This window comes from Furipterus horrens, unplaced genomic scaffold, assembly GCF_987537825.1.
Source record: "Furipterus horrens unplaced genomic scaffold, mFurHor1.1.pri manual_scaffold_4, whole genome shotgun sequence".
NCBI lineage: Eukaryota > Metazoa > Chordata > Mammalia > Chiroptera > Furipteridae > Furipterus > Furipterus horrens.
In genome coordinates this window covers 55,875,546-56,148,632 of record NW_028327174.1, presented here as the reverse complement: position 1 = coordinate 56,148,632, position 273,087 = coordinate 55,875,546, and the positions used below count along the sequence as shown (strand labels likewise).

General features: G+C 40.5%; 6 protein-coding genes, 3 non-coding genes and 2 pseudogenes across 22 annotated transcripts; 9 read left to right on the top strand and 2 right to left on the bottom strand.

Annotated features, from left to right (window-relative positions):
* Positions 1 to 11,206: 11,206 nt before the first annotated feature.
* LOC150011985 (small ribosomal subunit protein uS9-like) lies at positions 11,207 to 48,848 on the top strand (annotated as a pseudogene). Its single transcript, XR_016510617.1, has 4 exons — positions 11,207 to 11,226; positions 11,922 to 12,010; positions 21,931 to 21,971; positions 47,885 to 48,848. The product of XR_016510617.1 is annotated as a small ribosomal subunit protein uS9-like (transcript).
* A 17,457-nt stretch (positions 48,849 to 66,305) lies between these two features.
* Positions 66,306 to 79,328, top strand: PRIM1 (DNA primase subunit 1). Its single transcript, XM_090273435.1, has 13 exons — positions 66,306 to 66,455; positions 67,139 to 67,296; positions 69,709 to 69,815; positions 69,887 to 69,960; positions 70,774 to 70,910; positions 71,316 to 71,374; positions 73,185 to 73,294; positions 73,814 to 73,911; positions 74,082 to 74,223; positions 75,705 to 75,774; positions 76,426 to 76,517; positions 77,196 to 77,294; positions 79,210 to 79,328. The coding sequence occupies exons 1-13, from the start codon at positions 66,353 to 66,355 to the stop codon at positions 79,227 to 79,229; spliced, it is 1,269 nt and encodes a 422-aa protein (XP_090129561.1). The 5' UTR covers positions 66,306 to 66,352; the 3' UTR covers positions 79,230 to 79,328.
* Positions 79,329 to 82,085: 2,757 nt separating this feature from the next.
* Positions 82,086 to 95,046, top strand: NACA (nascent polypeptide associated complex subunit alpha). The gene is made up of 9 exons (XM_090275140.1): positions 82,086 to 82,198; positions 83,039 to 83,110; positions 85,614 to 91,598; positions 92,769 to 92,854; positions 93,026 to 93,103; positions 93,716 to 93,862; positions 94,262 to 94,390; positions 94,609 to 94,731; positions 94,914 to 95,046. Exons 2-9 carry the CDS (start codon positions 83,041 to 83,043, stop codon positions 94,926 to 94,928), a joined length of 6,633 nt encoding a protein of 2,210 aa, XP_090131266.1. The 5' UTR covers positions 82,086 to 82,198; positions 83,039 to 83,040; the 3' UTR covers positions 94,929 to 95,046.
* Positions 95,047 to 125,909: 30,863 nt separating this feature from the next.
* Positions 125,910 to 126,433, bottom strand: LOC150011982 (small ribosomal subunit protein uS15 pseudogene; annotated as a pseudogene).
* A 14,237-nt stretch (positions 126,434 to 140,670) lies between these two features.
* PTGES3 (prostaglandin E synthase 3) lies at positions 140,671 to 154,636 on the top strand. Of its 2 annotated transcripts, XM_090273432.1 has the most exons (8): positions 140,671 to 140,720; positions 148,275 to 148,388; positions 148,539 to 148,608; positions 149,123 to 149,221; positions 149,787 to 149,876; positions 152,501 to 152,563; positions 153,435 to 153,459; positions 153,742 to 154,636. In XM_090273432.1, the coding sequence occupies exons 1-8, from the start codon at positions 140,686 to 140,688 to the stop codon at positions 153,759 to 153,761; spliced, it is 516 nt and encodes a 171-aa protein (XP_090129558.1). In that variant the 5' UTR covers positions 140,671 to 140,685; the 3' UTR covers positions 153,762 to 154,636. The 2 variants fall into 2 exon arrangements, with proteins under 2 accessions (XP_090129558.1, XP_090129560.1); XM_090273434.1 differs by lacking the exon at positions 152,501 to 152,563.
* Positions 154,637 to 165,010: 10,374 nt separating this feature from the next.
* ATP5F1B (ATP synthase F1 subunit beta) lies at positions 165,011 to 171,409 on the top strand. Its single transcript, XM_090273431.1, has 10 exons — positions 165,011 to 165,167; positions 165,625 to 165,807; positions 166,057 to 166,231; positions 166,751 to 166,872; positions 167,116 to 167,300; positions 167,996 to 168,154; positions 168,277 to 168,399; positions 169,477 to 169,689; positions 170,128 to 170,329; positions 171,155 to 171,409. The coding sequence occupies exons 1-10, from the start codon at positions 165,041 to 165,043 to the stop codon at positions 171,250 to 171,252; spliced, it is 1,587 nt and encodes a 528-aa protein (XP_090129557.1). The 5' UTR covers positions 165,011 to 165,040; the 3' UTR covers positions 171,253 to 171,409.
* On the top strand, positions 165,873 to 165,947 carry LOC150011980 (small nucleolar RNA SNORD59). The gene has a single exon (XR_016510974.1). It is a non-coding gene; the product is annotated as a small nucleolar RNA SNORD59 (small nucleolar RNA).
* On the top strand, positions 166,953 to 167,023 carry LOC150011979 (small nucleolar RNA SNORD59). The gene has a single exon (XR_016510973.1). It is a non-coding gene; the product is annotated as a small nucleolar RNA SNORD59 (small nucleolar RNA).
* A 1,474-nt stretch (positions 171,410 to 172,883) lies between the features above and the next one.
* On the top strand, positions 172,884 to 205,568 carry BAZ2A (bromodomain adjacent to zinc finger domain 2A). 4 transcript variants are annotated; one of them, XM_090273420.1, is made up of 30 exons: positions 172,884 to 173,046; positions 177,994 to 178,078; positions 187,688 to 187,825; positions 189,313 to 189,906; positions 190,786 to 190,971; positions 191,564 to 191,782; positions 192,257 to 192,721; positions 192,866 to 192,926; positions 193,993 to 194,101; positions 194,267 to 194,368; positions 194,534 to 194,744; positions 196,891 to 196,991; positions 197,291 to 197,356; positions 197,552 to 197,779; positions 197,923 to 198,177; positions 198,559 to 198,773; positions 199,040 to 199,114; positions 199,327 to 199,507; positions 199,983 to 200,042; positions 200,251 to 200,395; positions 201,009 to 201,661; positions 201,798 to 201,954; positions 202,136 to 202,291; positions 202,403 to 202,554; positions 202,742 to 203,031; positions 203,125 to 203,257; positions 203,346 to 203,492; positions 203,888 to 204,114; positions 204,206 to 204,349; positions 204,435 to 205,568. In XM_090273420.1, the coding sequence occupies exons 3-30, from the start codon at positions 187,690 to 187,692 to the stop codon at positions 204,598 to 204,600; spliced, it is 5,634 nt and encodes a 1,877-aa protein (XP_090129546.1). In that variant the 5' UTR covers positions 172,884 to 173,046; positions 177,994 to 178,078; positions 187,688 to 187,689; the 3' UTR covers positions 204,601 to 205,568. The 4 variants fall into 4 exon arrangements, with proteins under 4 accessions (XP_090129546.1, XP_090129544.1, XP_090129547.1 ...); XM_090273418.1 differs by having other exon boundaries at positions 201,798 to 202,020; XM_090273421.1 differs by lacking the exon at positions 172,884 to 173,046 and adding an exon at positions 174,238 to 174,297 and having other exon boundaries at positions 201,798 to 202,020.
* Positions 205,569 to 210,581: 5,013 nt separating this feature from the next.
* On the bottom strand, positions 210,582 to 249,990 carry RBMS2 (RNA binding motif single stranded interacting protein 2). 9 transcript variants are annotated; one of them, XM_090273429.1, is made up of 15 exons: positions 249,709 to 249,990; positions 249,522 to 249,589; positions 233,278 to 233,444; positions 229,307 to 229,365; positions 228,339 to 228,430; positions 226,764 to 226,921; positions 222,136 to 222,215; positions 221,891 to 222,000; positions 221,524 to 221,570; positions 221,012 to 221,105; positions 214,382 to 214,459; positions 213,781 to 213,891; positions 213,071 to 213,151; positions 212,558 to 212,643; positions 210,582 to 211,711 (listed from the first exon to the last, which is right to left on the bottom strand). In XM_090273429.1, exons 3-14 carry the CDS (start codon positions 233,418 to 233,420, stop codon positions 212,563 to 212,565), a joined length of 1,134 nt encoding a protein of 377 aa, XP_090129555.1. In that variant the 5' UTR covers positions 233,421 to 233,444; positions 249,522 to 249,589; positions 249,709 to 249,990; the 3' UTR covers positions 210,582 to 211,711; positions 212,558 to 212,562. The 9 variants fall into 9 exon arrangements, with proteins under 9 accessions (XP_090129555.1, XP_090129549.1, XP_090129556.1 ...); XM_090273423.1 differs by lacking the exons at positions 249,522 to 249,589; positions 249,709 to 249,990 and adding exons at positions 248,476 to 248,562; positions 249,194 to 249,357; XM_090273430.1 differs by lacking the exon at positions 249,522 to 249,589.
* Positions 235,585 to 235,748, top strand: LOC150011976 (U1 spliceosomal RNA). Its single transcript, XR_016511068.1, has one exon. It is a non-coding gene; the product is annotated as a U1 spliceosomal RNA (small nuclear RNA).
* Positions 249,991 to 273,087: the final 23,097 nt, after the last annotated feature.

Below are 273,087 nucleotides of genomic sequence, written 5' to 3'. Positions count from 1 at the left end.
ACTTCTGTTTATCTCTAGTTTGGAGGTAGTTATATTCCTTCTTAGTTGTGGAGGGAGACACAGTGTGTCTCTAGGCCTCCATCTTGGCCGGAAGTCCGAGGCTACTTACTTTTAAAGAAGATCACTTTTGCTGATATTGGGGAGTGAATTGGGATGAACTGGTTTGAAAGGGTACTAGAAGAGCAAGTCTAGAGATGATGAGAGAAATGTAACAATAAAGAAATAGAAATAATACTTTTTAGCACTTATTGGACATTTACTCTGTCCCAAGCACTGTACTTAGTGTTTTCCTTGCCAAGCCTGGCTAGGGCCTCTCTTCCAGCTCTTTCCTCGTGAACACAGAGGAGCCTCTGTCCTTCAGGGATCTCCTTTCCTCCCATGGAACATGCCTCCCTTTCCCCTGAGCCTCAGCAAGCTTTCTGATCTCCAGTGAACCTCAACCCAAAATGAGGGGAGTTGGGAGAAGAGAGCATCATCCAAAGTAGTAAGACTAGTCACTGAACTATTGCCTAGCCAGACTGTTTGAGACATTCTTGAACAATAACAGATTAATCAATGGGGGCTGAGAATAGGTGAGATCTTTAAGATGATAGCATCTTCTCTTTAAACTATGTAATAAGAGCATTTCCCAGAAAGGAAGGTAGATAGGTACATGGATGCTATTTTATTTTTTAAAAGATTTTACTTATTGATTTTAGAGAGAGGGGAAGTGAGGGAGAAAAGAGGGAGAGAAACGTTGATGGGCGAGAGAAACATGGATCTGCCACCCCTTGCATGCCCCCAACCAGGGACCTGCCCCACAGCCCAAGGATGTGTCCCAACTGGGAATTGAACCTGCGACCTTTTGGTTCACAGGCCAATGCACAATCCACTGAGTCACACTAGTCAAGGTTATATTGGTATATTTTTTAATAAATGAAAAGGCAATGTTCATGTTCATCAATGTTATGGGCCTCTCCAAGTCTGAGGCTCTTCAAATTCTTGGAGGGAGTGACTGTTTTCTATAGGATCTAATTTTGTAGTAGTTGCATGCCTTTCCAGCTAAGACGTCTGCTCAAGCAAGAGTAGAGGTTTCTTTTCTTTTGCTACTGGCAGCATCCTCATCTTTGACTTATGACACTTTTTGATAGCTTAGTTGGTGGTCTTTGTCTTAGAACACTAACGTGTTCTGCTAGATCCTTGTTTCTGGTGAAAAATATCTTTCTGCCTGTTTGGTTCTCTGCAAGCCTGAGGAAATGCCTGGTTCCTTATCTCCCCATTTCCAAGCCCTGCTTCAATCTTGCACTGTTTTCACAGGGCAGAGGTTTGTCTGAGTCCCACAGGCCACTCACCACAACCCCTGTCTCTGTTCATTTCATTGTGTCCGTCTACGTTTATGCCCTTCCTTCTCCAGCATTGGCATAGTTTGGGGCAAAATAATTTCAAAATGATTTCCTGCCTTTTGTAATCTTTCTTCCCTAAAAAAGTTTCTTCCTCTCTTCTTCCCCAGACAGCCTCCTGTGGTTGTCCTTTGACTCTCCAATGCCTTGTCCTGTAATTGTCCACAGCCTCTTCATGGGGGCTGCTCATGACCTCTGGGCTCAGACCTGGAACCAGGGCCATGAAAGAGCCTCCCTTCACAAGGCAGAATGGCTTCAGCAGTTTCTAACATTTCTCATATTGGCTTCTGTTCTCCTTTACATGAAGAAAGAGAGGTTTGCCAATCAGCCACACTTCCTAGGTATATACTGGTCTCACTGCTCAGCAGGAAAATGCTTCAGATATCAGGGTTGGGTTCTCTCTCTTCTCTCTCTCTCTCCACCCTTCCATCCTTCCCTTCTACAGTATGTTTCCTCCCTCCATCCTTTCCCTCCTTCCTTCTTTTCTGAATGGTTAATGAATACATTTGGAAATAACTGCCCCACTCTCCAGCCTCTAGATTGTATACAACAGTTGGTATTCTCACTGTAGGATACAATTTCAGCTACATGTCACAGACACCAAAATTAACAGTAGATTATACAAGACAGACCTTTCTTTCTTCGTGGAAAAACCTGGAATGGTATAATCTCTGCCTTCTATTAATTTGTAACAGACTAGATAAAGACAAATTGTATAATTTGTAATAGGCCCATCCTTCCTTGCCCCATTCCATTTACAGTAATATAATCATTGATGTTATTAGATTTATATCTGTCATTTTGCTATTTATTTTCTTTAGATCTTATGTCATTTTTGTTGTTCCTCATCCACTGTCATCTTTTGTGTTAAAATTTTTAGTGTACCATTTCAATTCCTTTCCTGATTTTTAAAAACTTTTTTAAATGTTATTTTCTGAATACTTGCTCTAGAGCAGTGTTCCCAACTGTGGGCACTATTGCTCCCCCACTCCCACTAGAGAACATTTGGAAATGTCTGGAGACGTTCTTGCTTGTGACAGCCTGGGAGGGCATTCAGAGTTCAGCTAGTCTCAGATCAGCCTTGGCTTCTAGCTTGGCTCCCATGCACGTAAGTAGTATTCCAGTCAGGGACTATGTATGGAGAGCTTTTTCCAGCCTTTGGATGGCTCTCTCAGTCCCAGGACCTCACTACTAAATTTCTGATGGTCTGCTGCTTGCCCCAACCAGGGCCATAGCTCAGACTAAAAGAGCTGTGGGTTTTCCCTGTTAATGTCCTAGCAAGTTTGCTACTTTTACGGATAATGCTGCTGTGTGTTTTCCACCTTCTCCCTCAAGTGAAGCTTGCCTCCTCTGGTGCAAAGCTGCTGATTTTCTGGCCAGCTCTGCCATTCCTGCCTACTGTGCTCAAGAGGAGATAGGGGAACGGCCCCAGGCAAGAAGATCACAGATTCCTGCTGAAGAGCTAGAGGTTTTTTCATGAGTAAATGATTCTCAATTTATTATTCACCTTTGGTTGATTTCCAGGGAATTTAAACCATTGTTTTTAACAGTTCTGTCCAGTTTTATAATTGTTTCTGGAGGAAAGGATTTGTCAACCTCTTCACTCAGAGTTGGAAGTCCCCCCTTTACTTTGGAGTTAAAGTTTGTGTCATAAAACCTGGCAACTTTAAGGCAGCTATTTTCACCTCTGAAAGGATAAACAGCACCCTTGAGGAAATCTGGGTCCATGTTTCTCTGTTAAGCAAAGAAAACTAAAGGTAGAAGTTATTTGAAAACTATTGGCCCTCCCTCTCCTACCAGAGTCAAGCAAGTATTTTTGCCCTTTAGTTCAGAACAACTGATTCTGAGATCCAAACAGAGCTCTGATCCATGGGGAACAAGCCTCTCAAAGCTGGCCAGTTTAATCCCAAGAAACTAGCTTCCTAAGGTCTTACACTGTGATATTTGCTCTCCTGCGCATGTTAGTCTCTCCCATTCTTTCATCTCCTGCACTGCACATGTGAGCATGCTCATGCGTGCATGCTCATGCACGCATGAGCACACACACACACTTGCATGTGTACGTAGATATACTGGCAGTTAACTCCATAGCGCAATTCAACTCTGATTTCAGTGAGACCAGTGACCTATATCTGAAGTGCCCCAACGTAGGCCCTGGATGGGGCAGCTGAAGACTTCCTTCAAATGCCGAAAAATCCAAGGCCACACCTTCATTCAATTCATTTGTGGAAGTACCTACTGTGGAGTGCGGCTCTGTGCTAGGGGCTGGGAACATGATGATGAACGTGCCACAGTTTCCGCGCTAAAGGAACTTTCAATATCAAGGAGCAGATGCAAATAAGTAACCATCTATGATAAAGTGTGATGAGCATGGTGGAAGGAGAGGTACAGGAACTGCTAATAGAAACTCATGTAAGGCAGGAGCGCTGAGTCTCTAGACTTGGGAGATCAAAGAATGCTTGTTGGAAGAAATAACGTCTTAACTAAGACTAAGGAAGGAGTCAGAGTTGAGCAAGCAGCTAGTTTATGTTGCATATTATTCACAAATGCTCAAAGCAAGGCAAATTTATCTCAACCTCCCACCCTCTCATCTTGTTATAGAACCCCTGGGCTGCTCCAATTGAAAACAAACCCACAGGCTCTTTAGTTAGGGGCCCGATTGCCCGCCGCCAAAATTATAACTCTCAATACCAGAGTTTAGTGAAAAGAAAAAGAATAGTTTATTTAAGTTATGTAGATTTAGTTGTTTGCGGATTTCTGTTGTTAAGCCTTATGTTCTTTAAGATACCCACAAACACATAGTTCTGCCTCCCCCTACCAAACCAGGCTAGTTTTAGAAAAGTCAGAGAAACCCTTTCCCTACTTTCCAAACACAGTTCAGCTTTACCAGTAGCTGCCAATCATTCAATCCTGATTTGGGAGACCTTGTCTGTGTTATGGGGTCCACCAGCTTTTAATCGAGAACCTCGTGGATTCTCAGCCTCCTTGTGAACTGTATAGTTAGTCCTTTTGTAATCCTCACAGTCAGCCTCAGCCTCAGTCAAATTGTTACAGAACCTCTGGGCTGCTCCAATTGAAAACAAACCCACGGGCTTTTTAGTTAGGGGCCCGATTGCCCGCCGCCAAAATTATAACTTTCAATACCAGAGTTTAGTGAAAAGAAAAAGAATAGTTTATTTAACAGTTATATAGATTTAGTTATTTGCGGATTTCTGTTGTTAAGTCTTATGTTCTTTAAAACACCCATAAACACATATCCTTGCCTCCCCACTACCAAACCAGGCTAGTTTTAGAAAAGTTAGAGGAACCCTTTCTCTACTTTCCAAACATAGTTCAGCTTTACCAGTAGGTGCCAATCACTCAGTTCTGATTGGGGAGACCTCGTCTGTGTTATGGGGTCCACCAGCTTTTAATCCAGAACCTCGTGGATTCTTGGCCTCTTTGTAAACTGCATAGTTAGTCCTTTTGTAATTCACATGGTCAGTCTGTCCCCAGTCAAATCCACACAGTCGGCCTCAGCCCCAGTTAAATGCACATAGCCAGCCTCAGCCTTAGTTAAATCTGCACAGTCAGCCTGGCTAAAATGTCTGCCACTTATTTTTAAATCCCTGACTGCGTCCTCTGATGCAGTGGGTGCGGTAACCAGTTCTGACCATTCACAGAACCCTACGAAGGATCTGTGTGCCTTTTCCATACCATCCCCTGGTCCAAGTCCCCTCCCATCCACCTGAGGCTTTGGATGCATTAAAGCCATTTTGCATAAAAAAGACACTAGCCACCAGCCTCAGGCATGTGGAGGCATTCTAAAAGCTGCTTCCTTTTCCCCATCCCCCAGCCGCTAACTGGGGATTTTTGGAACACCCCTGTTTCTGTAACAATCTTACTTCTACAGCACCCTCTCTAAGTTTGGGTCCTTGCCTCATCCTTCCTATGTAATTTGCTTTGTGATCTTCTAGGAACTCCAACTTATTTTAATATTTATTTGAGCCAGGTGAATTTAAAAATATAAGTATGCAGCAATAAAATGAATCCTTGACCTGATATTTGAGAAACAAAATCGTAAATTTCCTGGTAGCTTCTGAGCATGATATGACAGGGCGACTCTAGAAGAGAGTCATGACCCTGATGGGGGTTGAACTAGAAAACTTTGAAATTCTAGTCTTGGTCTACTATAGAGTAACTGGGTGATGCTGGGGAGGTTTCTTAATGCTATCTGTAAGTTCTCTCTCTCTCTCTGTAGTAAAAAGAGAGAAGTAAGTCTCCAGTTGCTGTCCTCTAATATAAAGTGAATCAAATATTTTGCAAAGCTAAATAGAAATTATCTAGAATGGGTAATATCACAGAAAGCAAGCTGAGGTCTCTACTAAATGAGAAAGATTCAGCTCTGGCTGGGTAGCTCACTTGGTTAGAGTATCCTCCCAATATGCTACGGTTGCAGGTTTGATCCCCAGTCAAGGCACACACAAGAATCAACCAACAAATATATGATGTTTAGCTCTCTCTAAAACCAATAAATAAAAAAATAACAGTAAAACGAGAAAGATTCTATCTACAGTGCCAGCGCAGACTTCAGGAATAGAACTAGAGGGCTTGCTCTCTACCACAGCGGCTCTCTCAGGCCTACCCTGCATTTCTCTGATAGGTCTCTTTCCTACTTGTGGTTGAAGGAAGCTTCCATTGTGTCCCTATAGATTGTACCTATTTATAAATGTTATTGAAGCAAATCGATCTATCTCTATGAACAGACAGCAAGGGGTACACACTGACTGTTTCATATTCCCACACTTACTACTCTGCCAGTTACATTACATTCCTCAATCTTATTATCTTTCCTAGAAGAACCCCTGCTTCTAACTGGTGCTAAGTAAAATCCTGTATACTAAGTGAGGTAGACCCTACTCTTGGGCCCAGTCCAGGAGTCTAGGTGCTATGAAATTTAAACCAACTACACTGGTGACCACTAACTCCCATATACTGTGGGACAAAAGTAGGTTTACAGTTGCTCATATGGAAAATAGTACAGTAATTAATAAATAAAAATAACAAGAAAAAACTATGTTTTGCATACTCACAACTGTAAACCTACTTTTCCTGCACACTGTATAATGCCAAGTCCTGACAAATCCCATAACAAATATAATTCAGAAGACTTGGCTAAATATGAAGGTCTTGAGTATGCTTGAAGAGTCAACCCAATGTTTCCGGTTTCCAATTTCCAGGTTTAGAATAAATGACACCCCTTTTAACACTACTGCTGGGAGTGGAAAATGGTAAACAACATTTTCATTCAATGTAAGCCCAAGGTTCTTGTTGGGGTGGCCCAAGGGTTTGAGACATTCACAGCCAGTAGTGTGTGTGGGAGGGCACAAGGGATGTCTGCTAGGTTTTCATAGCATTTGCAGAAAATTAATGTGAATGACTGAGCTGTCCATAGGTGACAAAGGTGCAAGGGAAATGTTTACCAGAACCATTCTAACCAGCAAACAAATGGTAGTGTCTTTTCGACTCTCCAGCAGAAGAGAAGGACACCTTAAAGTACGTTTCAGGTCACTAGCCCTTTCAAAGTAGGAGTTTCCTACTGTCCTAGGTCTGAAAGCCTGCAAATAAGATAGGAGAAAAAATAAAATAATACTAGCAGCCAACACTTATTGAGCTCTTTCTATGTGTCAAGTCTTGGACTAAGCATTTATACACATATGTTTATATACATTAACACCTTTAAAATTTATAAAGTGTTATTTCTCTTGTTTTATATAAGAGGAAACAGACTCAGAGAGGTTAAATAACTTGTTCAAGGTCGCACAGCCAATAGCCCTGATCTGAGCCAAATTTGCCTCAAACAGGTCATTGAACTTTTGCTCTGAATGACATTCTGTACTTTGATCATGAACAAATTAATACAAGGCGGTCACTGCCCTGACTCTAGGAGGGTTGGTCCCTCCACATTGGACACGTCCCTGCTCATGCTTCAACTAAGCCGCCACTTGTACCATTTCATGAGGGCTCATGATACCTCCTTTTCTCAGATTGTTGCCCTGATACCACTGCATGTAATGGTAGGATGAGGATAATTATATCTTGCCTTTCAGGGTCATTTCGAGAGTTGAGAGATAATGTCCATGAAGAGTTTTCCTCAGAGCAGGATGCCATGATAAGCTTGGGACAAATGGCAGCTTTAAACATGATCAGTCTTATTACAGAGTCCTTGTGTCCTCCAGTATTTATATTCCTATCTCTACTTCTTTCCTCTAAGCCAACTCCCCATCAAAGTTGAAATCCCATATATTTTTAATTTGGTGTTTGGAGTACACTTAAAAATTCAGGTAATTTTATGTACTCGATTATTACACATACGCATTGTCTAACCACTGCACTACTATTATTCCAGTTAAGCCAGGGTGGTTTGCAAATCCATAAACATGATTTGATCTTTGTGGCCCTTGTATTATTATTATTATTTTTTTAAAGATTGTAAATGAGGCGCTGGGGAGACTAGAGTCTTATTTCCATCACAGGGATCTGCAGCTTAGGTTAGAATCAACCTCACCTTTCAGTCTCTATTCTATCCCAGACTTTTCTAGAAGGGGAAAGCACATCCTGGAATGTCCTCCCCATTTTCTCCCCACAAGCAATTACTACTAGTTATTCAAGGCTCTCTTTAAGCATCATCTCCTCCAGGAAACCTTCCCTGAATCCCTCCCATAGGAGGTGACTCAACTCCCACAGCCTGCATGCTTACCATCATTGAATGTCATTGTGCCTGGTGATCTTTCTCCATAGACTGTGCTCCTTGAAGGCAGGGACACTGTTTTCATTTCTGTACCCCACCCACATCACCATACCCTGCTCATAGGAAGTGCGCAATGTTTGTGGGATGAGTGTCACATAGTTATTTGCTTCCTAAAGGAAAGGTACATATGTCAGACATATTTGCCCCTTATAGCAATGTTGTTTATGTTGTTCCTGCGTGGATATCAAAGGGAGTGCTTGATTATACATTTAGTAAACTTTACCTGCTAGGTCAGATCCTGACGACTCATCTTTTTTTCCTAGTTTACCTTAGGTTTGTACATGTCTTAAAACAAATGAACAAACAAGCAAAACACACACATACACATACACAAACACATGAGCATGCCCTTTTATTGTTGTTCTTTATTATATAAGCAAAATATGCTCATTGTAAGACATTAGAACACATGAATAACAAAAAAGAGGAAATAATAATAAGCATAATTTTACCAACTCAAAGATAACCACTATTAATATTTTTCTGACCATACATGCAGACTTTTTTTTATGCCTATATGTATTTTAAAAATGGGTCACAGTGTTTATATCATACTTTTTCCTTTTTATACATATTTCAGTACTAAATGTCTTTCATGTCATATTTAGGTCACATAGTTTTTATTGTATTAATATGCCATATTTTATTTATTCTTGGATGGTTGCATTCTTTCCAAATTTTATCAGTTATCCACAGCACTGCAAGATGGTTAAATGCTTAAGTTGTTATTTTATTATTACCTTAGGAAAAAATTTTGAGAATAAAGCTGGTCCAGTGGGCATGCATAATTTATGTGGGTCTTTAATACTTTTCATAAGCTAACAAATTACCCTTATTCACCACTGTCAGTGTATGACTACCCAGGTCTTTGTGATCTTGTTAACCCTGGACACTTGTATTAAAACAAAACCAAGCAGTTCTGACTGGTGTGGCTCAGTAGGTTGGGCACTGTCCCACAAACTGAAGGGTTGCTGGTTTGATTCCCAGTCAGGGCACATGCCTGGGTTGCAGGCCAGGTCCCCAATGATGTTTCTCTCCCTCTCTTTCTCCCTCCCATCACCTCTCTCTAAAAATAAATTTTAAAAATCTTAAAACAAAAAAACAAGCAAACAAAACACTGGGCCATTGCAAGGTCATTTTTGTTTTACTTTGCATTTATTTAACCACAGTAAGGTTAAATGTCTTTGCATATGTTTATTGATGCTTTTTCTCTTTTGTAAAGTGAGTATTCTCATCTTTTGCTTATTTTTTATTGAGTGATTTGAATGTTTTGTTTCACGTGGGAGTTAAATCAGTACCCAGGATCTCTTGGCTCAGGGCTCATTTCTTAATGATGGATGTTAAATGAAATTTGCATGTGTGCATGTGAGTATGTGTGTGTCCTTGAGCAAGACACTTATGAGTAGGAAAGACTTCTTGGGCTACTTTGATTATTAAAATTAACGCTTGATTTACTAAAGTTGTAATTAAAACATATTTTCTTTAATAATTTGTTTATTTTATAGATCTTATTTTAGCCATAAAATGTATCAAATTTTATCAGTTTTTGAGGGGAAGTTTGATTAGTATTTGCTTCTGCTAATTAAACTCCCTTGAAAAATTTAAGCTGCATTAGAAATTTAACATATTTAACTTCTTTTGAAAGTACATTAACTGTGTGATTGATAAATCTTAAATAAGCTTTATAAATCAAATAACAACATATAAATATAGCAAAGTCAAGTTACCCTAAACTTCCTAATACAGTTTGTGAATTTAGAAGTCTTTTTTAATCATAAAATCACAAATCTAATAATCATCATACATTTAAAATTGGGATTATAAGGCAAAACTGTTAGTCTGTCATGCTAAATTGTTCCTTAATATGCCAAATTCTCTTATGTGTTTTAAGTACTTAAAATACTGTATAGTTATAGAGTATTCCCAAATTTAATAACTCAGGGTTTGGTTTACTTGGCCACCTGTATAGTTAATTCTAAATTTCTCCAGACCTTTACCCACAAAGGAGGAAATTATTTCCTCCCGAGTAATTTGACATTGACCTTTTGGGTTGGTGAGGTTGCTTATAGACCTGAGACTTTGATTAGGGTAAGAATATAGCTGTAGAAATTGTCAAATGACAAAAATAAATCAATTTAGTAATGAGTTTGATGTCCTTTATTCATGGAAAACAATCCATGGATTGGGGGAGTACAGTGCCTCTCAAGCAGTGGAGCACTCTTTCTGAGATTTTGCTCACGAGCAAGTTTTTGTAGAGCATTAGATGTTCCAACACCAAATCAGGGCATGGTTGGCTGGGGTTCCATATATGACCTGAGTTAAAACAATCAAGGAACAAGGAAATAAATGTAAAGTCCAGAGCTGGTCTAGCATTTGAGGACTAGCTTACTGGATATACTGCATTTCTGTTCGAGCAAAGCATTTATAGGAATTCAAAAGTTCGGTTTGCTGACATGGCACCCTATGCAGAAATGGCTCCATCTTAGGCCTAGAAGTTTATTTCGGCAACATCTAGAATGAATTTTCTCACAATGATAAAGGACAAGTATTACTTACTAGAAGGCTCTTTTAATATCCTATTCCTATTCACACAATCCCTTGACCCTGCATTTGAGTATGTGGTCTCTAATTTTTATGTCTGATTTAAGTCTGCAACCCCCTTACACATTGTCTCACCAACCGATTAGATCCAACAGGTCATTTCCAGTTATATTCTAGGCTGAATTATTTTCATACTGTTTCTGTCTATGGTGCTGCAAGTCTTAGACCTTTAAATGACATCTGTTTGGATTCTGTCAAATCTACGTGTGTCTGATTCAAGGGTCACAGTCCTAAGGTCATCATTTTGACAACAGATGACACTTTTTTTTCTTTGCCACGGTAAATAAAACAAGATATAAAAGTTTTAAAGCTGGAAAATTAGCACACTCACATATTATCACTTCACTCATAAATGTTGAATCCCTAGTTGATGCATAAGGCAGCTATCAGCTCTTAGTGAGGAGATGATCTCAATTCAGAAATAAATTTAGAAATCATGTCACTCTCTGAATGGCGGTGAGTCATCTTAGAAGTAAACTTACCCAAGAGATGGTTTGCCAGTGTCCTGCTAAAGTGGCTTGAGAAATTCCTGAGTTTCATCAGGGCAAGAAAGCAGGCCTGGAATGTGATGTGCGTACATTACTTGCATGTACTTGACACACTGAGACAAGTATGAGTATGGAAGGTAGCTAAAGAGGAGGCAGCCTAGGGCCAGCCTGTCTAGGATTGGATCCTGGCTCCACCACTTACCAACTATGTAAGCTTGGGCAAATTCCTTAGCTTCTCTGTACCTTGGTTTCCTTAACTGTAAAATAGGTTATTATGAATATTAAATGAGATGATGTTCATAAAATGGTTAAAACTGTGTCTGACATATAAGATATATTATTATCATCTAATAATAATTGTGGAGTATTTTACTTCTCATGAGTTAGGAAATAAAAACTAACTGGCAGCTTGTTAAGAAGATGGCACAAAGAAAAGAAGAAATGGTTAGCTAACACTTAAGTCTGTAATCTTTTGTGAGTAAAGGGCACAGGTTTTTATTTAAGCCCATGCAGACAGGATTTACTTATATTAATCAGGAAATGCTTACATAGCACCAGACATTGGTCTATATGCATTACAAATACCAACTCATTTAATCTTTCTTAACAACACTTTGCTGTTATTAACATGCCCATTCTACAGATGAGGAACTGAGTGAGAAGCGAGCTGAGGTGGGAACACCAGGGACATGTGCTGAACCGCTGTGGAAGGAGGACCATCTCTTGGCTTCAGACAGGACTGCAAGTGCAGAGTAAGTAGACTAAAGAGGCTGAAGCCCAACACCAACAAACAGTTCTGGTACAAAACATTTTCTTACCTGTTTACCTTAATTATTTCCTTCATCAGATTAGTATAAGAGAAGTTATGCCTTTCTTGACCCAAATTGGTTTAAAGTGTGTAGAATTTAATTTTCTTATTAAGATTATAAAACTGGGAGAAATAAACTATCTGGGGTCACCAAGCCACTGTACTTCCCCAGCTTTACACTGAAGCCACACCGAGGATGACTAGGTCACTCTTCATCATGTCATCCAAAGTGAGGTCTGGCAGCTCTTACTATACTTGACATTTTTTGCTGGTAGGAAGTATATAATAAGAATTAAATTTGGTAAATTCCTGATTTGCTTATAGCATGTTTCATTTTGAATGTATATAACTGGCTTTGGCAAAGTTTCTTCTCTTTCTAAAATTGATGGAGCTACAAAGATCAAGTTTCATAACTGCAGTGTTGGCTTGTTAATAAGAAATGAAGGAGGAGGTTTCTCTAGGCAATTAAAACTCCATGTTGCTTTATGTCTGTTAGAGTAAGTCTAGTTTGGAACAGAATTAAAGGACAGAAACTGAGTCTTTGCCTCTATATTCTTAGCACCTAACACATTACCTGGCACATGGAAGGTGTAAGCTCATGCTTATCCCATCCAATTGAATCTTGGGGTGCAGCAGAAATGTGCTAGGTTAAATGCTCAACTGGGAGGAAATACTGAATCTTAACAGCTGAAATCTTTTTTTAAAAAAGATTTTATTTATTTATTCTTAGAGAGAGGAGAAGGGAGGGAGAAAAAGAGGGAGAGAAACAACTTGCATGTCCCCAACGGAGAGACCTGGCCCTCAACCCAGGCATGTGCCCTGACTGGGAATCAAACCAGCGACCTTTCGCTTCACAGGCCAGCACTCAATCCACCGAACAACTGAAATCTTAGTAGCAATTGTCTTTGGGTAGTACAATTCTTGTGCCTTTTATTTCCTCCTTTATACTTTGATATGTCCCCCAAACCACAGCTTTAGTCTTTCCAATGAATGATTGCCTATAGAAATAAGAGAACCCTTCTCTTTCATTCTTCTTTAAATTGTTTTTTTTATTTTAAAAAAGCTGACATTTAAAAGTTATATGGTCACACTGACAATACTTTCACAGTTGCTATGAAAACCAACAGATCCCCTTCCCCCTCTCTCTTCTTCCATTTCCCAATCCATAGAGGACACCACTTTGGATTCATTCAGTGATTATTTTGGTATTTACCTTCATGAGTATAAATAACACACTTATATTGTTTGATTTTGATTTGGGTATTTTCTATTTATTCTCACTATGGGGGGGTGGTGGATTTTTAACCTGTTTTGCCACCACTCCCATGTATATTCCAATTACTACCCCCTTCCAGCTTAGTTATGCAGAAATTTAGCCAGATTGATGCTCAGCGTTTAATTATATTTTGTAAATAATTATTTTTCGTTCCCTGCAGAACATGTTATTTACTCTAGAGTTAATTATTCTTTTTTAAATTTGTTCAGTTTTTCATGTCCTTAACACTAAGTTGACCATTCCCTCTTCTCCCTTGCAATTTTATAAATCACCTCTCAACATGTTTAAACACCTTAGGTATTCTATAATTTCATCTTTTAGAACAGCAGTTTTCAACCTTTTTCATCTCATGGAACACATAAACTAATTACTAAAACTCTGCAGCACACCAAAAAATATATTCATTTTTTTTGCCGATCTGACAAAAAGAGGTATAATTTTGATTCATTCACACAGGACGGCTATTGTTATACGTATTGGCTGTTGTGATTTTTTAATTTCACAACCTAAGAGAAAAGAGGTCAGAGCCCCTGACTAAATAGTCAAGTATTGCATGTTTTAAAAATTCTTGCAGCACACTGGTTGGAAACTGCTGTTCTAGAATGATTTCTTGGAGCCTTTGGGCTTGGTCCAATCTGGACTGATTTCTAGGCCTGCTATACAGCCGTTGGCTTGGGATTCACTGTCATCCTAGAGATTCCTTTTGTTTTTTTCCTGTGTTGGAGCCACTGCTGCCTGGATCCTCATGTCTTCCTCTTTATTAGTTAATTCATTCATTTTGGAGTAGCTTCCTAAAAAAGTGTGCATGGGGATAATATTTTTGAGAATTTCCACATCTGAACATGTCTTTATGTTCATATTTAATTGATATTGACTGGATGTAGAACACCAGGATGGAAAGCCCTTTTATTTTAAAATTGTAAGGCACAGATACCTCCTTTCTCTTCTAGCTTCAATCATTGCTGTTGAGAAATCTGATGTCATTCTGACTCTTGACCATTTGTGAGAATCATGTTTTCCTCTGGAATTCTGTAGAATCTTCTCTTTGTCCCCGCTGGTCTCTACTTTCACTCTAATACGCCCCAGTGCCACAGCGAGGGTCTGCTTTCACCCATTGTGCTGGGTGCTCGATGTGGAAATTCATGTCCTTCATTTCTAGAAAATTTTACCAAAAATTTTTTTTATAATCTTATCCCCCAGCTATTTTTGTGCCTTCTTTCTAGAATTCTTACTATTTGGAGGTTATGCTTCTCATATTTTTCTCTTCTTCATTTCATGTCTTTGCTTTAAGAGAGATGTCCTGCCCTGCCAGGTTGCCCAATTGGTTGGAGTATCATCTGCACACCCACAGATTGTGGGTTTGATTCCTGGTCAGGGCACATACCTAGGTTGCGGGTTCAATCCCAGGTTGGGGTGCACATGGAGGCAGCAAATCGATGTTTCTCTTTCATCAATATCTCTCTCTCACCCTCTCTCGAGTAAGGATTAAAGAAAAAAATACTGAGCGAGACAGGGGGATCATCACATCCCTTGTTTCATTTAATCCTCATAATTCTGGAAGGTAAAAATTATTTCTTTAAAAAAGAGAAGACCCCTGACTGGTGTGGCTCAGTGGATTGAGTGCCAACTTGTGAACTAAAGGGTCGCTGGTTGGATTCCCTGTTGGGGCAGAGCTTGGGTTGTGGGTCAGGTCTCCAGTTGGGGCATACGAGAGTCAACTACCCATTAATATTTCTCTCCCTCTCTTTCTCCCTCCCTTTCCCTCTCTCTAAAAATTAATAAATAATATCTTTTTTAAGTATATTTTATTGATTATGTTGCTACAGTAGTTGCAATTTTTTTCCCTTTGCTCCCCTCCACTCAGTACCCTCCTTCCCTCCAGCAATCCCACCCCCCTTAGTTCATGTCCATGGGTTGTGCATATAAGTTCTTTGGCTTCACCCTTTCCTATATTATTCTTAACTTTCCCCTGCCTATTTCGTACCAACAGATTATGCTTCTTAATCCCTGAACCATATCCCCATTTCTCCCCCTCCCTCCTCCCAGCTGATAACCCTCCAAATGATCCCCATACCTATGATTCTGTTCCTATTTTGGTTTGCTTAGTTGAATTTTTTTATTTTTTAGATTTAGTTGTTGATAGTTGTGAGTTTGTTGTCATTTTAGTGTTCATAGTTTTGATCTTCTTTTTCTTAAGTAAGTACCTTTGACATTTCATATAATAATGGCTTGGTGGTGATGAGCTCCTTTAGCTTTACCTTGTCTGGAAAGCATTTCATCTGCTCTTCCATTCCAAATGATAGCTTTGCTGGATAGAGTAGTCCTGGTTGCAGGTTGCCTTTCATTATATTGCTTGCCAGTCCCTTCCTGCCTGCAAAGTGTCCCCTGAGAAATCAGCTGATAGTCCTATAGGCACCCCACTATAGGCAACTTTCCGCCTCTCTCTTGCTGCCCCCAGGACTCTCTTTATCTTTCATCTTTAGTATCTCAATCATGATGCGTCCGTCCTGATGTGGTCCCCTCTGGGTCCAGCTCGCCAGGGACCCTCCGTGTTTCCTGGACCTGTATGTCCATCTCTTTTGCAAAATTTGGGAAGTTTTCCTCACTTTATTCAATTCTTGCTTCCTCATTCTGCATTGGTTGACTATTTTTTCTTCCTTATGTCCCAAATCATTGATTTGAACCCTGATTTCCTTCCCTTCACCATTGGTTTTGTGTGGATTTTCCTTCATTTCACTTAGCATAGCCTTCACTTCTTCTCTTATGCCTTTGCCATACTCAAGCATATCTGTCAAACCTGAGCATCTTTATCACCAGTGTTTTGAATTCTGCATCTGTTAGGCTGTCTATATCCTCATCTGTGAGGTTGGCTATCTCCTCATTGCTTGGTTCTTCTACTGGAACCTTGATCTGTTTCTCCTTTTGGGCCATACTTCTCTGTCTCCTCATTCTGACAGGCTCCTGTGTTTGTTTGCCTCCGCATCCCAGGTAGAGCTGTCACTCCTGTTATGTTGTAAAGGGAAGAGCCTTAGGGATTTGTCAGTACAGGGTGACCTGTTTCACCACGTTGTGGTGCTGTATGTGGGGGAGGGATCTGAGAGGGAACAATGCCTCCTGCCCCGCACTCACCCCTATTCCAGGCACCTCTCCCACTTCCTCTAGCTGCTGCCCTGGCCGTCGTTCCCAGAGCGGTGAGTCTGTGAATGTTCTAGGACCATGGGGGCCCTTTAAACAAGTGGACTTTGCTGAGAGACTGGCAGTTTCTGCCTCCTCCCCAACCCCCCCCTGGTCTGCACCGTCAGAAGCAATGAGGCTTGATTTTCCCTGGAGCTGAAACCGTGAGCTTCGAGGTCCAGTGAGGAGCTGGGAATGCTCCCCAGGTGTCCCTCCTGACTTTTCGAAATGTGTTACTGTGCTTTCTGTTGGCCCGCTGCCGCCGCCATTGCTGCTGCCGCCACCACACCGTGTCCTCTCCCCCTTGGCTCCGCCCCTTCTACCTGTCTTTATGAGTATTTCTTCTTTATATCTTTGTTTGTTGGACTTCCATGTATTTTGATTTTCTGGAATTTCTGGTTGTTTCTAGTCTTAAGGTAGTTGTATTCCTTCTTAGTTGTGGAGGGAAACGCAGTGTGTCTGTCTATTCCTCCATCTTGGCCAGAAGTCCTAAATAAAATCTTTTTTAAAAATAAAAATAGAAAAGGGAAGAGAGAAAGAGATTTCCTCGCACTGAATATTCTAGCCCTTCCATTGAGTTTTCACTTGTGCTATTCGGTTTTCCAAGAGCTCTTTTTTGTTTCTTGAATGTTCCTTTTTTAATAGTATCCTGTTCTTGATTCATGTGTGCTGTGTTCTCTCTCATTTCTCTGAAGATATTGAGAATTATTTGTGTATTCTTCCCCCCTTGTATTTTCTGCTTCCTCCAGGTGGTTTTATTCTGTCAGCACATTTTGGTCTTGGAATTTCATACCTGAGGTTTTCTTCTAATGTCTGTTGATCCTGAGCTATCTGCTCATACTTAACAGTGAGGAACTAAAGAACTGCAAGTTCCTGTTGCTTGTTATTTATGATCTTCACCATTTTGTTCTGACTGGGCTGTTTCAGTGAACCCCTGATATCAGTGTCCTAGACCCTTATTTTTCTCTTGGATTTGTCAGCTTCCTCAGAGAAGCTTTGTAGTCTCCCACCTGGGGGCTGTCTGGCTACCAGCATCATGGGTGTCAAATATAGGGATGTGACTGCACCCAGGGCTTCATCACTCACTATGTACATTTTCATTCCATCTTATTTTCAGTACAATAGCCATGCCCTCAGTTCTGCCAAATGCTCCCCGCCCACCTAGTTACCACTATTTTACATACCTCTTCCCAGGGACAGTTGCTGTATGTATTTGGGAGGGGGGTCTCATGGTCTGTTTCTTAAGAGGCTTTCAAACAATTCTCCTTTCCTCAGTCTCTCCTTTACCCCCATTTCCAGAGATATCTAGTACCCCAATTCTTGAGCCTTTTAGGAGTTCTTCAATTAAATTGAGTTGCTTCTTAGGTTTCCCATTGATGGCTTGTTATTCAATATTCTCAGTTCTGCTAAATCATTTACCACTTGTCCATTTGCTTCCTAGTTCCTAAAATTTCATTGTTGTGAATCTTCTCTTTTTCCCTGGGGATTATTGTCTTATTTTTAAAAGTATTTACTGTCATATTCATGGATTTTCACTAGAGAGCAGACAAAAATTATGTACTAAAGTGGCCATTACTTATTACTTTTCTTACTAGCCAATCTCAAAAGTCACTACATGTGCACAATCAGGTTCTGGAAATCTGCCTTTAAAAGTGTTCATGACACCTACCCTGAGCATGCTGAAAAGCATGAAGATGCTACCTATACAGCCTTGAACCTTGCTATTCAAAATATGTTCTATAGACTAGTATTGCTGTAGTTAGTTGGGAATTTATTTTTAAATGCAGAATCTCTGGCTCTGCACCAAACTTACTGAATCAGAATCCACATTTTAACAAGATCGACAGCTAATTCATAGCCAAATGCAAAGTTGAGAAGCACTGGCTCATAACAATAGCCCTAATGTTCTATTCAACAGTATCAAATTATGTTTGTAAATTAATTGGCCAGGATCTTTCATCTTAAATGTGCACAACTGTTCACAGGGATATGACCTAAGGGAAACAAAGTTAGTCACACAAGTTGAGTGATGATTCAGAACAGGTCCTGGGATTTCAAGCTCTGTACATAATTGTGACAATTATCAGGGTAAAGACTGTCTAAGTGATTCAGTGGAATGCCAAATACAGACACAGTTTATTCTAGTGGAAGGAGTGTATGTGATGCATGTCTTACCCATTATTGGGAACCAAATCTTAAAAACTATAATTGGCTTGTATAAGTGATATTGACAAAGATTAGAACAATCAATACACCTTTGCCATTGTCAATACTTTGACTTCAAAGAATTAGAAAGAAGCACCTGCTGCCTTGAAAATAAGGTCATTTATTCTCTCAAATCTAGGTCCCTTCTAGATCCAAGATATTAAACCTCAGAAGAAAAGCTTACAGATTGAAAGTTGTTTTTTTGGTAGCAGGGAGTATGCTCCAGGAAATCTCCTAGGCCTGGAAGAAGCAACTATTAGCTTTATGCCATTTAGGATTAAGGGATTATAGCTACCAATTCAGTGAATTGCCCTTAAATAAATAAGCCTGGCACCAGTGGACCAAAGGCTAGTAAGATTAGCCAATTGTCTGGGATAAAGGAGTTTGTCAGGTGTGCAAAACAAGTTACAGCCACAGGGGCAGAATTCTTAAGAGTCAAGAAGATCAGGTGAATTACTGTAAATCATAGCTGTAAGAGAGAGCAGAGTCGGCCTGGAAAATACAAGCAGGGAGAGTGTGTGAGCAGAAGTGTCATTGCACAACTACACAGGGACATTGTCAGTGCCCAATCCTGCTAGGTCCGTTGGATAAATCCCGGGCTGAGCTTGGCAAGAGGAGTTTTTACGTGAGAGGGCAGAGGTTGCATAAACAAGAAAAGAATCATGTCCTTTGTAGAAGAGTCCTAGGCTGGTGCTAGTGCCAAGTATAAAGTTAAAAAAGTAATGCAAGGGTGCAAATGAGTAAATGAGACAAAGATGAGCAGAATAATGCAGTGTCCAAGGGATGTCAGGAAGAGTGTTGGAACAGGTGTGAGGAGCAGACTGAGGAGAGATGTACAGAACAAAGGCCAGGAATGATTTCCTTTGATTCCTGTATAACCTGCAGTAGCCTCTTCAAAGAGCTACATGGGGTCAGATAGTTAGCTGATGGGGATTTCAACCGGACAAGTTCCAGAGAAGGCAGGAACACCTTCTTAGACAAGGTATCTAATTGGAATAAACAGAAGTCTGGTAACCGGCTATATAGTTTTATACTGCTATAATAATTAATAATACTAACCCAGATAGCAGAAGAAATTGGCAGCCTTGTCATTATAGAAATAATAATGGGAACTAACAATTACTAACAGCAGGTATTCAGTGTTCCAGGGAACTAGCCATTTTCAGTTCCCGTCCCAGCTAAGAATAGAACGGACTAACCACAATAAGTCAGTTGACACAAATTGACCTCTACTTGCTGACTCTAATGTGTAACTTATAGATAAACAGCATAATTGTATAAGAATTCTAGTCACTAACTCAAAAGCAGGCTCTGACCTTCAGACATTTCAGCTTTGGGAGGTTTGCTAACCTTCTACTGTAAAACTGGTATGACGCAAAACTAGGATGACGCAAAACTAGGATGACACAAAACCAGATGATGCACACCAGACCATGGCTTGACCAGTTTCAAGATCCTTATCAGAATAGAGTGTGCTGGTCTGCAGATAAAGAACTTTTCAATCCACTTCCTTTGATCTCTTTGTTCCCTCTCCCTCCTTATAAAAATCTCTGCCTGCACTGAGATGTTAATATGGTCTTTGGGACAAGGGTTCCCCATATTCTCAGGCTGCTGGCTCTTGAATAAACCATTTTTCCTTATACCAGCATCTGTCTCTGGAGTATTGGCTTTCAAAGCAGCTGAACCTGGGTCCAGTAGCAACCGCATTATGAGTGGAATAATCACTCTGAGGTAACACCTGAAGTTTAATAAAGCTATTTTTCAGAGATACAAAACTGTTCAAAATGGAATCCTTTTCTCTCTTGGAAAATGAAAAATATGTTGAGTTCCCACTCTAATGAGACAGGATAGGGTGAAAGGGTGCTTAAGGACACTGTGCTTATTACTCAGGAATGGATACAATGAGTGTTAAGACTTTGTGTCCTCTCATCATGGGGAGAACATGAGAATGTCTATCTGTACAAAGTAAAGTTGCATCTTGTCATCAAAGGCATAAAGTTGTTTTGTTCTTTTGTGGAAGTTAAATATATGTAGAAGAATTAAGTGACCCTGGCTGGTGTGGCTCAGTGAATTGAGTGCCGGCCTGTGAACCAAAGGGTCACTGGTTCGATTCCCAGTCAGGACACATGTCTGCATTGCAGGCCAGATCCCCAGTTACGCAAGAGGTAATCACACATTGATGTTTCTCTCCCTCTCTTTCTCCCTCCCTTCCCCTCTCTCTAAAATCAAATAAATAAATTTAGAAAAAAAAAGAATTCAGTGAATGATGAGTAGCCAAACAGATGAAATGTGATAATTATGAAGCTATTTTCTTTTAAGTTTCTATCTTTCTTTGCTCTCTTCTATGCTGCTGTGTCCGGGACTCTGCAAATCATATTTCTCTTCTGACACCTCTTCTCATTAGGATCCTCTAACAGGCTGTACAGGGAAACTAGGAAGCTGAAGAGGTAGGGATTTTATCCTTCCTGTTTGCTGTGTGTTCCTGTCCGTGTCCCTGTAGCAATCGTCCTTCATTGTGTTATCAACATTCATTAGTAGCATCACTTGATTGCAGGCCACAGGTCTTTTCTACACTCTCCAAACTGGCCTCATTATGCCTCCTCAGAGATACCATCACCAGCTAGCTGGCACCTCTTCCCCACAGGTGACTTCCAGCTCTGCAGAGACTTCCTCCAAGTTCCCATGGCACCAGCACCATTCAGCCAGTGCCCCATGCTCAGGGATCTGAGTTCCAGCTCCTTGGGGCGGGTTAGGACGGTTCTCTTCTTGGAGCACCATGATTCAGATAATCCCCACATCTTTTCTTTCCAGCCTTAGGAGTGGTAGTTGCTTCCTGAAGTGCTACTTCCACAAAATTTCAGTGTTCCCTTCTTGTCTTTCAGTTCTCTCAAGCACTGGTTCACAAGTCTTTATGTGAAATTCTGTCTTTTAAAATAGCTGCTGTGATTTCTGCTTTTCTACATAGGCCTTAATTGATATCTATTGCCCTGGCTATTCTGACATACTTATACACTCTTTTAGAGATTAAGCCCTTTCCCCATTTGAAAATCACTGCTGTAATTATGGCGCCCATATGTCCCAGTTTGCCTGGAATAATACTGACTTATGCCTGTTGTCCTGGCATAAACTGTTAATAGTGTAATGAAATATAAAATTCCCTCAGACATAAGGACCCACTGTTACTCAAGGGGATGTTTTCTATCTCTCAGGTATATTGTGGAGCAAGAAAATCAGAACCACTGCTATAAAGGTATAGTAATCAAAACAATAAGGTACTGACGTAAAAACAGACACATAGATCAGCAGGATAGCACTGAGAGCCCAGAAATAAATCACACATATATCGTCAACTAATATTTGACAAGGGAGCCAAAAATACTCAATAAGTGGTCTTGGGAAAACTAGATATTCATATTGAAAAGAATGAAATTAGACCCCTATCTTACAGAACTCATAAAAGTTAACTTAAAAAGGATTAAAGACAAATTTAAGACCTTATATTGAAGTCTTAAAACTCTTAGACAAAAACATAGGGAAAAAGCTCCTTCACATCAGTCTTGGCAACCATTTTTTGGGTATGATACCAAAAGAAACAAAAGCAAAAGCAAAAGCAAAAAAGCAAAAAGAAACAAATTGAAACACCAAACTAAAAAGCTTCTACATAGCAAAAGAAACCATCAACAAAATGAAAACGCAACCTACAAAATGGGAGAAAAATCTTTGAAAACCATATATCTAACAAGGGGTTAATATCAAAAATATATAAAGAATTCATAAAATTCAGTAGCAGAAACAACAATCTAATTTAAAAGTGGGCAGAGGACCTGACTAGACATTCTTCCAAAGAGGATATACAAATGGCCAAAGGAATATACAAATGAAAAGGTGTTCAACATCATTAGTCATCAGGGAAATGCAAATCAAAATCACAACAAACTATCACCTTACATGTCTTAACATGGCTATTATCAAAAAGACAAGAGACAACAAGTATTAGTGAAGATATGGAGAAAATGGGACACTTGTACATTGGTAGTGAGAAGGTTAATTGGTGCAGCTGCTATAGAAAACAGTACAGAATTTCCTCAACAAATTAAAAATAAAACTATCATAGGATCCCACAATATCACATCTAGGTATATATCTGAAGAAAATAAAATCACTGTCTTGCAGAGACACACACACCCCCATATTCACTGCAGCATTATTCACAGTGACCAACACATGGAAACAACCTACGTGTCCATCAGTGAATGAATGGATAAAGAAAATGTGAGATTATATACATATATATATAATATATCATATATAATATAGATAGAGACATACACATGCATATACAACATGGAATATCAAGGAGCCCTGGCTGGTGTGGCTCAGTTGGCTGGAGTGTCATCCCATAGACCGAAAGGCAGCAGGTTCAGTTCTGGTTAGGGCACATACCCAGGTTGCAGGTTCAATCCCTGGTTGGGTCACCTACGAGAAGGTAGCCAAGTCAACGTTTCTCTTTCATGTTGGTGCTCCCCCCCCCCCCCTAAAAGCATGAAAAAATGTATCTGGGTGAAGATTTAAAAAAAAGGAAGGAAATCCTGCCATTTATGACAACATGGATGGACTTTCAGGACATGATGCTAAGTGAAATAAATAAGACAAAAAATGCTGTATGATCTCATTTATATGTGGAATCTAAAAAAGCCAAACTCATAAAAACAGAGAGTAGAATGGTGGCTGCCACGGGGTGGAGGATGGGGCAAACACAGAGCTGTTGGTCAAAGGATACAAACTTACCTTGCTTTCCTTACTTTCACATTATACATTTCACATCAACACATCATACACCTTAAATATACACAATGTTATATGTCAATTATATCTCAATAAAGCTGGGAAAATATTTCAAACCCAGAACTACTGCTTAATGATAAATGACAGAATTGATTAAAAATAAAAGATCGCTCAACACCAACAGCTAAAAGACTAAGAGATTATAAAATTTATAAAGTAAATCAGAGTCAAACATTAAAATAGCAAATACCCTAAAAAATAAAGGTGAAACAAAGTAAAACTGAAAGATAATTAAAATGATAAAATTATTTTTAAAATTAGAGGGAAAACAAAATATAAAGATTATATAAAATTCAAAGATTAGTTAGCCCTGGCTGATTAGCTCAGTTGGTTAGGGCGTCATCCCAATATGCCAATGTTGTGGGTTGGATCTACAGTCAGAACACATACAAGAATCAACTAATGAATGAATAAATATGTGGAACAACAAATGAATGTTTCTCTCTCTCTCCCTTCTCTCTCTCTAAAACCAATAAATAAATTAATTAAGTCAAAGTTTAGCATATAATAGCTATAATAAAATAAAAACATAAACATAAGATTATTAAATTCAGACCACAAAAAATTTAAATAGGAAAATAAAAGTTAAAATGAAAAAATGATGCATAAGAAGAAAATTCCAGCTGATTAGACCCAAAATATGCAATACAATCAGAAATGTAAAAATTCAGTACACAAAAAAACAAAATATGCTTAAACAATGCAAAAAACAGATAAACAATTTTAGAGTCTAAGGAATGTAAAATGTAAAATTTCATTGAATTAAAAGAGATAGCGGCTTAAGTGCTTTAAGGTTAACACCTTGTTTCAGGGCAAGCCAGGCTCCTTGGTTGGAGCTGAGCAAAGCAGTCTTGACCATTCATCTTCCCCTCAAGGGCAGCTTACAATGCCTGAACTTCAAAAATATTAGAATACCTGCAGGAGTGGGATGAGTATTCACTGTCAAAGCTCTTGGTAGAGAAGTTGCAACCAGAGGTGAGCCTGGCTGAGCAGCCCAAACACGGTATCTGCCAGGCTGTAATTGATAGGTGAGGTGCCAGACTGCCTGGGTGACCGGCTTGCAGAAATATCTCTGCCCTTTATCACCTCCAGAAATAACTTCAAAGGTTGCTAAGGTAATAATCAGTTGCCAAAAATATTATGATTATTATTTTTAAATGTTTGATGTTGACATGGAAGAATACAGGTTTAGACAGACTATTTTATAATCACAGTAAAAGAAAAATGAGTTTAAAGTTCCTTATAGAAACTGCATAACTGAATGGAGGAGCAAACAGCCATAAAAATGGAGGGCAGTAAAAATCTCTCTCAAAGAGAGCATTAAATGCAAATGGGTTAACTCACGGAAAAAGAGTTGCCAGGGATATTTGCTAGCAACAAGACTCACTTAAAAAGACATTACAATAATTAGGAGATCTAAGATCTATTATATCAGTATAGTTTAAGAAAGTCAAGTGTTATCACCATAATATCAAAATTCAAAGCAAAATCATTAAGGAGAAAAACAGGATCACTCAATAATGATAAAAATAACCTAACAAAAAGTTAATGATTCTGAACAACTAGATGCAAAACACAATTTATGAAGAGGAGAGGAATGAGGAGAAAGCAGGGATAGATAGAAATATAATTAAAGATTTCAATGTTTGATTATCAAAACATGTTAATTAGTATGCAAAAATTAAAATGGAGAATCTATTATACACTATATGATTCTTTTTTGTTTTATGTCCACAAGTTATACATTACAATAAATAACTGACAAATAAGATAAAGAAATGTTGTTTCTTTTCAAGAAGATACGATCACAAGTTTGATCACATACTGGAACATGAAGATGCACTCCAAAAAATTTAAAGGCAATTTATTTCACTTATATAATGTGTCAAAATAAACAACAGTGTTACCAAGCAAGGGCCCACTGCTTGATGCTTGTAGAAGCCAATACTATGACATGAGCTTTTGAGAAAAGAAAAAGCTTTGTTTGTGAATCTACAGGCAAGGAGACAAGAGGCAGGCTCAAATCCCTCTCTCTAATCCAGGGTTCGAGGCAGGATTTTAAGGGGTTTCAGCCCTAGATCTTCCTGGACAAGAGACCCTTTGCTTCTGAAAGGGTTCTGGCACTCAGGTCCTGATTATGTTCCAGTCCTTTGGTTCCATGGTGGGAAGCAGTTAAGGGTTCACAACTGTTACTCATAAAGTGGTGTAAACTTTGGTTCTGGGTTTTGTTAAAAATAGGAGAGGACCAGTTTGAGCTGGTTCTGTGGTTACAAAAGCAGAATAGAAAAATGCCCAACCACAGAATATATATTAAAATATTCTGTTTTTTAAGTCCTCACCCAAGGACATGCTTATTGATTTTAGAGAGAGGAGAAGGGAGGAAAAGAGAAAAGGAGAGAAACACCAATGTGAGAAGGAGACATCGATTGTATGCACTTGGACCTGGGGACTGAATCCGCAACCTAGGTATGTGCTCTGACTGGGGATCAAACCTGTGACCTTCCAGTTTATAGACTGATGCTCCAACTAACTGAGCCACACTGACCAGGGCTAAAATATTCTTTTTTGTTTTTATGAGGATAGAACTCTTTTTAATTCTTTTTAGAAAGAGAAGAAAAAAGAGAGATTGACCAACTTGTTGTTCCACTTAGTTAAGCACCCACTGGTTAATTCTTGAATGTGCCCTGACTAGGGATTGTACCCGCAATCCTGGTGTATCAGGACGATGCGCCAACCAACCGAGCTATCTACCGAGGACTAAAACATCCCCTTAACTATTATCTAGATCAAGGATGAAATATAAAGCCAAATAATGCTTAACTTCCAAGAAAATTAAATACCACAAATATATGCAAATTTAGATTGCACCAAATGGTGTGACTGCTTTAGAAACCAGTTGGGCAGTTCCCAAAAAAGTTAAATATAAAGTTACTATATGACCCAGCAATTCCACTTCTAGGTATATATCCAAGAGAACTGAAATATGTTCACACAACAACTTGTACACAAATGTTTATATCAGCATTACATAACAGCTAAAAAGTAGAAACAACTTAAAAGTCCATCAACTAATGGATGAAAATTTTAAATATGGTATAGCTATACAACCAAATATTATTCAGCCATAAAAAGAAATGAAATACTGATTTATGCTGTAACATGGATAAACCTTGAAAATATGCTAAGTCAAAGAAGCCAGACAAAAAATGTCACACACTGTATGATCCATTTATATGAAATGTTCACAACAGACAAATCGATAGTGACAGAAAATCTATGCCTATAAGAGAATCCAAAATTGCAGGAGGAAGCCTTCTCAACTGTACAAATAAATTGGATGATCAAATAGAGAGGGTCAATTATCTACCCTAACCAATACTTATAGGTTGCATAGTTCAAAACTAAACTAAGTTACAAAACAGGTATCTCAGGTTTGTAGTTTCATCAGGATAGTTATTCTTCTCTCTGCAGTAGTTTAAGCATGAACAGTCCAGGGTGGTATGGCAGCTCCAAGATATCAGGAATCCTGGCTCCTTAGACACGGTCGCTTTACCGTCTCTACATGTACCCTTGTTCTCATGGTCCAGTATGACTCATCATAAAGCCTTCATTTCAATCAACAGAAAGGGAAAAATTGGGCAAAAAAGGGCAAACTCCTTTCTTTTAGGGCTGTGAATTTTAAGTTGCACAATTACTTCAGGCAACATACCATTAAGCCAGAATTTAGTCATAGGCCACACATAGATTGAAGGGAATCTAGAAAATGATTCCTTTAGCTAAGCAGTAATATAACTAATGCTGATAAATATTTTCACTATGAAAAAAGGAGAAATGGTTTTTAATTTCTACCACTTGTTCACATGCTTTGTCCAGGAATGGGCTCATAACCAATGAGTCAATCCTGGGACTTACGTTAAAACTATTGGGAAACTTGCAATGCTAGTAAAATGTAGGCCTAATTATTGACTATCCTGCCCATCTAAAGGGGAGAGCTTGACTGAGAATGACGACACAGAGAGAGTAGAACCAAGACAGAGAGTGACAGCGTCCTAATGACACGGGCTTAGGCCCTGAATCCACCTGGGCATTTTCTTCCTTAAATGTTTTCTCTTTGAACAGAATATTATCTGCCAAGATGGTAAATGTTAGAGTTTCATTTGTGGTTTCTCCATTCTATTTGCACTGGAATGCTTCTGGACAAAACTGGAAACCCAGCCCTTCAATTTGCCAGCTAGATTTGCATAATGCGGTAGCCTTACTCAGCAAACCAAAAACTTGTTCTGTAGGATACTAGCTAGAATTTGCAAAATCTCTTCTTGGTAGATGTTTACCACATCCTCCTTTCATATGATTGTATATTGTCAATATGTGGATATCCTGCTACTATTGCTGTTTTTACTCCCACTTCTCTGGGTGGAGTTACACTATTGCCGACCTAGATGTACACGATTACATGTTTTGTGTCCTTGTTGTATGCCCATTGCCCTTTACCTTGAACTTCCCAATTATACGAGTTAATACATTTTCCTTTTGCCTAAGGCACTTTGAGTTGGATTTCTGTCATTGGCAAACTTGAGTCCTGACTAATGCTCCCAGTAAGCCTCATTCAAGGAAGAGGAGACTTTCCACCAAGCTCTAAGTGTTCTTGTCTCAGTGGCTTTTCTTAAAGTGGAGAGTAAAATTTAAAACATTAATGTGTATGTTTTGGGAGGAGGAACATATGTATGAATGTAAAATTATTTTTTTTAAGTTTAGAAGGATACACATCAAACTTGTAACATTTAGTTACTTCTGGAGATAGTGTAAGCAGAGGAGAATTGGGGATAACAATCAAAAGAGCCTTTAATTTTATCTGTAATATTTCACTTTTAAAAATAAGGATGTATACATAATTGTGATTTTAAAGTTAGTAACAAAATAACAATTTTTAAGTATATTTTATTAATTATATTGTTACAATAGTTCCAATTTTTTCCCCTTTACTCCCCTCCACCCAGCACCCCCCTCCCCCACCATTCCCCCCCCAAACAATAACAATTTTTAAGGCAAAGTTAATCTTTCCTCTTTTCTACCAGCCCATTCTTGAATCTTCAGGCTTAAAGCAAGGTAAATATGCATGCTGGATAGAAGTAGTGGTATGTGGCAGGAGACACAATGGCCAGAAAGAAATGTCAGAACCAAAGAAGGTTGAAGAGGGAGTCCATGAAAGAAGGCTGCCTGCTGTGGGGTGTTAAGAGCTCAAGTGGAGTATGGAGAGGATACGCACAGATAAAAAAGCAAGGGTAAACTTATTATATACAGGCATTTTGCTCAAATGAGTGTCTTTTTAACAAATGGTGTTGGGAAAACTAAATAACCATATGCAAAAGAATAAAGTTACTTACTTTATATATACCATATACAAAAATTAACTCAAAATGAATCCAAGACCTAAAAAGCTAAAAGTTCAAAACTCTTATTATAAAATATAGGGGGAAAGCTTCACAACATTAGATTTGGCAATATTTCTTGGATATGACACCAAAAGTACAGGCAACAAAAGAAAAAATAAATACATCAAAATTTGGACTACATCAAAATTAAAAGCTTTTGTGCATTCCCGCCTTTTTGATTATATATATTTGCCACCAAAGTAAGGATCTGAGGTTTTAGTGTATCTTTTGATGGTGGGGTCATGTTGGCAACTGCTAAGTCCCTCACAAATACATGCCTTCCTCTGCAAAAGAAGGGTACTTGTGTAGCCAATTATCAAAAAGTGACTTGAACTTCCTCAACATTTCTCCCTCAGATTTTCAGGGAAGCTTTTTATTTATTTATTTATTATTTATTTATTTATTTAAGTGTGCGCACGTGCGTGTTTGTATGTATACACAAACGCACGCACACACACACACACACACATATATCTGTATTTGTATGTTTTACTGATTATGCTGTTACAGTTGTCCCGGTTTCTTTTCCTTTTGCTCCACTCCACCCAGCAACCCCCCTCCCTCCAGCAGTCCCCCACCCTTAGTCCATGTCCATGGGTTGTGCATAAAGCTCTTCTCAACATCCTCCTGTCCATTCCCCATCCTCCTACCATGCTTCTTAATTCCTGCACCATTTCCCTCCCTCTTCCCCTTCCCCCTCCCAGCTGCCCTCCCACCACATGCTCCCCATTCCTATGATTCTGTTCCCATTCTAGTTGTCTGCTTAGTTTACCTTTGTTCCATTCCCTAGCTTCTGTTGTTGATAGTTGTGATACCGTTTTCATTTTAATGTTCGTAGTTTTTATATCCTTTTTCTTAAATAAGTTCCTTTAACATTTCATATAATAATGGCTTGGTGATGATGAACTCCTTCAGCTTTACTTTGTCTAGGAAGCCCTTCCATTCTGAATGACAGCTTTGCTGGATAGAGTAATCTTGGTTGTAGGGCCTTGCTTTTCATCACTTTAAATATTTCCTGCCAGTTCCTTCTTGCCTGTAAAGTTTCTTTTGAAAAATCAGCTGACAGTCTTATAGGGACCCCTTTGTAATTAATTCTCCTCTTCTCTCTTGGTGCTTTTAAGATTCTCTCTTTATCCTTAACCTTTGGCATTTTGATTATGGTGTGTCTTGGTGTGGTCCTCCCTGGGTCTAGTTTGTTTGGGATTCTCTGTGCTTCCTGGACCTGTATGTCCATTTCCTTCCCCAAATTAGGGAAGTTTTCCTTCATTATTTTTTTGCATAATTTTTCAATTTCTTGCTCTCCCTCTTCATCTTCTGGCAGCCCTATGATTTGGATGTTGGCATGTTTATAGCTGTCCCAGAGGTTTCTAAGCCTCTCCTCATTTTTTTAAATCCTCATTTCCTCCTTCTGTACTGGTTGACTGTTTCTTCATTATGTTCCAATTTGTTGATTTGAACCCTGGTTTCCTTTCCTTCACCACTTGTTCATATGGATTTTCCTTCATTTCAGCCAGGATAGCCTTCATTCTTTCCCCATCCTGTTTAATCTTTGTTGTCAGATCTGTGAACATCCTAATCACCAATGCCTTAAACTGTGCATCTATTAAGTTGTCTGTCTCCTCATCCATTAGGCGTGCTATCTGCTCATTGCTTAGTTGTGCCACTAGGACCTTGATCTGCCCCCTCTTCTGGGTTGTACTTCTCTGTCTCCTCATCTTTCTGTGTTTGCCTCTGTGATTTGGCAAGGGCTGTCACATCTTTTACGTTATAGGGGGCGGAGCCTTAGGTATTCGTTAGTGCTGGCGACCAGTTCACCACGTTTCGCGCTGTATGTGGGGGAGGGGTCTGAAAGGGAAAAGTGCTGGTTGCCACAGCTTTTCCAGGCACTTCTTTCCTTTTCTGTACTAAGTAAGCTGCCTCCTTTTGAGACTGGCAGCTTCTTCCTGCGTCCCCGCCACCACTTGTTTTCACAGTGAGAAGTAATGAGGCTCTATTTTCCCAGACTCTGGAACTACAAGCTGTGTGATTTAGTTTGGGGCTGGAATCATTTCTCAGGTTTAATCAGTTTGTCAGGGCTGCAGCTAGCTGCACCCACCCGCTGCTCTCCTGCAGCTGCATTGCCTCTAGACCTGCTGCTGAGAAGCACCACCCCCGCAGCCACTGCTCTGCTTCTCTTTCTCTCCATCCTGGCTCCGCCCCTCCTACCTTTCTGGTTGATTATTTCTTCTTTATTTCTTGCTGAACTTCCTTGTAGTTTTGATTTTTTGGATTTTCTGGGTGGTTTTTTTAGTTTTGAAGTGGTTGTAAATTTCTTCTTAGTTGTGAGGAGAAGCAGAGCATGTATTTACATCTCCATCTTGGCCAGAAGTCCTTTTTAAGTATATTTTATTGATTATGTTGTTACAGTAGTTTCAATTTTTTTCCCCCTTTGCTTTCCTCTGCCCAGTAGCCCCACTTCCCTCCAGCAATCCCACCCCCCCTTAGTTCATGTCCATCGGTCGTGCATATACATTCTTTGGCTTCACCCTTTCCTATATTATTCTTAACTTCCCTCTGTCTATTTTGTATTTACCAATTATGCTTCTTTTCTTTAAAGTATATTTTATTGATTATATTGTTACTATAGTTCCAATTTTTCCCCTTTGCTCCCCTCTGCCCAGCACCTCCCCTCCCCCAGCAATTCCACCCCCCTAATTATGCTTCTTAACCCCTGCACCATTTCCCCATTTCTCTCCCTACCCCCTCCCAGCTGATAACCTTCCAAATGATCCCCGTATCTATTATTCTATCCCTATTCTGGTTTACTTAGTTGGATTTTGTTCTTATATTTTAGATTCAGTTGTTGATAGTTGTGAGTTTGTTGTAAATTTAATGTTCATAATTTTGATCTTCTTTTTCTTTTTTTTTTTTTTAATGTCTTTTATTGATTATAATGTTACATTTGTCCCAATTTCCCTTCCCTCTGCTCCCCTCCACCCGGTGGCCCCCCTCCCTCCAGTTGTCCCCTTCTTTTAGACCATGTCCATTAGTTGTGCATATAGTTCTTTTCAAGCTCTCTCTGTCTATTCCATTCCCTCCTACCATGATCCTTAATTCCTATATCATCTCCCTCCCTCTCCCCGTTCCCCCTCCCTGTTGACCTCCCCCCAATATGTTCCCCATACCTATAGTTCTTTTTCCACTCTTGTTGCCTACTTAGTTTGCCTTTGTTTCAATTCCCTAGCTTCTGTTGTTGTTTCTTGTGATGCAGTTTTCATTTTAGATTTCATAGTTTTGATCCTCCTTTTTCTAAACCAGTCCCTTTAACATCTCATATAACAGTGGTTTGGATCTAATGAACTCTTTCAGTTTTGTTTTGTCCTGGAAACACTTTCTCTGCCCTTCTATTCTGAATGACAATTTCGCTGGATAGAGTACTCGTGGTTGTAGGTTTTTGCTTTTCATTACTTTGAATATTTCTTGCCAGTCCCTTCTTGCCTGCAGGGTCTCCCTTGAGAAGTCAGCTGATAGTCTAATTGGGACCCCTTTGTACCTGATTCTTTTCTTCTCTCTTGCCGCTTTTAAGATTCTCTCTTTATCTTTAACTTTTGACATTTTGATTATAATGTGTCTTGGAGTGGTTCTCCCTGGGTCCAGTTGTTTTGGAACTCTCTGTGCTTCCTGGACCTGTAAGTCTATTTCCTTCCCCAAGTTTGGGAAGTTCTGCTTTATTATGTTTTCACTTAATTTTTCAATTTCTAGTTCTTCTTCTTTGCCCTCTGGCAATCCAATCACCCATATGTTGGATCTCTTATAGCTGTCCCAGAGGTTTCTGATCCTCTCATCATTTTCCTTGCTTCCTGTTTCCTCTCTCTGCACTGGATGACTGTTTGTTCCTTCTCTATGTTCTGGTTTGTTGATTTGAACTCTGGATTTTATTTCCTCACCATCTGTCTCGTATGTGGTTTTGTTCCTTTCATTATGAGTGTTTTTCGATTCTTTCTCATCTTTTTCCAGAACTTTTGTTAATTCTGTAAGCCACCTGATAACAATGGCCCTGAACTGAGGCTCTGACAGGTTTCTTATTTGTTCATCTGTCAGATTCTTCATCTGTTGCCTGGTGAGCTGCGCCACCGGGATTTCTATAGTTGTCTGTCTCATTTTGACAGATGCGTTTTGTTTTCTTGGGCAGGCTATAGGGAGCAGTGCCTGTGTACTCGTCATGACCCAGCGACCGGCGGCAATCCGCTACCTTTTTTGCTGCACTGTGGCCCTTTGTCGTCACAACCCAGCGACCAGCGCCGTTCTGCAACCTTTCTCGCTGCGCTGTGGTGCCTTGTCGTCACAACCCAGCGACTGGCGGCGATCCGCAACCTACTTTGCAGTGCTGTGGCGCTTTGTGTGGGGGCGGGGGTCCAAGATGGATTCACACAGTTATTCTGCTAGGAGACCGGGATCCGTCCTCCTGCCCTCTGGGCCTCACTGTTCAAGGCGATGTGGTGGCTGCTTTCCCCAGCGTTGGGGTTGCAAGCTGCCGGGATTTGACTGCAGCCGGGATTGTTCTCCCTGCCGCTGGGACTGTTCTCCCTGCTGCTGGGATTGTTCTCCCTGCCGCTGTCCCTGGTGCGACCGCAAACAGCACCACCCACTTTCGCTCTTCCTACCTGCCCAAAGGGTGCCGCTGGTTTATAACTTCATATGTTGGGCTTCCGTGTAGTTTTATTTTCTGGAATTTCTAGTTATCTTTTGTTTTGAAGTAGTTGTATTCCTCTTTAGTTGTAGAGGGAGACCAAGCGTGTCCGTCTAAGCCTCCATCTTGGCCGGAAGTCTGAGCTTCTTTTTCTTAAGTAAGTCCCTTTGACATTTCATATAATAATGACTTGGTGATAATGAACTCCTTTAGCTTTACCTTGTCTGGGAAGCACTTTTTCTGCCCTTCCATTCTAAATAATAGCTTTGCTGGATAGAGTAATCTTGGTTGTACGTCCTTGCTTTTCATCACCTTGAATACTTCTTGCCAGTCCCTTCTTGCCTGCAAAGTTTCTTTTGAGAAATCAGCTGACAGTCTTATAGGCACCCCCTTGTAGTTAACTCTCTGCTTTTCTCTTGGTACTTTTAAGATTCTCTGTATCTTTAAGCTTTGGCATTTTAATTATGATGTGTCTTGGTGTGGTCCTTTTTGGTTCTAGCTTGTTTGGGACTCCCTGTGCTTCCAGAACTTGTATATCTATTTCCTTTACCAAATATGAAGAGTTTTGCTTCAATATTTTCTCACATAAGTTTTCAATTTCTTGCTCTTCCTCTTCCCCTACTGGCACCCCTATGGTTTGGATGTTGGCACGTTTAAAGTTGTCCCAGAGGTTCCTAAGCCTATCCTCATGTTTTTCAATTCTTGTTTCTTCATTCTGTACTGGTTGACTGTTGTTCTCCTCCCTATGCTCCAAATCATTGATTTGAACCCAGTTTCTTTCCCTTCACCATTGATTTTGTGTGGGTTTTCCTTCATTTCATTTAGCATGGCCTTCACTTCTTCCCTTATATGTTTGCCATACTTAAGCATATCTGTCAAGCCTGTGGGCACCTTTATCACCAATGTTTTGAACTCTGTGTCTGTTAGGTTGGCTGTCTCCTCATTGCTTAGTTCTCCCACTGGAACCTTGATCCATTCCTCCTTTTGGGCCATACTTCTCTTTCTCTTCATTCTGACAGGCTCCTGTGTTTGTTTGCCTCTGTGTCTTAGGCAGAGCTGTCACTACTGTTATGTTGTAAGGGGCGGAGCTTTACATTTTCTCATCAGTAGAGGACGACCTGTTTCACCACGTTGTGGCGCTGTATGTGGGGGAGGGGTCTGAGAGGGAACAATGTCGCTTGCTCAGCACTCACCCCTTTTCCAGGCACTTCTCCCACTTTGTATGGGACTGGCACCTCTCTAATTGTTGCCCTGGCTGTCGTTCTCAGAGTGAATGGGTCTGCAGACGTTCTAGGACCATGGGGGCCCTTTAAACAAGCAGAATCTGCTGAGAGACTGGCTGCTTCTTCCTCTGCCCCAACCCCCACTGGTTAGCACAGTCAGAAGTTATGAGGCTTTATTTTCCCCGGCGCTGGGACCTTGAGCTGTGTGGCCTGGTCTTGTGCTGGGAGTGCTTCCCAGGTGTCCCTCCTGACTTTTTAAAATGTGTGACTGCACTCTCTGGCAGCCACTGCTGCCATCACTGCTGCTGCCACCACACCGCATCCTCTCTGCCCCGGCTCCGCCCCTCCTACCTATCTGGATGAATATTTCTTCTTTATATCTTTGTTTAATGGACTTCCATGCAGCTCAATTTTCTGGAACTCTGGTTGCCTTTAGTTTTGAGGTAGTTATATTCTTTCTTAGTTGTGGAGGGAGACACAGTGTGTCTGCCTAGGCCTTCATCTTGGCCAGAAGTTGAATTATCCAGGGAAGCTTTTGATTAGTTTACTCAACAATAAGCCAGTCTTATAATTAACACAATGACAAAAGGCAAATACCTTAAACCAATACTGCAATATATTAGACAAATTGCATTTTCTCAAAAGCATAATAGAAGTTGATGATCAAAAGCCTTCATGTGGGGAAATTATGTTATCCAGAGGTTATCCAGTCGTCTAAACAAAATTCTATTTCCCTAAAAAGCAGTCAACTTACAAGATATAGTTAAAATAGTGATGATCAGTATTATATTGTTGTTTCTAATTGACATGTACAATTCCCAATGTTCAAATACAGAGCTCCAGGTTCTCCCAATTCACTCTCATTCTACCCCCCATCTCTTTTACACAAGAAAAAGAGTATGACTTTGTTTTTACTACCTAGGGTATGCAAAATGTTCCCCTGGATTTCCATCAAGTTTAATTTTGTTCCCTGAGTTTCCATCAAGTTTTGATTTTATCAAAGAAACATAATCACATTTTACTCTTAAAAGCCTGTCCCAAGTTGTAATTTTCTATCTCGGATTTATTGACTATCCATCCAGTCATTTTAAGGTTTAACCAGCACAAGCCTCTTTACTCATCCTTATTTGCAATTTAATGAAAAGTCATGCTGTTTAGTTTCTGGAAATTGATATCAGCTGGGACTAGTTTCCACTGAAGGTCATGGATAGCAGAGCTTGCTGGCCCTGAAAGACCTCTGAGCTCCAATGGGAAGGCAGATGGAAGCAGGCTCAAAGCTAACCCAGGAAAACAGCCTGTACCTTGGAGCAGGCAAGTCAATAGTTTGTGTGCAAATGGCTCTGTACTAAAGTACAGCCACTTCCCCAGGGGAGATTTTTCTTCCTCTGACCCTTTCAGTTTAGGTCCCAAAGCCTCAAATGGAATGTGAGATTTAAGTAAACAAAATGGGTCAACCATCACATGGATTCAAAAACACAAGAAAGGACTTGAACTTGAGAAGCCCTAGGTGTAAACAGCTGAACATCCAAAGAGGACATGCAGATGGCCAACAGACAAATGAAAAGTTGCTCAAATCAAACATCATCAGGAAAATGCAAATCAAAACTACAGTGAAATATCATCTTACAACTGTCAGAATGGCAATCATCAAAAAATTAACATATAACAAAGGTTGGCAAGGATGTGGAGAAAAGAAGATCCTTGTGCACTGTTTATGGGGTTGCAAATTGGCACAGCCACTGTGGAAAACAGTGTGGAAGTTCCTCAAAAAATTAAAAATAGAACTTATGACCCAGCAATTTCACCTTTGAGTATTTATTTTTTTTAAATGAAAACATTAATTCAAAAACATATATGCACCCCTATGTTCAATGCAGCATTATTTACAATTGTTCAGATATGGAAGCAATACACACTTCACAGGGATGTTTAGACTTAAAATTAGACAATGTTTTTACCAGCATTTTGGAAACTGCTCAATATTAGGCAACTGTAAAGTCACATTAAAAAGCTAGTGAGATGTGTTACATCATCACAATGTACACTTTAAATATCTTACTATTTTAGATGTCAATTATACCTCAATAAGGCTGAAAAAAAGCTAGTGAGATATAAATATGAGAGGATGAAACTAACATTCACTGATTACCTACAACATGTGACTGTACTAAGATCTCTCCATGTCCATGTACACGGGAACATGCAACATATACACAGCCTCATTGAATCTTCATGCAGCTCCTGCCCTTTGCAGGCCCTACCTTTTTCATTCAACTTGATCTCCCACCAGGGTTCCCCAGCATGAACATCCTGCACACACACACACACACACGGGCTTGCTCATACACTTTGACTCATGTCATCCAATTTAACAAGTACCTATTGAGCAGCTACCAAGAAAAATGGCACAAACAGCCCTGACCAGTGTGACTCAGTTGGTTGGGTGTCATTCTGAAAAGCAAAAGATTGCTGGTTCAATTCTTGGTCAGGGTACATGCCTGGGTTGTGAGTTTGGTCCCCAGTCAGAACATGTACTAGAGGAAACCGATCCATGCTTCTCCTGTACATCAATGCTTTTCTCCCTCTCTTCCTCCTTTACTCTCCCTCTAAATAAATAAATAAATAAATAAATAAATAAATAGATAGATAGATACAAAGATATAGAACATTGGGTCCCTTATCTAAAAGAACCCTCAGTCTCATTTGAGAAGCCAAGTAGAGTCTAAAGAACTAGATACTTAAGGAAGAAAAGTAATCTACCACTTAGAACATATAATTTATGGTCAAAATTAATTCATTGAGAGTATAAAGTGGAGTATTAATAATTATGCTGAGGCAATAGCAGTAAACTATGCAAAAATAGGACATATGACTTCATAAGGAGATCAGATCTGGGTAACTGAAGGACCCTTTGTTTGCTCAGCACCAGAAGGACATACTCAGCCTGTACCTTGGAGATGGCAAGTCAATAGTTTGTGTGCAAATGGCTCAGTACTAAAGTACAGTCACTTCCCCTGAGGAGACGTCTCTTTCTTTGCACAGCTGGGACAGGAAATGGGGCCAAGCATGATGGAGAATTTGATGTTCCCAAGGGAAAATCCAGAGCAAGGGAAAGTTGAGACTGGGTGCACATAGAAAAACATTCAGGAGAGAAGCCCCTGTGACACAGGTGGCAGAGAAGAGCTTTGGGGATCAAACCAGTCAAATATGGACTTTAAAGTCCTTGCTTTAAGGCATGTCAACACCTTCTGGTTTCTCCCCCACAAAAAAGTAAAAGCTATGCTACTCGCCACTACTGTTTTGCAAGTCGATTCTTTAGAGGATATTGCAGAGATTCTGAGTTCTGCTTTTGGGTTTATATGGGGCAAAATCAGACATGGCTACCAGAGCTAATGTATAAGAGAGAACACTTCATCTGGGTTATTCAACACAGGCAAATTTTTTAGTATATCCTATATGTATGCATTTTCATTCATTTTTAAATAAACTTCAGTCCTTGCACAATACCAAAGTATATGGTAAAGACTGAGTACCACAGTAAGCAAACTAGGAAGGGAGGAGCTTCGGTCATAAAGAGTTAGAAAAGGCTTCAGAGGCCAATGACAAAAAAAGGAAGGGACGACTTTCCAGAGGGAATGGCATGAGCAAAGGTCAGTAGTAAGCATGAACTGGCACTTACAGGGGAGGCAAGGAAACAGGTCTGTACTGAGAAGTGGGGACCCATGTGAGGAAAGCTGGATAGAGGTGTCAGGATCTTTGGTCAGCAGGGTTAGAGAAAGACAAACTACCTGCTACAGCCGGTTCCCAAAAAGCCACAGTGCCTCCATTCATGGCCAGGACTCAGCTCCTCGGTTCCCAGATGTCCCAGAACTCCTGAGATTCCCTGGAGGCTCTCAGCACTTGTTTCTAATCTTGGTTTGACAGCTTGACTCTGTCTTCACCTCACCCTGTCCATGCTCTGTAGCTTGACATCAGCACTCTTCTTTTTTAAGTATATTTTATTGATTATGTTGTTACAGTGGATCCAATTTTTTTGCCCTTTGCTCCCCTCCACCCAGTACCCACCTTCCCTCCAGCAATCCCACCCCCCTTAGTTCATGTCTATGAGTCATGCATATAAGTTCTTTGGCTTCACCCTTTCCTATATTATTCTTAACTTCCTCTATTTTGTACCAACCAATTATGCTTCTTAATCCCTGCACCATTTCCCATTTTCTCCCCCTCCTTCCTCCCAGCTGATAACCCTCCAAATGATCCCCATACCTATGATTCTGTTCCTATTGTGGTTTGCTTAGTTAGATTTTGTTTTTATTTTTTAGATTCAGTTGTCAATAGTTGTGAATTTGTTGTCTTTTTAGTGTTCACAGTTTTGATCTTCTTTTTCTTAGGTAAGTCCCTTTAACATTTCATATAATAATGGCTTGGTGATAATGAACTCCTTTAGCTTTACCTTGTCTGGGAAACACTTCATTTGCCCTTCCATTCCAAATGATAGCTTTGCTGGATAGAGTAGTCCTGGTTGCAGGTTGCCTTTCATCACATTGAATACTGCTTGCCAATCCCTTCCTGCCTGCAAAGTGTCCTCTGAGAAATCAACTGATAGTCCTATAGGCAACCCCCTGTAGGCAACTTTCCACCTCTCTCTTGCTGCCCCCAGGACTCTCTTTTTATCTTTCACCTTTGGCATCTCAATCATGATGCGTCCTCATGTGGTCCCCTCTGGGTCCAGCTTGCCCAGGACCATCCGTGCTTCCCAGACCTGTATGTCCATCTCCTTCACAAAATTTGGGAAGTTTTCCTCACTTTATTCAATTCTTGCTTCCTCATTCTGCACTGGTTGACTGTTTTTTTCTTCCTTATGTTCCAAATCATTGATTTGAACCCCAGTTTCTGTCCCTTTGCCATTGGTTTTGAGTGGATTTTCCTTCATTTCACTTAGCATAGCCTTCACTTCTTCTCTTATGCCTTTGCCATACTCAAGCATATCTGTCAAGCCTTGAGCATCTTTATCACCAGTGTTTTGAATTCTGCATCTCTTAGGCTGTCTATATCCTCATCTGTGAGGTTGGCTATCTCCTCATTGCTTGGTTCTTCTACTGGAACCTTGATCTGTTTCCCCTTTTGGGCCATACTTCTCTGTCTCCTCATTCTGACAGGCTCCTGTGTTTGTTTGCCTCTGCATCCCAGGTAGAGCTGTCGCTCTTGTTACATTGTAAGGGGTGGAACCTTAGGGATTTGTCAGTACAGGGTGACCTGTTTCACCACGTTGTGGCGCTGTATGTGGGGGAGGGATCTGAGAGGGAACAATGCTGCTTGCAAAGCACTCACCCCTTTTCCAAGCACCTCTCCCACTTCTGCACCAGACTGGCTCCCCTCTAGCAGCTGCCCTGGCCATCGTTTCCAGAGTGGGTGGGTCTGCAGACATTCTAGCATCATGGGGGCCCTTTAAACAAGTGGACTGCTGAGAGACTGGCAGTTCCTGACTCCACCCCCCTCCCTCCCCCCATTCTGCACAGTCAGAAGCAATGAGGCTTGATTTTCCATGGTGCTGGAACCATGAGCTGCTAGGTCCAGTGAGAAGCTGGAAATGCTCCCAAGGTGTCCCTCCCAGCTTTTTAAAACACGTGACTGCACTTTATCCCCGGCCTGCCGCTACCGCTGCTACTGCCACCACCACACCACGTCCTCTCCACCCTGGCTCCACCCCTCCTACCTGTCTGTATGAGTATTTCTTCTTTATATCTTTGTTTGCTATACTTCCATGCAGTTTGTTTTCCTGGAACTTCTGGTTGTTTCTAGTTTTAAGGTAGTTGTATTCCTTCTTAGTTGTGGAGGGAGATGCAGAGTGTCTGTCTACACCTCCATCTTGCCCAGAAGTCAGCATCAGCACTCTTAAGCCTCACTCTCCTGGCTGCTGATGGTGCCGCCATGACAGCTCAGAGGAAAGTCTCAAACAGACAGGAGCAGCAGGTCATCATCTTTCAAGCAATGCAATCCCTCATACTTTTAATTATAATTACTTGTATACATAAAAAAATATGTATAGTATGAATAGGTAAGTTATGAAGTAAAATAACTAAACAGCCAGGAGCCCTCTGCCAACCTGAGAACTAGAATATCACCAATATTATTGATATTCCTTGTGAGTCCTTCCCCGCGCAAGGTCTCACCATCCCCGACAGGTAACTACCATCCTGAACTTTATCTTTTTTCCTTCCTCTTTTTTTATTTATAATTTTTTAAATGTATGTATCCCTAAACAGCACATTGCTTAGTTTTCCTTGTTTTCGAACTTTATAAAAGCCCTAAATAGGCTACTGTCACTTAACCTTATATTTCTAAGATTGGTCCATGTTGATGATAATGTAGTTCATTAATTTTCACTACTAAGCAATTTTCCATTATACTACTATGTATACCACAATTTATTTCTCCATTCTTCTAATGAAGAATAGTTTTTGTCTTTTAAAAATTTATTGTGGGATCCTTGAAAATGCAAAAGTAAGAATTTTACCTCCTCCCTTCTATCATCTATTATTCATAATTTTCTGTTCTTTCAAATGAAAATAGAAATTTCTCTTCCCACTCCCCTTTCCATGTGGAGATTCCATTCTCTGACTCCCTCAGAAAAAGACCAGCCTGAAGAACCTCTGGCCCCGGGGAGAGTGAATCAGCATAACTTTCACCTGATTTCAAATCCTTGAAAACAATCTTCAACAACATCATGTTTGATTCACTGCTCACTTTATGCTTTGTCAGTTACTACTTATAAGGCCTTTCTCTTTAAAACTCACACATAAACACTAATTCTTCAGCAGCAAATTTCTGCTTCATTTTCATGGCATAGCTCATCTCTTAAATTCTCTGAGAAACCTTCTCTCAAATTCTTTCCTATCCTCCCATCCTCCAACTAATGGCTCCTTTCTCTGAGCCCACTGTCCCAATACCAGCCATTGTCACACCACATAGGGTAGTAGTTGCTTGCTGTAATCTAAACAATGTGTTCTCCAAAAGCAGGGATCCTCCCTCCTTATCTCTGTAGTCCAGTGTCTGGGTCAGATGAGCTCAATTGTGTTAAATGGACACCAATTTCAAAAAATAAAAGCAAAAGGAATATGAGAAAAGTTTAAACCCTGGCTGCTGTGGCTTAGTGGATTGGGTGTCGGCCTGTGAGCCAAGTGTCACTGGTTCAATTCCCAGTCAGGACACATGACTAGGCTGTACGTCAGGTCCCCAGTTGGGGGCACAAGTGAGAGGCAACCACACAGTGATGTTTCTCTCCCTCTCTTTCTCCTTTCCCCTCTCTCTAAAAATAAACAAATTAATAAATAAATAAATTATTTTTTTTAAAAAGAAAAAAGTTTAGAGGACATAGATTTTCTTCGGTCTAGACTAAAGAGATGTCAGCTCTAGGTAACTTTGTGACATAATCATATCAGAAATTTTTCATGGCATTATTTTCCATCCAGCTGCCTCTGTGCCCTGCTTGTTTGGTATAAAACCACCATCTCATTACCACTTCCACCCACACCAAAAACCTGCAGCACATCTCCAAGAACAACTCCTCATTTCTGAAAACCTCAAGTACCTGCCTCTGCTTTCTCATTCAATGAATATTTATTAAGCAACTATTGTGTTAAAATCTCTTTTAACATTCCCTTCAGCCCCCTTGAGATCCATTGCAAGAGATAAACAAAGGCGCTATTATACAATGTACACCCAGATACTGAGTAATCACAGGCAAGGGTGCATCCAGCTTTGCTTCTGCAACTACTGCTTTCAAATTCATGACACCCTGTACTTCCTGTGTCCCAGCTTTCCCTGTGTCTTTTAAACTTTTATAACTTAGGCTGTCAGCATAATACAAGCTATCTAGAAACAAGTTTTAAAAGTAAGGATATTAAAGTTTAGGAGAACTGTTGAACATAATATATTCTCATTTTAGCTCCTATGGCTAATGAGAATGCACAACAATACATGAGAAATAAAGTGTGTCCTCAGACAAGCAGAACTGAAGAATGTTGCTATAACAAAATACATCACTCTTTCCCATAAAACTAAGTTGCCTAGAAATAAAAGTTCTGTTTCTAATTCTATTGAAGTTTACAAATTTGATTCTATGCAGAGAACAGGGCTGTGAGATGGGGGGAGCCTGGGAACACACAGAGAAAGGAACTCTCCTCAAAGGTAACTTAGGAAGGTGTGGTATTAAGGAGAAGTCTCAAGAAAGAGGGACTGGTCAAGAGGCAAATACCATAGTGAAGTCTATTGAGTTTAAAACTGACTAGCATCCTTGAATTTTTTAATCTGGAGGTTACAAAAGGCGTTGTAGTGCTGACAAAGGAAAGAGCTAAATTGTACTAGGTTGAGGAGGGCATGATGGTAAAGAAGTGAGAAGGAGGGTGTAAACTACTCTTTTTGAAGAACTTAAACTCAAAGGGAAGAGCAAGACAAGACCACATCTAGAAAGAGATACTAGGGTACAAAGGAAGTCTTTTCAATATAGAAGATGGAAGTATGTATCTAGGCATGGGGAAAAGCCAGTGGACAAGAAAGGTTGAGGATACGGGCTAGGTAAGAAATAATTGTTGGAGTATGGACACAGGAAGGGATTGGATTTAGAACATGGGAAGGAGTTAGCTTTACATAGGAGGAGGGACACTTCTTCCATAAAACTGCAGGGGAGGAAATTATGTTGATCAATGGGGAGCACAGGAAATAAAGGGATTTCTCCTTTGGCCCCCACAATATTCTCTCAGTATGACAAGCAGATTGTGGAATTAGAGCATAGAGAACAAGGTGAATGTTTAAAATAACTCTTGGGAGGAAAAATTTTTAAAATAAAATAACTCCCGGGGAAATGGGAGAGAGCTAATTAGGGACACACAGGCTGCTGCAATAAGCTCAGTATTAGACTGCAAGTTCAATGTCATAGTAGCAAGAGATTGACTGAGACATGACCATGTGTCTGTTCTCTCCTGGGAAAAAAGTGAAGGCAGGAGCAGGTTGAAAGATTCCAGGAAATGGAGGAAAGTGTCAAGGGACCTGTAGTCTACGTGAGGCCAAAGAACGGGAATGTGGGAGGATGGAAGTGAGTGACCTGGAAAGACAAGACTCTGTGATTCGAAAGTAGGTACTGGAGCTTAAGACTTCAGAGGAAAAAAGAAATGGTTCTGGGTGTTAAAAGTTCATACTAAGGTTATGCATGACCTGCAGCTGCCTGAAAGAAAAATGACCACTAAAGTTGGGAGATCAAGTGTGAAACTAAGATACTATATCATCTTCATGAGCACTGATGATGGCAGAACTGTGACGGAAAAGACTCTAAGTCAGCAGAAAGAATATAATAAGTATGGTAGGCATTTGGCTTTTGACTGCCCAAATTCTATTTCTTCCTCTTTTAATATAGCATCTTGATTTTGTTTGGGGGAATCACCTCTCTCATGGTCTGCAGGCCAGGTGGGTGTATGTATCCCAGCATCCTGCCTGCCCTCCTCTAGCCAAGGGGTGGGCACAGGTACACAGTTAGACCAGCTGAAATTTTCTCTCTCCTCTCCTTATGTTTGTTTTCTTTTTTTCTTTCTTTCTTCCTTCCTTCCTTTCTTTCCTTCTTTCCTCCTTCCTTTCTTCCTGCCTTCTTTCCTTCCTTTCTTTCTTCTTTCTTCCCTCCCCCCTTCCCCCCCCTTTTGTTTTTCTTTTCTCTCTCCCCCCACTTTGAGCAGTACAGAGCAGTACAATAGCCAAGGGTGGTTGAGACACATTTCAGAATGGTGCCCTGACAATGAGTTCTTGCTACTGAGAATCTTTCTCCAAGCCTAGCTCTTTAGCCTTCAATTCTGCACCCTGCCCCCCCAAATCTCCCCATAAACTCTTTCTGTCTTAGTTAATGAGTTCATTTCTATTTGTTGCTTTTATCTAGAAAGCCCTAATTAATACAGTTGTAAGGTGATGATACATCCTGGTTTGTCTGGGGCAGTCCTAGCATATGCCTGTTGTTCCCAAGTTACATCTGATTTAAAATTTATCCTGGATTTTTGCTTTCTTAATGGAGTTTCATTAATAATTATTAAAATGACCAGGGTGGGTTTGGAAGACTTCCACTTTGTACTTATACCTTTTGTCCAGTAGCACTGAAGAGAATTCTCACTTTACCAAATAATTAAGTCTACAAAAGAAAAAAACAGCATTAATGCACTTCTCTTTTCCTAATCCTTTACAAGGAGTTCAATGATAAAATAAAATGTAAAGGCCCCGGTTGTTGTGGCTCAGTTGGTTGGAGCATTTCATAGACTGAAAGGTCAGGGATTTGATCCCCAGGCAGGGCACCTACAAGAAGGTAGCCAATTAATGTTTCTGTCTCACATCAATGTCTGTCTGTCTGTCTCTCTCTCTCCCCCCTTCCTCTCTCTAAAAGCAAAGAAAAAAAAATGTCCTCAGGTGAGGATATAAAAAAATGCAAAGTGTTTTGACACTTGGTCAGGGAAAAAAGTATTCCATATTGTTACCCCTACTGGTCACTGGGTGAATGAACCAGCCAGTTGTCCCACAGGTATATGCCAGTGATTTTTAACCTATTTCATCTCATGGCACACATAAACTAATTGGTAAATTCTGTGGCACATCAAAAAAAAAAATTTTTTTTTGTCAATATGACAAAAAAAATAGGTATAATTTTGATTCATTCACACTGAACAGCTATTGTGTTGGCTGTTATCATTTTTTTATTTGACAACCTAAGGGAAAAGAGGTCAGCACCCCTAACTAATAGTCAGGTAGTGTGCTTTAAAAATTCTTGCGGCACATTGGTTGAAAATTGCTGGTCTATGCTGTAATCTGTGAGATACACAAAATCCTGAGCTAAAAGTCTACAGGGTCAGTGAGAAATTACAGGTTACAGTTACATGTACATGAAGTATGTATAGAAAACAGACTAAGTAATACTGCCAGATTCTGAATGTTCTTGCTCACAGTGATTTTATATGGTATAAATTTACAACTATTTATTTATTTTATTGTTTGAGGATTTTTTTTATTTTACAATAAACCCTTAGCAGCAAAGAGTTTAAAAACTACATATTTAATTTAAAGTCAAGTAAAGAATTTTCACTTCTTTTAAAAGTTAATGTAACTTGCAAATACTTGTTGACACCTGGGAACCATACTAATACTGATGACCAACCCCAGGAAAGCTGAAAAAGCATCTACATCTACTTCAAAAGTTGGTCATTATTTTAAGAAGACTATACCCAAAGACAAAGAATTAATACCTGCAATTGCAGATGATACATTTATCTATCACTCTGTGAAGAGTCACTTTTCATCTTGAGTAAATGACAGTTTCGATTCCAAGTCTGTTTGTGCATATATAAATGAAGCCAAAGCTGTCGATGTGTCCATTTCATTAACAGAAGAACTTTGCAAACAGTTAAATAATGTCATTTTATGTCAGTATTACTATGTAGTTCAAGTAGATGAATTAATTCCAATAATGCTTTGGTTTTTTTCATCCAATAATTAAAGTGAAAGTTGTTGAAGTTAATTCTGTCAAAGATGAAAACATGTAACATTGTAAATATAACTGTATATTCAGTTTAAAAGTTCAACATTTAAGATAAAGCTGTTTGGTTTTCACAGTAATAATTAACAAATACAAAAGTCAGTAGAGCCTAGTGTCATAAGAACAATATTCTCACTAAATTAAAAATCTGTGAGGAAAAGTATACTTGGCCCTGGATGTGCTGTACATATCATTAATGACTTCCAAATAAGCTGTGATTTAACAATCAAATTATAAGTTGTTTCTGTCAAAATTTTAATTTATATATTTTAATTTATATACAGAGTAAATCATTGTTGCAAAACTGATGTTAAAAATAAATACTTTGGCCCTGGCTGGTGTAGCTCTGTGGGTTGAGTGCCGGCCTGTGAACTGGAAGGTCACAGGTTCATGTCCCAGTCAGGGCATATGCCTGGGTTGTGGGCCAGGTCAATGTTTCTCTCCCTTTCTCAATCCCTTCCCTTCTCTCTAAAAAAGTAAATAAATAAATAAATAAATAAATAATTTAAAAAAAGATTTCTCCCATTAAATAAAATAAATAAATAAATACTTTGGCCCTGGCTGGTGTGGCTCAGTGGATTGATTCCCAGTCAGGGCACATTACCTGGGTTACAAGCCAGGTCCCTGGTTGGGGGAGTGCAAGAGACAACCAATGGATGCACCTCTCGTACATCATGTTTCTCTCCCTCTCCTCTCTCTCTTCCCCTCTGGAAATAAAAAAAATCTTTAAAATAAATAAATAACTCCTTTGTATAAAAATTAATCACGTACTAGGCCATAAAGCAATTCTCAACAAATATCAAAGTCCTCTGCTAAGATTCTCTGATGCAAAAGATAATTATTCTACAAATCAATAACTAAATGGTTGCTAGAAAATCTTTATGTGTTTGAACACACAGTAATGAAAATGGACAAACTACTTTCAGGTACGATAGTACAGACAAATGTAAGCAAAAAAGCTGATCAAAAGAAGCAAGATATGGAAGAATTGAAATAGGCAAAACAAGGCCATTTTTTTAGGAATACAATCATAGGTAATTCAGTATGATTTTACTTACATGTGGAATCTTAAACAAAAACAAAAAACTGAACTCATAAAGAGAACAGATTGGTGGTTGCCAAAGGTAGGGGACAGGGAGTGGGCAGAACGGATGAAGGTGATCCAAAGGTACAAACTTTTAGTTATAAAATAAATAAATCATGGGGATATAATGTACAGCATGGTGACAATAGTTAACAATACTGTGTTGTATATTTGAAAGTTGCTAGGAGAGTAGATCTTAAAAAGTTCTCATCACAAGAAAAAAAATTTAACTATGCATGGTGATGGATGTTAACTAGACCTATTGTGGTGATATTTTGTAATATATACAAGTATCAAATCATATTATGCATCTGAAACTAATATATACTGATTTTATCTCATTTTTTTAAAAGGGAAGAGCTTTTTTCTGGTGTAGGTGCCTACCTGCAGCCACTCCATCTAAGGGTCCTCTACAGTCCGTGCAGGTCTTCGGACCTAAGAAAATGGCCACAGCCCTGGTGCACTGCAAACGGAACAATGGCCTCATCAGGTGACTAGCGGCCCCTGGAGAAGATGAAGCTGCTATACTGAAATACAAGCTACTGGAACCTGCTCTGCTTCCAAGGAAGGAGCCCTTCACCAGCGTGGATACGAGAGTCCACCTGAAGGGTGGTGGTCATCTGGCCCAGATTTAACGCAATCCGTTAGTCCATCTCCAAAGCCCTGGTAGCCTATTACCAGAAATACGTGGGTGAGGCTTCCAAGGAGGTCAAAGACGTCCTCATCCAGTATGACTGGACCCTGCTTGTAGCTGATCCCAGTTGCTACGAATCCAAAAAGTACAGAGGTCCTGGTTCCCATGCTTGCTACCAGAAATCCTACTGATAAGCCCATCAGGGTTTCACTTTTATAATAAACAATGGTCATGGGATTTAAGGTTTAAAACAAATAAATAAATGGAAAGAAAATTATAGGTAAAATGAAATAATTTTAACAAAAATCTGGGTATTGGTTACCTCTAGACCGTCAAATTGAGGAAGGTGTACTTTGGAGTGTCAATGTTCCATATGTTGACCAAAATGGAAGTTACAAGGGCATTCATTTTATAATTATTTATTAAATTCTACATATATGTTTATGAATTTCTTTATATGTACATTGTATTTCACAGTAAATGTAATGTTAAAATTAAAGGAAATAAATAAATACTTTGAATGGCTACACGGTTCCTTTTTAGGGTGATAAAAATGCTCTGAAATTAGACAGTGGTGATGGTTATACAGCTCTGTAAATATACTAAACATCAAAATTGTACACTGTATATGAATGAGTTTTATGGAATGTAAATTATATTTCAATAAAGTAGTTTCACAAATACTTCAGCACAGCAGAACACCCTTCTACCCTTTCCTGCCTGTCATTAATTAGATGTTAGAAATGCGTGAGCCTTTGTAAATCAATCTGTGCCCTACATTTTTAGTGTTTTGTAAATAAGCCTTCTAAGTTTGTATTGGATTTTATCCAAAATCAGTTACAAATCTTTACTCAATATTCAACAAATGGAACACAATGTTGAAGCTTTTAGCAAATTGCAATTATTGAAAACATTGTAAACAGCAAAAGATTTAAATTCATCCCTACAAGAGAGAAACAGAACAAATTAACAATGCAAACTCAAAAGTGAATAAGGTTTAATTTTGAAATTCTAAATTTCAAACTACATTTTAGACTCTGTGGATTTATAGAATGAATCTTTCATGAAACTCCTATTTTTATTTTTATAATCATTTTTATTAACATTATTTAAAGGTTTTTATTTTCTAATAGGCTAATAGCAATGATATGTATGTATGTATATATATATATATATTTTTTTAAACAAGCCAATCTCTCCATCTTTATTGTTAAATGTCATCACTTATAGGGAATTCTTTTATTTTCTCAGTTATCAAATATGTCACTTACATATAATGATAATTTTGACACTACCTCATAATCACTTCACCACTAATTCCTTTTTCTTTTCTTATATTTTGTATTTGTCAGCTATTTTATTTATTGAAGTAACATTGGTTTATAATATTATGTAAGTTGCAGGTGTACAACATTATAATTCGTTATCTGTATACATTAATGTACTCATCACCAAAAGTCTAGTTCCATTCATCAGTACACATTTGACCCCCTTTAGCCATTTCACCCTCCCTCCCACCCCCCTTCCTCTCTGATAAGCACCAATCCATTGTCTGTGTCTAGAGTTTGTTTTTCTTTTTTTGTCTGCTTTTGTTTTGTATTCCACATGAAAGTAAAACCATACAATTATTGTCCTTTTCTGTCTGAATTATCTCACTTAGCATAATACCCTCAAGGTCCACCCATGTTGTTGCAAATTGCAATATTTCATCTTTTTTATGGCTAAGTCGTATTCCACTGTGTATGTACACATCTTTTTATTTTTATTTTTAATTTTTTTAAATTTTATTTATTAAAAAAATTTATTAACGTATCTAGTTGGCATACAATATTATATTAGTTTCAGGTGTACAAAATAGTGACTCAACACTTATATACCTTACAATGTGACCACACTAAGTCTAGTAACCATCTATCACTGTGTTTACCATATCTTTTTTAAAATATTTTTTAAATTTATTTTTAGAGAGAGAGAAGGAAAGGAGAGAGGGAGGGAAACATTGGCTGCCTCTTGCACATGCCCCAACCAGGGACTGGGCCTGCAACCCAGGCATGTGCCCTGACCCAGAATTGAACCAATGACTCTTTGCTTTGTGGGACAACACCCAACCACTGAGCCACACTGGTCAGGGCACCACATCTTTATCCATTCATTGGTCCATAGACACTTGGATTTGGAACTCTTATTTTTAAGGGATAAACTTACATTCTGTACTGAAACAGGGTAAAATAGAGAAAGTCTATGATTATGTACTATCTAAATTTGGTGAAATCATAGAGGCAAGTATTTTGTCAAAAATATTTTTTGAATGTAGCCCATTAAGGTACTTATGAAAATTATTTGAGCTGAAATACATATGCTTTTCAATTTAAAAAAACGAAAATGGCTCTATTTAGTAGAATTTTCCCTAAAGTTACTAGGTGCTCAGTACCTATAGAGTAAATATTTTCTCAGTGAAAAGTATTGTGAACTACAGAAAAGTCAATGTTTTTAACAATTTCAAATTTATTAATCAATTAAATGTAACTTTACAAAAAGTTTAAAATAAGACCATATTGAATAAATACATTTATCAAAAAATTTTAATGACATAGTATAGACACATACAGCTGTATACTAATTTAAAAATATGAATAAGTATAAAAAATAAGAATTCTGGTTAGGCTATTTTAATGTTGAAATAATCAATATAAAGAAGATTTTATGATTTAATACTCAGATCTGTGAATTTCTTTGTTGTATATGTGTGAGTGTGTGAGTAGATGTGTGTATCCTTTTTTAAAATCAAAATTAGAGGACTTCCAGGCAAGATGGCAGTGTAGGTAAACAAAGCTCGCCTCCTCACAAAACCACATCAAAGTTACACCTAAACTATAGAACAACCATCATTCAAAACCATCATAAATCAAGCTGAACAGAAATCCTACAGCTACAGATTTAAAGAAGAAACCACATCAAAAATGGTAAGAGATAAGGAGACACGGAACGGGCTGGTCTTACACCCATGTGTGGCAGACAAAAATCAGAAAGGGTATCTCAGGAGCGAAGGGTCCCAGCCTCACACCAGGCCCCCCAGCCCAAGTGCCAGGAAGAGAAGTCGCCATAACTTCTGGCTGTAAAAACCAGTGGGGATTGGGGCTATGGAAGACAGAAACTGATGGACTTCCAGACAGGTCCTCTTAAAGGGCCCAGGTACAGACTTACTCAGTCTGGCTCCCTCAGAGCTCCAGTGCGGGGGCAGCATATTGAAAAGCACCAGAGACATATGGGGAGAAACTGAATTGTCCAGCATCGGGGTGAGAGCTGGGGGGCAACTTTCTCCCAGACAGAAGTGTTGGCATAGGCCACTGTTCCTTTTCTGAGCCCTTGCCCCACAGAGCCAGCAAGCATGCACTATATGTGAGACTCCATCAATCTGTCTCACACTGTTTTCCCCACCCTTGTGATTCCCCAGTGTACTGCCCCACACAGATTTTGGGTCTACCCAAACTGTCTCCAGTGGCTTTTCCATATGAATGGCTTGTCTTGGACCATGCTTCAGATTTGCCTAAGTTCTTTCAAACAAGCAGCATCTGGCTTCAGTAATCCCTGTACCTCTCCCTAAGTAGCCACAGGCCCAGCACTAGCAACAGCTGACCATGGTTCACAACTTGGCCTTACCTAGAAACCTCCAAGCCCAACATAAGTAGCAGCCATATACATATCGCTTTGTAGCTTATGCTGTGTGACCCCAGACAGAACACAAGCAGTGGCTCACCTTGGACATGCCAACAGCAATCAAGGCTCAACTACAACAGAAGTGTGTACACAGTCCATGCAATGGGTGCACCTCAAGTACCCAGCTTTGATAATAGAGGAGCCTGTGGCACTGGAACCTACAGGACACCTACTACATTAAGCCATTCTGCCAAACCTGGGAGACATAGCAACTTTACCTAATACGTATAAACAAGCACAAAGAGGCTGCCAATATGGAGACATAAAGAAACATGGCCCAAATGAAAGAACAGAACAAAACTCCAGAAAAAAGAACTAAACAAAATGGAGAAAAGCAAGCTACTAGATACAGAGTTCGAAACACTGGTTATAAGGATGCTCAAGGAACTTAGTGAGAACATCAAGAGCATAAAAAAGATACAGTCAGAAACAAAGGATACACTAAAATAAAAAACAATTTACAGGCAATCAACAGTAGAATCGATGAAGCCAAAAATCAAATCAGCAATTTGGAATATAAGGAAGCAAAAAAACAACCAATCAGAACAGCAAGAATTAAAAAGAATCCAAAAATATGAGAACAATGTAAAGAGTCTCTGAGACAACTTCAAGCATACCAATATTCACATCATGGGGGTGATGGAAGGAGAAAATAGCAAGAAATTGGAAACCTATTTGAAAAAATAATGACAGAAAACTTCCCTAACCTGGTGAAAGAAATAGACATACAAGTCTCAGGAAGCACAAAGAGCCCCAAACAAGATGGATGCAAAGAGGCCCATTCAAAGACACATTATAATAAAAATGTCAACTGTTAAAGACTAAGAGAGAATATTAAAAGGAGCAAGAGAAAAGCAGTTAGTTACCTACATGGGAGCTCTCATAAGACTGTTAGATAATTTCTCAAAAGAAACTTTGTAGGCTAGAAGGGATTGGCAAGAAATATTCAAAGTGATGAAAAGCAAGGATCTACAACCAAGACTACTCTACCCAGAAAAGCTATCATTTAGAATCAAAGAACAGATAAGGGGCTTCCCAGACAAAAAAAAAAATCTAAGGAAGTACATCACCACCAAACCAGCATTATATGAAATCTTAAAGGGTCTTCTTTAAGAAGAAAAAGATGATTAAAAATATGAAAAGCACTTCCGGCCAAAATGGAGGCCTAGACAAACATGCTGCATCTCCCTCCACAACACAGAAGGAATACAATCACCTCAAAACTAGAGACAACCGGAAGTTTCAGAAAATCAAGCTGCATGGAAGTCCAACAAACAAAGATATAAAAAAGATATACTCATCCAGAGGGGCAGAGCTGGGGCGGAGAGACCATGGTGTGGTGGCAGCGGCAGCAGCGGCAGCAGCAGCAGCAGCGGTGGAAGCAGCAGGTCGGCAGAAAGCACAGTCACATGTTTTAAAAACTAGGGAGGGACACCTGGGGAGCACTCCCAGCACCAGACCAGACCACACAGCTCACAGTCCCAGCACCAGGAAAAATAAAGCCCCATTGCTTCTGACTGTGCAAACCAGTGGGGATTGGGGTGGAGGAAGAAACTGCCCATCTCTCAGGAGAGTCTGCTCATTTAAAGAGCCCCCATGGTCCTAGAATGTCTGCAGACCCACTCCCTCTGGGAACGACGACCAGAGAAACAGCTAGAGAGGCGCCAGTACCATACGAAAGTGGGAGAAGTGCCTGGAAAAGGGGTGGGCTGAGCAAGCAGCACTGTTCCTCTCGGGCCCCTCCTGCACATACAGAGCCACAACATGGTGAAACGGGTCACCCATACTGACGAATACCTAAGGCTGTGCCCCTTATAACATAACACGTGCGACAGCTCTACCTAAGACACAGAGGGAAACAAACACAGGAGCCTGTCAAGATGAGGAGACAAGGTATGGCCCAAAAGACGGGATGAATCACGGTACCAGTGGGAGAACTGACGAGGAGATAGCCAACTTAAAGGACATAGATTTCAAAACACTGGTGATAAAGATGTTCACAGGCTTGACAGATGAGCTTAAGTACAGCAAACACATAAGGGAAGAATTGAAGGCTATGCTAAATGAAACAAAGGAAAAGCCACACAAAACCAATGGCGAAGGGAAAGAAACCAGGGTTCAAATCAATGATTTGGAACATAAGTCAACCAGTCAAACAGTACAGAATGAGAAAACAAGAATTGAAAAAAATGAGGATAGGCTTGGGAACCCCTGGGACAACTTTAAACATGCCAACATCTAAATCATAGGGGTGCCAGAGGGAGAAGAGGAAGAGCAAGATATAGAAAGCTTATTTGAAAAAACAATGAAGGAAAACTTCCCAAATTTGGTGAAGGAAATACACATACAAGTTCAGGAAGCACAGAGTCCCAAACAGGCTAGACCCAAAGAGGACCACACCAAGACACATCATAATTAAAATGCCAAAGGTTAAAGATAAAGAGAGAATCTTAAAAGCAGCAAGAGAAAAGCAGAGAGTTAGCTACAAAGGGGTGCTTGTAAGACTCTCAGCTGATTTCTCAAAAGAAAATTTGCAGGCAAGAAGGGACTGGTAGAAAGTATTCAAAGTGATTAAAAGCAAGGACGTACAACCAAGATTACTCTATCCAGCAAAGCTATTATTTAGAATGGAAGGGCAGAAAAAGTGCTTCCCAGACAAGGTAAAGCTAAAGGAGTGCATCATCACCAAGCCATTATTGTATGAAATGTTTAAGGGACTTATTTAAGAAAAAGAAGATCAAAACTATGAACATTTAAATGACAACATATGCACAACTATCAACAACTGAATCTAAAAATAAAAACAAAATCCAACTAACTAAACCAGAATAGGAACAGAATCACAGGTATGGGGATCATTTGGAGGGTTACCAGCTGGGAGGGGAAATGGTGCAGGATTAAGAAGCATAATTGGCTGGTACAAAATAGACGGGGGGGGGGTTAACAATAATATAGGAAAGGGTGTGGAATTTTTGGATGAATGGGTGGTACTGGGTGGAGAGGAGCAAAGGGGAAAAAAAATTAGGACTATTCTAACAACATAATCGATAAAATATACTTTTTAAACAAGAAAAGTAGATTCAAATTATTACACCTTACTGAAAAAAAATGTGGTTTATTTTTTATATTCAGCAAATGCTTTTTGACTGCTTGCTATACACAAAGCACAGTAATAAGTGTTTAAAGGAAACAGTTTCTGCCCTAGCTGGTATGGCTGAGTGGGTTGAGCGCCAGCCTATGAATCAAGGGTCACCAGTTTGATTCCCAGTCAGGGCATGTGCGTGAGTTGTGAGACAGGTCTCCTGTTTGGAGGCCTGTGAGAGGCAACCAATCTATGTTTCTCTCCCTCTCTTCCTCTCTAGAAATGAATAAATAAAAATCTTTTTTTTAATTAAAAAAAGAAAAAGAAAATAGTTCCTATAGCTTGACATTAGAGGCAACCAATCTATGTTTCTCTCCCTCTCTTCCCCTCTAGAAATGAATAAATAAAATCTTTTTTTAATTAAAAAAAGAAAAAGAAAATAGTTCCTATAGCTTGACATTACAGACTATGACACTTTTTAAATTTTTATTTTTGTTAGGAAATATTGAGTGCTACAAAATAGTATAGAGAATATTAATTAATACCTACACCTATGTATCTAACACTCAGCTTAAAAAATGCAACACTACTCTTCAACTGACATCTCCAATATACTTTTCCTCAAATCCCCAAAGGTAACTACCATCAGAAATTCAGTGCTTACCACTTTATAAATACTTTAGTACTTTTACTATATGCAAATATATTCATAAACAAATTATAGTACTTTCTGCAAGTTTTAACACTATAAACAAAAGATATAACACCATTCATATCCTCTGCAACTTTTTTCATTCATCATGTTCTTAAAACTTACCCACTTTGATACATGCAGTTTAAAACCCCATTCATATTAATGATCATATAAATAGAAGGAGTACTAGAAATGTATTGTACAACATGATGACTACAGTTAACACTGCTGTATGATATACAGGAAATGTGCTGAGAGTAGACCTTCAGAGTTCTTATCACAGAAAGAATTTTTTTTCTTTTCTTTTTATTGTTTCTATTTGAAATGATGGGTGTTAACTAAACCTGTGGTTATCATAACAGATGTAAATCAAACCATCAGGCTGTACACCTTACACTTAAACAGAAATGTACGTCAATTATTTCTCAATAAAACTGAGAAAATAAGAACAATTTTAACTTAAAAAAAAACTTTGTGGCCCTGGCCAGGTAGCTCAGTTGGTTAGCACATCATCAAGATACGCCAAAGTTGTGGGTTTGATCCCTGGTCAGGGCACATGCAAAAATCAACAACAAAAAAAATGCATAAATAAATGGAACAACAAATCAGTGTCTCTCTCTAAAAAAAAAACAAACTTTGTGGTTACCTATGATAAAAGTATCTCCCAATTGGTGGCTTCTCTTCTGACCTATGTAGAGAAGTCCTTAATTTTATTGTAGTTACACTAAATACTCTTCCTATATGATTGTACTTTTGTGTATCTTGTTTAAAGAGTCTTCCCTATCCTAAAGACATAAATATGTTCTCAATGTTTTATTTTGACAGTTTACAAGTTTTGCTTTTCAAAGTATTTGTTCCTCTGGAATTCATTTTTGTGTATGGGATGAGGTGGATATCTAATTTTATTATTCTCCATAAGAAAAAAACAATGTTTTCTTTTTTCACCATTATTGAATCATTTCCCCACAACTTGTTTTTAAATACCTCTCTCATATCAAGTTTCCATATGTCTCAGCTCCCTACTCTGTTCTTCACATCTATTTGTCTGTCTTTGCTTTGCATCTATTTGTTTGTATTATAACGATTTTACAGTAAGTCTTAATGCTCAGGGATGCAAGTTTTCCTCACCTTGTTCTCCAAAATTCTCTTGACTCTGTATGTCCTTTGCTCTTCCAGTTGAATCTGAAAACCAGCTCCTCAGTTTGAGTAAAATACTGTTGGGATCTTGATTGGATTAGAATCACACTGAATTTGTAAGTTATTTGGGGGAAAATAGATATATCTTTTTATAATATTGATATGCTCTGTTCATGAATATTGTGTTTTTACATTTACTTGCAATAAAATTTTATAATTCTCTTATGTGAAGATATTCTGCATCTTTTGTTAGATTTAGGCCTAGATACCTTAATTTTTGTTGTTGCTATTGCAAATAGTAATTTTTATTTTTGTTTTTTGTTTGTTTTATAAATTTTATTACCCATGGAGCCCTGCCCTACTGGGTCCTCACACAGCAGCAGAGCAATAACTCTGCCCCAATGCAAATAGTAACTATTTTCTATGTTCTGGATACAAGTCATTTATCAATTTTTTTTTTTTTTATACAGGAGGCAGCAAGCAGGGTTTTTTTTTTTAAGTATATTTTATCCATTATGCTATTCCAATTGTCCCAATTTTTTCCCTTTTGCTCCCCTCCACCCAATACCCCACTTCATTCCATCAATCACCTCCTTAGTTCATGTCCATGGGTCATGCATTTAAGATCTTTGGCTCCTCCATTTCCTTTACTATTCTTAACATTCCGCTGTCTATTTTGTACCTACCAGTTATGCTTCTTAATCCTTGTGCCTTTTCCCCCATTCACCCTCTCCCCCCCTCCCTGCTTATAACCCTCCATATGGTCTCCATATCTATGATTCTACTCCTGTTCTAGTTGTTTCCTTAGTTTTTGTTTTTTAGTCAGTTGTTGATAGTTATGAGTTTGCTGTCATTTTACTGTTTATAGTTTTGATCTTCTTTTTCTTAAATAACTCCCTTTAACATTTCATATAATAATGCTTGGTGATGATGGACTACTTTAGCTTCACCTTGTCTGGGAAGCACTTTTTCTGTCCTTCCATTCTTTTTTTTTTTAATGGGGAATTTTTTTTTTCATTTTATTGATTATGCTGTTACAGTTGTCCCAATTTCTTTTCCCTCTGCTCCCCTCCACCCTGTGATACCCCTCAGTTGTTCCCCCTTTTTAGTCCATGTGCATTGGTTGTGCATATAGTTCTTCTCAACATCTTCCTGTCTACTCCACTCCCTCCTACTATGCTTCTTAATTCCTGTACCATCTCCCTCCCTCTCACCCTCCCCCCTCTCAACTGATCTCACCCCAATATGTTCCCCATACCTGTATTTCTTTTTCCCCTCTCATTGCCTACTTAGTTTGCATTTGTTTCGATTCCTTGGCTTCTGCTGTTGGTTGTTGTGATACAGTTTTCATTTTAATGTTTGTAGTTTTGATCCTCCTTCTTCTAAACGAGTCCCTTTAACATCTCACATAACAGTGATTTGGATCTAACAAACTCCTTCAGTTTCACTTTGTCCTGAAAGCACTTTCTCTGCCCTTCTATCCTGAAATGACAGCTTCACTGGATAGAGTAATCATGGTTATAGGTTTTTGATTTTCATTATTTTGAATATTTCTTGCCAGTCAGTCCCTTCTTGCCTGTAAAGTCTCCTTTGAGAAATCAGCTGATAGTCTAATTGGGACCCCTTTGTACATAATTCTTCTCTCTTGCTGCTTTTAAGATTCTCTCTTTATCCTTAATTTTTGACATTTTGATTATAATGTGTCTTGGTGTGGTCCTCCCTGGGTCCAGTCTATCTGGAACTCTCTGTGCTTCCTGAACCTGTAAGTCTATTTTCTTCTCCAAGCTAGGGAAGTTCTGCTTCATTATTTTTTCACATAATTTTTCAATTTCTAGTTCTTCTTCTTCACCCTCTGGCAATCTTATAATTTGAATATCCGTTCGCTTATAGCTGTCCCAAAGGTTTCTGAGCCTCCTCATATTCCTCACTTTTTGTTTCCTCTTTCTGCACTGGTTGACTGTTTGTTCCCTCCCTATGTTCTGATTTGTCGATTTGATCCCTGGCTTTCCTTCCTCACCATTTGTCTTGTATGTATTTTTGTTCATTTCAGCAGAACTAGCCTTCATTCCTTCCCTGTCTTGATTAAGTCCTGCTATTAGGTCTGTAAGCCGCCTTATAACTATAGCTCTGAACTGAGCCTCAGAAAGATTCTTTATTTGTTCATCAGTCAAGTCCTTTATTTGCTTTTTGGTTAGCTGCATGATTGGTATTTCAATCATTAATTCTGCCATTCTGACCATTTTGTTTATCTTTCCTTTTTGGGCGGGGCACTGTCACACCTCCTATGCTATGTTGGGCAGAGCCCCGTGTACTCGTCACAACCTGGTGACCTTACTCACCACACTGTGGCGTTTTGTGTGGGGGCAGCGGTCCAAGATGGATTCCTGCTGTTACTCTCCGCTGAGAGACCAGGAGTCTCCTCCTCTGTCCCCATGCTCTCTGGGCCTCACAGTCTGAGACAATGGGGGCCGCCTTCCCTGGCGTTGGAATCGCGAGCCAATGTGTCTGGTCTGCAGCCAGGGCCAGCTCGCAGGCACTTCTCTCCTCCCCCCAAATACGGGTGTCTGTGCTTACCAGGTCCCGCTGTCCGCTGCTGCAGCTGCCACCTCCAGCACAGCTCGATCTTTCAGCCGCGGGTTCGCCCCTCCTACCTGTCCGGATGAGCACCACTTTACAACTTCATACCTTGGACTTCCATGTAGCTTAATTTTCTGGAACTTCTGGTTATTTTTGGTTTTGCGGTAGTTGTAGTCCTTCTCAGTTGTGGAGGGAGACAGAGCATATTGGTCTATGCCTCCATCTTGGCTGGTCCTTAATCTGTCCTTCCATTCTAAATGATCGCTTTGCTGGATAGAGTAATCTTGGTTGTAGGTCCTTGCTTTTCATCACTTTAAGTACTTCTTGCCAGTCCCTCTTCCCTGCAAAGTTTCTTTTGAAAATCAGCTGATAGTCTTATGGGAACTCCTTTGTAGGCACCTCTCTTCTTGTCTCTTGCTGCTTTTAAGATTCTCTCATCATCTTTAACCTTTGACATTTTAATTATGATGTGTCTTGGTGTGGTCCCCTTTGGGTCTAGCTTGTTTGGGACTCTCTGTGCTTCCTGGACTTGTATGTCTATTTCCGTTGCCAAACTGGGAAAGTTTTCTTTCATTATTTTCTCAAATAAGCCTTCAGTTTCTTGCTCTTCATCTTCTCCTTCTGGCATCCCTATGATTTGGATGTTGGCAATTTTGGAGATGTCCTAGAGTCTTCTTATTCACTCCTAATTTTTTTAAATTCTTGTTTCTGCATTCTGTACTGGCTGACTGTTTATTTCTTCCTTATGTTCCAGTTCATTTATTTGAACCCTGCTTCCTTCCCTTCTCTGTTGATTTTCTGTGGCTTTTTTATTTCACTCAGTGTAGCTTTCACTTATTCCCTTATGTGTTTGCCATACTCAGGGAGTTCTCTGAGCATCCTTATCACCAGTGTTTTGAACACTGCATCTAATAGGTTGGCTAAATCCATTTCACTTATTCTTTTTCTGAGCCTTGATCTGTTCTTTCATCTGTTCTTCCATATTTCTTTGTCTCCTCAATTTGGCAGCCTCCCTGTGTTTATTTCTGTGTATTAGGTAGAGCTGCTTTGACTCTGTGTCTTGGCACACCTATTGCATTGTAAGGGACAGAGCCTTAGGTATTCACCAGGGCAGGGCAACCAGTCTCATCGCTTTGTGGCACTATATGTGAGGAAGGGGTCAGAAAGGGAATAATGTCACTTGCTTAGCACTTGCCCCCATTTGCAGTTACTTCATACACTTCCCGTATGTGATTGGCACCCTTCTAGCTGCTGCCCTGGTGGTAGTTCCCAGAGTCAGTGGGTTTGCATGTGTTCTAAGACCATGGGGACCCTCTAAATGGACTCTCCTGAGAGACAGGCGGTTTCTTCTGCTACTCCAAATCCCACCAGTTCGCACAGCCAGAAGCTATGAGGCTTTATTTTCCTGGCACTGCAACCTTGGGCTATATGATCTGAACTGGGGCTAGGATCACTCCCCAGGTGTCCCTCCCAGCTTTTATCCCTGCCACATGTGAATGTGGGACCACCTGTTCTGCTGGCTACCACTGCTACCTTGCCACTGCCACCTCATTACCACCACACCATGTCCTCTCCACCCCAGCTCCCTGGCTCTGCTCCTCCTACTTGTCTGGATATTTCTTTTTTAAATCCTTGGTTGTCGAACTTCCATACAGTTCGATCTTCTGGCAGTTCTGGTTGTTTTTTGTTTTGAGGTTAGTTGTGATCCTTCTTATGGTTGTGTGAAGGGGAAAAGCGTGTCTACCTATGCCTTCATCTTGGCTGGAAGTCTTATCAAACATTTTTAGATGAAAATATTAATAAAGAAAAAAACTATAAAACTGATCAAGCAGATTTAGAAAAGAACCAAATAGAATGCCTAGAGAGAGGCAAGCAAGATGAAGAAAAAAGGAATATGTTATAAATGAGAGAACAAGATAAAACCTCAAAATGTTTCAGATAAAATGAAGACAAACTCTGGAAAGAAAGTAGTAAGTTTTTAAGTAAGTTATTGAATTCCACTTGAGCTGAGACTACAAGTGTGTAGTTAAAATGTTAGGTGGTGACTAGGAATAAGTAGCCAGAGGGGAAATAAAGGCAGGGCTCTCACCATTATAATTGAACAAAGAACTTTATAATACAGGAGGCTAGAAACAAAAGGAAGACATGTCTCACCAACTAACTCAGCAGTCCTGAGGTCAGTTTGATAAGATTGCCACGTGCCCTGAGCATCACAAGCAAAATAGGGCAGAAGAAGGGGAGAGTTCTTGAGATTGTGCTGAGAAAAGGGGCTTCTGTAACAATCTTAATAAGATTGCCAGGTGTTCTGAACATCACAGGAGAAAGAGGAGGGCCTATGCTGGGAAAGGGGCCTCTGTAACAATTTCACTAAGACAAAGAACCTTTAATAACTGAGAAAGAAAGCCTTCATAGCTGTACATTATTCCCAAGAAGAAGAAGTGGAGAACCTAGAAGCCAGCTAATGTATATAACCCCCAAACCTCAATAGTCAGAGTACTTAGATTAGCTAAGTACCCACTTGTAGCCTCAGCTCAAGTGTATAAAACAAACTTACTAACAACTTTATTTCCTCTATATGTGGGGCATTTGGATTAGCTGGGTACCTGCTTGCAGCCTTGTGCTTGTACGTATTTCATAAATAAACTTGTTATCGCATTTCCATTATACGTGTTTGTCTCTCGCTTGAACTTGTTTTTGTGAGCGAGACAAGAACCAAGGCAGGAGAGAGAGCCTCTTGACTCCGATCTCTCTCCCCATTTGTAACAATTCCAAAGGAGTGAATGTCAAAAAACCAGAAAACAATGGTGGTGAAATTTCTTTCAGGAATCAAAGTTGAAGGATCTTTTAAGAAAATAACCATAAAAAAATAAAAAATAAAAAATAAATAAATAAAAAGTAAAAAATTAAAAAAAGAAAATAACCATAATTACGACCTCTTCCCAAACAGACCTTATCTCCTACTTGATCTCACACACACTTTTCTCAGGAAAATTCCAGTCTGGAGACTTGATAGGACTTAATGAATCTCTGTTAGTCAGCATCCTCCTCCTTTGTCCCATGCTACCCACGCCCACATCCCCATAACTCCCCCAACCCACCACCTTCTGCACTGCTTTCAAAACACCCCCCTCTTGTGTAAGAGTGTGGGCTTCTCCCTCTCTTGGGCCAAGCTGGCAGGTCTCACCAGTGTTGTCCTTGCTCATCTGGAGAATCAGATGTTATAGTCAAAATAAAAAGCAAATGTTTGATAAACAAATGTTTGCTGCGCCATGCAGAGACAATGGGACACAAAGCAGACACTGATCTCTAAGCCCTTCAGTCTCCCCCACCACATCTACCCACATTTTTTGTAGATATCTCTGGTAGTAGCTCTAGTCCAGGAATAAGCCCTTTATCTCAATTATTTTAGGCAGTTAAGGGGAAGCTTTAAAATACTTACTGAGTCTTCTGTTTCTTAAAAATAATCATCCTAAATTGATCCTCATGCCAAAGAGACATATTTGGGGGTGGTGATTTTTGCTCCCCTACACTACTATTGGCTAGGTCTTATACTAGTTACTGTAGATAATAGAGGTGAGTGAAGTAGGCATGGTTTGGGAAATCTTAGCATTTAAGTTTTTAGCAGGGAAAATAGACATTAAATATATATACTCACAAATAAATATATAATTACACACTATGATGAGGGCTATGGGAGAAAAGCAAAAGGTAGTTAGGGGGTATTACAGCAGTAATACAAACTCAATTTTTCAAAACTGAAATAATGATGATTCACTGCAATCTGATCCTCCTCCTTATTTCCATGTTATTTCCTGTCCCTACATGTATTCAACAGATACTCAACAAATTTAATGAGTATCCACTAGTGACAGACAAAGCCCCTTCTACCCAATTGCTCAAACCTAAAACCCGGGAAATCATCTTAGACCACTTCCTCATTCCCTAACATCCAGCTGATATTAATTCCACCTCAATTCAAGTCAGTTATGTCCACCCAATCCACCCAGTCCCCTCCATCTCCACTTTACTGCCTTAGTTCAGGCCACAAGTATTTGTCACCTGAGTTCCAGCAACAATTTCCTGCGATTACTCTACCTCTGGTTGCTCTCCCGCTTTCTAAAACAGAACTTTGATTATTTTCTCCCCTACTTAAAAGCCTTCCAAGCTCCCCACTTTCTTCAGACAAATCCAGATTCCTGAGGAGGGGCAATGTTTAATGTTATGTTTTGATGTGAAATTTGCTGTCCTTTATTTTAAGCAGTCTGCAAGGAGAAAGCTAGACCCAAAGAGTATGTCGTCACTTTATGACTAACAAGAGAACCTATACAATATGTATATTGGCAGGTTACTTATTAAAAATATGGTCAGTTAATTGATAGCTTAGGTGTAAAAATTTAGTTTCATATATCAAATTCATTATATAGATTAAAGAACAATTTCTATGTACTATAATACACGTTCTATCAGCTTTATGGTGATGATTTACTTTGTAGTTAAAAGAAATATTCCTATGAGATCAAACTAAAACTTCGGTGTTAAACAAATATGATGGTGCTCTTTATCACTTTTTCAGTACTTTATGATAACATGACACAAAACCTAACATAATTTAACTTAAATATGCCATGGGCTACCTAGTCTCCATGTTAATTATGCTCTTGTGTCAACAGAACTTATTCTCTAATTTTCTCTTTCTTATCTTATTGAGGAGGAAAATAACTAACACAGGAGTACTACAAAATTTCAATTTACTTGTTTCAACAAGATTATTTATTCCCAAGGTTTCTCATCAAATATTAATATGATCAATGTTTTATTTTAATTTTAACCAAAGCTGAATAAAAGTGAAAAATGAATAATTTTATTTCCATACTCATTGGAAATGAAATCTTTGGCATGAAATGCTCTGGTCATGGTTTGACTCTTAGCTCCATCTCTCACTATGCCTTCCGTTAAAGTCTGAGCTCTGTCCATGTGAAACTACTGGCATTTTCCTGAAAGTGCCATGCCATTTGCACTTCTGTGACTGTGTTCCCTGTACCAGTTTTATCCAAGTCTTAAGGAAAATGATGATGTGAATAGACAATTGGTTTATAAATGCATCTATAATATTACATTACACTTTTTGATTGTTTATTGTCCCTACCAGAGTATAACTTCCTTGGAAGAAGAAAGCATGCCATTAATTTTTTTCTCTCCAGAGCCTAGCTAAGTGCTCAACACAAATGTTCATTAATTGTGAAATAAATGCTTGAGTTAAAGAATGACTGAATGAACCATATGTTTAGAGAATAGATCATCCTTTTATATGCTAAAAACATCCAGAATAACATAGGAGTTGAACTGGAAGGAAAGTCCATAAGGTGGGTGTCCAAGTCTGCAAAGAACTTGTGGAGAGAGATCTAGGGCTGATAGATTACCCAAAGAGGATGATAGTAGATATAAGTAGTAAATGTAAAGAAGATGGTAGAAAGTGTAAAGCTTGAAGGACAAAGGGGTTTTGTACCTCTGTAAAAGCACAAAGGAAAACCAACTGAATGGCAATACTGCCTCTCAGTGGCACTTGGGATGAAAGCCTCTATACCAGAGCGCTTTTACAGAATAATAGTTTTCTTACACTGAGTAGTTCTGGACCATGAACTGTGCCAGGCACCTTCATCTCATTTAACCCTCACAACAACGCCTTGTGGAGGAGGCACATCATGTAGCTTAGGGGTTAAATACACAGACTCTAGAGCCAAGCTGTCTGACTCCCACTTATTAGCTGTGTGACCCGGGACAAATTATTTAAGTTCTCTGTGTATTTCCCCATCTGTAAAATGGGAATATTTGTACATACCACATAAGGTTCTTATGAGGATAAATTCTTAAAATAGTACTTGACAGCATAGCAAGTCTCACCAGGTAAGACTGACAAATCTGCACATCAATAGCACACAGGCTCCTTTCATACTTGTAAAGTTCTCCATGATTCTGGAAGCTTCCTCTAATTCAGGTTTTCGTATTCCTGGGTGTTCTATTTGAAAGCCTGAATATACAAACAAACTATAGCCAGATCATATATAAAAACAGGACTCTGCCCCACAACCTGCAGAAGCCTACCCAGGAAACCAATACTCTTATTTATAATAAATGCCCCAGGAAGCCAGCCTGCTTTAAATCAGACCCCCTGTCTCTAGTGATAGTCCAAGAGGCCAGACGGTAACCCCTATACCATTTGGCCCAAAATGGCCAGAACCTGATTAATAACTATCAGCTTCCCTAATTTTTGTTACCACTTCTAACTTAGGACCAACCTGAGAGGGCCAATTGGCACCCCTAACCAAATCACATAGGCTGCCCCACTCCTAGTTAACCTACCTACAACTTCCCCATGCAAACAGCCTGGAATCAGGGCACACCTGAAACCTCCTTTTTCCACCCTAAAGTTTTCCCACTCCTCTGCCTGCCTTGAGTCTCTGCCAAACTGCAAGGGACGGTCGCTGACTCCCTAGCTATATAGCAAACACTGAATAAATAGCCTTTGCTTTTCGCATTTGGTTGAGAAATATTTCCTAATATTGGACCTAGTAATTCTATAAAGAATTAATTTCTAAACCCTTTTAAAAAGGTATTGGTTTACATTGTTTAAACGTGTTATTTCTATACTATTCATAAATTAGCAAACATCTTTTTAAATTCATCATTATAACCTAATTCAATATGCTCAAGGGCTAACCTTTCCGCAGCCGACCTTCCCGGAATTGGAGCGGCTTCCTTGCGCCCACCTGAGCAGAGGACCCTTGCCCCAGCCGGTGGGCGAAGGAGATAGCAGAAGTGTCTCCCACGCCCAAGCCACACCCCCAAGTGGCAACTACAATTCCCAGCGACCTCTGCAGACGGCAGGCCGTGGCCATGATGCGCCTGTGCAGTGGCTGAGGCTCCTGTGAGGTTCCCGCCAATTCTTGCTGTAATTCTGCCGGGGCTGAGTACCTCGTACCATGGAGGCGTTTGACCCCGCCGAGCTGCCCGAGCTACTTAAGCTTTATTACCGGAGGCTCTTTCCCTACGCTCAGTACTATCGCTGGCTCAACTACGGCGGAGGTGATAGCGGCGGGGAGCAGGGTGGGTTGTGGGTTGGGAAGGGAATGTCAAGAGGTTCAGGGAGCGTTCTAAGGCATGACAACATGAACTTCCCTCTGCGCGCCATTGTTGCGATAGGGGCCTTCACGCATTCTGTCGAGCCCTCCCTACCACCACCTCTGAAATGTAAATAGGCCGAGAGAGGGTATAATGACCAGCCTGCGGCCGCACAATGAAAAGCAGAACCGCTGCTCCTACCACTAAGTAGCAGGACTCGCATTCGGTGCCGGTTTACCTGCCGCGGTTCCTGAGCCAAAGGGTTACTGGATCGTAGTATGAAGCTGCAGAGGCTTGATCTGCGTCAGGAACAGAGGGACATCTCCCGGAAGAGAAGTACTTAACTCGTCGCAGTTGACTTGACCACCGAAGAGAGAGAGGTGGCCGACCAGAGTGATAGAGGTGGCATTATATACGTATTTAAACTATTTCTGCATATTTTTTCTCACTTTAACTATTCCCTATGAAATGTCGTGTGGTAAGCACCTTCAAATTAGGGACTAGGTCTTGCCTTTTTTTGTTGTTGTTTACATCTAGCACAGTGTTGGGCACAAAGGGCTTATTAAGAATCTTACTGGTTAATGTTATAAGGCCCAGAGCTGGATAAAGTACCAAATTAACTTTAAAATGTACATTTATTTTTGCAGTGATAAAGAATTACTTTCAACACCGTGAATTTTCATTCACATTGAAAGATGATATTTACATTCGCTACCAATCTTTCAACAACCAGAGTGATCTGGAAAAGGAGATGCAGAAAATGAATCCATACAAGATTGATATAGGCGCGGTATATTCCCACAGAGTAAGAAATCAGGTTTTTATGTATTTTGTTGGTTTTTTACACTAAGAATCCCCAGAGTTTCGAGATAAAATTTTTAAAGTTTATTTTAGTTGAAGATCCACACTTAATTGTTTTTGCAAGTAGATTGTAATTTGTTGTTGTTGTTCTTTGATACTCTACATTACTGACTGGAAATCATTTATAAGTGAATTGGTTGTATTCTCATGAAGACAGAAAATTGAATATCTGGCTAAAAGACTAAGTGAGGAAGTCAGCATGGTTTAAGGAGGGAATTAAGAAAATTACACTCTCTCCCAGCATTGGAGTCATTCTTCATTCCTATCACACACCTATATCCCTTCGATTAGGAGGTCTCTACCGTAATATATATGAAATCCAACTAGTGCTCTCAATGCTACTACTATCATCATTATCTTTCATCTGAATGACTAAATCTTTCCTAACAATTTTCTCTTGTAGACCCTATCATAGTACAGCACCCAGAGTGATCCTTTTATGATAAAACATGTCAGATCCTGTGATTCCTTTGCTCAAAACCATTCTCCAACAGCTACTTCAGAGTAAAAGCCCTCCTCTCTCGCTCACTCATCCCTCCCCTGCCACACTGCCCTTATTCAAGCAATTCCACTGTCTAGAACCCATTTCCCCAAGTATCTTGGTTCATTCCCTCATTTCTTTCACGTCCTTACTCAGTAAGGCCTACTGCAACCTGCCATCTGTTGTATTCCCCTGGCACTGCTATATTCTAAGTACCTAGAATAGTGCCTGGCTGAGAAAGTACACCGTATATACTTGCTCAATGAATGAACATACCAAAATTGCCCTTCTTCCTCTCCTTAAAAATGCACACATAGGATAATAGCATTTGTATGGAGGTGTTTTATGTGTTGTATAACTTGTTTTTCATATCAATTCTCACTTTTATACGTAGGAGAAAACAGGTCTGGAGAACTTAAATAATTTTTCCCTAGGTCACACAATTTCTAATTGATAGTCAAGTTTTATGACTCTTAAGTCCCAGGGGAAGAAGAGAAGATGGGGTAAGAAAAAGCAGGCAGGAAAAATGCTTTGGAGCAGTAAACTATGAGGGCCTTTTACTTTAAAGTTTTTTTTAAAAGGTGTCTTACTTCACCTGTTTTATGCTCCCGAGATGCAGCCACTCTTTTAGCTGATTCTTAAGGTATTTGCCTCCTAATCTCTAAATAACATGCTTATATTTCTTCCTTTTTCTTTTTATTTAAAGCATTATCTAGTGGTTTTCTGCTCTGGCAGGTTAGGATTTAGGTGGTGTTGTTTTTTTAACCTTACCTGTATTCTCACTACATGTAGAACATTCCCATTCCCCATGTTCCTAATATGTTTGTTGGATTAAAAATTAGGGTTAGCCCTGGCTGGTGTGGCTCAGTGGATTGAGCACTGGCCTGCGAACCAAAGGGTTCGATTCCCAATCAGGACACATGCCTGATTTGTGGGCCAGGTCCCCAGTTGTGTGCACACAAGAGGCAACCATACATTGACATTTCTCTCCCTCTCTTTTCCCTCCCTTCACCTCTCCAAATAAATAAGTTAAAATAAAATATCCCCATCATCAAGGAAAGTTCTAAAAAAAAAAAAAAAAAATTAGCGTTAGACACAAATTCAACCTGAAACTCTTTGCCAATTGTCTAACTCTCCTGATGTATTCAGACCCATCAGATAGTTTGTTCATCTCAGTTCTGAAGAAATTTGTCCTGCAGCCTTCTGACCTCCAAACTGGACTGATTGCTCACTAAGCTTGGTGGATAAGCGTGATCTTATAATCGCCTTAGTTTCTTTTCACCTCTCTCACATATTGGATCCCCTGTTGCCCAGATCCCATGTTCTCTTTTTTGGTTTACTCCCTTGTTTTAATGGAGCACATCATCCAGGAGCTTCCTGAGAAAAAGCACATGGAAGACAAAATATTTCACACCTTCTGTATCTGGAAAATGTCTTTATTCTACCTTTATGCTTAACTAATGATTGAGTAAATCATTTTTCCTGAGAATTTTGAAAACATTGTTTCTTTAAGGACACCTTGCAATAGGGCATTAATTATATGTATTTTTCCTTATCAGAAATCTAAAACGCTTTATTATTTCTATTGATCAATAAATATTTATTATATAGTGTTTTATGTCAATTTTCTCAGAAGAACTGGAAAAAAAAATGGTGATAATATGTATTTACCAAATCCTGTTTCATTTAAGTAGATGAAAGTTACACTGTCATCAATTCTGGATGTATAGGATCTGAATTAATGAACTGACATCAACTTCACATTATATGGTTTCTTCACTTATCTTTGGCCACTTTTTTTGTGTGGGTAGAAAATGAGCATATTTGGCAGCATGGCAGCTCTTAGAGAAATTGATTGATATTTTATACTTGTAGCCCAATCAGCATAATACAGTGAAGCTGGGAGCTTTCCAGGCTCAGGAAAAAGAACTGGTGTTTGACATTGACATGACAGACTATGATGATGTGAGGAGATGTTGTAGGTAATAACCGGGTGCTTTATTGGTAGGGTGGGTAATATCATTGACTGTGAGTAATGATGGCTCTACTCCAGTTCTGCAGACATATGTTCTAAGTGCTGGACCCTCATGACCATGGCCATCCACATCATCGACCGAGCATTGAAGGGCAAGTATCAGCAGTGTCTGAGTGGGGTCAAATGCAAGAATCTGTTTTCCTCTGAATATTAGCCTATCTATACTATTTTATAATCAAATCCTATAAATTTCTAACATGTTTCCTTAAAGCATATAAGAAAGTAAAAGATTACAATAAAGTTATAGTTGAAACTAATAAAGCTGTGATCAAACCATGCATTTTTCCCCAATTCAATCATCTATTGAGCAACTCTATTGTGCCAGATACTGTCTTAGATGAGGGAAATATGAAAGAGAACAATTCTTACCTCAAGTAGGTTACACAGTCTAGGGAGACAGATTTAAAAATTAAGGATTACCTTTGTGTTACATAATATGCACAGGGTGCTATGAGAATATAGAACAGCAGGAGTGCATACAGGAATGGGAAGAGATTGGATCAGAAAAGGCTTCCTTTAAGAGGTGGTGATAAGGATGATAATAAAATAGATGATATAATATGGGGGGGGGGGGCTTGTGTGCCAGGTACTGTTTTAAGCACTTTAAATGTCTTAACTCCATTAGTATCTCCTAGACTGGGTCTTTAAGCATAAATGGCATTTGGGTAGGAAAAGAAATGGAAGTGCTAGGGCAGGAGGAAGTTCTTGGCAGAGAGACCAGGATAGATAAAGTAATGAAGACAAGAACATGGCAAGGGAGGGTGCACAGGAAATTACAACTAGTTTAATAGAGTTCAGGTGAGTACATGTGGATAAGAGATTTTTAAAAATTGAAGCTAAGGAAGTAAGCAAGAACCAGGAGTTTATAGATTTGTTTTAAAATTTACTATGTCTCCCCTCCTCAGAGGACTTTGGATTTAAGCACCGCCTTTGGGTATATTCTGGAAGAAGAGGTGTTCATTGTTGGGTCTGTGATGAATCAGTTAGAAAATTGTCCTCCTCAGTACGATCTGGGATAGTTGAGTATTTGAGTCTTGTAAAGGTAAGCTCTTAATGATAATTTTTTGCTAGATGTATCAAGCCTGGTATGTTTAGTAACAAAATTACACTGTCTTTTATAGCATCACTTTCCAGAGTAGGTGATCTTACCAGTAGAGCAATTAAAATCATAGTAGCTCTGTTTTTAAAAGATATTTCATATTATGTTGTAAGTATCCTCTTTTGTGGCAAAAGGAAGATTAGTAGTTTACTTTTCTGGTTCAATTAAATCAAGTAAAGTTAACCCAAAAAGTTACAGGTATTGAGACTATAAAAAAGCATATGAGCTTTTATACTTTGACAGAGTTTAATCAATATCTTTAGAACACACTGTAGAAATTTTTTAATTACTTCATTTATGTTATATAATATGCATGAAGGTCTTTTTTTTTTATTATTTATTTTTCAGGGTGGTCAAGATGTTAAAAAGAAAGTTCACCTAAGTGAAAAAATTCACCCTTTTGTCAGGTCTGTTGGAAAAGACTTCATGTAGCTTGTATCTCCTATACTTGCACATTCTTGTATTACCTTGCGTCGTGAGCAAGGAAGTGTCCCCTAAAGGAGTCACTCACACAACGTCTTTCCACAGTGCCAGGTTTATTAGGGGAGACCTCCCCAATAAGCCAATAATCACATGCGGGTTACCCGCAGAGATGGGGAGCTTATGTGATAGAAGCAGAGTGAGTGTTTGGTGCAAAGTCCCAGTCACTAGTGGCATCTACAGGTGGAGAGGCGGGTGTCAGTGTTAAGCCAGGTGGCTGTGCATCCAGTGGATTGGAAGTTCAGCAGGGCTCTGAGTGTGACCTGTGGCATAGCCAAGCTTGAGCATTGGGAGATTGGAGCTCTGAGTTTTTAATAGTCCACCAGAGGTGGAGGTCCCATTCATCTGTATCCAGATGGATTCCTTATCCAAGTATTTAAACTCCAAGGATTTGGGTGTTCCAGGCCCCTAATAGGGACGTTCCTGTTACACCTCATTTACCTCAGTCTTGACATAGCCCTTGACGTAACTGTCGTGGCTGACAGCGACTCCATATTGGATTGTGAAAGATGTTCGCTTTGCTCTTGCTCTATGCACCTTGTTATCTATCTTCTCTGCTGGGGTAGCATTTTACAATAATAATAGCTAGAGTTAATTGAACGTCTCTTATATGATCCAGCTTTACAAATGTCCTTGGTCTTCCCAACAACCTCATGAGGGATATGAGGATGGTATCTCCACTTACAGATGAACAAAGTGAGATTTGGAGGAATTGTTATAATTTGCTTGGCATCACACAAGTAATTGTTAAATTCATATTTATGTCCTCGTCTGCCTTATACCAGAGCTCACATTTTTTCCATTGAATTCACTACTTCTCTAGGATAGTGGAAAGAGCATAACATTAGGAGTATGATCCATATTCTGCCACTTACTATGATCTTGATGAAATATTAGAGCCTCTATTTCCTTATCTTTATAATGGGGAGAACATCTCCTCCATATATCAGAGTTGTGACAAAGATTGAATAAAACAGCCCTGGCTTGAGTGCCGGCTTGCGAGCCAAAAAGTCGCAGGTTCAATTCCCAGTCAGGCCACGTGCATGGGTGGCAGGCCAGGTCCACAGTTGGGGGCCTGCTAGAGGCAACCAGTTGTTTCTCTCGCATATCAATGTTTCTCTCTCTCTCTTTCTCCCTCTCCCTCTTTCTAAGAATAAATAAAATCTTTTTTAAAAAAATTAAATGAAACAGTAGATATGAAGTCTATTTGCAAATTGCTAAGTACTATATAATAGTTGAGATGTTAAAGCAAGTAATTTAGAGTAGAAGCAGTACACTGTGTCCCATATTCTACTACTGATGTATGATATTATGTTGTCCTGAATTGGTTGCTTTCTACCCTTGTTATATACAGGGGTGGGCAAAAGTAGGTTTACGGTTGTTCTTATGGAAAAAAATATAAGAATAAATAATGATACAAGAATAAGCTCTTTTATGTACTTGTAATTGTAAACCTGTTTTTGCCCAGCTCTGTATTAATGATGTTATTAACCTTCTAAGTTGTGAAGTTTTAGAAGTAAACATTTCTTGAATATCTGTTATAAGCCAGACACTGTGCTAGGTTCTTTCCCTTAGAGTTTACTCTCATAACCCTGCAAAGGGGTATTATTCCCATTTTACCTACTTAAGTTCTAGAAATTCAGTGAAAATAAGCACTAACCTCCCAAAGACCAACAAAAGCTATGTGGGGGATGTGTTGCTAATTGTATTGGGACTTTGTTATTGTTATTCCCACAGAAAATCTATTAACATAATAAATAAATACTTTGAAGAATATGCCTTGGTTGAGCAAGATATTCTTGGAAATAAAGAAAGCTGTGATAAGATTTTAGCTCTTGCTCCTGAAAATATCCTTTTCCAAGACCCTTTCTATGTGAGCTACTTGTATTTATATATTATATACATGTATTCTGCCTCCATATATTTATTCTCCTTTTTTGACAATCTTTTCAAATACTTTTTTCTCATATATTTATAAGTTTAATATTTTTTATACAAAACATCTGTATTTCTACATTTTTGTATATCTAGTCTGGAATACAATAAGACATGAGATCATTTCATAAATAAATTTCCTCTTTATGGTAGTTGATCATCCCAGAATTAATGGCTATTTAAAGAACGATGAATTATTTTGTCAAAATATATACAGACCAGGGAAAAATTTTACATGAAACTGTATAGTTATTTTGGCATTCTTTCTGTCATATCACCACTATATTTTTACAGGGTTATTTTTTAGTGTTTATTTTACTTATATTTTAGAAAACAATATTTACTTTCTATATAAACTAGATATTCTATATATACAGATAAGTTGTTTGTTGATGTGCCCTAAATGAGTATGTTCCTTAATGATCCATCACTAATTCATGATGACCTTCAAAAAATCTTCCAAAGGTATCACACTTCACTTCAGCGTTGGGAACATTTGAAGGAGCATTTGAAGAAAGCCAAATATCTGGTATATTCCATTGACATCTGTATTACAAATAAAATAATATAATTCTTAGTTAAATTCTGATTGTTTTGCTTTTTAAGTTAAAGATGGTTGAAGATTATTTTATAACCACTTTGAAAGAAATCCTCAAAAGTTCCTACCGATCCTCATGCTGGACTTGCATCTGCTTTTAGAACGACACCAAAAATGACAAATGTGGACCCTGGCTTGAGTGGGAGATCATGCTCCAGTACTGTTTTCCACGGTTGGATATCAATGTTAGCAAAGGAATCAATCATTTGCTGAAGAGCCCTTTTAGTGTTCATCCTAAAACGGGTATGTAAAGAAAATAAGGAAAACTAAAAGAAAAATTAAAGTTATTTTTTGTTTCAGCAAGCATGTTACTGGGTGTGAATACATATAATGTCTGACATATTTAAGGTTAAAGAATTGTTCTGTCAGCTAATACGTACTTAATTTGTTTTTAAATCGTTGATTAGTAGCTACAGGTGAGTTTCCACTATGTAAATAATTTTCAGTTGGGTTTCTGAGGTTCAGTGTTAGAAATTACAGGACAGTCACTCTCATTGTACAGATGAGGAAACAGAGCCTATGAAGTTAAAGTGACTTGTCCACAGTCTTAAAACAAATTGTGCCACTGGGTGTAAGATGTTAGGGAAACTACTCTGTTGCCTTGGTTTTCTCATCTGTAAAATGGAGATAATAATAGTACCTACCTCAGTGGGTTATTGTGCTTAGAAAATTGTTATACATTCACTTTTCCCAAATTGCCTAGTTTCCCTTAATAATCTATAACGACTGTAGCCCATACATTTATGTATCCCTTTTTCAAACCTGTTGACTGTTTTTAGCTCCTTTTGGTAATAAGCTTAATATTTATGTTAAGATTCATTCTAAAGCTTCACTGGATAGTCCCTTATTCTAATATTCAAGGTTTGGGTAATTATGTTCATTCATAAATACATGTTTTGATTATATCCTTTTCCCATTGATTAGCTGCAGTCTTTTTACTAACTTTCTTAATTATTTTACTTGTTAATCACCTGGCATTCTTTAGATTGTCCCAGGTGTGGATATTATAAAAGGGTAGTATTTATAATGTTGTCTTATTTTATTTCCAAAATGCTTTCTCAAGGTGCCCAACATAGAGGTGTTGTTTCTTTTTTTTTTTTTAATCCTCTCCTAAGGATATGTCTATTGATTTTAGAGGTGGGGGAGAAGGGAGAGAGAGATACATCCATGTGAGAGAGAGACATCAATTGGTTGCCTCCCATACACACTCCAACCTGGGATCCAACCGCAACCTAAGTATGTGCCCAGACCGGGGGTGGCACCCACAACCTTTTGGTATATGGGACAACGCTCCAACCAACTGAGCTGCCTGACCAGGGCCATATAGGTGTCTGTTTTGATTTCAGCAAATAAGCCAAGGTAATGAATGAACTATTTCTATTTCCTTCAGTTTTCAAGACTCACTCAATTTGAGAGTGTTCTGTATTTAAATATAGAAGGATATTAGAAAGAGGAAGAAAGAAATAAAAGTAGAGATAAGACCAGCCAGGTAATAGCTTAACAGTCTTTCACACTTATGTTTCGGTGGTGTTTTTTTTAAGAGAAAGAAAAGGCACAGCTAATGTGAAAGTACTTTTAATTTATAGTTCTATTGCTCTTAATAGATAAGTCTAACCCTTTTTCTAAACCTTAGGTTAAAATTTTAGCCACAAATAACTTCTAGGAGACAGCCTGTAATGATTTCTATTTCACAATCATTTGTTTATAACTTTTGGTTCTTACAGGTCGAATTTCAGTGCCTATTGATTTACAGAAAGTGGATCAGTTTGATCCATTTACTGTTCCAACCATAAGGTATGTTCCACATTGATCACTCCTTTTCTGTTTGTGATTGTTCTGCATTTGAAGTAGATTGGATTAGATCCCTTCCAGAGAGACAGCCACTCTGAGGCTATACGATGATGCCCTAGTAGAGGAACATTTCGTAGTGAGTTCCAGAGCACAAGTGTTTCAGCTGCTATTATGCAAGAAAAAGATTTTTAAGTCCAGGCACACTCTCCCTCTTGAGCGCACACCTGCACCTTTCCGTTCTCCCTCTTCCCCCCAGGTGAATTATCTTTGCCTTTCTCTCTCCTAAGCTCCAAGGGCCCTTTTTCTGCTTCTGTAACTTGTTTCCTGAGCCTACAGATCACAGCTGACTCCCTTCTACTACCTCTGAAACTTTAAATAATCTTTCTCTTATAATTTGAAAAAAATATTTTTTAAGTTCAAATGAGTTTGGGACATGCCTGCTTAAATAAATTAAAAGTTCTTTACTGCAAGATTTCTCAGTGTTTAATATGCATGAAAAACTCTTAAGAAGAGATTATGGTTTTTAGAATATCCCAAATTTAATTGGCCACATAATTTTTTCACAGATAATCTTAAGGGATTCATGTGCTGTGATATACTGGGTAATGCTGACCAAGAACCAACTTTAAAATTCTCTTATTCTATTATTTGTAGCTCCATCTGCCATGAATTAGATGCCATTACCACTAATGAAGTTGAAAAAGAGGAGAACAAAGCTGAATCCAATATCAAACAGAGAACCAGAGGTAGGTTAATATATTGAAGTTTATTTTTTTCTTTTAAGTTTCATTTTAACATAAGCTTTTAATATAAACATCTTCCCATTCTTTTAGTAATTAATTCTTCTAAGATTTAGCCCAGAGTGAATTATTATTTATCCTGAAACCAACTAAGTAGCAAATAATGTTACAGCAGTGGTGTCCTCCTTTCTTCAGCAATTGCCTGCCCAAATGGTGCTGTTAAATCCAATTTGCATCGTCAGATACTTACCAGGCAATACCTAAATGCCAGGATCTATATTGTAAGATTAAGTTGTCAGCTGGTATTGATAATTGTTTGAATCTCAGTCTTAGATTCAACATTCATTTATTAAACAACTACTATGTATACAGTACTTTTTTTCTTTACTTTGTTTTTGATATATCCAAATGAGTTTTATGGTAAATATATGTCTAAAATGTAATTGAATTGTATATTCAAGAATTTGAGCCCTGATTGGTGTGGCTCAGTTGGCTGGGTGTCATCCTGCAAAAGGAAAGGTTGCCAGTTCAAATCCTGGTCAGGGCACATGCCTGGGTATGTGTTTCTCATATTTCTATAGAACAATATTGTTCTAGAATTCTTACTAGAAACTTAAAAGTTATACTTTCATGTTATTCTTGCTGCTAAAATGCTAATTATAATACATGGTGTTTTTAATTTAGATTATAAGAAGACCAGTCTAGGTCCTTACATAAAAGTTTTTGAAAAATTTCTTGAAAACCTGGATAAATCCCGAAAAGGAGAACTTCTCAAGAAGAGTGGTAAGACTGCATACTTTTACCTTTCAGCTATTTAGATCTTAGTGTGCTAGTTTAAAGCATCCAGTAAGTGAGCAATTTTAGAACTCTAGTCTTTGCCCTCCCAAAAAATGTTATTGATTTATCTTACTATCCTTAGTGTTTTTGAAAATTAAGGTCCCTTAATTCAGTTCAACAAATATTCATTAAAAACCTTCCAAGTGTCAGGTACTATGAGGGAAACAAAGATGAATTATAGAAAGATGAATTCCACACCATGCCTCCCTGCCCTTAGGCAGTGCTAACTGGTACAAAACAAAAAAATACAAAATGCTAAGAAACAGATCTCATCTGATTGAAATAACCTGAGAAGATCTCATATGTATTTTTTTATTTATATATTTATATATTTATATTTATATATTTATTTATATATTTAAAATATATATATATATATATTTTTAGGTGTTATTGGAACTCTTTTCAGTAAGGTGCTGTATGAAGTCTAATCCCCAGAGCCAATATACCATGACTTGAAGTATGAGTAGGATTTCCACAAGCAGAGATTTGATGAGGTCAGGGTACAGGAGTGGGAAAAGGAGACAGGTTGTTCATTCTTGAAGGAATATCAGCAACAAAAGTATAGAGGCAACAAAGCATTGGATCACTCTAGAGGCCATCAAGTAGTACAGTTAATCAGGAAAAAGCTGTGTCAGGAAGTGATGAGATAGAAATCCGAAGAAGTAGACTAAGGAAGAAGTGTGATGATTTGTAGTTTTATCTAGAAAGATAAATATAGCAACAGTTTATATCTGGAGAGAGATAGAGGATAGAAAGAACCCAAGAGACCAGTGAGGCTATTACCATTAGGACAGTAGCATTGGAGATCTCCAAAAGATGCAATCCTTGGGACTCGGTAATGATTTGGAAGTGGCAAGATGAAAGATGGAGGTAAAAGTACCATAGAAGACAGGGGAAAGGACAGTTTCAAGATTATCAAGTGTCAAATGCAGTAGGTAATTGATAAAATCTTGTTGCATATAGGAACTAGAGGGAGCTGCTAAAAGGATAGCAATGTCAAAGAAAGAGTTCTTTGGATAGGAGAGATCTGAGTATCTGTGTAAGCCAAAAGGAAAAAAACCAGCAATGAATATTATTTAAGAAATTGATGAATACCATAGAAAACTGTGGCAACATTATGGAAATACAAATTCCCTTTCCACTTCATTTTTATTTTTTATAAATATATTTTATGATTAGGCTGTTACAGTTATCCCTGTTTTTTTCCCTTTGCCCACCTTCCCTCCAGCAATCCTCCCCCCCTTTAGTTCCTGTCCATGGGTTGTGCATTTAAGTTCTTTGGCTACATCCTTTCCTATACTATTCTTAACATCCCCCTATTTTGTTCCTACCAAGTGTGCTTCGTGATCCCTGCACCATTTCTCCCTTTTTCCTCCTTCCTCCCTCTTCCCTCTCTCAGCTGATAACCCTACAAATGATCTCCATACCTATGAGTCTGTTCCTGTTCTGGTTGTTTGCTTATTTGTTTTTGTTTTTATTTTTTAGATTTAGTTGTTGAGTTTTGAGTTTGTTGTCATTCCACTTCATTTTAAAATAAAATGTGTGATGGCTAAAGAGCAGTGCCTAAGATAATGTTCTACTCATAGCAGATACTCAAATATGTGCTAATTGAATGAACAATGATGACTGAACTTGGAAAACCTTGTTGAAGCTGCCTTTCCAACTGACCATATTAAGTCCTTTGTATTCTAGTTCTGTACTAGCCCAGTCTATAATGTGGACTTCAATAAATATGAAAGCAAATCTTTATGCATGATGTGAATTTAATGGATGCATTAGGCAAATCAGAATGTGACGATAAATGGGCTTTATTTTGTTTTCCTTTACTATCCTTTGATAAAAATCTATTCTATTTCAGATTTACAGAAAGACTTCTGAAGATAAGAACTCTCCAACCAATACGGATAACTTCTACCTTCAACCAAGAAACAAATACTTAAAGAGCCATTTAATAAATGTGGCAGAACCATGTATGCATTTTAATGCTCAAAGCAGAATTTTCTTTTCTTAAATAATTATGTTGAAAAGATTCCTAAGACCACCAAAGGAGAATGTCCAGGTTCCTGGAAGGAGCAATAATGGGAGGAAGAAATGAAGATAAATTTGTAACTTTTAATATTATACAAAGATAATTCTAAGATTTCTTATTTAATACTTTTACCACTTCTCAAATATAGAGGCAACTGAGCAGTAATATGCCCAAGACTTTAATTTCAGCTCACTGGGTACAGCCTCCATATTTCTGGAGTGAACATTCTAGGTGAATGAGGGCTTTGTCCTTAAGTCTTGAGACGCAAGTTAATTATACCTGTAGTATGTATTCAGTCATTTCTTTGCTTACTGATATTTTTATAGGTCAGGCCAGCACCCCACTGCCCATCTTTTAAAAATCATCTTAAACTGAGCATCTAAACCTACCAAAACTTTTAATTCAAAAGATGTGAGTTACTAGATTATAATATGGCCTACTAGAGTATTGTTTACAACTGTTGCAGTTGTAGCTCCTTCCCTTAGAGAGCAATTGAAACCATTAGGTTAGTCTACATTGTAAAGAAGCAGCTTAGAAAAAATAACCAACTTCATCAACATAAAACCTGTTATACTTGTCAAAACACTTGGATTTCCTATGTATCCAGATACTTAAATTATAAAGTTTTCATTTCTCCCATATTTATTTTGTGATAGATATTCAAGTGTCATACTTCTTTTGTCTGATTTTACAAACCAATCTAAACAAAATCTGGTTTGCATTCTGTCTTCTGAGAAACACTGGGAAGGAAACTTATCAGGCTGGTACTTTCTGTGATTTATGAAAATTTTCCTTCCTTTGCATTTGCTTGAACATTGTTTTTTCTCTATACTCACACAGATTTTTGTTTATTTATTTTTTCTCTTGGTTTATATAAAACATTTTAATGTAGTCAACATACTGAAATGCCTTGCATTTTTTTCTGTTTTCTAATTTTTAAAGAAAAATATTTAAAATTATTGTGCAAAATTCCTCATAATTTGAGTTTCTGTGTACTACATATTATTCAGTCTTCAGGTTTGGGAAACAGTCAATTGAAATTCCTGAATACAAAATTACTAAAGACTCATTGGTCCACCTTATGAACTCAGAATGAGAGTGGAAAGACTGGTGTTATGCTTTCAATGAGATCTTTTTAAGCTTCCAATGAGTCTAGCATTGAAATATTTCAGTGCTTTAATATTAAAGCCCTGGGATATAAGTAGATATACTAGCCCATAAAATTAGTTATAGAACACATTGTGCTCATGTAAAGGAGTAAATGTTTGATTCCTGAAGATAGCAGAAAAATGCTAAAAGACTATTGACTTCCCTATTGTCTGATTTGCCAACTTCTCCATATATATACAAATTGTAGAAACAAGTCCACAGAACTGGTCCCATCTCCAAACGTACCCAATTTATAAAGAAACCCAAAGAAAGAAAATACATCCTTCCTTAGTGAGTCATTAACAACAGAGTTTGAAAAGTCAATGGCCTTGCTGGGAAAGAAAGAATGGTCAACGTGAAGGTAGTTTTATTTGTCTACCGAGATGTTTGGCAATTACTGGCCTTTTCTTCTGAAGGTAAATGGACTACATTGACAAAGCTTCCAGATCACTTATTAGGTAGAAATTCTATCTATAATTTTAATAGTAATAATAAATACTTTTTAAATAATGTACACATTTTACCTAATTTAATCTTACTAACAATCCTATTAAGTAGCTACCATAATCATTTCATAGGTGAGGAAACTGGCACAAACTGGTTAGTTAAATTGCCTAAAATCACTCACTGCTAGGTAACCAAGCTGAGATTCAAAGTAGTTTGGCTTCAGAGTCCATGTTCTTAATCACTCCATAATATTGCTTCTCCTATCTGAAGATGATTTCAGAATTTCTCATTCCTGGTAAACTCCACTACTTCATTTAATCCTAATTGACTAATCGTAATCCTCACTTCATTATGGTACAGATCTTGGAAATTATAAAGTAGCTTTCAGAGTATTTTAAATGTTCACTGCTTAAAAGGCAGCCACAATTTTACTAAAGCCATAGCTTAAGTGTTAGCTGGTTTTGGTAATATATTTGTTGAGTCCTGTAGGGCTGAGAGAATACGGTAGTCAGGGCCTTTTCATAGACAAAACACTGACTACATTCTACTTTTCAAGACTACTGTATGGATACTTAATGTGGGATGCTGGACCCGAATGGATACGTTTCAGGATATCTAAGAAGTGCCCAAAATATCAGGCAAAAAGAATTGTGTATGTGCCTAAGTCCTTTTTTCTGTAAAGTTAATCTATACCTTTATAATTTCAACATCAATCTAAATTGTGTATTCCAAAAATACACCTTACAATGCGTGAATAAAATCTCTGTGGCATTCCCTGTTACTTAAAACTTCATCTTTCCCTGCGTTACTTAAGAAAACCAAAAGTCGAAAGAATAAATGCTGTGGCTATTTTGCTGACCAGGGTGCAGAGGTTGGTTTCTTCTTTTATTGCATTTACCCTTTGCGCATCAAAATGTTCCGACCTGGGAGATGGGAAGGGGTAGGCTATCTAACGACCGCGTGGCTCGGGAAGAGATTTCCCGTCAGGCCAGCACAGCGAGTTTTGAATTCTTATCCTTATTTAGACCTCTTCACCACCCCCGCTTGGGTACAGCCCACCGGACGCGGATGGGTCACTATTCAAAGGAAGTGGTTGCCTGCAGCTCCTGACCCGGAAGCAGATTCTAGCCCCTCCTTCTCCACCAGGCTGCTGTCTGCAACAGGCGTGGGTCACGATCTCGCTCTTTTTCTGCCGCCATCTTGGTTCCGCGTTCCCTTTACAGTAAGTTGTGTTTTCGCCGCTACTTTTTATCCACAACCATCCGCCTTTCGTGCAGATTAAGATACCCCGGGGACTGACATCTAAGGAGAGTTGGAGGCTTTATGTGGCCACCGGGCTCCTACTCGACCCTGGGAATTGTGGCTTTGGGTGCCTCCGGACAAAATGGGGTCTGGGATTGGTGTCCTGGCAAAAGGGCCGCGGATCGGACCAGCAGTCCGGGGCTGGCGTGATGGGAGCCGTTGCGGTGTTGAGGGCAGAAGCGGAGTGCGTTTGCTATTGGGAACGGCTTCGTGGGTATCCCTAGGAGGTTAAGGGGTCACGGCCTTGGAAATTCGTCCCCCTAAAATCGTTCTTACTGTGACAAACGAGTGTTTGGGATTTAAGGCACCCTCTTAACCCCTCTTGATTCCCGAAAGTCGGCAGATGGGATTCCTGGAGGTCCCACCCCAGGCAGCGTGAACGTAGGAGAAGAGATGGTTCAAGGTAATGTCTTAAATCTCCCATGGTCGGGAGCCAAACCAGGATCCTCTCTCAGATTGAGAACGCAGTGCTGATTGCTGCCTTTGTGCGATTTTAAGTGTGGAATAAAACGAACCCCTGGGAACTAGTAAGTTCACTCTGCGGAGTGAAGAGGAGCGGTGAAAGAAGGTTATTTGCTTGATTAAAGATATGAGGGTCGCGTCACATTTCTCACCTATTGCCAGCTGCTCCGGGGAGGTTGTCCCCAAACACCCTCATTTTTTTCCTTCGTCCTTCGCGGAGTTTTTAAGAATATCTGACTCTGGGTTGGGCAGCAGAACGGATCCCACCCAATTCAGGCCTCCTTTTTATTCCCTTCAGAAATGCCCGGTGAAGCCACAGAAACCGTCCCTGCTACAGAGCAGGAGCTGCCACAGCCCCAAGCTGAGACAGGTAGGTTCCCCTAACCCTGTTGCCGTTAATTAAGATCGGGAGGTTGACCCTAAGACCATCTTGTGGGTAAAGTGACAAAGGGAATGCACTTACGTCGTTCAGAGTTAACTTACTAAATATGATGAGCTGTAGCTCTGTCAGGGAGTAATATTAACTGCTGTCCTGGAGGTACTCATTAAGGAGTGGGATTTTTTTTCTTTTTCTTTCTTTTTTTTTTTTTTTTAAGTATATTTAAGATTCAAAACTCCCTGGCCTGTTTTGTGGGTGTGGCAGCTGCCTCAAAGGGAGCTCTGTTGTGGAACCCACCTCACAAAGGAAGACTGGGCAGAGCGAGGGAGGGGCTCAGCGATTCTTACCTATTAGAACTGGATGGCACACTGGCAGGCCAAGGAGACCTGAGCATTTGTGAAGTTCCAGCCAGCAAGTGGCAGCAAGGTTTTAGATAGCAGAGCTTGGCAGTGTGCCGTCGTCACATGTCTGAGATGTGTGCTGTGGTAGATGTGTCCTACTGGGACCCGGGGCCCTTTTAGGTCGGTTTACTTGTTTTATGTTGGTGATGAGATGTTTTTAGTGTGCTGAATAGTGCCTGCATCAAGAGCTTGTCTGGGGTCCAGGACTGAAGTAAAGCTTTTCTTTGACTGCTATTCTGGTTAAAATACATCTCTGTAAAACTTGAAAGGGGTAGTGAAAAAATTTTTGTAACGATCTTGCTAAGTTGTACAAAACTAAATGAAGGCAATTGTTAGGCTGTAATCTCTTTTTTTTTTCCTTATGGTAAATTTTTTTTTTTCTTTTTTAACTGCATCTGTCACTTAAGGGCAATTTCTGTCTCCCGGAATTAAAGTGGAGTTGTTTATAGTTGAAAGCTGTAAGGTTCTCCTCCACCTGTCTAATTTCAGCAGCTGAAGGGATTAATACAGCTGCTAGAAAAGAACGAGGAGGGGGGTCCTTGAGCTGGTGAATGAGCTATATGAAATCCTTGAACTACAAAGGGGTTAAGGGAAAACAAAGGACTGCTAGCACTCAAGATCATGTAATTTTAGTGCTAAATAAAACTGTAGACTCTCATTGAACAACTTGCTTTTATAAATATGAAGACTGAAATTCAGATGAATTTAGAATAATCTGGTTTCAAGCTTCAAAAATAACATTGTTTCTTGAGCAGTTCTTCAGCGATGGTATTAAACTCATTCCTGAATAGTTTGAGCTAGCACAGTAGGTTTAATAATATTAAGGGAGTACCAGTGGTAAGCACTCAGATATTTTTCTGAAAATATAATTAAAGAATTATAATACATGAGAAGACTAGTTTAGGAATTGGTGATAGTGTCTAAACCAAGTAATTTGGCCCTTATCCCATCTTGGGGTCCAGTCAGAGGAAAACATTTTAAGTTTCGGATTCTGATTATATTTGAAAGCATTTGCATTTTAATCATAAGACTTTGATCTACCAACTCTCCAGGGAAAGAGCTGCCTGTCTTTTCTGTGGTAGAATATACTTAAGAAAATTGTGGATTTGAATGCTATAAGGCTTTTTGTTTTGTTTTAAATACTCCCTTCAAGGTGTTGAGCATTTGTTGCTCTTTTCTGTCTGTTGAATAGTAAGTGTGGAATTTTCAATCATTCAGAAAATCTTGCTTAGCTAGCTTTAATGCCAGATATTGGTCTATTTTGACAGAATGACATACTTACCCAGATTAAGGGGTCGGGATTTAATGTAACCTCTCCACTGCAATTCTTCTTCCAAAATAGAACCACAGTCTGGTTTAACAAGTTGGGTTACAGTTTCACAATGCAGTCCCTACCCTTGTGACTAAGCTTTCTCCCTGGCAGTCTTAATTCATCTGAGATTGATGTCGGAAGAGCTAACATTACCTGGGAAGGTCTGTAGAAACTATGGAATACAACTCATTTGCAATTGTTTTTTGTTTGTTTGTTTTGGGTAAGTTAACTAGGCTCAGGGAGACTTAAGTGGCTTGATTTAATAGTTTAATATTAAATTCTGAAGAATTTCAACTTTAGGAAAAATTGAATTGTGCCAGACACCCCTTTCCTAAAACTTCATTCTAACATTCTAAGAGTTAGGTTTTTCCTGAGCATATGAAGACCTGTTTTTTCTCATTCAGTTCTGATTCCCCATCATCACCACTCCCTGCCTTCCTTGTTCCAGTTGTCAGTATCTCTTTTAGTTAGTTTATGGTCCTTGGATGAACAGGTTGGAACAGCTGTTCTTCTGGTGGTGATTCTGTGGCCTTTGAAAAAGACTTAGAGTTCACTTGAGGAAGGGAGGGAGGGGTATATTCGTAATAGACTACTAAAGTCATATTTTGGAACGATTGCTATTGCCTGTCACCTTTTCTAATCCTGTATGGTGACTCTCCTCAGATTAAAAATTCCAGTGTTCCTTATGAAATGTGTCATGCCAAATTGGGCTGCATAACTCACCTTTTATTTTTTTTCCTTCCCTTTCCTTTTTATTCCCTTTTTTGCTTTTCTCCTCCAGCTGTGCTTCCTGTGTCTTCAGCCTTAAGTGTCACTGCTGCCTTAGGGCAGCCTGGACCTTCCCTTCCCCCTCCTTGCTCTCTGCCTCCCCAACAGTGTTCTCTGGCAACCCCTAACCAGCCTACCCCATTCCTTTCTCCCTCTACTATTGCCTCAACCCCTTTGGAAGCTCCTTTTCCCCAGTTATCCTCTGGGACAGTCCTGCCTTTGGAAGCAGCCCCTTCCCCCCATGATACCCCAGCTTTCCTACCAAACTTAATAGGGCCTCCCATCTCCCCAGCTGCCTTAGCTCTGGCTTCTCCCATGATAACTACAACTCTGCAAGGTGCCCATTCCTCCTCAGCTCCCTTGACTCTGGTGGCATTGGCTTCCCCCTCAGTTCAGAAGAGCTCTGCTTATCCACCTAACCCCCTTAGTTCCCCTCCCTCAGGTGCTTTGGCTGAGTCAGGATCATTGACACTTCTGTCAGCTCCCATTGCTTCCTCAGAACCAAAGACCTCTCCTGTTCAAGCACCCTCTCAAGTAGTCCCTAATCCAAAAGATACCCCCATTCCTCCATATACAGGCAGTGTTGTTCCTTCCCATCTCGTAACTCCCTTGGCCTCTGTTCAATCTGGAGTAGCCTCATGTGCTCAGACACCACCCACTGCTCCCCTAGCCATCAGTTCCCCTCAGGTCAAAGGCATCCCTATTTCCTCAGCTCTGACTTCTCAAAACTCTGTAAGCCTCAGCCTAAAGGGACCCATTAGTCCACCTGCTGCCTTACCTATTTCAACCCAATCTGTTTCTGTGGCTCCCGATGTCCTCCCAGTTTTCCTCACTTCTCTGGGCTCTCATCTTGTACCTTTACATCAGAGTTGTCTTGGCTCTTCTGTCCAGCCTGTGGGTCAAACAGGCCCTAATGTCCTTTCAGATCCTATAGTGGATACCATTTCTGTAGATCATTCTTCTGTGGGGGCCTCTTACCCTTCTCAGCAATCTCTAGTTTCTCCCCTTCCTTCTAAAAATGAGGTGGTTCCTGCTGCTGTGGCTGCTTTTCCAGTGGGGGCTCCAACTTCCCCTCTGGCTCTATCCGTTGACAGAGGACCCTCTACCACCACTAGTGTGTCCTCCTACAGCCCTTCTGATTCCTCAAATGCAGTTACCTCTTCTTCCTTATCTCCTACAGCATCTCTCAGTCTCAAAGGCTCTTTTAATGCCACTCAGCAGCAGCAGCCTTTGGTGGCCCAGATTCTTCCTGCTTCTTCGGGAAGTCCAGGCTTAAAAGAAGCCCCTGTTTCTTCTGTTGGAATCACCTCACTTGTGACAACTAACCCCTCTACAATTTCTGCAACACCTACCACCTTTGAGGTAGTAAGTGCTACTTGTGTATCTCCTCCAATTTCATCAGGTCCCGTAAGTAGTAAGAACTCAGTTTCTCATACTGCCTTGGCTATGGCAGCTATGGCTCCCAAAGAGCTTCCTACTCCTCACATAACAACCACTCCTGTGTCAGCCCCTGAAGACCCCAAAAGTCTCTCTGCTTCATTATTGGTAAAGGTCCCAACCCCAAAAGATCTCCAGACTGTACCTGGTTCTCCTGGAGGAGCTTCTATTTCACCAGTCCAGGCAGGACTCCCTACCAAGAACGACCCTACTCTATTGTCATTGACCCTGGCAGCCCCGCAAAATACCCCCTCTGCCGAAAGTACATCATCTTTTCTAGAGGCATCTCTTTGTCCTGAAGCCACCTTAGCAAACAAAAGCCTAGCAAAGCCTCTGCCGGTAGTTAGGCCAGCTGCTGCTACTACCACTCATCCTCTGGGTGTTACTTCCCCAGCCTCTATAATCAAGACAGATCCTTATGGAAGCCCAGACCATACTAGTCTGCTTCTCAAAAGTTCTCTTACTACCCCAACTGTAGCTACATTTCCTTTGGAAAGTGCTACCACTTCTGGGGTGGCTCCTACAACTGCCAAAGAAATCTCCCCTCCTGCAACTACAGCCAGCTCTTTTCTAGAAGGAGCTTTTTCCTTAGCTCCTAAAAGCCACCCAGCCAAGAAGGGTACTTCCTCTCTTACTACTTTACCTTTGGTTTCTCCCACCTCTAAAATTTGCTCTGTCGCTCCAGCTATGACTTTACCCCCACAGAATGTTTCTGTTTCTGTTTCTCCAGCTACTGTGGCACTGGCTTCTGAAATTTCCAAATCAGAAAACTTTCCCTCTCTTCCCCCAGCTGGTACTACCCAAGTTGCAAAGACTGTTCACGGTATTTCTCAGATCTCAGTATTGGCACCCATGGCTTCCGTGGCTTCCTCTCCTGAAGGGTGCCCAACTGAGGACTCGAGTGCTTCTCTTACTTCATCTTCCAAAGGAACTTACCTCACTGATTCCCCATCTCCTTTAGGGACTAATGTGTCGCCTCAGACTAAAAGACCTCCAACCAAGAAGGGATCAGCTACTGCTACCTTAACTCTTGCTCCTTCTGTTTCTAAAAGTGTACCTACTATCTCTGATACTCCTGCTGGAAATCGGTCATCTCCTGTTTCTCTAATTGAAGCTTCCTTTCTTCCAGAGGCCAATTTTTCTTTTCAAGTCCCTGAAGGCTTGCTAGCCGAGAAGCATTCCCCCACTCCTCCATCCCCCAAAGGGGCCCCCACTTCCCCAGCTCTGGCCTCTTCCTCCCTTAAAGTGGGGCCAGCAACCCCATCCCCTAAAGAGACTCCTATGCCTCCAGCTATGATTCCTTCCTCCCCAAAAGGACCCCCAGCTACCCCACCTACCAAAGGGACCTCTACTCCCTCAGCTGTGGCTCCTCCATCCCCAAAAGGAGGCCCAGCAACCTCATCCCCTAAAGAGATCCCCAAACCCCCAGCTATGGTTCCATCCTCACCCAAAGGGGCCCCTACTTCCCCAGCTCTGGCCCTTCCTTCCCCCAAAGGAGCCTCAGCAATTTCATCCCCCAAAGAATCCCCAGCTCCCCTACTCACCCAAGGGACCTCAGCAGCTCCATCTCCCAAAGTGGCCCCCACTCCCTCATTAGCTCCTCCCTCTCCCAAAGAGCCCCCGGCAACGCCATTCCCTAAACACACTCTAGCAACCCCAGCCCTCAAAGGGACCCCAGAAATGCCATCTCCCCCCAAAAGAGCCCCAGGAACTCCATCCTCCAAAGGGGTCCCTACTGTCTCAGCTGTGGTTTCTCCTTCCCCCAAAGAATCTTCAATCCCTAAAGAGGCCTCAGAAACTTCATCTCCCAAAAAAGCCCTAGCTACCCCAGGCCCCAAAGGGACCTCTACTCCATCAGCTGTGAGTCCTCCCACCTGTAAAGAGTCCTCAACAACTTCATCCCCCAAAAGAGCCCCAGCAACTCCATCTCCCAAAGAGCCCTCAGCTACCGCAGTCCCCAAAAGAGCCCCAGCAACTCTTTCTCCCGGAGAGCCCTCAGCTACCGCAGCCCCCAAAGGGGCTTCAGCAACCCCATCCCCCAAGGAGTCCTCAGCTACCGCATCCCCCCAAAGAGCCCCAGCAACTCTTTCTCCTGAAGACCCCTCAGCTACCCCAGCCCCCAAAGGGGCTCCAGCCACTCCATCCCCTAAAAGAGCCCCAGCAACTCCTTCCCCCAAAGAGCCCTCAGCTACCCCATCCCCCAAAGGGGTTCCAGCAACCCCATATCCCAAAGGGGCTCCAGCAACCCCAGCCCCCAAAGAGCCCTCAGCTCCCCCGGCCCCCAAAGGGGCTCCAGCAATGCCAGCCCCCAAAGAGCCCTCAGCTACCCCATCCCCCAAAGGGGCTCCAGCAACCCCAGCCCCCAAAAGAGCCCCAGCAACTCCTTCCCCCAAAGAGCCCTCAGCAACGCCAGCCCCCAAAGAGCCCTCAGCTACCCCAGGCCCCAAAGGGGCCCCAGCAACTCCAGCCCCCAAAGAGCCCTCAGCTACCCCATCCCCCAAAGGGGTTCCAGCAACCCCATCCCCCAAAGAGCCCTCAGCTACCCCAGCCCCCAAAGGGGTTCCAGCAACCCCAGCCCCCAAAGGGGCTCCAGCAACCCCAGCCCCCAAAGAGCCCTCAGCTACTCCAGCCCCCAAAGGGGTTCCAGCAACCCCAGTCCCCAAAGGGGCTCCAGCAACCCCAGCCCCCAAAGAGGTTCCAGCAACCCCAGCCCCCAAAGAGCCCTCAGCTACCCCAGCCCCCAAAGGGGCTCCAGCAACCCCAGCCCCCAAAGAGCCCTCAGCTACCCCAGCCCCCAAAGGGGCTCCAGCAACCTCATCCCCCAAAAGAGCCCCAGCAACCCCTTCCCCCAAAGAGCCCTCAGCAACGCCAGCCCCCAAAGAGCCCTCAGCTACCCCAGTCCCCAAAGGGGCCCCAGCAATTCCAGCCCCCAAAGAGCCGTCAGCTACCCCAGTCCCCAAAGGGACTCCAACAACTCCATCCCCCAAAGAGTCCTCAGCTACCCCAGCCCCCAGAGGAGCTCAAGCAACTCTGTCCCCCAAAAGAGCCCCAGCAACCCCATCCACCAAAAAGCCCTTGGCTACGCCAGCCCCCAAAGGGGTCCCAGCAACTCCATCCTCCAAAGAACCCTCAGCTACCCTAGCCCCCAAAGAGCCCTTAGCTACGCCAGACCCCAAAGGGGCCCCAGCAACTCCAGCCCCCAAAGAGCCCTCAGCTACCCCAGTCCCCAAAGGGACTCCAGCCACTCCATCCCCCAAAGAGCCCTCAGCTACCCCAGCCCCCAGAGAAGCTCAAGCAATTCCGTCCCCCAAAAGAGCCCCAGCAACCCCATCCACCAAAGAGCCCTTGGCTACGCCAGCCCCCAAAGGGGTCCCAGCAACTCCATCCCCCAAAGAGCCCTCAGCTACCCCAGCCCCCAAAGGGACTCCAGCAACTCCATCCTCCAAAAAGCTCTCAGCTACCCCAGCTGCCAAAGGGGCCCCAGCAATTCCATCCCCCAAAGAGCCCTCAGCTACCCCAGCCCCCAAAGGGGCTCAAGCAACACCATCCCCCAGAGAGTCCTCAGCTACCCCAGCCCCCAAAGGGACTCCAGCAACTCCATCCCCCAAAAAGCCCTCAGCTACCCCAGCCGCCAAAGGAGCCCCAGCAACTCCATCCCCCAAAGAGCCCTCAGCTACCCCAGCCGCCAAAGGGGCCCCAGCAACTCCATCCCCCAAAGAGCCCTCAGCTACCCCAGCCCCCAAAAGGGCCCCAACAACTTCATCTCCCCCAAAGGTCCCAGGAACCCCATCCTCCAAAGAGGACTCAGCCATCCCATCCCCCAAAGATTCCCCTACTTGTCCAGTTTCCATCACATATCCCTTAGGATCCATTGTCCCTCAAGCATCCAGAGTGCTCCCAATAAAGGAAGGCTCCACGGCCTTTAAAGCAGCACATGTTGCCCCAGCTTCAGAAAGTGCACCAGTCATCTCAGCTCCTGCTCAGAAAGGTCCACCAGCCAAGAAGAGTTCACCACCTGTGTGCCCTGATCCCTCAGCTAAGAATAGTGCTAAAGGACCAATTTCTACTCCAATCCCTCAACTGACAGTCTCCACTCAGAAAAGCACTTCTCCAAAGACTCCAAAAGCCCTCCCTATTTCTCCCTTAAAGGGCAAAGATTCTTTGCATTCTCCGAAGGGTCCCTTGACTCCTCAGCCTAAGTCGGAGACATCTACAAATCTAGCAATAGCTATGTCTGAGAAGGTCCTTCCTAAAGCTGGGTCAGCATCTGTCTGTCCAGAACCCGCCCCATCAGTCTCTCTGCCTCTTGCTTCTTCCCCAGTTCCCCCTCTGCTTCCTAAACAGCAACCTCTGCCGTCCTCACCTGGGCTGGTGCTGGAATCACCCTGTAAGCCCTCAGCCCCTGCTGATGAGGATGAGCTGCCGCCTCTGATTCCCCCGGAACCAATCTCGGGGGGAGTACCTTTCCAGTCGGTCCTCGTCAACATGCCCACCCCCAAACCTGCCGGGGTCCCTGCCCCAACCCCCTCTGCCAAGCAGCCTGTTCTGAAGAACAACAAGGGTATTTGCCTTGGTTTGCCGTGTGCATGGTGTGTCGCCCACACCCCTCCTGGGGGCTACCCACCAATACTAACACTAGGTTGCGCCACTTTCTCCAGAATATCTGCTTGTGTTTGGACATAGAACATAGAATGATAATTTTAAATGCAAAAGCTGTAGGAATCTGGAATGGAATCTTGGTTTTCAACACTTCAGATAGTCCAGTGTATACCATCTTGTATAATGGGATCCAGACTAACCCTGAGTTTGCCATCGTTTACCTAACTGATGTGACTGAAAACCAAGACCTACTAGATCTTAAATTAGCTCTAATTTTTAGCACATCACTAACCTTGTCCCTGGGCCTGGGATTTGCTAAAATATTGGGAAACTATTGAATATTAGAACTATTTAAATTCCTTTAGTAATAACCAGTGCCCAGGGACTTCTTTTCCTAAAAGAGCTATTTTTCCTAGTCTGAAAATGGTGCAGGTGTATGCTTTTTCCCCTCAGTAGTCTATTGGTGCTTGGCCTTTCAATAGAGGAAAACTTAAAATATGTTTGAAAGAAATGGTAGAGGTCACAGGACAATAACTAGTAGAGGTGACTATTGGGACTGTAGGTTGGCATCATTGAGAATCTTTGAGCTATTGATAAGATCAAATTGATAGGGTGAGTGGCTTGAAAATAAGGCTAACTGTGTGTACATAACTGCTTCTGGCCTCCCCCAACCTAGTTTAAAGAATATGGGGAAGTGCCCTTCCTGGTCTGCTGCCTCAGTATGATGTTGTTTTTCATTTCAGTGTACCTGCAGATACCTTGTCTGCCAGAACCTTTCTGGGATGGTTGGACTATTGGATAGGATTTGGCGTTACATAGGTCATTGGTGTTTGCCCATGCCAAGAAGTGAAGACCTTGAGGGAAAGGAAGCAGTTATAGTATATAAACTATTTGGCTGTATCTAGTAATTACCTCTCATTTCTGGGGCTGAGTGTTTAATGGATGTATACACACAAATTCCTGAGTAAGTGGGGGGGCTGTCAAGCTGACGCTATACAAGTCAGTTGATATTACATTTAATTTTGCAAAGTTTAGCATAAGCCAGTGACCTCTAGTCCAGGTAGGCTGTGGTGAAGTGCCTCCTTTTTATAATCTCTGCTGTAAAATAATAAAAATTATTTTTTCATCTTAGGGTCTGGAACAGAATCTGACAGTGATGAATCTGTACCAGAGCTTGAAGAACAAGATTCCACACAGGCAACCACACAACAAGCCCAGGTGGGTGTTCTGTTACACATTGGTATAAGTACTTGGGCCAAAGAAACGATGGAGAGCCAGGGTTGATCAGAAAAGATGGCTTATCTATTTGGAGCAATAAACCTTCATAAAGGGAAACTACGGGGAGATTGTGGAATCCAAGTCTTACATTCCAGCTTACTGTTATTTTAGCTGGCGGCAGCAGCTGAAATTGATGAAGAACCAGTCAGTAAAGCAAAACAGAGCCGGAGTGAAAAGAAGGCACGGAAGGTAAGATTTTAGGATTAAAGCTTCTGAAGAAGGGAGGAACTGTAGTGGAACTCTTGGTGGTAGTAGAATCATGTTTAGTTAAAATAACAGAAATTACTATGGCAAAAAAAACACAGAAGTCCTTGAAACCAGTTGTATATTCCTTTTTTAAAAAAAAAATTTTTTGTTTATTTGTTTACTTAGGAAAGGAGAAAGAGAGGGAGAGAAACATCACTGTGTGGTTGCCTCTCACTCGCGCCCCCAACTGGGGACCTAACGTGCAACCTAGTCGTGTGCCCTGACTGGTGTATATTCTTATATAACCTTTTCTTAACCTAGAAAACTGCTTTGTTTTGGATGTGGTATTATTAAGGTCCTTAACTTCCTGAAGCAGCTTCTAAAAATGCTGAAACTGCCTTGACTGGTGTGACTCAGTTCGGCATTGTCCTACTTATAAAACATACATATCTGGTGTGGGTGCAGCCCCCAGTCATGGCACGTACAAGAGGCAACCAGTTGATGTTTCTCTCTGTCTTTTTCTCCCTTTCTTCCCCTCTTTCTAAAAATAAATAAATAAAATCTTTTAAAAAATAAAATAAAGTTGAAAAGCTGATGTTCTTTTCTGTTCTTTAGGCTATGTCCAAACTGGGTCTTCGACAGGTTACAGGGGTTACTAGGGTCACTATCCGGAAATCTAAGAATATCCTCTTTGTCATCACAAAACCAGATGTCTACAAGAGCCCAGCTTCAGATACCTACATAGTGTTTGGGGAAGCCAAGGTAAGGAAAGTTTTCACAGGAGTTGCTCTAGAACAGGGTTTGTCAATCTCAGCACAGTTGACATTTGGGGTCAGTAATTCCTTGCTGTGGGAGGGCTGCCCTGTACATTATAGATGTTTAGCAGTATCATCTCTAGTTGTAATAACCCCAAAAATCACCAAATATTTGATAGATATCCCCTGGGAGACAAAGTAACCCCCCTCCCCCAAGGTGAGAATCACTGCTTTAAACCTAAGATACTTCTACCGTGATAATATAATTTGAGTGAGGGCAAGCAATTTAAACTATATAGTATGTTAATCTGAAGTGAGCTTAGAGTAAAAGTTTGGAAAAGATATAAATTATTTATTTCATTTACTACTGACAGATCTACTCACATGAAACTCTTCTGCTCTACAGATCGAGGATTTATCTCAGCAAGCACAGCTAGCAGCTGCTGAGAAATTCAAAGTCCAAGGTGAAGCTGTCTCAAACATTCAAGAAAACACACAGACTCCAACTGTACAAGAGGAAAGTGAAGAGGAAGAGGTACACAAGGAAATCTTTTGTACTTTTAATCTTCAGATAGTATTATGTTTGTATTGATGGGTAGATTCTATATTGTTTTAGTTTCATGAATCTCACTGATTGAAATAGTTTTTGAGTTAGATTAAGAACTAGATTCAAAGGACTACTGACTCCAACAAACTATAGTGAAGTTGTTCTGTCTTTACTTTATTACATGGACAATATTTTCCCTCTCTTAGGTTGATGAAACTGGTGTGGAAGTTAAGGACATAGAATTAGTCATGTCACAAGCAAATGTGTCAAGAGCAAAGGCAGTCCGAGCCCTGAAGAATAACAGTAATGATATTGTAAATGCTATTATGGTAAGTGCCCAGTCTTTTATTCCTCGGTTCTCTGTGACCTGACCAGGTGACTTTATTTTCTATGCTTATTAGCAGTCAATTATGAAGCCTCATTCCAAACCCTATTCTGAGTTACCTTAAGTTTTAGTGACCTGAATTCTCTCAGTTTGCCTGTACCTCTGATTATCTCTTTTCTCTTACAGGAATTAACAATGTAACCATCTAAAAAGAAGGACTCTTTTTTTTTGGTGTTTCAAAAGAGTTACTGCAGCTTTGTTTGAAATTTGTACTGTTTCTATCATTAATAAAGTTATGGCTTCTTGTGGAATGAACTCAGTTGGTACTTGATCTCTCTCTCTCCTCCCTCTGCCCCCCAAAAGCATGAACACTAGAAATGAGATTACATTTATTACTCTTAAGACCTCAGTTTCAGTTAAAAAGATTCAATGCCACAGGTTGATTACCCCTTAAAATCCCAGCCTTTTCTTATAAGAAGGAAGATATTATACTAGGCTATCTGTTAGGACCTTCTTGTTTTCAGAAAATACAATTTCATTGTAAAGTTTCATGTTTCCAGTTTCTTTCCCAGGTATTAACTGTTAGCAAAGGCTGATTTTTTATTTAATAATTAGCCCCTTCTCTAATTTACAATCTTTCTGAATACATTGGGCCTCATCTTTCCTCTGTGAGAGGTAGTTCACATTGGTTACATTTTGACTGCAGGAGCTTGGTAGAGGGTTGGAGAGTACATAATGGGTGTAAACGAAAAGACAGCACTCTGTATAACGTGAAGAAGACTATTTTGAACTATTACAATGCAAAAGCTCTGCTCTTAGAAATTTTAATTTACAAGGTAAATTATGATTAGGGTAGTCATAATTGTGCTAGGGCAATGAATGTAAACCAGAACTGTACCAGGCAAATGGGTACGTACAATTAGCCAGTTTATGATAAATACACATAGTGCTATAGAAATCCTAAGAAGAGTAGTTTCTGAGTTTGGGTTGTTAGAATATAGTCTGGAGGAAAGCAGAGGACTAAAATTTGGTAATAGGGAGGCTACAAGTAACTTAGAAGCAAGAATTCTAAAATGAGTGAGTGATACTATGCCTAAAAGGAATGTTAGAATGAAAATAAGTAAAATTAACATCATGGAAGTCTCTTGGAAATAAAGTTTATAGACATTTTTATTACTGAATTCAGTCCTCTGTTCCTATGAAAGAGTATTGTTTTAGCAGTGTGAGTAAAAGCTGAGAACCAAAGAGATTAAATGACTTTCCCAAAGACAGTTACTAAAGAGCAGGGCCTTTTTTTTGTGGCAGGCTATCCTGGAGAAGCACAAAAAGAAATTTATGGATGTTAAGTCATAATTCCTCACCCTCTGTACAGTTACCAGACTGCCAATTCTTGGTTACTTTTTTAGAGAAATAAATTGTTCAAGGCTGTTACATCCACCAGTGCTATAGTTCTGTTTTCTTCCCACCTCAAGGACCTTGCTATTGCTTCTCCTAATTTCCTTTTATTATTATTTTTTTTGTAATCCTCACTTGAGGATGTATATTGATTTTGGGGAGAGGGGGAAGAAAGGGAAAGCGGAACAGATATGAGAGAACATCGATCAGCTGCCTCCTGTACGTGCCCCAACTGAGGATGGAACCTACGACCTTTTATTGATATATGGTATGACACTCCAACCAACTAAGCCACCCAGCCAGGGCATATTCCTTTTCTACCATTCCTTTCCCTCAACTGTTGTTCCCACCATCCTTGAAATGTACAACTAACTTCCTCTGTCAAAGAATGATTAGGGAGTGTATAGTTTTAAACACTGAAAAATTAATGCCTGTCTTCAAATAATCAGTAGACCATTTAACAATATCTTAACCTCTGGCTTCATCTGTAAAAAGAGACCTACTACAAAACAGGATTGTTAAAAACATTTTCTAAGAATCTGAAACTGGGGTGGGTTATTTACTAATTGACCCTTATTTCTAAAGGGAAAAAGAAATCTAGTGCACCATTTTTGTTAACTATACTCTCACCATGGTTCTACCATTCACTTAAAAATGGATTTTTTAAAATTGTAAAATACTTAAAGCATATAGATAAAAGGCTGTATACCCAGTTTTTAAGAAAATAAACATAGATACAGTTGGGGACTCCTGTATACCCTCCTTCAAAGATAACCACTATCATGAGTTAGTTTATCATTTCTGTACAAGTTGATGTTCTTAATACCTACTTATGTACCCAAATAAGTTAGTGTTCTGCAAGTCTGAAAATAAAATTGTATTGTAATTACGTTATCCTCTTGCAAATTGCTTTTTACTTCAGCTTTATCTCCAAGATTTATCATTGGTGATAGATACAGCAATCTTCATTCCCTATCCAGTCCACCATAGTCTGGCTTTTACCTCTACCTCTCCACCAAATAGCTCTCATCGAGGTCACCTAGTTGCTAATTCCAGGGGCCATTGTTCATGCATAGCTGCATTTCCCTTTCCTTCCTCAAATTAGTTTCCTTAATATCATTCTTGGTTTCTCTCAAATATGATTCGTCTTCAGTTTCGAGATCCCCAATATTAGTTCTGTTATCTACTCCATTAAAATTTGGTCATACAAAAAGGAAACCTGACATTTGCAACTAATGATGTTGGGAAAACAGCCACGTACAGAAGAATGAAGTCAGACCCTTACCTTACACCATATACCAAAATTAACTACAAATGAATCAAAAACCTAAAACCATAAAACTCAAGAAAATGGGAAAAGATTCAAGTCATTGGATTTAGCAATGATTTTATTTCTGTGACAGCACAAACAGGCAACAAAAGAAAACAGTAAATTATATTTCACCAGTATTTCTCTGCATTAAAGGAAACAAAACAAAAAAGATTGGGAGAAAATATTTGCAAATGACATTATATATATATATATATATATATATATATATATATATACACACACACACACACAGAATGTATAAAGAACAAGAAATGGGTAGAAGACATTTTTCCAAAGTTTTACAAATGGCCGATAAGCACATGAAAAGATGCTCAAGATCGCTAATCGGAAAACTGAAAATCCAAATTAAAGCCAAGTACTACTCACATGTATTAAAATGGCTACCATCAAAGAATGAGTGTTGTCAAGGATGTGAAGAAATTAGAACCCCTGCAGTGTTCATGGCAATGTAAAGTGGTGCATCTGCTATGGAAAACAGTAAGGCATTCTCAAAAAACAATTGCTATTATGATCTAGCAATTCCATTTCTGGGTATTTAATCGAAAGCCTCAGAGATGCGTAGACCCAATCAGCATTATTCAAAATAGCCAAGAGGCAGAAGCAACCTAAGTGTCCCTCACAAATGAATGAATTAATGTACTTTCAGCCTTAAAAGGAAGGAAATTCTGGCACATACTCTAATGTCGGTGAACCTTGAGGACATTAAGCTAAGTGAAATAAGCCAATCACAAAAAGACAAATATATGATTCTACTTAGATTAGTCAAATTCATAGAGACAAAGTAGAATGGTGGTTACAGGGAGAAGGGGACTGGGGAGGAAGGGAAGACAAAATTATTGTTTGATAAAGAATTTCAGTTGGGGAAGATAAAAGTTCTGGAGATAGATGGTAATGGTTGCAAAACTATGAACATGTTTAAGTAATCCCACTGAACTGTATATTTGGTGTCGTGTATTTTTATTATTATTTTTAGGGAAAGGGTCAGAAAGGGAGAAGCAGAGGGGAAGAAACATTGATTCGTGAGAGGAACATTGATCGGTTGCCTCTTGCACGCCCCCAACTGGGGACCTGGCCCACAGTCCAGGCATGTGCCCCGACTGGGAACCAAACTGGCCAGCTTTCAGTTTGTAAGCTGGCACACAATCCACTTAGCCACACCAGTCAGGGCAAACTGTTTTTAAATTTATTTTTAAACAGTTTATTGATATATAATTGACATACGAAAAATGGCCCATATTTAAATAGTACAATTTGATGTTTTGACATTTATATACCCATTAACCATCACCAAAATCAAAATAATAAACATTTTATTTTTTAAGTATATTTTATTACAGTAGTTCCAATTTTTTCCTCCTTTGCTCCCCTTCGCCCAGTAACCCCCTTCCCTCCAGCAATATCACCCCCCCCTTAGTTCATGTCCGTGGGTCGTGCATATACGTTCTTTGGCTTCACCCTTTCCTATATTATTCTTAACTTCCCCCTATTTTGTACCAACCAATTATGCTTCTTAATTCCTGCACCATTTCCCCATTTCTTCCCCTCCCCCCTCCCAGCTGAAAACCCTCCAAATGATCCCCATACCTATGATTCTGTTCCTATTCTGGTTTGCTTAGTTGGACATCTTTTTTTTTTTTTTTAGATTCACTTGTTGATACTTCTGAGTTTGTTGTCTTTTTAGTGTTCATAGGTTTGATCTTTTTCTCTAGGTAAGTCCCTTTGACATTTCATATAATAATGTCTTGGTGATGATGAACTCCTTTAGCTTTACCTTGTCTGGGAAGCACTTCATCTGCCTTTCTATTCCAAATGATAGCCTTGCTGGATAGAGTAATCGTGGTTGTAGGTTGCCTTTCATCACATTGAATACTGTTTGCCAGTCCCTTCCTGCCTGCAAAGTGTCCTCTGAGAAATCAGCTGAGAGTCCTATAGGCACCCCCTGTACGCAACTCTCCACCTCTCTCTTTATCTTTCACCTTTGGCATCTCAATCATGATGCATCCTGGTGTGGTCCCCTCTGGGTCCAGCTCGCCCGGGACCCTCCGTCCTTCCCAGACCTGTAAGTCTATCTCCTTCGCAAAATTTGGAAAGTTTTCCTCCATTATTTTTTCACACAAGTTTTCAATATCTTGCTCTTCCTCTTCTGGCACCCCCATGATTCGGATGTTGGCAGGTTTAAAGTTGTCCCAGAAGTTCCCAAGCCCCTCCTCATTTTTTTCAATTCCTGCTTCCTCATTCTGCACTGGTTGACTTTTTTTCTTCCTTATGTTCCAAATCATTGATTTGAACCCTGGTTTCCTTCCCTTCACCATTGGTTTTGTGTGGATTTTCCTTTGTTTCACTTAGCATAGCCTTCACTTCTTTTCTTATGTGTTTGCCGTCCTCAAGCATATCTGTCAAGCCTGTGAGCATCTTTATCACCAGTGTTTTGAATTCTGCATTTGTTAGGTTGTCTATCTCCTCATCTGTGAAGTTGGCTCTCTCCTCATCGCTTAGTTCTCCCACTGGAACCTTGATCTGTTCTCCCTTTAGGGCCATACTTCTCTGTCTTCTCATTCTGACAGGCTCCTGTGTTTGTTTGCCTCCATGTCCCAGGTAGAGCTGTCACTCCTGTTACGTTGTAAGGGGCGGAGCCTTAGGAATTCATCAGTACAAGGTGACCTGTTTCACCACGTTGTGGCGCTGTGTGTGGGGGAGGGGTTCAAAAGGGAATAATACCGCTTGCCCAGCACTCACCCCTTTTCCAGGCGCCTCTTCCACTTCCGCACCAGACTGGCTCCCCTCTAGCTGCTGCGTTGGCCGTTGTTCCCAGAGTGGGTGGGTCTGTGGACGTTCTAGGATCATGGGGTCCCTTTAAACAAGCGGACTCTGCTGAGAGACCCGCAGTTTCTGCCTCTACCCCAACCCCCACTGGTTTGCACAATAAGAAACAATGAGGCTTGATTTTCCCCAGTGCTGGGACCGTGAGCTGCAAGGTCCAATGAGGAGCTGGGAACGCTCCCCAGGTGTCCCTCCTGACTTTTTAAAATGTGTGACTCCGCTTTCTGCCGACCTGCCACTACCGCTGCTGCTGCTGCTGCCACCACCACACCGGGTCCTCTCTGCCCCCCTACCTGTCTGTATGAGTATTTCTTCTTTATAGCTTTGTTTGCTGTACTTCCATGCAGTTTGATTTTCTGGAACTTCTGGTTGTTTCTAGTTTTGAGGTATGTAGTTGTATTCCTTCTTAGTTGTGGAGGGAGATGCATGTCTGTCTATGCCTCCATCTTGGCCGGAAGTCCAATAATAAACTTATTAATTGCCTCAAAAAGTTTCCTTTATAATCCCTTCCCTTTTCCCCTCCCAAACCTTGGCACCAGGCAATCACTGATCTATTTTGCCACTAGAAATAAGTTTGCATTTTCCAGAATTTTTAAAAATCAAAACTGGGGTCATAAAAGATATACATTTTTATCAGGCTTCTTTCACTCAGAATAACTGAGATTTATTTATGTGCTGTGTAAATCAATGGTCTGTTCCTGTTAAATGTTGAGTAGTTAGTAAGTTTAGTACTAACGTCCCAAAATGTACTACTTTACTGAATTCCACAAGTTTTTATATTTTCATTCAATTCAAACATTTTAAAATTTTCTTTCTGATATCTTCCTTGACTCATGAGTTATTTAGAATTGTTTTATTTAGTTTAAAATATTTGAGGATTTCCTAGATACCTTCTTACTATTGGTTTCTAATTTAGTTCCATTGTATGACTGGAATTTTTGTGAATTTATTGAGACTTGTATTATAGCCCAGAATATGGTATATCTTGGTAAAAGTTCTGTTTGCACCTGAAAGGAGTATGTATGTATTCAGGTGTAGTTAGATGGAGTGTTCTAAAAGGTGAATTAGGCCCTGGCTAGTGTGGCTCAGTGGATTGAGTGCTGGCCTGTGAACCAAAGGGTCAGAGGCTCAATTCCCCATCAGGGCACATACCTTGAGTTTGTAGGCCAAGTCCCCAGTTAAGGGGTGTGAGAGGCAACCACACATTGATGTTTCTCTCCCTCTCTTTCTCCCTTCCCCTCTCTCTAAAAATCATAAATAAAATCTTTAAAAAGAAAAAAAGTGAGTTAGGTTAAGTAAATTGGTAATGTATTCAAGTCTTCCTTATCCATACTAATTTTTTTATCTACTTCTATCAGTTATCTTAATTCTGGGTTTTTCTATTTCTCATCACAACTATAAATTTTTGATTTATGTATTTTGAAACTCTGTTATTTCTATAAATATTTAGAATTATTATGTCTTTTTGCTGAATTGATCCCTTTACCATTGTTTAGTGACTCTTTATCCCTGGCAGTAATTTTTGCTCTGAAATCTACTTCACTAATATAACCACTTGAAACTGTCTTAATTCATTTTAGCATTGTATACCTTTTCTCCATCTATTTATTTTTTTTGACTATAGACTCAGAAAATTGCAAAAACAATACAGTGAAGTAACATCTAGTTTCTCCCAATGACTACATTCTACTTTACTATAGTATAATATAAAAACAAGGAAATTCACATTGGTAGAATCAATAGACATTATTCAGACTTCACCAGTTTTTATAAGTACTCATTGTGTGTATGTATTTTATGCAATTTTATCACATGTATAGATTCATGTAACCACCCCATTTACTTCTTTTTTAAAGATTTTACTTGTTTTTAGAGAGGGGAAGGGAGGGAGAAAGAGAGGGAAACATCGATGTGTGAGAGATGCTTTGACTGGTTGCCTCTTGCACGCCCCCAACTGGGGAGCTAGCCTGAAACCCAGGCATTTGCCCTGACTGGGACTGGAACTGGTGACCCTTTGGTTCGCAGGCCAGCACTCAATCCAGTGAGCCTCACCAGTAAGGGCCAATTTTAGAATTTTTAAAAAGATTTTATTCATTTATTTTTAGAGAGGGGGAAGTGAGGGAGAAAGAGAGGGAGAGAAACATCGATTTGTTGCCTCTCACACACCCCCAACTGGGGACTTGGCCTACAACCCAGACATGTGCCCTCACTTGGAACCAAACCAGCAACTTTTTGGTTCACAGGCGAGTGCTCACTCCACCAAGCCACACCAGTCAGGGCAATTTTAGAATTTTTTATTAGCCCAAAAAGAGACCCAATTCCCATTAACAGTTACTCCCCATATTCACCCCAGCTTTCCCACTCCAACCATAGGCATTCATGAATCTGCTTTCTGTCTCTATAAATTTGTCTATCTTGGACATTTAATGTAAATAAAATCACACAATATGTGGCCATTTGGGTCTGGCTGTTTTCAATTAGCAATGTTTTTAATTTTCATCTACATATGTTGTAGTATGTATCAGTATGCGACTTATGTTTATGGCCAAATAATATTCAATTATATGGATATACCAAATTTTATTTATCCATTGATCAGTTGATGAACATTTGGTTTGTTTCTACTTTTTTGGCTATTATGAATAGTGCTGCTGTGGTATTCATGTATGGATTTTTGTGTGAATATATGTTTTCATTTCTCTTCAGTATTGTATGTATATACCTAGGAATGGAATTGCTGGGTCATATGGTGACTATGTTTAACATTTCACGAAAATGTTTTCCAAAGTGGCTCCACTAATTTACACTCATACCAGCAAGGTATGAGGATTCTGATGTCTCCACATCCTCACCAAGATCTGTTGTCTCTATTTTAGCCATCCTAGTGGGTGTGAATTTGTATCTAATTATAGTTTTAATTTGTATTTCCCTAATGACTGATGTTGAGCATATTTTCATATGCTTATTGACCATTTTCCCATCTTCTTTGGATAAATGTCTCTTCAAACCCTGTCCCCATTTTTAAATTAAATTATTTGTGTGTATTTTTTTTGTTTTTTGTTTCTTTTTTGTTTGTTTGTTTTAAATAATTTATTTCTTTGTTTATTTTATTAATTTATTTTTTAGAGAGAGGGGAAAGGAGAAAGAGGGAGAGAAACATCACTGTGTGGTTGCCTCTTAATTGCACCCCCAACTGGGGACCTGACGTGCAACCTAGTAATGTGCCCTGACTGGGAATCAAACCTGCGACACTTGGCTCACAGGCCAATGCTCAATCCACTGAGCCACAGCAGCCAAGGCAAACAATAGTTCTTTATATATTCTGGATGCTAGCAGGTATATACTTTGCAAGTATGTTTTCCATTCTGTGAGTTATCTTTTCACTTTCTGGATAGTATCCTTTGAAACACAGATTTTTAAACTTTACTGAAGTCCAGTTTATGTATTTTTTTCTTTGGTTGTGCATGTGGTGTCTAATATAAGAAATAATTATAGCATAAGAATCTTGCAACAGTATGTTTTCTATTGCTCCCTTCTTGGTCTTTGAATTTTTTTATCATATATTTTACTTCTATATGTGATTTAGTACTACAGTTCATTGTTATTGCTTTGTTTAAACAGTAAATGAGCATTGGCTGGTGTGGCTCAGTGGTTTGAGCACTGACCTGCAAACCAAAGGGTTGCCGGTTTGATTCCCAGTCAGGCCACATGCCTGGATTGTGAGCCAGGTCCCCAGCTGGGGGTGTGCAAGAGGCAACCACGCATTCATGTTTCTCTCCCTTTCTTTCTCCCTCCCCATCTCTCTAAAAATAAATAAGTAAAATGGGTTTTTTTTTTTAACCCACCTTTAAAAAAAGAAAGAAAAAACAGCCAATTATCTTTTTTTCAAAATTTTTATTGTGGTAAAATATACCACCTTAACTATTTTTAAGTGTACAGTTCAATGGTATTAAATACATTCATAATGATGTGCAACTATTACCATTATCCATCTCTACAACTTTTTTCATTTTGCAAAACTGAAACTCTATGCCTATTAAAGAAAAATTTATTCCCCCCTCACTCAGCCCCTGGAAGCTACCATTCTACTTTTCTGACTCTATGATCTGACTCCTCTAAGTACCTCATATGGGTGGAGTCATATAGTGTTTGTCTTTTTGTGACTGGCACATTTCACTTAGCATAATGTCCTCAACAGATTCATCCATTTTGTAGCATATGTCAGAATTTCCTTTTATTTTCCATTTTTTTTATTGTTGTTCTATTACAGTTGTCCCATCTTTCCTCCATTGCTCTCCCCTGACCCACCCACCTCCCCCCTCTCCCACAGTCAATCCCCACCCTGTTGTCCATGTCCATGGTTCATTTGCATTAGTTCCTTGACTAGGCCCTTCCCCTTCTTTTCCTCCTTCTCCCCCTCCACGCTCCCCTCTGATCATGGTCAGTCTGTCCCTTGTTTCCATGTCTCTGGTTCTATTTTGCTTGTTTCTTTGTTTTGTTCATTAGGCTCCTGTATTAGGTGAGATCATATGGTATTTTTCTTTCACTGCCTGGCTTCTTTCACTAAGCACAATACTCTCCAGTTCCATCCATGTTGTTGCAAAAGGTAGGAGTTCTTTCTTTCTGCTGCATAGTATCCCATCATGTACATGTACCACAGTTTTTTGATCCACTCATCTACAGGTGTGCATTTAGCCTGTTCCCAGGGTTTGGCTATTGTAAATAGCGCTCCTATGAACATAGGGCTGCATAGGTTCTTCTGATTTGGTGTTTCAGGATTCTTTGGGTATAATCCTAGCAGTGGAATTACTGGATCAAAAGGAAGTTTCATTTTTAGTTTTCTGAGGAAATTCCATATTGTTTCCACAGTGGCTGCACCAGTCTGCATTCCCACTAACAGTGCGGTAGGGTTCCCGTTTCTCCACATCCTCGCCAACACTTGTTGTTTGTTGATTTGTTAATGATGGCCATTCTGACTGGTGTAAAGTGGTATCTCCAAGATTTCCTTCCTTTTGAGGCTGAATAATATTCTATTATACACATTTCACACATTTTGCTTATCTAGTTAGCTGTTGATGTATGCTTGGGTTGCTTCCATATTTTAGCTATTGTGAATAATGTCGCTGTGAACATGGTGTACAAATATCTCTTTGAGATTCTGCTTTTAATTCTTTTTAATATATACCCAGAAGTGGAATTGCTGGATCATATGGTAATTCTATTTTTAATTTTTTAAGGAACCACCATACAGATTTTCACAGCATGTGCTTCATTTTACATTCCCACCAACAGTGCACAAAGGTTCTAATATTTCCACATCCTCACTAACACTTGCTATTTTCAGTTTTTGAGTTTTTGTTGTTGTTGTGTTCTGTTTTGTTTTTTAAGATTTTATTTGTTTATTTTAGAGAGAAGGGAAGTAAGGGAGAAAGAAAGGGAGAGAAACATCAATGTGCAAGAGATACATCAATGGGTTGCCTCTCACATGCCCCTAAATGGGGACCTGGCCCACAACCCAAGCATGTGCCCTGACTGAAGAGACTTCTTGGTTCACAGGCTGGCACACAATCCACTGAGCCACACCAGCCAGGGCTGTTTTGTTTTTTGATAGTTGCCTTCTAATTGGTGTAGGTAATCACCCCTACTTTTAAAAATTTAATCTTTATTGTATTTCTTTACATTACCATTTAGTCCCTTACACTCCCTCCTCCCAACAATCACCACACTGTTGTCCATATCCATGAGTCCCTTTTCCTTTTGGCTCAATCCCTCCACCCCCTAACCTTACCAGCTCCTGAACTGTCATCCTGCTCTCCATCTATGAGTCTGGTCCCATTTTCACCATTAGTTCAGTTTGTTCATTAGATTCCACATATAAGTGAAATTATATGGTATTTGTGTTTCTCTGACTGGCTTATTTCACTTAGCATAATGTTCTCCATGTCCATCCATACTGTCACAAAAGGTAAGATTTTCTTTTTTATGGCTGAATAGTATTCCATTGTGTAAATGTCCTATAGTTCTTTTATCCCCTCATCTACTTATGGACATTTGGGCTGCCTCCATACCTTGGTAATTGTAAATAATACTGCATTGAATATAGGGGTACTTATAGTCTCCCTTGCTTTTGAAAGACAGTTTTCTAGATATAGGAGTCTTGATTAACTTTTTTTTTTTCTTTTAGCATTGTAGGCCTTCTGACCTACAAAGTTTCTGATGAGAAATTTGCTGAGAGTCTTTTTTTTTTTTTTTTTTTTAAGATTTTATTTATTTTTAGAGAGAGGGGAATGGATGGAGAAGGAGAGGGAAAGAAACATCAATGTGTGGTTGCCTCTCACATGCCCCCAGCTGGAGACCTGGCCTGCAACCCAGTCAGGTGCCTTGACTGCAAATCGAACCAGCAACCCTTTTGTTCTCAGGCCAGCGCTCAATCCACTAAGCCACACCAGCCAGGGCAATTTGCTGACAGTCTTAATGAGGATCCCTTGTATGTGACAAGCTGCTTCTCTCCACCTTCAAAACTCTCTCTTTGTCTTTATTTTTTGACAGTTTGATTATAATGTGCCTCTGTGTGGGTCTCTTTGAATTCATTATACTTAAAGTTTGTTAAGTTTCTTCCACGTTTGTATTCATGCTTTTCATCAAAATTGGGGAGTTCTCATCATTATTTTTTCAAATATCTTAGCCCTTCTACCTCTCTTCTTCTGAAACTCCTACGATGCATATGTTAGTTTGCTTGAGGTTATGCCACAGGTCCTTTTGGCTCTGTTCACTTTTCTTCAATCTTTTTTACTTTCTTTTTCTCAGACCCAATAATTTCCATTGTCCTATCTTCAGGATCACTGTTTCTTTCTTTCTGCCTGCTAAAATCTGCTTTGAATACCTCTAGGGAATTTTCTTTTTTTTTAATTTCATTGTACTTTTCAGCTCCAGAATTTCTTTTTTATTTTTTTTTAGGTTTTCTGTCTCTTTGTTGATATTTCCATTTATACAACCATAGTTTTCTTGACTTTCTTCACTGCTTCCTTTAGTTTTTAAAGATAGTTGTTTTAAAGTATTTTTCTAGGATATCTGCCATTAGGCCTTTTTTCAGGAACAGTTTCTGTTGATTTTTTTTTTTTTAATGGGCCATACTTTTCTGTCTCTTTATGTATCTTAAAATCACAATTTTGTTGTTGCTGTTGTTGGTAACCAGACATTTAAATCTAATAAACTGGTAATTCTGGAAATCAGGTTCTTCCCTTCCCTGAATTTGCTGTAATTTTTTTAAAGATTTTATTTATTTTTAGAGTGAGGGAAGGGAAGGAGAAAGGGAGAGAAACACTGATGTCTGAGAGATACATCAATTGGTTGCCCCCTGCATGTGCCCCAACTGGGGACCAGGCCTGCGACCCAGGCATGAACCCTGACCAGGAATCAAACTGACAACCTTCCACTCTGCTGGACAATAGCCAAGCAACTGAGGCATGCTGGCCAGCGCTCAAATTTGCTATATTTTGCTATTATTTTTGCTTTTTTATTGTCGCAGTCTATTTCTGTGCCAAGGATCAGCCTAGGTGTAAACTTAATGTCTTCTCATGTCTTTTCTAGGCCTGTACCTTTCTTTGGATATGTGTGGTTACTTTCTAGTTTTCCCTATGTATGCAATTGCTTTAGAATGTCCTTGTTTTTATTGTCTGGTTTCTAAAAGGGAAAAAGAAAAATAAAGGGGAAGATAAAAAGGGGTTACCAGCTGGGGGGGCGCATGCAACAATGGGGGGAGGTGCTTAGAGCAAAATTTTAACTTGCTACTTTTTTTTTTTAATTGATTGATTGATTTTAGAGAGAGAGAGAAAGAAACATCAATTTGCTGTTCCACTTATGTATGCATTCATTGGTTGATTCTTATGTGTGCCCTGACCCAGGGTCAAACCTAAAACCTTGGAGTATCCAGATGACGCTCTAATTAACTGAGCTACCTGATTACGACTTGGATTTGTTGTATGGTTTCATTTTGTATTGTTATTTTGTATTACTTAATTTGTTGTATTAATTTATTCTTTGCATTTTATAGAGGACAGGTTAAAACCAGGTTAGGAATAAGGAAGTTGTGGCAGTAACTTCTAAGGAAGAAAATTACATTTTCTAATAGCACCTCCAGGGCTACTTTGTTTTGCTACAGCTTCTCTTCATGGTTCATTGTCTCATCCTAGGGATAATAAGCTGCCACCTTAGTGAATTTCTCAAAATTGTTATATAGAAGAATGAATAGACATATTTAGCATTGTCCCATATTAGAACTAGAATAAACAAGGAGCCTTTTACCATTTTTCTGAAACATTGTTCCCTTATGATGAAAAATTAGTCACAGAAAGCAATAAACCTGGCCAATCCTTTTTTATCCTGAACATGTTAAAATTGTTTTTTATCTATTTTAAAAATTTTCCATGTATATAATTTTATGTACGTGCAAAAATATTATTATACAAAAGTCTCTTGTTACTGTTTTTCAGTACACATGGAGATCTCTTGAATAACTGCTTTATAAAAACAGAGTCTTAAACATTTTTCTGCATGTTTTATTATTCAACCTTACTTCATAAAAATCTATTCAAAGCAACTAGTCTAACTTTTTGTTAGGTACATAATGATGATGGGGACATGGCATAATTTATTCAACCATTACTATTGATGACATTCACATTGTTTCCAGATTTTTGCCATCATGAACAATGCTATAATAAACATACTTATTTGGTTTCTGTAATATTTCTTGTTAATTTCTAAGTTGGAATGGGATATTTCTGTTTGGTTCTTTAGGTGCCTGTTACTAAAGTAGAGAAAAGGTATTGATTTCTAGTTTTCCCTTATAATAGGTTATCTCTGAGAAAGAGGAAATGAGCAGTACGGGGTCTAGGAATGGTTAGTTTTTCATAACCTATATTATACAATTAAATGATTCTTTAAACCATGTGCATGTATAATGTTGATACAAATTTTTAATTTATTATTTATTTTTGTGGGTTTTTAAAAAAATTGTTCTGTTATGAAATTTAAAATTTAAATACAAAATAATAAATGGTATTGAGGTATCCCTATTCATTTCTAATTTTAACTGAAATGCTCTAGTGTTTTGCCACTTAGGATAATATTTGTTATTTATTTGGATATATAGTCTTTATTATATTTAAGTTGTTTATTTGAATTCTTATTTACTTAAACTTATTTTTATTATTTATTATTTATATTGTTATGCATAAATGCTGACTTCTTTTAAAAAGTTTTTCAGCACTTACTAATAATATAATCCCAATATAATCATAATAAATTATAGTGACTTTCTTAATATCAAACCACCCTACGTTCCAAAAATAATCTTTACTTAGTTGTAGAGTATTATTCTTTTGTACATAGATGTATTCATTTCGCTAATGTTTGTTTGTTTGTTTGTTTTTAGAATAACTGCCCCAGGGTGGGGCAGCTCTGTAATAACTAATAGGAAGCAAGGGGGCAGGTAGGCTTCTGCTTCTTCTTAACAGAAATCCGTTTCTTCCTTACCACCAACACTCCACAGAAGGGGCCCCAAGCTCACTCACAGGTGCCTGGATGGACTTAATCTACTTATCCTTCTCCTGCTTGGTGGCAGATATCCAGCACACCACATGGTTCTCCTTAACCACCTCGCCATCTGCCTCTGTTTTGCAGGCTTTGATGAGCTGCTCCTTTCATTGGGGATGTAAAGGTCAAAGTAGTTCAGTTTCCAGCAGTCCTCCACTTCTCAAATGCTGAGACTTTACAGGGAGATGATTCCTCTAGGCTCCTTGTCTGTCTGTCATGTAATCAAAATAAAAGCAGTAGTCAGTGAGGAGCCAGCCGCTCCAGGCCCAGGGTGAAGAAAGTGTGGGTCAGAATATTCCCATGATCCTCAGAAATTGAAAGGCTCATGTTCCTGAGCAGCTCCTCAGCAGATCCCATCCTTGTTAATGCCCAGGTTCAAGGCCACAGAGTTTCCAGGCCTGGCTAGTCCCAACCTTGGGATTCTAAAGGCAGGTATTCAACAAAATCCCCACGAAGGACTGGAAAACTGGAGTTGCAGAGGCAGTAGTATCACTGTGAGGAGGCTTCCATTATCCCACCAGTATTTTTTTTTAATAAAGAGAAAATATTTTAAAGATTTTATTTATTTACTTTTAGAGAGGGGGAATGGAGGGAGAAAGAGAGGGAGAGAAACATCAATGTGTGGTTGCCTCTTGCACACCCCCAACTGAGGACCTGGCCCACAACCCAGGCATGTGCCCTGACTGGGAACTGAACCGGTGACCTGTTGGTTCACAGGTTAGCACTCAATCCACTGAGCCACACCAGCCAGGGTAATTTTTTTTTAAGATTTTATTTATTTTCAAGGAATAGGGGAGGAAGGGAGAAAGGGAGGGAGAGAAACATGGATTGGTTGTAGTTGCCTCTCGCATTCAGGCCACAGACCACTGAGCCACACCAGCCAGGGCATCCCGTCAATCTTATGAACCTCTCTGGGGATGCAGGAAGCTCCATAGAAATTGCCTGAGGGCCTGTACCAGGTTGAGGTCAGTAAGCCCGTGCAGATCCACAAAGGTGTGGAGCACTGCCAGACTCAACTTTTCCCTCTTCCCAGGGTTGTCCCATGGCTGTCTTATTCAGGTTCTTGCCCTTGTACCTCTCACCTAAGCTGCAAAGGTCCTTCTTTTTTTTGCCGCTATAACTTGTTTCTTGAACCCATTTCTTCTGTGGCACACTTCTACTTCTGTGACTTTCTAAATAAGCTCTCTTGTTTAAAAAAATGAAATAATACTACAAAAATCACGATTACATTACCCTTAGAGTTGGCATCAGACAACCACAAATCCTCCCAAGACATTGAACCTCTTAGATATGGAGTGTCAAGTTTCTGTCCCTAAAGAGATAAGCTATAGATAGGCCTTGCTAAATTTTACCTGAAATGCTTACATCATTTCGTATGCCATTACCAATGCATGTAAGCATGGGAAGCATTTTAATTATTTTAGCCAATCCATAATACCACTACTTTCAACAAGGAAAGCCCATTTCTAACAACCATTAACAATTAAGAGTCCATTAATATCTCCAATATAAATTAATTTTTGACATTCATTAGTTTAATAAGCAAAATGTCTAATGTTGATCAGAGTTAAGACAGCTGAAGTGCTCCTGGTAATCAATCCCATTAGAGTGTGAATTCCCATTTAGAATGCTAGTTGCACCTAAAGTATAATTTGAATTGAACATACCCATAATATTTCACTCTCTCTACTGAAATATTTTAAACTAAATTATAGATATTGTAACATTGGATTCAAATACCAATTTTTACACTTAATAGCTATGTAGTATTAGATATTAATGTAATTTGATCCCCTTGAGACTCAGTTTCCTTAAGTGTAAAATGAAGATAATTCCTCAGAATGGTGAGAATTAACTAATGGATATGAAAAGGCATTATAAACTCTATAATAGCCTACAAGTGTTAGACATTATTACTAATAATAATACCTCAAACAGAGGTTAGGTCCTGTTGAGAACCTTGATGATTTGTTCATTACATGGAAAGTTAAGTGACCTCTAATGTTCATCTTTTGTAAATATTACACTTGATATTCTCTTTACTTGTCTTCAGACACAGGAAAAAAAGCAAAGTCAGTTATGGGGTTCTTAACCCAGAAGGTCAGACTAATTACCTTAGACTGGCACTGGGGCTATAACCCTCACCTATGCTATTTCAGTGGAAGATTATCAAATGAGGACAGACTTAACAGATTTAATAATAATAACGAACATGTATAGAGTGTTTATTATCATCCAGGCAGTGTGCTAAATATGTTATTTAATCCCCACAATAACCCAATAAAGTTGGTATTGCTTTTAAGCCCATTTTAAAGTGAGGAAACAAAGGCTTAAAGAAATTAGGTAACTGCCCAAATGGTGGTAAAGAGTTTATACTCAAGCAGTTCTTTTTTTTTAGGTTTTAAACTTTATTTGCATATTAAAAATTGTGCATTCCAATAATTAACATTATTTGAACAGAAAAAAATGGCACTGTGCTTAAACTGCATTTTACAGCCTTCAGGACACCTTTAGCCAGCTTGATTTTTTTGTTTTGCTTTGTGTAAAGATTTAATTTATTTATTTGTAGAGAGAGAGGAAGGGAGGGAGAAAGAGAGGAAAAGAAACATCAATGTGTGGTTGCCTCTCACACACCCCCAACTTGTCCCCTAACCCGCAACCCAGGCATGTGCCCTGACTGGGAATCAAACCAGCAACCCTCTGGTTTTCAGACAGCACTCAATCCACTGAGCCACACCAGATACACAAGCCAAGGGGGGGCAACTTGTTTTTACTTAAATTTCACTGTTGTCCCACCCAGCTTCTTCCTTCACCAATATGCAAGTTATTTCCCTTCCCTGCCAGCCAGGCAGACAAATGGGATAGGCACGTGTGGCCTTCATTGTCAGTAATTCAACAGCTCTTCTTTTTTTATTTTAATTTTTAGTTATTGATTGTAGAGAGAGAGAAACATTGATTTGTTGTTCCGCCTATTTATGCATTCACTGGTTATTTTGTTTCGTTTTTAATCCACACCCAAGGATATGTTTTATTGACATTAGAGAGAGAGGAAGGGAGAAAGAAACATCAAGGACTTCCAGCCAAGATGGAGGCCTAGACTGACATGCTCCATCTCCCTCCATAACTAAGAAGAAACATAACTACCACAAAATCAGAAATAACCAGAAGTTCCAGAAAATAAAGCTCCATAACGTATTAAGTTATAAAGAAGTGGTGCTCATCTGGACGGGTAGGAAGGGCAGAGCCTGGGCAGAGAAGTCAAGCTGTGCTGGTGGCAGCAGCTGCAGTGATGGTGGCGGGACAGTGGTAAGCACAGACACCTGTATTTAAGAAGAGGCGAGAAACACCTGGGGAGCACCCCTGGCTGCAGACCAGACCCGTCAGCCCACGATTCTAATGCCAGGGAAGGCAGACCCCCATTGCCTTGGACTGTTTGGACTGTGAAGGACAGAGGAAGAAGTTCCTGGTCTCTCAGCAGAGAGTAAACAGCAAGAATCCATCTTGGACCCCCTCCCCCACACAAAAATGCCAAAGCGCAGTGAGAAGGGTCGCCTGGTTGTGATGAGTGCCCAGGGCTCCGCTCCCAATAGCGTAGGAGGTGTGACAGCCTCTCCCAGGAAGCAAAGGTAAACACAAAACTGTCAGGATGGCACAGATCATGATAGAGATCCCAGTGACGCCATTGACCAGCCAGCAAATATCTGATCTAACGAAGCAGCAGATAGGAAATCTTTCTGAGGCACAGTTCAGAGCATTGGTTATACAAATGCTTACAGACATGACAGCAGATCTTAAACAAGACAGGGAAGAAATGAAGGCTAGTCCTGCTGAAATGAATGAAAACACATACAAAACATGTGGTGAGGGAAAGAAAACCAGGGATCAAATCAACAAATTGGAAATAAGGAAGGAACAAACAGTCAACCAGTGCAGAAAGAGGAAATGAAAAGTGAGGAAAATGAGGAGAGGCTCAGAAACATATGGGACAGCTGTAAGTGGGCCAACATCTGAATCATATGGTTGCCAGAAGGTGAAGAAGAACTAGAAACTGAAAAGTTATGTGAAAAAATAATGAAGCAGAACTTCCCGAACTTGGGGAAGGAAATAGACTTACAGGTCCAGGAAGCACAGAGAATTCGCAAAAAAACTGGACCTAGGAAGAACCACACAAAGACACATTATAATCAAAGTGTCAAAAATTAAGGATAAAGAGAGAATCTTAAAAGCAGCAAGAGAGAAGAAGAGAATTACAGACAAAGGGATCCCAATAAGACTCTCAGCTGATTTCTCAAAAGAAACTCTGCAGGCAAGAAGGGACTGGCAAGAAATATTCAAAGTAATGAAAAGCAAAAACCTACAACCACGATTACTCTATCCAGCGAAGCTGTCATCCAGAATAGAAGGGCAGAGAAAGTGCTTTCAGGACAAAGTAAAATTGAAGGAATTTATCAAATCCAAACCACTGTTGCATGAAATGTTAAAGGGACTTGTTTAGGAGAAAGAGGATCAAAACTGTGAACATTAAAATGAAAACTGTATCATAACAACCAACAACAGAAGCTAGGGAATCGAAACAAAGGCAAACTAAATAGGCAACGAGAGTGGAAAAAGAATTATAGGTATGGGGAACATATTGAGGAGAGGTCCGCTGGGAGGGGGAAGGGGGGAAAGGGAGGGAGATGGTACAGGAATTAAGCATAGTAGGAGGGAGTGGAGTAGATAAGATGTTGAGAAGAACTATATGCACAACCAATGGGCATGGAGTAAAAGGGGAGACAACTGGAGGGAGGGGGGTCACTGGGTCGAGGCGAACAAAGAGAAAAGACATTGGGACAACTGTAACAGCATAATTAATAAAGTATATTTTTAAAAAGAAACATCAATGTGCAAGAGAAACATCGATCAGTTGCCTCCCATACATGCCCCAACTGGGGATCAAACCTACAACCTGGGAGTGTCCCCTGACTGGGAATCAGACCCACAACATTTTGGTGTATGGGACGATGCTCCAACCAGCTGGAGCCAGGGCTCATTGATTGTTTCTTGTTTGCTCCCTGATCAGGGATTAAACCTGTAACCTTGGCATATCAGGACAATGCTCTAACCAAGTGAGCTTCCTGGCCAAAGCCAGCAGTTGTTCCTGAGAACCTATATGCTAAACACAACAGTCAATATAAATATATAAGTTATATGAATTATATATATGACATACATAAAATATGTAATAAATATGAATTTTATATAATATATATTATATATTCAGAGAAGGAAAACTCTGACTCCAAAAAACCTCCGCTGCCTTGCGGCATACCTCTTCAGGGGAAAGGCTAAGGGAGTAAACCCCGACAGAAAATCCGGAGCCGGAGTCCCTAAGGCGGTTTGATGTTGTAGTCAACACCGGCAACTCCTGCGGCGCACCTGAAGCCAAGCTGTATTGACTCCGTCTTTCCCTTGGACCCTTCAGCTGCGAAGAGAGGGGGGGTCTGCTGCATGGGCAACAGCAGACCCTCCATATCACCCTGCCCAGGCTCTGTAGCTTCAGCTTCACTGGAGAGGACACTCCAGCGTCATCGTAAGATGTCGATTCAACACGGGAGGAGACAGATACCGTGTCACTCCTGAGTTGGACTGCACAGCCATTCTCGGCGGTGCAGATAGACTCTTAAGAAGCTACACCATCGTCTCTCGAGACAGACGGCTGCCGACGACGACGATATTATATATATGATGTTGCCTTCCCTTATTAAAACAAACATAATACTTATACCTGAAACTAATACAAAATGATAATGTAAACTGCATTTGAAAAATAAATTTTAAATTAAAAAGAATTTAAAATAAAACAAACATACATAAATCTTAATTTAGTTTCCCTGAATTTCAAAAATTAACTCATGAGAGCCCTGGCTGCTGTGGTTCAGTGGATTGAGCGTCGGCCTGTGAGCTAAGTGTTGCAGGTTCGATTCCCAGTCAGGGCACATAACTAGGTTGCACGTCAGGTCCCCAGTTGGGGGCGCGAGTGAGAGGCAACCACACAGTGATGTTTCTCTCCCTCTCTTTCTCCTTTCCCCGCTCTCTAAAAGTAAATAAAACAACAAACAAACAAGTAAATAAATTATTTTTTAAAAAATTAACTCCTGAAAGCACTGTAGAAGTGTACCTACATTGTTTTTTTTTTTTTTTTCTGTCTCATTTCATGTTTCTCCTCATTTCCCTCTTTTCAGTTTTCTCCTTCCTCATCTGTGGTAGACTGACTGCAAAGATAGCTACTAATTGTTCCTGTCATTCCTATATATGCATGATGCTCTTCTCATCAAGAGGTGGCATCTATTTCCCCACCCCTTGAGTCTGAACTGGCCCCTCTACTTGCTTTAACATGAGAATGTGATGGAAATAAAACTAGTAGTTTGGGACTTAGTACTCAAAAGACTTGGCAGCTTCCACTTTTCACTCTCTTGGAAACTTGTAGAAAAGCCCAGCTATTCTGCTAGAGAGAGAACGTGGAATGAAAAGCTCTGGCCAACAGCAGGCACCAGCTGACCAATGTGCGAGTCCATCTTGGATCACCTAGACTCAGATGAGCCTCCAGAGGATTGTAACATCAGTAACCCTAGCTGATAACACATGGAGCAGGAAAACCATAAGCATAGCCAGTCAACCCACAGAATAGTAAAAGATAAAAAGTTGTAGCTTTAAGCCCCTAGGTATTATGGTGGTTTGTTATGTAGCAAAGACTAACTGAAATATGATGGGCCAGAAACATTTAGATAAAACGGCCACACCCTTGGGAGAGGTATTTAGGAAAAGAGATGATTGTTCTTGAAATGCCTAAAAAGAGCTCGAAGCAGTAAAGCAAAGTATGTGGCTGATTTGGGTTTGACTTATCCAACTACAGATTTTCCACCAAGAACTAGCATAAAGAAAAGAAAATCAGGTACAAAGATATTTCATTTTTATCTGACCACATTTAAGAAAACACGAATGTGTCTTATTTGTCCAAAACTTCATCTGTTAGATCTGAACCAAACAGGAGAATAGGTTCTCAAACATAAACATCTTACTCTTTGAATTTGGCTTTAAGGTTTAAAGAGGCTGCTTCCCTCCTTTGAGAGTTAGAAACCTTACTGAATGAAGAATATACCAAAATACCAAGCTTCTCAGGAACTGCATTTGGAACTGCAGACAATTCCCAATTGTCTATGCAATGGAAGTTAAAGCTGTCAAATATAGTTTAAAACTTATCTGAGGAAAACTTTTCTTTGTACTTTTTAATTTCTCAATTAGCTTACTTTCAGTGTTATTTTGTATTGGTTTCAGGTGCACGGCATCATGATTAAACAATCACATACTTTACAAAGCGATGCCCCTCATATTTTCGGTACCCACTGGCACCATACATAGTTATCGCACTAATATTGGCTATATTCCCTATGCTGTACTTTACATTCCTGTGATTATTCTGTAATACCAAGTTGTACTTAATCCTTTCACTTTTTCACCTGGACCCCTTACCCTACTCCCCTCTGACAATGATTAGTCCTGTTTCAATTTTGTTTATTTATTTTGTTCTTTAGTTTCCACATTTCGTATTTGTCTTTCTCTGACTTATTTCACTGAGCATAATACCCTCTAGGTCCATCTATGCTATAACAAATGGTAAGATTTCATTCTTTTTTGTGGCAGAGTAATAGTCCATTTTATAATCGTATCATAGCTTTTTATCCACTCGTCTATTGATGAGCACTTCGGCTGCTTCCATATCTTGGCTCTTGTAAATAACGCTGCAATGGACATAGGGGTGCATATATTCTTTTGAACTAGTGTTTTGGGTTTCTTTGGATAAATACCCAGAAGTGGAATTGCTGGGTCATAAGGAAAACATTTATATTTTTGTTTTTTCTATATATTTTTGGAATATATCAAGGTTCACTTTTCTCATTATTTTACCCATGACATGTTATTAAAATGACATTTCATGCATTACCCAGGGACATGAACAATGGTGTGGGGATTGACTGTATAGTAAGAAAGGAAGCTGGGGGGAGGGAGAAAAGAGGGAAAAATTGGGGCAACTGTAACCGCATAAACAATTTTTTAAAATGGCATCTCACCTTGACTGGCATGGCTCAGTTGGTCGAGTGTCAGCGCACAAAGTAAAAGGTTGCTGGTTGGGTTCCCCACCAGGGCACATGCCTGCCTTGCAGGTTGGTACTGTTGGAGTACGTTCAAGAGGCAGCCAATTGATGTTTCTCTCACACATCAATGTTTATCTCCCTCTCTTTGTTTCTTCCTCCCTTCCCCTCTCTCTAAAATAAGTAAATAAAATCTTAAGAGAAAGAATTCATGGACTTGGACAATAGTGACGTGATTGCAGGGGCACAGGGGAGCGGAGTCAGTGGAGGTGGAAGAGGGTATGGGAGATAAATGATAATGGAAAAATACAATTAAAAATTAAGTATTTTTTTGTTATTATTTTAAAAAGATTTCATTTATTTATTTTTAGAGACCAGGGAAGGGAGGGAGAGAGGGAGAGAAACAGCCATCGGTTGCCTCTCGCACGCCCCCAACTGGAATCCTGGCCCTAAACCCGGGCATGTGCCCTGACTGGGAATGGAACCAGTGACCTTTTGGTTCCCAGGCTGGTGCTCAGTCCACTGAGCCACACCAGTCAGAGCAAAAAAAAAAAAAAAAAAGAAGAAGAAGTAATTATTAATAAAAGAAAAAAAAAAACTTTTAAGGCCTTTCAATGTGGCAATGAGTGACCTTCAGTGTATCCATTTTTATAGCTTGGGGAGAATGAAAACCAGAGAACTGATAGTAAAAAAAAGTGTTTTTAGTGAGACTAGTGAGTGTGGACTATTCTTAGAAATCTGCATAAAGTTTAACAGATCACAGCATGAAAGGGAGACCTGACGGAAGATTTGTTATAGTTGTTTTGCTTTTTAATATGGAGGACCTAAGCATATTTGAAGGCAGAATGGAAAGAATAAAGAATCAAGCTGAAAATGCATAGTCCTGGAAAAGACAAAAGACAATTGAGGTCAAGAACACAGGCAGTGTCCTGGCGGGTAGGTTTAGAGCATCATCCTCATCCATAAATGTTGCAGGTTGGAGTTCCTGGTCAGGGCACATACAAGAATCAGCCAATGAATACATAAATAAATAAAACAACAAATTGATGTCTCTATCTCTTTTCCTCACTCCCTTTGTCTCGCTCTCTTTCCCTCTTTCCCTTCCTCTCTCTAAAATAAAACAAAAAAAGAAATCAACAACACAGGCAGCATCACTAATCATCAGAGGAATACAAATTAAAACCACAAGGAGATAGAACCCCAAGTCTGTCATAATAGCTATCATCAATAAATCAACAAACAAGTGTTGGGGAGGATGTGGAGAAAAGGGAACCCTCATGCACTGTTTGTGGGTGCAGACTGGTGCAGCCATTGTGGAAAACAGTATGACGTTTCCTCAAAAAATAAAAAATGGAACTGCCTTATGACCCAGTGATTCCACTTCTGGGAATATAATCCGATGAAACTCAAAACATTAATTCGAAAGAATATATGCACCCTTAGGTTCATTGCAGCATTATTTGCAATAGCCAAGATTTGGAAACAACCCAAGTGCCCATCAGTAGAAGAGTGAATAAAAAAGCTGTGGTACATTTACAGAATGGAATACTAATAGGCTGTAAAAAAAAAAAAAAAAAAAAAGAAGGAAGTCTTACCTTGTACAACACTATGGATAGATGTGGAGAGCATAATGCTAAGTGAAATGAGCCAGTCTGAGAAAAACAAATACCAAATGATTTCACTTATATGTGGTGCTAACAAACAAAATAGAAACAGACCCATAGATACAGAGAACAGACTGACAGCTGTCAAAGGGGAGGGGGTAAGGGTGCTGGATGAAAGGATTAAGGAAAAAAACAGGCACAGACAACATTATGGTGATTGCTAGATGGAAAGGGGGGTGGGGGGAAGTAGAAGAGGACAAAGGGGCAAAGGGGAGATAAATGGTGGTGGGAAGATACTTGACTTTGGGTTTTCCGTGCATGATGCAGTGTGTAGGTGATGTATTATAGAGTTGTACACTTGAAAACCTATATTGTTTTTAATTTTTTCAAACTGTAAGAGCAAGTTTATTTAGAAAGTCACAGAGCCCTGGCTGGTGTGGCTCAGTGGACTGAGCACCAGCCTGCAAATGGAAAGGTTGCTGTTTTGACTCCCAGTCAGGGCACATGGCTGCAGGCCAGGTCCCTGGATTGGGATATGCAGGAAGCAACCAATTGATATACCTCTAGCACATTGCTGTTTCTCTCCCTCTCTGTCTCCCTCCCTTCCCCTCTCTCTAAAGGTAAATGAATAAAAAATGGAAAGTCACAGAGGTAGAATAAGTGTGCAGTAGAGGAAACGGTCTCAGGAGACAAGTTACAAAGGCAAAAGAAGGGCTCCTTAGGACAGACAGGCAAGGAAAACGCACCTGGGAGAAGGGGGATGAAGAAAGATGCAGGAGTGCTTCAGAGAGAGAGCTGCTTAACTTCTTGAATTAATTTTAGAGAAAGAGGAAGGGGGAGAGAGGGGAGAGAGAGTGGAGAGAGAGAGGAGAGAGCATGTGAGACATGGATTTGTTATCCCACTTCTTTATGCATTCATTGGCTGATTCTTGCATGTGTCCTGACTGGGGATCAAATGCACAACCTTGGCGTATCCAGGCGATATTCTAACCAAGTGAGCCACCTGGTGAGGGCCAAAACCTGCATGGTTTTAAGTATTGTCACCCCAATAAATTCAACTTAAAAAATGAAAAAAATTTAAAAGAACACAGAAGGTTCATCCTGGGCTTAAAGGAGGACACTTCCTTAGAGATGAAAGCCAAAGTAGACTTCACAAATTTCATTTTTCTTTTTAAACAATATTTTTTTACGTATTCAGTTCTAGTATACACATAAAGTAGTGTCAGAATTGCTAACTCATATCTGTGGGAGATATGTTTACTAATTATATTATAGAATCCATATATTGGATTGGCCAAAACGTTCATTCAGTTTTAAAGTACAAACAAAAGACACATTTTTCATTTTCACCAATAACTTCATTTAATAACATATTCACCATTTTGTTCCACTACTTGCTGCCATCTCTCAGGCAACTTCATAATTCCATCTTCCCAAATCTTTTTATCTTTTTGAGCAAAGTACTGTTCCAGGTGCCTTTTGCAGTCTTCCAGGGAATTGAAAACTTCCCACTAAGAGAATTCTGTAAAGATCAAAATAAATGGAAATCCAAAGGTGCAATATCGGGTGAATACGGCAGATGAATCAGAACTTCCCAGACAAGCTGAAACAGTTTTTGCCTGGTCATCAAAGAAACATGCAGTTTTGCATTATTCTGATAAAAGATTATGTGTTTTCTGTTGACTAATTCCAGATGCTTTTCATCAAGTGCTGCTTTCAGTTGGTGTAATTGGGAGCAGTACTTGGAATTAATCATTTGGTTTTCTGGAAGGAGGTCATAATAGAGGACTCCCTTCCAGTCTCACCTTAGACACAGTATCACCGTTTTTGAATGAAGACCTTCCTTTGGTGTGGTTAGTGGTGGTTCATTTTGCTTGCCCCACGATCTTGTCTGTTCCCCATTATTGTAAAGAATCCACTTTTCATTGCCTATCACAATTTGTTTATATAAATAGAATGTTTTCATTACATTAAGTAGAGAATTGCATGCAGAAGTATGGTCAAGAAGGTTTTTTTCACTTAACTTATGTGGAACCCAAACATCAAAGCGATTAACAAGCAAGCTGGTGTAAATGATTTTCAATGCTTGATTTAGTTGTTTTGAATATGTCCGCTATCTCTTGCATGGTATAATGTTGATTGATCTCAATGTCTTGATTTGATCACTATCAACTTCAACTGGTCTACCCAATCATGGAGCATTGTTCAGAGAGAAATCTCCAGCACAAAACTTCACAAACCATTTTTGACACATTCAGTCAGTCACAGCACCTTCTCCATGTACTGCACAAGTTTATTTTTGTGTGTGTTTCAGTTGCATTTTTTACCTTTCTTGAAAAAATAAAGCATAATATGCCAAAAATGTTGCTTATTTTCTCCATCTTCAATATTAAGATGGCTACACAAAAATTCACCAGTTTTGATAAATGCACACTGATCTCACAGCTGTCACAATACAATGTAACAAAATTGTTTTTGAATGATGTTAAAGACAACTAAACACTACTAGAGCCAGCAGATGGAAAAAAACCGAACATACTTTTTGGCCAACCCAATGGTTATCTTTGTCTTTCACCTTGCAGTATCCAGACAAGATACCATTTTCTAAAGTTACTTACAGTAGTTTTCATCATTCTTTGAGTGTGATTTTTAAAATCCTTTTTAAATTTTTCAATTACAGTTGACATACATGATTAGTTTCAGGTGTACACCCCAGTGATTAGACATATCATAATTTACTAAGTGGTCATTCTGATAAATCTTGCACCCATCTGACACCATACATATTTATTAGAATATTATTAACTATAATCTTTATGCTGTACTTTACATCCCCATGACTATTCTGTAACAAGAAATTTGTACTTCTCAGTCCCTTCACTTTTGTCACCCATCTCCCCAAGCTCTCTCCCATCTGGTAACTGTAAAAATGTTCTCTGTATCTATAAGTCAGTTTCTGTTCTGCTTGTTCATTTATTTTGTGTTTTAGATTCAATTGTTGATATATATGTATTTATTGCCATTTTATTGTTCATGTTTCTTTCCCTCCTTTGTTGTTTTTTTCAACTTAGATCTTTATTTAATAAAATTTTATGCAAAGTATACATTTCCTTTTTTTAAGTATATTTTATTGATTATGCTATTACAGTTGTCCCAATTTATTCCTATTTGCCCCCCCTCTTCCCAGTACCTACCTTCCCTCCCCCCACTCCCCCAATCTTAGTTCATGTCCATGGGACATGGATATAGGTTTTTTTGCTTCTCCATTTACTTTACTATTCTTAATATCTCCCTGTCTATTTTGTACCTACCAAGCTATGCTTCTTGGTCCCTGCACCTTTTCCCCCATCCTCCTCCTTCCCCCTCCCCACTGATAACTCTTCATCTGATCTCCCTATCTATGGTTCTGTTCCTGTTCAAGTTGTTTGCTTAGTTTGTTTTTGTTTTTTTGGATTCACCTGTTCATAGTTGTGAGTTCCTTGTCATTTTACTGTTCATAGTTTTGATCTTCTTCTTTTTCTTAAATGTTTCCCTTTAACATTTCGTATAATAAGGGTTTGGTGATGATGAAATCCTTTAGCTTTACCTTGTCTGGGAAGCACTTAATCTGCCCCTCCGTTCTAAATGATAGCTTTGCTGAATAGAGTAATCTTGGTTATAGGTCCTTGTTTTCTTCACTTTGAATATTTCTTGCCAGTCCTTTCTTGTCTGCAGAGGGGGAGAAAGAAAAAGAGAGAGAGAATCATCAATGTGTGCTTACCTTTCATACACCCCCAACTGGGAACCTGGCCCACAATCCAGGCACATGCCCTAACTGGGAATTGAACTGGCGACCCTTTGGTTTGCAGGCCAGCACTTAACCCACTGAGCCACACCAGCCACTTTAACTTTGGCATTTTAATTATGATGTGTCTTGGGGTGGGCCTCTTTGGGTTCATCTTGTTTGCTACTCTCTGCATTCGCTTCCTGGGACTTATATGTCTATTTCCTTCACCAAGTTAGAGAAGTTTTCTGTCATCATTTTTTCAAATGGTCTTTCAAGGCCTTGCCCTCTTTTCCTTCCAGCAGTCACATGATGTGAATGTTGGTATGCATGAAGTTGCCCGAAGGCTCTTTACACTATCCTCATTTTTTTGGATTCTTTTTTCTTTTTTCTGTTCTGATTGGGTGTTTTATTTTTGTTTGTTTGTTTAGGTTTTTGGGTTTGTTTTTTTTTGCTTCCTTATACAGTGGTACCTCAGTACTCATCATCAGTTCTTTCCGGAACTCGTGACGAGTGCCAAAACAGATGAGTACAAAACTATTCGCGAACTACCATGAAACTGACGTGTCAACCTCTTTCATCATGAGAGAGGGATGGCAAGTGGTGAGAAAGCGCCAAGTGCTAAAACATTTTTTCTCATCAAATTGTGACAAATACAGGGTTTGATAAGTTCTGAAGCTGATGAATACCAAAGTATAACTATATTCCAAATCACTGATTTGATTCTCAGCTTCATCTACTCTACTGTTGACTACCTATCAACATTCTTAATTTCAATACTGTATTCTTCATTTCTGACTGGTCCTTTTTTCATGCTGTTGAAGTTCTAAGTTCATTGAGCATCCTTATAACCAGTGTTTTGAATTCTGCATCTAAGAGATACCTTGTCTCCGTTTTGTTTAGTTCCTTTTCTGGAGTTTTGTTCTGTTTTCATTAGGGATATTTGTCTCCTTATTTCAGCAGCCTCCCTGTGTGTATTTCTATGAATTAGGTAGAGCTACTACGTCTCCTGGGCTTGCTACAGGGGCCTTATGTAGTGTGTGTTCTGTAGGGTCCAGTGGCACATCCTCCTCAATCACCCAAGCTGGGCACTCAAAGTGTGCCCCCACCCCATGTGGGCTATGTATACCCTCCTCTTGTAGTTGAGTCTTGATTGCTGTTGGACACAATGGGAAGGATTTACCCCCAGGCCAATCAGTTGCAAGGAATGTCTGCGAACACAGTGGAGAATCAGCTGTGCAGGGGCCCACCACACAGAGCAAGATTTACTTCAGCAGGGCTCTGGTGCCCACTGAATCTATCCCTTGAGTGTGTCGTTTGTGGAGGTTGTTGGGTGGTGGTGCTTCAACGTGGTATGAAGCCCTCTACTGTGCATGCTGGTTATGAGGCCTCTTGGGCGGTACAGGCCAAGGTCAGCCTGAGGGCACCCGCATAAGCTACAAAGCAACCTGCAGATGCTGCTGCTTGTGCTGGGCCTGGGGCCACTTAGCAAAAGGTACAGGGCATGCTGAGGCCAGATGATGCTTGAGAGATTTTAGGAAAATCTGAAGCATGAACCAAGACAGGCCATTCATATGGGAAAGCCACTGGAAATAGTTTGGCTGGGCTTGAAAGTTGGGTTGAGTGGAGCCTCAGGGAACCACCAGGGCAGGGCAAACAGTTGTGAGCCAGGTTAATGGAGTCTCAGATATGGCACCCACCTGTCGATTCTGTGGGGTAGGGCTCATCAAAGGAACAATGGCCTTTACCGGCACTTCTCACTAGGAGAAAGCTCTCCTTCCACTCCCGCACCCCCAACTCTCACTCTGATCCCAGACATATAAGTTCCTCCCAATATGTCTCTGGTGCCTTTCGAGATGCCGCCCCAATTCTGGAACTTGGAATGATTCTGAGTAAGTCCATGTGTAGGCCTTTAAGAGTAACTGTGTAAGATTCCAAAAGCCCTCCATTTCCCTCAGCCTCAATCCCTGCTGGTTTTTACAACCAGAAAGTTCTGGGGACTTCTCCTTGCAATGGAACCCTGGGCTGAGGGGCCTAGTATGGGGCTGACACTCCTCACTCCTCAGGGGGCACCTATGCAGCTGAGATATCCATCCCAATTTTTATCTGCCACAAATGGAACATGGGTGTGGGACCAGCCTATTCCACATTTCCACCCTCCTACCAGTTTCAATGTGGCTTCTTCTTTAATTCCCTATTTGTAGCACTTTCCACTCAACCAGATTTCTGGTTCTTCTGAATGATGTTCTGTAACTTAGTTGTAACTCTGATGTGGTTGTGGGAGGAGGAGAGGACCATGTTTACCTAGACCACCATCTTGACCAGAAGTTGTGGGATTGTTATTTATTTACAATATAGTTAGGTTCATTGGTTACTGTTTGTATTCCACTTTTGCAATCCCTCTACATTCTCATTGCTTTGAATCATTTTGGGGAATGTGAAGGACATGTGAAACATTACTACAGTTTTATAATGAAAGGTGTTCTCAAAGAAGTGTTAAATCTACCCTCCTCCATACTACCCATTCCCATTTTTTTTTTTTTTCTAGTTAAACAATGGTTTTATTGCTTGAGTACAGACATTTTATGCAACCAGGGCAGAGGCTGTGGATGACTCGTATTTCCAATTGGGAGGGAGGACTCGTTTGGTCTTATAATATCGAGCCAACCGGTGAATACGGCTCTCAATCAGAATCAGACGGAATTTAGCATCCTTGTCCTTTCTGTTCCTCTCAAGATGCTTTCGAACAGCAACAGCTTTCTTAATTAAATGGTAGAGATTCTCAGGAAGATCAGGAGCAAGTCCTTTGGACTTAAGAATTCTCAAGATTTTATTGCCTGTCACAAAACGCACTTGTGCAACACCATGTGAGTCTCTGAGGATCACACCGATTTGTGAGGGAGTCAGGCCCTTCTTGGCCAGTTTGTAGATCTGCTCCTTTACGTCGTCAGACGTCAATTTCAGCCAGGTGGGGACGCTGCGGCGGTAGGGCAGAGCCGACTGGGACAGGCCCTTCCCAGGAGCGTGCATGCGACCCATGATGGCGGAGAACAGACAACGAAAAGAGCCCATTCTCCTCTTTTACCCCTTTTCCAGCTACCCCTTGTAAGCAATTTCTTAAGTTTCTGAGATTGCACTCCCCCCCCTTTTAAAAATAGTATGATATGTGATCGTGCCTGAAGTAGAGACTGTTGACTACCTCTCCTAACACCTATCTTCCTAAATCATAGTCTTAATTTTACTTTGGCACATAATCACCTGAATTAAATACTCCCATTTTCCCAGTCTCCCTTGCAGCTAGATGAATCCACATAAATTCTTGCCAATAAAATGCAAGTAGAAAGGTTATATGGTAGCTTTTGGCAGACTGATTTGAAAGATTGCTGGCATATCCACTCTTTTCCTCCGATCCTCTATCCTGCCTGGACCATGAATGCGATGGCCAGAACTCCAATAGCTATCCTAGACCATAAAAACAAGGGTCCTGGGGATGGAGGAGTGGAAAACTTAAAAGCCTGGATTTCTGATGTTATCTTAGACTCTCCATACCTTTTCCAGACTGCAAATATGTATGTACTTCACAATTTTTATTTTTTCAAATAATTTATTTTATTTTCAGAGAGGGGGGAAGGGAGGGAGGAAGTGAGGGAAACATCGGTGAGAGAAACATCAATTGGTTGCCTCTTGCACATTCCCAAATGGTGACCTGCCCACAACCCAGGCATATGCCGACAGGGAATCGAACTGGTGGCCTTTTGGTTCGCAGGCTGGTGCTCAGTCCACTGAGCCACACCAGCCAGAACTATACTTCACAATTTTTAAATGGCAAGTAGGGATGTTGTCCTCAATTTCAGCAAGGAAGAGGATAGCCCTGCACTATTTTTGCATTTAATTTGTTTTAAAAAGGTTTTACTTCTTTTTAGAGAGAGGGGAAGGAAGGGAGAGAGGGAGTGAAACATTAATGGGCGAGAGAACACCAGTTGCCTCTCACACACCTCCAACCAGGGACATGGCTCACAACCCAGGCATGCGCCCTGACCAGGAACTGAACTGGCAACTTTTCTGTTCACAGGCTGGCGCTCAATCCACTGAACCATACCAGCCAGGGACATTGTCCTTTAAAATTATATGTTGCTGATTATAACCACACACTAGTTTTTCTTGTAATTTATTGCCTCTTCCTCTAGGTTATTTCTATTCATTCCTTTAAATTTTAGGTCCTGGCTCTCTAGCACTCCCCAGGCACAATTATCTGAGTTCTTGGTGATTTTAATATTCCTTCAATATCTTCGCATTTTAAGTGTGAGATCAGGTACCAACATGGCTGGGTTCTGCTGAAAGCCCTCATCCTGTTTGCAGACTGCTGAGTTTTTACTGTATCTTCCCATAGTTGAAAGTGGGGGAAAAAGTCTTTTCTGGAGTCCTTCCTATAAGGGAACTAATCCCGCTTATGAAGGATCCACCCTCATGACCTAATTACTTCCCAAAGGCCATACTTATTAGTACCATCACACTGGGGGTTAGAATTTCAACACATGAATTTGGGGGGAACAAAAACCTTCAGTCCACTGCACAAATCCAAAACTGTAACATTTCAGAATTAGAATACAAGAGAGCCTCCTTAAAGCTAAGCCTTGCCCTGGCTGGGTAGCTAAGTTGGTTAAGGCATCATCCTGATACGCCAAGGTTGTGGGTTTGATCCCTGGTCAGGTCACATACAAGAAACAAGCAACCAATGAATGCATAAATAAGTGGAACAACAAATCAATGTTTCCCTCTCCCTTCTTTTAAATAAATAAATAACAAGAAAAGTCAAGCCTTGTGTTTTTCTGTATGTAAAGGAGTTTAAAACCTATTTATATACTAGTTTAAAAGCTCTCAGACTTCCTTTCATCCCCTTCCCACTTCTTAAGCCTTCTTTCTTCTAGCTTTTATCCTCTTCTGCCTCATGCCAAACTTTGTTCTCTCACTTATCCCATATCCTCATTCCTAAACAAGCCTTAAAAATGAAACCCTACCTTCAACTACTTTTAAATACACATAATATTAACTTATCCCTTTCCTCCTCCATGCCCTTTTCAGTCTCAGCTAATGGTGTCACATTTCATCCAGTCTCCCAAACTACAAACCTACTTACGTCATCTCCCTTTTCTAACTGGTTTTCAAGGTCAGAAATTCATCAAAATTCTAGGTTAGCTTTTCTATTTACTCCCACAGCTACTGCCTAAACTACCACAGTTGGTCTATCTGCAGTCTTTCTCCACTCCAGATGGCAAATCAATTCCATAAACACTTTTTTTAGCAACTACTATGTGTCTGGCACTGGAAACACAGACAAATATGATACCAGTCTCTATGCTCAAGAAACTTATCCACCCACATATAGCATCAGTCTCATTAAAAACTTCTCTGTGTTGGCAATAGAATTACAGTAAATTCAGTCTCCCTTAATCAGGCATATAACGCCTGAACTATCTGGCCTGAACTCACCTCTCCAGCCTTCTCTTTCACTACTCTCCTTTATTTAGTCTCTCCTAAGCATCAGTCACAATGTACTATACACAGATTCCTGAAAATTCCATTGCCTCTGCTTTATATTTTCTGTATTTTCTGCCTGGAACAGCCTTTTTTGCTTTTCACCATTGCCTGGGAAAAATTCATTCAGCCTTAGAAACTCAGCTCTTTATCATTACCCCTCTTTGATGCTTTCCCAGACTCCTCTTAGTTCTCCAGGTTGCTGTTCCCACAGTACTCTGTTTATAGTTCTAATACAGTACTTATTGCAATACATTATAATTTATCTATTTACTTTTTTACTTTTTCTATAAGACAATTCCTGGAGGTCAGGAACAATGTTGTTCAGCAGTATCAAATATATATTTTAAATTAATCTCTTAGCACTTGGTCTCCCCTTATTTCCCCCCAATAATATTACATAGCCCTTATTTCCTAGAAAAGGGAGCGTTAAAGAGGTCTGGTGAACAACTTTTTAAAAATCACATAAAAAGAAGGCCCCTTAACTTTTAAACTAATCCTATGTCTCTCCATTATCCCATTCTATACTAAGCTATCCTGCAAGGTGGTGAATAAAATGGTGTTAATGTAATCTCTGAATGTGTATACAACCTTCTTTTGGTCACTTCCTGCAACATACAATGGAAAGAGCTCAATGAAATATTTACTTACTGCAGAGTTACTCAAGAACTGTAATACATTCTCTTTCATGAAGACAATGAAATTTTAAAAACTTTACTGATTTCTTCTGATCCCAGAGATTATAGAAGTAAGCATATATCACTCTCTGTATAGTCTTATTTTCTATAACATGAATTCCATGTGTATATATGTATGATATATACTGTAAGTTGATGTTTGGGTTAGACCACTTTTAGATTTCAATATATTTCATTTAAAAAGATAAAATTAACTTTTTTAAAGCCTCTTCATCCACTTAGAGCTGTTTACGCTTTTGTCAGTCCACAGAGACTAGTAGCAAAATTCAGACTATGAAAAAGCTCAATACAAGACACAGGCATTTTAACCCTTTCTATTACTGTCAAACCAGAGTGTGAGAGGGTGTGGTGCATGCTTCTAAATTGTGGGGAAGATAATGACATCACAAAACAAATTTAACTTGCTATATGTGATGTTTATAACTAGGTCATGTTGCCCTTAAACTTCATGATCTATTTCTTATTCTCTATACCTAAAATAGATCACTACTTCACCCCTTCTTTTCCTTTGCCTTACAAATACAAAATTAATAACCCCTAAGTTCTATTATTAGAAAACCCCTCATAAAACTAGACTGTTCTCATCTGTTATAATTTTAAAACTTTGTAGCCCTGGCTGGTGTGGCTCAGTGGTTAAGTGCCGGCCTGTGAACCAAAGTGTCACCAGTTTGACTCCTGGTCAGGGCACATGCATGGGTTGCAGGCCAGGTCCCCAGTTGGGGGCATGCAAGTGGCAACTGATTGATGTTTCTCTCCCTCTCTTTCTCCCTCCCTTCCCCTCTCTCCAAAAAAGTAAATCAATAAATCTTTTTAAAAACTTTATAAAATTGCTCATGTCAATCAATAAAGTTCTCTTTTGATATTAGTGATTATGGATACTTTTAAATTCAGTCCTCAGAAAAATATCAGGGAGAAGGTGGATGCTGCAGTAAGAATTGAGTAATTGTTTCTGCATTCCCTTAACTAACTTAAAAAATTGGCCTGGGAATTTTTTTTCCTCCTAGGAGACTGTCAGGATTAAACTTGTGAAATGGTATCTAACACTTGCCAAGTATTTGCTGATTTTCTGCCAATTCAGGTTGCCAGTTTCTCTTCCAAAAGTCCTGACACTAACTCTAGATGTTTGAATCCAGATTTGGCCCCCTACTTGAAACATGCTTAGTGAATCTGAAAAAGAAAAAAAAACCTGGTACAATTTGGGTTCCCACCTAATGGTTGAGATAACATGCAAAGGCATGGATAAACCTTATTACAAATTACAGTATTGGTGAAACTTCTGGGTGAGAAGTCATTTCCAGAGTTACACTAACATGATATCCCTTGAAATGTGTCCAACACAAGTGATAAACTATGAATTAGGATGCAATGGGTCTGAATTTTTAAAAATTTCTTGTGTGAAAGGCAGTTTTTCCCACAGCACCTCTTTAGATAAGGGAAATTACCAGTTACTATTTAGAGTTGCGGTCTTCTAAATTCGATCTTCAATTTAGTTCCTTCATTTTCAGTTCATCTTAAATGTTGTTATCAAATTAATCTTTCTAGAATACAAGTTTTACTCCTCTTCAAAAAAACTTCAACAGCCTACCATTGTCAGAGCAGTAAACTGAAAACAATTAGCCTGACATTCATTGCCACCATTATTTGGTTGCAATCAACCTTTGAAACTTTATCTTGAATTATTCCCCTGCACTTTGGACTACCTAGGCCGGGGGGTTGCAAATTACAGCCTGTAGACCAAATCCAGAAGGCTGCAATTTTTGTATGGCCTTCTTGGTAAGGATTATTTTTGCATTTTTAAGGTTTAGAAAGAATACTTTGTGACGTGAACATAAATTTAAATGTCAGCATTCTTAGTTGTTTTTTAACACAGCTTTTATTTATTTAGATATTTTCTATCATTGATTTTATGCTGAAATACCTGCCCCTTTACAGAAAGTTTTCCAGCTCCTGACTTAGATATACTTGTTTCTATCTCTTCATCTACGAAGATCCCTGCCTGGAATTTACTACTCCATTCATTTCTGCTGTCACCTCTATGAAGTATCAAAGTAGAATTTTCAAAAAAATTTAAAACATTACTCTCCCACAAATATAAAGTTGTTAAGCCAAACATTTAACTCATTGACGGAACCAGTAAGATGGTAAAGCTGGTTCCAGAGCATTTAAGTAGGTATTTATAGGCATAAAAAGTAAAAGTAATTAGAATAAGGTTGTAGATTAAACAAAACTGATTGTCACACAGAGCAATAAAAGTAACTTTGAGGTTAGCTTTTCCGTCAGAAATCTACAAGTAAATTCACAATATCTGAACTCTACTCATATTATAAAGTCACAGATACCTTCTCCTAGAGAATAATTCTTGGGCGACCAGGTTAAACCTATTCCAGCATGGACTGAAAGATCATCTCCCCACTTTGTCTTATTTCCATGTTTTGGGTAATTTTCCTTAACAAGGCCTTATCCTGACTTGTATATTCTATTTTCCCCAACAGGCAGTAGGGTCCTTGAAATCAGTGTTTGAGAGCTAAGATTTAATCTTGCTTTTTTTTTTTTTTTAACGGAATTTTAGCATAGGATTCAACATTCGTAGTTCCTCAATACCTGCCTCGCACAGCACAGACACTAAGTCCTTAATGCTGAATATGAAGCCCCCACGTTCCAAAACGTCATGGTATTTTCTATAAACCTACCTTGTGTTCTAACTAGCAGCACATCGGTGTATTTCACCCTTACTCCACTGTTACATAGCCTTCCAGAGTAAGCAGGTACCGTTTTCATTCCTTTCGTTACTATCCCTCATTGCAGCCTAACCCAGTGCCTTGCACAAAGCTTTAGTTCCAGAGAGCCATTGACAACAGATGGGGGATCCCCTTCCCCTCAAATGATGTGCCTGGAGTCACGAGCGTCCTAGCCGCTATCTCCATTCCACAAACCTAGACTCTTCACTCACATAACCTTCCAGTCTTGCCTACAGCACTAATCTCTCACAGCAGAGGCAAACCCCACCTCCAATAGCAAACGTTCCTCCTCAGCCCAAGACCTCAAATTTCCGCTGTCCCTGGACCTGTTTCCAGCCTTCCAAAAACGGCAAAATGGACCAGGCCCTCGATTCTGAGGTTAACCCTTTTCTGCAAATATTACCAGCACCGGCAATCTCTTCCCCTCTTTTCTGAGGCGGAATGTTTCCTCTGTGGGCTGGTTTGTTCCCTGAAGAGTAACCAAACCCCCATTTCACTTTACAAGCCTCCCGACTCTGTCCATCCCACCACCTCAGCCTTCCTCCCGCTGTCAGGGCAGTGGTTTCCCAGGAAGACGGCCCACAGCACGTGGAGAGGCGGTTAGATAACTAACAGTTCCCAACGCGAGGGGGTGCGCAAGAGTAGAGGCGGGAAACTCGTCAGACCAGAGGGAGCAGGCGAAAGGAGGGGCCAGCGCCGGGAAGGATCCCGAAGAGCTGGGAGGCCCCGCCCTTTCCGTAGATATCTCTAGAAAGCCGCGCAGGAGCCCGAAAACAAAGAGTGCGCAGGCGCGGGGGCAAGGCCCGGGCATTTTGCTGCGTCACCAGCCGCCGCCCGGCCTCACTAGCCCTAGCTCGCACGCACGCACGTTCATTTTCCGTCCTCGCGCCCCTTTTCCTACACTTTCCTCTACTCCCCGACCGGAGGAGCCGCTCTCTCTGCGCGGTGCATTCTGGGGACCCAGGTCGAGCCTGCCGCTGCCGCCGTCTCCTGAGGGAAACAAGAAAAGGCCACACCGGGGAGAAAACGCCGGAGTCGCCACCGGAGTTCAGTCCATTGCCCAGCAGCTGCCGCCGGAGAGGCCCGCCCACCCATTCACCCGCCCCCCTGCCCCGTTCACGATGTGAGTGCGACACCCTGCCAAGGGAAGGTCTCCGCGGCAGGAGGCCGAGGCCGCGCTGGGGGCTGCCGGGAAGCCGCCCCCTCCCTTCCCCCGCTTTCGGTCCCTTGGCTTTCTCTCCTCAATAGTGGCAGTCGTTCTGGCTTGGGGGTTGGCGATCCAATATCATTATTGTGGTTACCGTTGGCGGGAGGAGGACATATTTCCTCCAGATGTCCGATTTCCCCCATCTCTGAATCGTCCCTCAGCTTCCCCGTGCCGGAAATCCCACTTACCCCACTTTTCCCCCTTTGGTGTCTCGGTTACTCCTAACTCTCTGAATTTAGCCTTAGGCCTTAAATCTCCTGTGAGATTTTTGCCTTGCGGCGTCTTGGAGGCGTGGACCCTCCTGAACTGCCACTTCGTTTCTTGGGCAAGCTGGCTCTACCGCCCTGTTATACCTGCACGAGGCCCTGGGCCAAGTGCACCTGTGGTGGGTGCTACCAGAGGCTGGTGGAGCTCCTCGTAGAGCACCACGCGGGCCTCTGAGCAACAGGGACTGCTAGGAAACTGGAGGTAGGCCATACAGTCACCACAATCTTATTTCCTTCTTGGGTGTCGTGATTTCTCGAGTGTGGGTCTTCCCAGGCCCTCTCCTAACTCCGATCTCTCGAAGAGAGTGATGGTTGCCAAAGCTCAGCCGTTTCCCTGGCAGCGAGGAGTTACCATAGAGCAGGTAGTTACCGCACGTGTCAAGTCGGAAGGTACTTGTGGACATGTTTTGTGTTCTGTATGAAACTTTAGGCGAAGTTTCATTATTCTGTATTAATTTAGAGGTGAAATAGGTATGTAATTGTTTTTTTTGTTGTTGTTGTCTTAAAGAGCTTAAGATTTGTTTGCTACAGGTTCTTTAGTAATCTTTAGTTTTATTGTGATAAAGATAAAGGAAAACATTGGTGATTTTAACCGAATAAGAATTCTTGACATTGCCCCTTCTAGACCTTAAACATTATTTTCGGTTGAAGCTTTACCTTTTCATATGTGATAACTGCTGGTTTCTTTTTTTAATGTTTTTTTTTTTTTTTTTTTTAACTACTACCTGAGAATTATGAAGGGAATTGAAGGGGGACAATTTTTTTTTTCATTTTCACCAATAGGGAAACAATTTTTATTTCTATAAAAAGTAATGCACTTTCAGGGGTTTACTTAAATTGATAGCATTGACGGTGAGTATATTGGGCTAGAATTCAAAATAGGATACACCCATCCAGTTGATGTCCGAGAACAGCTTCAAGTATGCATGTATTACTGTAATCCCCTTTATATATTATGTTATAACTTTAGAAGGAATTTCCCCCCAAAAGTGGTATTTAATAGAAGAGTTTAAATCTCTGTAAAGTAGCTTTTGTTTTTCCCTTTGAAATCTCTATTCCAAATAATATAGCAAGATTGTCTATCTTAAAATACCTATGAGTAGAAAAGGAATCCTCATATAAAGCATTACCAGCTCTTAATAGACTAATGTAGCTGAATGAAATACTTTTTCACGAAGAAATACCCTCTTGTTTAACATTGTTTGGAATAGAAACACTTTGGGATGTCATTTAAAATAGATAAGAAATGTTAAGTTTGTGAGTAGATTAAAAAATTAAGATGAAAAGTTTAACAATCACTATTCCAAAAAGTAGTCTATATAGTTTCAGGAATGCTACTTTCAAAATGAGTAGTTTGAAGAGAACAGATAAATCTCATTTTTTAAAATATTTAACATGCCACATTGCAAAATTTTTTAGGGGTTATTACTGAACTAATGACTTGAATGAATTTACAAGATGAATATTAGGAATCAGTTATTTGAGTTAGTAAAAACCTTTAATGGGTCATCCAGTCCTAGGAAGAATCTGGCTGATAAGGATTAATTTTTTTGCTGTCTGCTATAAACATTTTTTTAAACATGGAGAGAGACATGCTGAATAGCTTAAGGGTTTTGGGGGTCTGTTTTTTTCTTATTTGAATGCTCTTTAGTAATGATTTCCTAGGTAAGTTTCTTGATTATAATCAAGTTTTTAGAGTTTTGACTAGTAGTTTACATAAAAGTTCTCAATCTCTCACCTATCTTGGAGAAGTCTAGGATTTTAGGACATTCCCTGGCATTTAAGACCTGCAAAACCAATTGTGGGGGTGGAGGTGGAGAGTGCCCCCCCCCTTTTTTTAAATTGTTGTAGTTGGTTCTAAGTTGGACCCATTAATAGTAGATATAAAGTATTTTTTAGTTTTGAGCTACTTGAAGTAATTCTTTTTGGTGTTTTGTGCTTAAATTATTAAGTTGTCTAGAAACATACTATGACTGTCTCTAACATTGGTTAAAATCTTTGTCGTCACTCAGCTTTGTGTGATTGAATCCTCAAAATAAAATCATCTGCCCTGGCTGGTGTGATTCAGTAGATTGAGTGCTGGCCTGCGAAACAGAGGGTTCTGAGTTCAATTCCCAGTCAGGGCACGTGCCTGGGTTGCAGGCCAGGTCCCAAGTTGGGAGCATGCAAGAGGCAACCACACTTTGATGTTTCTCTTCCTCTCTCCCTCCTTTCCCCTTCCTAAAAATAAAGAAATAAAATTAAATTTTTAAAAATAAAATCTATCTTTCGCCTCCAAAACCATTTGTACTGGTGAGTATATGGTTAATTTCTATAAGTTAAGGAAGAGTTACTGATGGTGGCATTTGTTAAGTGTTGATTTCCTAACCAGTGTAACTTGGCGGCTGGGTTCTTTTTTCCCCCACGCTTAGTTAGACTTTAACTAGATGGCAGTAAAAACTGGAATTGATAAATTACTATGTTACAGACCAGTTTGTACTGTATTAAGATTTTTCTGTTTAATTGTATTTCTAGTTCTAAAATCTAGAGGCCTTATCATTTTTGGGGTGTTAGGTGGTTAGTGATTGTCACTTTTCAGAAAAATACACCTTTGTAATATCAACTGTTTAGAATCAGCCTGGCTATTAAATGCTTAAGATAGTGGTTTATCTGAATTCTTACATTGAGAATTGTTGCATTTAGTGTAATTTGCTCAGAAATAATGAAGTTTGTTGTAGTAAACTTTTTTTTTACTGTATAGATTGGCAATGACATTTTAAATTGAGGCTGACTTCCCCACTTCCCAAGGACACTTACTTTAAAGCTTACCTTGAGCAACGTCCCTCTCCATGTTTATTCCAAAGCCAAATAAAATGGGCTGTCATGGATTTTCTATACAGTAGTTAATCTTGACATATAGCCATGCTTTATTGCTAAAAAGTGTTTATTTCAGAACTCTTTCCAACTCAGTGTGTTTAATTATTTTGTTTACTGAAAGGATCTAAGTCAGAAACAGGTGTGATTTTTTTTTTTTTTTTAATTAAACTTCAGGGTCTAGTTCTTGAAATATAAGTTCATGCAATGCTAATTAGTATCAGGAGCTGTCCCAAGTCAACTTGGAACCTTATTCAGAAACCAAGCATTCCTGAAAGAGGGCTTATTTTTTTCCAGGAAGAATAATTTTTCAGGTGGTCCTTTTCCAAATAAATAACTATGTATCTGTAGTTCAATTTTCTTATCTAACCTGACCTACTACTTCTGTTAAAATCTGCACCACTTCTCAACAAAAGGTAATGGAGCTAAAATTTGTAATGGAGGCAGTGAAAGATTGATCTTGTTTTGAGTCTTAATTGGAGGAGGAAAAATAATTTTGTCTGCTTTGGGAATGTATGCACAAAGTAGGAAATTGGGAAAGTCATAGAGTCACTTGAAAGAAGGGCACTAAGTTTTAGGGGGGATGTTATCTTTTAAAAAACTCAGCTTTCATCCTTATATTTTAAGAGTGAGAATTACCAAATAAAGGAACTAGCACAGAGGTTCAGACCTCTGTTTGCCCCTTGGTGTCTATGTAGGTTTCTTTTTCATTTTTTACGTCGTTGCTAGGCCAAAAGGAATAACCTAGCAGCTCTGTTTATTAGGTAGTTGGGTCCAAGCAACTTAAGTATTTTGTCTTAACATCCTAGTAGTTCTTTGAAAATCAAACAAGTATTGAAAGAAAAATGGAGTTTCATGTTTAACCATGTTTACTTATGGAATATGTGTGCCTTTTGGGCACCATATAACTACTTACAGTTTGAAGTCAGATCGGGTACTACATCTCGGTTCCTATTCCTCGTTGAATTTCTTTCTTTCTTTTTTTTTTTTTTTCTTGACATAGCAACCATTAAAAATCCAGCTTTGCAAAGATGCAGTTTAATATAGCACAGTCTGCTGTTGAAATTGAACTTAGTGTTTTGTTTTTGTTGTTTTTATTTTAGCCCTAGCTGGTGTGGCTCAGTGGATTTAGCATTGGCCTGGGAACCAAAGGGTTGCTGGTTCAGTTCCCTGCCAGGACACAAACCTGGGTCCCCAGTTGAATTTCTCTCAAGTTTAAAATATCCTGTGGCAGCCTTGTGAGTTTCTCCATAGTGTCCTGATGCACCCTGGCACATAATTTGGGAAGCATGTGCAATTCAGGTCACCTTTCCAGAAAGTTTTACATAGTAGTAAAACTGACATACTGAAGATCTGAAAGTATGAGAAGCCTATCTTGGGGTTTCTCTGAGAAAAGAATGTGAGAGAGTTTGGTTTTAGACATTTTAGGCAGAGCTTTTGATAATACTTGAGAAAAAGCTGCTATCTATGAACCTGGAACTACTTTTTCCGTTTCAATAGCAGAATTTTTGTCTTTCCATTTCATTTCTCACTTAGTACAGGTTGAAATAGATTTACCAGTTTTTTAATGAGCTTTATTTTTCTGACTCTTGATATTTATAGGTATTATGGAATATATGAAATATTAGTGAAACCTTCTCTTTAAGAAGCTTTTTACTTACTAGAAATATGTTTAGCTTATTCCTAAACCTAGAAGATATTTACTGCGTTATTGAACTTTAGTGAAAAGCTAGTCTTGATTACTGTTGTTTTATCTTAGAATTCAAAGTGATCTTTTGGTTCAGACAAATATGCTCCATTAAGAATAAACTCATGAGGGGACTCTTAATTCTGAATAAAGTATTGAGTAGGCCAAAAAGCTGTTTGATTTTTTTTTTTTTTTTTTTTTTTTTTGGTAAGATTTTGTAAGATGGCTCTACTAGCACTTAGTTTTCTTTAACTTCATTTGAAACAATTTTTTTAGATTGTATTGTGACTGCTGCCAGATCAATGTGCATTTTTAAAAAAATCAAAAGTGGTGAATTTTTGTGTAGGCATCTTAATGTTGAAGATGAAAGAAAATACACATTTTCAGCATATTATGCTTTTTTCAAGAAAGGTAAAAACGCAACTGACATGCAGAAAAACAGTGCAGTTTACTGCAAGGTGCTGCAACTGATTGAACGTGTCAAAAGTGGTTTGTGAAGTTTCGTTCTGGAGATTTCTTGATGGACAATGCTCCATAGTTGGGCAGACCAGTTGAAGTTGATAACAACCAAATCTAAACATTAATTGAGAACAGTCAGCGTTAACACTGTGCGGGAGATAGTTTACATACTCAGAATATCCAAATAATAAAGTTATTGGTGAAGATGAAAAATGTGTCTTATTTTACAGGAAAAACCATTCGGACTTTTTGGCCAACCCAATATATGAGGTTGTGTACTATTAGAAAATATCTAGATGTTACCACCTTTCAAAGTACTAACAACAAAAAAATGTTATGATATACATTAAGAAAGATAAGCCATGTTTTATACATTAAGAAAGGTAAACCATAACAAATATGACCTCATCTCCATATTTCTTAGGAGATGATTTTTGAACTAAATTTCATCATTTGACTTGAATGCAAACTTACTAAGGGCAGGGATTTTTGTCTGCTATATCCCCAGAACAATTCCCGGAACCATGTTTAATGAATACGTGTTTTTTGAATAACATTCAAACTCTATATAAATGTATTTTGGCTATAAGGCTTGGCTATCTCAGGTGCTTGACATGGTGAGGATTGGGACTAGACCTGGGATCTTTTCTTGGCCCTGTATTCTGCTAGATGACATCTTCAGTTAATTTAACTATCTCACATAGATGGTGGGCAGTAAAGTTGGTGAGTGCCATCTGTAAATCAAAACTGATTTCATATTCTATTATTAAGGCTTTGCTGTATTTTGGAAAATCTAGAAAAGAAACACCAAATCAATATATACCCTCAAAGCAACATTTGACTTGTTGTGAGCCCTTTATTTTGGGGATATTTATCGTGGGAATAATTTATTGGTCAGACTGATCTTTCTCTTAACTGTGAATAACTACCATTGGTTCCCCTTTAATTCTGCCCTTGTTCCCCTACCCCCTGATTTTTTTTAAATCTAAAGAAGTTGACATACCAGTCTAAATTAATCCTTTTTCCCACATTTTTCTGTTTAATTTCTGTACAAGGCCATTAATTGAAGATAAATATTAATAGATTTTAAAATACTTTTTCATAAAGATTGTTAATTAGCACATTGTTGTATACATTTTGCAGTCCTTTAAATTCTTTTACAAAAGTAGAGCATTTTTGTTAAATGGTCATTATTGCTATTTCCTCTAGTACATTTACCTGTATGTGTTGAAGAGCCTAATGTTTTGTGACCAAGCTGATAGCATCCTTTTTTTTCCAACTGATATAGAGGAAGAATTCAAATAATAATGAACAAATCTGATTGGATACTACCCTGACAGAAAGATACTAAAGATTTCTAGGGGAAAGAATGTGGAATTTATGGAATGAGTAGATAATATATATATCCCATGAGGTGGATCAAGACCATATTTCAGGGAGCCAAATTTGAATTATTATGGTACTAAGAATTATAGGACTCTCACTTGAATACTACAAGTTTCTGTATCACTAAATTTTCATGTACAAACCTCAAGGTTTTTCATGTTTGCTGTATTATTGTTTGGAGTACCTGCTTATAAAAACTTGAACTTAGAATTTCTGAGAGAAAAAGAAAATGAAGATGTTGGAGCTTTGACCATAGTGTTGCTTATAGAAACAAGTCATGTACTGTAAAATTGTATTATATATGGAATTTTTCCCCCTTAAGATTTCCAAAGTTCTAAAGGAATGATAACTGCAACTAATTGTTTTAATTTCCCATTTACAGAATAAGGTAATAATATTTGTTATATCCAGGACATCTGTGCCCTAGTCCTAACTTGGTTTTTTTCAACATTAAGATTTATGAATTTACCCCAAATTTAAGTATAATGTGCCTGTCCTGCCAGTTCATAAAAGGCTTGAGGTGGGTATACCTTGTACGTAGTAAACTGTCAAAAAGAATTTGAATAACTGGGAAGTTTTCCTTAGCAAACTTTTTGTTTACTTTGCTGATTGTCTTCGTTTGGGGGGCGCTGCTGTAAGAAACTACCACAGACTGGGTAGTTATAAACAAATTTATTCTTCACTGTTCTTATATACTCAAGTTCCCTTTCTATCTCTAACCTCTCCTGCATGTGCCCTTCTTTCAAGTGACTCTATGACTTTCCCACATTCCTACTTTGTGCATACATTCCCAAAGCAGACATTCTGAGCTAAGGAATGTGGTAAGTTGTTGCCCTGGGAGCTTCAAAGGTTTATTCTGGATGATAAGAGCAGACCTTCAGTAAATTGAAGTACAGTAGCCCCTCTATCGCGGTTCACTTATCGCGGCCTCACTGTATCTCGGGATTTTTAAAAATAGTATATTTAATTATTTATCGCAGATTTTTCCCTATATCGCGGGATTTTGCAGTACTGTATACATACGTTGTTAAAGTTACGTAGGTTTAAGAGTGTAGAATATGTTTAAGAACATAAGTAGTGTTTATAATAGTGTGGAAAAGGTTAATAAGGGTGTGGGAAAGGTTACTAAGGGGCTGGGAACGGTTTATAAGTGTGTGGGAAGGGTTTATAAAGCCTTAAAAAATATATAAATACTAAAATAAATGTAAGGTTCCTACTTCTCAAGGACTTTCACCTATTTCAGGAGGTCTAGAATGTAATACTCGTCATACGTGAGGGAATACTGTATGCCCTTTCCTGTAGATAAGTGAAAAGTCAAAAGAAGTTATCTCTTGATAATCTCTTATGGGCAGCGCTTCTAATTCAGAATCATCCAGGCAGTTAAGGGTGGGGTAGAAGTTTCTCCTGAGCCTGCTGCTAAAGTTGCCTTTAGCCCTGGCTAGTGTGGCTCAGTGGCCTGTGAACTTCCAAAGAAAAGTTGCCGGTTTGATTCCGGTTAGAGCAGGTGGCTGGGTTGCTTGCGAAGTTTCTTCAAATCACATTGATGTTTCTCTCCCTCCTTTCCCTCTCTAAAATAAAATAAAAGTTGGCTTTAGCTCAAAACAATCTGCATAACACCAGAGGCCTTATGAGGCACTAATCCCATTCATAGGGGTTCTACTCATGACCTAAGCTCCTCCTTTTAAGACAAGCTAAGAAATTTTAGTTAAAACTATAGAGGAGAATTTTAAGTTATGTCAAACTTTATTACTTGAATTGACACAGTCCTAATGTGGAGCTTTAAAGTTCTTGTCAGAATAGCCTAGAATGTCGCACTGGGTAGGGGGGCAGGGTAGTGTGTTTTGTTTGTTTTAACATTGTCCTAGCTTTATTCAAAACATAGTTGCACAGAAGTGTTAACTTCAAAGATTTTTAAAGAACATTTTGAGGAATTTAACACTGTATATTATACTGTTATACAAAGAACATTAAAATAGGACCAAGAACTTACACAAAATATAAAACCCACCCTTATTTGCATGAAATTCACCCACAAAGATAAATAAGTCAAAAAGTTATTTGGAGGCTCTTAAGTGTTTTGAAGCCAAAAAAGTAATTTTGATTATATGACAAAATGATTGATAAGAAAGTAAATATATAGATTTAACTTTAAAAATGAATATTTTATAATCTGGCCTTACTATGTGATGAGAATTTTTAGGGACTAAAACAGGGTATTTTAGTAGTTAAAAAGGAGTAAACTCTTAGCTATTTAGATATTTGAATCCTCCCAAGAGTTTTATTTCATTCAGTTATTCAGCTTTTAAAATTTATCCACAAATAATGCCCTAATTTTTACTTTAAAACCCCAAGTCATATATTTTTCAACTAAAAAGAAGCAGTGCTTTGTTCAGTAATTTAAACGTGTCCCAGTATGGAAATGTAACTCAATTAATTTGCAGGCACTAACTTAAAAAACACTTAAAATAACTTAAAAATAGTCAAAGGGGAAAAATTTAGAGCCAGCACTGGCTGGGTAGCTCAGTTGGTTAGAGTATCATCTCAATATGCTAGGGCTATGGGGTCAATCCCTGGTCAGGGATATAAGAGTCAACCAATGAATGCATGGATGGGTGAAACAAAAAATGTTTCTCTTCTCTCTTCCTCTCTCAAATAAGTTTATAAAAAAAATTTAGAGAACCAATTTAAAAAAAGCAAATTGCCTTGAACATGGAGCCTCCACAACAAAAAGGGAGATGTACTTATTCATAATTAGTAGCCATATAAGAAAACACGCACACTTTTTCCCAAATCTTTTTTTACTTTCAAAAATTATATTTTCTGATTTTTAGACAAACATCGGTTTGTTGTTTCACTTACTTATGCATTCATTGCTTGCTTCTTGTATGTTCCCTGATGGGGAATCGTACCCACAACCTTAACGTATTGGGACAGTGCTCTAACCCACTGAGCTACCTGGGCAGGGCACATATTCTGCTTTCAGTGGACATCCACTTGAGAACAAATCTTAATTTTAATTTGGGTTTAGTTTCAAATATTTTTCCCACTGCCTAATACATTTCAAGTAAATGCTATATCTGGTAATGCTTTAAAATTAGAGAAATAATAATTAAAGATTCTATTTAGGAAAACCAGAAATACTTGCAGAGTGGTATATAAGTCATTTGGGAAGCTAACTTAAAATTTTGACTTGAATATCTCATTAATTATCAACAGACAATTCTGACTTTTGAGGCCATTGTTGCTGCTTCCAAAAGCCCCTCTGCTGCTTTTCTTTATTTATCCTACTAGAGTCTCTGTACATCTTGTCAACCAAGAAAGATTTCCAGTAAGCTGTTATGTAAAACTGCATTGATAATAATATTTGTATCTCAGGAAATAAAAATACTCAGTTTGTTTCACAGCCTGTTTAAAACTGAGATAGGTCTGAAAAGGAAGTTGAGGTATAAGACTGAAGGTGTTCTTGGGTATTCATAAATTTTCCTTTTTTTTTTTTTTTTGAGAATGGGGAGAAGAGTGGAACAAGAAAGGAAGGTGATCATAAAGGAACTGCTGAAAGGAAAATGAAAAATTTACACTTAACCATTAGCATGTCACGATGTTTATTCAGCTTGAAGGACAAAAGACTTTTTCTGTATGTCTCAACTTACCGTAAGCAGTTTTTCCTTCAGAAATAAAATCTTACTAGTCACCTGGCCTAAAAGATTTCAGAAGCCTCCCCCCAAACCATAAACTATATTGAAGTTACTGCCTTCAGACTAAATATTCTGGGTTAACTCTAAAAAAATAACTTATTCAAAAGACTTTATTTCACATTTCAGCTTACTGATTTCAGTTAATTCATAAATAACTTTAAAACCTTATTAATGAAATACATCATACTATGTGTAAAAGCCATCATGTTTTAATTATGAGCTAAAAATGACTAGTCAGCTTGTATTAGAAAAATTAAGATTCTAAATGAACTGCTAGGGAATTTCACAATGGTGTCAAAGAAAGTTTTTCTCTACATACAGTGTGATTATTAAAAGACTAGTAAATCTTACTTGGGATGATAAAACAAAAATAGTAAAACCTCACTTTTTTCTATAAAAGTTACACATTATTTTCTATAGGGACAGCTATTTATACATGAAGAAACAAGGAAGGTGTGATCACTATTGCACTCCCAGGAATTTAGGTAATCTAGTCTTAAAATGATCTAGTCATCTTCCTCTCCATCATCTTCAGCATCTCGTTTCCACTTTTCCCCTCAAAGACCTTCTCCTTCTCAAACATAGTCATCACCTTCTTCATCCTGAATTTCCTCTCATTAAGTATGAAGCCCATAACAGTGATATAATTCTAGATTACTTAATGTGAATTTGAGAAAAGAAAAATTTCTCCCTTGGTTCTCATGTCCTTAATGTGAATAGAAACTGAAGAGCTTTCATACTTGGTTTTTGATATAGCCATTTTAATAGCCAGATCACTATTAGTGTGCTCCTCCATTACTATAGACTCTTAATATGCAACTTGACATTTACAAGGTAAACAATGCTTTTTACTAACAAAACGAACAGTAATTTCCACATCACCTCTCCATATCCAGATATCCACAGTTTTGGATTTGTGGTGGTGGTGGTGTTTTTTGTTTGTTTTTTTGCTTTTGTTTTTTTAAAGATTGATTGATTCATTTTTTAGAGAGGGGAAGGGAGGGAGAAAGGAAGGGGAGAGAAATATTGCTTTGAGAGAGAAACATCTATCAGTTGCTTTTCGCATGCCCCCAACCAGACACTTGACCTGCAACCCAGGCATGTTCCCTGACTGGAAATTGAACCAGCACCCAACCCACTGCCCCATACCAGTCAGGGCTTCAGTAATCTTTTTTTATGTTTAGTTTATTTGAATCAAGATGCAGATAGGTCACAAATTGTGCTTGTTCGATAACTTTTAGGTCTCTCGGTCTAAAGAGTTCCTCCCTCTTCTTTATGCCATTGATCTAAGAAACATTCTGGACCTTGTGGTATCATTTAACTTGTTCCTTTTCCTCATATTTCTGGTAGACTGAAAATAAAGTTTACTGTGGAGTGTATCATGTTGCATCAAATTAGATGGTACAGTATTCCCTCACATATCGCAGGTATTACATTCTAGACAGCCCCACCCCCTGCGATAGGTAAAAATCCACGAAGTAGGAACCTTACACTTACTTTAGTATATAATTTTTAAGGCTTTATAAACCGTTTCCACACATTTATAAACCATTCCCAGTCCCTTAGTAACCTTTCCCACTCCCTTATTAACCTTTTCCACACTATTACAAACACTACTTATGTTCTTAAACATATTCTACACTCTTAAACCTACATAACTTTAACAACGTATGTATACAGTACTGCAAAATCCCGCGATATAGGGGAAAATCTGCGATAAATAATATTTTTAAAAATCCCAAGATACAGTGAGGCCACGATAAGTGAACCGCGATATAGAGAGTGAGTACTGTATATATTCGATTGTCTCACTTTCGGTGATGCTGAGATCTTAAGTTCTTTATCAGTTCATCTAGTCATTGTTAATAGTTTTATCTATTGATGATCACTGCCAAATCAGTTTAAGGACTGCAAAATAGTGATTCTCCCCCCACCCCATGTTTTATTCCACACCAAAGCTGGAATTCTGTAACATTTCCTTCATGAAGTGGTCCTATTTAGTTATCAGGAATAAAAGTTCATAAAGGGAAAGCAGGAATAGTGCCTAATTCTTTGTCTTTAATTGCTAATTTATAAAATATTGGAGTTGTAGCATCTTCTGGTGTTGCAGACTATGGGTAGTTTGTCTTTTTTTTTTGTCAGTATGAACTCAGTTTTTATATTCAGTGTGTTTTAATCAATCTGCAGTCATTTCTTTTATTTTTTTAAAGATTTTGTTTATTTACTATTTTTTAGAGGGGAAGGGAGGGAGAGGAACATCAATGAGTGGTTGCCTCTCACATGCCCCAAATTGGGGACCTGGCCTGCAACCCAGGCATGTGCCCTGACTGGGAATCAAACTGGCAACCCTTTGGTTTGCAGGCTGGTGCTCAGTTCACTGAGCTACACCAGCCGGGGCTGTGGTCGTTTTTTCTGGTGCTGAAATTGCCATTGGCCAAGGTGAGAGACCTTAATTCTTGCCTCCTCTTTTGACTGACCTCACCCTTAACTAGTCTCATTTGCACAAGATGTCCCAAGGTCACCTATATTGCCTACTTCAGGCCTGAGGTCAGCCATTTTTCTGTAGGAATCCTGGTTTCTTTTAGTTGGAAATAGTATTCTGGAACTAGGCTGTTTGTTGCCCCAGATTGTTACCATTAGTGCTTTTTTTAAATGGGGCTTATCTGATTACCTCAATATGAAAGTCTGTAAACCTAGTCATTTAAGTTTAATTATTAAGTTAGCAAATATTTTCAGTTAAAGACAGAACATGAGCCCTGGCTGGTGTGGCTCAGTGTACTGAGCACCGGCCTGCAAATCAAAAGGTAGCTGGTTTGATTCCCAGTCAGGGCTCATGCTTGGGTTGCAGGCCAGGTCCCCAGTTGGGACTGTGCAAGAGACATCAGGATCCACGTTCTCTCTCCCATCTCTTGCATGCACATCTATGTTTCTCTCCCTCTCTTTTCCATCCTCCCCTCAAAAAGTAAAAGAAAATTTTAAAAAAACAAAAAACAGAGAACATGTTACCCCACATTGAGAAGACTGGGCAATAAGATGAGTGGAAATAATGTATGATCTATTCATAAAGCTTCTAAATTGTTCGTTTTATTAACATACTAACATAATAAAAGTTGTGATTCCTTAGTCCTTAGAAGTTTGGCTAGATATCTTTTTTAGAAGCATTTTTAAAATCTCATGTTTTTGTTTTTTAATCTACCAATAGATAACCTTAAAAAATACATTTACCCTTGCTGATTTGCTTGTATTTAGACTTGGGAAACTGCCATCTGTAATGTTTAACCTACTTCAGATCTGATATCAATGTTCCAGAGTAGAGTGACTAGGCAAGTTTAACATTTGTGTAAAAAATGTTGATGAACAGTTGGTTGCAACTTTTACTTATAGAAGGAACTTTAAACTTCTATTTCTCAGGGTTGGGAATTTCAGAGCTTGAAAGTGAAACAATTCCTTTCAGTTGATTTGATTTATGAATAGTGTTTGAACATATAATAACTAAAATTTTAAACTTATTTTGCAATAATCTTAGATCTACAAAAATGTTTAAGTATTTATCACATATAATCTTATCGACTGTCAATCAACCATATTTGATTATATTTGCCTCCAGCAGTTTTTTAGCCATATCCTACTGGGTGGGTAGAGCTCTAGGCAGCTGACACTGTGAAGATGGCATAATACTGTAATGTAAGGGACTGGGAGCACATGAATAATAAGGAAAAAGCAAATGCTTCAGGTTGCTTCTCATATAGTATATATTGGATACATGTATAGATAGTGTAAAGGTTACGCTGTAAAGAAGTTTAATTCTTTATCTTAATGTCATTTAGAATCATAAAAGTTTGCTAGAAAGATTTGTTTGCCCAGAAAAAAAAAAAAAGGGTTGTTTCATATAGTCAGAAATAAGCTGCAGGTGAGAACTTTGTTGAGAACAAAAACTGTCATTTCTTATACTTTTAAATTCCCCCCACAGTTCCTAGCATTCGTTGTAAGTAAAAATGTTAAATACTACATATATCTCAGTTGACAGTGGATCAGTTCTGTCTGATTTTTTAATTCTGTGAGGTTGAATTTTAGGAGCAGGGCTCTAAAGGAGTGTGTTATAAATTTTGACAGGGCTACCTAGGTGGTTAACTCTACTAAACATTGTTTTTAAAAAAATTTTTATTGCAAAATAAGTATTACTGTGTTTTAACTTGGGATGGATATAGCTGTTAGAGTAAAAATGTATTTTCATTAGAAATTATTATAAATTGCCTCAAAATAATGAGTGCTTTAATGGAATAGAAAGATGTGTTACTTACATGCTAAACTTTGGAGGTTCTGTAAATATTCAGTTAATGAATTCCAGCTTAACTTTGTCTAATTTTATCTCTTTGTAGGCAGCCTGCTTCTGCAAAGTGGTACGATCGCAGGGACTATGTCTTCGTTGAATTTTGTGTTGAAGACAGTAAAGATGTTAATGTAAATTTTGAAAAATCCAAACTTACATTCAGGTAAATTTCCATTTTACAGAATTGGATAAATCTTTATTTCTGACAATTGAATAACTTTGGCTTGCTTGTTTTCACTGAAGTTACTATACTGATCTTTACCTCTTTGAAGAGGCTCATTTTTTTCTTTTTTTTTTTTTCTTTTATTCATAGTTGTCTTGGAGGAAGTGATAATTTTAAACATTTAAATGAAATTGATCTTTTTCACTGTATTGATCCAAATGTAAGTAGTCCTCATGTTTTAATACTTATTTAAATCATGAAGTAGACATACTTCAACTACTCTTTTTAGCAGTTAGCACTAATTCTGTTTTAACAATTCAGAGGGCTAAATAGGTAGGTATATGTATATTTTTCATTGTTTTCCCCTGTCTTAACCACTTTTCCTATATCCTTTTTTTGTTCTTGTTTTCACTATTTAGAATCAGGGACATAGTCTTGAGACTTGTCTTAAATAAGTATAGAATCTTTAAACTGTTCTATGACTGTACCATATTTAATTTTTTAAAAAGGTTTTATTCTGTTCACCTTGTTCAGGGAAGAATAAATAGTCCTTTTCTGCAGCTAAGTAGCTTATGAAATTTTCAGTAGTTAGAAGATGTTTCTTTCAGAGTATAGGGAAAATGGAGGGAAAGAAATTAGAAAGGAGAGGTAAAGAATGACAAGCTGCTTTCTGGAATCTTATAGTGATACTGGAGAGATAAATGGTGTAATAGTGCTTTTGTTTTTGCTTTTAGGATTCCAAGCATAAAAGAACGGACAGATCAATTTTATGTTGTTTACGAAAAGGAGAATCTGGCCAGTCATGGCCAAGATTAACAAAAGAAAGGGCAAAGGTTGGTTTTTCTTTTTTTTTTTTTTAAGTTTGATATTTTTACTTGAAAAAATACTTTTGTTTGGTATGAGGAACATAGTGTTTGTTTCATAGCTAAGTACTATTACAGCCTTGTGTTGTGTGTTTTTCTCTACTTTGAGATTTATTGGTTTTAACTTAAAGCAAAGTGTAGTCAGAATAAGATCAGTCACTAGTTATGCAGAATGTTTTGCATTCAAGAGGCAGATTTTGCTTAGAAGCCTTTGTAAATTACTCACACAGGAGTATATTTTGGTGCCAACAAACAAAATAAGTTACCCAGGTATCTCAGCATAGTTCCTACCAATCAGTTTTTATTGTTGCTTTAAAAAGTAGGTTTGTTTAATGACTGTAAGACGCATCATGAAACTATATTTACCATTACTACATTTGATTTCACTGTGATTTGTCTAGTCATTCCTTTTTTGTGCCAATTCCATGGCTCATTAGTGGGTATGAACCCACAATTCAAAAAAATGTAGTCTTTAAGATACATGCCAATGAGTAAGTTAACCTAATGGTAGGATGATGTTTTTATTGGTCTATAGCTAAATTGGCTTAGTGTGGACTTCAATAATTGGAAAGACTGGGAAGATGATTCAGATGAAGACATGTCTAATTTTGATCGTTTCTCCGAGGTAAGTTCTTTTAAATGCATTATTCTGCCCTCCCTCCCAGTACAGTGTATTTCTGTGTAGTCAATTTAATGATTTTAAAACACCTAGTGATATTTAAGGCATTCATTACTTTGTGAGGCTAGTCTACAGTAAAACTAAGATCGTTTTTAGATTTTATTTATTTAGTTTTAGAGAGGGGGGAAGGGAGGGAGAGAGGGAAACATGAATGTGTGAGATTAACATCGATTTGTTGCTTCTCACTCACCCCAACCAGGACCTGGCCTGCAACCCAGGTGTGTGCTCTGACCGGGAATCCAGCCAGTGACCTTTTGGGTTTGAGGGATGACACCCAACCCACTGAACCATACTAGTCAGGATAATAAGATCTTAGCAATAGTAATTTAATCCTAAAATTTAACTTTTTAAATGTTTTAAAAGTTAGTGTTAAGTTGTAAAGTTGATGTATAAAGATAAAAAATAAACCATACAAGTCAATCAATGCAGTACAGCTAACCTTTATTCCAGCCCCAGAACAGATATTTTTAGGAGCAGAAATGTAGTAATTGGCTTACATTTTTGAGCCATGTAATAGGAATATAAACCTTTAAACACAAGAATTATGGTGGGCAGGTTTGATCCCCAGTCAGGGCACATACAAGAATCAACCAATGAATGCATAAATACATGAAACAACAAATCGATGTTTCTGTCTGTCTTTGTGTGTGTGTGTGTGTGTGTGTGTGTGTGTCTGTGTGTCTGTGTCTCTCTCTGCACAATGAGTGGTGTGTAGGAATATTTTAGTTTTCCAAATCAAGGAAAGGGTTTGAGTAAGCCTTTGTTGTCCGAGTTGTCGTCCAAATACATATTGCCATAACCAAAGAACTCATTGATCTGCCTTTAGGTAGAATAGACCTTATTGAATGTACTGTCGTAAAGTTAATCAGTAAAGAGAACATTATGCTCTAAGCTGAAGATATGCCCAAGAAATCCATTTCTCATTGCACTTTGAAAAATTTAGTTGATTTGTTTACATTTCTTTTTTAAAAACTAAAAGGAGTAGTTTTCAGCCTCACTTATGCAACTGCTTATTTAACGTTTCTCCTCACATGGCTCTGGCACCTTAATTTCAAAAGACAGAAGGGAAACCCTAGCCAGGTGGATTTTTTTTTTTTTTTTTAAGAAAATGCACAAAGGCAAGATAGTATGTGACTTTCCTCAACTTCACTATTTCTTACCTGTAGTAATTGGTGCTACCTTTCACCCAGCTGTGCAAATCACAACTTCTTAACGTTCTCTTTCACTGCCTCTCTCTCCACTTTTGTTGTTCTTTTGTTTTACCTCCTAAATAACCTTTTTTTAAAAAAAGATTTTGTTTATTTTTAGAGAAGGGAAGGGAGGGAGAAAGAGAGGGAGAGAAACATCAATGCGTGGTTGCCTCTTGGGCGCCCCCAGCTGGGGACCGGGCTCACAACCCAGGCATGTGCACTGACTGGAAATCGAACCAGCGACCCTCTGGTTCACAGGCCAGCACTCAATCCACTGAGCCACACCAGCCAGGGCTAAATAACTCTTGAATATATTCAGTTCTATTTCTGTTGCCATCCTATCCTCAGCACCTCACCTGACTGGCATATTTTGAGCATTTTTCCTGGTAAAAGAAACTTAACCATGGTGTTCAACATTGCCTTCAGACATACGGAAACTTTACTAGTTACTCATATTAGTCAAGACTAGATTGCCCAGAATTTTTATACTGAGAGATTTGACTAGGCATTTAAAACTCTGAAATCCAGGTAAGCCTGTAGTTTTGAAGTTTTTGATATTTGTTTAGAAAGTTATAAATGGTTGTGTAAATATTTCAGATTTTTAAAAGTTTATGTAGAGAGGTTGTTACTTCAGATAAATCCTTCCCCATCTGATAATAATTTCATCTTTGGTTATTTGTACCTCTGTAAGTAATATACTACTTACTTTATGATCAGAAACAGTTAAAGATGGGAAATTGGTACTTCATGTAAGTATGTTCTGTTGTTAGTCCCATTTTATTGTAAGTATACAATGGTATATATATACAAGGTTATTTTTTATTTGTGTACTTTTTCCTTCAAGAATTATGCTTATTTTCTGTTTTTAACTTACTTCTGTTTGACCTTTGATTCAATTTTCAGGCCTTTTTATACAAACTAATCATCCCAAAGGACTTTATTTTAAATAAATCATTTATTGGTTCTTCACAGTATTTAAAACTATAACGAGAATACCATAATACATAATGTCAGTTAGCTTAGGATACAAGACTAGACAGCTAACAAATGAATCCCATTCTTTTCCTTAGCCATCAGTGGTAACTGCTATTCAGGATTTCAGTGTTTAGTTTCTATATCATACATAGATATCTTGCTGATGAATTGTAATAATTTCACTTTCCTTTAATGAGAACTTAGTTTTAACTTCCCTACAAGTTTTCAAGATTTTATATAATTACCTCTAATCTACCTTTTCTAGAAAGGAAGGTACTTAATGTTTATTTTGCTTTTTTTATTGGTGGAAAATATGGCAGAGTTAAGATTTATTCTGGAGCATGCAACCTCTGTTAGGGCTTAACTTAACGTCATTTTTAAAACTAATTTTTACACTTCAAATAGATGATGAACAACATGGGTGGTGATGAGGATGTAGATTTACCAGAAGTAGATGGAGCAGATGATGTAAGTCTATAAATTTTTTTTCTCTGTTTACTTAAATAGTAAGAAACAATGTATTTGCAGGTTGTTTGCAATAGTCAAGATTTTTTTTTTGCTACTTCTTGATGCTTTTTTTTTTTTTTTAATATAGGGCAAAACAGTTTTTTAAATGCTCATTTTAAATAAATACTTTTAAAAAAGAAAATAAATATGCCCATTTTTTTGAGGGATGAGTGCCTACTAAGGGAATCCGTTATCTCATGGGCCATTCTTAAAGGGACCAGATTTCAAAAGAATCATTGCATAGAGACATCATATGCCTTATTCAATTAAGAGAAAGTGTAGGGATTATTTTTACAATGTTAAACAGGTTTTATAAAAGCAAGATTGGTCAGAGATTATAGTGAACATATGGACATTGTGAATCTATAAAAGTATATAGTGGGTCACTCTTCTCAACGTTCCCCGCCCCCTCTGGCATTCTGTTAACATCCTTAAGAAATTTGTTCAGTAGAGTTAGGTGATTCACCAGCTATTATTAGAGTTCACTGTCTTCTGTCAGTCCATTGGTCTTTGTATTGAACCATTTTTTTCCTTCATTTAATGTCAAGAGAGAAAAGAAACCATTTTATACCAAGATTCAGTCTGGTTGGCAGGGAGGGATTTAAAGAGTGGGCTTAATTCCTACCAAAAGGCACACATCTTCTTCATCATCTCTACATTTGTTTGTCTTCAATAAACCTAAGTTGATTGATTAAATTCATAAGCTTGATATAACCACATATCTTTGCTACTTTAGTGAAAAGTACAGTGCTTCAGCTTTTTAAGGCAAAGTGTTCAGTTAGCAGAGGAATGTTTGATCAACTTGGTAACTTTTTTATTTCTCCTTCTGCAGGATTCACAAGACAGTGATGATGAAAGTAAGTGTCTTTGTAAAAAGTATGTTTTACAGAGTGATAATTTCACATCAAAGACCACACTCTCAAAATGAAGAGGTTAATTTCTTTATAATTCTTAGAGAAAAGAATATTATATCTTTATGGCCTCTAATGAATAGGCAAAGCAGAACTTTGAATGATTTGAGATTCAAATTCAAAAAAGAGAGAATGATTTAACTCTTGCTGGCTACCTTTCTTATAAGACTTTGAAGTTGGTAGTTCATTTCCTTGTACTTCATACTAATCTTTTTTAAATCCTTTCAGAAATGCCTGATCTGGAGTAAGGAATGTTGTCATCACCGGATTTTGAGAAAGAAAAATAACTTCTCTGCAAGATTTCATAATTGAATTTCTGAGTTGATTGCTCTAAAGGCAGATACTGCATTTGCCTCCCTTAACCCATTTTCCAACCTGTTTGTTTTCTTAAAGGCTTCACTAAGGGTTGATATGTACCATTGTATGGGGCAATTTTAAGTCAGCTAAGGCAATAACCTTATGCATGAACATTTCCCAGACTTCCATGATGCTGTTGAGGTCCTAAGCAATTGAAACAGCATTTGTGATAAATAAAAAATTTCTCCTAAGTCTCCTTTACTTCATAACATAGATACATGATAGGAAGCTCTTGGATTATGGAACGATAACTATGTTTTAGATTTTAGAACATGGACTCCAACTGGCTGAAACAAATCGGTTGATACCTTAAACTGGTAACCTGTTGTTCCTCTGGTATATTCTTCAGGACTGTTCCACTAAAGTTATATTTTTCAAAAAATTTACTTCACATTATTGTACATTTAGTGATCACATGTCAGTGTTCCAAATGTATCTTAGCTAAAACTAGTAAATGCCCTAACCTAGATGGTTTTTGAAGCCTGTACATTTGGTATTGTTTGGCCCTTAAACTTTTACATCTCTTAGCATGGAGGACGAAGAAAGGCTGTACATTGTTGCTTGAGAGTCTGTACATTTAGACCAAATTTGTATTTGCATTGTCAGTATGGCAAATGAGTGAAAAAAATGTTAATACACTATTGGGTCCCTCCCCCCTTTTATTTGGATCCAGCTTGTACCAGGGCTGAAAACCTCAATTTATGTTCATGACAGTGGGGATTTTTTTTAATATCTATATTCTTTCTAATAAACTGTTGGAAGACTTCTTGGTTGTCCTTTTAAGTGTCTGGTTTACTGTAATTTCATGTATTGCCATTTACTGGAATTGAGTTATTTTTACTTGAGAAAGAATTTGGGAATATTTCTGTTTGAAAAAAAAAGAGGCTTGCTGTAATATCACAGGAAACCTTTTAAAAGTGGATCTGTAATAGCAAATTGTAGATGCACTTTCGAGCAGTTGGAAAAGAAAGTGTTGTGATTTGATTGAAATAAAACTAAATGTGTTGTCCTCCTCTAAATCTTTGAGCTTCTACATTTTAGCAGTTTTTTATTCCCTCCAGCTTCTCGTATTTGTCATAGCGTAGAAATGCTTCATATTTCAGCACTTCTTTGTGTCAGACCTGTGTTACAGGCAGTGTTAAGTACTGGGGATACAACGGTAAATCTTTCAGGTAATTGCTGTAATCAGAACTCACAGACTAGGAAAGGGGAAAAACTTTGGACAAAAACTTGGTAGTTTGGAAGTGAAGTAAAAAGGGCATAAAACCTTTTTTCCTTCCCCTGTTATGACTATTTAGAATGATATTTAACAGCATATTCTTGAAATGCTACAACTAGAAAATCTTACTGCTATTCAGTAGCCCTAGACACAACACTTGACAGTCAACTCTGTTATGTTACAGGAGTAACTTAGGTTCTGGTCCTGTTAAAGGGTTGCAGTTTCGTCAAAGCCCTAGGGTTTTTCACAGTGGAAGATATGTTTTAGAGATGGAGAAATATTTATCTGTTGCCTCTGATCTGGGACCAAACCTGCAGCCTAGGTATGTGCCCTGACTGGAATCAAACCCGCAACCTTTCAGTTTATGGGACAACGCTCCAACCAACTGAGCTACACTTGCTGAACTTCTGTACTTTAAAAAGTATTTTAAACATGGTTTTCTGGTTTTGGAGCATGCCAGCAGTAACAGTGTAACTGATAAAGTAGTGTACTTCTTAGCTTCAGAGGAAAACATAAAAGCTCAAAAATTCTATTTCCAGTTTGATTCTCTTCAAAAATTATTTTTTGAAGCAGGGGATCAAACCTTTTTATTATGGTGCTTCAGGGGAGGATCGAAGAGCTTCGAATGGCAATGAGATCTAACATCCTCAGCCAGCTGGGATCTCCCCAGTTTTATAGTAGCCAAAAATTTTTAAACTTTTTGCATGTCAGACTCTGGAAGTTAAGTTTCATTAAGGATTCAGTGGCTTATGGCCAGCCATTAGGCAACAGAGCATTCAAGTAAAGCTTGATAAGTTTCTGATTCCATCTGTCATTTAAGATTCCTTAATTTTAAGAATCTGTTCAAGCATTTGAATGCTTTAAGCTTGTGGGATAACATCTATTCTCATATAGTTTGTACATTTTTTGAAGATTCAGTAATCTGAATTTCAGGGATATCATAGCGTGGGTAATTTTTGTGAGTGGGTCTGGAGGCAGGGAAACAAGTTAATGCAGGAATTCATATGGCAAAAAAAATAAAGATGTTAAACTTAAGACACTGGGAGGGAGACCTGGAGAGGCAGATTCCAAAGATAGGTGGTTGAAAGGGTTTAATAATATTTAAGATAATGTCAGTCTTGCTTTGTTCTTAATACTTAACAGTCTTCCAAAGTGAAGACCAAATCATGTCACTTGGTTATGAGTTACATCGTCAGCCTGGATAATTTCGTTGTTTATGTGAAGAAACTGTTAACTCAAGCCTAAATTTCTTAGCCTCAAAACAGTGACCTTCACTTGAATACTCTTATTTAGCAACCCATTCTGTTGGCTGGATCATAATGATCCTAAGTTAAGGAGTGAGAACTGTAAAGCTGCTTCCCATACAACTAACTAGCTCCCATGAGGAGTATACCTGTCTCTCAACCATTGTTCTTTTCTCACAACTAAATAGCCTCTTAACTCTGCTTCCTTCCCTTTCTCTATCCCTCTGGTGCATCTTGAACCCAGTGGTTCTCAAACTCAAAATCATGGGGCTCTGATAATGTGGATTCCTAGATATCAACTCTGGGAAAGGCTTTAGTAGGTGCGTATGGGGCCCAGGAATTGACAATTTAACTGATAATTCAGGTCATTGAAGTGTCCCTGGACTAGCAGCATAAGTCCCACCTAGAAATTGGTTAGAAATATAAAATTCTGGGCCCCCAAACAGACCTCAGTCAAACTTGAAAGGGTTATTCTGATTCAAAATTTGATAACCACTGTTTTAGATCTAAAATGCAGATTGAGTCAGTTGGTCCTGCTGAGATTATCAGTCCCATCTAGTGTGAATTTTTGTAATGAAAGAAACCTATCCATTGATACAGTACCTAGCAACCACATACAGCTATGAAATGTGGTTAGTGTGACTGAAACTGAATTTTTTTAACACATTGCATACAGGTGGCAAGAATTCTTGTCATTTCTAAAAGGAATTTAAATTCCCAGATACGCAACGTGTTAATTACACCACTATCTAGTAGTTACCTGTGCAGGTAGTTCCTGGTCCACTCATGGAAAAAAAGTTCATTAATCAAATTCTTACCTAATCATAAGCAGAAGTCTTTCCAAGCATGATACAAAAAGCCTAAAAGCTGCAAAGAAGTTAAATCTGGCATTAAATTACATAGGTTAGAGAAGTTCCAGAAAATTGAGCTGGAAGTTCAACAAAACAAATACCCAGACAGGAGGGGCGGAGCCAGAGCGGAGAGGACACAGTGTGGTGGCAGCGGCAGGCCAGCAAAAAGCATGGTCGCACATTTTAAAAACGGAAGGGACACCTGAAAAGTGCTCCCAGCACCAGACCAGGCTACTGCTCACAGTCCCAGCACTGGGGAAAATAGAGCCTCATTGCTTCTGACTGTGCAAACCAGTGAGGGGCGGAGGAAGAAACTGGTGGTCTCTCAGTGGAGTCTGCTTATGTAAAGGACCCCGACGGTCCTAGAATGTCCACAGACCCCCCCATTCTGGGAACAACAGCCAGGACAACAGCTAGAGGCGCCAGTCCCTTAGGAAGTGGGAGAAGTGCCTGGAAAAGGGGCGAGTGCTGAGCAAGCGGCATTGTTCCCTCTCAGACCCCTCCCCCACAGCACCACAACGTGATGAAACAGGTTGCCTATTACTGATGAATACTTAAGGCTCCGCCCCTTAAAACGACAGGTGTGGCAGCTGTACCTAAGACACAGAGGCAAACAAACACAGGAGACAGAATAGTATGGCCCAAAAGAGGGAACAGATAAGGTTCCAGTGAGAGAACTAAGTGATAAGGAGATAGCCAGCCTAACAGATGAAGAGTTCAAAACACTGGTGATAAAGATGTCACAGGCTTGACAGATATGCTTAAGTATGGCAAACACATAAGGGAAGAAGTGAAGGCTGTGCTAAATGAAATGGAAAATCCACACAAAACCAATGGTGAAGGGAAGGAAGCTGAGGTTCAAATCAATGATTTGGAACATAAGGAAGAAATAGTCAACCAGTACAGAATGAGGAAACAAGAATTGAAAAAAATGGGGAGAGGCATAGGAACTTCTGGGACAACTTTAAACATACCAACATCCGAATAATAGGGGTGCCAGAAGGAGAAGGAGAAGAGCAAGAAATTGAAAGCTTATGTGAAAAAATAATGAAGGAAAACGTCCCAAATTTGGCGAAGGAAATAGACATACATGTCCTGGAAGCAGAGAGAGTCCCAAACAAGTTAGACCCAAGGAGGACCACAACAAGACACATCATAAATAAAATGCCAAACATTCAAGATAAAGAGGAAATCTTAAAAGCAACAAGAGAAAAGCAGAGAGTTACCCACAAAGGGGTGCCTGTAAGACTATCAGCTGATTTCTCAAAAGAAACTTTGTAGGCAAGAAGGGGCTGGCAAGAAGTATTCAAGGTGATGAAAAGCAAGGACCTACAAACCAAGATTACTCTATCCAGCAAAGCTATCATTTAGAATGGATGGGCAGATCAAGTTCTTCCCAGTCAAGATAAAGCTAAAGGAGTTCGTCATCACCAAGCAATTATTATATGAAATGTTAAAAGGACTTACTTAAGAAAAAGATCAAAATTATGAACATTAAAATGACAACAAACAACTTTTATTTTTTATCTAAAAAAAAAAAAAAATCCAACTAAGCAAACCAGAATAGGAACAGAATCATAGGTATGGAGATCATTTGGAGAGTTACCAGCTGGGAGGGGGAAGGGGGAGAAATGGGGAAATGGTGCAGAGATTAAGAAGCATAATTGAATGGTACAAAATAGACAGGGGGAAGTTAATAATACACGAAAGGGTGAATTTTAAAAATTTAAATGCATGACCCATGGACATGAACTAAGGGGGGTGGGATTGCTGGAGAGAAGGGGGGTACTGGGCAGAGGGGAGCAAAGGGAAAAAAAATTGGGACTACTGTAAAAACAATATACTTTTAAAAAATTACATAGGTTAAAATATAAGTGACGTAACTAGAAGAAAATATTTACATCATACTTAACAAAGCATTTGAAGATCACTTATAATCAATGACAAGCCAATAGGAAAATGGGCAAAAGGTAGGGACAGGAATTCACTGAAGAAATAAATAACCAATAAACATGAAGTATTCCATCTTAGTAGAAATTAGGGAAATGAAAATTTAATCGAAGTAATTTTATTCATTTAGTATTAACCACATTTTTTAAAAAATTTTGTTGCGGGAGAGGGGGTGGGTTGGGTGGGGGAGAGAAATTGGGGGAAAAGGGGACAACTGTAATTGAAAAACCAAAAAAAAAAAAAGGGGGGGGACTTGGTAAATTAGCAAGATGGCTTTACAAGGCCATTTGGCAGATTTAAATGAACATCTAGGAATCTACAGTTTACTAGATGGTGCACACAATGATGTGTATAAGATCTTTTTTCATTCAATATTACATGTATTAATCATTTGACATGACCCAAGCGACCATTAATGGAGTAAATTATTACACATTCTTATGGCATAATGTGTACTCATGATCGATAAAGTAAATGTAAATGTACTGACACAAAAATTTCTCCAAAAAAAAAAGTCAGAAGACTCGTAAGTTCGGTAAGTGTGCTTCCATTGAGTTTTTCAAAAACCCATTCCATTATATGGATATGGAGTGGATAGAAAGTTAATGCGATATATTCAAAATGTTTTTTAGTGCTTATTTCTGGGAAGGGGAGTGAGATTTTCATGGTAGTGATGAAAAGCCTTATTCTAATCCTTTATACCTAAGAATATGTTTATGTACTGTAAAAAATATTGTGGTCTGAGAATATTGGATTTCTGAGGAACTTTTCAGGGTGATAAAAGTTGGGAATGACTGGGAAGTAGGATGCTTAAGTGAAATGTGAAAGTAATTGGAATTGAAGAAATTAACTCTGAAGGTACAGTACTGAATGGATTGGTTTCATGAATTTCTTAAAAAGATTTTGTCTATTTTTTTTAAAGAGCAGAAGGGAAGGAGAAAGAGGAAGAGAAACATCAATGTGCGACTGCCTCTCACACGCCCCCAAGTGGGTACCTGGCCTGCAACCAGGCACGTGGCCTGACTGGGAATCAAACCGGCAACCCTTTGGTTCACAGGTCAGCACTCAATCCACTGAGGCACACCAGCTAGGGCTATTTTTGTGGGATTTTAAATCACCCAAGATGATTTTAAGAAATGTGGTAGAGGCCCTGGCCAGCTAGCTCAACTGGCTAGAGCATCATTCCGATAAGCCAAGGTTGCAGATTTGATTCCCCAGTTGGAGCACATAAAAAAAACAGTGAAATGCATAAGTAAGAGGAACAAAAAAGCAATATCTTTTTCCTCTCCCTCTCCCTTCCTCCCTCTCTATAAATGAATGAATGAATGGAATGTGGTAGCCCTGACTGGTGTGGTTCAGTGGGTTGGGTTTCGTCCCACAAACCGAGAGGTCACTGGCTCGATTCCCAGTCAGGCCATATGCCTGGGTTGCGGGCCAGGTCCCCAGGTGGGGACCAGTGAGAGGCAACTGATGTTTCTCTCCCTCTTTCCCTTCCTCTCTCTCTAAAAATAAATAAAATCTTTTTCTTTTTTAATTAAAATATGGTAGAATCAAAAGACATTCCACCAATTACCATAGTGGAAGAATATGGAACATGATCATCGTGGATGGCAATAAAACAAGGAGTTGACAGAAAATGCAATTTTCACTTTAAGACAAAACTGAAGTGGTTTTCAGTCATAAATTATGGGGTCAGTCATTTGAAATTAACTTCAGGTAAGAAATCAAATTAGATGTTTGATTAGTTCCATGTAAAGTAACTTGTATTTTACATGAAATATTACCTGATATCTGGGAATCAAGAAATATGAAATAGGACCATAACATGTTAGAACTCCAGATGACATTATTTGTTCAGAAAGACTTAAAGCCTATTTCAACCCAAGCTAGTCAAGTTTGCTTTTATTTTAGACAACATTACTTATCAATTTAGTACGTAATCTGATTTCAGAAGAGGACAGGACATTGCTGAGGGCAAACATTGACAGCAAAGGAGTTAGAAAAATTAAAAGTTCACAAAACATAATGGAGAAATGGCTCTATATATCCACCTCAGTAACATTTAAGCATTTAGCTTTGCAATGTGTTACAAAGATTTAATAACCCAAATGTTCAAGAAAAAGTTTAAATTACTTGATAATCTGTTAAGAGGACAAACGTGTGATACTTTTCAAAAAGTAATGAGCTTTAGTAACCTGGAAATTTATTTGAAAATCTTACACCTGGATTAAGTTAAGTGTTATTTTAACTGTGTTTGATGGTTAATAAAATTTCAGCCAAGACCAAAGGATCTTCCCACTAAATCAACAGTAAGTAAAAATACTAGCTTACACAAATAGCGCTATGTGCTAGGCATTGTTCCAAATGCTTCTTTCATGTATTAATATACTTCATTCTCAAGACAATCCTATGAAATTATTCCCATTTTATTATCTTTTTTTTGTGAGGGAAGTGATGTACAGAGATTTTAAATAACTTGCCTAGTGACATGGCTCCAGTGGCAATACTTTTAAGGAGTATCCTATCTACAGAAACTTCATCTCTACTAGTTGAGGGAAGCCAGTGGAATATATAGGTCTCTTAACCGGGATGCTGCCCAACATAATGGAAAGAGTATAGATCAAAACTACTTTAAAAAAAAAACTGTATCTGGTGTTAATTGATGCAGCCCATTGAAATTACCTTTGACCCACTTTATCGTGGAATGAATTCCTGGTTGCCAAACCCAGTTGGTTCTCTTCAGCCCTTATTTTATATGGTAATGTGATTGATACTATTAACCACTTTTCTCCTAAATATTGTTTCTTTGATTCTTTTTTTCAAATTTATTTTAGAAGAAGGGAGGGTGGAGAGAGAAGCATTGCTTTATTGTTCCACTTATCCATGCATTAATTGGTTGATTTTTTTTTCTTTTCTAATATGGGCAGCTAACTTAAAGACCTGGGCTATTAAAAGTTTCTTTCACCTGTCTAGTCTTTTCAGGGAAACTAAATTCACATGGAGTTTTCCATTTGAGTCATTCTCAGTATTAACAATAATGACCAGATGTACCCTTCTGGAGGAAAGGGGCTGTATCTGTCTATCCCCTAGCTTCATTAAGGCTAGGATCCTGTACACCCAGTCATAGAAATGGGAGACATGGTTCAGACTTTTTCCAGGACTGAGGGAGGCTGTCTCCATGCCTCATGCTTTAGTGATGGAAACTCAAATTTTAAAAGATTTTATATTTATTTATTTTTAAAAAGAGAGAAAGGGAGTCTCAGAAAAAGAGGGAGAGGAAACATGATGTGCAATAGAAACATTGATTGGTTGTCTCTCCCACGTCCACAACTGGGGACCTGGCCCACAACCCAGGCATGTGCCTTGACTGGGATTGAACCTTCAACTCAACCTTTCAGTTCACAGGCCCAATCCACTGAGCCACACCAGCCATGGCCATTGACTGATTCTTATATGTGCCCTGACCACAGATCAAACCTACAATCTTGGTGTATCAAGACGCTTTAACCAACTTAGCTACTCAGTCAGGGCTCTTTTCCTTGATTCTTTTTTTTTTTATCCTCAACCAAGGACACGTTTTCATCGCTTTTTAGAGAGAAACCAAGGGAAGGAAGGTGGGAGAGAGAAGAGGGAAGGGGAAGGAACGGGAGAGGAGGGAAGGAGAGGAGAAGAGAAATCATTGATTGGTTGCCTTTAGTACCTGCCCCAACCAGGAAATGGAACCTGCAACCTAGGTATGTTCCCTAACCAGGAATTGAAACTGCAACCTTTCTCTGTACAGCACGACGCTCCAAGTGGCCAGGGCTCTTTTTAATTTTTTAAATTTAAGTCCTAAGGATATGTTTATTGATTTTAGAAAGAGAAAGCTGGGGAAGGGGAGAGAGAGAGAGAAACATCAATTGGTCTATTCTCACCCTGACCAGGAATCTAACCCAAAATCTTCTGTGTGTGGGACAACACTCCAACTAATTCAGGCACCCGGCCAGGGCTCTTTTCCCTGATTCTTAAGTTCCTTGGTGCTTTTATTACTGTACTGTTTCTTTGATGGTTCTTTTTTCTCTGCTTGCTCCATACATGTTGCTGTTTTTCTTGGGTTCTATCCCTCTTACTAGGCAAGATTACCATAGGTACTTCTAATTTAACTTTCTCTTCTCTTCCTGTTTTCTCTTTCAAAACCTTAAATAGCTAGCTCTACAATGCCAAACAGGAAACTTTTTTACGATATGCAGAAAAATGAGAACTAACGTGGGCTTGTGAGAGAGTTTGAAGAAGGTAGCTCCATGCTGAACTCCTCCATATGCTCACGTTTATTCTAACAGACTGAGCCTCCCCCATCCTGTTCCCAAATACTCTGAATAAAATCAATACTACAGAAAAGAATGCCATTTATTCTATGATTTTCCATACTCAGGGAACACTTCCACACACCTACCTGTCTCCTCTGTCTAGCATCCACTTGCATTTAAAGCCCTGAGACTATCTTTGTACTGATCTCTTTACTACCCTCTCTTTTTCCCCTCCTCACCTCCAAACTTCCTCACCTGTATTTCCACAAAAGGAACATGCTCTTTCACACAAACGTGTGCTAGGAATATTCCTCCTTCGTATTTACCCCAGGAATTTCTACTCCTGTTTCACAACAGTTCAGCCCCCCTCCACCTTTTTTTTTTTTTTTTTGAAGGCCTAGCAAGTCCTTTGCCCATTTTATTTTGAGAGAGAGACAGAGACAGAGACAGAGACAGAGACAGAGACATTCATGTGAGAGAAACGTGAATCGGTTGCCTCCTGTACTCGCCCCCACCGGTAGCGGAGGGAACTGCAATCCAGGCATGAGCCCTAACCTGGAATAAAAACCCCTGACCTTTCAAAACCGCAACTTTTTGGTTTACTGGAGGTTGCTCCAATCAACGAAGCCATACCAGCCAAGGCAGACTCTCCACTTTGAGGCAATTTCCCTTCCCCTTCAACTTACTTTCTTTTTTTAAATAAGAGAGAGGGGAAGGGAGGGAGGAGTGGGAGAGAAACATCGATGTCTGGCTCGCCCCCAACTGGCGACCTGGCCCAAAACCCATGCATATGGCCTGAGTGGAAATCGAACCGGCCACCCTTTGGTTCATAAGCCAGCACTTAATCCACTAAACCACACCAGCCAGGGCTCCCCCTCATCTTATGCGCTCCTCCTTCATGCACCCACTTAACCAGGACCCATCACACTTTACTGCATCGTTTGCTCCTCTGTCCTTAAAAGGGAGCTCCTAAGTCTTATTTATGTCTCTTCAGTGTCTAGCACACATCTATTAAATGATATTAATTTCCTTCATTGTACAGCGTTAAGTGATAGACATTCTGTCTGGATTCCTGACCCTCTGAGCAGTTCTGTAAACTTCCAGTCTCACTACTGCAAAAGAAAAGTCGTTTTTTGTCTCTTAAGGAAGGCTCCTGGCTTCGCCAAGGTCACCGTCTGTGGGGCTTCACGAATATACCACTTCCCTAACTCCCGCCCCTGAGACTGTCACCCAGCTAGCTCAAGGTCCTTCCTAGGGAGAGAACCCAAGGGCAGTCAGACAGCCCACGTGCTTCCCAACAGGAAGTCGGCCCTTTTTCTAAACGTAGTTCCGCCAAATACTGCCTCCAACTGACATCCCTGTTGTCCAATTATGTTTTGAGGCTCTTAGGGATGCACCTTGCCTGACAATGTCCAATAAAAAAAAGGAATTCAGATAAGTACCAATTTTGACCAACTGTTGAGACGATGAGAGATTATTAACCTATAGTATCAGCGCTGAGAATGATAAGCAGAAAGTTTATCCAATGGATGTGCCTGATGAAGAGTAGGCCTCGCCCCAATTGCCGGGGTGTTGGAGGGTGCTACCGCTGCTGCGTTCAGTCTCCACCCGGACTCCGCCATGTTGGGGCTTGTGGGTCGTGTCGCCGCAGTCTCGGCCTCTGGGGCCTTGCGGGGACTCAGTCCTTCAGCGCCGTTACCCCAAGCTCAGCTCTTACTGCGGGCCGCACCGGGAGCGCTCCAGCCTGGTAAGTGCCTTTTTCTAGGAGCTGGGCTTGTTTCTGCAGCCCCATGACCTTGAGTCCCGAGCCGATTGTCAATCGGGCCTAAGGTGTCCGGGGGTAGGAGGACGCCAGGGCCAGCTGCTGCCCTGTAACGTCTGGAGAACAAGAACGGTTCACCCTTGGGAGCTTTTTTTGATCTAATTCCGCCTCATTTTGGAAAAGGGGCACAATGTGACCGAAGATTGAGGGCAGGTGCAGTGACCTTCCCGTAGAATGGGGGGCACCGAGCTCTCTAATAACGGGGTTTTGTGCATAAGGATTGAAGATTGTGCAGGCGCTTTCTCTGGACACGCCTTCCCTGCAAGCGGAAGGAGGCTGGGCCTGGACTGAATTCACCGGTCCTTGTGGGTTAAGTCCGGGCTTCCAGTGACCTTTAACTGCCCTGACCCCAGCTCCTTCCAATATCTTTTTTGTCTGTTAGCCAGAGACTATGCCGCCCAAACGTCTCCTTCGCCTAAGGCAGGCGCCGCCACTGGGCGGATCGTGGCTGTCATCGGTGCAGTGGTGGACGTCCAGTTCGATGAGGGACTACCACCCATCCTAAATGCCCTAGAGGTGCAAGGCAGGGAGACCAGGCTGGTTTTGGAGGTGGCCCAGCATTTGGGTAAGTAGAATTTGTTAGAAATATTAGAGTTTGTTTAGCCCAAAATTCCCCAAACCGGGGGGCTGTCTTCTATGATGATTTTATCAAAATGACTTTCGTTCTTTTGAGTTTGCTGAAGCTACATTTAGTTACTGAGAAGGAGTCTTGGTTAATTTGGGTCTTTCATGCCACCTACATTTTTGTTAAATAAATACCATGAAGTCAACTTATTTTTATGTATCATCCTGCAGCAATGCCTTTATCTGACAGGTGAGAGTACAGTAAGGACCATTGCCATGGATGGTACAGAAGGCTTGGTTAGAGGCCAGAAAGTCCTGGATTCTGGTGCGCCAATCAAAATTCCCGTTGGTCCTGAAACCTTGGGCAGAATTATGAATGTCATTGGAGAACCTATTGATGAGAGAGGCCCCATCAAAACCAAACAGTAAGGATCCCCCTTGCTGCATCTACACACAAAGGAACTGCTTTTTCTTGCAGTTTTATACATTACTTAACACCTTATAGAATGGCAGAATTTTCCTATAGAAAATGCTTGAAATATTGAGATATTTAATTATTAAAGCCACACAATGCAGTTTTTTCCTAAAAAAAACAAACAACAAAAAAATTAAGGGTACACGAATTCTAATTGTAAGAGGCCTGCTACTTAGGATCCAAGTTGATTACTTGGGTTTTAGAACCAGTGGCTTATGCTGTGGGGTTTCCAGAGCTTATATTATCTTGTATTTCCTATTGGTATTGCAGAAGTGCTATTAGGTTAGGACTTGGTAAAAGGAAAGTCTTTATGAAAATTAAAGTTGTCAGAGAAAGGGATTATTGCATCCCAAGATAATGAAATCCCTCTTGTAAGAGGAGATGAGACTATGAGTAAAGGGTTAGACTTGAGGATTGAGAAGAACCCTTCAAAATGACTAGACACCGATCTTCTCTTCTGCCTTTGCAGATTTGCTCCTATTCATGCTGAGGCTCCTGAATTCATGGAGATGAGTGTTGAGCAGGAAATTCTGGTTACTGGTATCAAAGTTGTGGATCTCCTGGCTCCCTATGCCAAGGGTGGCAAAATTGGTATGTTAGTGATGGGTACATATTTTCCAAACCTAACGCGGGAAGAAAAAAATCCTACCATGTTATGAGTGGGTACTATCCCTCGCTGATGAGTAGCTTCTGACTTTCGTTCTTCTGAGTTTGCTGAAGCCAGATGCCATTCCTGAGAAGGAAAAAAGATTGGGGGAAAAAAAACTTTTTTTGGTTTGTTTGCTTCTTAGGAACATAGAACTTTTAACTTTATTTTTTCTCAACTTCTCCCAGGGCTCTTTGGTGGTGCAGGAGTTGGCAAGACTGTACTGATCATGGAATTAATCAACAACGTTGCTAAAGCCCATGGTGGTTATTCTGTGTTTGCTGGTGTTGGTGAGAGAACCCGTGAGGGCAATGACTTGTACCATGAAATGATTGAGTCTGGTGTTATCAACTTAAAAGATGCTACCTCCAAGGTTAGCACTGAACTGATCGATGTCCATATAGTAGGTGTGCTAGAAAAATACTGCAGTTGACTGCATTGCTAGCTGAAGCCATGGTTTATTTTTGGTTGTTTGTTTGTTTTGTTTTCACTTTAGGGTCCTAGGAACTACAAAGGAAATCCTGTCAGTGTTTTCCCTCCAATTTCTCATACATGAGTGTACATTTTTTTCCCTCTTTAACATTAGATTAAAATTCCAAACTTTATGGTAGGTAGACCCATCATTTGAAAGCTAATTTTCAGGAAAGTTAGAGGTGGTTAATATGCCTCATCTAACCCTATTCTGTACCTTTTACTTAACAGTTTATTTCCTTCCTACTACCTCTAATTTACAGACTTCTACCTCAGTAATACAAGAAATTACCTTTTGTACTTTAAACTGCAACTCTAAAAAGGAAACAAAATTGGTGAATAAAAACATTTATACCTTCTGAGGAGAGATTTTTCATGGTTTAGCTGATTTGGGGACCTTAGGTATGTGCCTTCCATACTCCTCTGCCAGGTTTTTCTCTCTCCTCTCTCTCTCTCTCTCTTTTTTTCCCCTTTTTGCCAGGGGAGAGCACAAACACAGTTGAGTTTCCCATATCTGAATAAGTCAACCTTTGGAGCGTGCATACATAATCCCTGAGCTCTGTAATCAGGTTTTCTGAATGTGTATGATTACCACAGGTAGCACTGGTGTATGGTCAAATGAATGAACCTCCTGGCGCTCGTGCCCGGGTAGCTCTGACTGGGCTGACTGTGGCTGAATACTTCAGAGACCAAGAAGGTCAAGATGTGCTGCTGTTTATTGATAATATCTTCCGCTTCACCCAGGCTGGCTCAGAGGTAAGAGAGAAAGCTTAAGAGGGCCTGCTTGGTTCATTTGACCTTTCTGTGGGATGAGGCAGATGAGGCTAAAGATGCAGACACCTAACACCTTTTGTTCTGTCTTCCCCCTTTTCCCCCAGGTGTCTGCTTTACTGGGAAGAATCCCTTCTGCTGTAGGGTATCAGCCTACCCTGGCCACTGATATGGGTACCATGCAGGAAAGGATCACCACCACCAAGAAGGGATCTATTACTTCTGTACAGGTAAGAACAATTAAATAAATGAAAGTCTTAATTTACTTATAGTTCACGAGGCTTTTAACTGAAACAGTGGGTAAGATTTTGTGTGTTCATGTTAAAAGTGCTAAAAAGTTAAGAAATTTCATTTAGCCCTGGCTGGTGTGGCTCAGTGGATTGAGCGCTGGCCTGCGAACTAAAGAGTCGCTGGTTCAATTCTCAATCAGGTCACATGCCTGGGTTGCGGGCCAGATCCCTGGTTGAGGGTGAGTGAGAGGCAACCACGCATCGATGTTTCTCCCTCTCTTTCTCCATCCCTTTCCCTCTCTCTCAAAATAAATGAAATTTTTTTTTTTAAAGAAATATTCATTTAAAGTAATTGAAGGTATACATGTAAATATAGATTACAAAGTAGTGGTTTCCAGCCTGAGGGGGGAGTGCGTGTAACTACATGGAAATTGAGTGGTAAATATGTGTTGTATTAATGTACTACAGATTTTCAAATGTTTATAGATCGTGTATATAGTAAAATTATCTAAATGCCTAAATTGTGTAGTAACTTTAATGATTTCTGGAGAACTATTGTAGTGGTGCAGGGTTTTTTATTTTTCAATTTCTTACCGATTCTGGGGTGGAGAGGAAGGGAGGAAGAAAGGGAAAGAAAGATTGATCAGTTAGTTGCCTCTTGCATGTGCCCGAACTGGGGACCAAACCCACAACCCAGGCATATGCCCTGACTGGGAATCGAACCTGCAGCCTTTCAGTTTGCAGGATGATGTCCAACCCACTGAGCCACACCAGCCAGGGCAAGGTTTATTTTTAACTCAAAAAGTGGATATGACTATAATAGAGTTAACATGTATGAAATAGTTAACATGTAGGATGAAAAGCAAAAGGAAGAATGATTTTTTTTTTCATCACAGCTTAGAGGGACCAGATAATCTAAACTCAGCAGCTATTGGGGTTGGTAATAAGACTCTTATTAGGTGGACCCTTGAGTGCTAAGAAGCTGGAGTGAGAATGGGGACAGATCAGAAAAGGGGGTGGCTTAAGTAGAATTACTTGGCTTTCTGTTGCTCCTAATAGCTTCTTGACTCACTTTAGGCCATCTATGTGCCTGCTGATGACTTGACTGATCCTGCCCCTGCCACTACCTTTGCTCATTTGGATGCTACTACTGTGTTGTCCCGTGCTATTGCTGAACTGGGCATCTACCCAGCTGTGGATCCCCTAGACTCCACCTCTCGCATCATGGATCCCAACATTGTTGGCAGTGAGCATTATGATGTTGCCCGTGGGGTGCAAAAGATTCTACAGGTGAGTATTATTACGGGTGAGATTAGTGTCCATAAAACCATATGGAGGGAGGGTATTTGGGGACTGTATTAGGACCAAATTTTTCCTGGTTACTTGAATGATTTGCTTTAGAGCAAGGAAAAATGAGACAAGCAGTTTCTAGTGCTTATTAATGGGATTACTTAGATTTCCAAGTACTTGGTCTCTGGAATCCAATTTTATCTAACGTACCAGGCTAGGAGTAGGAGGCACAAGACACTGATCTTAGCCGAGGGCCCTCATGACCACCTCAAGTATGTAACTTTTCCTTCACTAACTCGTTTCACTTATAAAGTGAAATAAGGTGCTAAAATGCTTTGTACAAAGCTCGATGTGAATGTAAGGTGATATTAACCCTTAGGTTTTTATCCAAATTAAAAGATTGTGAATATGTACTTGGGCTCTCTTCTTTTCTCATAGGACTACAAATCCCTCCAAGACATCATTGCTATCCTGGGTATGGATGAACTTTCTGAGGAAGACAAGTTGACTGTGTCCCGTGCACGGAAAATACAGCGTTTCTTGTCTCAGCCATTCCAGGTTGCTGAGGTCTTCACAGGTCATCTGGGGAAACTAGTACCCCTAAAGGAGACCATCAAAGGATTCCAGCAGATTTTGGCAGGTGAGATTTCAAGTGTAAAGCTGAACATAAATGGCAAAGAAACTGAAATGTCTTAAATGCTTGTGGTGCTGTGTTTCTCATTCCAGTAGCCATCAAACTATATAAATATATTGCTCCTAATTACATAATGTTTGAAAATAAAAATAAGCTATTTCCAATTAACTTTCTTGGGAAATACTCTATTTCTGAGAGTGAGACATGTTATTAGTTGATTCTTGTCAGCCAGCGCTTATTGAGTGTTCAGTGTTAGCTACTCTTCTACGAGATCATTAGGAGAAAGGCATTATTCTGTTTTACATATTAGGAGACTTACAGCACAGTTCTAATGTCACACAGCCAAGGTAGAGCAAGAATTTGAACACAGCCCTGGCTGGTGTGGTTCAGTGGATTAAGTGCCAGCTTGTGAACCAAAAGGTTGCTGGTTTGATTTCTGGTCGGCACATGCCTGGGTTGCAGGCCAGGTCCTCGGTTGGGTTTGGCGAGAGGCAGCAGATAGCTCTTTCTCTCACACATTGATGTTTCCCTCCCTCTCTTTTTAACCTCCCTTCTTTCTCTGAAAATAAAATTTTTTTAAAAAGGAATTTGAACCCAGGTCATGTGGCTGTAGACCATTTGTTCTTAATTTGTACTGTACCATGTCTTGTAAATTGAATTTGTGAGGGAAGTTAAGAAAAGATTTCTTAGAGGACATTAATTGATCACATTCTGATTGGTGGCTTCAAATGGTAAGGGAAGTACACACTGCAGAAAGCTGATATTCCTCTACTTCTCACCAGTTGAACGTTTTTTGTTTCTGTTTTTGTCGTTTCTCTTTTTCCTCTATAGGTGAATACGACCATCTCCCAGAACAGGCCTTCTATATGGTGGGACCCATTGAGGAAGCTGTGGCAAAAGCTGATAAGCTGGCTGAGGAGCATTCGTGAGGGAATCCTAGCACTTTTCTTCCAAGCTGTCCCTGTCCTTGTCCCTAATCCAAAAATTTCAGTTTTCTCTGTAAGCCACATGAGCGCTGTGATTAAAGACATTGTGTTTTGTCTGAAGAGTATTTAAAGTTTCCAATAAAATGTGCATCCGTCAAAATCTGTTTTTCTTGTCCTAACCACACAGCCAACAGTAATTGGAGTGGCCACAAGAAACAGAATAAAGTAGGCCGCGTTTGAAATGGGTCATCCAGAAAAAAAAAGCCAGCGTGTTGGATTGATGAACATTGGGGAAAATGGTTGCATTTAGAAATAACAAGGCAAGGGTTAATCAAGGGACAAAATGAATTTAATTTTTAGGAAATAGTGTTGCTGTTCTGAAGGATTAATACTGATCTTGCAAAAATTCAGTCGAAAGGGGTTCCTCTGTCTTACTTAGGCCTTTTCTTTTTTTCGGAAAGTATTCTCCCTGATTTGTTTTGGGCAAGGCTTGACTTGTATGTTTATGATTGCCTGAGACATTGCAGGGTATAAAATGCCATGAGGCCTATCCTGAGCTCTGCTAAGATCCCTTACCAAAGTTGGGGAGACTCCGGTGTTATATAAGAATAGCAATTTTTCAGGGTTGCTGGGCATGGGCTTCTGAACTATAATAATGGAATTAGATAATTACCTCTTCGTTTTAACCCATGAAAAAATGTAGGGTTAGTCGTAAAAAGAACAGCCATTTCGGTTTGAAGCAAGTGTGTTAACAGCGCAAGGTCGTATATAGTGGCCAGACCCACCTCCTCCCCTCTGGTGGTAGGACTGGAGACTGCAAGAACTGATCTCACCATTTTGAAATCCTTGAAGGCCATTTGCTGGGAAGTGGTTCTTAGCTAATGACTGTTTACAAACCAGCTGGGGCTTTTGTCCTGAGGAGGAGTCTGCATCAATAAGCTCCACCCCTGAGGCTTTCAAGTTGGGCAAAAGCTGGGCAGGGACAAACATCCCAACTAAGAGGCCCCTGGGGGCTGAAGGTTGGGGAGGGACCTTGGGAGAGGCGTCAGGGGTGGGGTAGTGGCCTCTATAAGTTCCCTCCCATCTGCCTTATGACGTCCTTGGCACTGTTGTGTGTCATGTTCTGAACGGAAGGTGGAGCCCCCGCGCAGCCTGTGCCCAGTAGTCCGCTCCCAGAAAAACCTGGATTTGGGGAAATGCTGAGTTACGGAGAGGTAGTAGGGTCATTAGGTCCGTCCTTTGGAGTGGGTAAAAATCTGGTTCAGAAGGCCCAAGGATATGGCTCAGACATTTCTGTTTTGTTTTCCCGTGTTGTTACCCAGATGCAGACCTGGGAACTGGGATCCTAAAGGTCATTTGTATCCCGCCACCCCCGCCTCTCAGACGTCCACGTCTCTCAGCATTCCTCGAGAACCTCCTTCTCCCTCTTACTAGCTGCAATTATTTATTTCCTTCCCCCTTTACCACTCTTTCTACCACGCCACTGGAGTGTCAACTCAGATCTAACCTTCCCCCATATTTCTCCTGGTTCTGCCCTATCCTCGCCTCCTCCTCCCTCTCCACCCAGAGAAAGCCCCGCCCTTCCCTCCTCCCTTTCCACCCCAGTCTGTCACACAGGGACATCACCCTACAGCAGTTCAGGCTGTGGTTTGCAGGAAGCATACATTGGCTTTTTGATTCGTGCTAGTTCCCAGCTCAGTTTGGGAGGCTCTAACGCCAGACTTCACGTAAAGGGGGAGCCAAGGTCGGTGAGGAGCTGGGTGGTCCCAGCCCTGGAGCCCTGCCAGCCTGACAGGGGTAAGTTTGAGGACCAGCCCCCCAGGAAGGCCTGAGGGATGCCTGCCTCCCTCTCTGGCTGACTCAGCAGGGGTGGGGCTTAACCTTTGCTCTTTTGGGGGGTGAAGGAGGAGGAAAGGGACTATAGGGGTACAGAGCTCAGCCAGTGAGATTGCCGAGCAAAGAAACATGAGCATGTGCAAGCTCCAGCTCCAAGGAAGAGCCTGACTCTCCACCTCACAATTCCCCCATCCCCCAACCCCTTGCTTGCTCCTTCCCATTTAAGCTGCTGAAATTCAAGTAATATTTTACAATACATACTGCTGATCTCCCCCCAAAGAGTAAGGCCCATTTTTGGTAGGTCTTTACTCCCCCTAATTTCTCCCAGGCCTTTTAAGTACCTGTTTTCTCTCCTCCCCCACCCTGACCTACCACCAGGTGGGGGCTGCACTGAGCAGCTGTTTCCTGTTGCCCCAGAGGTTGCTGCAAGGGTGGTGGTGGTTGGGGAAAAACTGAACCTGAATAAAGGCGATCTCACGGTCCCACATCAGCCTCACTCGGCTGCTATAGACGGCCCCCACGCTCCAGTCACTGACAACACTGAGTGAGAGGCAAGATTGTGGCTGAAAGGCCTAGGAGGTCTTTGCCTTCGTGGCTTCCTGACTCCACAGGCTTTTAAACTTGGGCAGTGGCCGGGGAAGGAGACTGTCAGGCTTTTCTACAGCTGTAAGGATGGGAACCTAAGGAGCCGACACACAAGAAACCTGTTCACCTAGTAGGGCCGCTGTGCATTACCCCTAGCAGGATGGGCCTTGATGTCCCTCTCCGGCATCTCCCATTCCTCCCTGGAGTCGTGACGCTCACTGCCTTCCCCGCCCTGCTTTGTTAAAAGGTCTTTGCCGGTGCCCCGGGAGCGCAGGCGGAGCTCTCCCAAGTCCTCCTGTTAGGACCCACCGCGATCCCCCACGTCACCGCAGAAGTTTCGGTCTCTTCTTCCTGGGATCTGTTCTCTTCCTCCATCTGGGATCCTTCCTGGTTCTGGCCCCTAGGAGACGCCACCCGCTTCCCCCTCCCCCAGCGTATTCTTCGCAACAGCCCTACCCAAGGACTTGTCCTTACCCCAGTAGCTCCTGCCCCTTTAAGTGCTCTCCTCCCCGCCCCCCCCCCGCCCGCCTCCACCGCCGCCGCCAGCCCAGGGCTGGGGGAGGAGGCGCCACCGCCGCCCGGCTTGGCCACCTGCGCCGTCGCCGCCGCCGCCCGGCCCTGCTCCAGGTGAGGCCCGGCACCCATGTCCAGTCCCGCAGTCCCCGGGCGAGCCGCCCCTGCGGTCCTTGCCCCAGGATCCCCAGTGGCCGGGACTCAGGATCTGACCATCCCCCTACGGGAGCTGCCCTCCCTCTCTCCCCCGCACTATCTGCTTGCCGGTTTCTCCCGTGTCCTCTGCGACCGGAGTCTCGAGGCTTCTCACGCCTCTCAGCCAACCTTTCCCGGGTATCCCTCCTATTCTGGACCCAGGATCTACCCCTCCCCTGTGCCTTCGTCGCCAGAAAAACCTACCGCGGTCTGGGTTTCGCCTCCTCTCTTCTGGAAACAGCGCTTTCCCACGCCATCCTAACCTCCAGTGGGAGGGGGAATAACCGCCACCCCAGCTCCTCGTCTCCGTAGTAAGGGGGTTGGGGGTTTAGCGTAGACTGCAGCCACTTTCTGGCCCTGCTCCGCATAGTCCTTCAAGTTAAACTAAGTCACATCTAAAGCTTTTCTCTAGTTGTCACCCCACCCCACCACTCCGTGAGTTGAAGGGTCTGACCTCAGTACCCGCCAACCAGCCCGTGTTGGAAAGGCCCTCTTCTTGGGTCAGTCCAGCCTAGGAACGCCCCTACCCTAGAGTCAGGGGATTGGCGGGGTTGCGGGGACGGGGGCGCGCGACTCTTAGGATTCTGGGTTTAAGGAGCTGTTGGGGAAAGTGGGTGAGGGAGGGGCTGGGACTGAATCTCTAAGGATATTGGGGTGGTGGGAAAGGCAGGGAAGCCCAGCTTTCTCTATTCAGATGCAAAGGGAGTCCCCACCCCTAAGGAAATTAGGGCTTTCTTCATCCTCTCCTGAGACCATCATGGAGAAGCTCGTTGCTGTGTTTGAAGCGGGATTGTGCGTGAATCGGAGGGGGTACAAACCAACCTGGAAAGAAGAGGTGTTATGGTCCTCTTGCTCTGTTATAGGCGAATCTAGCCTTCCCAAAAGGTAGAAGGGGAGGAGACTTTTGCAGTAACCTGAAGGAGGTGGAGGAGTAAAATGGTTACAGCATTGAGGGCCACCTCCGTACTAGACCCTATCAACATTATGAACCATTCAGCAAGTGAGGGCAAAGGAAATCTTTAATAATTACTGCATCTCCGTTGGGGAATTCCCCCTCCCTCCAAGTCCAGCTGCTCCCCCAGCTCTGTCCCCTCTCTTCTTGTGCTCTCACCGCTCTCACCACCAGCCCCACTCCAGAAATGAAAGGACGAGGTGTATGGATTTGCTTCAGACTCTTCTGAGTCTTGTTCCATAGGCTGGGAAGAAGCTGGAGGGAGGAGAGGGTTTGTCATTAAATTCCTGGAGTATCTGGAGTGGGAGAGGGAGGAAGGTGTAGAGGGATGCAAACGAATCTCCTTCTCTCTCACTCTGTCCTTCCTCCCAGCCCCAGCCATCTGGCTCCAGAGTGGAGCCAGGCACTGTGGCAACTGACCTCAGTCAGGGTGGTGCAGCAGGAACAGGACGGGGAGGGTAAAAAGGGTGAGGGGGAGCAGGTGCTAATTTCTCCCTCCCCATTTTTTTCATTATCCGCCCACTGACCTGGTTTGAGAGGTTTGAAGTATTCCCTAGGTACCCTCACAAGTTGCTGGGGGGAAAAAAAGATCATTTACCCCTTCCCCTTTCTAGTAGCTTCCTAGAGGGAAATGGGGTGGGTGATTGGCTACATCTGATGGGATTGAGGTATGTTTGGGGACATATGGGGTCAGTCTGCCCTCTGTCGTCTGGATGTGTGGAGAAGCACAGCTGCTGTCTGGGGTGGCCTCTGGCAGAAGTAAACACCCAGCTATTGGGCATATTAACATCTCATCCTCATCCTTTCTCAAAGAGCAAGGAAGATCTCTGATTGGATGGGATGAGGAGGGGTCTCAGGAAGAAAGGTGATTGTACAGTAATCTTTCTGCACCATTTGGGAAGAATGGGTCTTGCCCCACTTTCTATTCTAATCCCAGGTGGCCCTCTCTTATCCAACACCCCTCTTGGCAACCGCTCCTGGCTGGGATAGTGCTAGGGGTTGCCCTGGAGACTAGGCCTGGGTCTCGGAAGGGGTGGGGGCAGTCAAGTGGGGCACAAGAGTAACCGGCTCTTCCGGAGCGGAGCGGAGCTAGCGGGTGGGTGTGTGTGGGTGTGTGGTGGTGGTGGGGGGAAGAGGTGTGGCTACACCCGTCTGACCGGCACAGGCTCCTCCCCTGCCTCCTGTCTCCGACAGGCCTGCCCTACGATTGGGGACGGGAGGTAGGAAGATTCTCCCTTATCCAACCTGGAAAAGGGTGGAGAAAAAAAAGATACCGCTCTCTCTCCTGGTCCTTTAAGAAGCCAGTTCCATGCCGTGAGCTGTCTTCTTCGCTTGCCTTTATTTACTTATTTGGGGGCAGTGGATGGAGGGGGGCGGGAATTTCAGGCATTCCTTAGCAGAAATTTGCTGGATTCCTGCTTTCTTCAGACTGAAGGACCTCTCTCTCCTGAGTGTGGCCCCTATTTACTGAGGAACTTGAGGTCAGCGGGCTGTTGGAGGGTCTTTATTTTTTCTACAAGGTGATCTATAAATCTGTTACTTAGGGAGGAGAGAAAGGTTTTGATTTCTACCTGTCTGCCCCTTCACCCTGGTAATCTGCTTTTCTCAGGAGAGGGAGAGATACCCTCCTAGTCCTTTTAGCGTCTTCTCTCTGACCCTACACACAATTGAGAATTTGCTGAAGCTTGCTTCCTTCTTAGAGTCTCTGAGCCATTTGTAGTGGGGAGAGGAGTTGGTCCTCAAAACTCAGGAAGAGCCTACTCCTCTGTGGAGTAAGGAAATCCAATATAGACTTATGTATTTGGCCACCATGCCAAGTACATCCCACCCAGCTTTCAGATATCTTCCCAGACCCCAGAGAGAGGAAAGGGTATTTGTTGACGCCTGCCCACTAATCTGCCAGTTTAATCTTGTGCACAATGTCTGTTCCTCTTCCAGAATATTTAGCCTCAGTTTTGCACAATTTAGGCATTTGTTTGTAGAACTGCATTGAATTGCAACGCCTGTTGAGCTGCAAGGGAAGAAAAGCTGGTTTCTAGTCACATTTTATCTATTCGACCTTGAACAAGTCGGTTAACCTCTCTCGCCTTAATTTCTTTATCTGCCGAACAAGAGAAGGTTGAACTAGAAAGTCTCTAAATTCTAACATCATATATGACACTGTTCCCCATCCGGGGGCCCTGCAATAAACTTTGATTTTATTTACTTTTAGAGAGAAGGGAAGGGAGGGAGAAAGATTGAGAAAGAACGAGAAACATCGAGAAACATCGAGAAACATCGATGTGTGCGAGAGCTACATTGATCGGTTGCCTCCCACACGCCCCCAACTGGGGACCTCGCCAGCAACCCAGGCATCTGCCCTGACCCGGAATAGAACCAGCGACCTTTCCGTTTGCAGGAGGGCACTCACTGAGCCACACCAGCCAGGACTAGACACTCTAGTCCTCTGGTAGACTTTTCATTTCCTGTTCTCATTAGGTTTCACACAGTTACATAGCCCTATCAATAAAAAAGTAGTGGAACTATAGTGTAGGGGGACATTTGGGGCATCTTACTTGCTCGTCAGTTTTCCTGCTCATCCCTTGTTCCTCTGACCAGGTTTAGGCTAGACTCAGGTATTTCCTGTCTGGTGCCAGAGCCAAGCTTCCTTTTCCTACGCACAGGAATCTTCCGGATCCGCAGGGCCCTGCAGATGTCACTGGGAAAGTGGTGATCCAGGCAGGACCAGGCTGCCCCCACAGGACAGAGGTGAGTGGGCAGCAGGCTCTTGCCTTTCTCCACCCCTTTACCAGGACTGAACTTTGCTGACTAACCTTTCCGTTTCTACACTTCCACTTTTCCACTATCAGCCTGGGAAATAACTACCTCCGAAATTATCTACTCCCCCACCCCCACCCGTAGGGAAGTGGCACGTCTTGGTCCTAGAATTTGGTCTTGGGTTAACCTTGGGATCATGGCACGCCTTTCAGTTTGTTCAGTGTGAAGCAGGACTACTGGCCACAATGAGACGTGGTGCAGAGGGAACTGCTGGGTAGGCTAGGGAGTTACCTCGGCTCTAGGACCCAGATCCGGATCGGGGAAGACAGAATGCTCGGCGCTAGGACCCGGTGGCTAGGCCTCGGAGGGCGGCTCTCTGTCGATCGCAGCTTCCCCGCCCCCTCCGGCTTCTACTCACTCCTCCCCCGCCGGCCATGTTGGCTCCGCTTGGGCCCCGCGGTTGAGCCGCGTCCCCCTCCCCCCTTCCCGGACCCTAGACCCCCTCCCCCGCGGTCCCCTTTCCTTCTGGCTCCCCGAGCCCGGCCATGTGAACCGTCCGTCCCCTGGGAAGAGACAAGCCTCGAGTCTGGCTGGACGCTGCCACCTCAGGTCTGTTGGGTCTGTGGCAAGGGGGCCAAAGGGGAGGGTGTCCTGCTTTCTTCCGTGGCTTCCCTCAGGGAACAGAGGCTCCGGAGCCCCCTAGAGCCTCGTCTGGGGCGAGAAGCTGACTCGAGCTTATTTCCATTTAGGATCCAGCCCCGGACAAGGAGGAGTGTCTGCCTTGCCCAAGAGGCTGGGAGGAGGAGGGGGCTGGCGGACCTGCTAAAGACCCGGGATGGGGCGGGTGGGGCGGTGGGGACAGGAGTAGCTGTGGAGGCTCCCCGCAGGGGGAACTACGACAACGAGGAGGAGGCAGAGAAGCCGCCTGGCTGGTGGAGATGACTCCTGTGGGGCACTCGGGGTGGAATCCCTGGGCGGGGCTCCACCTCCTTGGGTGGGGGTGGGGATTGCCAGAGTGCAAAGAGTAGGTAAGGGGGTTCCTTGGGCGGGCTAACCACCCAGTTTGTGGAGATGGGCATTTTGGCAGCGGTGAGGAGGGTACAAGGGGTTTCCAGAGATCTCAAGGTGTCTCCCTCGAGGGCGGGGGGTAGGTGTGTGTGTGCGCGCGCGCGCGCCCACGTTCTCATGATCGTAGCCAGCAGGAGAGGGCCTTTTTGGAGTGGTACTGTGCTTGGCTTGGGGCCCTCGAGTCACGGTAGAATCACCCACTCTAGGATCAGGGTTGATAGAGCTGATCCTGAAGCATCTGGATTTGAGCTAAGCTTAGGGGCTGAGAGGAAGAATAAAGAGGGATTCCTTTTCAGGAGGGATCCCTCGCCAGGGGGATCCCCATTTCCGTGGCTGAAAAGATAATCCTGCATCATCGCTTGCTTTCCTGTTCCCAGTTTTCAGGGGCAGGCAATGCCAATAGCAGTCGTCCTTTGTGGGATTTATTGGAGTACGAAATTTGCATCCTTGGGGAGGGCTTTAGGGGGGTAGCTTCCACCTCCATCTGTACACAAACAGCCCCTCCCCCTAGCCTCCCGCAGGAAGTGGCCGGGAAATGGCAGCTGTGCGTTTTGCCGCTGCGTCTCTTGTTTTCAAATGTCCATTTTAAGCAGATTTGGTTTCATTTTCTGAGGCCTTTGGGCAAGCTTGGATCCTGCTAACCATGTGGTCTAAAAGTCCTTTCGCTCGACTTTTTCTTTTCTTTTTTATTTTATTTTTTGGTAAACTTAAATTTGTCAACTAGAAGTAGTCACTGCAGTTGACCCACTGATCCTGATCCCCCCACCCCGCCTCCAGAGCATCTCTGTCTCCCTGTCTTGATTTTTCCCACTAAGCTAGAGGTCGAAGAGTAGCAAACTCAAGTCATCCACCAGCAGGGCCATACTTTTAATACAGGTGATGCAAATTCCCTCAGCAGGAGGACTTCAGATCTTTTGTGACATGAGAGGAGTGGCTTTTGGAATCCTGCTTAATATATTCCTAAGTATGATATTTTCTGTATTGAAGAGCACCTGAGCAACTGAGTTTCAGAGGTGAAGGGTAGATTCTGAGAGGTGGAGGAGAGTAGGGAATGGGGATGGTTTAATTGTGAGTGGGATTTGTGTATAGAGATCCAGACTGATTTTTAGAGTGGGGTTGGTGGGCTTGTTCCTCACCGGTGATTCTAGCCTAAGGGTAGCCCTTATGGGAAGCCTGTTAGTTGACAGGGTGCTGGAGAGTTTACCTTTTGCAGAATCAGTTAATTAGGGGAGTTAGCTGTCATATGACTGACTTCTCAGTCCATAAAATATCTCTCTTACTATCCTTCTTGGAGAATGGTAAGCTTTTCCTCTGTTCTATGCAAAGTCATGCGTCTAGATTTTCTCTTTATCCCACCTGTTAACCCCAGGAGATGCTGCCATAGCATACAGTGATGGATTGTGTGTACTATGTCCACAGGCACTTTGTTAGATACTGGGTTTGGTTAGAGATGAGTTGGTCATGGGATTTTATATTTTGAGAGATGAGGTATTGAGATCATTTGGACTGTGCTGAAAACTGCTTAAGCCTGGCATTTCAGTAAACTTCTCATTATTTTCCAGTCACAAACTTCCCACCCAAATTGTAGATTCCTAGAATAAAGGTCCAAGATATGAACAGATATATGTATGATTATGTGACAGCAGCATCATCATTTTTAAGATACCGCATCATTGCTTTTTTCACTGGGGCTTGTTGGGGTAGACATTCTGGAAACAGTAAAAACAAGTTCCCTGTCATTGTCTCCTTTTTTCCTTGCCCATCTGCTTGACAATGGTTGGTTTGAGTTGCTTTCTGATAGGGTTGATTTGACACTGACTTTAAGTTCCCCTTTCTTCAACCTTTATCTAACTTGGAACCTGACAGAATAGTAAATTGATTTTCCCTGTTTGGGGTTAAAAGAATTAGGAGAAAGACCACTCTTTTCTTTTCATATATTTTATTTTATTTCTTTTTTTAGGGAGGGAGAGAGAGAGAGGATGGGAAACATGAATGTGTGGTTCACTGGCTGTCGCACGCCCCCAACTGGGGACCTGGCCCGCAACCCAGGCATGTGCCCTGACTGGGAATGGAACCAGTGACCCTTTAGTTCACAGGCCAGTGCTTAATCCACTGAGCCACACCAGCTAGGGCCAAGACCACTCTTTTCTTTGGACACTTAAAAGAAATAGAAGTTGACTTTAAGAAAGTAGATACTGACTTCACATGATATATATATGATTGATAGAAAACAGAATGAAAACAAGCCTTCCGTGGCCTTCTTGTAAAATGGTTGCATTTTTCTATCAGAGAAGTGAATTTCTCAATATTGACCCCCCCCTTTCCTCTCTTAAAAGCAAATAATTTGAGGTATAGATAGTACTAGATGGGTTGACCTCAGAGCTAGTCAGAAACCTAGAATTCCCTAAGAGGCTCATCTTGCAGTCTTGTGGTTCTGGAATCAGATGTTGCCACAAGAGAAGAAATGCTTGTTAAGGTTACTGTATCTTGCTGCTTTTGACCTTTCTTATCACCTCACCTAGGAAGCGGAAGTGGTTTCCTGGGACTCTTCATAACCTGCCCCACCAAACGGGATCTTTAAACCTACCCGATGAGCTCAGATTCTGGGGGGCGAGGGAGATATCTTCTTGGAGGGAAGGGTAGAGTCCTTAACTGTTAAGAGCTGAATTTCTGAGAATCAATCAGAGCTGAAAGAGAGAAATAACCTTGTTATAACCTCTGGAGTGTGGGTTTTAGTGTCCTGCAATTTGAGAGGCATTTCTAGTTCTCTGACAGTAAAGTGACCAGAGCTGTTACAGAACACCTAGCTTAGATTGTTATATAGTTCATTTACTCAGTCGTCAAATATTTTAAAACCTGTTTTGTGCCTTGATTATTCAGTTAAATCAAGCAGAGCATTTTACTAAGGTAAAGCTTAAATTTATTGCCTTTATACATTCTCAGTACTTCCTTGTTTCCTTACCTTATTTTCTGCAGGGGACAGCTATCTAAAATAAGTCAAGATTTGGGACCTTTCTTCCTCTAGAAATTGATATCTCAAAGAAGAATGAAGCTTAGCCCTGACTGGTGTGACTTAGTGGGTTGGGCATTGTCCCACAAACTTGGGGGTCGCCGATTCGAATCTCTATCATGGGACTTGTCCTGGTTGCTGGCCAGGTCCCCGTTTAGGGGCCTGCAGAGGCAATCTCACACATTGATGCTTCTCTCCCTCTTTCTCCCCCACATTCCTCTCTTTCTAAAAAATGAGTAAATAATCTTTTAATAAAAAAGAATGAAGCTGAATTTATTAGTTCTCTGAGAATCATAGGAGCAAATAGCACATTTGTTGGATGAAGAAGGTGGTAGAAAAGATCTAGTTTATTCACTTGTTCAATCTATGGGTTCAACAAATATGTATTTCCTTTGACCCTTTTATGTACTTAGCACTAAATTAGATGCTGGAGGCACAATGGTAGGACTTCGTATCTAATTGATTTTGTAGAACCTATATCATTTAGAAGAAATCAGGAGAGAGAACAGTCGTCTTTGTTTTCTCTTGAGCAGCCTGGACATTGCCATTGTCTTTGAGTAGCCACCACCCCTCAACCCCTTGGTGTAATCTTCCTTCTTTCATCAGCTTCCTTCTGCCGTGCTGTCTTGACTTAAAAAGGGGATTAAGGAAAGGACATTTTGAGGGAATGAGCCTCAGTTAGTACGCGCTGTAGTCTGAGCCGAGGTTTTAAGGGAAGATTGTTGCCAGGGCTGTCAGAATGGGCTGTGTTGAATGGGGAAGGCATGTCAGTTTTGTGACTTGGCACTTGGAACTCAGTATTGGTAAAGAAAGCTTAGCCAGGGAAGGGGTTTTTAGATATAAAAGTGAAAACATCCTTATTTCCAACATCAGGAACCTGGGGACAATGAAGACTTTTGGAACTTCCCCAGGGTGCAGGGTAAGAATGGTGCAGCTTTTAAGTGAGAACAAGGTTTTTTGCTCTCAGCACTTTTGATATCTTGGGCCAGATGATTCTTTGTTGTGGGCTGTTTGTGTATTGCAGGGTCATTAGAAGCACCACTAGCTTCTACTTATTAGATGCCAGTAACATACACATTTTAGCATTACTAAATGTCCCCCCCTGGGAGGCAAAATCACCCCTGGTTGAAAATCACAGAATTAATATGGTGGGTGGATCCATGGCTGTGTAGAGTTGAGAAATATTCTTCATAACATTCATAGTTATAAAGCTAAAACTTAGTGGTGTGATTTATTTAACTATACAGCAAAATTTGCATTTGCTCTTTAGTAAAGATAAACATTGGAAACCTATGTGTGTAATTTTGGTATACTCTATGGGAAGAATGAACCAAAGAGCTTTAGGGACTGCCAAAGTGTCTCGCTGGATGGTGTTAATGTGTCTTGCCTTTCTGTGGATAGCCTTAGAGGTCTGAGTGTTAGGATTGGTTAGGGCACCTGCAACAGTGTTGAAATCTGTAATGTTTACTTCAATACTTGGTGCATTGTCAGCCTTTTTCTGTTAAAACCATGTCACAGGTCCACAAAGTAGTAACTCTTCAGATGCAACTGAGAGAAAAGCAGCATATTTGGCCATGTGGCAAGGGCTTTATTGCTTCAAGTCTAAGAGGCACCATCCCTTAACTAATAAATGAAGCATTTAGGCTCTTAGGAGATCCATTTACATACTACTGGGACTGGGCTGGGTTCTGGCCTGATTGTACTTCCTGGTGGTGAGAGCTGTCTGCTATTCTGGGGATTGGGCAGACTGATTTCTTTTTTTCATTTGGCCAAAATCCTATTAGTTCAAAGGGAGACACTCTCCTTTGCTTTACTATTGTCCTTACTAGTTCTAGATGGGAGGGCATAATTTATTTTCAGGCTTTATTGTGAAAAGCATCTTTGATAGAAAGGTTCAATGAAATAAGTCAGGGTTTATTGCTGGGAGGAGCTGTCCACATTTCCTTTGCTTTTCCATACTGTGATCTCATATTTAAGTTACAGCTGAAATCAAGAGTCAAGTTGCTTATAAGGAAGTATGGCTGGGTAATGGTTTAAATTATATTTTGACCTTTTGGTCCTGATTATCTTTTTAATCCTCACCCAAGGATGTGTTTATTGATTTGAGAGAAAGAGAGAGACATTGATATGAGAGAGAAATATTGATCAGTTGCTCCTGTATACACCTCAACTAGAGATGGGATTCGCAACCTTTTGATGTATAGGACAACACTCCAACCAGCTAAGCCACCCAGCTAGGGCAGCCCTCATTATCTTTTTGAAAACTAAGCAGTCTTTACCCTTTTTGTCTAATAGTTAATTACAGATAACATTTATAGAGTGCTTGCTGGGTGACAGTGTGGTAGGTATATAGATTTTTCTCATTTAATCCTTATAGGCCCTGGAGGTGAATATGAGAGTTCTTACTAATGATGAAACTGAGGCTGAGTAACATTAAGTGATTTGTCCAAGGTCATGCAGCTAGTGTTAGTAGAGTTGGGATTTGAACCTAGACCCACCCCACTGTTGTGCTGATCTCATTGCACAGCACAAAGGGTATTTTATGTTTCTAGAAGGCTTCTTGTATTGATAAATGAAGTGATTATGGTCCTGATGACCCTTCAATAGAGGTACCTCAGGCACTAGGTAACTTCTCATTCCTTTTACTTATCTGATTTCTGTGAGCCATCCTTTTATTCTTATTAATATATAATTTATGAGACAGGAAATGCTGTGCTCTCCCAGAGTAGCAGAGAGGAGAAGGTCACTAGTTTCCTCATGGATTCAAATAGAAAATGGAAAAATGAACCTATCATTGAGTGGGAGGATTATAGTCCAGTGCACATAGGAGAGAAAATGTGTGTGTGTGTATCACAGAAACACACCAGGGGAGGGGTGGGCAGCTGTGTGTAAAACTGGAGGAGGGCAAAGATAGGAGTCAGATGAGATTGGCTCTCCAAGCATAGCATTTCTAGGACTTCTGAAATGAATTACTGAATGTCCTGTTTGGTCTGTGATGTAAGCTTTGGAAGGAATCGAACTAACCTAGAGAGTTAATGAATGAACTTCAGAGGGATCATTAATCTCATGATATTTATTTTTCAGATCCCTTACTGGTGAGGAGTGGCCTTAACTCTAGGGAAAATCCTGAGGGATCCTGAAGTCTTTCTCTATAGATCCAGTTTCTTCATTGATGTATAGCAGGTTTAGGTTTGCTGCTTATTTTAGTGAAGATGCAAAAATACGTCGATTTTTAAAATTTCCCAAAATCAACCAAAAATACAAGTAGCTTAAAAAAATTTTTTTGTTTTTAATTTACTGATTTGAGAGAGGAAGTGGAGGGGGGAGGGAGAAACATCAATTTGTTGTCTCACTTATTTATACATTCAATGACTGATTCTTGTATGTGCCCTCAGTGGGCATCTAACCCGCAACCTTGCCATGTCTGAATGATGCTTTCTAATCCACTGAGCTACCCAGCCAGGGCACAAATTAGTTTTATTTTTTATTTTTTAAAACTCTAGTTTAAAGCCCTGGCTGGATAGTTTAATTGGTTAGAGAGCATCATCCTGATATGCTAGGGTTGTGTGGTTTGATCCCCAGTGAGGGCACATACAAGAATCAACCAGTGGCCCCAGTTGGTGTGGCTTAGTGGGTTGAGCTCAGGCCTGCAAACTGAAAAGTCACGGGTTCAATTCTCAGCCAGGGCACATGCCTGGGTTGCAGGCCAGGTCCCCAGTAGGGGGCGTGCAAGAGGCAACCAATTGATGTTTCTCTTGCACATCAATATTTCTCTCCTCTTTCTCCCTCCCTTCTCCTTTAAGAAGAATCAACCAATGAATGCATAAATAAAATGGAACAACAAATCTGTTTCTTGATCTCTCTTCCTTTCTCAAATCAAGAAATTAAAATATTTTTAAAAATTAAAATTTCAGTTATAATTGATGAAAGTAGAGGTAATATGGTAGTTAGCCTAGAAAATCTTAGAGCTCTCATGCTATTTTCTATACAGGGTTCATGTTTCATGCTCAGAATTATGTTAAGTTTTCATATTACCCAGTGGTGTCTTAATTTGTATTATCCAGCACAGAGGTCCCCAGTCTCTGGACTGTGGACTGGTACTAGTCCAGGCCTGTTAGGAACTGGGCTGCACAGCAGGAGGTAAGCTTGAATGTAATCCTCTTGAATCAGCCTGAAACCATCCCCTCCACCCCAGTCCATGGAAAAATTATCTTCCACAAAACCTGTCCCTGGTATCAAAAAGATTGGGGACCACTGATCTAGCATATTCAGGAACATTACTCTTGCAAGCCTTGGGCAGTACTCATATATGTTCTTAACTAATTTATTTATTTTGTAAAGAAATTTTGCTTCTGGTTTTTTAAAAACAGATTACTTAAAACATCACCAAGGTAAGCTTACTGCCTCATCTTGGGAGCTAAATAAAGAAATATTTCTATCTGAATTCTTCTGCCCTTTTTAAAAACATAGTAACCCAAGGAGCTGTTTTTTTAGTTTCAAGACAGGTTATGTCTCTCACATATCAAATTAGTATGCACTAGTATATACATCATAAGTATCTGATTGACATGTCAGACTACCAATAATTCTGGCTTTTGTTTCCTTCCATTTTCTTTTTGCTGTATCAAAGAAAAATTTATTCTGATCCAGGGCTTTTCTAGTAGTATATTACCTCATATTGAGGAGAGAATGAAAAGCTTTTTTAACCCTACTACCTCCCAGTGAGCCACTGCACTTTACAAATATAAATATCCAACTATTCTCTTCATGACCTTTTACATTTAAGAAGATTATGAACCATAGTAGATGTAACAGTAATATTCCTTGGGACACCTTATTTGAAAAATTTCCCACCTCTGACACTTTTCTGAGCTGTATTCTTAGAGAGCATGGCCACATGGAAAAAGAAGTGTTGCTGGATATTTCAGTTTTGCCTGAAAGTTTATGGTCACCTTTCCTGAAATGTATTCTCCTTTTTAAATCCCTCTACTAAGTTAGCAGTATTATCTTTAGATATGTAGGGCAATGGATAGGAAAACATGGAAAGTGTTTAACTCAAGTATGATAATAGAACAGGATATATATCGATTATGCTTTTCAGCCTCCATTTCCATGGCTTCCTGTCAAAATGATGGCTTTGAGAACTTTCTGTGGGACTCTGGCCTTAACTTGAAGGGGAAAAAAAAAAGGATGGAGAATGTTAAATGTTACAATAGGGGGCCACTATCTAACATGGAAGGGTAACTTGGTCTAGGAGTGAAGAGGGTGGGGCTAACAGAGAAGATTCCAGCAGGCTTGTGTCTTGGTTTTTCTCACTAACTCTTTATCTCTACAAGGCTGACTGCCCAGGGTAGGAGTATATTTTTTTCTCCTTTTTTTACAACCTCTACCTTCCCTCTAGTACTTACGTAGGAGAAGGGTAAGTAGATAGAGGGGAGGGTGCATTCCCTGTAGAAAATTCTAGATGACATAACTTTGTTTAACCACCAGTATTTTTTTTTCCTCTCTCTCCCCTCCTACAGAAATGGAGGCCAACGACCATTTTAACTTCACTGGCCTACCCCCTGCACCTGCTGCCTCAGGACTGAAACCCTCTCCCTCCTCAGGGGAGGGCCTCTACACTAACGGGTCTCCCATGAACTTCCCCCAGCAAGGGAAAAGTGAGTGTGAGGCCACATGGCCTGGGGAGGGAGTGGGCATCATTCCTTTAGAGCAGATTGATGGAACAAGATATGGTTCCTCTCTGGGCCAGCAATTTCACAACACTCCTGTGCCAGGGGGAAGAGGGAGTAAATCCTCAGAACTCCAGCTGCTGAAGGGAAGTCCAGCTTCTAAGAACAAGTTCTGGGGGGTTATGGAAACAACACTTGTCGTCTTGACTTAAGGTTGGAAGGGACTAGAAATACATACTGGCCTTTTCATCTTAGCCTGCCCTTCTGTCAGCCCTATTCCCTGACTGCTGCCAGAGAGGGGTGAGGTGGTGAAGGCTTCTGATAACCAGGTTGGACCCATGAGAGAGATAAAGGGCCCACCCTCTGAGAAGCCGTGTTTAGAATTGGAGAAGCCACACCTAGGACTTGGGGGTGGAGGGGTTGAGTGAAGGTTGGGATGTGTTTGCCTTTTAGTTTGTGCAACAGGAAAGCAGGCAGATGCCTGTGCCACCTCCTGTCCTTGTGGGTGGAAGATAGGGACAGAGAGAGTTTTAATGCTTACTTACATAGTTCCCCAGAGAGAAACATCTAATTCCAGATACTTGGTTCTGCCGAGTATTTCTAATCATGCCTGGGTTTCAGGTACTTTTATGTGTGGAAACAGAGAGAATCCCAAATGCTTCTCCCTTTACAGCAGAAAAATACTGCCACAGACTTATACTTCCCACCTTCCCTCCTATCCTCCACAGGGGGGTAGCAGATAGCTAGAAGCTCTTTATTTCATTTGAGGACCCCCTTCTCCCTAGCTTCTTTATGTCTTGGTTCCTTTTATTTGATGGTCCTCCAATGTAGAGGTTGCCATTGCTGTTGAGAACTGAAGTCTGCAGTACTGATCATGCAGAGATTCCCACCCCACTCCAATGCCTTACGGGGTGGGGCCAATCCCAGCCTTTTGAGCTGGGATCTTGCTGCTGTGGTGACTGCAAATTCTATTCTTAGCTCTGCACAAAGTGCTGGATCTGCATGTGCCAGTGAGGTGGAGACTGTCCCTTTGGTGCCACTGTGGGACCAAACAGGCACTGGGGAAAAGGGGAGCCAGGAGAATTCAATCATTCTATTCCAGGGGAAAATTCCTCTAAGGAATGAGGGTGGGAAAGAATGCAAGTCACTGTAGGAAGCTTGCAAACAGCTTCATTTAAACAAAATAAAAATCCCTGAGCATCAGTAGCAGCCAGCTCTCTGCTGGTCACTCCTGTGGTAGACCAAGAGAGCTCCCCAGCCCCTCCTCAGCAGCCTCAGCAGCAGTTGCTAAGATTACATCCAGGAGCATCTGTGTTGGGTGTTCCCTGGAGACCAAAAAGCTATAAATATAGCAGAGGGGAAATCCCCCTCCCCTTCACCTTCCTTTTTCTAGTCAGTGCTCTTCTTTTGGTAGAGTTGGTAGAGTTACTTGCATATATATTTGTAACTGACCCTTTTTCTTCTTTCTCTGCCAGGTTTGAATGGGGATGTGAATGTTAATGGCTTATCTACTGTATCTCACACTACTACTTCAGGGATTTTGAACTCTGCTCCCCACTCCTCTAGCACCTCACACCTCCATCACCCCAGCGTGGCCTATGACTGTCTCTGGAACTACTCACAGTACCCATCTGCCAATCCTGGCAGCAACCTCAAGGACCCACCCCTCCTCTCCCAGTTCTCGGGGGGACAGTACCCACTGAACGGCATCCTTGGGGGCAGCCGGCACCCTTCATCCCCAAGTCACAACACTAACCTTCGGGCTGGGAGCCAAGAGTTCTGGGCCAACGGCACCCAGAGTCCCATGGGGCTCAACTTTGACTCACAAGAACTGTATGATTCCTTTCCTGACCAGAATTTTGAGGTGATGCCCAATGGACCCCCTAGTTTTTTCACCTCCCCACAGACTTCTCCCATGTTGGGCTCCACCATCCAGACTTTTGCACCCTCCCAGGAGGTAGGCAGTGGTATCCATCCTGATGAGGAGGCAGAAAAGGAGCTGACGTCAGTTGTGGCAGAGAATGGCACTGGCCTGGTAGGCAGCCTGGAGCTGGAAGAAGAGCAGCCAGGTATAACTGGGGGCCTGTGAGCTGGGCTGGGAGAAGGAAAACGGGGCTGTGGGGGCAGTGGCTTTTTGAGGTGAGGAAAACTTGTCTTTCCAGCTCTCTGCAGTGGAGGCTGATTTGCATGTTGGTGATTAGCAGAGCCAAGTGGCTGGTGTTTTTGTGGCAGCAGCACCAGCTCGTGAGTGGGAGTGCAAATTATTTCAAGCTCATGCAGAGCTGCTGGCCTGGAGAGGGCAGGTGGGCGAGCCTGAAACAGCCCCAACAGACACCCTGCATCAGGGCTTCTTCCAAAATGTAGAAAGGGATTGGGGCATTAGCACGGGCCATTGAGGCCATTTTGACTTGACTATGGCAGGGCTAGACTGGCTGCTAAAGTGGTCTGAGCCCTAGTAGTGACTGGCACTTACAGGAGGGAAGGAAGCAGGCAGAACATACCATTGCTTGTCTACTCACAGTTTTCTTTTTTTGTTTTTGTGAGCATTGGTATGTGTGATCATCCCTCTCATATTTTTCCTCTTAATAGATAAATGCTTAGTTTTCTATTGATTCCAAGTACAAGGGTGACCACCCTGTAACATTAAAGGATGCTTTCTCTGTTTACCACCTGTTCCCACTGAATGGGGGAAATAGCTGCAGTCATGATGGGGGGTCATGTCTCAGACCCCATATTCCTTTCCCCTCTTTACCTGCTATAAGGTTTTACTAGTACTAAGTATTCTGCTTACTGGAATATCTGGATATGATTGGTATCCAACATAGATCTGGCACCTATAAATGTTGAAAGAATGAACATTCCTCTAAGCTGAGATTGACTGCCTGCTGTAGCTGAAGGAACCAGGTGAAGGCACTGGTTTTGACTTTTGCTCTCCTGATATTTCCTAGAACTGAAGATGTGTGGCTACAATGGCTCCATCCCTTCTGTGGAATCATTACACCAGGAAGTCTCAGTCTTGGTCCCTGACCCCACAGTGAGCTGCTTAGATGATCCTTCACATCTTCCTGATCAACTGGAAGACACTCCAATCCTCAGTGAAGTCTCTCTGGAGCCTTTTAACACCCTGGCACCAGGTAGGTTTGGAGGCTGGCTCCCTTCAACTTAACCATGCAGAGGATAGCCAGCTTCTCCTACCTGCAAGAGACAGTAAAGCAGGGAAAGAATTTGGGAATCAAGGGTATTGAAGTCTCCAGGTACTCCTGCCGCTGGCCTGCCTGGGCAAACTGCACTCTGAGCTGAATTAGTTCATTTCCTAGGTTCTCTCCCAATGTTCCTTTTGGCCAAGAGCCCTGGGCTTTAATAATTCACCGGATAGGGACTTATTACCACACAGTGGGGCCATTTGGGTTCTCACTCAATAAGAAGAAGACGTTTGCCATTAAACAATTATTTTTTACCTCATTGACATAATAAGACCTATTTTATGATAGATGCTAGAATTTTGCGTTGGTGTGTGGTTTGTTACTGGGCCTGTGCTTTTCCCTTCATTTCTACTTTAAACTTCTACAATTCCTATAGCCTGGTAACTTCACTCTTTCATGAGAGGGTTGTAAAATTTCCCTAATTTATAATTAGAAAGAACCTTCACACTGTGGGAACTAGAAATAGGTATATGCAGACAGGTATTCCTCAAATCTTGCTTTCTGATTTTTCCACCCCCCGAAGAGCCAGTAAGTGGAGGACTCTATGGGATAGATGACACGGAGCTGATGGATGCAGAAGACAAGCTGCCTCTTGAGGACAGCCCTGTGATCTCTGCCCTTGATTGTCCTTCCCTCAACAATGCCACTGCCTTCAGTCTCCTGGCAGATGACAGTCAAACTTCGGCCTCTATCTTTGCCAGCCCCACCTCTCCACCTGTCCTTGGAGAGTCTGTGCTGCAAGGTAAGTGAGGAGAGGTAGGACAAAGAAAGTCCTTGCCCCAGGAAAAGGTGAGAGAACACGATTTGTAGTTAGAGCATTAGGGGTGGGATATCTATGAAAGCACTTTGCTGGGGGCTAAGCGGTCTATGGGATAGGAGTAGTAGGACTGAAAAGGCACAGGCAGCTCCACTCTGACTTCTGCCCTGTGCCCAAAAGGACTTGTGAGACTTGGAGTTTGCAGGGAAAAGGAGGCCAGGGGCCTTACTGACTCCAGGTGAAAGGTATTTCTTCACACACTGACAGCAATAGCAGCTTTGCCCTTTAACCTTCATGAATGGTTGGGGGGACAGCCAGAGGCTAATTCTCTTTTAGCAGCTCTAGGGAAAAGCCCTTGAAGTAACCCTGTTTATCTTAGTCTAGGTTTGACTGAGTAGATTCTCTTGTTTTATATGACATCATTTTTTCCTTTACCAATCCTGTCCCTTTGGATTCTAGATAACAGCTTTGACCTGAATAATGGTAGTGATGCAGAACAGGAAGAAATGGAGACTCAGACTTCAGACTTCCCACCACCTCTGACCCAGCCTGCCCCTGAGCAGTCATCCACTATTCAGCTACATCCAGCAGCCTCCTCAGCAATCTCCCTGACAGTTTCTCCAGCAGCTTCCCCGGAAATCTCTGCTGAAGTTTCCCCAGCAGTTTCTCCTGCAGCCTCCCCAGAAATCTCCCCAGCGGCTTTCCCAACAGTCTCTCCAGCTTCCTCACCAGCCCTCCCACCAGTCTCCTCAGAAGTTTCCTTGTCGGCCTCCCTGGTTACCTCCCCCAAAGCGTCTACTACAGCTTCTCCTGCAGCTGTCTTCCCAATAGCCTCCCGAGCAAATGAGGATGTCAGCAGCTTCCCTGAGACCACTGCTGACCTGGAAGGGATCACTGGAGAAGGAATCACTAATTCTGGTGGTGGTGAGCATCCAGATTCTGTTCCACCCCTAGCCAGTTCCAGGAAAAGTTTCTGTTCCCTGTGGTATTTAGCCCTTCCCCGCTGGCCTGTTTTTTCAGTATTTTGCTTGAACTCTTAATTTGGGTATTTCCTATTTTTCTACCAAGGCGATGTCCTAAGGAGACGAATTGCTACTCCAGAAGAAGTTCGTCTGCCTCTCCAGCATGGGTAAATGCTCTAATTGGCTACATGCATTGATCTTGACAAATTTAATGAATGGCTCTAGGGAGAAGGGAAGAGAGCTCCTCATCTGAAATGGGGAGAAATAGGCTAGATAAGAATGGATTAAAGGACAGTTATCTGCAATGATAATCTTTCTCATGAGGGTCCTAGGCTTCCTTTCTTTCCCTCTCAGAGTCTGCCTCCGCTCACCTATTCTCTCTTCATCTTGTAGCCACTCAGTGTTTTGCTCAGGGGCTACAGCTATCACTGTTTTCAAACCTAGTTGGTGACCCTGTGGCTCAGATATCCAAAATAGCTGACTTGTGTTGTATGCTTAGAAAATGGATAGCAGTGAATGGGGAGCGGCTTACTCCCAATGAATTGGGATTTTTATTTATTTATTTTTTTTACTGCTCTTCAGATGTAAGGGCAGGAACAGTGTGTGACCAGAATGAGCAAGCCACCTGATAGCAATGGCCTTGTAAGAACCAGTGCCTTCCTGTTCTTCCCCACCTCTGCCCCTCTAGGCTACTTGTGGTCACCAAGTCTGAGTTCCTTTTAAAGTTTTGAGAGAAAGATAAGGCTTAGTCTTAGAATAGTGTGTTGCTCAGAACACGGAGTTCTTTAGAAAACCTAGGCCCATGGAGTCATTTCATGGAGTCAGCACTGAGTTTACTCTTCCTCTTTCTTCCCCCCACCCCCTGTCATTTCTGCCTTTATTCCTTTAGGTCTTTATTCTCCTTACTGGAAACCCTGTAATTGCCCTGAATGGCATTGGTGATTTGGGTTTCTGGCTGCTTGTATCACTGACTTTGTAAAGGGAGGGGTGGAGGCCTTTCTGGGCTTGTGCAGTTTGGTGTGTTGCTTTCACCTGAGGTCCAGAGGGGCTTGTGGGGCTCAGGCCTGCCGTCCAGCCAAGCTTGTGTCTCAGGCTGTGTTTGCATCTAAATGCAGCTCTAGTGAGAGAAAAGTGGGGAGGGTGGGTCATCTGCTCAGTGGGCTTGGCTCCTGGGTGGCTTGAGAGTGGGTAGGGGTGTGACCTGGCGGCAGGGCCCGTGTGCTTCTCTGGCAGGTGGCGGAGAGAGGTGCGCATCAAGAAGGGCAGCCACCGATGGCAAGGGGAGACCTGGTATTATGGCCCTTGTGGAAAGAGGATGAAACAGTTCCCAGAAGTGATCAAGGTAATGTAGCTTTCATGGGCTTTTTAAGGGAAGTACAGACTCCTTTCTTGGGTCCAGTGGCAGCAGGCTGGCATTGTCTGCCCTGGGGACTATTCTTGTGCTATTGCTGACCGAAAGCTTGGTAGAGCTATGACTTATTAATGCCACTTTGTGTCCTCCTTTTAGTACCTGAACCGCAATGTGGTACACGGTGTCCGCCGCGAGCACTTCAGCTTCAGTCCCCGTCTGCCTGTGGGAGATTTCTTTGAAGAGAGAGACACACCAGAGGTACAGACCCAAGTGTTAATATGCTTTGTTCCTGAGAAATGGTTGGTGGATAAGTGGCAGCTTTCTTTTGTGGGATTTGGAGGTTCTGGAACATTGAATGGTTCAGAGGGTGGGGTAACTTACACGGATTCCCTCCCATGTTAACAGTCTTCCACATTACTTTAGGGCTTGCAGTGGGTACAACTGTCAGCAGAGGAGATCCCATCCAGGATTCAGGCAATTACTGGGAAACGGGGCCGACCTCGAAACACTGAGAAGACCAAGACCAAGGAAGTTCCCAAGGTGAAACGGGGCCGAGGTCGGCCACCCAAGGTCAAAATCACTGAGCTGTTGAATAAGACAGATAGCCGCCTCTTAAAGAAACTGGAGGCCCAAGGTACAGTGGTGTTTCTCTTTTATTTTTCCAGTTACAATTAACATTCAATATTATTTTATATTAGTTTCACATGTACAGCATAGTGGGTAGACAAGTACATAATTTATTATTTGATTCTCCTGATAATTCTAGTAGTAACCTGGCATCATACATAGCTTTTATAATGTTATAGACTATATTCCCTATGCCAGTGATTTTCAGCCCTTTTCATCTCATGGCAAACATAAACTAATTACTAAAATTCTGCGGCCCACCCCCAAAATTATTTTTGCTGATTTGACAGGAAAAACAATAGGTATAATTTTGATCCATTCACACTGGAGACCTATTGTGTTGGCTGTTGTCATTTTTTAAAATTTGACAATCTAAGGGAAAAGAGGTGAGTGCCCTTGACTAATTAGTCGGGTATTGGAAGTTTTAAAAATTCTTGGAGTGCCCAGGCTGGTGTGGCTCAGTAGATTGAGCCTTGCTTGGCCTGCAAACCAAAGGTTCGCTGGGTTTATTCCCAGTCAGGGCACACGCCTGGGTTGCGGGCCAGGTCCCCAGTTAGGGGCTCGTGAGAGGCAACCAACCACACAGTGATGTTTCTCTCCCTCTTTCTCCCTCCCTTCCTCTCTCTAAAAAAAGTAAATAAAATACAAATAAATAATAAATAAATAAAAATTCTTGGAGCACACCAGTTGATAATTGCTTCCCTATGCTGTATGTTTGTATTCACATGAATATTTTGTAACTGCCAGTGCTGTTTCTCACTTTGAGATTCTGCTTGTTCTATGAGGTTTCTGAAATGTCGATGAATTGCTAATGGCTGGGCTTCTCAGGAGCATGACTGACATTGTCTGAACAGAAAGAATCTGACTCACCTTCCCACCCGTTGGAAAGCAGCATCAGGGTCCCAGTTCTTTTGTGGTACTTCTTTAACAACCAGTTTCTTCCTTCAGTCACTCTTACTAGGAGAGTTTTGGGCAGTTCCCAGATATACTTATAAGAGGAGAGGGCTTTCTTACTGGTTTTGGTTGTACATTCTCGCTTTACTTGTTGTTATCATCATCACAGGGATTGAGAATTCATACCTGAACCAAAATGATAATTGGCACGGTTTTAGTGGGACAGGTAGGAAATGTCTAATTTTTTAATAAATATTACATTTACCCTGATACACTGTGAAGAATTTGAAAAAATTTAGAGTCTTCTGACTCCTAAAGTTCTAGCTCTGCCAGTTTCTGACTGTATGGAGCAAATCACTTATATTTTAATAGAAACCTGTAGTGGTTTCTCTGCAGATAATATCTGTCTAACTTAGAGGGTTGTTGTACAGATGTGGTAGTGTTTCTATGTCAGAAGAGAATAGGTACTATCATCAAGAACATCAATTCTGAAACAGTCCATTATTTGCATAATCACTTCAATATTCAGTCTTCCAAAGGGGAAGAAATTTGGATCTTTTTGTGGAGCAAGACACGAGAACTGGGCATAAACAACAGCTATGTCAGTGTTAATCTGATTCTACTGAGATGTCCATTTTGGAGGTCCTTTCTCATATTCTTTGATAATCAGTGCTTCCAACTCTGGAGACCACCCTCTTTCTCTGGTAGTTTGGTTTTCTGTTTCCTTTCTCTGCTCTAAAATTAGTCTTTGGGTTGCTGCCCTTGTCAGGTAGCCTGGGAGATGGATAGGCTGTGGGGCTACTCTGCTATTGTGGCCTCTAGGACCCCTTCTAAAGCAGTGCAGTCTGTTCCAGGGGCTGGTGCTTCTGGGCCAGAGGGACCACTTGAGTTCTTTGTTGCACCTCCATAGCAGGTGCCTCTCCTCCATCCACCCTACCCCAACATTTTGTTTTGTGTACTTGGGAAGCAAGTTTTGTGACAGGCATGTGCTGCTCTGGATGCCAGAGATTCGTCTGCTTGCCTCGCTCTTCATTTTTCTTTCCCTTTTTTCTTTGATTGACTTAGAGAGAAACATGGATTTGTTGTTCCACTTATGCATTCATTGGTCAGTTCATCCCCCCCCCTCCCCCATTGGTTGATTCTTGTATGTGCCCTGACAGGGGATCAAACCCACAACCTTGACATATTGGGACAGTGCTCTTAACTGGCTGAGCTACCCAGCCATGGCTCACTCTTCATTTTTCTTTCTGCCCTCATAGAAACACTGAATGAGGAGGATAAAGCAAAGATGAGCAAAATCAAGAAGAAGATGAAGCAGAAGGTACAACGTGGAGAGTGTCAGACTACTATCCAAGGGCAGGTGAGGGACATCAGGGATTACACAGTGGGTTGACATTTCCTGTTAACCAGCTCTGTCTTTTTTTTTCCTTTTCCTACAACTGCCACCCTCCTGGAATTTGGGGGGGCTTGATTTAGAGAATTGGGCTTGTTCAGGAATAAAGTGGGCATCTTCAGGGTGAGAGAAATGATCCATTGCCAACCAACCCCTTATCCCATCTCTCACCTCTCCTCCCCAGCACCCTTGTCTTTTTTGAATCCTAGCCCAAACAGAGATGCTTTCAGAGTTTGAGGAGAAATGACTTCCCTTATGGTTTACAGGCCAGAAATAAGCGGAAACAAGAGACCAAGAATTTAAAGCAGAAGGAAGCTAAGAAGAAATCCAAGGTAGGTACATGTACACACAAGTATAACTTTGAAGTCACAAAACTGATTTTGCAAGATATGTGTGAGTTGGGTTTTTTGTTGTTGTTTTTTTATAGTCACGTTTCTGGGCTCCAGAGTGGGAACGTGGGGACCAGGGAAGGGTGGTGACTGGAATCTTTATGGCACTCTTGATTCCTCTCTCCCTTGGCTGGGTAGGTTGAGAAGGTAAAGACAAAACAGGAAAAACTGAAGGAAAAAGGCAAGAGGGAGAAGAAGGAGAAGGTAAAAACGAAGGAAAAAGAGGAGGTGGCCAGAACCAAGCCAGCTTGTAAAGCAGATAAAACACTGACCACACAGAGGTGCTTGGAGGAGCGGCAGAGGCAGCAGATGATCTTGGAGGAGATGAAGAAACCAACAGAGGATATGTGTCTGACTGACCACCAGGTAGTGAAGGGAGAATAACAGGTCCTGGGTCCTGGAGGGGCCAGTAGTGAAGACACTTCGATTAAAGGAAGGACCTCCTAGATATCCAAACTGTTGTCTTCCAGTCCGTTTGACAGAACCCCCTACTGCTTTTATCCTTACAGCCTCTGCCTGACTTCTCGCGCATCCCTGGTTTGATCCTGCCTAGTGAGGCCTTCTCAGACTGCTTGACCATTGTGGAGTTCCTGCACAGCTTCGGCAAGGTGCTGGGTCTTGACCCTGCCAAAGATGTACCTAGCTTAGGGGTCCTGCAAGAGGGACTCCTGTGTCAAGGCGACAGCGTGGGCGAGGTGCAAGATCTGCTGGTGCGGCTCTTGAAGGCTGCACTCTATGATCCTGGCTTGCCCTCCTACTGTCAGGTGAGGTCCTTTCCAAGGCGGGTTGGGAGGGCTGGGGATACAGAGCTTTGTCTCAGGTTAACTTTCTCTTTAAGTTAAACACGTTAAAGCCCCTCCCTAAAGTGATCAGGACACGTGAAGAGAGGTGTAATTTCTCTTTTCCTTATAGTTTTTCCTTCTGTTTCTTTTCCCTTCCTGACCTCCCTCTGCTCATTTTGTTCATTTTCCTTTTACTCCTTTTCTTTTGCACCTTTCCTGTATCCTCTCTCATCTTGTCCTAGCAGTTTTCATTCTTTTCCTATCTTAACCCCAGTTTTCTCATGTATTTTTCTGTTCCAGATTCACCCAACTTGAGTTGTTTCTCTTTTTCTCTTAACCTTTTTTATGCTCTCCTCCAAACAGTCCTTAAAGATCTTGGGGGAAAAGGTGTCAGAGATCCCTCTGACAAGAGACAATGTATCGGAGATCCTGCGCTGCTTCCTCATGGCATATGGAGTGGAGCCAGTCCTCTGTGACAGCCTGCGCACCCAGCCTTTTCAGGCCCAGCCACCCCAACAGAAAGCTGCTGTCCTCGCCTTCCTTGTACATGAGCTCAATGGCTCCACCCTCATTATCAAGTGAGGAGCAGGGGCGGGGATGGTCATTGTGTGCCTTGATCAAAACTGGGTGGGGAAGGGTGTGTCCACTGCCATGCTCTGGAGATGCTGGAGTGACTTGGCACAGAATCTTAGTGCCTTCCCTGAGAGAACCTAAGCCTTCCTCTGCCTAGGCTTTAAGGTGAAATTTCCTGTTTAACTGCTAACCCCTTTACCCTTGAGCCTCCCTTTTTCTTTGTATGTGCTGCCACTTCTACCTCAGAATCCCATTCCCTATTCCCCTGCAGTGAGATTGACAAGACCCTGGAGAGTATGTCCAGCTACAGGAAAAACAAATGGATTGTTGAAGGCCGACTCCGGAGGTAGGGACAGGACAGAGGGTAGAGTCCAGAGAGAGGAAAGAAGGGGGTCAGGGGGAAGCATAGCCAGGACTTTTGCCCATAACTTTGTGCTCTTAGTCCCTGCCCTGGAGTTGGGACCTTACCCCAGAGCTCAGGACGGCTTAGATTCCAGGTGCTCCTTCTGTGGTAGTATCACCTTCCTCACCATAGTTCCCCTTAATCTGTATTTCAAGACTGAAAACTGCACTGGCCAAACGAACTGGACGGACTGAGACAGAGATGCAGGGGCCAGAGGAAGGTCTGGGGCGGAGACGCAGCTCTCGGATCATGGAGGAGACTAGTGGCATGGAAGAGGAGGAAGAGGAGGAGAGTACAGCAGCTCTCCATGGCCGCAGGGGTCGAAGAGATGGAGAGGTACTAGCCTCAGACCAAGGAAACTTGGAGTTGAAAATGGATTATAGTTGCCTTTTGAACAAGGGTTTGAACTGGGCAAGTCCACTTATATGCAGATTTTTAAAAATAATATACAGTTAGCCCTTCACAACCATGGGTTTTGTATCTACAGATTCAACCAACTGTGGATCAAAAACAGTACATATTTTCAATTTGCATTTGGGAGTCCGAGTGTATGCACTGTTCTACACCGTTTTTTATAAGGGGTTTGAGCATCAGCACATTTTTGGTAACCACAGGGCAACCTGGAATCAATCCCCTGCAGATGCCGAGGGACAATTATAGTTTAGTTTGGGGAAAGTGAAAACTTACATGTGAATTTTTGACTGGGGAGGTGTCAGCATCCCAATCCCTTGATGTTCAAGGATCAACTCCATTTCTCTTTTTTGAATCTGAATATTCCTTTTCTCTCGGCATCCACTTGTTTCTTCTCCAGATTGATGTGGCAGCATCTAGCATTCCAGAGCTAGAACGCCAGATAGAAAAACTCAGCAAGGTATTGTACTTCTAACCTCCCAGGAGCTGGAGATATGGGCTGGGTGAGAATTGATCACCTTATGATCACCTTATGAGTTGGATCCAGATGGTATCAATTTTATAGTGAAGCTGGGAGCCATTGCCTGCCCTTCTCCCCTGTACTAGGTGAAGTCACCGCTATGGAAATATGTCTTTTTATTCATCTTCTTTTTCCATTGTCTACCCAGCGTCAGCTCTTCTTTCGCAAAAAGCTGCTTCACTCATCCCAGATGCTTCGGGCATTCTCCTTGGGTCAGGACCGCTACAGACGCCGCTACTGGGTGTTGCCCTATTTGACTGGTATCTTCGTAGAAGGAACTGAGGGGAGCTTAGGTAGGTGTCGTGGGAGCCTGAATTGAGACCTAGCGAACAAATGTTAAACAATTCCTTTTCCTCTGCCTATCATTTTAAGCATCTTTCATTTTATGAGAATCAGCAAAGCATAGTGGTTAAGATCACAGGCTGTGGAGTAAGACTGCCTCTCTACCTGCTCTGTCATTTACCAGCTGTATATTTCAGTTTTTTAATTTGTAAAATGAAGATGATAATAGTATGTATATTTCATAGAGCTATTGAGAGGTTTAAAATAAGTTAATGTTCTTTTAAAAAAAATGTTATTATAATTTTTTCCATTGCTATTTAGCCCCCTTATACACCCCCACCACACCACACCCCCACAGTCACCAGTTCTTAGAATAGCACTTAACACATAGTTGGTTCTTCATAAAAGTTAGCTTACAATTATGCTGCTGCTGCTGATTACTTGGGAGAATAGTAATTCTTTCCCAGATACCATGTTTATTGGCATATGAGTTGTTCCAGTAGAATTTCAAAAAGGGGATCAAGACTAAGAAAAAGAAAGTGTGTATCCTACATTTTTGCACCCTCTTTCTTTCTGCTTATATGTCAGTGTATGTCTTAATAAGCTCTTTACTTCTCTTTACAGTTCCTGAGGATGTGATAAAGCAGGAAACTGATGCCTTAAAAGTGGCAGCCTATTCAGCACCCAGCCCAGCCCCCTATTCTCTGAAGAGGGAATTAGCTGGCTCCAGCACCTCTGCCAGTTCTCCTGCCCGGGCCCGAGGCCGACCTCGGAAAGCTAAACCAGGGTCTATGCAACCTAGGCACCTTAAGTCCCCTGTCAGGGGTCAGGGTTCAGAAGAGCCCCAAGCCCAGCCTCAGCCAGGGACTCAGCCCCACCCTCAGCCTCAGGCTTATGCCCAGCCCCAGTTTCAGTCTTATCCTCCAACCCATAATGGATTCCTGGAGCCAGAAGGCTCCCTTTTGTCTCTGGGTCAGAGCCAGCATGACCTCAGCCAGTCAGCCTTCCTGTCTTGGCTGAGCCAGACTCAGAGCCATGGCTCCCTGCTGAGCAGCTCAGTACTCACACCTGATAGCAGCCCTGGAAAACTGGATCTGACCCCATCACAGCCCCTGGAGGAGCCAGACCCTGAAGAGGCAGAATCCAACCCTGATTCTCAAGCCCCCTGGTTTAACTTCTCAGCCCAGGTGCCCTGCAATGCTGCCCCTACACCACCCCCTGCAGTTTCTGAGGACCACCCCACTCCTTCCCCTCAGCTACCCGTCTCCTCCAAACCAGTAAGTAGCCAGGATTAGTGGTATGCACTTGACCTCACCTTGCCACTGCCTGCGGGCTGTTGCTAGAATTGGGGGAAGGAATTGGGTCCTATCAACATGAAAAACCCTCATCTCCTATGTTTCCTCTCTTGCACAGGTGAATAGGCCCAGTGCTGCCAACCCCTGTTATCCAGTGCCGCGTTCTTCCACCCCCTTGCCTGGGGCAGCTCCTAAGAGGCGAGCAGGAGACACTGGCGAAACACCACAGAGTCCCTCAGGGCCGGGACAGCCAAAACGGAGAGGGAGACCCCCCAGTAAGTTCTTCAAACAGATGGAGCAGCGTTACCTAAACCAGCTGACAGCCCAGCCTGTTCCCCCTGGTGAGTGACCTTGGGGTGCAGTTGGGTAAGAATTCAGGTAGAAGTAGCATTAGATGTGGCCATGTGATTCATGCTGGTTCCCACCCCACCCCACATACATAAACTCCATTCACAGGGATGTGCTCGGGCTGGTGGTGGATCCGAGATCCTGAGACATTGGATGCCACACTCAAGGCCCTGCACCCCCGAGGCATACGAGAGAAGGCACTTCACAAACATCTAAATAAGCACAGGGACTTCTTAAAGGAAGTCTGCCTACGGCCCTCTACTGGTAAGATAGATACTTGGACCCAGCCTGAGCTGAAGAGCCCAGGGAAAACACTGAGCTGCTGCTGTGGACAGTGGCCTGATGGGCCTTTCCTTTTGCCTTCTGTCTTCTCAGACTCCATCTTTGAGCCCAATCAGCTACCTGCTTTTCAAGAAGGGATTTTGAGCTGGTCTGCCAAAGAGAAGACCTATGAGACAGACCTGGCTGTGCTTCAGTGGGTAGAGGAGCTGGAACAGCGGGTTATCCTGTCCGATCTGCAGATCCGGGTACATTAGGGCTGGCACTGGGTAGGGGCTTATTGAAGGAAGGACATTAATCTCTTGTACCCTGTTAGGAAAAACCCTTGGGGCCCTCCTTCACAAGTGACCACCAGTGACCTTAGCAGATCAGATTTTTTCCTGGGCTTAATTTGCTGCCTTTTCAGTGAGTTTCATTTCTCTCTCCTGCCTGCAGGGCTGGACACGTTCGAGCCCAGACTCTGTTCGTGAAGACTTGGCCTACTGTGAGCCTCTGCCCAGCTCCCAGGAGGATATTACCTGGAGAGGTCGAGGAAGGGAAGGACTGGCCCCCCAGCGTAAGACTACCAACCCTCTGGACCTGGCTGTGATGCGACTGGCTGCCCTGGAGCAGAATGTGGAGCGGCGGTACCTACGGGAGCCCCTCTGGCCAGCCCACGAGGTTGTGCTAGAAAAGGCCTTGCTCAGCACGCCCAGCACTGCCCCCCAGTGCACCACTACAGAGATGTGAGTGCCCCCCCCTCCCCCCGCTTGGTTTGGGGAAGAAGGACACATTTAAGGGCTCGTACTCATCCAAAGATGACCACTTTCACCCTCCAGATCATATGAGATCACCCCTCGCATGCGCACCTGGCGCCAGACGCTGGAGCGGTGCCGGAGCGCAGCCCAGGTGTGCTTGTGCCTGGGCCAGCTGGAGCGGTCCATTGCCTGGGAGAAGTCTGTCAACAAAGTGGTAAGAGGCTGGGGAGCCAGCCAGCGCGGGTGGGTGGGGTCACTGGCAGACTGAGGGCTCACCCTGCCTCCTCACAACCTTGGCCTAGACCTGTCTAGTCTGCCGGAAAGGTGACAACGATGAGTTTCTTCTGCTTTGTGACGGGTGTGACCGTGGCTGCCACATATACTGCCATCGGCCCAAGATGGAAGCTGTTCCAGAGGGAGACTGGTTCTGTGCTGTCTGTTTGGCCCAGGTAAACCTTTTACTTTCTCATTCCCACTCCTTAGCAGAAGTCAGAGATTTTCTTTCTCCTGTTTACCACCCATCTTACAGGCACCACTTTTTACCATACCTTCAGTCTCCTTGGAGACATATCCAGATTAGGTGCTAGGAGACCTGGGTTCCTGAGTTCTGGTCCTTCTTTGGACAAGTGACATAAATTCTGTAGCCTCACTTCCTTTCTTCTATAAAATGGGAGTGATTATACTTTCCCTTTTACCTACCTTATTGGGTTATATGAATAAATTGACATGCTGGCTTATGCGCGAAGCCTTCTCAATCACACTTAGACTTAATAGGGATTGTAATGAATGGGAGGGCCGAGTACATGTCCAGATGTTGCTGAGCTCATCTTTTTTCCATCCTTAGCAGGTAGAGGGAGAATTCACTCAGAAGCCTGGTTTCCCAAAACGAGGCCAGAAGCGGAAAAGTAGTTATGTGCTGAACTTCCCAGAAAGTGATGGCCGTCAACGCCGGGTACTGTCGAGGGGCCGAGAAAGCCCAGCAGTACCTCGGTACTTGGAAGAAGGGCTGTCCCCCTCGAAGCGGCGGCGACTCTCCATGCGAAACCATCATAATGATCTCACATTTTGCGAGTGAGTTGAGTATATTCTGGGAACAGTTGGCTGGGAGGGGTCAGTGTATTTGCTTCCTGAGATGCAGCCATCACTGTCCCTTTTATTGTAGGATTATCTTGATGGAGATGGAGTCCCATGATGCAGCCTGGCCTTTTCTGGAGCCTGTGAACCCACGTTTAGTGAGTGGATACCGGCGCATTATCAAAAACCCTATGGATTTTTCCACCATGCGGGAGCGGCTACTCCGGGGAGGGTAAGTAGACATCAGCAACTCTCTTGGCTCCTGTTACTGCTCTAACTCCTGCCCGATTCACAGCTTGGCCTTCATCCCTGCCCAGGTACACCAGCTCAGAGGAGTTTGCGGCTGATGCGCTCCTGGTCTTTGACAACTGCCAGACCTTCAATGAGGATGACTCTGAAGTAGGCAAAGCTGGGCACATCATGCGCCGCTTCTTTGAGAGCCGCTGGGAGGAGTTTTATCAGGGAAAACAGGCAAATCTGTGAGGCAGGGGTGGTGGGGAGTCACCTGTGGCATCTCCCCCTGCCCTCCACACAAAAAGCCCTGCCATTCTCACCTGCTGATGCTGCCCAGGGTCTCGACTCAAGTCAGAGAGATCTCTCTGGCATTTGACCCTACCTTTGGCAGCACCCACATCCTCCTGTCCCTGCACCCCTTCTCCCTTTCCTCCTCTTGCTCCTCAAATAAGAGGGGCAGTGATGAGGCCCTTCTGACTAAAAGCCAAAAAAAAAAAAAAAAAAAGAGAGAGAAAAATAATTTTTCCTTTCTGTTTTATTTCCTAATTAAAAATGAGGAGGAAAGAAGTCCCTACTTCCTCCCCCAAGCTTCCTCTCCTTCCCTGTACATGCCCCAGCATTCTGGGGCTATTTAACAATAGCAATAGTTCTAGTGAATGTGTGAAACCGAGAAACACTCTGTACTGTGTGTGGACCCGCAGTGACGGCCAGTAAAGTGGACTTAACTCCCAAGTGTGTCGAGCCGGACACCGGGCCCTGAACATGCTGCTTCCATGTTCAGTCTCTCCCCTGCTTCTCACGTTCTATCTCAGTTTTCACCTTCCCATCCCCCTTTTCAGATTTTCTGTCATCCAGTAATGCAGAACTATTGTGTACGGGTTCCTTCATCCTTTTCCAAGTCTTTTTTCCTTTCAAAGGGAAAAAAGGTTCAGTGGTCCCTGTTTCTCTGTCCTCATCTTCTGCCGGTAACTTTCCCCTCTGTAATGTTGGATACTCCTCACATGCTGAGTTTCTAGCCTTTTCTGAAACTTAGTAGCTGGGAGAGGGCAGGGAGGCACTATGGAACCTGGGCCTTGCAGCCTCCTTCCCCCACCTCTTATACCCAAACCTCCCTCTTGGGAACTCCTCAGGGACAACTACTGCTGAGTTTGGGCACACCCCAAGATGGAGGCCAAGTAGCAATCGACTGGCCTGAGGTGTGTGTGTGTGTGTGTGTGTGTGTGCGCATGCGTGTGTGCCTGTGTGTGTGAGAGCGCGCGCTGATAATTGTGCCCCTGTATTGTTTTCTGAAGGCATCCATTCAGTTTCCTCAAGTATCTTGTTTTTATTCCCACCTTTCCCATTATTTCAAACCATCCTATTTTTGTCTTTGGGAAACCACAGGAACAGTTTTTCTGGGTACAAGGCTGTCTCTCTCCTCTCTCTCCCAGTTATTTCTGTTCCAGCCTCTAAACTGTGCAATCTTTCAGCAGGAACTCCCTCCCTTTTCAGCAGCTTTGAGTCTTAGCCTTTGCAGGGAGAGGGGTGGAACTGGATCTTCCCTGACCCCATGAGCTTCTGTGGGTGCAGCTGTGCTTTCCTTCCCTTGTCCTCCTCACACCCCGGGACCCCTTCCCCGGCAGCAGAGGCCCTGGCGCACAAGAGAGTAGGGAGGAGGGGTTTGGGGTCCACCACTGCCCCACGTGTGACTATGCCCAAGTTAAGCCCCAACATGTGAGAGGAAAGCTGCTAACTCCCAGCTGTAGCCATGGGCCCCTGGCCCCCTGCTTTCCTGCTCAGCAGAGCCCCTCCCATCAGAGATTACGGGTACTTGCACTGGGGAGGTGGCTGCTGGCCGGCCCAAGCAGCGTGCTCAGGCCCCCAGGGAATGCTCCACTGGTAGCGTGTGTGTGGTTCCAGGTGAGGTGGGGCGCTCGTCCTTCTGGCAGCACTGAATAGCCACTGGGGGTGGGGAGGGCAGTGTGGGTCCCGGGGCAGCCCCTTTCTTGTTCCTTTATGCCCCTTCCCCCTAGCCTATTTCTAAAGTCGCCTTTTCTGTCAGAAAAACCTCAAAAGTTTTAATTTTATTTGAGACTTTTCTTTTTGCTTTTAAATAAGAGGTGGATTGAAGAATATTTGAATTGACTTTATATTATGCATAAATATTTATATTTTATCTAAATAACTGCGCTGTAACAAACTTTGTGTTAGTCAGATGTTTGGAACTGTTATAGTTGGGGACTCTTCTTTTTCCCCGTGGCAGTTTTCCCCTGGTATAAAATGTACTAGGTTAATTTTATTGTTGGAGGCAAGGTGGACGGGAGTGAAATCCCAATTGTTCCTACTTTGTGTTCCTCTCCCAGCTCCATCTCTTTCCCTAGGGACCAGGCACTCTTAAGGTGGGGTGGAGTCCTAGCCTCAGTCTGAAGACGTGTGGGGGCTGAGGGGGGCTGGGGTAGGGCATGATCAAAGGGGCCGTTTCTCACTTTCCTTTCCTCATCCTCACAGCCCCTTGAGCTAGGTGGATTTTCTTTTCTTGATAAATAAAAGTATTTGGTAGGGAAGGCAGGTTAAAAAAAAAAAAAAACAAGGCCTACCCGTTTGCCCTCCCTCTATCAGTCTGGTAACAGGAAGAAACCGCACCATCAACACCAACAAGTTTCCATGTTCCTTTTACATCAAAAGGGACTTGACTTTTTATATAACCAAATGTGGTGTTTTAGTGACTTTTTGATAATGTACAGTTTTTTGTGAATTTAAATTTATTTCTTTCTATATTTTTAGGACCAATCTCATTTTTAATAAGGTTAAAAAAAGGAAAAAAAAGTCTAGAGAAAAACTCCTGTTTTTGCCATGTGATGTTCCACAAGTGCAGCTGTAGAAAAGTGCTTGTCAGTTGAATAAAAACCACATTTGATAGATTCAAAAGACTCTGTGTATTTATCTTCCCTTCAATGTAGGTTTTCACACTTGCCTAAGGGGGATATTGGGTGTTAGGGTATGACTGGTTTGGTGGAGGAGAAAGCAGGCAGGACAGCAACGTGCCTTTAATCTACCAAGGTGTATCCCAAACTTCCAAGCACAGCCTTTCCTATGAAAGAGGTATCCAGGGCAGAATGTCTGCTCCTGTGGATGGATTGGGATGTTAGTGCCTCTGGCCAAGGTGCTGGAGCAGTGTGGGATCCAGTGCCTGGTTTCTGCCTTGTAAGAGGGCTTTGCTTCCTAAGCTGCTACCTGTGTTCCCGTAGTAGCAAACGTGGGCCCATCACCCACTCCCCAGCTTCCACACATGGATAAAACATGAGGAGGTAGGTGTTTGTGCTTTATTTCAGAACAAAGGTTGGATAAGACAAAATGAAGCTCTGTCAGATGTAGGGAAAGGACAGAATACCAAGGGTCAGAAAAGGAAGAATAAGCTAGATGGGTGGCATTGGTGTAGACATGGGAATTGTATAAAACTAGAAGCCTCTGGATTTAAAAAAATGTACAAAATGTGCTTGAATATAAATTAAACCTTTTCTGTCCAAGGTGGTAAGTGCATATAAGAGCACTCCCCACCCAAAAACTATGTGTTGGGGGATAGGATACCAGTAATGGGGTGAGAACTTCCTTTACTGAGGCTGGAAAATCTTATCTCCCTGTAGGCTAGTTTTATTTTGGTGCGCCCTCTAACTGGAATAAAACAGAAGGAACACCTGCTTCCAGCCCTATGAAAGTCACAAACGCCCTCTTTGGTGCTTGCTTACCTTCTCAGTTATATGGTAGCCACTGGCCAATTCATCCTCTTAAGTTCTAAGCTCTGCTCCAATGTTGGTGTTCCTTGGGGGGAACCTCCAAGCATTAGTTAATGTCCTAGGCCAGGCTGTCATTACCCGGTTTATCCTCCTGGCCTACCACAGCAAGACCTAATTGAAGAGTTCACACTATTCTAGGGAACCAGAAACCACCAAAAGAGCTTTTGCACTTGATCATGAACCTTTCCAGCCCCCAGCTTCCTAACTCTCATGAAAGGAAAGATGTAAACCAGAAGCTCACGCTCTTGTTCCTCCTATGAAAGGAAGGGGTGAGTGCTGAGTAATTAGCAGGTGTCTGCTCACACTTGGAAGGATCTAAAATGCGGGGAAGCATAGAAATGAAGTAGATGACTTAAGAGGGAATTGGGAAGAACCAGTATGACAAGACATGAGATTTAAGTCCTAGCACCCTTTTCTCTGAAGCTAGTGTATCAGAGCCTGGGGACAAGTTTAGACCCAAATACCCATCCAAGTTCGTTGTCCTTGGATGAGGTCAAAGTAGCCTCTTGAGTGGAATGCTGCTGCTCTCCCAGAAGGTGGAGCACGTGTGCAAGAGCAGCAATGATTCCCACCCCCGCCACTAGACCTCTGTCCAGGAATAACTATAACATTCCAGTCCAGCAAGGCCTTTCACAGCACCTTTGTGCTGCAAAATACCAACGCACATGTGGGCCCCCAAAAGGTTGAAAGCAGCAGGGAGTGAGTGTTGCAGGAACCAAGGGGGTGGGTGAATGAGCTCATTGATCTGTAACTTGAAGGGAACTGAAACTGGACTTTAGTGGCCCAACCAGCAAAGCAAAATCTATTGTCATTTTCACCCTCAGTGCAAGTTAATGTCTTCCTATCACCCCTATCTATTACTGACAAGGGTGACTGCTTCAGAGCCACCAGGCTTCCAAGTCTGGGCAGCTCCTCAAATTCTTTGGTTAAAAAATAACATTTCTCCCCACCATCATTCCCACATCTTCTCTAACCTCTACCCACACTCTCCAAAGAGTATAGTCAGCCTAGCGTCTGTGTATCATCTCAGAGCATGAGAAGAACAGTAATTACACTGGCATGAGGTGGGACAGGCAGGCTCTCAGCCTAGTAAAGGACTGTAACATTTGAGGAAGGGGCTTGAGTATGTTCTATTTGACTGGAAAGAAAGATACATAGCATTAAAATATTTTAAGAATGTTCTGAGCATACGTAAGGAGTGGGGGTGAGATGAGACATGTGGGAAACATCATCTGGGCTCCATGAAGACAAGTGAGAAAACTAGGCAGTCATGTTTGAGGAGCCCAGCCCTAGGCTATGAGGTTGAACTCTTCTCTACAATTCCCCTGCCACACAAGGGTATTTCATGAGAGAACCAATATCCCTCATTCCTTCCCTCACCTTTATCTAATCACTCACCCGTGTTTGAACTGTTAGAAATGAACTCACAACTAGGAAAATGAGTGTAAACCCAAAACCCCAAAAAGAAATCCCACAGTGCCATTAACCACCACAAAAACAACCAGGCTCCCCATCACTTCCCACGCCCGACCAGCCCTGCCTAAACCAGGAACGCTCAGCAGAATTCACTTAAGTAGATTCACAGGAGAACACAACAAAAGGTAATTTCAGAATTTAACAAAGCAAACTCACAGGCATTTAAAACGTTTTTGTTTTTTTAAATAAAAAATAGAGACAGAATCAGGAGTTCTGGGAGGCAGAGGAGGGGCAGCAGTGACATCGGCAGTTTCCATGTGTGAGAGGTCCCCACTGCATTTCACCTCACGTAGTAAGGCTCCTCTGAGCTATTATCAAATGAACAGGATTCTAGATTTATCTCTTTTTTTCCTCAAGGCCACTGATAAGAAAGCTACAGTGTACTGCCCGTAAGTAGGAAATGAGCTCCCTGCCCCACTTAAACCCTTCTAGGTTATTGAGCTTGGGGCTGTTTTATATTGGATGAGCCCTTCCTGAGGCTGGAAACACCCATGATAAAAACTAAGTGGCAATTTTGTTCTTTACACTTTAAATCCTGCCCATTGCCCCCCCCCCCACTCACTCACCCCCAGGATGTACAAAAGGACAATCTAAGGGTAGGGAACATTTGGACTCGTGATTCTGGGATGGGTGGGAGGGGAGGGAAAGCTGGGCCCAAGCTCTGTGTACAACTGATGCAGCTTCTTTCCCCCTCAACATCATATCCCTCCTCTCCTGACAACCAGCTAGCTTAGTGAACACCTGTTTCTCCAGTCTCTGTCATTTGGCCTTCAGTCTGTCCGGTGGCAAGGCACCAGACCTTGAAGTCAGGGGAAGCAGAACTCTCTTTTCAGTGTATAAGGGGGCGACTGGGAGAAGACAAGTGCAGAATCTTATTTCCTAACAGGTGCAGAATCTTATTTCCTAGATGGGCAAAGGGTTTCTCCTCTCTGTCTCCATGTGCATAGAGTGAAGACTTGCAGAAGGAGATAGACTTGAGAGAAAATATAGGCTTTTTTTTTTTTAAGGACTCCTGATATTGTACATAATGAGATGGGATTTGTTGCCCTTTTCTATCCTAGCTCCATTGTCTTTCCACAAGAAGGAAAACTACTGGTTCCCTGGCAAAGGGGCCCAAACACACCAAGGCCAGACAGGTTGCCCTGGACAGTTCCAGAGAGCGTTGTCCTTTCCCCCCCTGCACAGCATTCACACCCAACAGTCCCCGCCTGGATTCCTCTGAATGTGTGTGTACGTAACAACACAAGCCTTTCAAGGATCTGCAGAGGTATCAAAGGTCAAAGCCTGAGGAAACTTCAAGGACTCCATTTTTGTCACTTTCAACTAGTTGCATGAGTCTCAAAAGGCGCTGTGTGTCTAGCTTTAGAGTGGGAATTTACCAAATCTTCTGATCAGGAGGCAGGGACAACACTGTCTCCATCAGGGTTTCTTGACCTTGGCACTACTGACATTTTGAGCCAGATAATTCTTTGTTGGGGGGGGGGGGGGCATGCTGTGCACTGTAAGATGTGTAGCAGCATCCCTGGTCTCTAGTCACTACATGCCAGTAGCATACAGCCTCCACCTCCAGGCACGACAAAAATTTCTTCAGAGATTGCCAGATGGCTTCTAGGGGACAAAACCATGTCCTTGAGAACTACCAGTCTAGAAGCGAAGCGACTCATCTTCCACAGTGGGGAGGGAGCCTGAGTGGATTCAGCCAAGTCACAACTGCAAAGGCTCCCAGCACAGGGGTGTGCAACAGGGAAGGGAGGGGCCCCTGAGACCCAGACCAGGTAAGAAGATCCTCTAGGAAGCAGGAAAGCAGATATTTTTGAAAAGCTGTAGCTAGAGAAGACACTTCCTCAGGAGGTGTTTGCCTTGGCAGGGAGAAGAATTAGAAGTCAGGTAAGTCCACCTTTCTGGAACTTGCAAGGGAAGACCTAGTCTTCATCCAAATTTGGCACAAGCATGACTTCCAAGTGCTGTGGGATTTGTCTCTAGTGAGGCTAGGTCACATCTCTGTTTCCTGAAGACAAAGTCTTGTCTTTTCTCACAAGATGTGGCAGGACAGAGGGAAGAAAACCACTTCCACTGCATGCTTAGTGTTCTACTTTGCTCCTTGCCCGACCCTAAAAAATTCCATATGAAAATTTTATTCAAAAGAGAAAGTCACAAAATTAAAAACTGTAAAAAGGTGAAATAGGCATGTTCTGCTGTATGGAAAAGAGAAGAAGGAAAATCTGGATGAGAGAGAGAAGGCATAAAGTGTGTGAAGAAAAGACAGGATGTGTTAGTTAAGAGCTTTATAAAACAAAAATTTTTAACTGCATATTTTCTTATATGCACCAAAAAAAAGTCCATAACCAAACTCAGTGTGAAGCGCCCACAACAGGTCTCCTTCAGTGTTCTAGCACCACACCTTTTTTTTTTTGAGAAGAAATTTTAAAAGAAAAATTTTTAAGCCTTCCCAAATAAGTTCAACACTTCAAAAAGTGTTTTTCATAAAGATGAGAAGAAGCTCCAGGCACCACGTCTCTTTGGGGTACGGGAAGAGTATATTGCAGTTAAAAACAAAACACAAAACTTTCTTTGCCAAAGAAAGATTTAGAAGTTTCTTTGATTTCCTTGAATGTAGCACACACAAAAGGTGGCAGTTTCCCCAGGCTCCATCAGGAATGGAGGAATAGCAGAGGACAGGAGTGCAGAGATTTCTTTCTCAGGCCCAGGCCTGTGAAAAACGATGGCCATGTGTTAGGTTTTAGCAGGGCCCACAAATGATCTGTATTCCTGGTTAGCCCTCTGGCGTCTGGGAGCATCAACATCTCCAAGAATTCATTTGTATTCAACAAAGATGGGGAGGGGAATCCTAAAGGAGGAATAAGCCAGAGAGGGGAGGGAGGGGGGACGTCAAACATGAGACCCTGTCTGACTTCAGGCTGCTCAGCACACCCTGCCCCTCTGCATGTGATTCTTACCACTGTTACTTGTTGAACTGGAAAGAATAGACCCCATGGTCTGAGGGAGCCTCCACAGTCACTTGATTTTGCTGGCCGCCATTCTCCTGTAACCACAGCCAAAGCAGGAGGGTCGCGCTGTCCGTCCTCACTTCAGCTCCCACTAGCGCAGCCTTCCTGAAACCCTCCCAGACGTGAGTGCCATTCCCAGTCTCCCCACTCCCATACACCAGTGTGAGCGTGCCGTGCACACAGCGCACACCCCCCACACACACAGCATCACTTCCCCAACAGTTAGAGCAGCCAGTTCTCTTCCCGAGAAACACTAGTGTTCACTAGCTGGCCAAATGTCAGGAAGAGTCTCATTCAAGGACACAAACTAAGTTTTTTCCTTGCTACATTCTTCACATACCAACCAGCTATTTGTGAACACAGAATTAGCATCATTGTGAGGCGAAGATCTTGAACAGGGAAAATCTGCCTCTGTTCATTTTCTTATCTTCAATCCAAAGAGATTATAAAGCTCTCACTCACCTCAACTGAAACACTGGAAGAAGGCACAGGGGTGTACTGGGAGATGTAAGCTCCTTGCATAGCTGCAGCTGCTGGCATATACTAGAATGAAAAACATCAAGAGGCTTAGAGCAGTGATTCTTGGCTACATTTAAAGTACCTGGGGAGCCTTAGAAACTACTGATGCCTTTGTTCCATCCCCAGAGATTCTAACTTAATTGTCTAATTTAATTGTGCTTTTTAAAACCACTTCAGGTAGTGGTTCTAAAGAACACTGGCTTAGGGAGACTTCTACATACATGACTTCCTTTTCTCCCCTTTCCTGTCTTCTGCTTTTCCTCATGCACTGCCTACTCTGCCTTTAAGCCCTCCTGTGCAAATCAGAATGTAGCAGACTTAATGAGCTTCCTCCATTCTTCTTTCTCAGTACTATTTTGATAAGGATTTCTAGGAAATGTGAACGAGCTCCTAGGTGAACTAGTACGTAGACAGAAACACTGTTTGTTTAGTTTCATGAGTATGAATCAGTTAAAAGGAGTGGGCTGGGGAGCATAATCGCTGTATTCCTGGCTCATGGAGTATCTTTTTAGTTCATCTCCTATTCTGAGTGTGCCCTCCATGAGACTGAAGTGATTCTTATCATCATTTACAAGTACTTATGCTAAAAGGTAGTACACAGGTAGGTATTCCTTCCTTGGTAGGAGTTGATAATCAGAAATACCCTGCTTTACCGGGCCCGGGGTGCTGAGGGAGAGGTGGCCCAGTTGCTGGGTAACAGGTCCCAACATGGAGGCAGGCTGGAGAGAAATGGGGTGATCCATCCCTGGAGTCAGAACTGAACCCTAGAAGCAATGACAAAGGACAGGGTTAGTTGGCAGCATCCTGTGAGGCTGCCTGAAGCAGGGATTCATGGCTACCAGGGCCATTTTAAAATCCCGGGAAATAAGAGGTGAGCAGCAACCCAGTTATGCAACAGGAATAGGCACTCTGCCCATCAATCTAGAGGGATCCACGCCTAAGAATAACAAACAAAAAATTTAAGGTCATATACCTGGATTGCATAAGAGCCTAAGCCAGAACTCAAACCCACATCCCCTGTCACCAATTCCCAGTGTTTCTCTTTTTTCTTTTATTAAATTTATTGGGGTGATATTGGTTTATAGGGTCATATAGGTTTCAGGTTTACATATCTACAATATACAGTCTTTATACTGCATTCTGTACCCAATACCCAAAGTCAAATCATCTCCCATCTGCATATAATTAGCCCCTTCCCAGTGTTTTTCTTTACATCAAATTGCCTCTGGCATTTGCCCAGTTCCAAACACTCACTGAAGGCTGCATGAGGTATGACTGGTGGTGCATCCAAGGTGGGTTAGGTACTTGTAGAGGAGATGTCTGAGTTACTCTCTAACGCAAGCAAAAATAAACAAAAATGTTAATTGCCTAGAAACTATTGTTTTTCCCAAGGATCTGATAATGTTCAAACAAAACCCCCCAAAAGGTGGAGTGCCCCATCAGAAAATAAAAACACTAAGAATAAACTGCTTTAAAAATATTAGCAACTCTTAGACCTCAACAAATAAAGCAGTTTAAAAATGGTTCTAGCTGGTATGACTCAGTGGATTGAGCGCAGACCGACAAACCAAAAGGTTGCTGGTTCAATTCCCCATCAGGGCACATGCTGGGTTGTGGGCCAGGTCCCCAGTTGTGGGTGTACGAGAGGCAACCTATTTACAGATGTAGCCATTGCATATCAATCTATGTTTCTCTTTCTCCCTCCCTTCCTCTCTCTAAAAATAAGTGAATAAAATATTAAAAAATAAAAATAAAAATGGGCATCCCAGAGTCTGAATCCCTAACAGTTTAACCTTTGTATGGGGTTCAGAACAAGTTACCTCACGATGTGCCTCTGTCGTGTGCAGACTATTTTGAGCTAAAGGCAACTAAGACCCTAAAGAGAAACTTCTGCTCCTCTCTCCCTTTAACTTCTAGAAGAACTTGAATTAGGGGCCTTGCCCATAATAAGAAATTATCAGAGATAATTTCTTTTATCTACCCATAGGACAATGCAAGCTACTAATTATGGAACACCTGCTTTTCTTCTCATCCTGCAATGACCCACTGAAGCCCCTAAAGTGCCTTACCCCATCCTGAGCTCAGAATGCCATATATACTTCATTTTAACTTTCCATCCCTGACCCTCTCATGTTGATGCTGCACAAGGGGAATCAGAACAAAGCCAAAGCTATTGTATATTTTACTAAAAAACAAATTAGTGATTGATTCTATAAAAAACTGAAAAAATAAAAATAAAAACAGGCAAAATATTTAAATAAATATTTCTCTCAGAAGATATACAAACGGCCAATAAGCACATGAAAAGGGGGCAAAATCATAAGCCACTGGGGAAATACAAATCAAGAACACAATGAGATTCCACACCCACTAGGATGACCATAATTAAAAGGACAGAATAGCAAGTGTTATACACTGCAGGTGGGAATGTAAAATGGTTCTGCAACTTTGGAAAAGTTTGGAAGTTCCTCAAAAAAATTAAACATTTACTGCATAACCCAACAATTCCACCGCTAGGTATATACCCAAGAAAAATAAAAGTATATGTTAACACAAAAATTGCATACAAGCATTCATGCAGCATTATTCATAATAGCGCATAGGTAGAAACAACTCAAATGGCTATTAACTGATAAATGAATAACAAAATGGGGTATTTCCATACAATGGAATATGATTTGGTCATTAAAAAAATGAAGTACTGATACATGCTACAACATGGAAAAACCTTGAAAACATGCTAACTGAAAGCAGCCAGGCACAAGTATATTGTATGCTTCCATTTATTATGAAATGTCTAGAAGAGGCCAATAGACACAAAGTATATTAGTGGTTGCCAGGGGCTGAGGGTAAAGAAGAATGGGGAATGACTACTTATGAGTATAGAGTTTCTTTCTGAGGTGATAAAAATGTTCTGAAATTAGTGGCGATAGTTGTACAGTATAACTTTGTAAATATACTAAAAACTACTGACTTGTACACTTTAAGAGCGTGAATTTTTTCAAAAGATTTTATTCATTTTTAGGGAAAGGGGGAGGGAGGGAGAAAGGGAGGGAGAGAAACAGCAATGTGCGAGAGATACATAGATCACTTGTCTCTCACACACCCACGACTAGGGACCTGGCCTGCAACCCAGGCATGTGCCCTGACTGAGAATTGAACTGGCGACCTTCTGGTTCACAGGCTGGCACTCAGTCCACTGAGCCACACCAGCCAGGGCTAAGAGTGAATTTTATGGTATGTGAATTTCAATTTTAAAATGGAAAAAATATTAGCAATGAAAAGTTAGAAATGCATCATAATAACAAGTAAGGTTTATTCCATAAATGTAAGGACTGTCCAAGATTAGAAACTCTATACACGTAAGCCAAAATTGAAGACAAAAGCCATGGTATAATGGTAGATGCTGAAAAGACATTTCATAAAATTAAGCAGACACTTATTATTTTTTTAATCACAAAGTAAAATAGGGACTAGAAAGAAACTACTTACATATATTAAATGTTATTACCAAAAACTAGCTGCTAACATTAACCTAAACAGAGAAATATTAAAACCATTGCAATTATAGTAACCTATCTTATAGTAAGGTTAAATAAATGTAATTAGATAAGAGTATAATTGGCATAAAATTGGAAAGGAAGAGAAATTATTATTTTGCAATGATGATATAACTGTATACATAGAAAACCTAAGAGATTCGATTAAAAAAAAAAACTAGTAGGAACAAGATTTGGTAAGTCAGCTGCATACTAAATAGATGAACATAAACCAATAGCTTTTTTTCAGTATATCAATAAGCGTATGCTTATAAAAATTACAGAACACTTAGAAATGTATTTTACAAGAAAAGCATAAGATCTACATAAACAAAACTAAAATCTTACTGAACGACATAAAAAAGATTTAAAAGCACAAAAAAGATACCACATCTTGGATGAAAAGGTTAGTACTTATAAAAATATCAATTCTCTTAAACATATATATAAATTTAATATAATTCCAATTAAAATCCTGAGATTTTTTTTTAAATACATAAAATGACCATAAACTTTATACAGAAGAACAAATGTTAAAAAATAGCAAAGTATGAAAAAGAGAGGATTTTGCCCTATCAAATATTAGAACATATGAAAGCCACTGAGATCAAGTTAATATATTATTGGAATAGGAATGGAAACAATGATGATTGGGAGAGAATAAACAGTACAGAAATAAATCCCAGTATTTATTATATAACAAAGGTGGCATTTCAATTCAATGGAAAAAGAATGGCTTATTTGCCCTGGCTGGTGCGGCTCACTGAACTGAGCACCGGCCTGTGAACCAAAAGGTTGCCAGTTTGATTCCCAGTCAGGGCACATGCCTCGGTTGCAGGCCAGGTCCCCGATTGGGGGTGCAAGACACAACCAATGGATGTTTCCCTTGCACACTGATGTTTCTTTTTCTTTCTTTATCCCTCCCTCCCTGCCTCTAGGAAGATCTTTTGAATTAAGACAATACATTCAAAAGTTGTAAGTTAAAAAACAGATATATTTAACTATATACAAATCTTAAACTTTTGCATGGCAAAAACTAGTGGACAAGCAACAGGAGCAGCAACAGCACCTGAAAACTTATCAGAAATACAAATTCTTGCCTCCCACCTTAGACTTACTGAATCAGAAAGTCTTGGTGTGGTGCCCAGTAGCCTAGGTTTAACAAGCTCTTCAAGTGATTCTGATGCACAGCTGAAGTTTGAGGACCACAAAGCAATGGACAAAAATTTATAAGAAAACATTTGTAACAAAGGTAACAATCAGAGGATCAATATTTATAATTTACAAATAATTTTTATAAGTTGATGGGAAAGGAACAAATAACCAAACAGAAAATTGGGCCAAGCATATAGAAAGCAATCAGAGAACAGCAAATCAAAATAGGACATTTAAAAATGCTTGAACTGGACTTCCGGCCAAGATGGAGGCCTAGACGGACGCGCTAGGTCTCCCTCTACAACTAGAGAGGAATACAACTACTTCAAAACAAAGAATAACTAGAAATTCCAGAAAATAAAACTACACGGAAGCCCAACATATGAAGTTATAAACCAGCGGCGCCCTTTGGGCAGGTAGGACGAGCGAAAGGGGGCGGTGCTGTTTGTGGTCGCACCTGGGACAGCGGCGGGGAGAACAACCCCGGCTGCAGTGGAACCCCCGGCAGCTCGCGACCCCAACGCTGGGGAAAGCAGCCACCACATCGCCTTGAACAGTGAGGCCCAGGGGGGCGGGAGGACGGATCCCGGTCTCCTAGCGGAATAACTGTGTGAATCCATCTTGGACCCCCGCCCCCAAAGAAAGCGCCACAGGGCTGCGAAATAGGTCGCGGACAGGCACCGGTCGCTGGATTGTGACGAGTACACAGGCACTGCCCCCGACAGCCGGCCCAAGAAAACAAAACGCATCTGTCAAAATGAGGCAGACAACTATAGAAATCCCGGTGGCACAGCTCACCAGGCAACAGATGGAGAACCTGACAGATGAACAGATAAGAAACCTGTCAGATGATCAGTTCTGGGCCATTGTTTTCAGGTGGCTTACAGAATTCACAAAAGATCTGGAAAAAGATGAGAAAGAAGCGAAAAACACTCATAACGAAAGGAACAAAACCACATACGAGACAGATGGTGAGGAAAAAAAATCCAGAGTTCATTTCAACAAACTGGAATATGGAGAAGGAACAAGAAGTCAACCAATGCAGGGAGAGGAAATGGGAAGCAACGATGAGAGGATCAGAAACCTCTGGGACAGCTATAAGAGATTGAACATACAGATTATCGGATTGCCAGAGGGTGAAGAAGAAGAACTAGAAATTGAAAAATTGAGTGAAAATATAATAAAGGAGAACTTCCCAGACTTGGGGAAGGAAATAGACTTACAGGTCCAGGAAGCACAGAGAGTTCCAAAAAAACTGGACCCAGGGAGAACCACTCCAAGACACATTATAATCAAAATGTCAAAAATTAAAGATAAAGAGAGAATCTTAAAAGCAGCAAGAGAGAAGAAAAGAATTATGTACAAAGGGGTCCCAATTAGACTATCAGCTGACTTCTCAAGGGAGACCCTGCAGGCAAGAAGGGACTGGCAAGAAATATTCAAAGTAATGAAAATCCAAAACCTACAACCACGAATACTCTATCCAGCGAAATTGTCATTCAGAATAGAAGGACAGAGAAAGTGTTTCCAGGACAAAATAAAACTGAAAGAGTTCATTAGATCCAAACCACTGTTATATGAGATGTTAAAGGGACTGGTTTAGAAAAAGGAGGATCAAGACAATGAAATCTAAAATGAAAACTGCATCACAAGAAACAACAGAAGCTAGGGAATTGAAACAAAGGCAAACTAAACAGGCAACGAGAGTGGAAAAAGAACTATAGGTACGGGGAACATATTGGGGGGAGGTCAACAGGGAGGGGGAATGGGGAGAGGGAGGGAGATGATATAGGAATTAAGGATCATGGTAGGAGGGAATGGAATAGACAGAGAGAGGTTGAGAAGAACTGTATGCACAACTAATGGACATGATCTAAAAGGGAGGGACAACTGGAGGGAGGGGGGCCACCGGGTGGAGGGGAGCAGAGGGAAGGGAAATTGGCACAAATGTAATATTATAATCAATAAAACACATTAAAAAAAATTGCTTGAACTAAGCTACAGTCAGGGAAGTGCAAATTATGGTCATAATGTACTTTACACCCATCAAGATAGGAAAAATTTTAAAAAGAGCAACGTCACCTATGGCTGGAAGGAAATAGGTACTCTCACACATTGCTAGTGGAAACATGAATTGACACAGCCTTTGTGAAAAGCTATCTGGCAACATTTATAAAACTGAAAGGCCATAAATTCAAACTAACAATCCTACTCCTCAGATGCCAGCCACCAGAAATAAAAGTACTTACATATGCAAGGACAGAGGCACAAGGATGCTTACTGCATAAGAAAATTTACTGAAGCATTATTTATACCAGAAAACCACTGAAATCCAGGTGAATGACCTTCACTGGGGTAAAGATGAAGAATTCTGGCCCTGGCCGGGTATCTCAGTTGGTTAGAGCATCATGCAGATAGATACACCAAAAACTGCGAGTTCCATCCCCGGTCAGGGCACAGACAAGAATCAACCAATGGATGCAAAAATAAGTAAAACAACAAATCAATGTTTCTCTCTCTTGCCACCCCCGCCCCTAAAATCAATCAGTAAGTTTTTTTTAATTAGAAGAAAAAGAATTCTGGTATATCTCCAGCATAATATACTATGTAACCATTAAAAAAAGGAAATAATTAGAATAGAGATCCCAACATTAGCTGCATCAGAATCACCCAGAGGGCTGCTGAGAATCATGCATCGCTGGGACCCATCACCAGTTTCTAATTCTGTAGATCTGGGGTGGAGTCCAAGAATTTGTGTTTCTAAAAATTCTCAGGTGATGCTGACATGGTTGGCCCAGGGACTACACTTTGAGAATCACTGGTTTAAGATACTGTTAAGTGAAAAGAGGAAAGTATGAAAAATATATTTAATATGGTCAATTTTGTTGTAAAATAAGCAATAACTTACAAAAAACGTATCCATATGTATATATGCACATGAAGAAAACTATGGAAAATAGTAGTAAATTAATATGGATTTACTTGTGGGGGTAGTGGGCACAGAGTAAGAGAATGCTCCAACAACAGTCTATATATGTGTATTATGACCATATGTTGTATTTCATGAAAAGTTATTTGTACGTAATGTATACAAAGGAAAAACAAACAAGTGGTTTCCAGCATTATATTCCTTTACTTAAAACATAATGATAGGAAAAACCACCCCAAGCCTTTTTGGGCATGAGCATACCTGAAACGAAGACACAGGAGATGGAAGATACGGGGAGAGTGCAGACTGAGCAAGCATCCTGTTGGGGGTGACATTATAAGGAGCTGGGTAAAACCTGTAGGAAGAAACCTCATCAGTAAGGAGTCACAGGAAATTAGGAGGGAACCGCCCACTGGTAGACACAGCCACCCACTAAATGCCATTTAAAAATTAGGCTGAGCCCTGGCTGATGTGGCTAAGTGGATTGAGCACCAGCCTGCGAACGGAAAGGTTGCCAGTTTGATTCCCAGTCAGAGCACATGCCTGGGTTGCAGGCCACATCCCTAGTTGGGGGCTGCGAGAAGTGATTGATGTATCTCTCACAAATCAATGTTTCTCTCACTCCCTTCCTTCCCTTCTCCCGTAAGACAAATAAAATCTTTAAAAATAAATTACAAAATAAAAATAAAATAAAAATCAAGATGAAACACCCAAGTGTCTGGACATAGGCTGTTGTCATTTTCAGTTGTCCTGATTATATATAACACCCTTACCCATTCTGAAAAGCTGTAGTGGGGTCATAGGTCAAGGCCATACCACCCTATAAAAAAAGAACACAGCATTCATATCATAAGCTCTTGGATAAGAATAGGAGCAAGTGCAGGATGTCAAGGGTGGGGATGCATTTGGTTCAACTAACTGAAGTGAAGTCTAAACAAGCTGTTCCAGAGTTTTTTTGGGTGAGCAATCTGCAAAATCCCAATCAAGACCCACAGTGAAGAGCATTTTAAGGAGCTGGCTCCTCTCAGTCACAAACTGTAGCTCTCAAGCTTATCACCTAAGTTCACAGAAATCAGGCCATGGTAATTTCCATTCCATTTTAATATCCATAGTACTCCTCTCTCTCAGAGGTCCTCTTACCATGCCTCCATTCCTTGGCCAGGCCCGTCCATTTTGCACAAATTTCCCTTGGTGCTGTCGTTTCTTGGGACCACCATCAGCAAATTTGCAAAGCAACGGATCAGATGGGGCTACCAAGAGAGAAAGCAGACAGGCAGCTGAGTCCCACCTTACTTAGCCCACTCACACTCATGCAAAACTCCTCCAGAATCTTCACTGGAAGTAACAGCCTACGGCCCTCTCAGCCTGATTCCCAGATGCCTCACCTGGTACTCCAGGGGGTGTCTTAATATATTTTCCATTAAAGTGGGTGATGATGGCTTCACACTTCTCTGTGGACTCCATCCTAAGGAGCACAAGAGGCGTTAGGCTCTAGCTTCTTCAGGATCTATGCTCTCCCTACGTTCAAAAAGAATGCCCTAGGTTCCCAGCCCCACAAATGCTCTAAAAGTTGTGATTATAGAAACACAGAGTTTCTTCCACACAAATTCAAGATATTCTGAAGAGGCAACCCCAGCTTCTAATGAAGGTTCTCTCAAGTGGCTCCTACAGGAGTCCTGAAAGGAATAAAGGAGATCCTTAAGCTATGAATAGATATTCCAAAGAAGATACTGATGGATGGGCCTAGTATTGTGTCTGGTTCATAAATAAAAATACAGTAGAGGCTGTCACCATTACTTTTTACTATAAAATTCCTAATGGAAATTGTTCCCTCATTCTGATAAAATTACAGAAGCTAAGAATTTGTCAATATTTATTTTTTGATTCTGGTTATTTACCAAGGTCTAATGAGCTGCTATAACATCATTAAGATTTCATGAGTCTGTAAGAGGAAGCAGTAATAAGACAGTGTTTACATGGTCCACAGCGATAGTTAAAGTATCTTGTTGGGCCAGAGGACTGAAAAGGAATCAGAAAATCTAGACTCCAGCTCCCGTTCACATCCCAAAGTTCTGTGAATTAGGGCATGCACAAGAACCCGTTGGGCCCATTCTTCATTTCCACTTTAGAGAAATTATCCCTTTACTCTACTACACAGGATTGTATACATCAAAAAGTTAATCTACATAAATGTGTTCTAAAAACTGTAAGGGTCTAGGTAATACAAGGTACAGTATCTTCCTCTCTTTCCATGTTCAAAGTCTTAGTATATTTTCTATGCCAATAACCAGTAAAAATATAAAGCATTCCTGTAATGACAGTCACTATAAAAGGCCCCAATTGGAAACTTTTTTTTTTTTTCTTAACCTGGCATTAATTTTTTTTCTATAGTGGTTGCATTTTATTTTGTTTTTTTGCCTTTTTTGATTGTTCTTTTACAGTTGTCCCAGTTTTTCTCCTATTGCTCTCACCTGCCCTGTCCAACCGCACCCCTCACCCCACTCCCACAGTCAATCCCCACCCTGTTGTCCATGTCCATGGGTCCTCTGTGCTTGTTCCTTGACTAGACCTTCCCCCTTCTTTCCCCACTTATCCCCCTCCCTCTCCCCTCTGGTTGCTATCAGTCTGTTGCTTGTTTCCATGCCTCTGGTTCTATTTTGTTCATTTTTGAATGAAATCTTTTAGAGAAAACTACATGCTAGGTATCCTAGAGCAGAAGACTTTAGTTGGGTTACTCCCACTCCTTAGTCTTTCCAAAAAGGTGAGCAGATATAGAGAGTTTCAAGAGAATCACTTTCAAAACCTCAACTTCCTCATAAATAAACTCTTCCCTAAAACTGATCTGCCTGAGGGATTGGTTCTAATCAATGATTAAAGCCAAAGTCCCCTCTCACAACCACTCCTCTCAATTTACTTCACATTCATCCCAAAACGCAACACAAGGCAGTGAAGACCAAGTTACAAACCTTTTTGTAGTTAGACATTCCCAATCCTTCCTTCCAACAGAAGCTGGAGGGCATATTTTATGTGTCAAATGACACACACAAAAAAAATCAATTTTGATGACAGATTACCCTGGTTCTTGGCAAATGATTCAAAAGGAAATCAAAGAACTCTTATTTTAACAAAACTCTTTCCATTCCCATTTACTTATTTTATGTGAACAAAGTTTCTCAGCATGAAAACAAAAAACAGGAACGAAACTAATATTAAACACTGTCTCGTTACAGCAACAAACAATATTTGCTGATGGTTACATGATCTAATTAGAAAAATCTAAACAAAATAACACTTATTCCTGCCAAAGGAGAAGCATTTCCAATAAAAAGTTTTTGTATCAATATTTAAATGTATTTATGTTGTTTTGGGCAACTGTAAACCAGAAATTATGAAGAGGATTTTCTTTTTTTTTCTATTTTTATTTTGGTTTTTCAATTACAGTTGTCCCCTTTACCCCTAATTTCTCTCCCCCACCCAACCCACCCCATCTCACGCAATCATATCCATCCCCGTTGTCCATGTCCATGAGTCTTTTATATGGGTTCTTTGACTAAACCCTTTCCTTACTTATCCCCCTTCTCTCCCTCTCCCCTCCCCGCTATTGACTGCTATTCTGCTCTTTGTTCTATTTAGTTCCTTTGTTTGTGTTGTTCTTTAGTTTCCTGTATTAGGTGATATCATATGGTATTTTTCTTTCTTTGCCTGGCTTATTTCACTAAGCATAATTCTCTCTAGTTCCATCCATGTTGTTGCAAATGGCAGGAGTTCTTTCTTTCTGCTGCATAGTATTCCATTGTGTAAATGTACCACAGTTTTTTGATCCACTCATCTACAGATGGGCACTTAGGCTGTTTCCAGCTGAAGAGGATTTTCTTATGGGTTAATACATATATAGCCTCAGGGCTACTGGAAAAAATTTAACTTATATACATACTTTTATTGCAGAGAAGTATGACAATGATCCACAAAAAGACTTGCAACTATAAAAATGGTTTACGCTAAAATATAATGCAAATGAAATAAAAATAGAAGATCAAAAAGAAAAAAGGGATTATAAGAAAGATGCAAGTTATAACTATTAAAAAAGAAATGCCCTGTGTATTTTCAAAATGGATGGTTTTGTGTATCAAATTGCTATGACATTTAGATCTCATCTGGATACACTGAAAACTGATATGACAGTTTGATTTAAAGTATCAATGTTTATAACTTGCTGGAAATCATACCTAGCAAGAATCTAAATGTATGAAGACAATATCTGTAGTCATTAATGTAGAAACATACAAGAGATTTCACTGTTTTTCAAGTCTTCAAGGCCACAGTTCCCAAACTGGGCTCTGAGCCACCCTGGCCTTTGTGGTGTACATGCAGAAGCACAACAAGGGATATTTTAACTTTCTGAAGAAAATACAGCAACATCTGTTGGATACTGTGTAGATCACTCAACAATCCTTTTGATAATGTATTTTTTTGCAAAGCTGGTTTTTCAACGGTTGCTATGACAAAAGCAAGTACCATAAGAAAACCAATGTGTAACAGGAGATGGGAGTGAAGTATCCAATCCGATTCCAAGGTCTGAGAAGCTGTGCGGTCTCCAACTGGCACACATCCCATTAGTAAGTATAGTTACTCAAGCACAAGACAAAAATATTTTCTTTTCCAACGTATCTTCTCAAAAAGGCACAAAAATTGTGAAGATATGAATACTTTTTGAGTTGTTTAGACCATTTAACTACTTAATAAGTTGAGGTTTTTTTTTCCTTTTTGGTCATGGGGAAAAAATTAGTAAGATAACTGCAGTGCCACGCTCTGAAACAGGTTGGGAACCTCCACTTTCCGAGAGTATCGGAGCAAAAATGTTTGATGGCCACAGCCTAGGAACTTCTTTAGTTATACTTGGGACCGCCAGCAGGTGGTACTACCAAGACTGAGTTAGCTAGAGAAGCCGTGTTCCTTATTCGCAAGGTCTGAAACACTCGAGTAAGGGAGTGTTCTTGGACCAGACAAGACATTATAAAACAAAAAGGGACATTAGTCCAGTAGTTTTCAAACTTAAAAAAAAAACAAAAACACCAGAATCTCCTTTCAAACAGAATCTTAAGATAAATAAAAGCATAACCATTTCTTAAGTGGGCCAGGCGGAGCTGATGTCTCACAACAGCAAGGACACCTAAGCTCAGAGGAGGGCACCTAGAGAGCTCTGCAGCTTGAGGGAACACAAGAAAATCACACATCTAAATCAATCCCCACAGAGTAAACTAAGGCTTATAAAGGTCTCATATGACATGGGCAATCAGTGGCAGAGTTGGTTCTAGAATCTATGTCTCTCGACGAATCTGAAAAGGTAGACTGGAGTTGTCCACTTCATCCTGACTGATCCTGAAGCCAGAAGGATTAGGGCTTTGCTTCTACCACCCACCCCTGTAAGACCTTGGACAAATCACTTCGTTTTTGGAACTTTGGTTCCCTTATCTATAAAATGGAGAATTAATATTTCCACAGGGCTGTAGTATGATTAAATGAGATAATAGGATGAGAAACTACTCAGTAAACTATGATACAGAATTATTTTATTCTGGTTGGGTCTGGATCAAAGAAGCAAAGGCTAGAGTAGCAGAAAGTAGTGGAGAAAATACAGATCGCGAGGCAAATGGATTTGTGAGTGTTGTGGCCTATAATTAAATAAACTTTTGATTTACTGTAAAGTACTTTGGGCCAACAGTTTGATCCCTTATGGGGGCAGGGGCACAGATTTTTTTGTGTGGGTGTGACCTTCTAAGTGACATTATTTTTTTAAAGTTTTTTATTTACTGACTTGAGAATGAGAAACATTGATTTGTTGTTCCTTCTTTATGCACTCATTAGTTAATTCTTGTATGTGCCCTGACTGGGGATCAAACCCACAACACCTTGACATATCTGGACAACACTCTAACTAACTGAGCTACCTGGCCAGGGCCCTAAGTGCCATTCTTTATTAGCCTCATCATTTCCCATTCTTGGCATTCCTCACCTTGCAAAGCCAACCCCTCTGCTGGTCCCATTGGTGTCTCGAAGGATTCGAGTGGAGATAACTTGGCCAAAGGGCTTCAGCATTCCCTCCAGTTCTTGCTCATCCATTGACAATGGGAGGTTTGATATGTATAAATTTGTGGGGTCCTGCTCCTGTTGCTATGGAAATAAAGGAGAGAAAATGAAGCTCACATCTCTTATCCCACTCCCACCATCAGAACAAAATGACATCTCAGAAGAGATAGTAGGAAGGGTCCCACATAAACAAAGAGAATCTTAACTATTTGTAAAAAAAGACCTAGTCCCACTAACATGGGTTGTATATTGAATCCAGGCCCTCCCCCCACAAAAAAGCAGATTTAATATTACTAGTACCGTACAAGCCCATAATACAACTCATTGATAAAGTTTTGTCTGTTTCTTTAAGAACTAGGCAGAGCAGCACTGCCTCCTCCCCCCAGCAGCCTGTCCCAGAGGCTGGATTCTCTTGGACCGCCTTGTTCCCTGGCTGGATTGTTTGGAGTAATCCTCCCTCCCCCTTCTTCCGGCCACAGCAGACTCCTCTGAGTAGGAATGCCTGCCTGTTCACTCCCTGATGGAGGGAAACACAGGAAGAGGGGAGAAGGGGAAGAAGAGAAAGGAAGGCAATGTGCTGGGGGCTGCACCAAGGGCCCCATGTGTGCTCTCTGGATCACCAGAGAGCCCCGGAAGCTCTTGTCTCAGAGGAGCTCTGATGAGACCCCTAAACCCCACGTCAGGGCTTCTGTATGGAAAGAGGCAGGAGAGCCCTTCAGGTGGGCAGAATGTATAGAATGACTATGACTTCCCATAGCTGTCTTTTAAGAATTTAAGCAGTAACTCTGCCCTAGACAGTGGGTCACCAGCAACCTTAATCCCCCTTCTGCCTTTCCCTTTAGGGCTTCCATTTTCTTTAACCATTATAGAAAAAGGCAGCTGGTGGGCCTGCCTCATTAGCTCTACACAGTGCTCACAGTTACTTCAGAAAGGCAAGGGACAATCTCACCTAAGAGAAGTGAGAGAAATGTCTCCAGATTCCTAGCAGTCTAAATGAAAATAAAAGCTCGAGACAGATCTGAGAAGGAGGGACAGTTTCCTTCCCCGCTGTGTTGTCTCTCCCCCACCTCCACAGACCCAGCCCCACCCCCCAGGGAGCAGAGCTGCTCTGAACCTCTGAGGTGCACAGCTGGCTTCTTCAGAGAATGTGGCAAAACGACCATGAGCTGCCTGACAGAGAAGTGACAATGGGGATGGGGAAACGACAGGGGAAGGGAAGAAGCCTCCTGACCCTCTTGCCTGCTTATAATACTTGATGAGAGGAAAAGAGTTGACAGAGCTACCTGCCACTGATTCTGAATACCATCTTCCTCTAGTCACCAAGGGGTGCAAAATGGGTCCCTAGCCCAGACTGTCTTTGGCCAGATATAGTCAAAAAGCACTGCAGCTGGTCTTTGTCCATCAACTTCATTGTTGTTAGACCCTCTGGAAGCCTTGGGACTGGACCTTTGTTGCTAACCACAGCCCCTGAGAGGAAAAGACATGGGAAAGTAACCCTCACCTTTGCCATCTGTGCCTGTACACCACTGGCTTTCAGCGCCGTTACAGCTTTCTGTGCGGCCGAAGGACTGTCAAAGTCCACAAAGCCATAGCCTGGAACAGGGAAACAGCATCACTGGGAGGTGGGGACTTACGGGAGGTAGGAGGCCCAGGTTTTTCAGGAGACAGAGGAAGAGTTATGACCCATGTAATAGAAGCAGTAAGGAGAAAGAGAAGAGGTTTCAGGGGACTATCCATGTGCTCCCTAACCTTGTGAGATCTGGTCCACTTTAAAGCTGAGAACGGCAAGAGTAAGAAAGTCCTTGTGGTGCCCTTGCCTTTCTCTCTCCCTCCTAAAAAAATCTGAGGATTCGGGATCTAGGGCCTTCTAATAACCCACAGCACACACACACCCCACTTCTGAAAAACTCCTTCCTCTCTTCTAGCCACACCCAAGAAATGCGAGGCATGTAGGAGACAGCCTCTTCATTGCAGATAACCAGCCACCTGCTGGAAGAAGCCCTTCCCCACTCCAACCTACATAATTTCCCCCTCCTCAGCTCTTACAGATCCACCTAAAACTGCTCAAAACCCCAACAAAACCATATTCATCCTCACAGAATAATACCTCCCAAGTCATCCACCCCACCACCACCAAAAAGGATTTACAATGCTTTGCTAAGGAGAAATAATCTCACCTACCCATATCCACCACTCAATCCAGGGAGGAAACATGAAGTCCAAAGTAAGGCCAAGGGATTCCAAGACTGTACAGACTTCTAGCCTCAGGTCCCCAAAATAGCATTTGCAGCTCTAGCTATCTGGTCTCCAAAGAATCTAAATATCTGCTCATCTTTTAAGTCTGAAAACCTTTGAGATTTCTCTCTGGCCTTGGGTACTAGGGACTTGCGGCAGTAAACAGCAGAGACAAAGAAAGGATGGGCTCACTCACGGCTGTTCTCCATCACCAAGGACAGCTGTTTTTCTCACCTTTGCATTTGTTTGTCGTCTTGTCCAGTATTGCCTTAGTGGAGACAATCTTGCCATATCTAAGGGAGAAGAAAACAAAGTGATAATCTGGGGGCAGGATGTAGCGATTGATACATCTGGATGAATCCATGTTCTTTCTCCATTCCCACTAGGACAACTGACTTACCCAGACCTTAATAATAAAAACAAAGAGATGAATTTAAAATGTCATACTTATCATATAAACCTAATCCCCAAAGGTGCCTACAAGAAATAAAGTAACTGTAGTCCAACACATATCTCTATTATTCTCCAACTAAGACTCAGATACTAGTTGGAAAGAGACTATTGTCTTTTGGGAAAGAAGCTTGGTGACATACACAGCAGAATGTGGAAGGGCAGAGCTCAGGCTAGAGTTCCTTGAAGACTAAAAATAATCCTTGATATTACTTATCTTCTCCTGGACAAACTCCATTCCTCCTATGAAAAACCTACAGACATTACTCTGACACTCCGTTTCCTAATGGCCCCTGATTGAAGGTCAACTTGAACCAAATTTCTTTTGTTCAAGTCCTGGTTCTGCCACTTTGTAGCTATGTATGGTCTTGGACAAGTCATTTGACCTTTTTGGGCCTCAATGTCACCATCTGTAAAACAGAGATAGGATTGCTGGGAATATAAAGTGAGTTCATGAATACAAACCACGAATGTCTACCAGATAGTAAACAATTAAAAATTCTTAACTGCTATTACTGTTATTATATTCAAGGGACCTCAACTTTAATCCATTGCAAATAGCTCTCTCTCTCTCCTGTTTTACTGTATTCTAAGACTTCTATTTCTCATTGCCCAGGATTTAAGTGTGTTAGGAGGGGAGTGGGCACAAGGCCGGGGCAACAGCAGTGTTAAGAAAATTATCCAAAACTTCACGATAAGGCAAAATGAACAGGGCGTATCCTTTCAATGGCCTTCTGGAATATTGTCTCAAAGGCCTATTCGAGGTGTCTTTCATTTTCTAGTAAGCTGTTTCTGTTTCACATACTAAGTTTACTATTGATTAGGGCCCAGATTTTGTGAAGATGCATATTAACTTGTAGATTTTTATCCAGTAGAAATGCAAATAATTTCTATCGAGTAGAAAAGATAACCCCAAAGATATTCTTCATTAGGACATGAACCAGTTTTGTATATAACAAAGCAATCTTACTCTAATATTCTTTTTTCAATACCTATAAATACTCAGTCCCTCAATGCTCTCTCTAAACCTTTTTACCATCCTCCTGGTTCCCTCACTAATGAATAGAATAAATCTTTGGCATACGTTCACCTAAACTTGTATGACAGTCATATTTTTCAATTTTTTCAAAATTATACTTTGGCAGCAGAGCCATTTGGAGTTCCCAAATTTGAGCAGTGAAGTATACCACGTCAGGAATTATATTAGAAGTGGTCCACTAGGAAAAAGTCTCTACATTCCATTTCAGGAGGGTGAAAATATTAAAGAGACAGAACAGTTATCTCCAACAAAATTAGAAGTAAAAGATTTGACTGAAAATATTTTGCAGGGACTGAATTTAAGACCAATATCCCAAAGAAGCACTTTTTTCTACACTCTTCTGCCCCTAAAGAACATAGGATGATTGACGTATTTGTTTCACTCCTTGGTGACCTCTCACTGACTTTTTAAGTGAGGTTTCTGTGACCCAATGAATTAGAAAGAATAAGCTAAGCAATGTTCTGAAGGCTGGGAAAAGATCACATTAAAATGGGGTGGGGGGGGGAGGATGTGGAGATCCTAGCCCTTCAGGGTCACATACTTGGATTCTTTCCCAAATGTAGCAAAGGAAGAGCTGCATGAGACTAGGCCAGAGGACACGCACGCTGCTATCCCTATCAAGGCCCCAGGGTGGAGCTTGCTGTGGTGTGAGCAGCCTGAGACTTGGAGTTCAGAATTTCCACGGCAGCTGGCAACAGCTGAGTTGCTCAGTGCTGCTTCCTCCTCAGAAGAAGGAGCCCCTCCAAGAGAACCTTGAGTTCCAGTCCCAGATTCCATCCTCTCCTTCCTGCCCACCAGGGCTTAGGATCCAGCAACTTTTACTTCCCCTGCAACCCAGAGAGAGACAACGGGGACAAAGGCCGGAAGTCCTTCTACACACAGGAAACACCCTTCCTAGAAAGGTTTAACTCCCAGCTCAAAGCGTCCATGAGGGTTCTGCGCACCTGCTCTTCTCAGCCTCCCTTTCCCCATAACTCATCTAGTACCTGTGCGCCCCTGGCCTTGTTCCTCCTCCACAGTACCCCCTTTTGGACTCCCTGCTCCATCCTACATGCTGATCCTGACAATTTTCATTCCTTCAGACACAGCAGAAAGGGCAAAATGAATGTCTTAAAGGTATAGTGAAGTAGAATTGAGTGTTTTCTCTGTCTTACGGAGTAAGAGGATTTTAGTAGCACAATATATTGAATATTTAGAACAAGAAACACGGGGTGCAGAAATCAAGGAACTAGACTGATATGATACTCTTTTCCCTCATAAACCACCATTTCTGCCAATTTTCATTCCCCCAGAACATTACTAGCCCTAGATTAAGTTCCATTTAAACACCTTTCTAGTAAAGTAAGCTGAGGTAAAGGAACCAGTTTTGTACATACACCCAGCCCTTAGAGATTGAGTCTGTGTAGCCCGCTGCTAGCAAAATCTCATATGATTTGCAAACCACTACACAGAAGAGTAAGAGATTTATAAAGTACATATGGTACCTCATACAACTATATTTCTGGGGCAAATGTTCTGCCCCTCTAGGACTTGGAACACTGGAACTTACATACACTGTTGCAGGAGTTTGAATTAGTTTAACCACTTCAGAACATTGTTTACTGGTATCACAAAAGCTGAACAAATGCATAGCCTATGAGCCAGCAATTTTACTCCTAGGTGTATACCAACATAAGTGTATACACTAATGCACCAAAAGACATGCACAAGTTAATAGTAGCACTCTTCATGTTCAGGAAGATACCTTTGGGGTGGGGAAGAGCTAGTGATTGAGAGGTGGGCTTCTGAAGAATTGGTAACATTCTATTTCTTGATCTGGTAACAATAAGGGTGGGTTCACCTTGTGAAAATTCGCTGTTGTATATACACTTATGATATGTGCATTTTTCTATACACTTGTTATACTTTAAAGCAAGCAAAGTTTTTTTTTTAAATGGTAAATTTACATAATCAAAGGTTCCAATTTTTCCATCATTCATTTTACCCACATTCAATTTTCCTTCTCCTCATTAATGTCTTCATCCCACCCCCAGGTTTTTTCCTCTAATAATTCCTCCAACTGTATTATTTGAAACATATTTTTCTGCCAAGAGGAGCTGGCATTTCTGCACACTTGCAATTTTTCCAGAATTCTTAACTGGGCTAATTCCATGGTAGTTATCTCCACCTTATGACTCAAACAAACACTGAAGAACTCCAAAAGACTTTAGGGGGTAGATGCAAAGTGACAGCCTCTTTCTCCACCTTTTTCTTTATCCACTAATTTGAGGGCTCCTCTGGTTCACTAGGAATATCTCTAGCAACAGAAACTCTCCTAAGTATATAATTCAATTGGCTAGTCCCACTATCTTATATCCCCACAGCCAGCTCTCACTGCCTTCTAATCAATACCTTTGGACACACTGAACATTTCTGTTCAAGGTGTAAGGACAGGAATCTTTTCACTAAGATCATCAGTTCTAGATATCTGCTAGAAACAAAGTCATATACTAGGCTTTCAAAGGCCAGCCTTATCCTGGCTTTCCTTAGAGAAACACAAAGGTTTTACATATTAGTAGCAGGTAGAATTTCTTTAAGAGGGGCTGCTGAGAAACCTTATGACTATGGGGTACAAGCAAAATAATACTGCATTTCAGGATAAGTGTATCTGGCAAGAAGCCAGTATCACCAAGTCTATACTATCCCTGGAAGTCTACCCACACATACCCCAACTTACGACTGACACAACTTGACAAGATCCTGGTCAGTAGTGCCTGGTTGTAATCCCCGGATGTAGAGGTTGGTTTTGCTCAGCTGGTCATTTCCATTGCTCCCACTGCTGCTATTAGGGGTACTATTGCTTGGACTAGGTGGTGCCATCTGCTGAGACAATGACACATATGGCTGCAAGGAGACATGAGGATCAGAAGGTCAAAAGGATTATACATTTAGATGTTAGGGAGTGAGGAAGATCCTGGCCCCTTGGAAAGAATGATTTCAAACTTTAATAGCAATGAACTCAATAACAGAGGAAAAAAAAAAAAAACTAAAGGAACTCCTGTCTTCCATGGAGTAAGTAAATACATAATTGTCCTATCTATCTTTTGGGAATAATGAGAGGCCAAATAAGCTTGTTAAAGGTTTGAAAAACGATCCTTTGTTATAGTGGGATGTTTTTATCATACAGATGCTAGAGAACAATGTATGCCTATTAAGTAAATTGTGTCATGAGACAAGACTAATAAAATCTAGGTTCCATTAAACAATGAAGAGGATATAATAAAGATTTTTAAATCATGAAGGTATCGAATAAGTTGAACATAGATTATTCACAAAACTGTATGTCCTGGCTGGTGTGCCTTAGTGGACTGAGCACCAGCCTGCAGACCAAGAGTTTGCCAGTTAGATTTCCCATCAGGGCACATGCCTGGGTTTCAGGCCAGTTCCCCGATTGGGGGCACGGGAGAGGCAACTGATCACTGTTTGTTTTGTAAATCATGTTTCTTGCCCTCTTTCTCCCTCCTTTCCCCTCTCTAAAAGTAAATAAATAAAATCTTTTTTAAAAAAAGCTGTAGAATATGAGAATTCCAAAATACATGCAAAAGCTTGAAAATTATTGTAAACTTAGACAAATAAAATGAAATACTAATTACTATGTCAGGTAGTAAAAAAATGAATTTTTTTATAATGGTATTAGGGGTTTAGTCAACTATAAGTTATGTTTTAAAAGTTTAAGTAAATGAATAATAGATATATTATGGTCAAGAAATCCAGGGTGGGTGAAACTTCTCTGATCTTTCACTACTGACACCAAGACAGGCAACCAGACTCTGCTAAACATTTTTAGGTACTTCCATTAGAGACAAAATACCAGGTTGGCTGGAACATGGATCCATTCCTTCATGGCGTATTTTATATCCTTAGGCTCTAATCAAGCTTTTAGTGTTTACATTTAGTTTATAATACTCTAAATTTGTATAATTACCTTAATATAATACATTTTACTATATCATACTAATATTCCAGTTTTGCCTTGGCTTAAAGCACTTGATAATATAAGTCTATTTGAAATGACATTAAAATGCCAGTTTCATCTCCAGGTCTCTCTCTCAGAGATGTTGTAGGTTAGTTCGGTTCTAAAACACCTCAATAAAGCAAGTATAGCAATAAAACGAGTCACAAATTTTTTGGTTTCCCAGTGCATATAAATTATGTTTTCACCATACTATAGTCTATTAAGTGTGCAATAATATTAGGTTAAATAAAATCATGTACTGTACATACCTTAATTTAAAAACACTTTATTGCTAAAAAATGCTAAGCTTCATGTGAGCCCTCAGTGAGTTGTAATCTTTTTGCTGGTGGAGGGTTTTGCCTCAGTGTTGATAGCTGCTGACTGATCAGAGTGGTGGCTGCTGAAGGCTGGGGTGGCTGTGCCAATTTCTTAAAATAAGACAACAGTGAAATCTGCTACATTGATTGACTGTTCCTTTCATGAACAATTTCTCTATGTCATATGATGCTATTTGAAAGCATTTCAACCACAGTAGAACTTCTTTCAAAATTGGAGGTAATCCTCTCAAATTCTGCTGTGGCTTTATCAACCAAGTTTATCTAATATTCCAAATTCCTTGTTGTCATTTCAACAATCTTGCCAGTATCTTCACTAGTAGATTCCATCTCAAGATGCCACTTTCTTTGCTCATCCACGAGAAGCAACTCCTCATCTGTTTTATCATAAGATAGTAGCAATTCTGTTATATCTTTGGGCTCCATTAATTCTAGTTCTGCAGTTACTTCCTCCACTGAAGTCTTGAACTCCTCAGTCATCATGAGTGTTAGAACCAACTTCTTTCAAACTCCTGTTAAGGTGGACATTTTGACTCTTCCCAAAATCATGAATGTTCTTAATGGTATGAGGAATGGTGAATCCTTTCCAGAAGGTTTTCTTTCGATTTACTATTTATTCCCAGATCCACCAGAGGAATCACTAACTATGGCAGCTATAGACTTATGAAATGTCTTTCTTAAATAATAAGACTTGATATTTACCTGGCAGGGGAGATATCATAATCACGAAGGTGGTTTTCCCAGGGCAAAGTTTATCCATTGTACTCTGGATGTGCTGACACCTGCAATTTCCCCAAATGTGGAAAATGCAACTGCATGATTTGTGGTAGTGTGGGACTGCGTTCGCACTCTCCCCATGCCCCCCCAAAATAATAAGACTTCAAAGCCAAAATTGCTATTTGACCCATGGGCTGCAGAATGAATGCTGTGTTAGTAACCATTAAAACAATATTAATCTCCTTGTACATCTCCATCAGAGGTCTTGGGTGTCCAGTGCATTGTCAATTAATAATAATATTCTGAAAAGAATCTTTCTTTCTGAGCAATAGGTCTCAACAGCAGGTTTAAAATATTCAATAAACCATGTTGTAAACAAATATGCTGTCATCCGGACTTTGTCATTCCACTGATTAAGCATAGGCTGAGTAGATTTAGCATAAATCTACTTAAGGGCCCTAGGATTTTAAGAACAGTAAATGAACACTGGCCTTAACTTAAAATCACCAGCTGCATTAGCCCCTAACAAGAGAGTCAGCCTGTCCTTTGAAGCTCTGAAGCCAGGCATTGGTGTCTTTTTAGCTATGAAAGTCTTAGATGGCATCTTCTTCCAACATAAGGCTGTTTTGTCTCCACTGAAAATCTGTTGCTTAGTGTAGACAACTTTATTAATTATGTTAGCTACTTTCGGCCAAGATGGAGGCCTAGACAGACACGCTAAGTCTCCTCCCACAATTAAGAAGGACTACAACTACCTCAAAACTAGAGACAACCAGAAGTTCCAGAAAATCAAGCTGTATGGAAGTTCAACAAACAAAGATATAAAGAAGAAATATTCATCCAGATAGGTAGGAGGTACAGAGCTGGGATGGAGAGGACGTGGTGTGGTGGTGGCAGCAGCAGTGACAGCGGCAGGCCAGCAGAAAGTGCAGTCACATTTTTTAAAGTAGGGGGGGACACCTAGGGAGCACTCCCAGTACCAGACCAGACTTCGAAGCTCACGGTCCCAGCGCCAGGGAAAATAAAGCCTTATTGCTTCTGACTGTGCAAACCAGTGGGGCTTGGGGCGGAGGAAGAAACTGTTGGTCTCTCAGCAGAGTTCGCTTGTTTAAAGGGCCTCCATGGTCCTAGAAGGTCCACCTACTCTGGGAACAACGGCCAGGGAAACAGCTAGAGAGGCGCCAGTCCCATATGGAAGTGAGAGAAGGGCCTGGAAAAGGGGCGAGTGCTGAGCAAGTGGCATTATTCCCTCTCAGACCCCTCCCCCATATACAGTGCCAAAATGTGGTGAAATAGGTCACCCTGTAGTGATGAATACCTAAGGCTCCACCGTTACAACATAACAGGTGTGACAGCTCTATCTAAGACACAGAGGCAAACAAACACATGAGCCTGCCAAGATGAGGAGACAGAGAAGTATGGCCCAAAAGGGGGAACATACCAAGGTTCCAGAGGGAGAACTAAGCAACAAGGAGATAGCCAACCTAACAGGTGCAGAGTTCAAAACACTGGTGATAGAGATGCTCACAGACTTGAGAGATATGCTTAAGTGTGGCAAACGCATAAGGGAAGTAGTGAAGGCTACGCTAAATGAAACAACGGAAAATCCACACAAAATCAATGGTGAAGGGAAGGAAACTGGGGTTCAAATAAATGATTTGGAACATAAGGAAGAAATAGACAGTCAACCAGTACAGAATGAGGAAACAAAAATTGAGAAAAATGAGAAGAGGCTTGTGAACCTCTGGGACAACTTTAAACATTCCAACATCCTAATCATAGGGGTGCCAGAAGGAGAAGAGAAAGAGCAAGAAATTGAAATCTTAAATGAAAAAATAATGAAGGAAAACTTCCCAAATTTGGTGAAGGAAATAGACATACAAGTCCAGGAAGCACAGAGAGTCCCAAACAAGCTGGACCCAAGGAGGACCACACCAAGACACATCATAATTAAAATGCCAAAGGTGAAAGATAAAGAGAGAATCTTAAAAGCAGCAAGAGAAAAGAAGATAGTTACCTACAAAGAGGTGCTTATAAGACTATCAGCTGATTTCTTAAAAGAAACTTTGCAGGCAAGAAGAGACAAGCAAGGAGTATTCAGTGTGATTAAAAGCAAGTACTTCCCACCAAGATTACTCTATCCAGCAAAGCTATCATTTAGAATGGAAGGGCAGATAAAGTGCTTCCCAGACAAGGTAAAGCTAAAAGAGTTCAGCATCACCAAGACATTATTATATGAAATGTCAAAGGGACTTACTTAAGAAAAAGAAGATCAAAATCATGAACATTAAAATGACAACAAACTCAAAACTATCAACAACTGAATCTAAAAAAATAAAAACAAAACCCAACTAGTCAAACCAGAATAGGAACAGAATCACAAGTATGGGGATCATTTGGCGGGTTATCAGCTGCGAGGGGGAAGGGAGATAAATAGAGGAAATGGTGTAGGGTTTAGAAGCATAATTGGTTGGTACAAAATAGACAGGGGGAAGTTAAGACTAATATAGCAAAGGGTGAAGCCAAAGAATGTTTATGTACAACCCATGGACATGAACTAAGGAGAGTGGAATTGCTGGAGGGAAGGGGGGGTACTGGGCAGTGGGGAGCAAAGAAAAATAACTGGGATTACTGTAACAACATAATCAATAAAATATACTTTAAAAAAAAAAAGAGAGAGAGAATGTTGTGACTTGTTTGATCTTCTATTCAGACCACTAAACCTTTCTCCATATCAGCAATAAGGCTGTTTCTCTTTCTCATCCTTCATGTGTTCACTGAAGTAGCACTTTTAATTCCCTTCAAAAACTTTTCCTTTGCATTTACAACTTGGGTGACTGGTGCAAGATGCCTAGCTTTTGATCTGTTTCAGCTTTTGACATGCCTTCCTCAGTAAGCTTCATCATTTTTAGTTTTTTTATTTAAAGTGAGAGATGAGCAACTCTTCCTTTCACTTGAACACTTAGAGGCAAATTATAGGATTATTAATTGGCCTAATTTCAATATTGTTGTGTCTCAGGAAATAGGGAGGCTAGAGGAAAGGGAGAAAGACAGATGAATGGCTGGTTTATGAATCAGTCAGAGCACACAAAATTTATCTATTAAATTTTCTGTCTTATATTAGTGCAGTTACAATAGTAAGTAACATCAAAGATCACTAATTGCAGATCATCATAACAAATATAAGAATAATGAAAAAGCTTGAAATATTGTAAGAATGACACAGAAACACAAAGTGAGCAAATGCTGTTGGGAAAATAGTTCCAACATACTTGCTTGATAGAGGGTTGCCACGAACCTTCAATTTGTAAAAAAAGGCAATATATGCAAAGTGCAATAAAAGAAAACACAAGAAAATGAGATATGCTGTATACTACTGTGGAAAATCATCAATTCATAAAGGAAGACAGCAAGGGGGGAAAAAAAGAAGGAACCACAAGACAGTCAGAAAACAACAAGATTACAATAATAAGTCCTTACCTAGTAATAATTACTTTAAATTTAAATTATTAAATTCTCCAATCAAAGGCAGAGAGTAGCTGAATAGATAAAAGGCAAGATACAACTATATCCTGCCTACAAAAACTCACTTCAGTTACAAGGACACACTGGGAACAAAGCGAAGGGTTGAAAAAAGATATTCCACAACAAATGGAAATCAAAAGAGAGCAAAGATAGCTATACTTATATCAGAAAAAAAATTTTTTAAGTAAAAAACTAACAAGAAACAAAGAAGGTCATTATATAATGATAAAGGGGCAAATTCATCAAGGAGTTATAACAATTGTAAAAATACATCCAATATCACAGCACCTAGATATATTAAGCAAATACTAACAGATCTGAAAGGAAAAATAGACAATACAATAATACTAAGGGACTGCAATACCCTACTTTCAACAATGGATAGATCACTCAGACATATCCTGAACTACTCTTTAGACCAAATGGACCTAATAGAACATTCCATCTAAAAGCAACAGAATAAACATTCTTCTCAAGTTCACACGGAACATTCTCTATAATTAGAGCCCATGTTAGGTCACAAAACAAGTCTCAACAAATTTAAAAATACTGAAATTATACCAAGTATCTTTTGTGACCAAAATAGTATAAAACTAGAAATCAATAACAGTAGGAAATTTTGAAAATTCACAAATATGTGGAAATTAAACACACTCCTGAACAACCTATGGGTCAAAGATGAAATAAAAAAATATCTTGAAACCAGCAAAGATGACAACACAACATACTAAAACTTATGGGATGCAGCAAAAGCAGATTTAAGAGGAAAGTTTATAGCTACAAATGTCTACATTAAGAGCTTCAAGGAACTAGAAAAAGAACAAATTAGGCCCAAAGTTAGTAGGGGAAAAAGGAGATAAAGATCAGAACAGAAACGAATAAAACAGAGACTAGAAAAACAATATAAAACATTAACAAAACTAAGTGTTGGCTTTTTTTGAAGATAAAGAAAATTGACAAACCTTTAGCTAGACTTACCAAGAAAAAGAGAGGACTCAAAATCATAAACGAAAAAAGAGATACTACAACTGATACCACAGAAATACAAAAAATTACAACAGATTCCTATGAACAATTGTACATCATCAAATTGGACAATCTAAAAGAAATGGATAAATTCTTAGAAACATACAACCTACCAAGTCTTAATCATAAAAAAACAGAAAATCTGAACAGACTAATAACAAGTATGGGAAATGAACTGTGTACTTTTAGGTCATTAGTGAGTAAAATACAGGTTATTTGAACACAAGCACTGCAATACCAAACCAGTCAATCTAATAACCAAGAGGCTTACTACATGACTGGATACCCTGGACAAAGGGATAATTTATGTCCCGGGCAGGATGGAGCAAGAGGGTATGAGATTTCATCATGCTACTCAGGAGAGTATGCAATTTAAAACTTATGAAATGTTTATTTCCCCAATCCATGGAGAAATAAGAGTCTTTTCAACAAATGGAATTGGGAAAACTGAATATCTACCTGCAAAAGAATGAAGCTTGACCTTTACTTTTTAGTGTATACAAAAATTAACTCAAAATGGATCAAAGACCTAAACATAAAAGCTAAAACTATAAAACTCTAGAAAGAAAATATAGGGAAAATTCTTCATGAAAGTGGGTTTGACAGTTTCTTAGATATGATGCCAAAAGCATAGGCAACAGAAGAAAAAAATAGATAAACTGAACTAAATCAAAATTAAAAACTATAGTACTTCAAAGGACACCAGCAAGAGTAAAAAGGCAGCCTACAGAATGAAAAAAAAATTTGCAAATCACATATCTGCTAAGAAGTTAACATTCAGAATATATAAAGAACTACAACTTAACAGCAAAAAACAAACAATCCATCAAAAATTGGGCAAAGGACTTAAACAGACATTTCTCCAAATAAGATATACAAACAGACAAGTATATGAAAAGATGCTCAACATCACTAATCATTAGAGAAATGCAAATCAAAACCACAATGAGATACCATCTCACATCCATTAGAATAGTTACTATAAAAAAAAACAAAACTGAAAATAAATGTTGGCAAGGATGTGGAGAAATCATAAGAACCCTGTTCACTGTTGATGGGAATGTAAAATGGTACAGCTGTTATGGGAAAATATTAAAACAGAATTACCATATGATTCAGCGTATCTACCTCTGGGACTATACGCAAGAGAACTGAAAGCAGAGTCTTAAAGAGTATGTGTGCACCCACATTCATAGCAGTATTATTCACAAAAGCCAAAAGACAGACACAACCCAACTGTCCCTCACAGATGAATGGGATCAACAAAATGTGGTATATACATACATACAACAAAATATTACTCAGCCTCAAAATGGAAGGAAATTCTGACATGTACCAACATGAATGAACCTTCAGGACATTATACTAGGTGAAACAAGCCAATCACAAAAAGACAAATACTGTATGATTCCATTTATATAAAGTACTTAGAGAATTCAGAGAGAGAGAATGTAGAACAGTGGTTGCCAGAGGCTGGTGGGGGGTGCAGAATAGAGGGTTGTTTCATAATGTATGTAGACTTTCAGTTTTGCAAGATGAAGAGTTCTAGAGATTGGTTGCAAAACAATGTAAGTAAATGTACTTAACACTACTATACTGTACACTTAATGGGAAAAAAATGAGCATTATGCTGAGTGAAATAAGCCAGTCAGAGAAAGTTAAGTACCGTATGATTTCACTCATATGTGGAATCTATGAACAAAATAAACTAACAAAATAGAAAGAGAATCATATATAGAGAACAGACTGACAACTGTTGGAGGGTAAGGGAGCTGAGGCTTTGGGTGAAAAAAGGGAAGAGATTAAGAAAAAAAACAGATTGACTATGGATGCTGAGGGGCGGGCTGGGTGGAAGGGAACAAAGGGGTAAAAATAATATAAGCAATAAAACATTAAAAAATTCAAAAGAAACAAACAAACTCATAGACGTAGACACCAGTATGGTGAGTACCAGAAAGAAAGCGGGGTGAGGGAAGGCAGAAGGTATAGGGAGGATAAATGGTAACGGAAGGAGGTGACGTGGAGTAGTGAACACACAATACGATATACACCTGAAACCTATATAATTTTATCAACCAATGTCACTCCAATAAATTCAACAACAACAAAAAAGAAAAAATGGTAAATTTTATGTAATGTATATTTTACCACAATTAAAAAACAAATAAAGTACTAAGAAAAAGAGAATGGGAGACAAGGAAGTACAGACTCTATAGGAACTACTCTTTCAAGAAGTATGGTTATAGCCCTGGCTGGTGTGGCTCAGTGGATTCAGTGACAACCATGCAAACCAATTACCAGTCCCAGCACATGCCTGCGTTGCGGGCCAGGTCCCCAGTAGGGGGCATGCAAGAAGCAACTGGTCAATGTATGTCTCACACATCGATGTTTCTCTTCCTCTCCTTCTCCCTCCCTTCCCATCTCTCTAAAAATAAATAAAATCTTTAAAAGAATAATTTACTGATATACAATTTATATACCATGTAACTAACCCATTTAAACTATAAATTAAATGGTATTTAGATCACCGAGTTGTGCAACCATTACCACAATCAATTTTAGAACATTTAATTATCCTAAAAAGAAACCCAATACCCGTTACCAATTACTCCCCATTTTCCCCCAACCATCCCCCTCCACGAAGACCTAGGCAACCACTAATCTGCTTTCTGTCTTTTTGGATTTGCCTATTCTGGATGTTTCACAGAAATGGAAACATAAACTATGTGGGTTTTTTTGTGAATTGCTTCTTTCACTAGCATGTTTTCAAGGTTCATCCATTTTATAGAAAGTATCTGTACTCTATTCCTTTTTGTTGTTGAATAAAATTCCAAATTCCATTGTATGGGTATATGCGACATTTTATTTATCCTTTCATTGGTTGAGGCATATCTGGGTTGTCTCCACTTTTGGGCTATTGTAAACAATGCTGCTACAAAAAGTGGTATACAGGTTTTTGTGTGGACATGTACTTTAATTTCTCTTAGGTATATACCTAGAAGCGTGCTTAATCTTTTAAGGAAATACCAAACTGTTTTCCAAAGAAGCCACACCATTTTACATTCCCACCAGCAATGTATGAAGGGTCCAATTATTTTACATTACCTATCTTTTTTTTTTACATCCATCCTAGAGGGTGTGAAGTGATATCTCATTGTGGTTTTGATCTGCATTTATTTCCACAATGGCTAACAATGCTGAGCAGCTTTACGTGGCTATTTATAGATCTCCTTTGGAGAAATAGGTATTCAGATCTTTAGCCCATCTTTTTAATTTGGTTCTGCTCTCCATCTTAATCAAAGCTATTAAAAGATTGGTCTATACACATCATGTATATACTTCCTTTCATGTTTTACTCAACAATCCACTCCAACCTTGCTTTTGCTCCCCACTCAGAAATTGTTTGTCTAAGTAACCAACCACCTCTACACTAACAAGACCAATGACTATCCCTCAGTCTTCATCTTTCAGGATAAAACTAATATTTGCATATTTGCATTTACTTCCAACCAACCTCTTATTCTAATCTTTATTTTTCCTGTCCTGTTTCTTGTCTATATTTTTCTGTTTTACAGCACATTTTCTTTTGGAATAAGAAATGTAAACCAATAATCAAAGGATATGTCCAGAGAGCTATAGGTAACACAACTGGCTAAATCATAGTGAATGTAATGGGATCATGGGAGAGTGATAAAGATTTTGACAGACTTTAGTGAACATGATTGGTCGGGAGGTTTCTGTGAAAGGAACTGGGATTATGAGAGTTCTTGCATTCTTTGACATCAAAAGAACCCCTCAGGAAGAACTCTATGCTTAAATGAAGCTCTTTGGTTGTAATTGTCCCTCCCCTTAACTTCCTCCCCGCCCCCAACATGTACTTCTCCATCTTGCACACCGGGCAGTGTAGATTGCCACGTCTGCATGTCGTGGGCTATAATCCTTTCTTTTCCTAATTTATACTGGTTTCTGTAGTCGACAGGGGGAGGTGGGAAAGATAAGGAGAAGCTAGATAAATACTGCATAAAAGTCTTTATACAAGAAATGCTCAGCACTAAACTATTGGAATGTTGGCAGATTGTTCTGGCAGCAGGTAAAAAATTACCTGGGAGCAAGAAACAGGAGGCAGGGAGATCATGTTATATGATTATTATCAAAGTAAAGATAATCTGTAACAAGAGCATAAATTAGTGTAGTACTGCTGAAAAAGGAAAGGAGGGATCAACGGAAAGACATTACCACTAAACTTTAACCAACTATGTTAATTTTATTACTGATAACAGAACCAATAGCTAGCTGGCCAGTCTAGAGATGTTAAAACTGGAAGTTTTTAGTCCATAGTTCTACTAAATGTAATTTGATGGGAACTAGATGAAAATGTAGTAAACACCAAAATATTCTCCCTGTTAGAACTATAAATATAGTTATCGCTTCTCCCTTTCTTCTCTCCTGAGTAAACACTTCTGAAATTTTCAGGTAACTCAAGCTTCTAAAAGAGGAAAGAGTTGGCAAAGCCCATCGGCCAGTCTCACTCTCATCCCTGTCTCCCACCCTCCATTGGTTTTCAGTATAAGATGAAGAGAAAATAGAAATTTATGTAAAATAGATTGGGAAGGCCAAATTATCGCAGTCCGTTTTCTTTTTCCCCAAAGGAAATGCTTGTTGATGCTCTGAGGAGTTAAATTATAATAACACATGCCAGGAAGATGATGTCAGGGAAGGCGTGGTTAGGCCCTTTACAAGTCTGAAATTCCTTTAGTCCCAAATATTTCCTCTTTCAATCTCACCTACATTCAAATCTCTCAACTGAAGCAACTATTTCAAATGTTGAAGAAACAGGGTTGAGACCCCTAGAACACAGACCTTTTTACTGCAGTCTTTTTTTTTTTTTAATGAACCAGGAGTAATTGAAGGGCTTTAAAAACAGATGTATTTTTTAAATGTACATCATTTTACAGAATCTCCAGGTGATACCCACATTTCCCCCCTTCTGTGACTATTTTAATTTCAAAGAAAGGAATGGATGGATATTCAACATTACATCCTGAGAAAGAATCTGCCTCTATTAGGCATTATACATTTGTTGTTTTGATTTGCATTTCCCTAACAATTAGTGGTGTTCAACATCTTTTCAAATGCCTTCTTTTGAAAAATATCTATTCAGATCCTTTGCCTGTTTTTTATTTGGATTATTTGTTTTGTGTTGTTGTTGAGTTCTATGAGTTTTTTATATTTTGGTATTAACCTCTTATTGGACGTATCACTTGCAAATATCTTCTCCCATTTGGTTGATTGCCTTTTTGATATGATGGTTTCCTCTGCTGTGCAGTTTTTTAGTTTGATGGAGTCCTGTTCATTTATTTTTGCTTTTGTTTCCTTTGTCTTTGGAGTCAAATTCTAAAAACACCACTGTGACCAATGTCTAGAAACTTAGTATCCGTGTTTTCTTCTATGTATTCTATTGTTTCAAGTTTTACATTCAAGTCTCTAATCCGTTTTGAGTTACTTTGTGTGTGTGTGTTATAAAACAGTGGTCTAGTTTTATTCTTTTGCATATGGCTGTCCGGTTTCCCAACACCATTTAGTGAAGAGAATTTTCCTTTCTCCATTGTTTATTCTTGACTCCCTTATCATAAATTAGTTGCCCATATATGTGTGGTTTTATTTCTGGGCTCTCAATTTTGTTCCATTGATCTCCATGTGTTTTTATTTAAAGCAGATACTTATAATTTGTATTTTTTCAGAAGTTTAGAGTTTGATTGTTCTTTCAGTTTTTTAAATGTTTCAACAGGTCCAAAAACTTCATTATAGACTTGTTCTACTTGAGAAACTGAGTTCTTAATAGAAATGGTAAATAATCCAGTATCAAAATTGTAACTACCTTGCCACAGAAAAAGTCTGGTGGGATGGATACCTATACCGAACCGCTACAAGTTATTTTCCTTGAGGAGTAAGATTTGGATAATAAACTTCAGGTCATGACTTTTAATTTTATACACCTCTTTATGCTTAAGGTCTTTTTTAAAATGGGCATGTCTTACATTTACAACTAAAAACTAACCCTGACTGGTGTGGCTTAGTGTGTTGAGTGCTGGCCTCAAAACCAAGAGGTCGCAGTTTCGATTCTCAGCCAAAGCACTGCATGCCTGGGTTGTGGGCCGGGTCCCCGGTTGGGGGCGTGAGAGAGGCAAACGATGGCTATTTCTTTCCTTCTCTTTCTCTCTCCCTTCCCCTTCCCTAAAAAATAAATAAATCTTTTAAAAAATAAATAATAAAAAACTAATAAGAGTTATTTTTAAAATTAAACTGTGGCTATAACTATGCATAAATTATATGAGCAAACCCACCCAAAACACTCTCCCCAAAAGAGAAATGAATACTAATATTAAGCCCCATATTTCAGCACAAAAACAAAGAGCAATGTGGTAATGCTTTACTTTACATACACCCAATGTTCACAAACCTACATATTTACACAAGGAGTTGTATATAGAGCCACAAAGCGATGTGATCATAACATTGACCTGTAAGAACCTAAAGAATTCTTCACAAATACATTAGGGAGTATGCATTTACTCCCTCTACCAATGCTTCTTAAATTGCTTCTCAAACCGTAGAAGTTATCAAGAAGAGATATAATATTTAAATCCAAATCCATAATCATACTTTGTTCCCTATACTATCCTAGATTTAGAAGATGGTTAAATATTTTATTAATACTACAAGAGGGGAAGGGAATAGAGAGCTAAGAAAAGAGAAGATTTTAGATAACATCAAATACATGAAACCCCTAATAGAAAAAAAAAAACAACTAATTCCTGTAACTCATTTTATTTTATTTTAATAGGTCTGGGTAACCAGAGAGACTTGGAGGGAAAAAATTCGGAAGGAAACTTTCATATAGTACTATGTAAGATCTGAAAAGAATAAAGACAGATGCAATATCCCTCTATCAAAATCACAAATCCATGTGTGTGTGTGTGTGTGTGTGTATTATGGAAAACCAATAATGGACCCATATTTTTTTAAGGCTATAAACAGAAAGAACAACATATAAACTTATATCCATAAACTGACACTAAGTGTTTTGGGTCTATCCAAACAATTACCCACTGCCTTGATCACATACACGCTGTTTAAATCTACCTGTTAATAGCCCTGGCCAGGTAGCTCATTTGGTTAGAGCTGCATCTTGACACAGCAAGGTTACAGTTTGATCCCAGGTCAGGCACATACAAGAATCAACCAATGAATGTATATAAGTGGAACAACAAATTCATGTCTATCTGTCTCTCTCCCTTCTTCTCTCTAAAATCAATCAGTCGATCAATCTACCTGTAATAGTCTCTTTAGTTATATGAGAAAGCAGCAGGAATTCCTTCCTACACTCCAACACTCCATCAGATGATCAAAAGATCCCTAAATGCCTAGGGTATCTTTTTTCTTCAAAGAACAGCTACAACACCAAGACAATGTATAGGATTCTTCTGTTACAGCACTAAATTCCTCCTAATCCAGCACTGCGTGCCCTGAAATGCCAAGAAACCGCCAAGGGCAGTCCCTGGCAGATGTGGGCATGATGTCCACCCCTCTCCAGGCAGCCCCTGTGCCCACGCACAGCACAACTCTTCGGCAGCCTCAGGTTAATACTAAAGACTCCCCGGATCCCTGCTGAGCCTGGCTGTGTACAGATCTTGAAGTACCAGCCCAGCAGCAAAACCCAAAGAACCACAGACCTTTCTGCCTTAATCCTAAAGTACGTCTGCTCTTAAAACTCCTTTCCTTCAGGGTGGGCTGGGTAGGGTCTCTATCTGTCTAGAAGAGTAGTCCCGGTTGTTGATGAAGCTGTTGTGATTTCACTGCCGCTACTTCTGCTGCCTGATAGCGCTGCTGGAATGGGTAGGAGGAAAGGTGGGGTGGGGAAGAATGGAAACAATCAAAAAGGTAAAATAACACTGGAGGCGGTAGGCTCCGGGCCAGGGTCTGAGATGACAGATTATCCCTGCGGAGATTGGGTGTACTGGCAGGAAGTCAACCTAATTTCATTTCTTAAAGATACAAACTTGCCAGCTTGATTTGTTTTTAATTCCCCTGCCTTCTCCTGCCTCAGATACACAGACTGCAAATTCCTGGAACTTCAGAACCAGGTGAGAAAAGATGCCAGAAAGTGGTGGAAAAGGGAGAGGTGCTGAGATGAGAAAGGAATCCTTTTCCTGTCTTAAGGAGAATGTTAAAGCCAAGAGTACTCCCCGATTCCCAGAAGAGAAAGTAGCTAAATTCCAAAAAAAAAAAAAAAACAACAAACCCCACTTTTCCCTACCTTTTTGTTGTTCTTGTTATAGCCAAAAGTCGAAATCCCAGGTCTGGAAGTCACGGATAGCAGCATTTTCTCTTTAATATTAGGAAGCTGAGAGAGAGGAGAGGGAGAGGGACAGGGAGGGGGAGAGAGAGAGGGAGAGAGACTGAGGGAGAAGGAGAGAGAGGGAGAAGGAGAAAGAAGGAGAATGAGGGAGGAAAGGAAGGAGGGGGAAGGAGGGAGGGAGAGGGTGAAGAGAGGGGGAGGAGAAAGGGGGAGAAAAGGAGCAAGAGGGAAAGAAATGAGGGGGGGTGGGTAAAGAATGAGCTGGGGCTGCTTGTTGACGTCACTGAGAGAAGTTAACCCAGAGTCTGAATGAAGCACTACCACTGGGTCCTAATGCCCAAGATGTTATTTTTTAATTTTTCACAAGCTTAGTAGTTAAAACAAAAGAAAAGTTCTTAGGTATACCCCTTTCCATTCCAGCCCCTTTCCTCTATGAATAAGTTCTGATTCTCATAAAAAGACAATGAGAATTGTTTTCCCTTAAGTATCAGCTATAAGAAGATTTCAAGCTTGATTTTAAAGGGGCCACTGGGACACACTGCTTTGGAAAACATGTGAAGAAAATCATACTAAGAATATGTGAGATGAACTGAGGACTCCCCCCACCCCACCCCACCCACATTTTATATTTACAGTGATCTTAGTATATAAAGAAAAAACAAACAGGAGAACTCACCAAAAAACAGACCGCAAAACAGAATACGTATAAGAAATAACTCGTTTCAGATCCTTGGACAGTTCTTTTCCTCTTGGGTCAGGCTAATGGGCTGATGCCTCTCACTGCTTTTCAGAATCCTCCAGGTAAGACTTCAAATTTTAGGAGTTATCAAACTGGACTTTGTCATAAAACTTAGTAACTAGTGGTTTCTGCCCCACCCACCCCCGCCTTTCCTGGGATATATGGTAACTGCCTAGTGGTTTCTTTGGCTATCTTATTAGACTCTTTATCCCACTATTTTCTAGTCTTTAAGGTTCATGAAGCTGAAACAACTAGAGTTACTCACCAAACCTGGAACTTATGCCCAAACTGAAGTTTACAGAGTTTAGAAGTTTGCTTCCAGTTGTCTCTGAGCTGTAGAAGAAAATAACTACTTAAAAAGCATATGCTTCACAAAGACTAAAAATACAAAGTTCCTAGAAAAGAACATAAATTTAGAGTGAAGAAGCTAACACAGCTGCAACAACACTCACCTCTAAGGTTCAAAGGAATGTCCTGCAGAAGAAGCCTTAACAGGAAAAGAAACTTGTATGAAACCAGAAATCTAAGAATGATACCCAGGAACTCCTATCAATCCAAGAGGAACAGGGATGTAGAATGAAAGGCTTCAAATCCCTTCTTAAGCCCACCTTGCTGCCATCATAAATAGTCTCTTACGACATAAATTAACCCTCTTTGCTTACGCTCAAACCCTCCCTTAAATGAAGTCCCAATCTCTATTCTAGTTTTCCTGTCACTTTTTGCTGTGATAACAGGACAGACAGTACTAACATTCTGCAGAGTAAATACACATATACCACACCCCCAATCTCTAACTTTCATTTCCAATAGGACAGGAAGTGCCTGCTCAGCTCAGGGGACACAGGAAGGGTGGGAACAGCCTCAATGTGGGAATTGCAACAGAGATTGAAAGCACAACAGCCAATGCAGTAAATAAGTTAATGAAAGCATCTCTCAGTGATATCATATTATTTTAAACTCCCTTTCCAACCTTCAGAGATTCTCATTCATTATGTACCAAGTTATCCTTGCCATTTAGGCCCTTAGTTAATGTTTTGTCCTTTAGCCGTTATAACAATGTGGTATAAAAACCTTAACTTTTTTTTAAAAAGATTTTATTTACTTATTTTTAGAGAAGGGGGAAGGGAGGAAGAGAGGGAGAGAAACATAGATTGATGTGTAATAGATACATCTATAAATTGGTTGCCTTTCATAGGCACCCCGCTGGGGACCCGGCCCACAACCCAGACAGGAACTGAACTGGTGGTGCACAGGCCTGTGCTCAATCTAGTGAGCCACACCAGCCAAGGCCAAAAACCTTAACTTTAATTTAAAAGTATATTTTAATGATTATGATATTACAGTTTTCCCAATTTCTTTCCCTTTGTCCCCCTCTGTCCAGTACCTCCCTTCCCTCCAGCAATCTTGCTACCCCTTAGTTCATGCCATGGGCCATATATGTAAGTCCTTTGGCTTCTCCATTTATTTTACTATTCTTAATGCCCCCCTGTCAATTTTGTACTTACCAGTTATGCTTCTTGATCCCTGTAACTTTTCCCCCGTTCTCCCCCTTCCACCACCCAGCTTATAACCCTACAGATGATCTTCATATCTATGATTCTGTTCCTGTTCTGGTTGTCTGCTTAGTTTGTTTATGTTTTTGTTTCTTACATTCAGTTGTTGATAGTTGTGATTTGTTGTCATTTTAGTGTTCGTAGTTTTGATCTTTTTCTTTAGTATGTCCCTTTAACATTTCATGTAATAATGGCTTGGTGATGATGAACTCGTTTACCTTGTCTGGGAAGCACTTTATCTGCCCTTCCATTCTAAATGATAGCTTTGCTGGATAGAGTAATCTTCGTTGTAGATCCTTGCTTTTTATCACCTTGAATACTTCTTGCCAGTCCTTTCTTGCCTGCAAAGTTTCTTTTGAGAAATCAGCTGATAGTCTTATGGGAACTCCTTTGTAGGTAACTCTCTGTTCTTCTCTTCCTGCTTTTAAGATTCTCTCTTTATCTTTAACCTTTGGCATTTTAATTATGTTGTGTCTTGGTGTGGTCTTCTTTGGATCTAGCTTGTTTGGGATTCTCTGTGTTTCCTGGACTTGTATGTCTATTTCTTTCACCAAATTAAGGAAGTTTTCCTTCATTATTTTTCCACATAAGTTTTTGATTTCTTGCTCTTCTTCTTCTTCTTCTGGGACCCCTATGATTCAGATGTTAGTATGTTTAAAGTTGTCCCAGAAGTTCCTAAGCCTTTCCTTGTTTTTTTGAATTCTTGTTTCTTCATTCTGTACTGGTTGACTGTTTATTTCTTCCTTATGTTCCAAATCATTGATTTGAACCCCAGCTTCCTTCCCTTCACCATTGGTTTCATGTGGATTTTTCTTCATTTCACTTAGTATAGCCTTCACTTCTTCCACATATGTTTGCCATACTCAATCATTTCTGTGGGCATCATTATCACCAGTGTTTTGAACTCTATATATGTTAGGTTGGCTATCTCCTCCTCACTTAGTTCTCCCTCTGGAGCCTTGATCTGCTTCCTCTTTGGGGCCATACTTCTCTGTCTCCTCAACTTGACAGCCTCCTGTGTTTGCCTCTGTGTATTCGGTAGAGCTGTCATGCCTGTTAAGTTGTAAGGGACAGAGTCTTAGGTATTTGTTAGTGCTAGGTGACTGGTTTCACAGCCTTGTGGCATTGTATGTGGGGGAGGGGTCAGAGAGGGAACAATGCTGCATGCTTGGCACTCGCCCCGTTTCCAGTTACTTTACCCACTTCCTGTATGCGACTGGCACCCCTCTACCTGTTGCCCTGATGATGGTTCCCAGAGTGGGTTTGTTTGTGTAAGTTTTAGGACCATGGGGGCCTTCTGAACAGACTCTCCTGAAAGATGGGCAGTTTCTTCTGCTTCCCCAACCCCTCTGGTTTTCACAGGCAAAAGCAATGAACCTTTATTTTCCCAGTGCTGATACTGTGAGCTGTGCATTCTGACCTAGGACTGGGATAGCTCCCCAGGTGTCCCTCCCAGCTTTTATAATGTGTGACTGCTCATCTGCCAGCTGGCCACAGCCACTGCCTTGCTACCTCTGCCACCACACCACATCCTATCCACCCCAGCTCCCTGGATCCACCCCTCCTACCTGTCTGGATGAGTATCACTTCTTTATATCTTTGTTTGTTGGACTTCCATGCAGCTCAATTTTCTAGTAGTTCTGGTTGCTTTTGTTTTGAGGTAGATGTAGTCCTTCTTATGGTTGTGAAAGGAGATGAAGCATGTCTACCTATGCGTCCTGCTTGGCCGGATTTATAATGGAATATATAATGGCAGTCAACTTAATTTTTAAAATTCTATTATTCTCAATGTGTTATATTCTTCTACTGAATTTATTAATACTCAATGGTATCTTAGAATTTAAAGCCGTTAGGCGTTGGCAGGGTAGCCCATTTAGTTAGAGTGTGGTCCTAATACACCAAGGTTGGGGGTTTGATCCCAGGTCAGGGAACATACAAGAAACAACCAATGAATGCATAAATAAGTAGAACAACAATTTGATGTGTGTGTCTCTCTCTCCCTCTCCCTCTCTCCCTGTCTCTTCTTCGCTCTCTAAAATCAATTAAAAAGTAATATAAGCCTATTAAATTTTTTTTAATTGGAAATAGTTAAAACCTTGAGTTTTAGAGAGAAGTAGACATGAGTTCAAATCCAGGCATCACTGTTAGTCACCATTTATATAACTTTAGGCTGAGTTAGTTAACATCTCTAATTTACTAATTTGCAAAATGGAGGTAATATCCACTTTATTAACATTTGGAATCAAATCAAAGTTCTGGTTTAGTCCCTGTCACTCACAAGCTGAGTGAGGCTGGGAGAATTACCTCACATATCTGAACCTTACATTTCTCATCTGTAAAACCTTACATTTCTCATACTGTAAATAGTATCTACTTCCTAAAATTGTAGTGAAATGAAATAAGGCAATGCATATAAAGGTGTCTAGCACTTGGTAAACACTCAGTAAGTGTTAGCTCCATTATGATTAATTACTCTACTGTCTCCTAGTGTGTACCCCTCTGGGTATTGTATAAGCCAGATTTGGTGATCTGAAGAGAATATTTCCAAAAACTAGTACCTTAGTTACATTCAAAAGATTATATGAGGCAGAGGGGAGGGGTGTTGGTGGGGCTGGTTAAAAAAGGTGGAGAGATTAAGCAAAGAAAAAGAAACCTCATAGACAGAGACAATAGTATGGTGATTACCAGAGGGAAAAGGGGGGAGTAGAAGAGGGTAAAGGAGAAATAAATGGTGATGGAAGAAGACTTGACTTGGAGTGGTGAACATATAATGTACAGATAATGTATTATAGAATTGTACACCTGAAAACTATGCAATTTTATTAACCAATGTCACCCCAATAAATTCAATAAGTATTATTTTTTAAAAAAGGTTATTCAAGAACTAGGTAGGCTAAACTTTATAACTGGATATACCAAATAAGAAGTTTCAGGAATCACCCAATCCAATTTCTTCTCTTTTTCTATCTTCCAAACAATCTGATTATTCAGAAATTCTTTTCATAACTTTCAGTCTCCTGGAAATTGGTGAACCATCTCTTATATCTAGAAAAAAAGGGAAACAATACAGAACAAAACACACTAGATATGAGTCCTACTACTCTAAGTATTGAAATGAATGTAGAGACTTCTGGCCAAGATGGAGGCCTAGACTGACACACTCCATCTCCCTCCACAACTAAGCAGGAATACATCTTCTGCAAAACCAGAAATAACCAGAAGTTCCAGAAAATAAAGCTACACGGAAGTCCAATGTATGAAATTATAACAAGTGGTGCTGGTCTGGACAGGTAGGAGGGACGAAGCCAGAGCGGAGAGGTTCAAGCTGTGCCTGCGGTGGCAGCTACGGCGACAGCAGTGGGACAGCAGTAAGCACAGACACCCGTATTTTAAAAGAGGTGAAAAGCACCTGGGGAGCACCCCCGACTGCAGCCCAGACCCGTCAGCTCACGATTCCAACACCGGGGAAGGGAGACCCCCATTGCCTCGGACTTTGAAGGCCTGAGGGGGTGGGGATGGAGGAAGAAGCTCCCAGTCTCTCAGCAGAGAACAAACGGCAAGAATCCATCTTGGACCCCTGCCCCCACACAAAATGCCACAGCATGGTGAGAAGGGTTGTCCAGTAGTGACGAGTGCATGGGGTTCTGCCCTCTATAGCATAGGAGGTGTGACAGCCCCGCCCAGGAAGCAAAAGTAAACACAAAACTGTCAGGATGGCAGCGATCGTGATAGAGATCCCAGTCACACGGCTGACCAGATAGCAAATATCTAATCTAATGGCTCAGCAGATAGGAAATCTTTCTGAGGCACTGTTCAGAGCTTTGGTTAAACGAATGCTTACAAACCTAACAGCAGATCTTAAACAAGACGGGGAAGGAATGAAGGCTAGTCCTGCTGAAATGAATGAAAACACATACAAAACAAGTGGTGAGGGAAAGAAAACCAGGGATCAAATCAACAAATCGGAACATAGGGAAGGAACAGACAGTTAACCAGTGCAGAAAGAGGAAATGAAAAGTGAGGAAAATTAGGAGAGGCTCAGAAACCTATGGGACAGCTATAAGTGGGCCAACATCTGAATCATAGGGTTGCCAGAAGGTGAAGAACTAGAAATAGAAAAATTATGTGAAAAACTAATGAAGCAGAACTTCCCTAACTTGGGGAAGGAAATAGACCTACAGGTCCAGGAAGCACAGAGAGTTCCAAAAATCTGGACCCAGGGAGAACCACACCAAGACACATCATAATCAAAATGTCAAAAATTAAGGATAAAGAGAGAATCTTAAAAGCAGCAAGAGAGAAGAAGAGAATTACATACAAAGTGGTCGCAAGAAGACTATTAGCTGATTTCTCAAAAGAAACTCCGCAAGCAAGAAGGGACTGGCAAGAAACATTCAAAGTAATGAAAAGGAAAAAACTATAACCACGATTACTCTATTCAGTGAAGCTGTCATTCAGAATAGAAGGGAAGAGAAAGTGTTTCGAGGACAAAGTAAAACTGAAGGAGTTCATCAGATCCAAACCACTGTTATATGAAATGTTAAAGGGACTTGTTTAGAAGAAAGAGGATCAAAACTGTGAACATTAAAATGAAAACTGTATCACAACAACCAACAACAGAAGCTAGGGAATCAAAACAAAGGCAAACTAAATAGGCAACGAGAGTGGAAAAAGAATTATAGGTATGGGGAATATATTGGGGGAAAGTCAGTGGGGAGGGGGAAAGGGAGAAAGGGAGGGAGATGGTACAGGAATTAAGAAGCATAGTAGAAGGAGTGGAGTAGATAGGAAGATGTTGAGAAGAACTATATGCACAACCAATGGGCATAGACTAAAGGGAGGGACAACTGAAGGGAGGGGAGTCACTGGGTGGAGGGGAACAAAGGGAAAAGGAATTGGGACAACTGTAACAGCATAATCAATAAAGCATATTAAAATATATAAAAAATAAAATAATAAAATTTAAAAAATAAATGTAGAAAAAAAGTGGGATTTTCATTCTTCCTAAGATTTAACCCCATTTCTCTGCTCTAATAGTGGACAATAGCAAATAAATTATATTTTACATGAACACAAAATGCTAGGTTTTTACAATTTGTCAAATAAAGTTAGGGCCATAGTAGTAAAATGACCCAGATCTGTGAACTGATGTCAAAAGGTAATTATATCATTGCCCTTGCCAATGTGGTTCAGCTGGTTGGGACATCATCCCATAGACTGAAAAGTCACAGGTTTAATCCCCAATCGGGGAGCATACAAGAAGGTGACCAATCGATGTTTCTCTCTCATATTGATTCTTCTTTCTTTCTTCCTCTCTCAAAAGCAATAAAAAATGTCCTCAGGTAATGATTAAAAAAAAAGTTAATTATGTCAAAGAGCACCAATAAGATTGAAAACTACATCCTTTATTCTTATTTTTAAAGAAAATTATGGAATTTTGTGGAAGTGATAGAGAAGGTAATGGAGTGCTGTAGTTAAGATTCAGGAGGCCTATGAGAGGAAGGAGAATCCTATTTATTCCAGTGTGTTTACTTTGCCCTGCAATCTGCTTTGCCCATTATAGTGCCCATATTTTTTTAGATTTAATCAGTGCTTCTCCAATTCTTGGTTCTAATGGATCCAGCACCCAAGAATTGTTTTGAGATTAAAAAGTAAAATAAGTGTTATTTGGAATTTTTCTTGGAAAGAGACATTTTAACCTTTGATTTAATATAGACTGGTTTATGATTTCTCTAAAAATATATACTTTTAAATAAGTGTCTCAGGTAAAGGAATTGGCTGTATCAACCCTGACCTGTATATTGAAATATATCTGTATGCCACTCGCTATTGGACCCTCTGCAACAGGGTGGAGAACTCAAAAGAAGGCATTACCTGCAGATGTGCTAGACCCCAGATAGACACATTCAGCTGGAACCAGGTTGATGTTGTACATGTGTCTGAAAGCAGTGAGGAAGGGCCAGTTTGCTACTGAAGCTCTGAATGTGGTTCAGAGACCTGAACAAGGTAGATTAGGGCCAAGGACACTTTTTTTCAGCTATTAACATTCTCTGTGGGTTATCTCTCCTGCCACTGATTAATTTGTGTGCACAAAGGACTAATGGAAACAAACCAAAAAGTTGAATTTATTTCATGGTTAAGAAATTAGGAGTGTGACTCATTTGGTTGGGCATTGTCCCACAAAGTGAAAGGTTGAAGGTTCAATTCCCAGTCAGGGCAAGTGCCTGGGTTGTGGGTTTAGTCTTGGTCAGTCAGGGTGCAAGAGGCAACCCCAATGGATGTTTCTCACATCGATGTTTCTCTCCCTCTCTTTCTCTCCCCCTTCACCTCTCTCTGAGAATAAAATATTTTAAAATACAGAGAGAAGGGAAAAAAGTTTATTTAGCATATCATATAAGCTTCCTTAAGCAAGAAAACTTAAAAGAGATGCATCAAACAACAAACTACCCCTTCTTATGTAGGATGGAATGACAGGATTGGTCTAAAACTAGAAATTGGGAAAGAGATTGATTTAACTCACTGAAAAATAGGGGAAAAGACAGACAACTCTGAAGAGTTATTTATCTCATACCCTAAATATCAGTGTTTATGCTATGTTTTCTCCTATAGCAACAGGTACTTTGGTCAAAAATAACAGGGAATATCCTAACAAAATATTCAAATACACTTGTCCTTTGCCAGACACTAAAGAAATATAGGAATCAAGTTATTAAAAAATCCCAGGTGTTCCACTGCTGGTATTACCCAAGAGAAATGAAAAATATGTTTACACAAAGATTTATATACAAATGTACCTGACAATTTTATTGGTAACAATCAAAAACTGAAAACAACCCCAATGTCTATCAACAAGAGAAAGGACAAACTGTGGTTACTCCATACAATGGAACCAGCTATGAAAAGGAATGAACTACTGATACAAGCAACCGCACAGATGAATCTCAAAAACATTATGCTGAGCAAAAGAAGCCTGCCACAGAAGTGTACATATTAAGTGATTCCATTTATATGAACTTCTAAAAAAGGCAAACCTAATCTGTAGTGACTGGGGTCAGGGGTGGGGAAGGGGGATAACTGCAAAGCAGCAGGAAGAAACTTTGGGGATAGATTAAAAAGTTTTATATCTTGATTGTAGTGGTCATTTCCCAAGTGTATACATTGTCAAAACTCACCAGACAGTATACTTTTTTAAAAAATTTAAGTATATCTTATTGATTATGCTGTTACAGTAGTCCCAATTTCTTTTCCCTTTGCTTCCCTCCACTGAGCATCCCCTCCCTCCAGCAGTCCCCACCTTAGTCCATGTCCACGAGTCATGCATAAAGCTCTTCTCTATATCCCCCTGATCATTCTGTACCCTCCTACTATGCTTCTTAATTCCTGCACCATTTCCCTCCTTCCCCTTCTTTCCTCTTCCCAGGTGATACCCCTCCACACGCTCCCCCTACCTATGATTCTGTTCACACTCTGGTTATCTGTTTAGTTTGTTTTTATTTTTTAGCTTCTGTTGTAGATAGTTGTGATTTTGTTGTCAGTTTAATGTTCATAGTTTTGATCTCTTTCTTAAATAAGTCCCTTTAACATTTAATATAATAATGGCGTGGTGATGATGAACTCCTTCAGCTTTACCTTCTCTGAGAAGTACTTTCGCTGTCCTTCCATTCTAAATGATAGCTTTGCTGGATAGAGAAATCTTGGTTGTAGGTCCTTGCCTCTCATCACCTTAAAAAAAAATGTTTTATTAATTATGCTGTTACAGTTGTCCCAATTTCTTTTCCCTTTGTTCCCCTCCACCCAGTGACTCCCCTCCCTTTAGTTGTCACCCCCCACTTAAGTCCATGCCCATTGGTTGTGCATGTAGTTCTTCTCAACATCTTCCTATCTACTCCACTCCCTTCTACTATGCTTCTTAATTTATATGCCACCTCCCTTCTTTCCCCAACTTCCCCCTCCTTGCTGACTTCCTCCCAATATGTTCCCCATAACTGTAATTCTTTTTCCACTCTCGTTGCCTATTTAGTTTGCCTTTGTTTCGATTCCCTAGCTTCTGTTGTTGGTTGTTGTGATACAGTTTTCATTTTAATGTTCATAGTTTTGATCCTCCTTCTCCTAAACAAGTCCCTTTAACATCTTGTATAACAGTGGTTTGGATCTAATGAACTCCTTCAGTTTTACTTTGTCCTCGAAGCACTTTCTCTGCCCTTCTATTCTGAATGACAGCTTCGCTGGATAGAGTAATCATGGCTGTAGGTTTTTTCTTTTCATTACTTTGAATATTTCTTGCCTGCAGAGTCTCCTTTGAGAAATCAGCTGATAGTCTTCTTGGGAGCCCTTTGTACATAATTCTCTTCCCTCTTGCTGCTTTTAAGATTCTCTCTTTATCCTTAATTTTTGACATTTTGATTAAAATGTGTCTTTGTGCGGTCCTTCCCTGGGTCCAGTTTTTTTGGAACTCTCTGTGCTTCCTGGACCTGTAATTCCATTTTCTTCCCCAAGTTAGGGATGTTCTGCTTCATTATTTTTTCACATAATTTTTCTATTTCTAGTTCTTTCTCTTCACCTCTGGCAACCCTATGATTCGGAAGTTGGTCTGCTAATAGCTGTCCCATAGGTTTCTGAGCCTCTCCTAATTTTCCTCACTTTTCATTTCCTCTTTCTGCACTGGTTAACTGTCTGTTCCTTCCCTATGTTCCGATTTGTTGATTTGATCCCTGGTTTTCTTTCCCTCACCACTTGTTTTGTATGTGTTTTCGTTCATTTCAGCAGGACTAGTCTTCATTCCTTCCCCGTCTTGTTTAGGATCTGCTATTAGGTCTGTAAGCTTTCTTATAACTATGGCTCTGAACTGAGCCTCAGAAAGATTATCTACTTACTGGTACAATAGATCATATATTTGCTGTCTGGTCAGCTGTGTGATTGGGATCTCTATCATGATTCTTGCCATCCTGACAGTTTTTTGCTTCCTGGGTGGGTTGTCACACCTCCTACTCTATAGAGGGCAGAGCCTTATGCATTCATCACTACCAGGCGACCCTTCTCACCATACTGTGGCGCTTTGCGTGGGGGCGGATGTCCAAGATGGATTCCTGCCGTTCACTCTCCGTTGAGAGACTGGGCGCCTCCTTCTCTGTGCCCACGTCCTCCAGCCCTCACAGTCCGAGGCAATGGGGGTCTGCCTTCCCCACTGTTGGAATTGCGAGCTGATGGATTTGGTCTGCGGCCAGGGGTGCTCCCCAGGCGCTTCTCGCCTCCCCTTAAATATTGGTGTCTGTGCTTACTGCAGTCTGCTGCCCATCGCTGCAGCTGCCACCGCCAGCACAGCTTGACCTCTCCGCCCCAGCTTCACACTTCCTACCCATCTGGATGAGCACCACTTGTTTATAACTTCATACATTGGATTTCCATGTAGCTTTATTTTCTGGAACTTCTAGTTATTTCTGGTTTTGCGTTGTTGTATTCCTTCTTAGTTGTGGAGGGAGACGGAGCGTGTCAGTCTAGGCCTCCACCTTGGCCTGAAGTCTTATCACTTTGAATATTTCCTGCCAGTCTCTTCTTGCCTGCAAAGTTTCTTTTGAGAAATCAGATGACAGTCTTATAGATACACCTTTGTAGGTAATTTCCTTCTTTTCACTTACTGCTTTTAAGATTCTCTCTTTATCCTTAACCTTTGGCATTTTGATTATGATATGTCTTGGTGTGGTTCTCCTTGGGTCTAGGTTGTTTGGGACTCTATGTGCTTCTTGGGCCCATATGTCCACTTACTTCCCCAAATAGGGAAGTTTTCCTTCATTATTTTTTCACATAAATTTTCAATTTCTTGCTCTTCTTCTTCTCCTGTTGGCACCCCTATGATTTGGATGTTGGCACATTTAAATTTGTCCCAGAGGTTCCTAAGCCTCTCCTCATTTTTCTCAATTCTTGTTTCCTCATTCTGTACTGGTTGACTGTTTTTTTTCTTCCTTATGTTCCAAATCATTGATTTGAACCCCAGTTTCCTTCCCTTCACCATTGATTTTGCGTGAATTTTTCTTCACTTTATTTAGAATAGCGCTCACTTCTTCCTTTCTGTGTTTGCCATACTTAAGCATATATGTCAAGTCTGTGAGCATCTTTATCACCAGTGTTTTGAACTCTTCATCTGTTAGGTTGGCCATCTCCTCATCATTTAGGTCTCCCACTGGAACCTTGATCCATTCCCTCTTTTGGGCCATATTTCCCTGTCATTTTATCTTGACAGGCGCCTGTGTTTGGTTGCCTCTGTGTCTTAGGTAGAGCTGTCGCACCCGTTACATTGTGAGAGGCGGAACCTTAGGTATTTGTCAGAACAGGTGATCCATTTCACCACGTTGTGGCACTGTATGTGGGGGAGAGGTCTGAGAGGGAACAATGCCGCTTGCTCAGCACTCACCCCTTTTCCAGGCACTTCTCCCACTTCCATATAGGACTGATGCCTCTCTAGCTGTTGCTTTGGCTGTTGTTCCCAGAGTGGGTGGATCTTCAGACGTTCTAGGACTGTGAGAACTTTTTAAACAAGTGGACTCTTCTGAGAGACCTATAGTTTCTTCCTCCTCTCCAATCCCCACTGGTTTGCACAGTCAGAAGCAATGAGGCTTGATTTTCCTTGGCTCTGGAACCTTGAGCTGTGCAGTCTGGTCTGGTGCTGGGAGTGCTCCCCAGGTGTCCCTCACTACTCTTTAAAACATGTGACTGCACTTTCTCCAGGGCCTGCTGTTGCGACTGCTGCAGCTGCTGCGACTGCTGCAGCTGCTGCCACCACACTGCTTCCTCTCTGCCCCAGCTCCGCCCCTCCTACCTGTCTGGATGAGTATTTCTTCTTTATATCTTTGTTTATTGGACTTCCATGCAGCTTGATTTTCTGGAACTTCTGGTTGTCTCTAGTTTTGAGATAGTCGTATTTCTTATTAGTTGTGGAGGGAGATGCGCATGTCTATCTAGACCTCCATCTTGCCCAGAAGTACTTTATTTTTTTTTTTATAATCACTGTGAATAAGAACTGTGTGTGTATGGCCGATAGACATATAAAAAGGTGCTCAACATCACTTATCAGAAAAATGCAAATTAAAACCACAATGAAATCATCTCACACCTGTCAGAATGTCTCTCATCAATAAATCAACAAACAACAAGCACTGACGAGGATCTGGAGAAAGGGGAACCCTTTTGTACTGTTGGGGGGAATGCAGACTGGTGCAGCCACTATAAAAAACAGTGTGGAGACACCTCAAAAAAATAAAAAATGGATCTGCCTTTTGGCCCAGCGATCCCACTTGTGGGAATATATCCAAAGGAAACCAAAATGCTAATTCAAAAGAACATAAGCATCCCTATGTTCATTGTAGCATTATCTACAATCACCAAGATATGGAAGCAGCCCAAGTGATCATCAGAAGATGAGTGGATAAAACAACTACAGGACATTTATGCAATAGAATTTTACTCAGCTGTAATACAGAAGAAAATTTTACCCTTTGCCACAGTATGAATGGACCTGGAGAACATTATATGCTAAGTGAAATAAGCCAGTCAAAGAAAGACAAATACCATATGATTTCACTCATACGTGGAATCTAATGAACAAATTCAACTAACAAGCAAAACAGAGACAGGCTTATAGATGGAGAGCAGATGACAGCTAATGGGGGTTGTTCGGGGGTGGAGGATTGAGAAAAAAGGAAAAAGGACTCATGGACATGGACAACAGTGTGGTGGTTGCAGGGGGAAGAGGGTATAAGGAGACTAAATGGTAATGCAAAAAAAAATACAATAAAGATTAAACTTTAAAAAAAACGTGTGTATTTAAATATATATATATGTATACATATATATATATACATACATATATATATATGTGTATGTATATATAAAACACTGGCCCAGTAAATTAGCATAATGTAGAAAGAAAGGACTAGACTATGGATATCCAGAATGGATAGCATTGATTATAGTTATATTATATTCTCAAAATGTATGTTTCCTTTATTAAAAAAAAGCAAGCAGAGAAGTAAACTTACTTGCACAAGGTCATGAAAGTCAAATAATGGCATAACTGATACCAGAATCCAGACTTGTCCCTCAATTCAGCATCCTTTCCATTCCTTTTCCATATCACTCTGATTTGCCTATAAAATTAAAAAGTCTGATAAACATATTTTTGGTTCCAAAGTAATACAATCATCCTAGAATTCCAGAGGTGAAAGTTCAACTATTTTCCTCAAACCAGTTCTTTATCTCGAGTAGTGCTGATACCTAATATTTTGGCCTATCCTTCAGTTGCACAGTGGATGATATTTCTAGGGATAAACTTATAATGCAAACAACAAGATTTGTAGAAAACTATAGTCGTTGGGAAGTGCTGCTAACTAAGTGCTCAAGATTCTACCCAAGGTTTGGTTTTCTATATATGAAAGGTATTTTAATTTATTTGAATTCTGTTTTCCTTCTGGGGATAATTTGTACCATATTCTGAAGCTCTCAAATAAAACATAAGATTTGAATAAGAAAGTTTCTAAAATATCAATATACATTATTTGTAAGACCACTAGTCACTAGCAGGTTTTACCAGAAGCAATTTTATGTACATTATAACCCTAGCATTTAACAGGACCCGAGTAATTTAAAATTTAAGATGTCCATTCAATGAATAAATTAATGGTATACCTTGAACACTAAATTCTCATCTGAAAAGTTATTGCTCATTAAAAACTGCAAATAGTGTTTTCAGTGATAGAGGGGTACAGTAGGATACCTATGAGCGTTTTTCTCTGTGTTTACAATACTAGTTTCATTTTATTGTTTATTTTTGTGTCGTTAGGAAGTCAGAAAGCTTGAATTTACTTGTGTCTTTCATCTGTGTGTTAAAGCTATACTTCTATTAGCATATTAAAAAGACACCACCTCAAAAGGTCCATTATAAATTTGTAGTCCAGCATTTTGTACAAAGTTTTTATATGCTTTAACTTCATTTGACTGCCCCACTTCTTGCACCCAGACTGTGAACTCCTAGGAAGCAAACCCCAACTTTACTAATCTTTTTTATCTTTAACATGTAAACATAATTTATGCTAAGAACGTTAGCAGAGAGAATACAATTTTCACTTCCTTTTAAAGTATCTCCACTGGGAAATTGAATTCTCAATGAATATTAAAGGAACACTGCCATCTCCTGGGTAATAATGGTCATGCATCCTTTAGCAAATAACGGGAAAACAGAGCATAGCATTTGTACTATGATCAGAAGTGTGAAATTTAAACCTAGCTCTACCATTTGCTGTGTTAAACTGAAAAATCTCAATCTTTTAAAATATCAGTTTCCTCTTCTACAAAATGAACACAGTATCTGCCCTATCTCTCAGGGATTTTCATGTGTTGGGGAGGAAAAAACTTTCCTGTACCCTCCTAGGTTTTTTGTTTTGTTTTGTTTTGTTTTTGACTGCTCTAATAAATAAATCAACATCAAACAGATTAATAAGAAAAAATAAATTTAATATATCCATATGAATGGGAACCCCATATACATGAGAGTCAGAAACATCACAGACATGAGAGGTTAAAAGACAAAAAGGGAAAATTAGGTACATTTGACATTCTGAGCTAAGGATCACCTTAGAGCTTCAGAAGAGAGGAAGGTCATTGAAAGACAATAAGAAAAGCAGAGGTTCAATAATTAGTAGTGTGCCCTGACCTATAGATTGTTAGGTCATAAAAAGTCATTTCTGGTGATAACTTTCATTATGGGCAAGACCCTAACTTTAAATCTTTAAGGGGGAACTAAAAGTTTTTTGTGGGCTTTCAGGGGTTCGATTGCTTTCAGCTCAAAATAATTTGTGTGCCAAAGTGGCACATTTTGGGGAGGACAGCACTGAACCTCTACACATGAGTCAAATGAGATAATGACTGTTAAAAGTACTTTGTTAATTACAAAGCATTTTACAAGTATAGGATGTTTTCTCTTATTCCTTACTACAAATCTAAGTAAATAACCTGCAGCTTGAGTGTCAGAACCAACTCATCTACAGTATTTTTTGCTCCATAAAATGCATTTTCCCCCCCAAAAAGTGGGGGGAAATGTCTGTGTGTCTTATGGAACAAATATTGCATCACAGACTGTGATGTGTATTATCTGACCTGGGGTTCCCAGAAAACTAGAAGAGTACTTGAATCTTAAAGTCTCTCCTCATTTGTTAATGACAGTGATGATGGTTCTTAATACCACTGTTGACTGCTGTTCACTTTACATGGTTGAAATATTATTCTGTTACATTTCATTAAATATTTTAGTACATCATTTGGTTCAGATTTTTTTTTTCTTGTTTTCCTCCTCTAAACCTAGGTGCGTCTTATGGTCAGGTGTTTTATGGTGTGAAAAATACACTAATTTTATGTGGCTAGTGACAAATTTCCTTCTTCATATGTTAATGTAGACTATCATAACATTAAAATGTGTTGTTGAACATAAGGTATGCTAAATTAAAACTACACAGAGACACACCATTTCTCACTTACCAGACTGGCAAAAAATCCAAAAGACTGACAGCAAACTGTTGGAGAAACTGTTAAAATGCCACTATTACATATTGTTTGTGGAAGTGCAAAATAGCATAACTTCTTTTCATTCTATCTAGCAAAATTATATATGTTTTTACCCTTTCATCTAACAGTTCTGCTTATAGAACTGTATCCCAAAGATACAATGGTAAAAATAAGAAAAGACAATATATACAAGACATATTCATACCAGTAAGTAAGGAAGCTATCAAAAACTTCCAGGCTGGCCCTGACTGGTGTGGCTCAGTTGCTTGGGCATTGTCCCACAGAGCAGAGAGTGACCAGTATGATTCCTGGTCAGGGTTTCAGGTTCAGGCCCTGTTGGTCATGTGTGAGAGGCAGCCTTTCGATGTTTCTCTCCCTCCCTCCCTCTCTCTCTCTCTGAAGATGAGTATATAAAATCTTTAAAATAAAAACACGAAACCTACTAGGTTGTTTTACTGCACACTTCAAATTAATAATCTTAAAATGAGATTTGAGTTTTTAATGAGTACCTTAAAAAGTAATATCAAGCCCTGGCTGGTGTGGCTCAGTGGATTGAGCGCCGGCCTGTGAACCAAAAGGTCTCAGGTTTATTCCTGGTCAGGGCACATGCCTGGGTTGTGGGTCAGGTCCCTGGTTAGGGGTGTGCGAGAGGCAACCACACATTGATCTTTCCCTCCTTCTCTTTCTCCCTCCCTTCCCCTCTCTCTAAGAATAAATAAACAAAATCTTTTAAAAATTAAAAATTTTTTTAAATGTAATATCAAAATCATAAAATTAAGATTGATGTGTGTTGTGAGCCATATCTAAACATAGGTATAAATATATTAAATTTTATTTTCCATTTTAATTTCAAGGGAACTACTGTTTTGGAAAGCTATTAAGTAAATGTTGTATTTATACATTACTATTTCTCATTTTCAGTTATATCCTAATGATTCTAGCAAGCTCTTCTAAGATATAAACCTAATAAATATTAAAAATTCTGCCCTCGCTGTTGTGGTTCAGTGGACTGAGCACCAGCCTGCAGACCAAAGGGTCGTATGTTCAATTCCCAGTCAGGGCACATGCCTGGGTTGCTGGCCAGGTCCCCAGTTGGGGGGTGTGTGAGAGGCAGCTACACATTGATGTTTCTCTCCTTCTCTTTCTCCCTCCCATCCCCTCTCTCTGCAAATAAATAAATAAAATCTAAGTTTCTAGATAGTTTTCATTAAATTATTCATTAAAACATTTATTTTCCTATTGTAACAAACACAAAGTTATTTTTATTGTTAATAAAAGAACCTGTTAACCATCAACCCCCCCCCCCACAAAACTACTGGGGTGGTGCCAAAAGGATGCAGGAGTCAATTTGAGGGGATTCCCACTGCCAAAGATGGGACAATTTGAATATCAAAAAGAATAACAATTGCAAAGAATGTAAACACATCGAAGTTATTAAAGTTTATAAATTGACTGATAATAAATTTTTAAAAGTCTGATCACCTTTAGAGAGATTATGGAACCAACTTATTCTTAAAATTATCAAGTAAAGAGAAACAAATCAAACCACAGCCTACCTTTTCTATATGAACTGTATCTCTGAATAACCAAATAGTTGATGAAGCGAAGTCCTTTATAAAAGAGTTCAAAATAATAAAGAAATAAAGAATGACAGAATAGCACCACCTTGCAACCCCTAGTGAAACAGTTGATCTAGGCAATGATTATCAGAAGTTATTAAAACCTTTAGGTTAAAAGCTGTCTGTACTGTATACAAATATCGCTTATGAATATGGATGTAAAAACAAAATATTAGCAAACTGAATTCAGTAATATATGAAAAAGGATTATATACTATGATCAATTACAATTTATTCCAGAAATACAGGCTGGTTAAAACATCCAAAAATCAAGTAATGTAATATGGCATAGTAATAGAATAAAGGACAAAATCCATATCATCTCAGTAAATACAGAACAAGCGTTTGACAATATCTGATATCCACTCATGATAAAAAAAATCTCTCAACTAATAGAAAATTTTCTCAGTTTGATAAAGAGCAAATTAAAGAAGCCTTACATCTAACATCATACTTAATGTTGCATTCCCCCTAAAGTCAGGAACAAGGCAAGGGTGTCTCTCTCACTATTCAACTATGCTGGAAGTTCTAGACAATACCCTAAGAAAAAGCAAACAAGTAAACAACAACAATAATAGAACCAAATAGTTTAAAAGCATCCAGATCAGAAAGGAAGAGGTAAAATTGTCTTTATTCACAAGCAACATTATTGTCTATGTAGAAAATCCTATGGAACCCACAATAAAACTACTAGAATTAATAAAACTAGTCCAGTGAGGACATAGGATACAAGATCAACATACAAAAATCAATTGTATTTCTATACATTAACAATAAAGAGACTAAAATGAAATTAAGAAAACAATTCCATTCATAATAGTCTCAAAAGGAATTAAATATTTAGGAATAAATTTAACAAAACAACTGTAAGACATACACTGAAAATTATAAAACAATGCTGAGAGGAATTAAAGAAGTAATTGTTAAGATGATAATTTTCCCCAAATTCATATAGTTTCTTTTTTTCCCCTTTTTATTGAATTTGTAGGGGTGACACTGGTTAACAAAATTATACAGGTTTAAGGTGCACCATTCCACAACAAATCATCTGTATACTGTATTATTGTTACCAATAGCAATTTGAGGTCCCGCTGCCCACTGCAACCCTCTAGGCAAAATTCCAGGGCAAAGGTTTGGTGATAAAGGAAAGGAGTCTTTATTCAAAAGCAGTCACTTAAACCTAACAAGTCACAGCTTTAATCACTTAAGCCTGTCAATTAAGGCTAAACTCTAACACCCGGGTTCTCCTATCTTTCACCCTGTTAGTTTCTATAGGGCTAGTTTACAAACTAAAACAACATAATGCACAAAAGTTACACAATTTTGGAAGAATAACGGGCTTCTTGCTCAGAGCCTGTTTCCTCTAGAACATCCAAAGAATAAACCTGCCACCATCTGCCCGATCAGCCTGATCCTAGGCTGTGCCCAGAGTTCCTTCCCATACAAAATACCGTCCATTGAAAAATGCAGGCAGCTGCAGTACAATCATCCAGGCATCCTTAAGGAAGAATCTCAGAGCCAGAGCCAGAGCCTGAGAGAGGGAGCCAGCTCAGGAGCCAGCAAAAAACTCCTGAGCCAAAGCGCCAGCCCTCTTTTTATTTCCATTGGCTCTGGAGGCATTCAGCTTCTCAGACACTCCCGTCCTAGACTGCTTTCCATTGCCTTAGCAAACTCCTCCTATGGCCCCTTCTACTTTTCCCCAGTGATCTTGATCAGATCTCTCTCTATCATTGTGTATTCACCCGGCAAGTCAAGTCTCCATCCATTGCCATTTATCCCCCCTATTTCCTTCTCCACTTCCCCTCAACCCTCCTCTCCCTGGCAATCACCACAGTGTTGTCCTTATCCATGAGTTTTATCTTTTTCTTTTCTTCTCTTTTTGCTCAATCCCTCTACCCTGCACCCAGCTCCCCCAACCCCCTCCTCAATACTGTCAGCCTGCTTTTTGTGAGTCTGTCTCTATTTTGCTTCTTAGTTTATTTTGTTCACCGATATATAGTTTCAGTGTAATTTCTACCAAAATCTTAGCAGACTTCTTTGTAGAACTCAACAAGTTGATGGAAATGCAACGGACCTCCCTGGTTGGGTAGTTCAATTGGTTAGTGTTGTCTGGATATACCAAGGTTGCACATCTGATCAGGGCACATACAAGAATCAACCAATGAAAGCATAAATAAGTGGAGCAACAAATCAATGATTACTTCTCTCTCTCAAAATCAATCACTTAAAAAAATAACTTACAAATCTAACTTTCTAAAAAAAGAAAAAAAGTGCAAAGGACCTAGGAAAACAAAAACAAATTTAAAAAAGAACAAAGTTGAAAGATTTACAGGAATTGGTTTCAAAACTTGCTATAAAGCTAAAGTAAACAACAGAATGTAGTATTGGTGTAAAGACAGGAATGTAGATCAATAGAACAGAACTGAGAGAAGAGAAACCCTTATATTTATGGTTACTTTTCAACAAAGGTGCCAACACAGTTCAATGAAGAAATAATTTATCCACAAATAGTGCTAAGATAATTGGATATCCACATACAAAACAAATACAAATACAAAACTTAGACCTTTTCCTCATACCAAATACAGAAACTAATTCAAAATGGATCACAAAATTAAATGTAAAAGCTTAAGCTATAGTCTTCTAGAAGAAAAATAGGAGAAAATCTTCATGATAGGCTAGCAGAGTCCTTAGACTTTACATCAAAAGCATAAGCCATAAAAGAAAAATATGATATTGGATTTTATTAAAATTTAAAACTTTTGACTTTCAATAGATACCATTAAGAAAATAAAAAACAAGCCAATGGCTGGAATGTTGCAAATCACATATCTGATAAAAGACTTGTATCAAGAACATATAAAGAAGTCATAAGACAATATTGTAAGACAATAACCCAATTTAAAATTGGGCAAAAGACATGAATAGACATTTCACCAAAGATGTACAAATGCTCAGGATCATTAGGCATTAGAGAAAAGCAAATTAAAACCACAATAAGCCCTGACCAGAATGGCTCAATTGGTAACAGGTTTGATTCCCACTCAGAGCATGTGCCTGGGTTGTGGGTTTGGTCCTGGTGGGTCACGGTGGAGGGGGAAAGAGGTGACCTCAGTGGATGTTTGTCTCCCACATCTATGTTTCTCTCCCTCTTTTTCGCTCTCCCTTCCCCTCTCTCTAAAAATAAATAACATCTTTTTAAAAAACAACAATAAGATTCTAATATACACCCATTAGAATGGCTATATTAAGAATCACAATAATAGGTTTCTCTTTCTCTCTTTCTCCCTCCCTTCCCCTCTCTCTAAAAATAAATAAATAAAATCTTTAAAATTTCTTTTAAAAATCACAATAATAAGTGCTGATGAGGATACAGAGAAACTAGAAGCCTTATACATCGCTGGTGGGAATTTAGAATGGTATATCCACCTTGCAAAACAGTTTGGCATATCTTTACCATATAGCTTTATAAAGTTTTGATGATACCCTTTAGGGAAGTCCAGTCCCTTTGCCAATCTTTTTCAAAATTATCTTGGCTTCTCTCAGCTGTTTTATCTTCCACAAAAATTTTAGGATTGATGCAAATTCTGTGCAAAATGCTATTGAGATTTTGAATAGAATTGTGTTAAATTTATAAATTACTTTAAGGAAAGCCTCCATCTTTTTGATAGTGAGTTTTTCCCTCTACTTAACATTCTATATAAGTTACCTATTGCTGCCTAACAATATTACTGAAAATTTAGTGGTGTAAAGCAACACTTGTTTATTAGCTCACAGTTTCTATGGGCCAATATACAGGCATGGCATGGCTAGGCTGTAAAGTGTTGGCCAGTGCTGAGTTCTCAACTCTGGCTCCAGGTAGGAAGGCACCACTTCGGTGACATGAGTTTTGGCAGCATTTACTTCTTTGCTGGCTGTCGGATTGAGCGCCTCAGTTTCTTCCCGGTTATTGGCTGGGGGGTGCCTTCAGTTCTTGTCATGTGGCCCTTTCCTTAGGGCAGCTCACAACATGGAACCAACAAGGAAGAGTCACCTTTGCCATATTCTATTTGTCAGAAGCAAATCACAAGTCCATTTCATACTCAAGAGGAGACGATTACACAAGGGCATGAATACTAGCAGACAGGGATCATGGAAACTATCTTAGAATTTGCAGTATATGGTATAAATAAAATATACATAATTTCATCATAAAATTTTTATGCATCCTGTATTAGGTTTGTTCATATGTACTTCTCATATTTTAATGTTATCACAAATGTAGCTTTAAAAAATAGGCATAATTATAACCTCAGCATAAGAACACTATTGAAATATGGATACTGATCTTTTATCTAGCAACCTTGTTAACTCTCTTATTAGTCCCAACAACTTACCTATAGATTCACTTTGATTTTCCTCATAAATATCATTTGTAAATAATGACAATTTTGTTTCTTGTAACCCTTATACCATTTGTTTCTTTTTCTTATCTTATTGGACAATAAAACCTCCAATAAAATGTTTAACAGAATGTTAATTCTGTGATGCCAGACCTATTCCCTCATAAAATCTTTATCAGGTTTATCAGGATGTTCCTTCTTCTGTCTAGTTTGCTAAGAGCTTTGAAAATGAATAGGCATTTAATTTAATCAAAACTTTTCTGCAATGATCAGGAGGATCAAATAGATTTCCTCTCTTAATCTATTCATATTAGAAATTATGCATATTTTCCAATGTTAATACATTCTAGCATCCTTGGGATAATTCCTTTTGCAGTTGTGTCTTTATAATTTACTTTTCTTATACTATCCTTACCTGGTTTGGGTTTTAAAGTTTATGCTAACCTAACAAAACAAGTTGTTAAGTTTTTTGGGATTTTTTTCTATTTCTTAAAACAAAGTACACAAGTTTGGGATTATCTGTTCTTTGAAAATTTCATAGCACTCCCACATAAAACTACCTGTATTATTTTCTGTGTAAATGTTTAAACTACAAAATTTCTAATCTCAGGAGGCCGTTACATACTTCCCACACCAGTTAGTGTTCTCTCTTAGTCTCCAGAATTGCTATTCTGAAAATTTACCATTCTCACGCTTCCTACCTCACTCTTTCTCCCTTACATCCTTAGTACGTAATATTCACCTACCATCTTTCAATCTTTTCATCTCCACTGGCTTCCCTCCTCAGCACATTGATAATTATTTTTAAAAGACAAAACAAAAACACATAAACACAAAACAAACAAAAATCCTCCCTCTGAACTCTAATTTCTTCTCTAGTTCTTGTTCTTTTAATTTTCCCCGTCGTCAAGAGTAATCTACATTTGCTGATTAAGTATCTTCATCTCTCATTTGTTTTTTCCCCTATTCATTTTTTACTGTATTTTAAGTTATGTTAGAGTTGGGAAATAATTAGTGGGTTATAAAAAATATATAACATAACTAAATTTGCACTTCTGAAGGATCACTTGTGGCTACACTGTAAAGAAAAGATTGGCCCTGGCCAGCGGCTCAGTTGGTTGGAGCATTGTCCTGTACACCGAAAGGTTGTGGATTTGATTTCTGGTCAGGGCATATACCTAAGTTGCGGGTTTGATGCCTGATGTTTCTCTCTCTCTCAGATCAATAAAAACATATCCTTAGATGAGGATTTTTTAAAAAGGAAATGATTTTAAGTGAGTGATACTGATAGGATAGAGATCTAAGAAGCTTAACTATGATAGTAGCAATGGGAATGGAGAGAAGTAGATAGATTTGAGACATATCATAGGATGTGAAGGATGAGGAAACCAAAGATTATATGTGAGTTTATAGCTGAATAATGGATTTTGACAATACTCATCGAATAGAAAATACATATTAAGACTACATAATGATAAAAATTCCTCATGACAAAAAACACAAAAGGAAAACTAAAAGTCCCATTATAAGCAAGGAAGGGGAAGAAAATGCATGCAACTCATTTCACAAAGGGCTAATTTCCACAATGTATGAAGAGTTTCTACAAATCAATATAAAAACTCTAGTAAGCAATGTTTGAATATTCATAAATAAGGAAATACAATGGTTGTTAAACATACGTGGTCTGTCCGGAAAAAGTCCAGCCATTGTTAATATAACAAACTGTT

Coding starts and splice junctions, on each gene's coding strand:
- PRIM1 (XM_090273435.1), top strand. CDS start 66,353: ATGGAGGCGTTTGACCCCGCCGAGCTGCCCGAGCTACTTAAGCTTTAT. Junction 66,456..67,138: donor CTGGCTCAACTACGGCGGAG/GTGATAGCGGCG, acceptor TTATTTTTGCAG/TGATAAAGAATTACTTTCAA. Junction 69,816..69,886: donor GATGTGAGGAGATGTTGTAG/GTAATAACCGGG, acceptor GCTCTACTCCAG/TTCTGCAGACATATGTTCTA.
- NACA (XM_090275140.1), top strand. CDS start 83,041: ATGCCCGGTGAAGCCACAGAAACCGTCCCTGCTACAGAGCAGGAGCTG. Junction 83,111..85,613: donor ACAGCCCCAAGCTGAGACAG/GTAGGTTCCCCT, acceptor TTTCTCCTCCAG/CTGTGCTTCCTGTGTCTTCA. Junction 92,855..93,025: donor CAACCACACAACAAGCCCAG/GTGGGTGTTCTG, acceptor CTGTTATTTTAG/CTGGCGGCAGCAGCTGAAAT.
- PTGES3 (XM_090273432.1), top strand. CDS start 140,686: ATGTGCCTGTCCTGCCAGTTCATAAAAGGCTTGAG. Junction 149,877..152,500: donor ATTTTGATCGTTTCTCCGAG/GTAAGTTCTTTT, acceptor CACTTCAAATAG/ATGATGAACAACATGGGTGG. Junction 153,460..153,741: donor ACAAGACAGTGATGATGAAA/GTAAGTGTCTTT, acceptor AAATCCTTTCAG/AAATGCCTGATCTGGAGTAA.
- ATP5F1B (XM_090273431.1), top strand. CDS start 165,041: ATGTTGGGGCTTGTGGGTCGTGTCGCCGCAGTCTCGGCCTCTGGGGCC. Junction 165,808..166,056: donor GGAGGTGGCCCAGCATTTGG/GTAAGTAGAATT, acceptor TTTATCTGACAG/GTGAGAGTACAGTAAGGACC. Junction 168,400..169,476: donor GATCTATTACTTCTGTACAG/GTAAGAACAATT, acceptor GACTCACTTTAG/GCCATCTATGTGCCTGCTGA.
- BAZ2A (XM_090273418.1), top strand. CDS start 187,690: ATGGAGGCCAACGACCATTTTAACTTCACTGGCCTACCCCCTGCACCT. Junction 187,826..189,312: donor CTTCCCCCAGCAAGGGAAAA/GTGAGTGTGAGG, acceptor TTTCTCTGCCAG/GTTTGAATGGGGATGTGAAT. Junction 197,357..197,551: donor AAGCTAAGAAGAAATCCAAG/GTAGGTACATGT, acceptor TTGGCTGGGTAG/GTTGAGAAGGTAAAGACAAA.
- RBMS2 (XM_090273423.1), bottom strand. CDS start 248,541: ATGCTGCTATCCGTGACTTCCAGACCTGGGATTTCGACTTTTGGCTAT. Junction 228,431..229,306: donor GACGACAAACAAATGCAAAG/GTGAGAAAAACA, acceptor TCCCTGTTCCAG/GCTATGGCTTTGTGGACTTT. Junction 222,216..226,763: donor AGAGGGGTTGGCTTTGCAAG/GTGAGGAATGCC, acceptor TGTGCTCCTTAG/GATGGAGTCCACAGAGAAGT.